Source organism: Myxine glutinosa, chromosome 13 (assembly GCF_964187855.1).
Source record: "Myxine glutinosa chromosome 13, kmMyxGlut1.1, whole genome shotgun sequence".
In the NCBI taxonomy this organism is placed as follows: domain Eukaryota; kingdom Metazoa; phylum Chordata; class Myxini; order Myxiniformes; family Myxinidae; genus Myxine; species Myxine glutinosa.
Window position 1 is genome coordinate 20,275,499 of NC_136273.1, and position 227,758 is coordinate 20,503,256.

The 227,758-nt window shown below is 43.9% G+C and overlaps 2 protein-coding genes across 2 annotated transcripts; both read left to right on the top strand.

The window, feature by feature from the left end:
• Nucleotides 1-30,878: 30,878 nt before the first annotated feature.
• LOC137439171 (myomesin-1-like) lies at nt 30,879-172,045 on the top strand. The gene is made up of 32 exons (XM_078766990.1): nt 30,879-31,139; nt 37,594-37,766; nt 42,924-43,005; nt 45,214-45,371; nt 52,099-52,191; nt 56,273-56,361; nt 56,634-56,696; nt 61,186-61,327; nt 61,600-61,793; nt 62,181-62,237; nt 71,887-72,023; nt 76,427-76,610; nt 82,878-83,049; nt 87,968-88,089; nt 102,916-103,920; nt 105,783-105,967; nt 111,297-111,423; nt 115,036-115,214; nt 117,416-117,530; nt 117,663-117,819; nt 128,165-128,264; nt 131,534-131,678; nt 135,188-135,255; nt 140,136-140,249; nt 146,668-146,755; nt 149,294-149,332; nt 149,452-149,557; nt 157,968-158,131; nt 163,987-164,023; nt 169,615-169,637; nt 169,770-169,825; nt 170,937-172,045. Exons 1-32 carry the CDS (start codon nt 30,879-30,881, stop codon nt 171,201-171,203), a joined length of 4,902 nt encoding a protein of 1,633 aa, XP_078623116.1. The 3' UTR covers nt 171,204-172,045.
• Nucleotides 172,046-217,482: 45,437 nt separating this feature from the next.
• Nucleotides 217,483-223,845, top strand: LOC137438680 (tryptase-like). The gene is made up of 7 exons (XM_068133922.2): nt 217,483-217,652; nt 218,079-218,214; nt 221,121-221,147; nt 221,456-221,624; nt 221,906-222,165; nt 223,109-223,245; nt 223,517-223,845. The coding sequence occupies exons 1-7, from the start codon at nt 217,611-217,613 to the stop codon at nt 223,706-223,708; spliced, it is 963 nt and encodes a 320-aa protein (XP_067990023.2). The 5' UTR covers nt 217,483-217,610; the 3' UTR covers nt 223,709-223,845.
• Nucleotides 223,846-227,758: the final 3,913 nt, after the last annotated feature.

The window sequence follows — 227,758 nt, forward strand, 5'->3', positions numbered from 1 at the left end:
TTGGAGGGGAGGGGCAAGGGGGGACTTTAGGAGGGGAAGGGCAGGGGGGGAGTTCAGGAGTGGAGGGGCAAGGGGGGAGTTTAAGAGTGGAGGGGAAAGGGGGGAGTTTAGGAGTGTAGGTGCAAGGGGGGGGATTTGGAGGGGAGGGGCAAGAGGGGAGTTTAGAAAGTGGATGATTAATGAAAGACGAACATTGATAACAAATTGGGTTTGTTGTGATTTTCAAGTTAGCAATCCGATTCAGAACGATGGAGGAGGGATGGAATGAATGTGAATTTAGACCATGTAGTGAGGGAGACGTATAAGATATTGAATTGCTTTTTTTTTGACGTGGAATGAGTTGGAGAGGAAATTGAGAAAAGCCTTTTAAATAGGAAGAAAAACAGCGTGTTGTAATATACCACTGAATAAACCACTGAAGGGGAAAGGTTAAACATATTTAAAATAATATTTAAACAGAACCGTGAACAATCTTATATGCACAAAATACCAACGGGTGGAGGGCCGAGAGGGACCACCACGAGTCACGTGAACAGGGCAAAAGGTGGATGGCAAGATGTACAGGGCAAGAGCTGCGGATGAAAGCCTTGTATGTGGTGAGGAGCTCAGGTGTGCCAAGGAAGGACTTCGCACGATGGAGAATGCCCAGTCGGTGGCTTGTTTTGGAGGCCAGCTTGGAAATGTGGTTTTCCCAGGAAAGATCATGGCAGATAGTGAGACCCAAAAGCTTGAGTGACAGAACTTCTTTGAGAGGATTGTTGAGAAAGTAGATGGGAGGGTTGTCCAGACGGTCTTTTCGGAGAAAAAAAAGTGAGATTTGTCAGGATTGAAACACATGTTCCACTTGTTTGCCCAGTCTGTGATTTTGTCCAGGTCTGCAGAGAGTGAGGAGGCTGCAGACTGCCGATCTGAGGGATCAGGAATGGAGCTGCAGAGAGTGGAGTCATCAGCAAAGAGGTAGAGAGGATTTTCAAGAGAGTCAGAGAGATCATTGATGAAGGCCAGAAAAAGCACAGGGCCCAGAACACTGCCTTGGGGAACTCCAGTCTGAACAGGAAGGGGAGATGAGAGAATACAATGATTTCTCCTGTATCACTGGTCCACTCAAAGGGGTAAAACCGCAATGGTTTCCCCCAGATCACTGGTCCACTCAAAAGGGTAGATCCACAATGTTCCCACCTATTGCTCATGTATTGTTGCGGTTCTCTCGCCGGCCTTCTTCCCCTTATCAAGGGGGGATTAATCCTCTTGTCCTTACTGGTCTGGCGGAACCGAGACTTATTACGTCCTTTCCGGGCGAGCGCAAAATAGGGTTTCGGGACCAAATTCTCGCTCGTACCTAAGTACTCGCGCCGCCACGGAAACGAGGTAGCAAGCCTCGCACGAACCACGTGAGGTTGGAGTACGCCGAGCGGTTTGCGTACACGTGATCCGCGCAGTCTCAATTGATGGACCCCAATTAGAGCGATCTTATTCATGCCACGCTTAGTCAAATGGAGAAATCACGGGAACGATCGAATCAAGAAGAAAGGAAGAACTGATGGGTTTAATGATTCCCACACGTATGTACAGTTCAAGGACGCAGGGACACAGAGCAAGCTTAGACAGTCTTACTTATCCCTGGACAATGGGCCCGTCTCACACACTCACACAGGGGATTGCAGATGTCGATGTCCACCAACGCGCCGATGTGGTCGTCCAGGATCGGCCCCGTCCGGCTCTCCGTGGTCCACATGTGTCCCACGAAGATGGTGATAGGCGAATACCGGGGCTCATAGCGCGTCTCTCGAACGAAGGAGATATATCGGGCGGAACGGCAAGGGGCGGACTTTTACGGCAAAGGGCGGTCTTTTATGGCAAAGGGCGGTTACTCAGCCATTCTCATGCAAGTGCGGCAAAACGCATCAAGCTCATCAAGCACAGCGCGTTCGGGCTGCAAGTTCAACACGAGTCCTTTTGCTGTTCCTCTCCCCTGCGAGTCCTTTGTTCCTTTCTCTCACGCAGCAAGTCCTTCCGAGGGCTTTGTGCATCGGGTTATATAGGTACACCCCGCGAACCTTCTGGAACTCACCAGACTCTTCTCACCACGCCCTCTGACGCCACCACCTCTGAGCTCTGCTTGGCGGCTCATGCTTACCGTCATCGCTCCTGCCGCTCCGGCTCGACTCCGCCCCGATCCTCCTCCGCCTCCCTCGTGTTAACTCGCCCAAAATGAACCAACGTTAACAAACTGTATTGAGGTTACCGACGTAGGATGATCAGTGACAGTAGGGCCTATTTTTCTGGCTTTACACAATGCAGAACTAAAATAGGAAATGGCCTATTCTCACACATACTAAGAAATAACTATACTACAAATGAGGCTACATGTTGCTTGTGTGACTATCTATGGGGGGCAAACCTTTAACATTTATTGAACCCACTGTACAAACCTCAAAACCGTAACAGTATCTAATAACTCGATTATTTCACACAATGTCGTAACCTTCCTCTGCCTTTTGGCACAATTAATTTTGTCAATTGTTTTACGTTTGGATAATATTATTAACTATTATGTGGTTACTAGATCTTTTCGATCTAGTATTACAGGATTTCCGCAAGTCATTTCCTGTTCGAAGACGATCATTAACCCTTAGATGCAGGCGTCAAAAATCCTACATAAACGCAGCTATTGGGCCTCGGAGGCCCAACGGATGTAATCGTGTGATTTTTTTTTTATAGATTTTTTTTCTTTCATATCCTTTTTCAATCCAAGTCGATGCTCATGGATGTGTATTTGCTCATAAAATCTGAATCATTGATCCTATTAGTTGGAAGAATCCCATACGAGTAATGAATCTTTATTTTTTTTATTTTTTGAAAAAATATATTTTTGTTCTTGGATTTTCAACTTTTTTTTTCTAAAAAGTTGAGGCTCATGGAGGAGTATTTGCTCAAAAAATATGATTCACTGATCCTTTTATTTAGAATGTAACTGTCAAAAATCCTACACCTATGCAGCCATTGGGCCTCGGAGGCCCCACGAATGTATTCGTGTAAAGTTTTTAAATTTTCATATTTTTGTCACTGAATTATTTGTAACCAAGTTATCGGAGCATATAACGAGGCTCATATTAAGAAAATAATCATATAACATAGTAGTATGACAACATTTATGCGGGGCCTTGAAGGCCCCAGGCCTGCATTCGTGTCAGATTTTCGGGTTATAAGTGAAGAATGAAGATTTTCCCACGAGCCTGCATGATTTTTTTTTTTTAAGTCACTGAATTTTGTGTAACAACATGAAAGTCGGTGACAATGAGGCTCATTCCAAAAAAAATTGCACAGCATAGTTTTTGAAACCAAAAAAAACAAACATTGTGGGCCTCCGAGGACCAATCACTGCATCCAAGGGTTAAGAAAGCTTTAATAGCGCATTAAATGTGTTTCCCATTCGTGCTGTTCCTTCTTTTCAACTAAGCTTCGTTCCCGTATGCTGGACACGGTATGACACAGCACAGACACAACATGACCACAGACACAAAATGGCATCTCGGGAAAGTATGAAGCGGGACGATCCTGTAACACACAAGACACCTGGTGAGCCTGTGACCGTGGGACAAAGCATTCATTTTGTCGACGGTGTCTGAGTGTGCCCGGGCGGTCTGTGTCAGCTGTCGAACGATGAGGGATATTTCTGCTGGAGTAATATAACTGATTTATCAATTAATACAAATCCCTTATGAACTGTCAATTGAAAGGAAAAACAAAACCTGCCAATCTGTAGTGAATATGCGACCGGCGTTTTCATCTTCACGAACACCTCCATTGTCGCCATCTTCGTCTGAATCGCTCGCACAAGGCTCAAAATGATACGGCTCCATAATTCCCCCGAAAGCATTTCCATCACCAATTTTGTCTCCAATAGTTTCTTCAAAATTCCACAGATCAGTTTCAACATACTGGGTACCTTCAGAGTTGGTAATGACAGTGGAATCAGTATCGGAATCCGAGCTCGAAATATGCCGTTTCTCTATGTAAACTGCCATTTGGATTAAGTGTTGAGTGTGATGTGTTGTGTTGAGTTCTGAGTGTGATGTCACTGGTAAAATAGAAAATAGACTTTCGGGCTTTCTTCAGGACTTTCTGATTGGCAAAGGAATTTCAAATTTTTTTCCCTTCAAATTAGACTGTGATGAATGATTTTCAATGATACAGAAATTTTTTCTGTGCTTGAGTTCTCCTTTAGAAAACTCTTCCCATGTGCTTTTTCTCAACACTGTGCAGGGTAAGATTTTCTATGAACTATCTTTTTTATTCTGCCTTTAGTTATTTTTCTCTCTGCCAATAAAGGCTTTTGTGGTTTAGAACCTTTACAAAACACACACATGTCGTTTTTTCATTTCTGTTCCTCACAAGTCTGTCTTTCTTAGTCACACAGACACACACACAGACACACACACACACACACACACACACACACACACAAACACACACATACACATATATACACATATATACACATATATACATACACATTACACACACATATATGTACACATATATACATACTGTTATGTGCTCCTCCCCGACCCCCTGGTCACGGTGTACCTCCGAGCCCCGAGAAGAGTCACGGCAGAAAAATGTGTTATTCTGTATGTCAAAGATCAAGGGAGAAGCCACCCCAATTGTTACTCGCAAACAAATATTGTATTAAGATCACACAAGAAAAACAGTACAACAACAATAGTGTTCAAAAGTACAATCAATATGTTCTATGATGGTACCATCAGTTTTGTAATATATAACTCACTGTGCTCCAAGTGAGTGAAACAAGAACATTCCCCAATGTCTCTTATTCCCGGCTTTGAGACGAAATTGATTCGCTCCAGCGATCGCCAGAACGAGGTCCAATCGAGACCAGAATCCCATGCGGATGGCAAATACAGTCACACAGCCGAAGCTGCACAAAGGCGCCCTCAAGGCACTTGGAAATCCAAAGGCACCCTACAGGCGACTGAGAGATCACACCCTCGGGTATGGACGAAGTAACCTTCAAAAAGTCACGTCACACACACGCTCCAGATCGACATCTGAATGCGGTGAATATGGTCGAAAAGAGACGAAACAGCGAGCGAAGCACAAGTCCTGCGCGAGTCAAAATGGCCGACGACCCGGTCTCGTGGCGCATGGCACGGCGAAGATTCTCTCCTGAATCGATCGCAAAACCTGACACGCAGGTTGACCGGTCACAGCGATGACAACTCTGTTGTAGGAATCCCTTTCCCGGAAACCCGAAAGTTCGCTAGTGACTCTGGCTCACCAACGTTCGCTTCAAAACCCGGAGCAACTCGGCTTTCTTGTCCGACTCATTCGCTCCGCCCTTTTTTCTCTTCGTCCTCCGGTTCCCAATCCGGTTTCCTGTTTCTTTTAACATTAACTTTTTTACCTTTTGAAAACAGCTCATGCACAATAAACCTTTTGAAAGCAATAATAGTATATGGAATCAGAAATATTTACAGTGGATGCAAACCACAACAACGGAAGTGACGAATCCGTAACAATACACACACATATACAAACACACACATCCACACACATATACACACACCTTCTTTTTTTATTTTTGTTCCTTACCATTCTGTCTCTCTCTTATTCACACACACACACACACACACACACACACACACACACACACACACACACACACACACATATATACATACACACATCCACACACACACACACACACACACACACCTTCTTTGTTCCTCACAATTCTTCCTCTTATGATTTTCAATTCTTATTTTTGGTTCACGAGTTATCAGAGTGACCACTATATTCGTCATGGGTGTGTGTCTGTCTGTCGGTCCGCAGCATAACTACCCGATGATATCATCTGATCTTGATGAAACTTGGGTGGGAGGTTGATATCATACCTAGTATCTAGTTGGTATGTAGTTGTGTCCTGCCTAGAGTGGGCGTATTGCGCCCATTGTGGGCGGAGCCACGCCCGAAAAATATGTATTTTTAGGGGGTAATCGATTTCAGGCTACATATTCTCCGAGGGAGTTGGTGGAATCTGACAGGGGCTTCGGTATTTGGTTAGGCCAATGTCATGTGTCTAGCCCCACGGAGCTCGATTTTGCATTTTCGCCCCAAGGTCACAAAATTTAGAAAAGTCGATTTTTGATGGTTTTATTACATTGTTCGCTTCCTGATAGGGTGAAATGTCGTACATGATCTTATATTATCACATACATCATGAAATACAAGTTTTACAACAAATTTCAGAATCTTTGACCTTTGAAGGTCACAAAAGTCAAATTTTAATGAATACCGCTCGCTCGTGAACCATCGTTGTCTCCTGACTTGTTATTTCTCTTTTTCAATTCTTATTAAAAATGTATTTAATTAATTGTACAGTATTGGTTGTTCCTAAACTTAAATATAAATAATTTAAAGGATTGCTGTAAATGATGTTAATTTCACAACATCCCATATTCAACTTTATTTAAATTGTAAACCTCAAAACATAGTTCCTCTACCTAAAGCAAGAACCTTAACCTGTAAGCAATTGACTAGTTTCCTGACTACACGGATCATCAGCTGGACACTGCTCTTCATCGAAGTTTCGATCCTTTCAACACACACACACACACACACACACACACACACACACACACACACACACACACACACACACACACTTTTCCTTTGGATTCCCTGCACCTCCGACTCTACATTCTTTCCTCCTCATGATCATGAAATGATAATGCAGAAATGGAGGCTGATTGTGAAAATCTGATTGTGATTGATTGATATAAATGTGCAAATCCACGTGTCCATTGCCACATTGCCCCATTTTATTTGGAATTTGTGGTTCACAATGCCCTGTGGCAATTTCCCAGAGCTCACTCTCCTGTGGATATCCAAAAAAGGAATGTCATTACTGCGAAATATATTTATGACTAGTCCCATAAAAATGACTTGAAACTGCAATAATATTTCCTCGTGGGGATCCAGCTCTTCACCATAACATTATTCCACCCACTTTGAGAAGCAATTTGTGATGATGTTTGTGGATAAATGTCCTCCTGAGGGGAATGCTGGGATTACTCGCTTCTCGTCACCTTTGCCATATAAATGTTAGTTGTTCCTCATTCTCTTTCATTTCATTCACTCTTCTTGAGCTAGATATAACAGAAAAGCAAGACAGTTCGCCCAGATTTAGCTCTTTCCCCTTGTAGATGATTTATCTGGTACCCAGCTGCCCAGCTGCCCAGCTGCTCCAGCGTACCCAGCTGCTCCAGCGTACCCAGCTGCTCCTGGACTCTGTGTCCTTTCCTCCTGACAAGGTGGAAAAGTTTCTGGCAACCCTCGACTCTGATTCTGCAACTGGTCCCGACGGCATCAGCCCATGGGTCCTAAAATCATGTTCTTCTGCACTTTCACTCCCTCTTTCTGTTCTCTTCACCCTCTCTTTTGCTCAAGGTCATCTGCCATCTGCTTGGAAATCAGCCAACATCACCGCTTTGCACAAAAAAGGTGCAAAAACAGATCCCAGCAACTACAGACCAATCAGCCTTCTCCCAATTATCAGCAAAGTCATGGAATCCATCATTGCTTCAGATATTAAATCTTTCCTCTTCTCCAATGGCTTGATCTCTGATCATCAATTTGGTTTCAGACCTGGTCACTCTACTCTGGACATGCTGCTTCTGCTTTCTCAACAATGGATGGAGGTCCTCAACGCCAAACAGGAAATTAGAGCTGTCTCCCTTGACATTTCACGTGCCTTCGATACGGTCTGGCACCCTGCTCTGCTCTCCAAACTCTCCTCCTTTGGTATCCATGGAAATCTCCACGCATGGCTGGCGGACTTCCTCTCTGGTCGTAGTCAACGTGTGGCCCTGAATGGGTTTCTCTCATCTCCTCTTCCTGTTCAGGCTGGAGTTCCCCAAGGTAGTGTTCTGGGCCCTGTGCTTTTTCTGGTCTTCATCAATGATCTCTCTGACTCTCTTGAAAATCCTCTCTACCTCTTTGCTGACGACTCTACTCTCTGTCGCTCCATTCCTCATCCCTCAGATCGGCAGTCTGCAGCCTCCTCACTCTCTGCAGACCTGGACAAAATCACAGACTGGTCAAACAAGTGGAACATGTCTTTCAATCCTGACAAATCTCACACTCTTACAATGTCTCGCCGAAAGGACCGACTGGACAACCCTCCCATCTACTTTCTCAACAATCCTCTCCAAGAAGTTCTGTCGCTCAAGCTTTTGGGTCTCACTATCTGCCATGATCTCTCTTGGGAAAACCACATTTCCAAGCTGGCCTCCAAAGCCAGTCGCCGACTGGGCATCCTCCGTCGTGCGAAGTCCTTCCTTGGCACACCTGAGCTCCTCACCACATTCAAGGCTTTCATCCGCAGCTCAATGGAATACTGTTCCCCCCTCTGGGCTGGTGCTCCTGCCTCACACCTTGCTCGGCTTCACGCTGTTGAGGCCAAAGCTTTCAGAATCATTGGAATCTCCTGCGATGTAGTCAACGCCGAGGGCCTTTCACTCACTCACCGCAGGCAGGTTGGTGGTCTTTCTGTCTTCTACCGACTCCTCTCCGGCCTTGCTCCCCCAGCTCTCTCTGTGCTCTGTCCCCCCAATATTCCTTCAGGTCGCACAAGATCTGCCTGCAACCCTCTTCTGGTTAAACTGCCAAAGTCTAGGCTCTCTGCTCACCTTCACTCTTTCATTCCTGGCTTTTTTTGCTTTTTGCTTTTTGCTTTGCCTGTCTAGGCTTTTTTTTTTGAATACAAGATCGAGGCTCGTGAAAGAGCTAACATTAATCACACAAAAAGACAAACCGACACACAAAACACAAAAAACAAGGGGAGCGGTAGACAAGATGGGGAGAGAGGGGGAAGGACACAAAAGAGAGGGGGAAGGACACAAACACAACATTTGAGAGCAGGGACATCGGGAGGACTTGGGGGGAGGTGGGAGAGGATTAAAACATATGAACACTGCAAGGACTCTGGGGTGAATTACCGGGGGTAGAAAAGATCAAGGTTTTCGATGGGGGAAGATAAGAGATGGTGGTGAACAGCTGTTTTAAAGACCTGGAGGGAGGAGTGGGATTGAAGGGAGTGGGGGAGTTTGTTCCAGAGGTGGGAGAAAAGAGGAATTGAAGGAGTGAAGGTGAGCAGAGAGTCTTGATTTTGGCAGTTTAACCATAAGAGGGTTGCAGGCAGATCTTGTGCGACCTGCAGGAATATTTGGGGGACAGAGCCCAGAGAGAGCTGGGGGAGCAAGGCCGGAGAGGAGTCGGTAGAAGACGGAAAGACCACCAACCTGCCTGCGGTGATTAAGTGAAAGGCCCTCGGAGATAGCGTAATCGCGGGAGATTCCAATGATTCTGAACGCTTTGGTTTCAACAGCGTGAAGACGAGCTAGGTGTGAGGCAGGAGCACCAGCCCAGAGGGGAGAGCAGTACTCCATTGAGCTGCGGATGAAAGCCTTGTATGTGGTGAGGAGCTCAGGTGTGCCAAGGAAGGACTTCGCACGACGGAGGATGCCCAGTCGGCGACAAGCTTTGGAGGTCAGATTTGAAATGTGGTTTTCCCAGGAAAGATCATGGCAGATAGTGAGACCCAAGAGCTTGAGTGACAGAACTTCTTGGAGAGGATTATTCAGAAAGTAGATGGGAGGGTTGTCCAGTCGGTCTTTTCGGAGAGACATCGTAAGAGTGTGAGATTTGTCAGGATTGAAAGACATGTTCCACTTGTTTGCCCAGTCTGTGATTTTGTCCAGGTCTGCCTTGGGGAACTGCATGAGGAGGCTGCAGACTGCCGATCTGAGGGATGAGGAATGGAGCGGCAGAGAGTGGAGTCATCAGCAAAGAGATAGAGAGGATTTTCAAGAGAGTCAGAGAGATCATTGATGAAGACCAGAAAAAGCACAGGGCCCAGAACACTGCCTTGGGGAACTCCAGCCTGAACAGGAAGAGGAGATGAGAGAAACCCATTCGGGGCCACACGTTGACGACGACTAGAGAGGAAGTCCGCCAGCCATGCGTGGAGATTTCCATGGATACCAAAGGAGGAGAGTTTGGTGAGCAGAGCCGAAGGGCGGCATGAGAACATTTCTCTCTCAGACAACATGGACCAACTTTAAATCTAATTAGCAGGATGGAGTAACGGTTCCAACGGGATTTTTTTTTATTACTCTGCAATAGCAAGATCCCTTTGGAATATAAAGTGGGATGGACATGGGAGGAGCACACAGTGATGCCTCGATTTACATCTCCCCTTTTTACATTATTTCACAAATATGTCGTCACTTTATTCGTCGTCACTGTAAGAAAAATTCAAAGTCTAAAATATGTTCTTTATTTTTATTTAAATATGTCTGGTAATTGTTTTGAAAAAAAAAAGTGTATTTGAATATCGCTGTGATTAACCAAAAAAAGGAGCTGTTATCATGAGTAAAAGGTGAAATAGAATAGTTGAAGTGGCGACGGTAGGAACACATCTCTTTATTCCATCAATTCTTATGAAAAATAATTGCTTCGATTTACGTCGTTTCAATATTCGTCACACCTTTCAGGAATGCATCCCTGACATAAACCGAGGTTTTACTGGTATCGATACTTCTCGAAGCAATATAAACAAATATAATAACTAGAGAGTTCATGGAACACCTTCCACCATTCAGTCTTGAGAAAAGGGACATGGGAACGGTCTTTTAAACTCCTGTTTCGCTTTTCCGAGTCCAATCTATTTTTCATACGAGCCGCCATTTTGTCAGCATGTGCGAGGGGCAAATGTGATTGGTCGTGATAACGTAAATGGCATCCAAGTACTGCTTCAATGCAAGATTTTTGGAAGTGCAAACAAGGTCATTTGTGTTTTACAATGTTCAAATATACATTTCAATTGAAATAAAAGAAAGATTTTAAAGGCTGTAGAAAAAAAACAATTCAAGAAGTTTACCGCTGTTGATGCAGCACCTTTTGCACCACCTTGTTACCTCCGCCACCAAAGGTGGATGGAGGTTATGTTTTCACCCCTGTCTGTCCGTTTGTCTGTCCATTTTTCTGTTTGTTTGTGAACAAAATATCTCAAAACGTTGTCGACTGATTCGGACGAAATTTGGCAGAGATGTAGAGTATGTGACGAGGACGAAATAATTAGATTTTGGTGAAGATCCGGATTCGGATCCGGCTACTAGAATTTTTAACGTGATTCTTCCCCATTAGGAGATAGGGCCAAAAACGACACATAGCAGGATATCTCAAAAAGTTGTGGATGGATTTCGACGAAACGTGGTGCAGAGGTTAGGTGTCTGACAAGGAAGAATCGATTCAATTTTGGTGAAGATCTGAATATGAATTCAGATATAAGAATTATTTAATTTCCTAAGTGATTCTTCACCATTGAGTGATATGGCGAAACCAACATATAGCAGGATATTTCAAAAATTTATCGACGGATTTCGACGAAACTTGGTGGACAGGCTGTGTGTGTGTGACAAGGAAGAAACTTCAATTTTGGTGAAGATCCGGATCCGGATCGTATAATTTTTTAAATGATTCTTCACTTTTTGGAGATAGGGCCAAAACGATACACAGCAGGACATCTCAAAAAGTTGTGGACGGGTGATTTTGATTAAATGTGATTCCGTATTGTGATTTCCTGGTCTACTCTAGGATACAAAACGTAAACGGTTCAACTGGTGGAGGTATGCTCTCTACTGAGTGCCGTTCTAGTTTAACATGTTACAATAGTTATCCATGCCTGTTGTGTCCTTTATGTTGTTCCTAAATCGAGAAAGTTTATTGTTTGGAATGATTTTCAATTTTCTTTGACTGCCAGCCAATGTACTATACTGCCTTATTCTACCAGGTGAGCACCCAGGAGTATTGCTCCTATTTTTATACTGCAGTATCTCTATTTCCCAACCACTGATCCTTCCCAGAACACCCTCTTGCCTCAGTTGAAGGGTCACATTCCTTCCAGCTTACAGCAATGGTTTATTCTTAAAGTCGGCATCGTGATTGTTTGGGTTCTTTTTTTAACCTCTGAACTTTCATCAGCACAGTCGGTCATTTTTCCTCCTTTTAAAAAATTCCTCACCATGAATTTGTAACTTTTGTAATACTTGTGCATGGTCAATTTAGACCATTCTGCATTTTGCCAGTTTGCACTACTTATTGTTTGTGCACTTGCCTTTGTGATTTCAATGCTATTCTTTAACGGCCACAATTATTCCTTCTAGCAACGGTACCCGCCCTATGGGCGGGGCTTCAATTGGGAGGCCCAAATGAAAAGGCAAAATATCAGAAATTTAAGGCTTTTTTTATTTTAAACGATTTATATAAACATCCGTTAAATCATATCACACGCAAATCATCAAAATCTAAACAGTATTTGTAGAATTTCAACAAAAGCCACATCAGTGTTCATATCGGTAAATATTATTCCATCGTGTTTGGAAAAACTGGAAAATTGGAAATTGGAAAAATTGGAAAATTGGGAAAAAAAATTTGGAAAAACAATATAGCCTATTTTACTCCAGGGGGTCCCAGGATTACCCACCCAAAATTTCGTTGCGATCGGTTCAACCGTTTTTGCGGTACCTGGGAACAGACAGACAGACAGACAGACAGACATTTGATGAATTATAGTAAGATGTTCTTGCAGGGTTGGCCGGGAAAAGTTCACACAAGTCTTTCACGAACCTCATGGCCAGGCCTGACGTTCAACTAAGGTTCGGGCAGGAATTTTGTAATTTGTTTCGGGTGCAGGAGATAACTTGCCTACTCTTCGTGAAGAACACTTTGGAATCTCATGCACCAACCAATGCCAGCAGATGGGACGCAGTTTAACACCCATTCCGAGCGACAGCACAAACATTAATTAATTAGTCACCCCGCCTGTAAAACACTGGGCGGGATTGCCCGATACTGTAATTGAAAAGACACACTGCACCACTACCCAACATCTGTTATTAGAAATGTTTACGACTTCCTACCACTCACTGTACATTGTCCATAAACGACACAAAACCTCAGGCACTTCTCAAATCACACCACCATAAAACCGAGAACCACAAGCTCCCTTTGGGAGCAATTGACGATTAACGTGACGTCCCGTTGTCACGTGACCTGGCATTCAGCGGCCCACTTTTGTTTGTGGATATTTTCATTTACGGCCATTTTCCGACAGCTTTGTAATTTTTCCTGGGATATTGGCTTCGAGTATGCAAAATTGTAGCTTTCTCGCCCACTAAGAAAGTACTAAATATTTATGAGCGAGTCGGGTCTTAAAAAGAGCTCTATATATCCGATCGAATGTATCATGTCACACATACTGTGACACAGATGGTTGGTTCTGCCGAAGCATTTTCCAGGCCTGGAGTCATGCTGAGCGGTTTGCCATCCCTCTCCCAGTAGTATCGTTAGGAATTTGATGCTCGATTTGAATTTGTTTTTGAATTTTGTGTCTGTTGACTTGCTTGGTTTGTTTTGTTCTCCATGTCATGCCACCTCTTCTTCCCTTATTTTTTTCTTCTATGAAAAATAAACCCTTATAAAGTATTAGTAGGAGTACTTGGTGGGGGGTGGGGCGGGGGGAGAGGGGAGGCAGTAGAGGGAAGGGTGAGGAAGGGAGTGTGGGGGAGTGGAAGGGGGAGGGGAGCGGAGGTGAGGGGAGAGGGATGGGAAAGATATACTACATATACATCTCGGGGGGGGGGGAGAGGGGAGGCAGGAGAGGGAAGGGTGAGGAAGGGAGTGTGGGGGAGTGGAAGGGGGAGGGGAGCAGAGGTGAGGGGAGAGGGATGGGAAAGATATACTACATATACATCTCGGGGGGGGGGGGGAGAGGGGAGGCAGGAGAGGGAAGGGTGAGGAAGGGAGTGTGGGGGAGTGGAAGGGGGAGGGGAGCGGAGGTGAGGGGAGAGGGATGGGAAAGATATACTACATATACATCTCGGGGGGGGGGGGGAGAGGGGAGGCAGGAGAGGGAAGGGTGAGGAAGGGAGTGTGGGGGAGTGGAAGGGGGGCGGAGGTGAGGGGAGAGGGATGGGAAAGATATACTACATATACATCTCGGGGGGGGGGAGAGGGGAGGCAGGAGAGGGGAGGCAGGAGAGGGAAGGGTGAGGAAGGGAGTGTGGGGGAGTGGAAGGGGGGCGGAGGTGAGGGGAGAGGGATGGGAAAGATATACTACATATACATCTCGGGGGGGGGGGGAGAGGGGAGGCAGGAGAGGGAAGGGTGAGGAAGGGAGTGTGGGGGAGTGGAAGGGGGAGGGGAGCGGAGGTGAGGGGAGAGGGATGGGAAAGATATACTACATATACATCTCGGGGGGGGGGGTGGAGAGGGGAGGCAGGAGAGGGAAGGGTGAGGAAGGGAGTGTGGGGGAGTGGAAGGGGGAGGGGAGCAGAGGTGAGGGGAGAGGGATGGGAAAGATATACTACATATACATTAGGCTGGGCCAAATCAGGGGTGATTTTCAATTTTTCATACAACAAGGTTGTAATTTACCTAAAAGTTGTGGCTGGGTAACAGAAACAAAACCATGAAATTTTTTTTTCAAAAATATTGACGTCTTACGGTAAAACAGCCCTTTACCATAGCAACCGTAACAGATGACTCAAAAAATTCTTAAAATCGATGATTTCTCAGGCTTTGTGTGACCCCCAGAGTTGATTCTGGTACCAAAAGATTCAGAATTGAAAGCCAAGGATGATTGGATAGCTTAACAATGTCTGTGACACAATTCATTACAACTTTTATCCCAAAAACTCATTTTTATCTCAAATTTAAGGCATTTGTTTGAAAAAAAAAATGAAAATTTTGCTTTTTAATCATAGGATAATCATTAATCAGAGCTATAGTCAAATTAAATGTACTTTAAATTAACTTTTGTCGTTGATTAAGCTTTTTTGTCTCAAATTTAAGGTCTGACATTGAACATTGATAACAAAATAAAAAACCTAGTCCCAATTGTAATCAATGGAGGCCAATGACTTCTTAGTCACAACCTCAGTGGATGTTGCCAGTCCATGCAGCTTCTCCCTGACGCCCTTCACAACCCTGTATAGAGCCTGGAGCTGCGCCTCAGATTTGGGGGCCTTGTTAGTGTTCAAATCTGTGGCGAGTCCAAGTGTCCGCTCTGCTGCGTCATTGACAACTGGGAGTTTGGCCACAACTTCCTTGCCATGACGATAGCTGTCTGAGGTGGGCCACTGTGCAACGGGGAGCTTGACAAAACTGGAGTCAATACCCAAGAGTTCAAACATGCTCCAAGAGTCGTAACCAACAAAGTCTTTGAGGGCTTTACTCCCCAATTGCTGTGAGGCTGGCATCTCCTGTATCATGTTATGTGCAGTCCCATGGTACCTGAGCATAGCCCTTCTCATAGTCTGCTTGTCAGATGACGTTCTGTCCGAGAAGAGTGCCAAAGAGACCAATCTCTCTGAGAGGTACCACAAATGGTTTTGTAGCTTCTCTCGGGCCACAGTCACAAAGGACAGAAATTTGGCAGGCCACTTTGTTGGATTCTTTGCGATACTGGCCTCAGCCTTGAGGAGGTTCTTCATCAGGTACATGTCGTTAGATGGTGCATCTGCAGCACTGGTACATGTCAACCACGCTTTAGTGTAGAAGACTGACATGAATGCAGCGAGACTGGTTATGTCTTCCAGCTCTTCGGGTGTGTAGATATCTCCCAGCTGCCAACGGAAGAGTGCCACCTTTATAGTGTATAAAGTCTTGCTCATCCAACGGGCGTGGTGGAATGCCCCAGGAGCTTTGATAGTGATGGTCCTCATACCATCAGGGACAGTCCCTCCAAGAAACAGCAGTGTGAGGTGTGCCAGCTCCAGATAGTCGTGTCGAAGAGTCTCCTTTGTGCTATTGTCCATCCACGTCTGAAGGAAGGTGATGGTGGCATGTACATGGCCAGCCAGCTCTCTCTGTTGAGCAGACACCTCGACCAATGTGTAGTTGCCCTGGTCCAATTCACTCCAAGTGTTGAGCAGTCGCTTGAACAGCTGTTCATTAGGTCCTGTGGTGGGGCCATACACTATTGAGCAAGACGCCCCTCCAACCAATTCGTGGATGTGGTGCCGACACGCCAGTTGCAGAAGACTCCTGCCAAACTCAGTCTCCAGTCTTACTACGACTCCACTCTTGACCCCAGAGTTCACTGCCGTTGTATCGAAGACAAGAGCGCCTATCCTTGATGTGTGCAAGAGCGCCTTGAACGCCCTGATGAATGGTTACAGTAACAACTGAAAGCAGGCATTAAAATTAATGATTGTAAGCTGCTTTTGTTAACTTTTTTTTATTGAAATGAAGATGGCCAAATTTAAACAACGTTATAACAGTTATAAAAACTGGACAATACAAGGTTGTAAAAGACAATTTAAAGTAAATTTAATCTGATTAATGGTTATCCTATGATTAAAAAGCAAAATTTTCAATTTTTTTCCATAAATATGCTTGAAATTTCAGACAAAAATCTGTTTGTTGGATAAAAGTGGTATTGAATTGTGTCACAGACATTGTTAAGCTATCCAATCATCCTTGGCTTTCAATTCTGCATCTTTTGGTACCAGAATCAACTCTGGGGGTCAAACACAGCTTGAGAAATCGTCAATTTAGGCATTTTTTGAGTCGTCTGTAACTGTTGCTATGGTAACGGGCTGTCTGACCGTAAAACGTCAATATTTTTGAATTTTTTTTTCATGATTTTGTTCCTGATACTCACTCACAACTTTTAGGTAAATTACATTGAATTAGGAAAATCACCTCCGATTTGGCCCAGCCTAATATACATCTCCCGGTCCTCACCCTCCCTCCCCCCCACAACCAGTACATGGCGGAGACGAAACCTTAACATCTATCTATAATTCCATTAATCTCTGTGTGTATGTGTGTATGTGTGTATGTGTGTATGTGTGTATGTGTGTATGTGTGTTTGTATGTTTGTCTGTGACCGCTGTTTCTCGACAACCACGGGTCCGATATACTTTAAACTTGCCAGGTATATTGCTGGGGACCCGAGGATGTGCCTTTTCAAGGTTTCATATTAATCGGACAAGTACTTACCGAGCTATGGCGATTTAGCCGTTCGCCGTTCGCTTTGGCGTTGCGAATGGACCAAACCATTGCATGTAAATAGAGGGGGGGGGTTCTGTGGTCGTTGTGAATGGACCAAACCATTCATGTAAATAGAGGGGGGGGGGGTTCTGTGGTCGTTACTGCCACGTGGTTTCAAAGTTTTTTTTTGTTGTTGTTGTTTGCACGCATGTTTTTTTGCACCCACGTACGGGCACGCCCTAGGATGTTTACACACACACACCCCTACACAAATTTTGTTTTTTTTTGTTTTTTGGCAAGGAACGGGCACCCACGTACGGGCACGTCCTAGCTTATATATAGTACGGGCATGCCCTAGTATTTGAAATGAGGACAAATATAATGGAAAAGCAATTACATCCAAATCAGAATCCATCACAAAGGTCAAATCATCATTTTACCTTTTTGTTGAATATACGCTGATGAATGTGTCGTTGATCACATTTCTAAGTATGATGACGTTCAGGAAGAATAAGAAGCCTCACCACCAACTTCGACCGGTGCCAGTATTGTTTTTTATTATTGATGTTCAAATGTCTGGTGATTGTTTTGTAATTATTTATGCAAATGTGTACTTGTATATAACTGTCATTAATCAAAAAGGCTTAGGCACTAAAAAAACATTTTTAAAAATAAAAATACGAACTTTTTAAAATAAAATAATTTTATTTTGGCCTAAAACACTCCCAGGCACAATTTTATTTTTCCTCAAACACAGACAGGCACTCACTGATGAACCTCTGAAAGTTTGACGAAGATCCGTTCAGCCATCTCTCAGAAAAATGGCGACACAAACACAGACCAACCCCATATAGTAGAAGAGATGTTTTCCGATCCTTCTGCATTCTGCAAGTGACGCAGCCAATTTAGGTTTATTGGAAACGAGCTTAAGTACCTGACGTTGCCCCGGGGGATGGGTGGGGGGAGTGAGGGGAGAAGGGCCTTCCTCGAGCCAATAGTCCCGGGGCACGTACTGGTTTTTATTCACCATGTGGCTGCTTCCGGTCATGTGACGGTGCTTGAGGTCAAATGGAGGAGTTTTTGCTTTTTGAAAACCTCAAGCAAAATAAACGTCACAGCACATCATTGCCGGGTTGCTCTGCTCCTTTTTTGTTGTGACTTGTACACCGCTCACTACGGGAGCGGCAGGGGAAGTCATGTTATTATCGTTATTATTATTGCCAATTATTATTACTATGACTTATGTGAGATCAGGTCATTGAAAAGATCAGACCATGCCTCACAATTCTAAATTCCACATAATAAAATTCATTTCCGTAAGGGTGTCGGGAGGGGGGGTGGGGGCGAAGGGGGTGGGGAGCAATATCACCAGTCACAAACCCCCTTGGGGAGTGGGGATATTGTTTCGTAGTATTCTATATCATCAATATTATGCTATTATCACAAGTATTATTAATTTTTTAATGAGAAACAGCTTTGGAAAAAACGCCTTGGAAGAACTCCATGGAAGCGGCAGGAAGGGTCGTGTTGTTATCACTTGTGGGGTATCTAGACTACAGTAGATCTACGATCAGGTGCATTCGTTGATGAAACAAGCATAGAATGATGTCAGAATTCCTCCAAATTTCTTTCACTTTCATGTTAAACAACAGTAGCGACTGTTTAAAAAGGTAATCAAACGTGTTTGTGGTTTGTAATATTTTTTACTTTGGGTAGAGGCCTTTACTCCCACGAAAACGGCACAAGCTATTTATACACATTAACATGGCATTTGGCCAAGGAAAAAACACCCCTTTGGTAGGTAGGATATTATTAGTATTAATATTGTTTTGTAATAACATTAATATCATGCTATTATCATTAGTTTTGTTATTTGAAGCGACGTTGGAAAAACGCAACGATAGAGCTATCTTAACACGGATATACACCTCAACACACAACCCCATTGGTGAGGAAACCCCCTTTGGTGGAGAAAATCCCCTTGGGGAAACGGGCGAAATGAATTCGCTATACCCTACATTGTGTGACCATTAGTCGTCCTGTCAAGTTTGGTTGAGATTGGATCAGTAACGACTGAATGTATTGCGGTCAAAATCGTCAGAAAGATAGATAAACAGACACCAAATTGCGTATTTTAGTATGATTGCTCACACATTATCTGGTGTTGTATGAGTGTGCGTGAGTATGTGTGTGTACTTGTTGTTTTTTGTTATTTTGTTGTTGTTGTGTTTCCGGGGCACGACCATGGGTGGGGTTTCGTGTCTTCGTTTGATGTGAAGAGATGCGGCCATGCGGGTTGTGTTGTTGTTGGAGTTTCCATTGGGTGTTGTACACAAGTGAGTGTGGTGTTTGGGATCGAGTGTTGTTGTTTGTAAGGTGAGTAAGGTTAGCAACAAACGGTTGCAGTTTGTTGTAATGTGAGCAACAGTTTGTTGAAGTGTGAGATACATTCCTGTAAAATGCTGCGAATGTCGGAACCATGAATGGGGGCATTGTTTCAATGGGAAAAGTGGGGCTAGGTTCCTGGCAGTTCCTGATTCATGGAAAATCCTGCAAATGTCAAGGAAATTCCCACAACGGTCAAGGAGATCCCACGAAGGTCAAGGAAAATCTCCGCAAATGTCAAGGAAAATCCATGAATGTTGGAGCATTGTTTCAGTGGAGACGAGAACGGCACTCAATATAGAGAGCATACCTCCACCTGGTTGGCCATATCACTCAATGGTGAAGAATCACTTTAAAAATTCTACTAGCTGGATCCGGATCCTCACCAAAATTGAATCGAATCTTCCTTGTCACGCACACAACATGTTCAACAAGTTTCGTCCAAATCCATCCACAACTTTTTGAGATATCCTGCTATGTAACGTTTTTGGCCCGATCTCCCAATGGTGAAGAATCACATGAGAAATTAAATAATTCTCATATCCGAATCCACATTCAGATCTTCACCAAAATCGAATACTTTCTTCCTTGTCAGACGCCCAACCGGTCCACCAAGTTTCGTCTAAATCCATCCACAACTTTTTGAGATCCTGCAATGTATCGTTTTTGGCCCTATCTCCCAATGGTGAAGAATCACTTTAAAAATTCTACGAGCCGGATACAAATCCGGATCTTCACCAAAATCTAATCATTTCGTTCTTGTCACATACTCTACATCTCTGCCAAATTTCGTCCGAATCCGTCCACAACTTTGTTCACAAACAAAACGGACAAACAAGCAGAGAGACAGACAGGGGTGAAAACATAACCTCCATCCACCTTTCGTGGCAGAGGTAAAAATGGGGACAGCTAGTTGCATTAATATATGCATTGGAGTTTTTTCATTCTGTACAGTGACTCTCGGGAGACAATGTGTTATGCAGCTGGTGATGTCATGTGAAGCTATATGTTCAATGTGAATGGTGGGATATTGTGCGAAGCTACGTTTACAGTGTGAATGGTTGGATTTCCCACAAAGCAATGCTTACAGTATGAATGGTGGGATATCCCACGAAGCTACGTAAACAGTGTGAATGGTGGGATATTGTGCGAAGCTACGTTTACAGTGTGAATGGTTGGATATCCCACAAAGCAATGCTTACAGTATGAATGGTGGGATATCCCGCAAAACAATGCGTACAGTATGAATGGTGGGATATCACCCACTGCTATGTTTACAGTGTGAATGGTTAGATATCCCGCAAAGCAATGCTTACAGTATGAATGGTGGGATATCCCACGAAGCTACGTAAACAGTGTGAATGGTGGGATATTGTGCGAAGCTACGTTTACAGTGTGAATGGTTGGATATCCCACAAAGCAATGCTTACAGTATGAATGGTGGGATATCACCCAATGCTATGTTTACAGTGTGAATGGTTGGATATCCCGCAAAACAATGCGTACAGTATGAATGGTGGGATATCACCCACTGCTATGTTTACAGTGTGAATGGTTAGATATCCCGCAAAGCAATGCTTACAGTATGAATGGTGGGACAGCACACAAAACTATGTTTACAGTGTGAATGGTTGGATATCCCGCAAAGCAATGCTTACAGTATGAATGGTGGGATATCCCACGAAGCTACGTAAACAGTGTGAATGGTGGGATATTGTGCGAAGCTACGTTTACAGTGTGAATGGTTGGATATCCCACGAAGCTACGTAAACAGTGTGAATGGTGGGATATTGTGCGAAGCTACGTTTACAGTGTGAATGGTTGGATATCCCACAAAGCAATGCTTACAGTATGAATGGTGGGATATCACCCAATGCTATGTTTACAGTGTGAATGGTTGGATATCCCGCAAAACAATGCGTACAGTATGAATGGTGGGATATCACCCAATGCTATGTTTACAGTGTGAATGGTTGGATATCCCGCAAAGCAATGCTTACAGTATGAATGGTGGGACAGCACACAAAACTATGTTTACAGTGTGAATGGTTGGATATCCCGCAAAGCAATGCTTACAGTATGAATGGTGGGATATCACCCAATGCTATGTTTACAGTGTGAATGGTTAGATATCCCGCAAAGCAATGTTTACAGTATGAATGGTGGGATATCACCTAATGCTATGTTTACAGTGTGAATGGTTAGATATCCCGCAAAGCAATGTTTACAGTATGAATGGTGGGATATCACCCAATGCTATGTTTACAGTGTGAATGGTTAGATATCCCGCAAAGCAATGTTTACAGTGTGAATGGTTGGATATCCCGCAAAGCAATGCTTACAGTATGAATGGTGGGACAGCACACAAAACTATGTTTACAGTGTGAATGGTTGGATATCCCGCAAAGCAATGTTTACAGTATGAATGGTGGGATATCACCTAATGCTATGTTTACAGTGTGAATGGTTAGATATCCCGCAAAGCAATGCTTACAGTATGAATGGTGGGATATCACCCAATGCTATGTTTACAGTGTGAATGGTTGGATATCCCACAAAGCAATGCTTACAGTATGAATGGTGGGACAGCACACAAAACTATGTTTACAGTGTGAATGGTTAGATATCCCGCAAAGCAATGCTTACAGTATGAATGGTGGGATATCACCCAATGCTATGTTTACAGTGTGAATGGTTAGATATCCCGCAAAGCAATGTTTACAGTATGAATGGTGGGATATCACCCAATGCTATGTTTACAGTGTGAATGGTTGGATATCCCGCAAAGCAATGTTTACAGTATGAATGGTGGGATATCCTGTGAAGCTCGCTTATAGCGCAGCTAAAATATTTTTACATGGCCGCGAATACCTGTGAAAACGGGAAGCACACGGCCACAAATGTAGAATCAGGTCATGCTCGCGGCTCGTGGAAGATAATGTTTTTGCATAATATCCAGTTGATTTGTGTGTGGTGGAAGATACGTTTTTGAACTGTCATGCTCACAGCTAATGGAAATTGTTTCTTTGCACCCGCGAAAAACCGTGAATACGCGCGAGACACAGGGCTGCGAATGTAAAAGCAGGTTGCAATTTATCAACCGCGAATGTTGCGACCAAAATAGACAAACACATGCAGTATTTGAACCTGGAGTTAGGTCACATCATCAACTTCAGTTTAAATTTTTTAATGCTTTTTTGTATACATGAACGAGGCTCGTGGAATACTTTAGATGTGAACACGAAAGCAGGAAAAACTAGAACAATGCGACTGTGTCGCCAATATGCCTCCGCATCGTCCCACAATGGGTGTATGCCCTCGTTCACTGTCCTACAAATAAACAAGTTTGATTTAAATCCCTTCAGCTGTTTTCAAGTATCACATTTTCACCAGCAATGACAGGTTTCACATCGATCGGTGAAGCAGTTTCAGAGAAGGGATTTTAAAAAACATTTTTGGCTGGTATACCACTTCACCTATGATGTCATCATTTTCATGCTTTCATTCCCCATTGGGAGAACTTGACAATGTGCCAAGTTTAAAATTTCTCCGTTCAGCAGTTTCCGAGAAATAATTTCATTATTATTTGCTTTTAATCCAAGATGGCTGCCATACCACATGACCTATAACGTCACAATTATCATTGAGGCATAAAAACCCCAAAAAACTTAAGGTTACATATCGAGTTCTGACACAAAAGGCATCAATGCAGAAGAATGGATCTATAGGGAGCCCTTACAGGCCACAAAGCTCATGCTGTATACAGAGGCAGACAAGAGAAGCTGGAATGCCCTATATTTAACAGGAACGAGGCCATAAAAGGACCCGATTGACAGCAAGCACTTTGGCTGTTTGTGCTTCCCATTGTTGGTGTCTCACCTCTCGCTCACCGTGCTCCTCTCACCACTGCTTTGTCTAAAATCTGCACCAGGAATATAGGTGAGTACGCAATAACTTGATGTTTTGTACAGGTGCTAAATGGGGTTACATAAAATCGAAATGTATGCACCCACCAGCACTATAAAAACATCCACTATCACGAAAGATTGAGTACTTTCGGACTCTTGAGAGACAGTAGTTTGTGATCGCTTTAAGCATTGGTCATGGACTCATTATGGACCTGTGAGACTGTCCTTCGGTTGAAATGATTAATTATTTTTTAAGAAGACTTCATAAGTGAAGTCCTCCGTACACACACACACACACACACACACACACACACACACACACACACACACACACACACACACACACACACACACACACACAATCAATCAAATGTTATTACAGGGTTTTCTTAGTACCTGATTATTGGAGCATCTGCTGTGTGTGTACACAAAAGTAAAATGTATGATACTTTGGTTCAACATTTAAGTAAATCATTCATTGTTGTGAAAATAAATTGTATGTCTTAATCCAACTTTCACTACTGTATTACTAAGCCTCGTTTTGGCTTAATGGTTCAGGTGGCTGGCTTAAGATTGCAAGGTCAAGTTCAAACCCCTGTCAGCCATTGAGTTAACACCAGGTGGGTTGACTCAGCCTGTCATCCTTCTAAGGTTGGCAAAATTAGTACCAACTCACTGGGAATAGGGGGCACTGCATCAGCAGCACAGCCATGCCAAAAGAAAATGATGCAACCAGTAACCATAGGCTGCATACGAAATAATACTACTACTACTACTACCACCATTGTATCTTTAAATGAGCTCATGAACAGATTTCACCAAACCGAACAAAGCAACACCGTGCGTCGGATCCAATCGCCAATGGGAAATCAGCAGACAGCTTGATACTGTGATGGCGAAGAAAAATGGATAAAGAGAAACGAAAGCAGATAATTATTTGTATTACTTTGGTCATTAGAGAAAACGAAAGTAGATAATTATTTGTATTACTTTGGTCATTAGAGAAAACGAAAGCAGATAATTATTTGTATTACTTTGGTCATTAGAGAAAACGAAAGTAGATGATTATTTGTATTACTTTGGTCAGTCGAGAAATGAAAGCAGATAATTATTTGTTTTATTTTTGGTCATTAGAGAAAACGAAAGCAGATAATTATTTGTATTACTTTGGTCATTAGAGAAAACGAAAGCAGATGATTATTTGTATTACTTTGGTTAGTAGAGAAATGAAAGCAGATAATTATTTGTTTTATTTTTGGTCATTAGAGAAAACGAAAGCAGATAATTATTTATATTTCTTTGGTCATTAGAGAAAACGAAAGCAGATAATTATTTGTTTTATTTTTGGTCATTAGAGAAAACGAAAGCAGATAATTATTTGTATTACTTTGGTCATTAGAGAAAACGAAAGCAGATTATTATTTGTATTACTTTGGTCAGTAGAGAAATGAAAGCAGATAATTATTTGTTTTATTTTTGGTCGTTAGAGAAAACGAAAGCAGATAATTATTTGTATTACTTTGGTCATTAGAGAAAACGAAAGCAGATAATTATTTGTATTACTTTGGTCATTAGAGAAAACGAAAGCAGATAATTATTTGTATTACTTTGGTCATTAGAGAAAACGAAAGCAGATGATTATTTGTTTTACTTTGGTCATTAGAGAAAACGAAAGCAGATAATTATTTGTATTACTTTGGTCAGCAGAGAAAACGAAAGCAGATAATTATTTGTATTACTTTGGTCATTAGAGAAAACGAAAGCAGATGATTATTTGTATTACTTTGGTCATTAGAGAAAACGAAAGCAGATTATTATTTGTATTACTTTGGTCAGTAGAGAAATGAAAGCAGATAATTATTTGTTTTATTTTTGGTCGTTAGAGAAAACGAAAGCAGATAATTATTTGTATTACTTTGGTCATTAGAGAAAACGAAAGCAGATAATTATTTGTATTACTTTGGTCATTAGAGAAAACGAAAGCAGATTATTATTTGTATTACTTTGGTCATTAGAGAAAACGAAAGCAGATAATTATTTGTATTACTTTGGTCATTAGAGAAAACGAAAGCAGATAATTATTTGTTTTATTTTTGGTCGTTAGAGAAAACGAAAGCAGATAATTATTTGTATTACTTTGGTCAGTAGAGAAATGAAAGCAGATAATTATTTGTTTTACTTTGGTCATTAGAGAAAACGAAAGCAGATGATTATTTGTATTACTTTGGTCATTAGAGAAAACGAAAGCAGATGATTATTTGTATTACTTTGGTCATTAGAGAAAACGAAAGTAGATGATTATTTGTATTACTTTGGTCATTAGAGAAAACGAAAGCAGATGATTATTTGTATTACTTTGGTCATTAGAGAAAACGAAAGTAGATGATTATTTGTATTACTTTGGTCATTAGAGAAAACGAAAGCAGATGATTATTTGTATTACTTTGGTCATTAGAGAAAACAAAAGCAGATGATTATTTGTTTTACTTTGGTCATTAGAGAAAACGAAAGTAGATGATTATTTGTATTACTTTGGTCATTAGAGAAAACGAAAGCAGATGATTATTTGTATTACTTTGGTCATTAGAGAAAACGAAAGCAGATGATTATTTGTATTACTTTGGTCATTAGAGAAAACGAAAGCAGATAATTATTTGTTTTATTTTTGGTCATTAGAGAAAACGAAAGTAGATGATTATTTGTATTACTTTGGTCATTAGAGAAAACGAAAGCAGATGATTATTTGTATTACTTTGGTCATTAGAGAAAACGAAAGTAGATGATTATTTGTTTTACTTTGGTCATTCGAGAAAACGAAAGCAGATGATTATTTGTATTACTTTGGTCATTAGAGAAAACAAAAGCAGATGATTATTTGTTTTACTTTGGTCATTAGAGAAAACGAAAGTAGATGATTATTTGTATTACTTTGGTCATTAGAGAAAACGAAAGCAGATGATTATTTGTATTACTTTGGTCATTAGAGAAAACGAAAGCAGATGATTATTTGTATTACTTTGGTCATTAGAGAAAACGAAAGCAGATGATTATTTGTATTACTTTGGTCATTAGAGAAAACGAAAGCAGATAATTATTTGTTTTATTTTTGGTCATTAGAGAAAACGAAAGCAGATAATTATTTGTATTACTTTGGTCATTAGAGAAAACGAAAGCAGATAATTATTTGTATTACTTTGGTCATTAGAGAAAACGAAAGCAGATAATTATTTGTATTACTTTGGTCATTAGAGAAAACGAAAGCAGATAATTATTTGTATTACTTTGGTCATTAGAGAAAACGAAAGCAGATAATTATTTGTATTACTTTGGTCATTAGAGAAAACGAAAGCAGATAATTATTTGTATTACTTTGGTCATTAGAGAAAACGAAAGCAGATGATTATTTGTATTACTTTGGTCATTAGAGAAAACGAAAGCAGATGATTATTTGTATTACTTTGGTCATTAGAGAAAACGAAAGCAGATAATTATTTGTTTTATTTTTGGTCATTAGAGAAAACGAAAGTAGATGATTATTTGTATTACTTTGGTCATTAGAGAAAACGAAAGCAGATGATTATTTGTATTACTTTGGTCATTAGAGAAAACGAAAGTAGATGATTATTTGTATTACTTTGGTCATTAGAGAAAACGAAAGCAGATGATTATTTGTATTACTTTGGTCATTAGAGAAAACAAAAGCAGATGATTATTTGTTTTACTTTGGTCATTAGAGAAAATGAAAGTAGATGATTATTTGTATTACTTTGGTCATGAGAGAAAACGAAAGCAGATGATTATTTGTATTACTTTGGTCATTAGAGAAAACGAAAGCAGATGATTATTTGTATTACTTTGGTCATTAGAGAAAACGAAAGCAGATGATTATTTGTATTACTTTGGTCATTAGAGAAAATGAAAGCAGATAATTATTTGTTTTATTTTTGGTCATTAGAGAAAACGAAAGCAGATAATTATTTGTATTACTTTGGTCATTAGAGAAAACGAAAGCAGATAATTATTTGTATTACTTTGGTCATTAGAGAAAACGAAAGCAGATAATTATTTGTATTACTTTGGTCATTAGAGAAAACGAAAGCAGATAATTATTTGTGTTACTTTGGTCAGTAGAGAAAACGAAAGCAGATAATTATTTGTATTACTTTGGTTAGTAGAGAAATGAAAGCAGATAACTATTTGTTTTATTTTTGTTTGTTAGAGAAAACGAAAGCAGATAATTATTTGTATTACTTTGGTCATTAGAGAAAACGAAAGCAGATAATTATTTGTATTACTTTGGTCAGTAGAGAAATGAAAGCAGATAATTATTTGTTTTATTTTTGGTTGTTAGAGAAAACGAAAGCAGATAATTATTTGTATTACTTTGGTCATTAGAGAAAACGAAAGCAGATTATTATTTGTATTACTTTGGTCATTAGAGAAAACGAAAGCAGATAATTATTTGTATTACTTTGGTCAGTAGAGAAATGAAAGCAGATAATTATTTGTTTTATTTTTGGTCGTTAGAGAAAACGAAAGCAGATAATTATTTGTATTACTTTGGTCATTAGAGAAAACGAAAGCAGATGATTATTTGTATTACTTTGGTCATTAGAGAAAACGAAAGCAGATGATTATTTGTATTACTTTGGTCATTAGAGAAAACGAAAGCAGATGATTATTTGTATTACTTTGGTCAGCAGAGAAATGAAAGCAGATAATTATTTGTTTTACTTTCGTCATTAGAGAAAACGAAAGCAGATGATTATTTGTATTACTTTGGTCATTAGAGAAAACGAAAGTAGATGATTATTTGTATTACTTTGGTCATTTGAGAAAACGAAAGCAGATGATTATTTGTATTACTTTGGTCAGTAGAGAAAACGAAAGCAGATGATTATTTGTATTACTTTGGTCAGTAGAGAAAACGAAAGCAGATAATTATTTGTATTACTTTGGTCAGTAGAGAAAACGAAAGCAGATGATTATTTGTATTACTTTGGTCAGTAGAGAAAACGAAAGCAGATAATTATTTGTATTACTTTGGTCAGTAGAGAAAACGAAAGCAGATGATTATTTGTATTACTTTGGTCAGTAGAGAAAACGAAAGTAGATGATTATTTGTATTACTTTGGTCAGTAGAGAAAACGAAAGCAGATGATTATTTGTATTACTTTGGTCAGTCGAGAAAACGAAAGCAGATAATTATTTGTTTTACTTTGGTCATTAGAGAAAACGAAAGCAGATGATTATTTGTATTACTTTGGTCATTAGAGAAAACGAAAGTAGATGATTATTTGTATTACTTTGGTCATTAGAGAAAACGAAAGTCGATGATTATTTGTATTACTTTGGTCATTAGAGAAAACGAAAGCAGATGATTATTTGTATTACTTTGGTCATTAGAGAAATGAAAGCAGATGATTATTTGTTTTATTTTTGGTCAGTAGAGAAAACGAAAGCAGATGATTATTTGTATTACTTTGGTCATTAGAGAAAACGAAAGTAGATGATTATTTGTATTACTTTGGTCATTAGAGAAAACGAAAGTAGATGATTATTTGTATTACTTTGGTCATTAGAGAAAACGAAAGCAGATGATTATTTGTATTACTTTGGTCATTAGAGAAAACGAAAGCAGATGATTATTTGTATTACTTTGGTCATTAGAGAAAACGAAAGCAGATGATTATTTGTTTTATTTTTGGTCATTAGAGAAAACGAAAGCAGATGATTATTTGTTTTATTTTTCGTCATTAGAGAAAACCAAAGCAGATGATTATTTGTATTACTTTGGTCAGTAGAGAAAACGAAAGCAGATGATTATTTGTTTTATTTTTGGTCAGTGGAGAAAACGAAAGTAGATGATTATTTGTATTACTTTGGTCAGTAGAGAAAACGAAAGCAGATAATTATTTGTTTTATTTTTGGTCAGTGGAGAAAACGAAAGCAGATGATTATTTGTATTACTTTGGTCAGTAGAGAAAACGAAAGCAGATGATTATTTGTTTTATTTTTGGTCATTAGAGAAAGCGAAAGCAGATGATTATTTGTTTTATTTTTGGTCATTAGAGAAAACGTCGAAGTTAATAACTCGCCAACTATTCGCAAAAATAGCATCATAGGGTCTACAACATCCACCAACGACCAATGATGGCAGACGGGTGCAACTGCTGATACATCTATCCATTGGATGGCACACATATTGATGCGTTGTCTTGCTTGAGACCCCTACGGGTGACAGTTGATAGCTGGCTCGAGATTCAAACACAGATGAGACAGCACGAAGTTAGCGAGCGTGAAATCCTCCAAGCTATCATGCCGGCCCAGGAAGTTTCACTGGAATACTAAAAGGCGGAAAGATTTCAAATTTGGCATTCGCATCAGAAAACAAATCGACAGCATTCCATGAACATGGATCTAAAGATGGCATTTCAAAAGAATTCTGTGAATAGATTGTTTCAATCTCAATATCCCAGTGTTCCATACAAATTGAAACAGACGTCATCCGGTTCACTCAATCAAGGCATTCTGCCCTTCAAACCCTTTTAGGCGATTGCAGGTCCCTTGTAAATCTGCGGTGGAATCAGAGAATGGAACATGTACAAATACAGCTTATTCACTCGCCTTCTAAAATTAGCCATTTTAAAATCCCTCCTGCTACAGCATAATAGCTCAAAGTAAAATTGAGGTTACAGCTCATCTTGTGGACAATCTTCAACAAATGGCATGACATGGGAAGGGGATTTTAAGACGAAATCCACAATTGTCTGCACACAATCTCCAATTGATTTGTGGATTGACTACAAATTTGAGGATTTTGTTTTCTATAGCCCAAAAAGGCCACCATTAATAAATATTGCGTAGGATCTCTCCACTTCTGGCTGATCGCAAGCAGGACAGTGGACGAAATGCCTTCCATAAGGACATGAAGCCGACTGTATCTGCACGTGAAGCAGCCCATCATGCTCATTTTTCTTTACAGGAGCGAGGCTCATGCAAGAGCAAGGAATAACTGACAGTGGGACAAATATCAAGGGAATTAATGAACCGGAAAAGAGAAGAACTGGGTGGGTGCAAAAACTGAAACTAGCAAGAAAGATGGTTGAGTTAGAAAAAATTAATGTCAATAATAAAGATCATGAGTCAGAATTGGCCACGAGAAGAGATGGTGGTGCACTACTTCCTTCAGGCCCTGTCTGGGAGGGAGAGAGAGAGAGAGAGAGAGAGAGAGAGAGAGAGAGAGAGAGAGAGCAGCCTCTGGAAGATGGTTTCACAAACGGGAGAAACGTTGGTAATAAAAGAGTTGAGGGGTGCATGAATCCTGGATTTGAAAGTCCAAACGCTGCTGCAAAGACACAATGCTGCTGCGAATCATAAATTGACCATGCCCTGATGCGAGCTGTTAAAACACTGAATTGGAGTTCCAGTGATTTTCAGTTTCCAGAAAAACTAAATTAAATTTCAGAAATCAAATGCGGTTTCATGGTTGGTAATTTAATGGAGGCAAACGATGTTTGTTGGTGTCAATATGGGCCACAAACAGGAAGGACTGAGGTGGAGAAGCAGGAGTTCAGACGTACACTGGAGAGGATGATGGGAATGGTTGAGCTGGAGGTGATGCTGTGCATTGCAGGAGCTTTCAACAAGCATGTGGGAGTAACGGAGCCAGGTGAAGAGGAATGTTCTGGTAGCTTTGGTTCGGGAACGAAGAATAGAGAGAGTCAAATGGGTGGTGGAGCTCGTGTCAATAAAAATCTGGTTAGTTCTTTCAAAACTGGGACAGTCACAAAATTACTTAAAAGAGTGGACATCGTAGAACGAAGTTGGATTGGTTGTTCGTGGGGAAGCAACATTTGTGGAGGATCAAGAACTTGTGTGCTTCCCTCTCTCTCCCCCCTCTTGTCTTCCGCTCCCTTTATTATATGTTCTATGTCAGTTTCGTTTATGTTTTTACTTGTTTTATGTATTAGCTCTTACACGAGCCTCGACTTTGTATACAAAAAAAAACTGGTGTGTACAAGGATGTCAGGAAAGGGTGCATCATCTGGGAATAGAAACCAGGTATGGTGGACGGATGAAGTTGGGAAGGTAGTTGGTAAAAAGAAGTTGGTTTGGAAGAGGACAGAGAGGATCAAGGATAGTGGAGGACAACCAGATAAATCATGGCTGTTCCTGTATGGGCAAAATAAGAAAGCAGCAAGAAAACTATGGACAAGGCAAGGAATGATAAGGAAGCGGATGTCTACAATAAGTTAGAAGTGGATGGTGGGAAGAAGATAAAATGGGATTAATATAGAACAGCTTTGGGTGAAGCAAATGGATGTGCTGCCTGTGGGTTGCTCAAACCACAAAACACTTTTAGGGGAAGACTTCCAACCACCCTGACTTTTCGCGCATAACTGTCTCCGGAGATCCCTCATCATAGTATTTTTGTTGCTCGGAAACCTCATCGGTGGTGATGACACCCTCCATGACTGATAACGATCCCATCTGACCTCACTATATCTCCGTGGTTAGCCAGAGCTCATGGAATATTGATGGCCTGTTAAGAGAAGGAATGATAAAGGACAGTAGTTTGCTGTATCCATCCCTTCGACAATTTGCAGGTTATAGAGGAACAACAAAAGAGCTTTGAGACAACCACTACCCTGGAGATGATGGTCCTGATTTGCAAGCGCAGAAAAATCTCTTCACACACACAAACTCGGGAATCTCCCACCCTTCTTCTTCTCCTCCTCCAAATCAAACTGTGGGACCACGTCTCCATGACAACATCATCTGGACACTTGTGTACAACTCGAAAATCCTTCTCCATCTCCTAACAGCTAGGAGTCAAAGCCGCAGAGCCAGTATCGGGGCTCAGGAGGGAGAAGGTGCAAGTTTTGAAAACAGTTTGGCCGGTGGTGTTGGAATTATACAGAAGTTGGAGCGGCAATCGGAGTGCGAGACAATCAGAATTTGAACTTTGAAAGGCAATCGGAGTATGTCTAGTCGGGTGCCGCACCAACACGTCTCCGCTCCAGATATCCAGCTCACCTCATGCCGTGCAGTTCACAGTGGGCTAAGGGAGTGGGAGATGGAGATGATGCCCCATCATTTTCCAGGGCCTCAAGATGAGTCAAGGCCATCCTCCTCTTCCTCCTCATCCCCTTTCTTCTCCTTCTGTTGTCCTGTGTATTCTCCTGGGCAAATGTCATAAAAATTGTGGAATTATTTTGTCATTAATTGTATTGCTTTGTTTTCCTATGACGTTTTGATTAAACCTTTATTTTTTTTTTCCCTTATTTTGCTTCGGCTTTTGTGCCATCAATGCACTTTTACAGACATTACTGTTTGGGGACATAAGAGTGCCAAAATATTAACACTCAGTTGAAATTATAATTGGTATTTCCACACGCTTGCGGTTTGCGCCCACATACAGAAACTCGCCTCGTGCTCCGGTGACCCTGTGGAGTTTATCTCTGGTCAGACTTAGTCTAGTCCCTTAGGATAGGAATAGTCGAGTTACAATCAATTTTAGAAAAAAAATTCAGGGTAAGGGTAAGGCCAAAGATCCTTTAAGAATGGTTTCTCTAAACAACGGAAGCGAATAATAGTCAACCACAGTGTGTAAACTTGCGTCACATGGAGAACGGACCACATGGGGTTTTTTTGTTGTTTTTTTTTTACCAACAATCCGTTAGTGGCAATTCTCCAGAAACTAACTCACCTTCCTGAATGTGATAGAATCTAAATCCCTACTATCCTCACATGAATGGAACAGGACACAACAGGGCAAAAGGAACAGTAGATAGAGGTGGGCAACACCAACAGCAGGGTTGAAGGACAATATTGAGGGGGATTTGGACAAGCATCAGGTGTGGGGATGAATGAAGGGTAGGGAACAATGCATGGGGTGGACAAAATGGATACAGAAGGAAACCTTCAGGAAGGAAAAATTGGAAACTTGGAAGGAGGTGGGATTGGAGGTTGAAGGGGGGTGGGTAGGGGATTAACGAGGGTAAAAAGATCGTGGGTCTGGATGGGATTGATCTGAGATGGTGGTGAACAGCTGTCTTGAAAGCCCTGGAGGGAAGAATGAAATTGAAGAGAATGTGGAAGTTGTTGTTGTAAAGCCCCGGACAGTTCGCTCGAACAAGCCCGCGGCATAGAGACAGCTGATCAATCTCGCAGGAGCGACCCAAAAATCCTCCACATCTCGGATGGTGTACCCCCGCTTTCAGTTAGAAATAGAGAGAGAGGGAGAGAGGGAGAGAGGGAGAGAGGGAGAGAAGGAGAGAGGGAGAGAGAATGAATGATCGTTTTTAAGGCCATTTTCCCCGCTAGAGCGGGGGTTAGCCTTGTGGGCCCCATGACAATCATGGTTCCCTGTTTGAGGCAATGTTTTTATGGCCGGATGCCCTTCCTGACGCCAACCCTTAGTCGCCTCTTACGATGTGCTGGGATACGGTGTACCTATTCTAAGCCGGGGTACACACCGGGATCATTCATCCCAGCAAGCTGGTACTCAATTTGCCGACCTCGGAAGGATGACAGGCTGAGTCAACCCCCCTGGCGTTAATTCAGCGATCGACCGGGATTCGAAGGATCCCAAGCCGGCACCCTAACGGCTAAGCCAACACCAGGGTTACTGGCAACTGGCAACTGGCAGAGAGAGAGAGAAAGAGAATGACAAATGGGAAAGGGCCGGTTCATGGGGAACGATCGGCACTCTGACCTCTGACCTAGCTGCCCTGACGAATTCTGGACAGCAGGGAAGAATGGGGAAGATTTGGCTCCCGACTTGTGTTGGAGGGGTACAACCACCGCAAAGAGGCGTATAAAGTGGAAGTTGATTCAACAGATGGCAAAAAAAGAGGAACAAATGAGTGGAGGTGAGCAGTGATCCTGGATGTAGGTAGTTTCACCAGAATGGGGTTGATGGTACAGACCATGCGTACCCTTTACAAACCTGGGGGAGGGGAAGTTGGGGAGAGAAGAGAGGAGGAGGGGGGGGGAGGAGGAAGCACAGAAAGAGCAGAGGGTGCAAGACCAGAAAGGAGGTGGTAGAATATCTATGAAGGAACCTTGAGAAAAATCCAATTACTTCCATCATAATTATAATTTGCCCCACTAAGATCCTTATTGTTATATAACTGCTGGTATTACACGGATTTGCTGTTTTACTTTTAATATTACTTTTCTTGTTGTGGGAAAGGGAGATGTAATGGTATTACATTAGTTGTGTGGAACACTGGAACCGGAAGTGCTTGCTTGCTCACGGTTTGGAGTATGAAGGTGGAGTTCCGGTGAGGGGTGCAGGCGGTGTGTGTATGGGGTCGTCGACATGAACATGATTCCGGGTGCTGCAATAAATTATCGTTCTCTTTGACATCGCCTCCTGATCTATTCTACATCAGAACTTTATGTTTCGGAGACGCTAGTCGGTTGGAAATCGCCGCCATTTTTTTCGCTCCATCCAGCTTTTTGGCTTTAGCTTCTATAGCCTGTGGCGTACATTTGAAGAATGAACAATGCGTCTTCTGTCATTAAATGAAGGTTCTGTTTTGTAGGAAACAAAGGTTCATTGTGATTGTAATTCATGCCGAGTAAACAAAGTAATTCAAGTTTTGTACAGAACGATCACGGCAACGGTCTACTATACACCGCCCAATGAAGGTACGTTCTCATAATGTCTAATGATTAATGGATAAGAAAGAAAATAATGAAGTCTTTAAATAATAATTAAAAACCTTTTGGTTTTCGCCCGATTTTTCAAACTGTATTTTACATGTTCATGTAATTCGCATGTTATGATGTGAAGTAAAGTAAACCGAAAATCGACACTGGGCGTGAAATACCTGTGTATTTAATTAATTAGTCGAGATGCCGGGAAATTCCCGAGAGGTTTTTTATTTATTTTTTGGTTCACGAGTTATCAAACAGAGTGACCACTATATTCGTCATGGGTGTGTGTCTGTGTGTCTGTCTGTCCGCCTGTCCGCAGCATAACTACCGATGATATCATCCGGTCTTGATGAAACTTGGGTGGGAGGTTGATATCATGATCTAGTTGTGTCCTGCCTGGAGTGGGCGTATTGCGCCCATTGTGGGCGGAGCCACGCCCGAAAAAGATGTCTTTTTAGGAGGTAATCTAGTTCAAGCTACATCTTCTCCGAAGAAGTTGGTGGAATCTGACAGGGGTTTCGGTATTTGGTTAGGCCAATGTCATGTGTCTAGCCCCACGGAGCTCGATTTTTCATTTTCGCCCCAAGGTCACAAGGTCACAAAATTTAGAAAAGTCGATTTTTGATGGTTTTATTACATTGTTCGCTTCCCGATAGGGTGAAATGTCGTACATGATCTTATATTATAACATACATCATGAAATATAAGTTTTCCAACAAATTTCAGAATCTTCGACCTTTGACCTTTGAAGGTCACAAGGGTCAAATTTTCAAAGTTGTCGGAATCAAACCGAATTTTCGGTATTGTGTAGCTAACTAACCTCATAACTGGTTATACATTATTTCCTATCTCATTTCAAGGTCAGTAACCTTCGTTTTGACATTTCCGAGCCAGCACCACGTACAGCTGGCTCTTAAAAGCCTGCGCACGCAGCGCATTGGGGCCCTTTGTAAATAGGCATGTACACCGCATGTCGGGGGCCGACACCTGCCACGTGGGCCCCCGACCCCCCAGTCCGGGCCTGTTTCAGTTATAGTCCGTCCTTTGTCATTGAATACCGCTCGCTCGTGAACCATCGTCGTCTCCTGACTTGTTTACTTATTTTACAAATTATTGTATTCACGTATATTTTATAGAAGTTATGTCCACGTACACTTTTAAATGTACGTTTCCACTTTCGTACACTCAACATATCCCCTCTGAGTTTATGTATATTTTAAAAAGTAAAACCGTGTTGAAGACTGGACAGGTTACGTTTTCATTACAAGTACAAGAACGGCACTCAGTAGAGAGCATACCTCCGCCAGGTGATCAGTTTACGTTTTGTATCCCAGAGTAGACCAGAAAATCACAATACAGAATCACATTTAATCAAAATCATCCATCCACAACTTTTTGAGATATCCTGCTATGTATCATTTTGGCCCAATCTCCCAATGGTAAAGAATAACCTAAAAATTCTACCGGATCCGGATCCGAATCTTCACCAAAATATAATCGATTCTTCATTGTCACACACACACAACCTGTCCACCAAGTTTCGTCCAAATCCGTCCATACCTTTTTGCGATATCCTGCTATGTATCGTTTTTGGCCCGATCTCCAAATGGTGAATAATCGCGTAAAAATTATAGTAAACGGATCCGAATCCGGATCTTCACCAAAATCGAATCATTTCGTCCTTGTCACATCACATACACTACCTCTTTTTGGATTTTCGTCCGAATCCGCCCATAACTTTTTGAGATATCTTGTGTTACACAAGAAAAACAAACAGACAGACAGGGGTGAAAACATAACCTCCATCCATCCACCTTTGGTGGCGGAGGTAAAAAAAAAAAACCCCCGATGTTGAACACGTCCTCAGACATGCATTTACCGATGTTAAAATCTGGCACACGGATAATGAATGATGGCGTGCATATGGACATCGTTTTGTTTCGAGATCAGATCCAAGATGGCCGACTGGCGGCCATTTTGTTACTTAAACGTGTCCCCCACAACCATTTCTCAGACATGCATGGAGCAATTTTTTTCAAACTGGCACAAAGTTAATACATGAGATTATACATATGGAGAAGATTTTGTTTTGTAGTCTGACCAAAGATGGCCAACTGGTGTCATTTAACTCTGTACAGCAAAATTACTAAAACCACAGGGGCTATGACATTTTATGTCTCTTTCTCCTTGTTATAATAGAGAATCTGCATATAAACATTCATATTCTTTAAAAAAAATTCTTATTCTTTTATTATATTAATTTTTTGTTTATAATGTGTATGTCATTGATTCCAAAGCGTATCTTTCGCAAGAGAGTCTGTTGACACCTTTGGTTGTTGGGATGCCATATTAACATTTAGAGATCATACTTTCCATAATATCAGAAGCACTCAGGTTTTACAATCTTGCTTCATTCAGAACCTTTTTGTCCATGGCCAATGCTATGATCAATTATATTGGCCAAACATGCGCATCGGTGTTTTAAAGGATCTAAAGCTTGAGATTATATTTTTGTCCAACAGATTTTTTGTGCTGTCACCTGCAGCTTCCAAAGCCTGTACTATCCCTGAAAGAAGGCAACATGGCTGCCAAAACAACCCTACCATTCTACCAAAAGTCACTCAAAGGCTACGACCGCGAATATCGCAGCAAGGAACTCGGATCCATCATGAGAAAATATCTCTCCGAGAGCACCGAGTCGACGTCCTGCATTCACAGGTTTATACACCAAGCACAAGACTTGCTTTTGTATGGCCGAAGATGGCTGACAGACGTGTTCTTTTGTGTGTGGGATGTCCACTTCTATCTCAGGTAATTATAGCTTGCTGGGATTAGAGGGAAGGTGGGCCACTTGGTGGGGATGTAACGATTGAGAGCGCTCCGCACAGCTGCTGGTGAGGATTAATGCTCAGGGATGCAGTTGCTTCATTAGCAGCATCAACGTGGGAAGTGTGTGGCGGGAGAGCAGTGGAGGGTGATGGTGGTTGTGATGGGAGGGAGTTGGGGAGTGTTGCAGTATTGGAATAAGGCGACGTGGGTGTGCTCGGGGTTGTTTTTGCAATATTTAGTTGTGATCTACCTCTTTTGTTTTGTGCTCAGTATTCACTACTAGATGGCTGGGCTTTAAGAACAGGTGGCACTCTGTTCACATTAAAGCCCAAAGTAAATGAGCAATATAGAATGACTATATAGGTCACCTTGGAGATTGACATGCAATCCCCAGATATAATTATCCTATTATAAGAACACCCTCTGTTTGTTCATTTAGAATTGTTTGTTTGCTTATATCAAATTCCTGTTTTAATCATTTTCTGCTGATGTCGTGCGAACAGTGTGGCTCAGAGGTGGCACAGTGACCTGTGCTTTGCCTAGTATGGATTACATTAATGACAGAATAGGATTTGATAGACTGTTGTTCTGATGTACTGTGTTTCATGTGTTTCATCATGGAGTAACACTGTCCTTTTGGATAAGCTGCTTAATCATTCCATCTTTTAGCACTTGCTTATGGATATATAGGATCCCTAATTTCATGAAAGAGTGCAACATTGTGTGCCGGAACCCTGATCAATTCCAAATCCCAAGCATGAGTACCACTGGAAAAGCAATGACAGATCTTCTTTTGCGAGAGAAATCTTACTTGAGAAAAATAAGAAGGAAGAATAAGAACCAAGGCTCAAAATGCAAGTCTTTTTTATGCCGCCACCCCCGAAGGTGACCGGAGGCATTATGTTTTTGGGTTGTCTGTCCGTCCGTCCGGGTTAAACCTCGTTTGTCTCAGCAATCACATGTCCGATTGAGACAAAACTTGCAGGGTAGGAGCAACACACATGTACATTGTTTTTATGAAAATTATGACATAATGGGTCATGTGGTATGGCAGCCATCTTGTTTTGGTTTACGTTTTGAGGACAAGGTTGTGATGTGTTCATGATTTTCCAGGTTTTCATTTTCCAGGATTTTCCAGGAACATTTCCAGGTCTCCATGACTTAGCATGTTTATTGCTCGGGCTCCGTTAAGGATCGTCATTGAACCTCAGACAGCTTGGAGTTGTAGCTTCCAGAGTATTCCTTGATATGAGACTGCATTGAGAGTGCTTAGTCTGTAGCTGTTTGAAATGGACCATTGCATTCAGATTATACAATAAAGCTCAACCGAGAACATTCACCCCACCAAAAATAATTGATCGAGCTCATACAGTTTCGTTTACTCTGTTCACTTGCACATTGTAATATGAGCAGTTCCATAATGTGCACAAAGATTGCAACTGTGGCCTCTGAGGTCTCAGCCAATTCCTGCTTAAAACTGTACAAGGTAGTCGTCCTAGTGCTAGTACATAGGTCATAGGGCCATCTACAACTGATGCATGCCAGAGGGAGGGAAAGGGAATTGGGTAAATGAGAAAAGGAAGGATGATAGGAGAGAGAGAAAGGAAGGTGGGTGAGTATGGGCGGGATGGGAACAAAAGGAAAGAATGGGCTGACGAGATAATTCACAAGTGCAGGGCCTTCATTAAGTATTCACACCTCCAGACCTTTTCACATTTTGCTGTGTAACAACCTGAATTTAAAATGGGTGAAATTGAGATTTTTTCTGTCACTAATCTATACATAATACCCCATAATGTCAAAGTGGAATTATTATTTTTTGAAATTTTTTAACAAAATAATTAAAAATTCAATACAGAAATATCCAATTTGCATAAGTATTCAATCCCCTGAGTCATTACTTAGTAGAAGCGCTCTTGGCAGTGATTACCCCATTCGAGTCTTCTTGGGTATGCCTGTATCAGCTTTGCACATCTGGATTTGGGGAATTTCTCCCACTCTTCCTTACAGATTTGCTCAAGCTCTGTCAAGTTGGATGGGGAGCGTCGGTGAGCAGCAATCTTCAAGTCTTTCCACAGATTCTCAATGGGATTCAAGTCTGGGCTTTGGCCGGGCCACTCACGGACTTTCACATTCTTTTTCTGAAGCCATTCCAGTGTTGCTTTGGTTGTATGCTTGCGGTTATTGTCCTATTGGAACATAAATCTTCACTTTTGCGAACATAAATCTTTTTTGCGAAATCAATCACCGAGCTCATATCTAAGGTCTTTTGCACTCTGAAGCAGGGTCTCCCCAAGGATTTGCCTATATTTGGCTCTATTCATTGTTTCCTCTATCCTTACAAGTCTCCCAGTCCATGCTCTTCCGCAGATCTATGCCTCCTCACAATTCTATCTCGGAATTCTACAGACAGTTCCTTGGACTTCATGGTTGAGTTTCTTTCTGCTCTGACATGCACTGTCAACTGTGGGACTTTATATAGCATGGTTGCCATGCATCATTAAAAGTCATTATATTTGAACCTCTGGCTTTAAGGCCATTAAAAGTCATTATATTTACTCTAATGTCATTAAAAGTCATTAGATTTGGGAATTTGGGGAAAAGTGCATATGGAATATTAACTTAATTTTTCATCATAAAAAAAATGGCTGAGTATTTGATATTATGTTGCCAAACAGGACCACTGGTGGATCCAGGAGCAGGTGCAGGGGGGGGGGGGGGGCCCGGATTTTCGACAATATATGATAAGCTATGAATATCCTGGAACGACCCTCGTGTCCAGATTATTTTGAATAAGGAACATTCCAGGCAGATTACCAACGCTCAGAGGTTTTAAATCACTTTTTCTTTATTATAAAACACTCCAAGAGTGACAGTAAAAAACCATGCTTTCTTCACATAAATTTCGTCACGGGAATTCTTCCGGATTATTTGTAGTTCATTGGCTTAATTAACTTAAATCAAAACAATCATTTCGGAACTACACAAATCAGAAATTCCACATCAGAAAGCCCCAGTAGAACTACACAAAAACATGCCGCATGCACACACACACACACACACACACACACACGTGCGCACACACACACACACACACACACACACACGCGCACACACACACACATCCACACAGACACGCACACACCCACACATCCACACACACAAACACACTATCAAGCACACACAAACACAGACACGCACACATGGTAGTGTCCATAGATACGATTGGCAGGAACCTCCATCCCCTCCCCCAAAATGCACAGTGGTAGTGTCCATAGATAATATTGGCAGGAACCTCCATCCCCTCCCCCAAAATGCACAGTGGTAGTGTCCATAGATAATATTGGCAGGAACCTCCATCCCTTCCCCCAAATCGCACAGTGGTAGTGTCCATCTATCTATATAATAATACCGTAAGGACTCGACTTTGTTATCCCTTTTACGCCCCACCCAGTGACCCGATGCCCATGGCACTCATGGATTTACGATCTACGAACCACGCTCTTTGTTTATCACGTACAGCCATACTCGAAAAATCTGAATTAGCCGACGTTGGGGCCCAAAAGCATCCGATTAACTGCCGATACGATGCCATCTTACGACGCCATCGTATTGGCGTCTGCTGGGCGAAGGCGAAGCGAGCCGTCCGCTGATTGGACAGTCGAGTGGTGTGAACATGGGTGGTGTGAACCAAATGGTCTTTTTATTCCCTTGAACATTTTAAATTAAGATATATAAGGAAACGTCTTTATCGTCATTTTAATAAAGTTAAATGGAGTGACGTTGCGATACTCGGGGTGCGTTGCATAAATCCTCATAACTCAGAGAGGTGTAGCAGGTGGCGAGACGTAAGGAAGCTTAAAGATAACGAGCTGAAACAGACGAACGATATGTCAATCTCTTTCTACACCGAACGGAAATAAAAGTATGAGAGCGGGAAGGCATGGCCTGAGCACTTCGAGCAGTGAGGACTGATTGGACTTAACTTAAAGAGAAAAAATTGGAGCTTAACGGAAGAAGAAGATCCCATGAGCGCTCCCCTATGCCATCCATAATGGTACACTCTATCCATACACCACATCCTCCCTTCCGTGGATGTTCCACGGGTTTCACGTCTTTATCGTCATTTTAATAAAGTTAAATGGAGTGACGTTGCGATACTCGGGGTGCGTTGCATAAATCCTCGTAACTCAGAGAGGTGTAGCAGGTGGCGAGACGTAAGGAAGCTTAAAGATAACGAGCTGAAAACAGACGAACGATATGTCAATCTCTTTCTACACAGAACGGAAATAAAAGTATGAGAGCGGGAAGGCATGGCCTGAGCACTTCGAACAGAGAGGACTGATTGGACTTAACTTAAAGAGAAAAAATTGGAGCTTAACGGAAGAAGAAGATCCCATGAGCGCTCCCCTATGCCATCCATAATGGTACACTCTATCCATACACCACATCTTCCCTTCCGTGGATGTTCCACGGGTTTCGGCTAGTAGATAATATTGGCAGGAACCTCCATCCCCTCCCCCAAAATGCACAGTGGTAGTGTCCATAGATAATATTGGCAGGAACCTCTATCCCCTCCCCCAAAATGCACAGTGGTAGTGTCCATAGATAAGATTGGCAGGAACCTCCATCCCCTCCCCCAAAATGCACAGTGGTAGTGTCCATAGATAATCAATTAACAGGGGACTGCTCCTCTGCCTCCTCATGACTTCCCATTCAGTTATCTTTCTTTCCCTCGGTCTCTCTGTAGCCGCTGCTTGGAGAAGTTGTCACAAGAAGATCGAGTAAAACTGAAAACGACGGCCGGCCCAGACAGCATTTCCTGGAGTACAGTTATCATGACAGCATATGTTGCCATATAGACCGCCATCTTGTTAAGCGGTGACGAGTGCTCCATTCCGTTGGACGGCTTGCTTTACGGAACACCCTTGGAGACCCTTTTTCAGAAACTGCCAATTTAATTAATTAATCTGACAGATTAGTCTTAGATTGTACACATTATTCCTGCTGTCATCAATTGAATGAACTTGTTTTTATGTTTAACAGCGCTGAACATGAAGAAGCCCGTGCAGAAGTGTCTGAGGTGTCCAAGCGAAGGGGCACGGATTTTGATGCACTCAGGTGGAGGGTAAGCAGCCAGGATCTTTACTTCAGATTAGCCGACATACATGAAACTTATTCACAATTTTCCAACAGATACACCAGATTTCATTTCAGTCTGGACGTTTTTTTCGTTTTGATGTCATCACTCTTGATGTCAAAAATAACTTATGTCTCTGTTAGGTGATGTTGGATACAGTGCTTTTTTAACGTTTAAAATGAAATTAAACACGTAGAGCTACATTCAAAGTACACCGCGCTCGTACCAAACAAATAAATACCATATCCTCAAGCGAGCGACATTGTCGAGGTGACTTCAGCGCGTGTTTCTAATACAGTTGTTTTCAATACAATTGTTTTGAATACAATTGTTTCCAATACAATGTTTCCAATACAGTTGTTTTCAATACAATTGTTTTGAATACAATTGTTTCGTATACAATGTTTCCAATACAGTTGTTTTCAATACACTTGTTTCCAATACAGTTGTTTTCAATACAATTGTTTCGTATACAATGTTTCCAATACAGTTGTTTTCAATACCCTTGTTTTGAATACAATTGTTTCGAATACAATGTTTCCAATACAGTTGTTTTCAATACAATTGTTTCGAATCCAATGTTTCCAATACAATTGTTTTCAATACAATTGTTTCGAATGCATTGTTTCCAATACAGTTGTTTTCAATACAATTGTTTCGTATACAATGTTTCCAATACAGTTGTTTTCAATACACTTGTTTCGAATACATTGTTTCCAATACAGTTGTTTTCAATACAATTGTTTCGTATGCAATGTTTCCAATACAGTTGTTTTTAATACAATTGTTTCGTATACAATGTTTCCAATACAGTTGTTTTTAATACAATTGTTTTGAATACAATGTTTCCAATACAGTTGTTTTCAATACAATTGTTTTGAATACATTGTTTCCAATACAGTTGTTTTCAATACAATTGTTTCATATACAATGTTTCCAATACAGTTGTTTTCAATACAATTGTTTCGAATACAGTGTTTCCAATACAGTTGTTTTCAATACAATTGTTTTCAATACAATTGTTTCGAATACAATGTTTACAATACAGTTGTTTTCAATACAATTGTTTCGTATAAAATGTTTCCAATACAGTTGTTTTCAATACAATTGTTTCGTATACAATGTTTCCAATACAGTTGTTTTTAATACAATTGTTTCGAATACAATGTTTCCAATACAGTTGTTTTCAATACAATTGTTTCGAATACATTGTTTCCAATACAGTTGTTTTCAATACAATTGTTTCATATACAATGTTTCCAATACAGTTGTTTTCAATACAATTGTTTCGAATACAGTGTTTCCAATACAGTTGTTTTCAATACAATTGTTTTCAATACAATTGTTTTCAATACAATTGTTTCGAATACAATGTTTACAATACAGTTGTTTTCAATACAATTGTTTCGAATACAATGTTTCCAATACAGTTGTTTTCAATACAATTGTTTCCAATACAGTTGTTTTCAATACAATTGTTTCCAATACAATGTTTCCAATACAGCTGTTTTCAATACAATTGTTTCCAATACAGTTGTTTCCAATACAGTTGTTTTCAATACAATTGTTTCCAATACAGTTGTTTCCAATACAGTTGTATCCAGTAGAATGTTTCCAATACAATTGTTTCCAATACAGTTGTTTCCAATACAGTTGTATCCAGTATAATGTTTCCAATACAATTGTTTCCAATACAATTGTATCCAGTATAATGTTTCCAATACAATTGTTTCCAATACAATTGTTTCCAATACAATTGTATCCAGTATAATGTTTCCAATACAATTGTTTCCAATGCAATTGTATCCAGTATAATGTTTCCAATACAATTGTTTCCAATACAATTGTTTCCAATACAATTGTTTCCAATACAATTGTATCCAGTATAATGTTTCCAATACAATTGTTTCCAATACAATTCAGAAATGAGGCCCAAAATGATATATAGCACAATATTTCAAAAAGTTGTTGACGGATTTTGACAAAACTAGGTGTATGAATTTGTTAGGAGACAAGAACAAGCTGATTCGATTTTGGTTCAGGTACGGAGGCAGATCCGGCCTATCAGTGGGATACAAAAGGTAAACTGTTCACCCTGGTGGTGGTATGTGTTGTACCGAGTACCGTTCCAGTCTTTTCTGTGTTTATATAATGCGTTTTCCATAATACGAGGGCAAATTATTTCTATGTTTCCAGCTTTTGGAGAGTGATGACTACCAAGAGAAGAAGGATCATGAGCAGGTTCCACGACTGCCTGAGTTCCTGATAAAGCCTCGGTCACGGGTTGTTTGGGAGAAGTCAAATGCGAAGTTCACTTGCACTCTCCAGGGTTTTCCAGAACCACGAATTCTATGGTGAGTTTAAGATGTTAGCCACGTTTTGAATACAGCATACCATCATAAAGTGGGTCGGGGAGGGAAGCGTGTCCCCTCAACTCTACACTTGGTGCAGTGGAGAGGGGGCAAATGTATCCCCACCCGCCATCTTTCACATCTAAAGTTTTAAGACAAGCCACCATAATTATGATGGAGCATACATTTCCAAACTCCTCTCCAATTAAATTGGTGCTTCACTCTTTGTTCATGATCAATCCACCATTTTTATAGTAAAATATGGATCTCAGACCCTTCACCATGGTTTGGTGGCATGTAACTTTTTATATACTGTTACGGACCGCGGATAAGATGTTAATTTGCCGAGCGGATGGCGCCGCGGCCCGAACCGTTTTTACAATGACTAGACCCGATTCTGAACGTTGGCCAAATCGTGCCACAGATATTCAATTTGGAAAAGACAAAGACGACACGGATGTGAAGAAGAAGAAGAAGAAGAAGACAAAAAGGGTTTGAAATACGAATATAATTTATTACTATTTGCAGGACCAAAAGAAACCAAGGAAGAAGGAAGGATAATAAAATAATGACAGAAGGAATCAAGGAGACACAGTGAAAATTCTAGCTTATCTACACAGGCTTAACTTATACCCTGGACAGAACAAACAAAAGACGGACTCGCACGAATGGGGAAATTACAGGCAGGAATGGAAGGACTGGAAGGAGAGGAACGCTCCGCTCGAACCGGAGCACGGTCGGCCCGGGAGTCAGCAGCCGCCGCCCTTCCTCGATCGGCACGTCCAGCTGCCGCCGTCAACGCCCTAGCTGCGGTCGTGCGGGCTGCCGCGATACGGGCACCCTGGCGGAGTCAAAGCTGCTGGTGGAGCCACAACTGCTGGTGGAGCCAAACTGCTGGTGGAGCCAAACTGCTGGTGGAGCCAAACTGCTGGTGGAGCCAAACTGCTGGTGGAGCCAAACTACTGGTGGGGCGCAACTCTTTCTTGGCACTTGTCTCTTTTACGCAACCCTCCTTCGACTCCTTCTCATCACTCCCTTCAAGGCTTCCGCGTGCACTTTTTATAACCCCGCCGGCGATCAAGCCGCCGGCCTCCAGGACACGCCCATCGGTGAGCTCGCCTCGGCCCTGATTGGTCGGCCCGGGCCCTCTGGCTCCACCCTTGATGACGATGGGCGGGCACGCCCAGGATTCGGCAGCTCCTCCCCCTTCTTCTCCAAGCCTACCTCGTGGCTAATGGAGTCGCGGTGAATGCAGTTGGCAATTGAGGCTTTATTAATTGAAAATGAAAGGGGATCTATCTATTTGAATTCGGTGCAATGGAGTGTCAATTAATGGAAGACACGGCCTTAACCTACATAGAATAAGGAAATAAACTACCAACAAGGAGGAAATCTATGATTGGCTAAACGTGATTGTTTATGACCTAATTACGGGACGCACTTTGAACTTTATACACGACTGGAGGAAGGAGGGTCCACAATAAAACAATAAATAAAAAACACAATCCTCATATCCACAACAATACATTGGCAGTGGTTGGCTTTTACTCGCTTCATCAGACAGTCCATTGGAGCCTGCTGAAACATTGGGTCTTACCTCCTTCGTAGAAGGTCTTCAAAAGCTAAAAGAAATCACTCTGGATATGTCTGTTTCTTTGTTATAGTTTCATCGCTGTGTTGTTAATTATCCCATCCCCTGAACAGCAGGAGACGGGGTTTTGTAATCACGTCTCTGTGTCTGTCTGTGTGTGCTTGTCTGTCTGGGCTGTAACTTTTGTTTGAGTTTTGTCATCAAATTTCCAACGAAGCTTTATTATAATATGGAGAAGACAAATTAATAATTTTTTCAAAAGGTCAAAAGGTTAAATGTCAGCGTCACCTAAAATTATTAATTTTCATCCAATTGACCTGAAATTTAAATTTACCATTTGAGTTTGTCATCAAATTTTCAACAAAGCTTTATTATTAAATATCTAGAAGGCAAATTAATAATTTGGTCAAAAGGTCAAAGGTTAGCATCACATAAAATCACTAATTTTCACCCGATTGACCTGAAATTTAAAGCATTTGCATATTGGGTCACCTAATTGGTTCACCAATCAAAAGCTAGAAGCTGATTATTTTTTAGATCTAAAGCTCAAAGGTCAAGGCTGCATAAAATCATCAATTTTCATTTTGTATTTTCTTTCAACTGTTTTCGTTTTCTGAGCATACGGAAGAAGAAGACGTCTGAATATCAACGGATGCGGGAGGGCTTTGCATTTTCAGATGCTTTCTAGTTGTGTTTTTAATCCATTCCCGTGTCTCATTCATACTTTTTTGGTGTGTATTGTCTAATCCGACTTTGTGTGTCTGGCCTTACGGCCTATAGGCCTCAGCTCAGGAAAGTGCTTCATTGTCTCAAGACTGACATGTGCCTCTTTCTCGACTTTCTGTTTTACTTCCTCCTCTTCTTTAAAAACAAAAAAACAAAAAAAACGTTATCACTAATTAATCACTAACTCATTCTGCCAGAAGCCTGCTGTTGGCTTATCAGTAAAGGTGGCTGGCTTAAGATCTAAGGGTCTTGAGTTAGAGCCCCTGTCAACCCATTGAATTAACACTACATGGGTTGACTCAGCCAGTCATCCTTCTGAGGTCGGCAAAATGAATACCAGCTTGCTGGGAAGAATGAGCTATTCGAGTATCCTGCATCGGAGTGGTGACCTGTCCAGGATTGTGCCCACTAACCCAGGAAACTGCTTTGGCTGCCACACGTGTCTGAAGATGCAAAAATGAGTGGTCTTCTTCTTCATTCTGCCTGTTATTTCTTTCCTTTGCTCATTCTTTATATCCTTCCTCTTAATAGAACAAATTTACTTATTACTTTTAAAGCTTTTGAGTCATGCTCACTACCTACTATTATATCTAATTTTGCTTCTTCCTTTAAACGTTTTGACTTTTTAAAATTTATTTATTTCCTTTGCTCATTCTTTGTATCCTTCCTCTTGATAGAACAAATTTACTTATTACTTTTAAAGCTTTTGAGTCATTCTCACTACCTACTATTACATCGAATTTTGCTTCTTCCTTTAAAGTTTTTGACTTTTTAAAATGTATTTCTTTCCTTTGCTCATTCTTTGTATCCTTCCTCTTGATAGAACAAATTTACTTATTACTTTTAAAGCTTTTGAGTCATTCTCACTACCTACTATTATATCTAATTTTACTTCTTCCTTTAAAAGTTTTTGACTTTTTAAAATGTATTTATTTCCTTTGCTCATTCTTTATATCCTTCCTCTTGATAGAACAAATTTACTTATTACTCTTGAAGCTTTTGAGTCATGCTCACTACCTACTATTATATCTAATTTTACTTCTTCCTTTAAAAGTTTTTGACTTTTTAAAATGTATTTCTTTCCTTTGCTCATTCTTTGTATCCTTCCTCTTGATAGAACAAATTTACTTATTACTTTTAAAGCTTTTGAGTCATGCTCACTACCTACTATTATATCTAATTTTACTTCTTCCTTTAAAAGTTTTTGACTTTTTAAAATTTATTTCTTTCCTTTGCTCATTCTTTATATCCTTCCTCTTGATAGAACAAATTTACTTATTACTCTTGAAGCTTTTGAGTCATGCTCACTACCTACTATTACATCGAATTTTACTTCTTCCTTTAAAAGTTTTTGACTTTTTAAAATGTATTTCTTTCCTTTGCTCATTCTTTGTATCCTTCCTCTTGATAGAACAAATTTACTTATTACTCTTGAAGCTTTTGAGTCATGCTCACTACCTACTATTACATCGAATTTTACTTCTTCCTTTAAAGTTTTTGACTTTTTAAAATTAATGCTACATTTTTCGAATTTGCCCATCACAACATTTATACAACATCACAACATTTATACAAAAGTCAACTTTCTCTCATACACAACTTTATCCCATCCCATCTGTGACTTTCCTAGCCACGCTGTCGACCCCGCTACTGAATCATGAGGGGAGGTGGTTGCACTCAGGCAGCTTGATTTCTCAGGTTGGAAACCTAAGCCGACTGAGGGGAACTTTTTCATTCTGTAAGGCTCACAACAACTGTGTCCATCCTAAGGCAAGACAGAGAGAACATCATCTTGTAAATCTCAAGACAATCTCTTCAACAAATCTCCCCTAAAGCATGTTGGTGCATTTTCAAGTCAGGCTCATGTTTGCTCTCCCTCCATCCCATCCCTCACCTCAAATGGCTGCACTGCAGACTGCCCAGGACAAAGCAGAATGGCTAAACTCTGTCTTTGCCTCCAAATCTCGTGTACCAAACCCACCCAGCTGTTTCCAGATATTACCTCGACATACCCACTCTCTACTGGTTTCTGTGTTCTCACCCAAGAAGGTAAAGAATGTTCTATCTGGCCTGTACCCTGCTTTAGCAATGGGTCCAGATAGGATTGGTGCCCGTGTTCTCAAATTCTGTTCCACCATTATTCCTCCCCCTCCATATGCCCTTTTCAGTTGTCCTCTTTTGGCCACCACCCCTCTGCATGGAAGTCAGCAAACATCACTTCCATCTGCAAGAAGGGTGTAAAACCAGACCCTACCAACTATAGGCCAATGAGTTTGCTTGCAATTAAGAGAAGTCATGGAATCACTAATTTCTTCCGATATAAAGTCCTTCCTGGGTGAAAACAGCCTGATCTGTGACTATCAGTTTGGATTCAGTCTCAGTCGCTTCGGTTCCTCTTTCTCAGCAATGTTTGGAGGCTCTCAATCTCAAACAAGAGGTTAGGACTATTTTCAGGACATGTATCAGGCATTCAACAATCTGGCATCCTGCTTTGCTTGCCAAGCTCTCTACATATGGCAGATAAGACCTTCTTCGTTCCTGGATTTCTGACCTCTTCCACTCATGCAGTCAACATGTTGCAATCAATGGAACCCTCGCTTTCCGGTGAAGACTGGAGTTCCCTCATATAGGCTGGAGTCTGTTTATCATCTATATTAAAGACCTCTTGATGCTCTGAAAAACCGACATGATCTTCAATCCTGGAAAATATAGTCGCACCGTATTTCTCTGGAAGGCTCGTCAAGCGAACCACCTATTTTTTCTTTGGTTATCCATCGGAAGAGGTTCCGTCTCTTTAACATATAAGCCTCGCCATTAGACATGACCTTTCCTAAGCCGACCACATAACAAAGCTGGCCTCAAAAGCAGCCACAGATTAGGCATTGTCCGACGATCCAAGTGTTTCCTCGGGAAATTAGAGCTCCTCACAGTGTACTAGGCCTTTGTCCATTACTCAATGAAGTACTGCTCTCCACTATGAGCTGGTACCCAGCATCATATCTGTCACTCCTGACTTCTGTGGAATTAAAAACTCTCAATTATTGGAATCTGCCGTAATGACGTCGAAGCACAACCTCTGTTGCTGTCACATCACAGGCAGATTTGTGATCTCTCTGTTTTCTACAGTCTATTCTCCAACATTGCTTCCTCTGTTCTCTCAGTCCTTCAAAACTCTGCAGCAACTCTAGGATGCACATGTTATTCCAAAAACACCCTTCTGGTTAGGCTTCCAAAATCCAGGCTGTGTGCACACCTCTACTCTTCTAGTTCTCTCCCATCTATGCCACTGCCTTCCAGAAGCTGTTCTGGCTCAGTCTTCCCTCCAGGACTTCAAGCAAGCAATGCACCACCACCTCATGTCATCCCCCATCCTCACCTATGATCTTTATTACTCCCGTTAATGCTTCCTAACCCAAAACTCTTACTTGATGATTTCAGTCCCCCCCACCCCCACCACCCCCCTTCTCTCTCTGTCTGTCTCTCTCTCTCTCTCTCTCTCTCTCTCTCTCTCTCTCTCTCTCTCTCTCTGTCTCTGTCTCTGTCTCTGTCTGTCTCTCTCTCTCTCTATCTGTGTCTCGCTGTCTGTGTCTCTCTGTCTATCTCTATACCTATCTGTCTCTCCCTCTCTCTCTGTCTGTCTCTCTCTCTCTCTCTCTCTCTCTCTCTCTCTCTCTCTCTCTCTCTCTCTCTCTCTCTCTCTCTCTCTCTTTCTGTCTGTGTCTCTCTCTGTATCTGTGTCCCTCTGTCTGTGTCTGTCTCTGCCGCTCTCTCTCTCTATCTGTGTCTCGCTGTCTGTGTCTCTCTGTCTATCTCTATACCTATCTGTCTCTCTGGCTATGTCTATATCTTCCTCTCCTGTTCATATATCCCCTTGCCAGTTGTGCAAAATTGGTGCCCTACTACTCACTGTCAATTTCACCTTGCTCTTTTATGAGCCTCGCTGTTGTAGAAAAAAACCTTTCTTACTGTAATTGGAGTTAAACTTATTAGAAACAGATATGAGCAGGACAGAACCTGTGAGAACAGCCTGTATTGCCTCCATCTCCCCCCATCCACAGCAAATATACTGAGAGAAGACATTCTTTATTTCCCAACTCTTGGCATATATACTTGCTGAAGGATGCATCCAATATGACCATGAGGACGCATCATACCTTGGGTTGCTTGGTGCCATTTATAGGGTTAGGCAAGGTTGTGGATGTGCTTGACATTTTCATAATCTGTACTGTTTGCCAGAATGAGCCAGAACATGCGAGAATGAGCCAGAACATGCCAGAATGAACCAGAACATGCCAGAATGAGCACACAGCACGACTTGCTAAACGTAGATATGAGATGTTATTCTCCATTAAGATCTGGAGGCAATGTGTGGGGAACACATGATGCAGTACATCATTTCTATTATTTCCCCAGGTACAAGAACAGTACACAAATCAATGTGCATGAGATTCCAGGGAAGTACAGGATTGACAGCTTCCATTTTGTGCACACACTCCAAATTAACAGGTATGTATGTATATATGCTACAAAATGTTAGAATGAAACCACTCCTGCTGGTATATTCGTAACTATAGTAAATATCTGGTTTAAAATGAAACTCTATTCCCTACGAGTGTTCAAAAGGTTAATGGAACGAGATACATACAATATTCGGAGATATGCCAACTTTGTTTGATATTTAACATGACGTCCATTGATTTAATTGGACTTGTTCCATGTGTCCTTCAAAGTGTCTGTACCAGTAAAACGTAAGTTTTCACTTTGCTCCTTCAGGCACATCTATAATTCTTCAGTCCTGCTCATCGGCCAGCGAGTCGCTATGCTCATGGGTCTTCAAATGTCAAAACAGATAAAATGTTAGTGGGGGGAATGTCCAGGCTGTACGGGTGGTGGTGCAGTTGCTCCAAGCTACGGTCCCAAATGGCCATTCTTGCTCAACGTTGGCCATGTGCACAGGCATGTTGTCATGGATGAGGAGCACTCTTTCGGTTTACATCCCTCAGGATATGTCCAATTTCTGCATGATGCTAATGTAACATTCTCGTATGATATTTTATTAGACCCTGTTGGACTTAGTCCAAAATGGGGGCTTATGGTTTTGGTCGTCCATCAGTCCGTCCGTGCGTTCACAACCATATCTCGGAGATGTATGGACCAATTTTGTTTCTACTTGGTACAAAGACAACACATGACGGTATACATATGCACACAATTTTGTTTCGCGATGTGATAAAAAATGGCCGACTGGCGGGCATTTTTGTTGTAAAAAACCCCGATGTTTGAACACGTCCTCACCCATTTCTAGGACATGCATTTCCCCATGCTGTTCAAACATGGCACACAGATAACGAATTGCGGCTTACAAATGCACGTCATTATTTTCCCCGAGGTCAGATCCAAGATGGCCGACTGGAGGCCATTTTGTTACTTAAACATGTCTCCAACCATTTCTCAGACATGAATGGACCGATTTTGTTCAAACTTGGCACAAAGACAACACATGAGACGATACATATGTAGAATATTTTGTTTTGTCATCTGATCAAACATGTTTGACTGGAGGCCTTTAAGTCCATACAACAAAATTAATAAAACCACGGCGGCGGATATAACAATTTATGTATTTTTCTTTTTGTCTTTCTGAGGCATTAAGTCAATCAGATTCTCAGTCAGGGCATTGCATTGCAAAGTGTGTCAACCCTCGGGTTGGATGTAAACTTGTTGGCCCGTCTGCCAAAATTACATGGTGGACATTGAAGATCTCATGCACGCACTCTGACGAAAATCAAAATTCCTGCCCTGACTTGACTACCACGGTTAAGGCAAAGGCAAACCACCCTTGCGTACTCCTTGCCATGGGGCTGCTTTGGTATCACCGAACCTGCATCCAGGCAGAGCACCAGAGACATAGTCAATCACAACACTGTGATACTCCATATTGCCTCAATCGTGGCAAAGGTTTGTGGGTCATCGCATCTGCTGGCTGAGCTGACTTGGGGTTGTTTCCAAGCGACTAGTTTCCAAGACTAAAGTCAACCACCAATTTCTCCACTTCAGAGTATGAGATTGAGTATGCACAAAGGATTTGTGCATTTATTTTGAGTTGGTACATTCTCTGCATAAAAATGTGATCACACCTTGTTTTCATTTATATGAAGATTCATAATTGTAAGATGCAGTATACCTTTGAATTATACTCTGCACCAACAAGCAAAAACTGCAGTCCAAGGGTACTAACAAATACCATGTTCCAATAACATTTTGAATGCTCCTCCTGAATTCCTCGTTTGTATAAGTCATTTTTGTTTGTTAAAGTCTAGCAATATCAGATCTTAAAGTTATAGTGGAAAAAGGAGTCTATTGTAAGGTAAACAACGGTGTATTGAGACATTTCTCCCTTTATCAGCTGGCTAATGATATTGTTACATGGAAGGGAGTTCTGGGGAGGATCCATAGCTAGATTATGGTCAGTATAGCATGGTCCGTGTGTTTCGAGTAGCGGTTAGATTTACAAGTAACAGGGACCTGTCAGGTTAAGTTGTTTGTTACACGTAAAGCTCAGGAGGGAGCGTGTCATTTTTAGACAGGTTAGATCTTAATATGTGGGCGTGAACACCTCATGGTAGGTGAGACAAGTAGGCAAGAACTTCTCATGAGAGAGACACAAATCTGCTGGGCCATCAGACATCTGTTTGGCCAGTGTGTGTCAGCCATGTTGGCATAATGTGCCCTGGAGACGGAAGTGCCATTCTGACATTATTGTTATAGGCGTTGCCCCCGTGGGCACGATTGCCAGGGCAGTGAAGTCCGCCCGGGAGGAGGAGAATGAGAGATACCACGCTTGTGGGAGGGGGAAGATCGAGAGAGACCTGGATACGAAAAAGTAGAGGCCTCGTTGTTGAGAGAGCAGATTGCAAAAGCCTTGTGTGAAGGACAGGCAAAACTGTTGAGAATTTTGGAGTGGACCAAGTGTGGTTTTGTCTCTTGGATTGACCCAAGCTGGGTTCACGCTGTGTTGTGGAATAAGAGGACCAAGGGCATCCCCAGGAGGCCTTGCTTAAAAGACAAAGAGGTCATGAGGAGTGGTGGAGGAGGTGGATCATCACTGGCTTTCCACACAAAACAAAATCTTCTTCATGCTCGTTTTAGCTCTTGGTCGCTATTCGTCTCGCACCTGGATCCCGAAGCGATCTATTTTGAGTCAAGCGTCCACCCTGCGCATCAGATAAAGGGAAGTCTACAATTGTTTTGTTGCAGGAGTGTGATCTGTGGCTCCTAGTGGGTTAGGAAATATTTTATTTCCAAACATTATACATAAGTTTGAATATCCCCTTTTACCTGTTGAAACCAAAGCGTTCAGAATCATTGGAATCTCCCGCGATGAAGCTAACTCCAAGGGCCTTTCACTCACTCACCGCAGGCAAGTTGGTGGTCTTTCCGTCTTCTACCGACTCCTCTCCGGCCTTGCCCCCCCCCCCCCCCCCAGCTCTCTCTGGGCTCTGTCCCCCAAATATTCCTACAGGTCGCACAAGATCTGCCAGCAACCCTCTTGTGGTTAAACTGCCAAAATCAAGACTCTCTGCTCACCTTCACTCCTTCATTCCTCTTTTCTTCCGCCTCTGGAACAAACTCCCTCACTCTCTTCAATCCCACTCCTCCCTCCAGGTCTTTAAAACAGCTGTTCACCACCATCTCTTATCTTCCCCCATCCAAAACCTTGATCTTTTCTACCCCCGCTAATTTCACCCCAAATCCACTGTGTTGAAATACCAACTTCTGTCCTGGAATTCCTTGGTGTCCTTGTGTTTTATACTTCTCCCATCCCCCCCCCCCCTTCCCACGCCTCCTCCCCCCAAGCCCTCTCCCCCTCCCACACATCTCCCGATGTCCCTGCTCTCAAATGTTGTGCTTGTGTGCTTCCCCTTCTCTCCCCATCTTGTCTACCGCTCCCTCTTTTTATATATTTTGTTTGTCTGTTTGATTTGTTTGTGAAATAAATGTTAGGTCTTTCACGAGCCTCGATCCTGTATACAAAAAAAAACAATAAAACTTTGTGTCCATTTGACTTGAATTTGACTTTTACCTCTTCTCTGTTTATTTTACAAATAAATCCTTTAAAAGGTAAGAAACGTGTTTGAGCCATCTGTTTCCATGTACATGGGCCGTCATTATTTCGGCCCAATTGAAGCTCCTTGGAGAACAGTAAAGTTATAATTAATTAAATAAAACGAATAAAAGATTGTTCGGTCCATCTTTCGAATCTAACTCGGCACTGAGGTTCCTGTTTTAACAGCGTCCAGGCAGAGCTTCAGACGTGACAATATTAAGTGCCACTGTGTTGGTGACACAGAAATGTCTCCACAACTCGCCAACGCCAGGTTACAGATTATCCCAACCAGGATCCACTTTCTTCAAGAGGCCTCATGGGTATTGATAATCCCAGATCTGCCACCTTAAGCCCACAATACATTGATACTTAATGTAATAGCTATTAGAGGAAATGTCCCAATGCATCCCACTTTCCTTGATAATTAATTCATATTTCTCTTTGGAAATTCCAGATGTTTTTGCATGTACTCGCGTGCAGGTGTGATGCAGACGACAGCGCCCAATACCGCATCATGGCAACCAACGTACAAGGAAACGTTTCGGCCTTTGCTACACTGGTTGTGAAAAGTACGTTTGTGAAAGGCACTTGATGCGAGCTGTTCATTGATTGTTTAGGGTCTTCCTGAGCTGAAACAGTGTGTATTGGGCATTTATTGATGTTGTAATTGCGATGCACTCTTTCTGGCTTTAATTTACGAACATACGTTTCCAAGGAACATTATTGTAGTATCAGATGTTGTAATCAAAAACATTCATTTTACATTATCTTCAAAATGCTCCAACATTTGCTTAAACGATGCATCTCAATCACAAAAGCTTTGCCCTCCCATGTTCCACAGGCTTTCGAAGTCATTTTGATGAAATGTGTTTTTACTCTGGAGTCCCAACACAGACAGCTCAATGTAAGTCCTAAAGAACAAGTTTAAAGGGTACACCACAATGTTGCCATTATTACGTCCACCAGCTAAGGTGGACGGAGGCCATGTATCAACTCCTGTTTGTCTGACTGTGAGCAGGATATCTCAGAGTAATGGATGGATTCGGCCGAAACTTGGTGGACAGGTTGGGCATGTGTCGAGGATAATTTTATTCGATTTTAGTGAAGATCTGGATCCCGATCCAGATACTATAATTTTTTCAGTCATTCTTCACCATTGAGAGATAGGGCCGAGACGATACATGCAGCACGATATCTCGAAAAGTTGTGGATGGACTTTGGCAAAACTTGGTGGATGAGTTGGTTCGGCGACAAGAACAAGCCGATTAGATTTTGGTTCATGTCGGAACCAGATCTGGCCTATCAGTGGATCCAAAATGTAAACTGTTCAGCTTGGCGGATGTATGCGCTCTACCGATTGTGTCCTAGTGTTTCCACTGGCTTCATTTTGTCTTGTGTCCTTTCTATGTTCCTATATTTCTTTGAAATGCTGCCTTTGTCACTCTGACCTTGTCTACACTCTGGATGTATGAGAATCAGAATTTAATGTCTGATCCATTATCGTAATGGAACCTTTGAGGAACAACGAGGCACGATCAGGAGACTCAAATGTCCTGCCTCCTATTTTTGGCGACAAGACTCCGCATGACAAGTTGAGGCTATTTTAATCAGGTGTACCTGACTTAACCAGCCGTTCAGATTTTTGAGAGTTTTTACCTCTCCAAGGTTGCTTCATGTCGACAAAACACTTCTCTGGTCCGAGGATTGCAGCCTTCAACCAGTTGGCATTTTTCCTCAATATACACCCAAACGGCTGGTTGAGTACCAGTTCACTGGTAATTCCCTGTTTGTCGTTAAAGGCGGCAAAAAGGGTTGGCGTCAGGAAGGGCATCCGGCCGTAAAACATTGCTTCAAAAAGGGGACCGAAAATCAACAACAACCACGGTTCCCGAAAAAGGCCAACCCCCGCTTTGCGGGGAAAAATGGCCTCTAAAGGTGGTTTTTTTATTTATTTTTATACACCCAGAGATGAGTTGCTCATGTTATCCATTATCATAGAGAATGGCACTAATGTCCTCAATTTCTGGAGCATGTGTGCATGGTGAACATATGACCCGGGTTCTATCCACAAAAGTGTTGTTGAAGGCTATCTTGTAACGAGTGGGACTTGAAGAGTCCCACTGTGTATTCTGCCCAATGGAGATAGGCTTTGATAGGATGAAAATAGGATGAACTAAGTATTTCGTGGTAAAAAAAAGTTTTGGGAAATTAGCCTTGTGAAAAAAAAGAAGAGGAAGAGATTGTGATGAAGATGAAGAGTGCATGGGCTGTTTCTGGCTGACTAGTAAAGAGGGTGAGGCATTTAAAAATGTATTTTTGAAGTGCTTTTAAAAATGTTATTTAGAGCTTTTAAAGGAAGAAACATTTTATTCAGGGAACATTCAGTTTGGGGATGTTAAAATGGAGAAGGAATGGAGAATGATGGACGAACTGTGCAAGACAGATTCAGTTGCTTTGTTGTTGTTGTTTTTTGGAGTGCAGAATAAAAAAATTTGTTGTTTGTATTTTTTGGACGGATGGCAGGAAAAAGATTAAGCTGAGGGTTAATAAATGAAAAGAATTGGGAGGAAAGGACAGAAAACAAAGTATGCGGGGCGAAAACATAAACAAGCAGCAAGCTGACTATCCGAGCCCTAGATGAGTAGGCCAAACTTTAACACGGACATGAATTCGCCAACACAGCACAAGGTATGATTTAACATGGAAAATTGGACAAAAGCACAAACAGCAACACAGGGATGAAAATATAGCAGTAAAGCACGACAGATCCGGTTCGGAAAACTTTTATTTGAGGTGGAAGGAGCAGCTGCAGATTCAACCTGCACATGGAGCAAAACCGTAACGAACCGGACGATGGGATGAATGCTTTCTCCCACCATAACATGACCTGCCAAAGCTACCTTTAGATGACATGTTGATGAACTCTCACAGTCAACTGAATTAACCCAGTGAAGTCAAAACAGTACTGTATCATTGATTCTCTCATCCTTTTCCTAGTCAAGGACCTCTTAGGGCCTGGCGTCGATGACAACCAAAACATCATCAGTATCCAAGACAAGTTTGGTGTGAGCTTTGGCACTGAGGGCGAGACTCTGACTTTAAGCTGCACAGTGTTCACCTACCCAAAGGAAAAGCATGGCTTTCCTATCATCCAGTGGTGGCAAGATGGTGAGATAATTTGAGTGAATTATATTGAACAAAACAATCAGAACAGTTGATGAAAACGTTAAAAAATGAAATTTTCTTTAACAGCGTTCATTATTTAGACAAATTTATACTTTATGTGAAGGCAAATATATCACCGATGTAGTCTGGTGAAGCTTTCCTTCATTTTGAAGAAAATGTCTCACTGTCTCTGCTTTTACGTGCGTGCATGGACAGACCAACAGCTTTGCAAGTCAGAATTGGTGCAAACATATTGGGATGGGGAACGTGCCACACTGGTACTGGCATGTCTGAACAAAGATGCCGAAGGACTGTACACCCTCTGTGTGGCGATCCCAGAGGGCCAGTCGGAGCACAGTGCACATGTGTTTGTGCGGGGTATGTTGAGCTAGAAACTAATGGAAAGACATTTTGCATTTTCTCAATAATTTTAATTTTTTTGGTGGGTATACATAGCTCCCGCCTGTGTCTTAAGCTTCTCCTCCCACTGCTTCCCGCTCAAATTCGTGAGATTTTGTTTGATGGACTTTTATTGATAAATAGGAAGATGCAAGTAATTGTTATTGTTGGGAGGGATGTGTGATGCAATTTTAATGAATATTGTTAGATGCTAGGGCCAAGGATGTCAGGGTGACCCAATTCAAAGTTGTATGGTGTTGTAGACAATCACTAAGTTGTTGTCTTTCAGACCACGAGCTAGCAAAACATGACCAATACATTAGTCCAAAGCAAATCGGTGGATTAATTCCTGCAGAGCAGCAGCAAATCAGTGAGTGAGAGTCCGGTAGCCGTCCACTCAGGCTGCAGATACAATTCCACAATCCTCACAGATACAATCGAAGCGGTCGTCAGTCAACAGCACGAACCGATGAAAACATCACTCACGTCAGCACTGCCATCCAAGCAAATTGACGTTCAGTCATTCGAGAAATTGCGGAAGGGTCCAGTCCTTTGTTGGATTCCGTTCAGGCCATACTGACAGACAATTTGAACATGAGATGCGTCAGCGCAAGGTTCATTCCACTCATCCTCACAGACGACCAAAAAGAAAATGGTGTCTTCATTTCATCCAACTTGTTTGATCGATGCGTTTCGGATCCAATATTCTTACCCAAGGTGATAACCGGTGATGAGTCGTGGGTTTATAGGTATGACCTGGAAACGAAAGCTCAGAGCTCCCAGTGGAACTGCATTACCGAGACCGAAAAAGCAGCGTCAGTCGAGATCGCAAGTGAAGCTGTTTGCTCTCTTCAACATGAAAGGAATGGTTCACGCAGGATTCCTTCCCAAAGGTGCTACCATTAATGCGGCTTTCTACCTGGAAGTTGTGAAACATTTGTGAGTGGCAGTCAGACAGAAAAGACCAAAAAAGTTGGAGATACAGGTGGCTCCTCCATCACAACAATGCGCCCTGCCACACGGTCCTCTCTGTCCAACAATCTTTGGGACCAAAAAACATTCCTGTCATCCCACATCCGCCGACTTGGCACCGCGCGACTTCTGGCTGTTTCCCAAATTGCAACAAACGATGGAAGGGAAGCAATTTGATACAATTTAAGACATCAAATCCAACACGACAGACCTTCTGAAGGTGATTACCAAAGAGGACTTCCAGAAATGTTTCCGACAATGGCAGGAATGGTGGAACAAATGTGATGTGCAGGAGGGAAGTACTTTGAAGGGGATAATTGATGTAAGTGTTAAATGTTTAATAAAATTATTTTATTCTTACATTCACCGAACATTTTGATCACACCTCGCATATAATCATCATTCCATACATCACCATCGTCGTAACATGCTGTCTATGGAGCGTCGGTTCTGCTGAAGCAGTTTCTTGGACAGGTTTACAATGCTGGATCTGTTGCCATTCCCACACTCATAGGCACCAGCTTTCTGGATGTATAATTTTCCGCAAGACAATACAATGTAGCTGGAAAATAACAACAACGACAAAACTATGACTATAGAGCAGAGAGATGAAGAAGAAGAAGCATCACTCCATTCGCATCTTCAGATGCATAGGGCTGCTGAAGCAGTTTTTCCTTGGCTAGAGGAAACCTTCCTGGACGGGCCACTTCTCTGACACAGGAAGCAGCAATATGGCAATGTATTATAATATACCGTGCTGTAGGTATTCAAGGTAAAGGAATTTATATGTACACCTTTACAACGTGTGTACCTGTACCTCTTCTTTATTGTCCAACGCTCTTCTTTGTTACACCCAGATGCTCCTCCCAGCAGTCCAGGAGTACCTCCAGCACCTCTTCATGTTCATGCAGAGAGAACTACCTTTGATTCAGTGATGCTAACATGGTGTCCACCATCACTTGTGGAGGTTGGTGCCTTATCGGGATACATCATAGAGAGGTGAGTGATGGGGCTGCTTATTCATGCAGGCATTGGTCATTTATCGAAGTGAAATGGGATTTGATAAAAGTTATGGCTTTGTTACACCATATTGAACCTGACTGCACAATGTCAGCAGTATCTGCTGATTTAAGAAGGCTAAACGTCTCTCATAAAAGTCCATTTGTAGAAGGGTCTTCATTTCAGATACTAATCTTTTGAAGGAATGGGCTTGTTTCTTTTTGATGTTGGATTCTCAAGGTTTGAAATACTTGAACTATATGCTCTCTCAGATGTGAAGAGGGATCTCAAGACTGGTTTTCCTGCAATTCCGTGCCCGTTGTTGTTGCTCGCTTCCCTTTGATGGGCTTGGTGCCAGGCTGCTCATACCAGTTTCGTGTGCGTGCTGTGGGACCATCTGGCACCGGTCGACCCTCCCAACCTACACAGCCCCTAGTTGTCCATGACCCTCGATGTGACCTTCAAGGTATTTTAACCCAAATAGTTGGCTGAATTTGAACGCCTAAAGGGAAACTTTTGGAGTTAAGAGGCATTAAATTGGAGGGGGGTCGGTTGCATTATTATCCATGCATGACTGCCACTGATCCATAACTGTCCATGCAGACTAGAATGTAGCAGGAATTTAAAACTTGGCCAGGGTAGCAGCACACATTGGTCTACTCTTTGAGAAAGGCACTACAGGGTATTTAATTAGCGTCTACCAAACAGAACTCCTGGTTTAATGTCCCATCACCTGATCCCAATCAATCCCACATTCACTCCACTGAATTTCCTCATTATTAAATTTGAAAAGTACTTTCATTATTATCAAATCCTCTGAAGATGAATTTAGACATGCCTGTGTATCCACCAGGTGAAGCTTCTGCTCCATGCACAGGTCACATCACTGTAACAGAAGAAGAACCTTCAGGTAAAAACATCCTCTTGATAAGTGATCATCTTCTGCTTGGTATGGAGGGGGTTGTTTTTTAATTGATTTTTTTTCAGTAGATCAGCCTTATAAACATAACCCAGGAGATTGGCTCTAGCTGTGCAGTCAATCACTCCTGCAAGACTTTGAGAAGCTATATAAATTTGTGCTCATGCAACAACAACAACAACATGCATTTTAAGGCTATTTTCCCTGCTAGAGCGGGGGTTAGCCTTGCGGTCCCCATGACAATCTTCTCCATTTTGCCCTATTTTCTGCATCTCTCCTTGTTAACCCCCTTGCCCGCATTTCTTCTTCCACCATCTTTAGCCAAGTCTTTCTCGGTCTTCCCCGTCCTCTACTTCCTTCTACATTCATTTCCATCACTCTTCTCAACCAGTCACTTTCATCCTTCCTCAACACATAACCAAACCATCTCAACCTGTTCCTCTTCACAGCATCAATCACAGGCTCTATGCCCATCATCTTTCGCAATTCATCATTTGTCTTCCTCTCTCTCAACGATACTCCGCACATCCACCGAACCATTCGCATTTCCACCATTTCCAGCCTTCGTTGCTGCTCTACGTTCATTACCCATGTCTCACTCCCATAAATCATAACACTTCTCACACATGCAGCATACACCTTTCCCTTCAGCTTCAACGACACTCCCCTCCTCATCAGCACGCCACTCAGTTCCCAAAACTTCTTCCATGCACATCTCACTCCAGCAACCGTTGCCGAGTCTGATCCACCTTCTCCATTCAGCATGTCTCCGAGGTAGCAAAATATTTTCACACCTTCCAGCTTCACGCCGTCTCCAAGATCCAACTCAACATTTCCTCCATCTGCAGCTCCCTCTGTGCACACCTTACACTTGAATGTAGCTGCCACACTGGTTAATGACCCTCTCAGACCACTACATTTTTGATGAACCCACTCAGCGCACATTGTACATTGAATGGAGTTCACTCCGACACCCTTCCTGCACACAGCACAGGGTCACTTCCCAGTTCTTTCCACCTCACCACATGCTTTACCACTTGCCATCACCTTCGTCTTTCCGATATTCACCTTCAGACCTTTTGTCTCCATACATTGCTTCAACTTGTTCATCTTTTCCTTCAGTCCATCCATACTTTCCGCAATCAACACCAGATCATCTGCATACAACAACTCCCACGGTAAACCCTCCTTTATGTTCTGACCCAGCACCTCCATCACAGCTACAAATAGTAGTGGACTTACTACCGACCCCTGATGCACTCCCACCTTCACCTCAAACTCACCACTGTTCCCGTCCTTCGTCCTTACAGCTGTGCGCGCTCTTTTGTACATTGCCATCACTACTCTGATCAACCATTCCTCCACTCCTAACTTCCTCAATGCCCATGTCAATACTTTGCGTGGAACCGTATTGAATGCTTTCTCCAGATCAACAAACCCAAGAAACAACTTCTTCCTCTTCTCCATGTACTTCTCCTGCAACTGCCTCACAATAAAAAGCACGTCTGTCGTTCCTCTTCCTGGCAATTCTCTATTCCCATCATCTATCGCAATTTATCATTTGTCTTCCTCTCTCTCAACGATACTCCGCACATCCACCGAACCATTCGCATTTCCACCCTTTCCAGCCTTCGATGCTGCTCTACGTTCATTACCCATTTCTCGCTCCCATAAATCATAACACTTCTCACACATGCAGCATACACCTTTCCCTTCAGCTTCAACGACACTCCCCTCCTCATCAGCACGCCACTCAGTTCCCGAAACTTCTTCCATGCACATCTCACTCGAGCAACCGTTGCCGAGTCTGATCCACCTTCCCCATTCAGCATGTCTCCGAGATAGCAAAATGTTTTCACACCTTCCAGCTTCATGCCGTCTCCAAGATCCAACTCAACATTTCCTCCATCTGCAGCTCCCTCTGTGCACAACTTACATTTGAATGTAGCTGCCACACTGGTTAATGACCCTCTCAGACCACCACACCTTTGATGAACCCACTCAGCGCACATTGTACATTGAATGGAGTTCACTCCGCCACCCTTCCTGCACACAGCACATGGCCACTTCCCAGGTCTTTCCACCTCACCACATGCTTTACCACTTGCCATCAACTTCGTCTTTCCGATATATTCTTTCCGATACCTCAATATTCTTTCTATTATAGATATTCTTTCCGATACCTCAAACTCACCACTGTTCCCGTCCTTCGTCCTTACAGCTGTGTGCGCTCTTTTGTACATTGCCATCACAACTCTGATCAACCATTCCTCCACTTCTAACTTCCTCAATGCCCATGTCAATACTTCGCGTGGAACCCTATCGAATGCGTTCTCCAGATCAACAAACCCAAGAAACAACCTGTTCCTTTTCTCCATGTACTTCTCCTGCAACTGCCTCACAATAAAGAGCGCGTCTGTCGTTCCTCTTCCTGGCATAAATCCAAACTGCATTTCGTCGATCTTCACCTTCTTCCTTGTCCTCCTCTCCAACACCCTTTCCAATACCTTCATTCCATGCTCCAATAACTTTATCGCTCGGTACGAGCCACACTCCAGAGGGTCACCTTTCCCCTTGTATAGAGGGGCGAGGGTACTCAGTTCCCAATCCATTGGAATGCGGCCTTCTTTCACCACCAGATTACAGATCTCTGTCATTCTCTTCACACCCCAACTTCCTGCTGCCTTCAACATATCTCCCACAACTCCCGTCGGCCCTCCCGATTTTCTACTCTTCATTTGCTTTTATCGCTTCCTCAACTTCCTTCTCAGTTATCTTCTCTGCCGGTCCTAAAACTGGGTTACTCTCTATGTTGCCATCCCATTCATTCTCTGTATTCAACAGCATTTCCATATATCTTTTCCATCTTCCTTTAATTCCATCTCGGTCCACAACGATTTGTCCCACTTCATCCTTCAAGCAACTCACCCCCATCACATCACACCTCTCTTTCGCGATCTGCTTTGCAATCCTGAATACCACTCTCTGACCCTCTTCCGAATCCAAGCGTTCTCCGAACATTTTCCTGCATGCCTCCTGCGCCTTTGCTACCTCTTTCTTTGCAGCCTTCTTGGCTGCCTTATAACTTTCATGCTCTGCTTTTTCTGCTCCCGTACCCTTCGCCTTCTGCCACTCCTTGAACTTCTTCCTCTTCTCGTCGAGCCTCTTTCCAACTTCATCATCCCACCACCATGTTTCCGAGTGCCTCGGTGGTCCTTTTGTCCATCCACATACCTCACCAACGTCTCTCAACAGACTATCTTTCATTGACATCCAACCAGTTTCAAGCTCAACCACATCATCCTCGACCCTACTCAGCCTCTCTTTTAATGCCTCCCTTACTGTCACCTCTTTCAACCTCCACACCTTCATTCTCGGTTGGTACTTCACCCGCCGAGCTCTCCTCACACCTTTCACCCTTACGTGCTCATGTAAGGAAAATAATTATCTTGCAAATGAATTTGTGAACCTAAAAAATTGGCCAATTCAGATTTTACAGACTAAGCAAGCAGCAAATTATATTTTTGGATATATAAATAGAAAAAAACAACAACTGAGATTGCAAAGCTTGCACATTCATTGCAAGGCCTATGCATAATGAGAATCTTGTTGAAGGTAATTTGGAGGCACAACTTGCTTTATGGTTTACACTGACTGCTGATTGTTGTGTATATTAATTGCAATAAAAAGTTGGGGAACTATGTTAAAGGTGTGTGTGTGTATGTGTGTGTTTTTCATATATTTGTTTTATTTTCCATGAATACTGCTGCCTCCAGTCTGCTGTAGGCCATATCTTTTGGGATGTGAATTGTGTGTCCTAATCACTCAGCCATTGTACCCACAAGCATAAATCTTGGGAGTTTTTGTATAGAACGTCAGGGCTCGTGGAAGAGCTAGAACACAGAATGGGCTAGAACAAGAAAAGTGGAAAGAGGGGAAACACACAAACAGCAGGGTCGAGAGAGATTTGGACGAGGAATGGGCATGGGGCGGGATTAGATTAAAGGGAGAAGGACACAGGGGGTGAACAAGTTGGATACAAACTCAAACACAGCAAGAAGAGGAAGGGAGAAAAATCCCAGGTGGCATTCATAGCCAGCTAACACAACAACGTTGAGCCAACGTTGGCATTTGGTCAATTGGTCGCAAGCGCATTGTTGACATCAGGGTGACGTTGTTTATACGCGGTCTATTTCCCAACATTGGGTCAACATTGTCTTTTTGTTGTAAACGCGACGTCTATTTTCCAACGTTGCCCTAACCTTGTTTATTATTTGCAAACGTGAGAGTATATTTGCCAACGTTGGCCCAACGTCGTTTATCAGTTGAAAACGCGATGTCTATTTTCCAACGTTGGCCTGACTTTTTCTATTGGTTGCAAACGCAACGTATTATTTCCAACGTTGACCAAACGTTGCATATTGGTTGTAAACGCGACGTCTATTTCCTAACATTGGGTCAACATTGTCTTTCTGTTGTATACGCGACGTCTATTTTCCAACGTTGCCCTAACGTTGTTTATTGTTTGTAAACGCGACGTCTATTTTCCAACGTTGGGTCAACATTGTCTTTCTGTTGTAAACGCGACGTCTATTTTCCAACGTTGCCCTAACGTTGTTTATTGTTTGGAAACGTGACGTCTATTTTCCAACGTTGGCCCAACGTTGTTTATCAGTTGTAAATGCGACATCTATTTTCCAACGTTGGCCCAACGTTGTTGTGTTAGCTAGGTATCAGGGGCAGTAGATATGGGAGACCAGTCCTGAAGTGAGGTGGCACCTTGCAGTTCCTGCCAGTCAGCCTGAATGAACTGCAAGACTCTCCAGAACTAAGGTAGCTCTCTTACAACACACAGGGAGAAGCTAACTCTCACAATCACAATCTCAGAAGAGTTGTACGTATTATAGAACCTCTTCTTCTTCATCCTACCATCTAATGGGGTAAGTAGCCTTATTCCATGAACTTTTGATGCTGATTATTGGATGGCAAGCATTAGACATTCATTAACAGAGACAAAATTACACATTTTATTGTTGAAGAAACGTTTTGCTTCAAATAGTTGTTTTTAAATTCAAAATAATCAATATGATAAAACAAATAAACAGTCTCAAATTACAGGTCCTCCACGTTTTGACTAGCTGGAGATGTTGCGTGACCACGTGGAGCTAAAATGAAGAAAGAAACATGATCGTGAAATTGTCCATTTTGCTAATATACAGTAGTTTCATTTGAGTGTAATAACAGACTTATTTATTCCTGGCCTCAGATTTTCACAAGGGATTAGCACCATCTGCATATAATTTGCACTGTGAAACAGATGGAGGAAATACACTGCTCCCCAGTTTTAATTGGAACACAGCGATACGATGTGGTTTGATTTGCGTCCCTTGCGTGCGTGCAAGAAAAATGAGTTTGCTCAGCAAATCAAGGCAGATTGCCTGGCCTAACGATAATGTGGCTGGCACCATGTGAGGCCAGGAGGGCATCCAACAGGGTCTTAACAGGGGACAAATAATTGTACAATTATCCTCATTAACCTCTTCATAATGATTATATTCATAATGACGATTAACATGAACGCGATCATTTCTGATGTAGAGTCCAGTTTCAGGGGTTGATCATCCTTTTTGCCAATGTGCGAGACTCACAGAGAAGTGAGTGCGTCTCATGCATGAAGGAGACTGAAACCAGGAGGCATTGGTGTACCACATTAGGAGAAAAGAAAAAAACCACCTTTCGAGGCCATTTTTCCCCGCAGAGCAGGGGTTGGCCTTTTTCGGGCACCTTGGTCCCCTTTTTGAAGCAATGTTTTATGGCCGGATGCACCTCCTGCCGCCAACCCTGTTAGTCACCTCTTGCGACACACAAGGAATTACCAGTGAACGAGTACTCAATTTGCCGACCTCGGAAGGATGACAGGCCGAGTCAACCCCCCTGGTGTTAATCCAGCGATCGACCGGGATTCGAACCCAGGATCCTAGGATCCCAAGCCGGCACCCTAACCGCTAAGTCCAACACCAAGCGTGACATCAGGAGACCAGGGACAAATAAACACAGCATATGTATATTTGAGCTGAGGGTCATGGTCATCACATTACAGTCAATAGATGCTCACATTGGATCATCAATCAAGTTGACTCAGATATTTTTATTTTTTATTTTTTTTGTATACTGAATCGAGGCTCGTGAAAGAGCTAACATTTATTTCACAAACAAATCAACCAGACAAACAAAATATACAAAAAGAGGGAGCGGAAGACAAGATGGGGAGAGAAGGGGAAGCACACAACCACAACATTTGAGAGCAGGGAGAAGTGTGGGAGGGAGAGGGCTTGGGGGCAGGAGGCGTGGGAAGGGGAGGGGGGGTGGGGGGGGGGGAGAGGTATAAAACACAAGGGGACCGAAATTAGCGGGGGTAGAAAAGATCAAGGTTTTGGATGGGGGAGGATAAGAGATGGTGGTGAACAGCTGTCGCGTCCCCGGCGTCGCGTCCCCGGCACGACTCGATTCCGAGGAAATTTTGGTTTTATGGTGCACGGCTCCATTTCACAACGAATTTGAATTCTGTGTACAGTTTTGCCACGAAAATGAGATCCCCGCATCGAGTGTGGTATCTTATTTGGTGAAATTCGGTCGATTTGAAGTGGTGAAAATAAAATGTGATCATGGAAAATCGTAGCGAGGGGCCATTTTGAATCGGTTTTCAGTGAATCGGTTTTTGATTATGACACCGGGTTACTTGTGGTGGATAGGAACACCACTAGGTAAGTAAGGACAACCTTTATTTAGCAAAGATTGGGCAAAAATTGACCGACTAATTCAAAATATTAACTTATATCAAATAGGTCTTTTAAGGTGAAAACGCGATGACGTCACCACGTCACGCGGCACGAATGCGCACCTGTGTCGTTGGAGGTATTGACTTATATAAGGCTGGTTTTCTAAGGCTGGGGCGCAGTGACGTCATCACGTCCCCGGCACGACTCGATTCCGAGGAAATTTTGGTTTTATGGTGCACGGCTCCATTTCACAACGAATTTGAATTCTGTGTACAGTTCTGCCACGAAAATGAGATCCCCGCATCGAGTGTGGTATCTTATTTGGTGAAATTCGGTCGGTTTGAAGTGGTGAAAATAAAATGTGATCGTGGAAAATCGTAGCGAGGGGCCATTTTGAATCGGTTTTCAGTGAATCGGTTTTCGATTATGACACCGGGTTACTTGTGGTGGATAGGAACACCACTAGGTAAGTAAGGACAACCTTTATTTAGCAAAGATTGGGCAAAAATTGACCGACTAATTCAAAATATTAACTTATATCAAATAGGTCTTTTAAGGTGAAAACGCGATGACGTCACCACGTCACGCGGCACGAATGCGCACCTGTGTCATTGGAGGTATTGACTTATATAGGGTTGGTTTTCTAAGGCTGTAGGCCGCACCTCATTTTGTCGAATAAAGTGGTATTCGGGTGGTTCCGGTATTTGGGACCGCAGGGACGGAAAGTGCAGGTACTGGGTGCCAGTCACTCCCCAGCCGGCCCGCTCTGAAGGTTCGGATCGGGACACCGGGATTCATTCCGGTCGCCCGGTCGGCCCGGAGGTGGGGGTGCGGGGCCTGTCACGGAACGTCAAAACAAACGGCCTGCCGGGGCCGCCCAAAAGTCGGGCGTGAGGGGCGCGTCCACTAATGGAACGCCTCTCGCTTCCCAGATCGAGGGCCACATGGTCAGGAGAACCTCGTCCCTTCTGGTTGCCTTGCCGTCCCACCGTGAGCGCTGGTCAGGGTGTACTTCAAGCTAAGCTTAAGTGTTAAGTTCCTCCTTGTCCTCGCAAGGGAAAGGCTAGGGTCAAGCTCTTCCAAATTTCCAAACACTAGAAATCGGACGTCTCAAATTAATTAATTAATTTGTTAATACATCTCAGTCGCCCGCGACCTCTCTAGCGCGGGCGTCGAACCAGTTCATTTCCGGTGCGGCCGGGCCGAGTATCGACCTGGCCGTGGCCGAAGCCGTTGGTTCCGCCGTAGCACGCTAATGCGTAGGCTCGTGCGTCCCTGGTCCGCCGGGGCTCCGCGGGTGTCCTACCGTGCCTGGCGCCGCTATTCTCTCAACTTCCGGGAGTAGCTGCCGGTGCCCGGGGACGGATTTCGCTGTCTAAACATGGTAGCGCTAGGCCAGTGGGACCGCCGGGACCCACGTGCACTCACAAGGTGTACTGCGCGTGGGCGGCAGTATCAGACCGGGGCGCCAAAACGCTCCCCGGCTAAAGTTCATCCTGATGCGCCCACATTGTGCGGACAAACCCCACCAAGTCGAGGGCCACGTGGTCAGGAGAACCTCGTCCCTTCTGGTCACACTGTGCCTATCGGCCGGCCTCGAAGACCGAAATTGTGTCGGTTACTGATCCTTCGGGTTCGGAACTATGTCACCCTGAACATAATTAGACAAATGACTTCATTTTGTAATTAGTCTCACCCAAAAGGGAGAGGCCATTGTAATCGGTCTGTCTGTCTGTCAGTGAGTGGGTGTGTAAGTCCGCATGCAGATCGACATTAATATAACACTCCTGGGCATCCGACTTCAATGAAGCGTTCCTGGGTAGGTACAGTGTCACAAAATTGTCAAATTCAACCATAAAGCTTTTACATCTAAGTTAACCATTCATTATTTTTCTATACCTGGGCTAAGGCTCGTCACAGCCATTGAGCTTGGAGGAACTACCGTCACTTCCTGGGATACTCTGGGTACCAGCGGCGTCATAACAATGGCACCGCTTTTCTCACCGTACATCAGCGTGGTATTTCCTCACGAAGAATTTCCTCCTCCCCACGGATGCCAACCGATGGGGATTGTCCGTGCTCTATCATTTTCAAGCAAGGAAGCAGCACTTACCATTTTTAAAGTCTTTGGTATGACTTGAACCTGTCCAAACCGGATGGGTGTTTTTTAGGAGACACCATCTCCTTACTGGATGGCCGTTGGCTACTTACAGGAGCTCATCCACCCTTTGGCAGGTGTTGTTTTTGGTCCTGGCAGGTGTGACCATCACACTCTCCACTAGCAAAACCGGTGAGGGGTGTTCGTTTATTCGCTGACAATTCAAGTCCATTTTATACCTTCAAATATGGAATCATCGAATTATATAAAGCTCGTTCAAAGCATTTTGTAAAAAAAAAATTTTTTTTAATCCCTTTGACATTATGGGGTATTATAAGTAGATCACAGCAGTGGTTTTTGGAAGCCGTTAACATACCAATGTGCCTTACCGGAAGAGTTCACTGGCACCATGGCCTTTTTCCAAATTCTTGGCACCCTCAGTGAATGCCAGGTTGGTTTGTGAAGGGCTAAAGCGAACAGCGTTCCCCAGCTGACCCCACAATAAGGTGGGAATAAATGGGCTCGTTAAATAAGTTGTGTATATTTATTATCGTGATCATCCAATGGGATGGTGCAGAGGTAGCAGAGGTAGCACTTACCTTTTAGCTGTCTCATCTGGCTTCGATTTTCGATTTGACTAAACTGTTGGTTTGGTGCTTCGCTGACAGGATACTGCATCACTATTCACTCACTCCCAGATGGATATTACTTGGTGGATGTTAAAGATACCTGTTGTGCTTAACAGAAGGTGCATGTACAACAGATGCAACAGTACCTGGGCCTCCCAGAGAGCTGCGAGTGAGTGAATCAACTAGATCGTTCATCATTCTGTGCTGGAATCCGCCAACTTCACAATCACTTCCTACCACTACTGAGGCGATAACTTATTACGTGGAGAAGGTTTGTGAGTTCTGGTGACTTGTGCTATAACATTATTGAGCTCCTGCAACAGTTTAAAAGGGTATTGGCAGGCAAACCTTCATGTTGCAGGCCCACAACACAAGAGCTTTGCATTGTTGTTGTTGTTGTTGGCGTTCTTGGTGGAGGTGATTTTTGAACTGCGCACCTATTGGTCGGACAGCTGCCGGACCACGCCCACATCTGTCGCTTTGCTCTACCCAACATAGCACCGAGACGAAATGATATAGCCCCCATCTTGGTTTTCTGGTGTGCCTAACCCATTAGGCCTGTAGGCCTCTGCTCATTATACACCGCCTGGGTTTGTTGCATCAAATTTCCATTGGCTTTGTTTGGGTCGAGTGTTATTTTCGATGAAGGACCACAAAAAAATCGAATCATATATCGAATAATAGTTCGGCTTAATCAAGCCCGTCAGAACGCATGGTAATCAAGCGTTACGTTACGCAATTTTTTAAATAGCGCATTAAATTTGTGTTTCCCAATCACTGTCTCATCTCATCTTTCCCAATCGCTGTCATCATTTTCACTGCTTCCCAATCTCGGCCCATGACCGGATTTTGTCACAGGTTTTGATCACAGTGCGGTCATTCTTGTTAATCTTACAATAAGGTAATCTTACACACTCTTCCCCTCTCTCTCCGAAAGGACTGTCTGGCAAATCCACCCATCTACTTTCTTAAAAATCCTCTTGAATAAGTTCAGTCCTTCAAACTTTTGAGCCTCACCTTCAGCCAAGATCTTTCTTGGATGAAAAACAAATCAAAATTGACTTTCAAAAGCCAGTCTTTCAAATCAACTTGGCATTATCCTGGTGTTGGCTTAGCGGTTAGGGTGCTGGCTTGGGATCCTGAGTTTGAATCCCGGTCGATCGCTGAATTAACGCCAGGGGGGATGGACTCAGCCTGTCATCCTTCCAACAACAACAACAACATGCATTTTAAGGCCATTTTCCCTGCTAGAGCGGAGGTTAGCCTTGCGGTCCCCATGACAATCTTCTCCATTTTGTCCTATTTTCTGCATCTCTCCTTGTTAACCCCCTTGCCCGCCTTTCTTCTTCCACCATCTTTAGCCAAGTGTTCTCGGTCTTCCCCGTCCTCTACTTCCTTCTACATTCATTTCCATCACTCTTCTCAACCAGTCACTTCCATCCTTCCTCAACACATGACCAAACCATCTCAACCTGTTCCTCTTCACAGCATCCATCACAGGCTCTATTCCCATCATCTTTCACAATTCATCATTTGTCTTCCTCTCTCTCAACGATACTCCGCACATCCACCGAACCATTCACATTTCCACCCTTTCCAGCCTCCGTTGCTGCTCTACGTTCATTACCCATGTCTCGCTCCTATAAATCATAACACTTCTCACACATGCAGCATACACCTTTCCCTTCAGCTTCAACAACACTCCCCTCCTCATCAGCACGCCACTCAGTTCCCGAAACTTCTTCCATGCACATCTCACTCCAGCAACCGTTGCCGAGTCTGATCCACCTTCTCCATTCAGCATGTCTCCGAGGTAGCAAAATGTTTTCACACCTTCCAGCTTCATGCCGTCTCCAAGATCCAACTCAACATTTCCTCCATCTGCAGCTCCCTCTGTGCACACCTTACATTTGAATGTAGCTGCCACACTGGTTAATGACCCTCTCAGACCACTGCATTTTTGATGAACCCACTCAGCGCACATTGTACATTGAATGGAGTTCACTCCGACACCCTTCCTGCACACAGCACATGGCCACTTCCCAGTTCTTTCCACCTCACCACATGCTTTACCACTTGCCATCACCTTCGTCTTTCCGATATTCACCTTCAGACCTTTTGTCTCAATACATTCCTTCCACTTGTTCTTCTTTTCCTTCAGTCCATCCATACTTTCCGCAATCAACACCAGATCATCTGCATACAACAACTGCCACGGTAAACCCTCCTTTACGTTCTGAGCCAGCACCTCCATCACAGCTACAAATAGTAGTGGACTTAGTACCGACCCCTGATGCACTCCCACCTTCACCTCAAACTCACCACTGTTCCCAACATTCGTCCTTACAGCTGTGCGCACTCTTTTGTACATTGCCATCACTACTCTGATCAACCATTCCTCCACTCCTAACGTCCTCAATGCCCATGTCAATACTTCGCGTGGAACCCTATTGAATGCTTTCTCCAGATCAACAAACCCAGGAAAAAACTTATTCCTCCTCTCCATGTACTTCTCCTGCAACTGCCTCACAATAAAGAGCTTGTCTGTCGTTCCTCTTCCTGGCATAAATCCAAACTGCATTTCGTTGATCTTCACCTTCTTCCTTATCCTCCTCTCCAACACCCTTTCCAATACCTTCATTCCAGCTCCAATAACTTTATCGCTCGGTACGAGCCACACTCCAGAGGGTCACCTTTCCCCTTGTATAGAGGGACGAGGGTACTCAGTTCCCAATCCACTGGAATGTGGCCTTCTTTCACCACCAGATTACAGATCTCTGTCATTCTCTTCACACCCCAACTTCCTGCTGCCTTCAACCTATCTCCCACAACTCCCGTCGGCCCTCCCGCTTTTCTACTCTTCATTGCTTTTATCGCTTCCTCAACTTCCTTCTCAGTTATCTTCTCTGCCTGTCCTAAAACTGGGTTACTCTCTATGTTGCCATCCCATTCATTCTCTGTATTCAACAGCATTTCCATATATCTTTTCCATCTTCCTTTAATTCCTTCTGGGTCCCCAACGATTTGTCCCACTTCATCCTTCAAGCAACTCACCCCCATCACATCACACCTCTCTTTCGCTATCTGCTTTGCAATCCTGAATATCGCTCTCTGACCCTCTTCCGAATCCAAGCGTTCTCCGAACATTTTCCTACATGCCTCTTGCGCCTTTGCTACCTCTTTCTTTGCAGCCTTCTTGGCTGCCTTATAACTTTCATGCTCTGCTTTTTCTGCTCCCGTACCCTTCGCCTTCTGCCACTCCTTGAACTTCTTCCTCTTCTCGTCAATCCTCTTTCCAACTTCATCATCCCACCACCATGTTTCCGAATGCCTCGGTGGTCCTTTTGTCCATCCACATACCTCACCAACGTCTCCCAACAGACTATCTTTCATTGACATCCAACCACTTTCAAGCTCAACCACATCATCTTCTACCCTACTCAGCCTCTCTTTTAATGCCTCCCTTATTGTCACCTCTTTCAACTTCCACACCTTCATTCTCGGTTGGTACTTCACCCGCCGAGCTCTCCTCGCACCTTTCACCCTTATGTCGCAGACAACCAAGTGGTGCTGTGAAACAGCCTCCTCCCCCGAGATCACCTTTGTGTCCCGGAGGTGCCCCATATCTCGCCTACGCACCATCAGGTAGTCAACGGCCACCTGACGTGTATGTAACAAGCTTATTATCCTCTTTCTGGAACTGAATATTACAAATCAACAAATCAGCTCCATCAGCAAACTCCAAAATCCTTTCACCTTCTCCATTTCTCACACCATATCTGTAACCCCCATGAACTCCCTCAAAACCGTCCATACTCTTTCCCACATGTCCATTTAGGTCTCCTCCTACCACAACAACTTCCTCATCTTTCACGTTTTCCATCAGCTTCTCTATCGCACACCAGAACTTGTCCTTCTCTTCATCGCTCCGACCAACCTGCGGAGCAGATGACGTTCACCAAGAGCTTTCCAATCATTATTTTCACCATCATCAACCTATGACTCACTCTCGTCACACTCACCACACTGTCTACAAACTCCTCAGAAAACAGGACACCAACACCATTCACACCCTCCGGGCACCCTTGCCACACAAACTTGTATTTCTGTCCCTGCCTACCCTTCACCATTCTCACACCACTTCCCTTCCATCTCGTCTCTTGCACACAACATATGTCCACTCTTCATCTGATCAATACTTCCACCACTTCTCCTGATCTCCCTGTCATTGTCCCTACATTCCATGTCCCAAACCTCAGAAACCGATCTCTACTTCGGGCTGTACCCTGCTCATATATAGTTGTAATTGTCATGATTCTCTTTTTGAGGCAATGTTTTCATGGCCGGATGCCCTTCCTGACGCCAACCCTTTTAGTAGCCTCTTACGACACGCAGGGATATGGTGTACCTATTCTAAACCAGGGTACACACCAGGAACCAGGGTACACACCGGTGACGTTGTCATCCTTCCAAGGTCCGGAAATTGAGTACCGGCTTGCTGGGATGAATGTGCCAGTGTGTACCCCGATTTAGAATAGGTACACCGTATCCCTAACAAACAATAATTTTTTTTGGGGATCAAAGTTGAAAATGGTTGGTATGTTAATAAATACACCACGTTGTTGAATTGTCCAAAATGTCATAAACCTTTTTTTTTTTTACTTTTTTTTTTAGTGCGAAGCTAAGACGGATTCTTGGGAGCGCCTAAATGGGGACAACCCTATCCGTGGACTCCAGTATGCCGTGTTTGATGTCCCAGAAGCGAGGTCTTTCCATTTCCGTGTGCTGGCCTGCAACTCTTCTGGGGAGGGCCCCACAAGCGAGGCCTGTGGTCCTGTCTCACTCACTGACTGGATGCGTGAGTATGTGCTGCTGTGGTAGCAGCTTGTGCAAATCTACATCACATCCATTCTTTGCTTATCGTTTCAGCTTTTTACCACACGCACATAAAGCGGAAAGCAGGGTTGAGAAATTGCTTCACTTTGTCTGTCCGTATGTCTGTCCACAAATATCAGTTTATGATTGAGGAACAACTTTTAAATGGAATGTTATATTTTCAATACGAATTGGAATGAATGAAAATGAATGAACGTTTTAAGGCCATTTTCCCGCTAGAGCAGGGGTTAGCCTTGTGGGCCCCATGACAATCATGGTTCCCTGTTTGAGGCAATGTTTTTATGGCCGGATGCCCTTCCTCACGCCAACCCTTGGTCATGCTCTTACGATGCGCAGGGATACAGTGTACCTATTCTAAATCGGGGTACACACCGTGATCATTCATCCCAGCAAGCTGGTACTCAAATTCGCCAACCTCGGAAGGATGACAGGCTGAGTCAACCCCCCTGGCGTTAATTCAGCGATCGACCGGGATTCGAACCCAGGATCCTAGGATCCCAAGCCGGCACCCTAACCGCTAAGCCAACACCAGGTTGGAATATGAGTCGGAAAACGAACCGGTAGTTTATCAGTACTTTGTCTCGAAATTAGACTCGACTGAAAATGCGCAGAGATGAGTGAGATAATATTTTTACTCTGTCTGTGTTGGGGATTTAGCCTCCACCCCCTCCCCCCCCTCCCACTGGGGATTAATTTGACCAAACTGCCAATGTCTGCAATTCATGTCTTTCAATCCTGACAAATCTCACACTCTTACTATGTCTCTCCGAAAAGATCGACTGGACAACCCTCCCATCTTCTTTCTCAACAATCCTCTCCAAGAATTTCTGTCGCTCAAGCTTTTGGGTCTCACCATCTGCCATGATCTTTCTTGGGAAAACCACATTTCCAAGCTGGCCTCCAAAGCCAGTCACCGACTGGGCATCCTCCGTCGTGCGAAGTCCTTCCTCGGCACACCTGAGCTCCTCACCACATACAAGGCTTTCATCCGCAGCTCAATGGAATACTGTTCCCCCCTCTGGGCCGGTGCTCCTGCCTCACACCTAGCTCGGCTTCACGCTGTTGAAACCAATGCTTTCAGAATCATTGAAATCTCCCGTGATGAAGTTATCTCCGAGGGCCTTTCACTCACTCACCGCAGACAGGTAGGTGGTCTTTCTGTCTTCTACCGACTCCTCTCTGGCCTTGCTCCACCAGCTCTCTCTGTGCTTTGTCCCCCAAATATTCCTGCAGGTCGCACAAGATCTGCCAGCAACCCTCTGATGGTTAAACTGCCGAAATCTCGGCTCTCTGCTCACCTTCACTCTTTCATTCCTCTTTTCTCCCGCCTCTGTAACTAACTCCCACACTCCCTTCAATCCCACTCCTCCCTCCAGGTCTTTAAAACAGCTGTTCACCACCATCTCTTATCTTTCCCCATCCAAAACCTTGATCTTTTCTACCCCCACTAATTCACCCCAGATCCACCTTGTTTGAAATTCCAACTTCTTTCCTGGAAGTCCCGGCAGTGTCCATATGTTTTATACCTCTCCCACCCCCCCCCCTTCCCATGCCCCCCCCCCCCCAAAGCCCTCTCCCTCCCACAGATCTCTCGATGTCCTTGCTCTCAGATGTTGTGTTTGTGTTCCTCCCCCTCTCGCCCCATCTTGTCTACCGCTCCCCATGTTATATGTTTTATGTGTCGGTTTGTCTTTCTGTGTGATTAATGTTAGCTCTTTCCCCAGCCTCGATCTTGTATACAAAAAACAAATAAATAAAAAACAAGACAATTACAGGAGAATTTATTAGAGGTTTAACATGTACATGGGAAAGCTGCCATTTAAGAGTAACAGCAGCTTCTCAGCAAATCACATCAGGCTAGGGTCTTTATACTCCACAGGAAATAATGAAACTTACTTCAAAGACCAGATGGAAAGAATAACAATTGGAGCTGTTTTAGTAAGAGGAAAGCTGTCGAGCTGTGTCTTCTCGTCCACACAGTTTTTGCCCAAGGTCGGAGCCTGAAAACTTCAACAGGCCATGTTATTACAGGCCATGGGTCGTTTTTGCCAGCTCTGCTCAATTCCCAGAATGCTCAAGGGCTGCTCCGGCAACAGAGCAAAATATGTGAAATCCCTGACACTGCGATTCGACTGGAATCCACCACATCTGCCTGTCTGCAATCAATCAAAATGAAGAAAAAAAAACAAGAAACATTTCAAACAGGAAACTTACTATTTTTAAGGACGTCATAAAGAACATAAACAACGGGCACGAGGAATTATTGTAAGGTGTTAAATAAGGTGGTTAATAAGACGCTGCCTCAACAGTGGTAAACTTCTGGAATTTTATTTTCTACAATCTTTAAAATTTGCACAGTATTATATTTTATGACATTTTATTTCAATTGATTTGTATACGTACCATACTTGAAAATTGCAGAACACAAATTACTTTTTTAGCACTTTCAAAACCCTTCAGTTTAGCAGTACTTGGCCAAAACATGACAGCATTTTACATCGTTACGACCAATCAAATTTGCTGCTCGCAGACCCTGCCCATGTCCGTGTTTTTCAAGAATGTGCAGGGTAATGTGTTCTATGAACTCTCTAGTCATATTTATTGCTATCCTGGATTCAACCTGATCTAATACCTTGGGACTGCACACGACATAGCAACTGCACTTGAACCAATAAGGAGATGCTGGTAAAAGTGAGATAGGTGGACTGAATCCATGCTGTAATGCTCACCAATCATTGAGTTCATTAAAGTAAATAAAATCAAAATCTTCCTACCTATTTAATACGTTACAACAAATCAATCACCATGTTTGAAAAAGACCCATGTTCCAATATGGAAATCTGCCATCTGCCTTTTGCTAAACGGAAGTCTCTCCTCAGTGAAAGACACATGAAAGCCCGCTTGGAGTTTGCAAAAAAGCACCTGAAGGACTCTCAGACTGTGAGAAACAAGATTCTGTGGTCTGATGAAACCAAGATTGAACTGTTTGGCCTCTGTCTGGCCACTCTGCCATAAAGCCCAGATCGGTGGAGTGTTGCAGTGATGGTTGTCCGTCTGGAAGTTTCTCCCATCTCCACACAGGATCTCTGGAGCTCAGCCAGAGTGACTATCGGGGTCTTGGTCACCTCTCTTACCAAGGCCCTTCTCCCCCGATTGCTTAGTTTGGCCGGGCAGCCAGCTCTAGGAAGAGTCCTGGTTGTTCCAAACGTCTTCCATTTAAGAATTATGGAGGCCACTGTGCTCTTGGGAACCTTCAATGCAGCAGAGATTTTTTGGTAGGCTTCCCCAGATCTGTGCCTCGACACAATCCTGTCTCTGGGCTCTGCAGGCAGTTCCTTCGACCTCATGGCTTGGTTTTTGCTCTGATATGCATTGTCCGCTGTGAGACCTTATATAGAATCATGTCCAAATCATGTATTTCCAAATCATGTCCAATCATTTGAATTTACCACAGGTGGACTCCAATCAAGGTGTAGAAACATCTCAAAGATGATCAAGAGAAATGGGAGGCACTTGAGCTAAATTTCAAGTGTCATAGCAAAGGGTCTGAATACTTATGTCAAAGTGATATTTCAGTTTTTTTATTTTTAATAAATTTGCAAAACTTTCTAAAATCCTGTTTTCTCTTTGTCGTTATGGGGTATTGAGTGTAGATTGATGAGGGAAAAAATGAATTTAAACGATTTCAGCATGAAGCTGCAACATAACAAAATGTGAAAAAAGTGAAGGGGTCTGAATACTTTCTGAATGCACTGTGTGTGTGTGTGTGTATATATATATATATATATATATATATATATATATATATATATATATATATATATATATATATATATATATATATATATATATAGGGATGTCACCCCTATATATAGATATATTTATATATATATATATATATATATATATATATATATATATATATATATATATATATATATATATATATATATATATATAATAAGATTAGGAGAATGGTGATGTGATGGGGTATGAGTGGGATGTTCATAACAAATGCTTTAATGGGCAACACAGTACAATATAAGGACTCACAATTGCAAACGTTTTATTTGTTGCATTTGTTTTTCTTCACTGACTTATGGAATGTGGGCAACATTTATTGCCTATCCTAAATTGCCACATGAAGACTGATGGGCCTTCCCTTTAAAGTGCTGTGCTCCCTGAATTTACAGTCACCCCTTTTTCTGAACATTTATCTTTGCCAGCCCCTATGTGGGTTTACAGAGAAGGCCAACAGCATCTCCTCAGGGCAACTCGGGACGAGCACCGAATGCTTCCGATAGGCAGCACCACCCGCACCCATCCCATAAGCGAATAAAGAAAACAGAATGCATTATTACCATAAAGAGAATATTTATTGCTCATGTGTGAAACCTTTTGGGAAATTAAAATAATTTTTAATGATCTGGAAAAATAACGGGCTAGTGCGCAAAAAGATTGAATATTCTTTTTTTTCTCTCTACGTCCGTCCGTTGTCCTGACGCTGTTGTTTTACAAAAATGGAATCGCTTACCATTGTTATTCCCACTACCACTTTATACTACTCAACACTGAACAAAGCCATGTTATTAATGATCATCAATTTGAGTAAAACTACTCATTCAAATTTTATGAAGGCATTTTACTAATCATGAACAATATGTGAGTGATGGACGCTGACTCTCCAGGTAAGTCCTAATCCTATATAATAAAGCAGTACTTTCTGTCTGGCTGCCATTCCATCCCAAAACTACTCCCTTAGTTTTGGAGCTAGCCCCATCAAACCTTTTGTGGATTGTTTTGGGGTCCCAGAGGATGTCCCAAGGTAGGTAGGAGGTTTCATAAATTTCTCAATGCAATTATGATTTTGAGTTTCCACCCATACGAAGCTGCTCTCTCCGCATGTGAACACACTCATGGGTTTGGCATTAGCAGTTTTGCCATTTACCATACGTAGACACATCCCCTGGTTCAGTGATGTCTCAATACAATTGAGATTTTGCATTTTCACCCGTAAGACGCCAATCTTTCTCCGCATAAACACATTCGCAGCTTCGGCAATTTCTCAATGCAATTTAGATTCTCGGTTTCCACCCGTGAGATGCCGCAATTTTTCGCTTGTAAATACATTCGCGGATTCAGCATACAGTATATGCAGGTTCGCCATTGACCATGTATAGAAACATTCCCCATCTTCTTTAGGGGTCAGCTGCATGAAGTTTTTTTTTTCCCAAGTCTTTCACGCACCGGCTGTTGAGACTTTTTGCTATTTTTTCTGTAATAACCCATTTCCTTCATCATGGCACATAAGAGCCAACCCCCCATCCCTATCTCACACCATCTCCATCGTCATTGGTATCAGCTTCATCATCATCATTAAAGGTACATTGATTTTATACAATTCTACAGCCACAATTTTGGGGCTAGACCCACCAAATTTTCTATGCAGCCTCTGCACGTGTCCTAAAGGAGGTGGGAGTTTTCATAGAATTTCAGAAAACTTTTTTTTTTTTTGAGATTTTGGGCTCCCAACCGGGCACAGCACCTCACGAGTATTTGATAATTCGACTGTGGACGATAAGTAAAATGAATAACCTGTCTAGCTCGTGAAGTCGTGTTGATATGTATCGGCTTTTACGCCGACAAAGGACTAACGTCTCCCACATCAATCTTGAACCTTGCTTCCTATGGAGGTTAGCAAACCTCTAACAACATTCTGTTGATTCCATATACATTATCCTTAATGGACTTTTCGTGCATATCTATTTAGTGTGTATTTTTGTGGGTTGGGGGGAGGGAGAGTGGGGATGATTTATCAACACAAAATTCAAAAATGGAAGAGAAGGGAGGATGATAGGAGAGACGAAGGAGGGTATGAGTAAAAGGATGGGGAGAGAAGGAAAATAAAGTTTGATGGACACAGGAGTGGAGGGAAGGTAAGGGAATCGCCATGTTTGGAGAATATGGGAAAAGGGGTGGAGCCACGGAAGTCAAACGTTCCATCATATTTGGCTACGTCATAAATATCTGGCCTCCATCTTGTCGGGCTTGTTCCATATTCTTTCACAGACATCAATACACTTTGCTTGGTGAAATGACAGTTATCGATATGAAGCTTCATCGGGAGTCCATGGGTGTGTAACATCTGAGTACAGTGACTTTAGGGACACCATGTTAATGCGCCACGTCCTACACTCATGCTTCCTTTAAAACGTCGTCCTTTTTGCAGCTGCCCCTTCGGCACCAGAAAACGTGCAGGCCTCACGATGCTCCGACTCTTCTGTACAGCTGTCGTGGGAGCCGAGTGAGTCCAGGCAAGGTCTGCTGGGGTATTATATTGAGTCATTGGTTGGAGAAATGGACTGGAATTCTTGCCACAACAAGCCTGTCATCAACACGAGGTCAGAAACACTAAATACATGAAGACCATTTTTAGGAAAAGTCACCATCATGCATTATTTTCTACAAACTCTACTCTGACCTGCCCCCCCCCCCCCCCAGCCCTGTCTGTCCTCTGCCCCCCAAATATTCCTACAGGTGCACAGGAGCTGTCTGCAACCCTCTTCTGGTTAAACTGCCAAAATCAAGACTCTCTATTCACCTTCACTCTTTAATTCCTCTTTTCTCCTGCCTCTGGAACAAACTCCCTCACTCCCTTCAATCCCACTCCTCCCTCCGGGTCTTTAAAACAGCTGTTCACCACCATCTCTTATCTTCCCCCATCCAAAACCTTGATCTTTTCTACCCCCGTTAATTCACCCCAGATCCACTTTTCTGAAATACCAACTTCTTTCCTGGAAGTCCTAGCAGTGTCCATGTTTTTTATACTTCTCCCACCGCCCACCCCCCTTCCCACGCCTCCTCCCCCCAAGCCCTCTCCCTCCCACAGATCTCCCAATGTCCCTGCTTTCAAATGTTGTACTTGTGTGCTTCCCCCTCTCTTCCCATCTTGTCTCCCGCTCCCTTTATTTCGTCTTATGTGTCCGTTTGTTTTTTTTGTCATTAATGTTAGCTCTTACACGAGGCTCGTGTAAGACGAGCCTCGTGTATCTTGTATACAAAAAAAATAAAAATATATATTTTTAAAATAATATTTTTATCTCTCAGTATTTTAATCTCTCAGGTCGCATTGGTGCTGCACAGTGTGACTATTCTTGCCACATCGTATCTCGTCATGAGAGATGTGTAGAAAATGGCAGCTCTTAGTTTGCATTTTTATCTTGAATATTAAATATTTGGCACAAAAATGAAGTGAAAATGAAAGATGTGTAAATACATTTAGCCCTTCTGGTATGGCTATGACATCAGCATGCAATTTCCAAGTTATCCAACCCTCGGCGCCTATTATTTTTATCCCCACGCTTTTTGAAAAAAATTGGATATTGTAATCCTGCTCCGTCTGTCCGTCTGTCACGTAATCTCCTGAACGGTTGTGCAGAAATTCACCAAACTTAGTAGTTATGGTCAACACATGGCCAGAATGTGCAAGAGAAGTAGTAGTTTGGCTCCGCCCCCTGGGGCGGGGTCAAAAGGTCAAATATCAAAGAATGCAATTACAGGCACATTTTAAAACATTTTGTAATGAAACTTTTCTTGTGCATTCAACATTTGGGGATGCATGAAATATGTAACGTTTATTTGTGTTTGACTCCAGGTTAATGTCCCATGGGGGTGGGAACTTAAGTTTCACAGAGGTAAAAATGGAAAAAAGAATTAATTACCCTCGCCAGAGGAGAGGGCATTACATTTGAGTCCGTTCGTTTGTCTGTTTGTTTGTCTGTTTGTCCGCACAGAATAAATATGATTTTCTCTGCAACCATTGGTCCGATTGAAAGGAAATTTTCACCATAGGTGCACCTCCACCTGTATAATTTTAAAATGATAATTATGAAGTAATAGGTCACGTGGTTCGGCCGCCATCTTGGAAAAACCGAAAGACTTTGCACCTCGAAATCTCCGAAAACGCTGAAGAGAAAAAATTGAGACATGGCTCATTGTAAAGAACTCTCCATGGGGAATAAAATTTGTTAATGATGATGTCATAGGTGCCTCCATTATGACGTCATAATTCGACAAGTACAAAACTTCATCCGATCAAGATGAAATTTCTTGAGCATAATGTAGGAATAAATTAGTTTAGAAAAAAAATAATGATGACGTCATCGGTCACGAGGTTTGGCCGCCATATTTGTTTTAACACAAAAGCCTTAAAAACCACTGAAAATACATCCTGGCGAGGGTTTGCAATCTCTGATTGCTCTTTTTCTTGTTCAAAATTTGATATCGGGTCAATCATGGTGGAACCTTATGCCATCTGTCAATATTGCTTTTGATGATAGGTGTGGGGATTTGCGATGTGTATCATGGACTTCACTCTAGTTTTATTTTTAAATTACATGTACAAATCCCTCACATCATCAAATTATTCCAATACGTCACTCCAATAAGCATTTAAATAACATGTATATATATAGATATATATATATATATATATATATATATATATATATATATATATATATATATATATATATATATATACAGTTTATATATATATACAGTTTATATTTATATACAGGGTGATTGAAAAGTAACTCCCTATTTTAAAATATTTAGAAATTATTTATTTATTGTAATATTTTTCTCAAATTTTTAGTGTTTGTTCCTTAATGTATGAGAATTTAATCTGTGTTGGTTTTTTTCCAGATTATTTTTTGTTTGAAATTCGGAAGCCCTACAAACATGGCTGGACGTCTTACCCTGCAGGAGCGTGCCCAGCTAGTGGTATGAAGATTGGTCTGATCTCTTTAAAAATATCCTCTGGTCTGATGAAGCGGTATTTCACATCGGTGGGTTTGTGAACAGTCACAACTGCTATTACTGGGCAGGAGAAGATCCTCGTGTTATTTTTGAAAAAACGCAATATCGGCCCAAGGTAACGGTGTGGTGTGGAATGACTTCGGAAAGGATTGTAGGTCCCTTCATTCTTCGCGATACCATGAATGCCAAAAGGTACCTCACCATGCTGCAAGACGAAATCTGGCCAATTATCAGTGCTTCGGAGAATGTTGAAGATTTGATTTTCATGCAAGATGGCGCTCCTCCAAAATTTTGCTATTGTTGTTCGTGAATGGCTGAATGCCCACTTCCCTGGGAGATGGATGGGTCATCGTGGTCCGTATGAGTGGACAGCCAGGAGCCCTGACTTAACACCATGTGACTTTTTTCTTTGGGGTTGGGTAAAAAAGCAAGTCTACTGTACCAAACCAACGACTTTGGAAGAACTTGAAGGGCGAATACGAGAAGTTATGTCTTCCATCCCACAAGAGTTCCTGGTGAAATCAGTTGACGCGGTTCCCGGGCGGCTTGAGAAGCTGGTGGCGAATTCTGGTGCCCATGTCGAATTTTAAATAAAACTTCATGCTATACGCTTTCTTCTTATATCCATTTCTTGTAAAAATTATAGTTAAGAAATAAATTATAAGTATTTTAAAATAGGGAGTTACTTTTCAATCACCCTGTATATATACAGACTTGGCATTTAATATGGAATATTTTTTTTGTGGGGGTGAACTTACTTTTCAAGATGACCTAGAACCAAAAGTTGATTGGAATTATGTTGAAATTATTCTAGATTTTGTTAATGTGACCTTTAAAAGAAACAAAAACCACATTTGACATTTCGAAACAAATAAATTGATCTTTGAAAGTGATGTAAACTGATATCGAACTCAATTCACGGACAGTGCTGTGTTAAACTTCTGTACGTTTTCCAGAAGTATCTCTTTATTTTGCACATTAGCCAAATTTTTTTTAACAAAAACAAAAGTTAAATTACGACTGGGATTACGGACAGTAAAATTACAGTTCAGTACTTAGTGTAACCCCCACGAGCATTCAGGGGAGCACGTACACGTTGAGGCATGCTGTTCACGAGATTTGCCAAGGTTTGGACAGGAATCGCTTGCCATGCAGTGACAATAGTCTGCTGCAATTCACGCACAGAGGTCGGCTGCTGGTCCAAGTGGTCGATTTGACACGTTAATTCTGCCCACAAGTTCTCTATCAGGTTCATATCCGGGGACATGGCAGGCCACTCCATATGCTCTACACCACGGTCAGCAAGAAAGTGTTGGATCATGCGAGCACGATGAGGCCGTGCATTGTCATCTTGGAAGACAAAGTTTCCTTGAAAGGCTGCACGAGCAAATGGAAGCAATGTTTCGTCCAGAATGGCCCTGTGCTTGAACTGGTTCAGGTTTCCATTCAGAACAACCAGGTCAGTTTTGCCCCCTGCATGAAAAGCAGCCCAAACGGTCACCCCACCACCTCCAGCTTGGACTTTTGGCACTATACAATCTTTGTTGTAGGCTTCATGCACTTGTTTGTGCACTCGGACGCGGCCATCTTGACGATAGACCAGAAATCTAGACTCGTCACTGAAGATCACGTGATTCCAGTGTCCTGGCTGCCATTGACGGTGCTCTCTGGCCCACTGCAATCGGCGCTGGCGGTGTTGTCTGGTCAGGCGTGGCTTTCTCAGGGGACGCCTGGCACGATAGCCTGCTTGAACCAGTCGTTGGTTGACTAGCCTTCTGGATACAGGCACATTTGTCAGTTGCTGCCACTCAGCCCTAAGCCGATTAGCTGACTTGGTACGGCCATTGCGGACTAACCGGTGCAGCTGGCGATCATCCCTCCTTGTGGTTCTGTGGGGACGTCCTGGCCTCGGTATTGGAGTAAGGACACCCCTCTGAGCATTTCGTTTCAGGATCTTTGATACCTGACCTTGAGTGATGCCATACTGCCGAGCAATAGCACGCTGTTTCATGCCATAATTTTGTAAAGCCACCACTCCATGACAAACAGCATTGTCGAGTTGACGGACCATCTCCAGAGGAAGCGGCAATAACTTTTGGAGACGTGCAGCAGTTGTTATCCACTAATACAGAACGCAACAACCCTTGTATACCCGACTGTGAAGCCAATCATCAAATGCACCTGTCCGTACATTTTGCCACGCCACCTGTGATATAATCCTGTTGTTGACTTCTTGCTGCGACAGACAATCAGTGACATGGCTTTTTAACAAATAAATCACCAAAGTGTAAAAGAAACTCACCAGATTGATATACTGAGTTAAGAAAATAAACCCAAGTCAAGAAAAAAAAAATGTTCCATATTAAATGCCAAGTCTGTATATATGACAGACAGTCACTCCCCCCTCTCCTGTTTTGTTCTACGAGTTTGTGTATGTTCTCACATTTGTCCATTTTCTCTAGTTCTTCTTCCCATTTTGCAAACCCATTCCCTTCCTAGGTTTGAGGTGCATGGTTTGACAAAAGGACAAGAATACGAGTTCAGAGTTCATGCAATGAACGCCACTGGGTTCAGCAACTATTCCAGCACCACTGAGCCCATCATTGTACGGGCAGCCATCTGTAAGTGCTAGCTATCCCACAGGGATGTCCCGAATTGGGAAGGAGGTTAATGTCCACAGTCCACACACATGGATGTTGAGGGTTTTCTTATCCTCTGCTTTATATATCGTGTCAGATAATTCTAATTATATTTGCAAGTTGGTTGCTGTCACCAAAGGTTGTTGGGGACAAAATGTTTTTGGAGGCCAATGTTTAAATCTGCAGCCTGGGCAATGTAATCCCACTGTTGTTTTGATTATTGTGTTGCTAAGACGACAAATCCCAAATAAGTCAATCTCTCATGGCATTGAGAGATAAACTTATTTGAGGGTCATCGCCTCCAACACTGAAGGTGGAAAGAGGTTGTTTCACCTCTATTTGCTTGTCTGTCTGTTTGTCTGTGAGTAGGATATCTCACAAAAGTTATGGTCGGATTCAGACAAAACTTGGTACACAGATTGGGTGTGTGACAAGGACGATTTGATTAGGTTTTGGTGAATATCTGGATCCGGATGCTAGAATATTATAAGTGATTCTTCACCATTGAGAAGTAGGGTCACAGATGGTATATAGCACGATGTCTCAAAAAGTTTTGGACGGGTTATGACAAAACTTGGTGGATGGGTTGGGTTGGGGACAAGAACAAGCTAATTACATTTTGGTTCAGATCCAGATCCAGCCTATCAGTGGGATACAAAACGTAAACTGTTTAACCTGGCGGAGTGATGCGCTCCACCGAGTGCTGTTCTAGCTGTGATTATTTTCTGTGAAACCCAATTGAGTTGATGGTGCACTTGCTATTCTGAAGTGAAGAGCAATTTATATGAAACTGACTCACGAGGATGAAATTCCTTTCATATCTGTTATCCAAGGTCTCTGAGCTCGAATGTGCTGGGTAAGAAATTGATGTGATGAAGTGCCAGCAATGCCTAGTTGTTATGCAGGTGGACGAGACAAGGGCATCCGGACAGACATTGAAAAGCTTATGGGCCTGGGTTACTGCACCTATCTCACATATCAAGTTCAACTAGGGGCCAAGGATAACTTTCCAACCTTCCTTTGCTGTTGCATAAATAAATAAATAAACAAATAAATAAATAAATAAATGGACTCAAATTAACTTGAAGGAATAGTCCATTTCCGAATGTGGTTTAAAATTCACATCTTATACAAAACCTTTCTTCTTACCATTTTCATCTTCTCCGATCACTGAAAATCCGGCATTATGTCGGAGCCTGTAATGTCTTTGACACCCATTTCTCCTCATTAATTGTTCTATCCCCATCTGCAGTATGTTCACCTTGAATTCCATCAATCTCTTTGCCAGAAATAACGGTTTTCTATTGCTGGAGCAGTGTCAGCGCCGCAATCCTGGCCCTCATGGCCCGTACCACGCACCGCATTACCTCCGCAGTGACGCAAGTCTCCTCCGCAGACCCGCTGCCCCTGCAGCGTCCCCGATCCGCTGCCTGCAGTATAATCTACGCTCGCCCCCTTCCACACGCATTGCCACACTGTAATCAGATTTCGCATGAGGAAAGCTAATGCCACACCGTGCGCATTATGTTCTTTTGTCTAAGTCTGGTGCCATATTGTCGTCATCCTTCATGTAATCTGCACTGAAACTCCTCCAAGAGTCATTGCTTGTGCCATAGACGTTTTGCTACCATTGTTTACAGGAGAGATGCACACGATGTATATCACAAAGGTGGATGCGTGTCGAAAACTCTTGTGCGATCATTGTGAACAGACCATTTGTTTTATTTCATTTTTGCAGAATGATTGATGAGCTCAATTCCAGGTCTGGTGATAGCTAAAGCATGCATATACTAGTGCAAGCATTTCTTCACAGTGACACATCCAGCTTATAATGTCTTATTCTCTTCCTCTTGGATACCCTCTACTGACCCTCAAATGCAACCCTGTCCGGCATTATGCTTATGTGGACATCACCATTCAACTCCACGTAGAACTGCCTCGCCCTTCAATCTTTGAAGATTTGACCTTGTTCCCATCTCTTCTTCAGAGGGAATAGTTTTCAACGTATCATATGTTTGTGGCAGAGGTCAAGTCGTTTCAGGAGGCAATAAAGCTTCCCCCTAAGGCCCAGTGCATTCTCAGTATCACATACAGACAACTACAACTGTCTTTGCCTTTTTCTCCACTTTCTTTTTCCTCCCTAGCACATCGTTCCTCTCACTACATGATGTAGTAGGCCTACTTATTAAGGAACTAGGGAGAAGCAAGCAATTCAAGTGTGTATTAGATGGTCTACAATATCTAGTTTCTAAAAAATACAAAATGATTAAGACCTTTTGCAGCCTCAAAGGGGCTTGTCTCAGCAAGTCACCCATCCTACAGTTACTCCAAGATGTCTTGTGGCCACCATGCTGATTCGGGACTTAGCTTGTGCCTTAATATTAACCTATTTGTCTCCGTTGTCATATGATGTGCACACCCTCCTGCTCCCATTATATGAAAAGGTTTTGGTTTTAATGGCACTATGAACCACCTTTAGAGGCCATTTTTCCCCCGCAGAGCAGGTGTAGGTCCTTTTTGGGCACCGTGGTCCCCTTTTTTGAAGCAATGTTTTATGGCTGGATGCCCTTCCTGCCGCCAACCCTGTTGGTCACCTCTGGCGACACACAGGGAATTACCAGTGAACTGGTACTCAATTTGCCGACCTATGAATGATGACAGGCTGAGTCAACCCCTCTGGCGTTAATTTAGCGATCGACCGGGATTCGAACCCAGGATCCGAGGATCCCAAGCCGGCACCCTAACTACTAAGCCAACACCTGGAAATCCAGTTGGAAATAATGTAGGATTAGTATGAAAGGGCACAGCATGAAGATAAAGAAAAAGAGAGCTAGAACCAGGATGAGACAGTTATTTTTCTGAGATGGTAGTCGTTTGCCAGGTACATGGAATAGTTTGCTAGAGTAGTTTGAGCAACTGTATTGTCACGTCAGGGCCCCAGCTAGTGCGGGCATTCTGAGCCGGAGGTCTAAGACCACCGAAGATGCCGAAACGATGTTAGAATTCAATACTATACTCCATTTAGAATTACTATTACCATTTACAATCACCCAAGGATCCCTTAAATGAAGTCAAAATTGGTGGTAGTTCGTGGAAGGCAAAAGGCTGGAAGATGTTTCTTAGCAAATAATGGTTACCTCTGCCACCGAAGGTGGACGGAGGTTATGTTTTCACCCTTGTCTGTTTGTCTGTCTGTCTCATGTTTGTTTGTCTGTCTGTGAGAATGATATCTCAAAATGTTGTGGACAGATTCGGACAGAATTTGGTGGACAGGTTGGGTATGTGACAAGGACAAATTCATTCGATTTTGGTGAAGATCCGAATCCGGACCGGATACTAGAATTTTAAAAGTGATTTGTCACAGTTGAGATAAAGGGCCAAAAACAATATATATATAGCATGATATCTCAAAACGTTGTCGATGACTTATGACAAAACTAGTTGGATGAGTTGTTTAGATGACAAGTACAAGCTGATTAGATTTTGGTTCAGGTCTGGATCCAGATCGAGCACATCAGTGGGATACAAAACATAAACTGGTCGGCCTGACGGAGGTATGTGCGCTACCGAGTGCCGTTCTAGTTCATTATGAAAATGACACTGGTAGGGGGATGAACAAGGCAACAAAACCGGGACAGATCTGTCACACGAGGACAGACAAACAAGGATGGTAAGACACAAAAATCCGATCTTGTGCACAATGTAAAGAAATAAAACCCAATGGCGCCAAAATACCGGACTCAACCCATGCAGACGCAACTTGAGGCAGACACGCAAGGGTGCACTCATTCTCTCGGCCTAGATTGTGCATTTTATCTTCTGATTCCATTGCTGTCCAATTCCAAGTCCTTCCAACACCACCTCCGACCCCATCCCCACCACCCTTTTGTGTTCCTCATCGTCCTGCCACCCGCTTTATGTACATGTATTATTTATATACCTATCAAGTAACAATATTAATTAAGTAACAATAAAATATACTTTATTATTATTGTTGATAGGTATGTAAATAATTAATGCATGTATGTACATGCCAGGATGACAAGGATGATGGGATGACTTTTGTTGGAAAATGATGTTGGTTAAGGAGATGACAATGGGATTGCATGTCTACAGCCAAGGCGAGTGTGCACACATCTAGGCCATCGTGCCAGCCTGAAAGATGAAGTGATGTTGTGACCATGCTACCAATGTGTTGAAGATGAATGAGCAAGAATGATGTGATTCTGTGTGTCTGAAACTGCTCATTGAGGGAGGTGATGTGGAAGAGGGTGTGATTTGCTCGAAGCAGTGATATTTCCCAGCGTCTACTTCCTACTGCGTGAACTTGCCTGCAAGCTGCCTTCAGAGCATAACTTATTCATTAATAAATGACATCCTTGCCCTCAATATGTCATTGTGTTTATCTGAAAGAAGTTTCCTGAATACACAACAACATTTTCAGGAAAGTTTTCTTTCTCTCTGCATGATCATTAAGAGTTATTCCCTGCTAACGCATTCTTCTTTCCTGCAGTTGCTCCCAGTTGGTACTCTTCCCAACGCTGCGGATTGTGATGCAGAGCTGTGCTTACACTCTGGAACAATCTGGCCTTTCTGAAGCACACTGACAAGCAACAGTAAATTACTTCCTGAATTTGAGTATTAATTGCCGAAGGGATTGTGTAAAAATAATTGACCTTCACAAACCAATTGAGCCTTGAGATTGTAGTACATTTCCAGTGCAAATGCAAACATTGATTTACTGTTGCTCTTCATTCTGCTCGCCATGTAAGAAATGGTTCAAATGGCTGAAGTAATTAGGATGCAGCTGTTTTTAAATTTCTAAGTGGGATATATCTATTTATTACGTACACCTCAGGTGGGATTTTTTTTAACCCGACTCCTTTGCCACTGTAAGTGCACCATGTTACCCCCACACCACACCAATCAAACCCCCCACCCTCTTTCTTTTTGCTTATACAGAATGAATAGACTGTTTCTTGCAGAAAGTCTTTAAAACAATAAACTGGTATGAAGGATTTTATATATTTTTTATGTATTTAAGGGAATATTTGACTTCCGGAGACGGCGGCAGGGATTTTCGAAGCTCCACACGGTCTCCACGTTTTTCGAAGTTAAGTCTGTTCACAATTGTATTTTGTCGAATTTTGTCGAAACTGTATTTATCTTTCGGTGTGTGAAGTTATTGTGTGCAACTTTGGTTGTTTCTCGGTGTTTATCTTTCATAAATTGATCGTCTGTTTGCCGTGTCGTGTCTTGAGGCCTTGTACAGTGTGCACTGTACAACCTTGAGGCTTTGTTTTTCTCTCAGCGGTCCGTCTTTTGTGATCCAATAACTTTCGTTCTCTGTATTCCCAGTCTTTTCACCCATAGCCTACTTCCTTGTGTAAATCTCAACTCAAAAAAAAAAAAAAAAAAAAAACAAAAAAACATTTTCCTTCTCTGTTATCATTCGTTTATTCATTCTTATTCGTTCGTTCGTTCTTCGACCACGTGTTTCTCCCCCATTTCCCCAGATAGTTTTCACTCATTAACCTTCAATGTTTACACTTTCCCCTCAAGTTATGTATTCCGTCATATTTTATAACACCTTTTTCTTCTTCTTCTTTAAAAGGCTGCTTTCGACTTGCTCACCAAATCAATTCATCCCAAAAAAAATATCCATCTCCTATAGTGCCTTTTTTCTACATTCCCTAAACTCTCCTGCACTCCATCCTCCATCCAGCGTCCTTAAACGTATTTTTAACTCGAAGGTCACAAGCAACTCATTTTGCAATAAATGTTCGTTTCCCATAAATCGTACACTTTCAAAAATCCAATCTCACCCCTCCCCTCCAAATCTTCCCCATAACCCCTCCCCTCCAAATCTTCCCCATCACCCCTCCCCTCCAAATCTTCCCCATCACCCATCCCTTTCAAATCTCCCCCCTAGCCCCCTCCCTCCTAAACGACCCCCTCACCCCTCCCCGCCAAGACGCCCCCTCGCCCCTCCCCTCCTAGACTCCTGCCTCACCCCTCCCCTCCAAATCTCCCCCATATCCCATCCCTTTCAAATCCCTCCCCTTGCCCCTTCCCTCCCAAACTTCCCCCTCACCCCTCCCCTTCAAATCTCCCCACCCTCATTGCTTCTCAATTTCCCCCCTCTCACTCCCCCTCCTCAAAGCGTCCTCCCCGCTTCTTCCCCCTTCAAACTCTCACCTCCATCTCCCCCAACCTTCTGCCTCGCTCTTCCCCCTCCTCAAATAACACCTCATTGTGGCTCACCCAATCACCATCAAACCTTTTGTCCGCCCCATCCTTCCCTTTCACCGAGCTATTCTGAAATCTCTGACACACCTTCAACAGCTCTCCCTACCTCTTCCACCTCTTCCACATCTTACCCTACCCCTCCTCCCCCCTGTTCTGTATCTGATGCTCCCCCTTCCTCTTCATTAACGGTATGGACCTCAAACATCCGGGGCCTTCGTTCAAACTTAACTGATCTCTCCATACAGGTTGCTTCTGTCAAACCAGACGTGATCTGCTTAACAGAAACTTTCCTCCTTTATGATGTCTCTGATTCCATAGTATCTCTCCCGGGCTACTCGCTCCTCCGGTATGATAGACCTGAGCCTCGTCCTGGAGGCGGGGTTGCTATCTTTATCAAAAACTCTCTTCCTCACTCGCCCTGCACTGCACTCTCTCCACCTCACCCCCAGGAATACCTCTGGCTACGGCTTCCCCTTCGCTCCCACCTCTTGTTCATATGTGTGTTGTACCGTCCACCAAACAGTGATGACTCCATCTACATCTCGCTGTCTGATGATATGGACCAACTTCTATCTACTCATCCCAACTCTCTCTTCCTCATATGTGGTGATTTCAACTGTCATCATGCCAGTTGGCTGGGTGTGGGTACCTCTCTCACCAGCCATGGCTCCTCAGCAAAGGACTTCTGCGACTCACTGGGACTGACACAATCTGTCAATTTCCCGACCCAGATCTCAGTCAACGGAACATCTTCTCTTCTGGACTTGGTTATGACTAACTTCCCTGAAAATGTCTGCTGCTCTTCTTCTGCTCCGATCGGATCATCTGATCATGTCCTTGTTAAAGTGGACATCTCTCTGACCATCCTCAGGGAGCCTGCTCAGCGTCGACGAGTCTGGCATTTCACTCAGGCCAACTGGCACGGTCTTCAAGCAGCCATCAATCATCTGGACTGGTCTCCCATTTCTACCACCTCTGACATCAACTCATCCTGGGAATTCTTCCAAAGTAAATTGCTCTCTCTCATGCACAGATTTATCCCATCTCGTCTTCAGTTGTCTTACCCTTCCTCCCGTCCATGGTACACGGAATCTTGTGGTGAGGCTGTTGCCCAGAAACAACTTGCCTTCGTCTCCTGGAAAGCAAATCCAACGGAAGGAAATCTCATTTCCTTTCACAAAGCCCGAAACAAGTGTGTGTCCACCCTCAGGAGAGCCAGGAAACAATATCTCTCCGTTCTCAAGACCGAACTCTCTTATCTGTCTCCCTCTTCCAAATCCTGGTGGCGTCTGGTCAAATCCGTTTCTGGTGTTTGTTCCCCCTCCATCCCCTCCCTTACCTCAAATGGCTACACAGCTGACTCCGCACGTGAAAAAGCTGAATGCCTCAACTCTGTGTTTGCCTCTAAATCTTGTGTCCCAAACCCATCCCCCTCTGTACCCACCATACCCAGTCGTACCCTGCTGCTCCTGGACTCCGTGTCCTTTCCTCCTGACAAGGTGGAAAAGTTTCTGTCAACCCTCGACTCTGATTCTGCAACTGGACCCGACGGCATCAGCCCACGGGTCCTAAAATCCTGCTCTGCTGCTCTATCTCACCCTCTCTCTGTTCTCTTCACCCTCTCTTTTGCTCAAGGTCAACTGCCATCTGCTTGGAAATCAGCCAACATCACCGCTTTGCACAAAAAAGGTGCAAAAACAGATCCTAGCAACTACAGACCAATCAGCCTTCTCCCAATTATCAGCAAAGTCATGGAATCCATCATTGCTTCGGATATGAAATCTTTCCTCTTCTCCAATGGCTTGATCTCTGATCATCAATTTGGTTTCAGACCAGGTCACTCTACTCTGGACATGCTGCTTCTGCTGTCTCAACAATGGATGGAGGTCCTCAATGCCAAACAGGAAATTAGAGCTGTCTCCCTCGACATATCACGTGCCTTCGACACGGTCTGGCACCCCGCTCTGCTCACCAAACTCTCCTCCTTTGGTATCCATGGAAATCTCCACGCATGGCTGGCGGACTTCCTCTCTAGTCGTCGTCAACGTGTGGCCCTGAATGGGTTTCTCTCATCTCCTCTTCCTGTTCAGGCTGGAGTTCCCCAAGGCAGTGTTCTGGGCCCCGTGCTTTTTCTGGTCTTCATCAATGATCTCTCTGACTCTCTCGAAAATCCTCTCTATCTCTTTGCTGATGACTCCACTCTCTGCCGCTCCATTCCTCTTCCCTCAGATCGGCAGTCTGCTGCCTCCTCACTCTCTGAAGACCTGGATAAAATCACAGACTGGTCAAACAAGTGGAACATGTCTTTCAATCCTGACAAATCTCACACTCTTACTATGTCTCTCCGAAAAGATCGACTGGACAACCCTCCCATCTACTTTCTCAACAATCCTCTCCAAGAAGTTCTGTCGCTCAAGATTTTGGGTCTCACTATCTGCCATGATCTTTCTTGGGAAAACCACATTTCCAAGCTGGCCTCCAAAGCCAGTCGCCGACTGGGCATCCTCCGTCGTGCGAAGTCCTTCCTCGGCACACCTGAGCTCCTCACCACATACAAGGCTTTCATCCGCAGCTCAATGGAATACTGTTCTCCCCTATGGGCCGGTGCTCCTGCCTCACACCTAGCTCGGCTTCACGCTGTTGAAACCAAAGCTTTCAGAATTATTGGAATCTCCCGCGATGAAGCTATCTCTGAGGGCCTTTCACTCACTCACCGCAGGCAGGTAGGTGGTCTTTCTGTCTTCTACCGACTCCTCTCCGGCCTTGCACCCCCAGCTCTCTCTGTGCTCTGTCCCCCAAATATTCCTACAGGTCGCACAAGATCTGCCAGCAACCCTCTGATGGTTAAACTGCCGAAATCTCGGCTCTCTGCTCACCTTCACTCTTTCATTCCTCTTTTCTCCCGCCTCTGGAACAAACTCCCTCACTCCCTTCAATCCCACTCCTCCCTCCAGGTCTTTAAAACAGCTGTTCACCACCATCTCTTATCTTCCCCCATCCAAAACCTTGATCTTTTCTACTCCCGCTAATTCACCCCAGATCCACCTTGTTTGAAATTCCAACTTCTTTCCTGGAAGTCCTGGCAGTGTCCATATGTTTTATACCTCTCCCACCGCCCCCTTCCCACGCCCCCCCCCCCAAAGCCCTCGCCCTCTCTCAGATCTCTCGATGTCTCCATGTCTCTCGGTCCCTGCTCTCAAATGTTGTGTTTGTGTCCTTCCCCCTCTCTCCCCATCTTGTCTACCGCTCCCTATGTTATATGTTTTATGTGTCGGTTTGTCTTTCTGTGTGATTAATGTTCGCTCTTTCACGAGCCTCGACCTTGTATACAAAAAAAAAAAAAAAAAAAAAAAAAAAAAAATGATTATGATTCAACGTAGAAAGCATCCGAGCATGAGTTGTTCCTTAAGTGATGTAGATTGCCAGGTGATTTTATAATAAGTACAAATTTTGAAGTCCATCTCCAGTCAGTCATCTCAACTCTCATATCCAGTCATATCCAGGCATCTCATCTCCAGTCATATCCAGTCATCTCATCCATTGTCAATCATCCCAAATCTCGTATTCAGTTATCTCATCCCCAGTAAGTACTCCCAACTCCCATCTCCAGTCATCCCCAGTCAGTGATCCCAACTCTCATCTCCAGTCAACCCCAGTCAGTCATCCCAACTCCCATCTCCAGTCATCCCCAGTCAGTGATCCCAACTCTCATCTCCAGTCAACCCCAGTCAGTCATCCCAACTCTCATCTCCAGTCATCTCCAGTAAGTACTCCCATCTCCAGTCATCCCCAGTCAGTGATTCCAACTCTCATCTCCAGTCATCCCCAGTCAGTCATCCCAACTCTCATCTCCAGTCATCCCCAGTCAGTCATCCCAACTCTCATCTCCAGTCATCCCCAGTCAGTCATCCCAACTCTCATCTCCAGTCATCCCCAGTCAGTCATCCCAACTATCATCTCCAGTCATCCCCAGTCAGTCATCCCAACTCTCATCTCCAGTCATCCACATTCAGTCATCCCAACTCTCATCTCCAGTCATCTCATCCCCAGTAAGTACTCCCAACTTTCATCTCCAGTTATATCCAGTCATCTCATTCCTAGTCATATCCAGTCAACTCATCGCTAGTCAGTCATCCCAACTCTCACGTTCAGTTATCTCATCTCCAGTCATCTCATAACCAGTAAGTACTCCCAACTCTCATCTCCAGTCATCTCATTCCCAGTAAGTACTCCCAACTCTCATCTCCAGTCATCTCATTCCCAGTAAGTACTCCCAACTCTCATCTCCAGTCATCCACATTCAGTCATCCCAACTCTCATCTCCAGTCCAATTTCAACCAAACTTGACAGGAGGATTAAGCGTCACACGTTTGAGATTGTAGGGTCTTCATTTGCCCACCTCCCCAATGGGGTTGTCCGCATTGGGCGAAATCCGTGTTGAGGTGTACATCTATGTTAAGATAGCTTATCATGTCATTTTTTCCAAGTCCGCTTCTAAAAACTAAAGTAATAATAACACTACTGATTATAGCATAATATTAATGTTATTACAAAACAATATTAATACTAATAATATTTTTTTAAACCCCTCCCCACAGGGTTTTTCCTCTATGGACAAACGCTGTGTCAACTTGCATAAGCAGCTTATCGTGGCATTTCATGGAAAATTCTTCCAGGAAGTAAAGAACATTATAAACCACGAACACGTATAACTGCCTTTTGAAACCATCGCTACTGCTGTTTATCACTAACCTGAAGTAAATCTGGAGGATTCCCGACACCCTTGAGGCATTATATGCATATCGCATCCTCCACAAACTAACGGACCCCAGCCGAGAAGTACTGTAATATATATATCCCTGAGAGGATAATAACATGATCCTTCCTGCCGCCACCTTAAGGAGTGGGTGTACTGGTAAAACCAAAATAATGGAAACATCGAGTTATGTTATAGATTTTGTAATAATTTCACAAACACAAACAAACAAACTTCACAAACACAACAAATACATTTGTGCAAAATAATTGTTTGTCTTATGATTGGTGTAAATCACGACAACACAGCAACTCAGGTACAGTCATTATCCTCAGCTAAAACAAGTCCGTTCCTCAGTAACGACGCTAAGCTAGTATATATATATATATATATATATACAGTCATGGCCAAAAATATTGGCACCCTTGCACCTTTTTCAAATAAGGCACCATTTCTTACAGAAAATTGTTGAAATTAAAAAATATTTTGGTATCCACATACGTATTTCTTTCATTTACAGTTTAACAAAACAAAAAAAAGCTGAAAAAATTACTAAATTTTAGCTTATTCCACACAGAAATCCTAAAAAGGCCCGGACAATATTATTGGTACCTTTTAGAAGTTGTAAGAAATAATTAGATTTCAAGCAGGTGATTCCCCTTTACTTTGGAATTGAACTCACCTGTGGTGAGTTGCAGGTGCCTGCAATATAAAAATTACTCATTCAACTAGTTTGAATGGGGAAATAGAGTCATTCTGCTGTTTTGTGTCACCCTGTGCACCGCAATAAGCATGGAGAAAAGAAAGAAAACCAGAGAATTGTCTGAGGAGGTCAGACACACGATTGTAGCCAATTGTTACGTGGTCCCCTCGGTGACTACCTGGTCTCGGTGACCCCCGGACCGTGAGAGGACCTTCGCCAGCAAGTAGTATTATATATATGCGCTTTCGCAACGCAATCCCTATGAATTCCACCCAAGAGAAACTGATGTGCAATGATATATTTCCAGGGTAAGGATAGCATACGATTTCAATGATACAATCACGGATATTCCCCGAGCAATCAACAACAAACAACCATCAACAATTCCCCAATCCACAATCAATTCCCTATATGCTTAAGATGGCCATCTTATATAGGTGTGTCCACTTCTGTACTCACGACCCCCTTTTGGTCTCTGCCCCTCACAATGTCTCTGGGCCCCTCCTGACCGAGATGCTGGTCGGCGTCGCCGCTCTCGGGCGGTTGAACGAACCCCGGGTGGACGTGTTTCCACCGGGCAGGTATCGTACCAGGCACCGCGGCTGCAGCCCCTCGTGGCCACGCGAAGCGGGTACGGTAAATCAAGCCAAAAGCCCCACGCCGCTTGCAAGGCGTGTTAGGCCCCACGTGCGACCCGTACGCGTCTGTTTAGATGGTGCCGCGAACGGTGCCAGACGCGGGGTCGATGCACGGCCCCACGTCAACTTGACGTCTCCACCGGGTAGGTACACGTCCCGGTAACTCCTCTCGCCAGACGGGCTTCGGAACGCCGCTTTTCCACGCAGCGCAAGGTCGATCCCACCTTTCGTCGGAGCGGGGCGAGGAAGAAGAATACTCGTCCCTTTTCTTCCTCGTGTCTTTTGTCTTCCGTTTCCGGTCACTTCCGTTTCCGGACACTTTTTCAGAAGGGCTCCTGACCCTCCAACCACAACAACCCTTAATCTACTACGCATGGATAAGCAAAGACCTGAATGGTAATTCACATACATTCACATAAATATGTAACACAATCATGAACAATCTCAAGGCTACAAGTCCATCTCCAGAGACCTTGATGTTCTTGCGTCCACCATACGCAATATTATCAGGAAGTTTAAGGCCCATGACATTGTGTGTCTGTTTTTTTTTGTGTGTGTGTGATTGATGTTAGCTCTTACACGAGCCTCGATCTTGTAAAAAAAAAAATATATATTCCATTGTTGTGCTGTTTTATTTAACAATGATTGTTGGAATGTACGACTGAGTGTGATCAGGAAATCATTTGTGGGCAGCCATTTCACATTAGCAGATGGCAGGGAGTATTTTTTTGCAAGACCATGTAAACTTTATTATTATTATTTTTAATCCTCAGTTAAATGCATCCTAAGTTACATCCTTCAAATGCCTTTTGAACACATTTCATTTGCCATATGTGCAACAAGCCATGTTGTGATGTCACCAGAGATTAATGTTTTTGATTTGCGTCGCTCTCCATCAGGTGTGATGTCAGTGCTGTCATCAAGCATTGTTATAATTGTGCTGGCAAAAAAAAATCACATTGGTGAAAAGTCTTAAAAGGAAAGGGAATTATAACATTATGCAAGAGCAGTTCGAGGTTCACATGGACAAGTAAAAATCATTGTTCAGTTTTGCAAATCTGCTATCCATGATGTTGTGTATTCCCTGAGAATGTTATACCGGAAGTGGCCACATTGGTCAAAGCATGAACGTTCTTTTTTTTTCTTTTTTAATTTGCAACAGACCCCTTGTAGACCCGATCACTACCAGAGGTAGACAGATGGTTTCTTGAAGAGATTTATGACATGTGATGACACCTGGGTCTATCATTTCCTTCCAGATGCAAAGCGAGTCAGCATGGAATGGAGACATTTTCCTCTCCTCTACCAAAAAATATTCAGGGTTCAGCAATGTGTCAGACAGCTTGTGGCAAGTGTTTTGGTGTCTTCCTGATTGGTTTAATTTGTGAGCAATTCCTTGAACATGTGAAACCATCAATGCACACAGTACTGTACTTCAAATATCTTATCATGGTTCCCAGAGGGAGGCTTTACGTGTTTGGTCTTGGTGTCCCGCTTTTTGAAGAATATTTTTTCCATTATTTTATTTTAAAATTTTCAATTACTTAATTTTTTACAAGTTTCGATTAAAAAAAATTTTCATTACATTTAATTTTTTTAATTATTTAATTTCCCCAATTTTTTTTTTAATTTTAAAATTTTCCCAATTGAAATTATTTCATGTGGTCGCCGACTGACCCGACCATGGTCACCATGTCAAAATTATTTCCATTGTCACCAACCAGATCCAACCTGGCGCCGTCCTCGAGGACGCCCACGACTATCTTGGTTACGCCGTTGTGCCAATGACATTGGCCTGAGCCCACATGAATGTTGGTAGAAGGCGGAAGACCGACAGTTACAGGGGTCGCTATTCCCCTTAGTCGGGCAAGCGGATTAGTAGTAGTTGTAGTAGTAGTAGTAATTATTTAATATTTTTAAAATTTTCAATTATTTGAATGTTTTTAAATTTTAAATTATTTAATTTTTACATTATTTAATTTTTAACATTATTTTTAGTTTATTTTTACCGTTCCTGAAGGGAGGCATTAAGTGTTTAGTCTTGGTGTCCATGGTACCCTGCTTTTTGGGAGAAAAAATTGTTTATTTTCATTATGAGGCAGAATTTCAAGTGTTATATTACCAATTGGCTAATATTACGAGTTGGTGATACCGAGAACCATCAGCGATCTCCGATTGCAGCTTTCCAGTTACACAATATTGTAAGGTGCATTAACTTCCTTGTACTCTTTTAATAAAAAAAAGTCCACATGAACCATGAACTACCCTTGTATAGTTAATTATACGAAAGGAATGGATTTTGTTTTGTTTTTAAAGAAGGAATCATAAGGAATCTAAATTTTGCTAATAAGCAGATATTCATATTCTCTGGCACACACACCTGCCACAAGGTCTTTATTTTGGTTTTCTGTTTGTTGACCTTGTTTGCTGCACTTCCGTACTGCTTATCCGGTGTCCTGCAGGCTTCGACTCAATGTCCCCTGCATGGCCTCTTGGCACAAGTATGACGCATGCCTCTCATACCCCTCTCTGCGACGATCAACATGCACTTCTCAAGCCGAGTCCACAGGAAAAAGAGCTGCATGACGACAACCTGCTTTGCATCGAAGGTGTCCAAGGAAGGAATTCAAACAATCAGCTCAAAGTTCCGCCTAGTAACAGTAAAACTGAAGATACTCGGAAGGTTCTGAAGTTGGAAGAAAATACTTTGATAAGTTTGGAAAGCAAATATGATTACATCGAGGAAGCTAGTTTTACAGGGTTGAGGCAGGAAATTTATCAGGTTGTGGTTGAGACCCAAGGTGAAGCAGATCAGGTTATTGCACTGAAGGAGCACACAGTTGTCTTAGCTGAAGATCTTGCAAAAGAAGCCAATATCCATGAAGGGTTCAAGGAAGAAGCAGTCCCATATGATTGTGCAGGTCACATAATGACTATTCCAGAAAAAGGTAGAGCTGAGAAGATGCCATTGGATAATTGTAGTCAGGATCACTCAGCCAATCAAATAGTAGAGGTGGAAGATGTTGCACAACTTGGGACGACTTTTAAGCAGGACCGAAAGCATGAAAAAAATGATACAGACAATCTCAAGCATGAACAACAGACAGACGTTCCATCAGAATCCAATGTTCATGTCAAAACAGAACAGAGCCCAACTGAATCTGAAGCCATCGGCGAGATAGGAAATCTAGATTCGAGCATGAATGCTCAACACCAAGTGGGGATTCTATTGAAGAAGGACAAAGAAAGCCCAGACAGTAGTAAACCAAACAAAGTTGAACAAAAGGAGATTATTAGCAGTCAAATGATGGAAGACATGAAGGAAGGCAAAGGTGCGGCCAGAGTGAAGACGTACAAAGGAAATGGCAAAGGCTCTTCAAATAAAAAAGAGAGGTTAGATGGAAGCAAGATGCAGAAAAGGGACAAAGGAACAAAGGGAGCAATTCAAATGTATGATGAGGAAAACTGTGAGTATATTTGTATTCTGCACATAAAAACATTCATGTGGTAAGATGAAAGGACATACAGTACTGTAGATTGCCCATTCTCCAAAAATATTAGAGAATCTATCCAATCGGTCAAAGGTCAGAAATTAGACAAGACAGCTTAAAGGTAAGTGCACTTACCTTAGAGCTGTCTAGTCTAGTTTTGATTCCCTACCTGACGACAAGCTGTTTGATTGGTGCTTTACAGGAAGGGCATCGGATACCAAACTGCGCCATCCCTCTGGCCGGGTGTCTCGTCTGCTCTCACTAGCTATCGGTCATTGAAAGATCCCAGAGTGCCTTTCGCATCGAGTGGGAGCGAGTTATCGCCGGCACCCTGAACAAATTGCAAATTCCTGCCCCGATTGTAATTACACCTAGAGTAATTGGGTATGCCTAGAGGGTTGCACATTCGTGTCAAACCCGGGTTCGAACATTGGCCCAGTTACAAACTGTCATGGGGCGAGGCATCGACGTGTTCCTCGGATGGACGTTAAACCAGGCGCCCTATCTGCCGGAATTACTTGTTGGACGTTAAAGATCCCACGGTGTCCATCACAAAACATTTCAATTGATCATCGCACGACTTGCATTTACACGATAGATCTGGTGCATCCACATTTACTGGTTATTGATTAAATTTACTACAAATTAAATTGTTATTTACAAGTTAAATTTATTAAATAATTTAAATTTAATTATCTAATAAAATAAAACAAATAAATAAATATAAATAAAACATATATAAATATAAATATAAAACAAATAAAATAAATAATTTAATAAATTTAACTTGTAAATAACAATTTAACTTGTAGTAAATTTAATGAATAACCAGTAAATGTGGATGCACCAGATCTATGATGTAAATGCAAGTCGTGCGATGATCAATTGAAATGTTTTGTGATGGACACCGTGAATTATTTACTGGTTAAATTTACATTTACTACAAGGCATTTACTGGTGCTTCTTGTAGTCACATACATCGTTATTCATCTATCTATAATTCCAGTAATCTCTGTCTGTACGTTTGTACGTTTGTCTGTGACCGCTGTTTCTCGACAACCACGGGTCCGATATACTTTTAACTTGCCAGGTATATTGCTGGGGACCCGAGGATGTGCCTTTTCAAGGTTTCATATTAATCGGACAATTACTTACCGAGCTATGTCCAAAAAACGATTCAACCAATCAGAGACCAGCGAACGATCGCGTGTGCCGAACGTGGCGGACACACTCTGCCTCGGATGGCACATTTGAGAGCGTATTCATTTATTTCACGTTTGCAAACTATGTTGGCGTTAAACTATGTTTTAAAACTAATAAAACCGAATTTGCGATTCATTCGCTTTCCTGCGCGTTTGTGCACGCGATGGCGATTTCTTTACCAAACTCCGGAAGCCGTTCGCTTTGGACCAAACCATTGCATGTAAATAGAGGGGGGGGATTGTCACCGTACTCGCAAGCCGTTCGCTTTGGACCAAACCATTTCATGTAAATAGAGGGGGGGGGATATAATTTTATATATATATATAGTACGGGCATGCCCTAGTAGTATTCAATTTGCATTCTCGAATATGTTTTTTGGACTGGGCAATCTGCAAGTATTTGTATGCAAATTGAACATTCTAATTGCACATTGTAATTCCAATTTTAATTCAACAAATGCTTGTGAGAAAAACAAACAAATGAGTGAAGCATCAACTGTGGTTCCAAATTATTTTATTTTATTTTATTTTTTTGGGACGTTAAAGGTTAATGCTGTATATTTGCTGTGAATTAGAAGTTGTATGAGTTCCAGAGAATGACAGTTTACTGTTGCACTTGTGTAATGCTTCTCCCAGCAACACCGTCACCACCACGCGATGTGGTCGTGCTAAGCTGTACCAGACACTCCATGGTGCTGGGTTGGAAAGAACCTGCAAACACCGGAGGTTCTGACGTCACACGTTACCATGTTGACTCGTACAGCAAAGATGGTTCGTTGGAGACTTCCTTCAGCACCAAAGACCCAGAAAGATTGCTCGAGGTTTGAATCACAATGACCTTTTTGTGTTTCACTTCCCATGAGATTTGCACAACAAATATCCCTTGAAACGCAGATAATGACATTTAGCTGGGAGACTCCAGCTGGGAGCTGGGAGGCTGGGAGGCGGCAAAAAGGGTTGGCGTCAGGAAGGGCATCCGGCCGTAAAACATTGCTTCAAATAGGGGACCGAAAAACAACAACAACCACGGTTCCCGAAAAAGGCCAACCCCCGCTTTGCGGGGAAAAATGGCCTCTAAAGGTGGTTTTACTCCATATTAGCAACTGGAGAGTTCATAGAACACCTTACCCCACACAGTCTTGAGAAACAATTTAATTGATTGTGATGACGTAAAATGTGGTAATATTTGGTCCGAGTACTGCTAACCCGAAGTGTTTTGAAAGTGTCAATGAGGCGATTTGTGTTCGCCGGTGTCCAAGTACATAATTCAAATGAAGTAAAATGAAGATCGTAAAGGTTGCGGAAATAATATTCGGAGGTTTAGCACCGTTGATGCAACATCTTTTACACCACCTTATTACCTTCGCAAAAGCGGAAGGTTATGTTTTGATCGCTGTGTATTTATTTGTATGTCTGTGTGTGTGTGTGTGTGTGTATGTTATTCGCATAACTCAAAAAGTATTCAACCGAATTGCATGAAATTTGGTGGGATGATTGGTTATTATACGGGACACATTTGATTAGATTTTGGGAGCAATCGGGTCAAAGGTCAAGGTCAAGGTCACGAAAAGGTCAAAATCGTATTTTTACCATAGCGCGGTCAATTTTTATCCAATTGGCATGCAACTAATGCCAAAATGTTCAGAATTCAATGCCCGATCTTGTTTGTCATAACTCGGTCAATTCTTATCCGATTTGCATGAAATCAGCACCAAACTGTTCACTGTTCTGTTCCCTACACTCCCATGCCAAGTACAGAACAGTAGCTGCGGCGAAGGTATGCGCTCTACCGAGTGCCCGTTCTAGTTTAACACGTTAAATTCGTTCCTCGTGCCTGCTGTTTGTGTCCTTTGTGGAGTTGCTAAAAAAAATAGTACGTTCCAGTTTGGAATGATTTTCAATTTTGTTTGATTGCCAGACAAGGCAGACAGAGTAAAAAATATTATCTCACTCCTCTCTGAGCATGTACGACTGGGACAAATTCAGAGCCAAAGTACTGCTAAACAGCAGGTTCGTTTTCCGATTCATAGTCCGATTCGCGTTCAAAATATTAAATTCAATTTACATTAACTTGTTCCTCAATCATAAACTGACGATTGTAGATAGACAGATAGATAGATAGACAGACAATGTTAACCAATTGCTTAACATCGCTTTTCGCTTCATGTGTACAGGGTGAAAGTATGACGAACGCACAATCAAGCACACATTTTCACCCCACTTGTCAAGATTCCTGAGAATTTAGGCAAAATAATAGTTAGTAACATCTGGAATTGGTGAATAGTTTTCCAATGAAAAGGTTTCTATCTATCTATCATCAAATATGCAATTTGGCGTCTGTCTGTCTGTCTGACGATTTTTGACCTTGATACATTCCGTCATTACTTATCCAATCTCGACCAAACTTGACAGGATGACTAAGGGTTGCACAATGAAGGTTGTAGCGCATTCATTTGCCCTCCCTCCCCAAGGGGATTTTTTCCCCCCAAGCGGGTTTTTTCCCCCCAAGCGGGTTTTCCCCACCATTGCACCAATGGGGTTGCGTGTTGTGGTGTGTATCTATATAAAGTTAGCTTTATCGTGGCGTTTTTCCAAGGCCGCTTCTAGTAACAAAACGAATGATAATAGCATAATATTAATGTTATTACAAATCAATATTAATCTTATTATAATAGAGCAAACGTATATGGTTATGTTTGTTTGTTTGTTTGTTTATATGCGACCAAATCGTCTTCTTCTTCTTCAAAATATATTAACACCCACAACACAGTCCGTGAACTTTTAATTACGTTTAGACTGCTGAGACCCCTCAGACCTTTGACGACCTTTAAAGCCCCCAAGACCATTAACACCACCAAGACCCCTGAAGACCCAAAATACCCTTAAAGACCCTGAAGAGCCAAAAGCCCCTGAAGACCCCAAATACCCAAAATACCCTTAAAGGCCCCAAGGATCCAAAAGACCCAAAAGATCCCGAAGACCCAAAACACGCCGAAGACCCAAAAGACCCCGGAGACCAAAAACATCCCGAAGACCCAAAAGATTCTGAAAGACTCAGAGGAACCAAAAGACCCAAAAGCCCCTGAAGACCCAAAAGACCCTGAATATCCCAAAGACCCCGAAGACTCAAAACACCCCAAAGGCCCAGAGGATCCAAATGGCTCCGAAGACCCAAAATACCCAGAAGACCCAAAAGACCCCGAAGACCCAAAACACCCTGAAGACCCAAAACACCCTGAAGACCCCAAAGACCCTTAAATACCATTTAGACCCAAAAGACCCTTAACTACCCTGAAGAACCAAAATACCCCCAAAGACCCAGAAGAAACAAAAGACCCTTAAGACCCAAAATACCCTTAAAGGCCCCAAGGATCCAAAACAGATAGCCCCTGAAGACACTGAAGACCCCAAAGATCCAAAACACCCCAAAGACCCAAAACACCCCAAGACCCAAAATACCCTTAAAGGCCCAGATGATCCAAAAGACCCTGAAGACCCAAAAGACACCAAAATGGTCAAATATGCCTATCCCTATGAAATGACGTGTGGTGAGGTGCGCCCGAGTCACGCTAGTACTAATAATGTCCCACCTCCCCAAGGGTTTTTTCTCCTTGAACAAACGTTGAGTCAACGTATATAAATAGCTTATCATGGCGTTTTAGTGGGAGCAACGGCCCAATGGCCTCCAACAGAACTAAAAATATTATAAACCACAAACATGTATGATTAGCTTTTTAAACAGTCGTTAATGCTGTTTATAACACTAAACAAAGAAACGTGGAGGAATACCGACATCCGTGAGGTAAGTTTTACTGACAGAACTGAGCAAACATCTACTGTAATCTATATACCGCACAAGGGTTGGGTAAATAACAGCCATTCCTGCCGCTAAAGTATCGTTTTTCGAAGCGGCCTTTTGAAACCCACCAATTAAGGTTTTGTTTGGAAAACTACCAATGAAACCCACTTTTCCTGCTGATTAACACGAAACTGAAAGGGAGGAAGACTGGGGTGTGCTCATTTACCAAGCAGCTAGCTAGCACTTGCCAAGCCAGCTGTTCCTTAACAGTTTTGAATGGAGTGCTTGCTCCAATGCTTAAACCACTTGGTGGGCGCTCTACAAAAAACTTGGTAAATGAACACACACCCAATGTTCTTGAGACCCGACCATAGAACAACTGCAATCTATATACCCCAAAGAGGAATGACCGTTCCTGCTGCTCCCGTAGTGAGCGGGTGTACTAGTGATAATAAAAGGCAATGTGTGTCTCCGCCATAGCTCAAAAGCCATGAAACCTAGTAACCCCAAACTTTGCATTCATATTTATCGAACTCCAAGGCAGTACATGAATGAAAACTTGGTGTTTGGGTGTTTTAAGACACCCTTTTTGAAGATAGTGAACAGCCTTGTTTAATAAAAACAAAAAACGGCTTCATCCTTGGTCAGTCCGCTATCCCTCTCAGGGGTCTTATGCTTTTTCGGCATGCTCAAAAACGCCTTTCCTTTGAACAGGCTACAACGGCTTCTGCATGATTAAGCACTCAAAATTAATGTTTTCACGTTCCTCACTTACATCAATGAATGTCGCTGTATACATCACTATTGTCTGTGCGATAGTTTTCAAATTAGGAGCTTTGAGCGATTTTATGCTTCATTGATGCTAGTTTCCAGAATGGCCTCTCTTGGACAAATGAAAGTATATAATCAAAATTCTGAGATTTTTGGAAGAGAGTGGGAAATCTATACAGTATGACGGATTGCCAAAGGTAAAGGCTCCTTGGTTCACCGCTGTTACGTCTCGCCATGTGGCATATCATTAGAGGCTCGCAAAATAATGCCATAAAACAAGCCGTTCCTTATCAACTGATGTTTGTAAGCCATGGTGATACAGTCACAAACGGTTTTGGTTGAATTTTTATCACAGCGGACGTCGTTTTTGAAATAAGATGATAAAATGTTAAGACGACATTAAGGTGATAAAATAAACGTGTTATTATTCAACCGTTTTGTTGGAGTGCTCGCTTAAGTGCTCAAGTCACTTGGCTTCCACGACCATGATGATACATATGGCGGCTCGATACTCCATGGGGATATCCCAGATCTTAGGAAGGCAAAATAAATTAGAGGATTAAAAACAATGGGACAAGAACGATGGCTGAAAGGTATGCACACTCGCTCTAAGCCGTCGAGCCTGGGTTCGAATCCTAATCCAGCTATAAACTGTCATCCCAGTATTTCACAGGCAGGGTGATTCATCAATGTGTGTGTCATCCTTAAAATGGGCCTTAAACTGGGCATCACATCTGCCAGATTTTCAAACCCCACCCCCCTCTCCCCTCATCAGCCCCCCTCCTCACCCTCCCCTCCCCTCTCTCTTCCCCCTCTTCATCTTCTCTCTCCACCTCCCTCTCTTTCTTTCCCTCACTCACACTCCCCTCCTCACACCACCCTTCCCTCTTGGAGTGCACAGTATATAGTGACATGTGCTGAGGCTTCACTCTCCCCTCCCCTCCTTTCCTCCTCACCTCCCCTTCTCTCCCCCACCCCTGCCTCTCTTCCCCACCCCTCCTCCCCCTCCCCCTTCCTCTCTCTCGTTTTCCCTCAGTCCCATTCCCCTCCTTGCACCACCCCTCCCTCCTGGAGTATACCGTATAGCAACTTGTAGTGATGGCTTCACTCTCCCACCCCCTCTTTTCTTCCTCCCTCCTCTCTCCCCACCCCTTTCTCTTTCTCTCCTCCACTCTTCCCTCCCCTCCTCTTTTCCCTCCCCGTCCTCTTTCTCCTCCCCCTCCTCTTTCCCTTTCCCCTCCAATTTCTCCTCCTTTCCACCCCCTCCTCCCAACCCCCAATCCTCTCCTCCCCCTCTTAATATTCCCATCAATAAGCGACTCTGCATTGCCCAACAATGCCGGGTACCTTTGCTAGTTGTTAATAAGTTTTATTTTGTGACGTATTCTAAATGTTGAAGCTATAAAGTAGTATGAGTGTATAGTGTATACTCAGCCTTGCTACAATTTGTGCAGCTCTGGATCCTTTAACCCCAAAGGTCCTCTTTATCTTCTCTACTCTTCTGATGTGCAGCTTGTAAATGCTTTTGCAAAGTCAAAATTGTTATGTGTGACTGTTTGTACTTTGGTTCTCATTTGCAGGTGACAGGTCTGAAAGAAGGAGCGCAGTACAAGTTTTGTGTAAGGGCTGAAAATTTGGTGGGAGTTGGCAAACGATCACTGGAGAGTGAAGTTATGAACTGCTGTGCCTGGGAATTTCCTGAACCAGGTGCGCATCTCAAATACACAATTATGGGAATGGTGATCTATTTTGGAGATAACACTTGAGCTAACTCGAACACTAATACTGACCGAACAATCTAACTCTAATATACAAGACAACAAACACAACATAATAACAATAACACTGTGTTATTGTTATTATGTCGTGTTTGTTTTTTTGTATATTAAAGTTCTGTCGAACCAAACATCTGTTTATTAATCTAAGTCTAACACTAACCAGTATCTTACTATAATTCACCAAATGTCCGTCCGTCTGTCCGTCCGTTCGAAGGTACCGCAAAAACGGCTGAACCGATCGCAACGAAATGTTGGGTGGGTATTCCTGGGATCTCCTGGAGTAAAATAGGGTATATTGTTTTCCAGTTTCAGCTTTGGCCTCCAGCATTTTCAGGTTTGGACTTCCGCCTAACGTTATTTTCCCGGGTGCCGCACAAACGGCTACACCGATCGCTGCACAGCTGCGCTGCGCAGCTGCACCGATCGGACTCGGTGACGTCGGACAAAGACCTTTTATAAGGTCATGGGTTGAATCCCTGCTTGAGAAAATGCTAACCGCCTCCCCACCATCACGGTTGTCTCTCCAACTCACAATCCCTCGAGATATGTGGAAAGGACGACCCAAAACCAATTATCTTCTTTTTGATTCGTATATAAACATCATTAAAAGTAAATAATGACCTCGGCCAAAGTTCAAACGACGTGAATTTAATCTCTACATGAGAGAGTTCCACATAGCTATTTGGGCGGTGTATAAGCTAACAGATCGCTGTCTCCATCGATCTTGCCAAGGCCGTAACACCTATCGGCTCAAAATCCTTTTAATTGTTGACTTGGTAGTTTTTACAATGAAGGAAGCATTAACAATCGTGTTAAAAGTTTATTTGGTGATTAATTGGAGTTTTGTTGTTTGGAATGAAAAAAGAGATATCGAGTTCAAGTGAATGATGACATGCCGTGATGGTTTCTACCTTCTAAACGTGAACTTCGTGGATCGCCATATGCAGATTCGCCACGCACACACGATCGATGTTTCTATACGTGAACGTACCCGTTTGTTTGTGAACTGGTACGTTTTTCATGGAAGTCCTTCACGAACTTGCTGTTCATGTCAGATGTGCGACTGAAGGTGCTACAGGAATGTGGAATTTATTGGTTTCATGCTTTAGCATTCGCCGTATCTGCATTGCCTGTTTGCTTCCGGCCTCCCACCCGTGCGCAGCACGGGTATCTCACTAGTAATATTTACACACTATCCCTTTAAGTTAAAGCTCACAGTAACTGTAATGCTAAAATGCAAGTACTAATGCTAACCTCAATCCTAATCCTAACCCTATATCAAACCTGAACACTCATTTCAATCCTAATGTTAACGCAAACCAAAACCAAACCCTGAAACTATTACAAACACAGACAAAACTCTGTGGATTGGGGACGATCTGAGATGTTGATGAACAGCTGTATTGAAGTCCTGGAGGGAGGGATAAGATTGAAGGGAATGTGAAAGTTCGTTCTGTAGGTGGGAAAACAAAGCAACTAATGAGTGGGGTTGAGGAGTAGGATCCTGAATTTAGGTAGTTTGACCAAAAGGTGTGGGGTGGGGGTGGGGAGGGATTGATTGTGGACTGCATGTGCCCTGCAGAAACCGGGGGTGGGAGGGGGGAGTTGGCTGACCCGTTTGCGTAGTGAAAGTGATAGGCACGTGGGCTCAGGTTCATCACGGATGATTCCAATGATCTTAACTACTTCGATTGAATCGAGCCCCCCTGGAGCCCTCCTCTCATTGCGTTGGGTCGGGTATTCTAAGACCTCGCTTTAAATAGTTAAAGGCCTTGGCTTCTCCTGCATTACACTTTGGATAGATATATTTTACAATGTGGTCTCATGACGAGCACAAAACCTTTTTAGCCCCCTTTGGACTTCGTCCGAAACGGGGGCTTATGCATTGAGTCTCGACCGTTCGTCCGTCCATCAGTCCATCAGCAATCATATATCGGAGATGTATGGACCGATTTTGTTCATTCTTGGCACAAAGACAACACATGACAGAAAATTTATGCACATCATATTGTTTCGCGATGCGATCAAAGATGGCCGACTGACAGCCATTTTAGTTGTAACAATTCCGATGTTGAACACGTCCTCAACCATTTCTCGGACATGCAATTACCGATGTTGTTCAAACTTGGCAAAGAGACAATGAATGATAGCTTGCATATACACGTCATTTCCTTTAAAGATCATGTCCAATATGGCCGACTGGCGGCCATTTTGTTACTTAATCGTATCCCCAACCATTTCTCGACATGCATGGACCGATTCTGTTCAAACTTGGTACAAACACAGTACATGTGAGTATACATGTGATTTTGTTTTTGCAGAAGATTTTGTTTTGTAATCTGACTAAAGATGGCCGACTGGCTGCCTTTAACTCCGTACAACAAAATTACTAAAACCACGGGGCTATGACATTTTATGTCTTTTTTTTTTTTCTTGTTTATACATGGTCTTAGGCTCGTAATGGAGCTGCCACACACACACACACACACACACACACACACACACACACACACACACACACACGCGCACGCACAATCACACACAAACACACACACACACACACACACACACACACAGAGACAGACACACACACACACACACACAGAGACAGACACACACACACACACACTCACACAGACACACACACACATACAGACACACACACACAAACACATACACACACACACAGACACACACAAACACACACACAGAGACAGACACACACACACACACACACACACACATCACACATGGACATACTGACAAGACAAATACTTAACACAGCCACTGAGCTTTTGGGAAGTGCTGTCACTACCATCACTTCCCAGGATACGCTGGGTACCAGCGACGTCATAATAATGGAGCTGCTTTTCTCACCGCACTCAGTGGCATATTTCCTCAGGAGGAATTTTCTTCTCCCCATGAATTCCAACCGATGGGGATTGTCCGTGCTCTATCCTTGTAAATGCTGAATGGAAGGAAGCAGCACATACCATTTTTTAAAGTCTTTGGTATGACTTGAACCGGTCCAATCCAGATGGGTATTTTAGGAGACACCATCTCCTTACTGGATGGCCATTGCCTCCTTAAGGGAGCTCATCCGCCCTTTGCCAGGTGTTGTTTTTGGTCCTGGCAGGTATCACAGTAACCCTTACCACTAGCAAAGCCAGTGAGGGGTGACGGTTTAGTCGCCGACAACTCGACCATGCGGCAGGTAGCACTGGGTTACATGTTACCAGAGGCAGTCCCAAAAAACGGATGTGAAGAAGAACTTTGAATATGAGAATTTTGCACATTTTTTACTTTGAATTTGCACAGTTGTATAGATGCAAGTTAAGTTGGTGGGTTCACTCTCACAAACAATAGTCTATTTAAGTATCTTATAAAATCAATTATATTCTATGTTGTAACTCGATAAAAACGTTGGGTTAACAAAGGTCAACATAATCATCACATCATACATCAACACCTCTGAACAAAAATATAACATTTAAGAGATATGGATTTTGTAACAATTTCCCTTGCACATGTCATTTGGCAGGACCTTCTCGAGATCTGTGCGTTACGGAGATCAGAAATGATTCCGTGACATTGTCGTGGAAATGTCCTCCTTACCTTGGTCAGACAGCCATCTCAGGATACTTTCTGGAAGTGAAGCAGCCAGAGGATGGGACCTGGAGAAGGGTGAATGAAAGTGAGACCTCGAACACCTTCCTGAAGGTACCGATATGAACAGCTTGTAGTTACTGTCGTGTCGACCCTGTAGTGAACACTTCAGGGTGACGGATGGCCAAAATGATCTTTACTCCAAGGCGTATAAGCCGAACCTGGTGGGATGGTCTCTTTGGCATGCGTGGGAGGACACGAGGCCTTACCTAAATGGGCGGCCGCGACGGGGGATTATTCCTCACCCCACAAACGAATAAACGAACAAGACAGGCACGACAAAGAAATGCAATCAATACGGGGTTTATTTAAATAATGCAAAGTAACAGGGAAGGAAAGGTAAACTAAAAGTTCTAAATGAGGGTCTCTCCACATGGACTCAAAGACACGAACAAGGGAAAAATAACGAAAATGAATGTTCAGTGTCGTGCAGCCACTTAGCTCCGGTCTCAACAAGGGTTTGGTGTGGTTCACAGGTCCCGCGTCTCTGCGCGGGCAAACACGCGTTGGCGCGAAGTCACGTCCAAAGCCAGTCGCCGTTGCGAGGCAAACAGGCAAAAGCTCCTCCAATGATCCTTCTCGTTCGGCTGCACAGGGCTCCGACCGTCTCTTAGGCGCACCCCGCAAGAAGCGCCGCACGATTGCCTCCTCCTTTGTCAGCGACCAGGCAAGAAGAGACGAAGAGCAAGCGACCAGGCAAGAGAGACCGCCCTGACCAAAACCAGAACAAAAAAAGAGCAATTCAGGCAGAATCTTCCTCCTTATCCTTTTTAGCCCCAGCTGCCTGACGTCACATCACCAATCGCCGAGCGCGATTGAATCACCCCATTGTTCCTCAATCACTCACAAAGCTTGGGGCGTGGTTTCCTTTTAAACGCATGTTTAAAAGCCCCCACCCACATTTTAAAATGCAGCCTAGTCCATCGAGAAGGTTCGCGTGACGTCGGTTGTATGAGGGGTGGGGTTTAGTCCTATTGGGCAGCTGTGGGGTTTTTGCTAGCCCTGCCAGTGTTGTGGGTGAATGGAGCATTCGTGACATGGCTCTTTGATGAATATAAAAACGAAGGGCAAAATTACAAGAGGCCTTTACACACAGGTGAATTATTACCCATAAGCCCTACCTAAATAACACAACTCCACTCCTCCGTGTGGAGACACATACACGCTCTTACCCGGACAGTCGGCCTAACTTAATTTACATCTAGGTGGGTTCTTCTTCTTTGCGACACTCGGTGCATGCTAATCTACACATTCTGAACTTCATTAAGGTATTTCCCATGACGTCTTCATACCCCAAAAACATAATAGTACCATGTGTCCAATTGTAAATGGTGCGTGTAGGAGTTGACAAAAGTTTCTAGATTTATTTGGTGCGCACAGTTTTATTTTATTCGACATATTCCAAGTGTTTGACCAGCTTATTAAATTGTAATGTTATGACGAGCTCAACAAATTTATTTATTGTAAAGGGAAAATAAAGTCGTACTTTTTACCTGTGACTTGATGCAGGTGTACAAGAACTCTGCGTTGCTGTTGTTGTGGCTCTTTTTGGGGGTTTAATTATGTAATGCGCACCCATTGGTCAGACAACTGCAGGTCCGCACACACATTTGCCATTTGACGCCACCCACCATGGCACCTAGACCAAATAATATGGCCGCCATCTTGGTTTTTCTGGTTGGTGTAAGACATCAGGCCTGTAAGCCTCTGCTGACTAAACACTTGTTTCTGTGCGGTTTGTTTCATCAGATTTGCATTCGTTTTGTTTGGGTCGAGTGTTACTCACGATGAGGGACCCCCAAAAATATAATTATATGTCGAATAAAACTTATTACGAAGGTTTAATCAAGCCCGTCAGCACGCATGGTACGTGCCTCCCTAAAAAAAATTGCATTATATAATTTTTGAATGGCCCCCTATTAGGGTTATACAATCCGTGACTGTGTGATGAATCAGCTGTTCTGTTATAACCGTGGAGGAGGCTGATATGGATGAGAGGTGTCGAGTTAATCTTTTAATAACGCATGAAATGTATGTTTCCCAATTGGCCCGTTACCGGATTTTGTCGCAGGTCGGCCCGTTACCACAGCGTGGTCATTCATGACATGAGATGGAGGTGTGATAAGTTTTTAAAGTGAACATTACTATAGCTTTCCATTTTAATTCAAACACAAGTTAGATTTGAGACATTCACAGTATAAACATAAGGTTATTGTTGATGAGGATGGGACAATGACATGTTCCTTTTAACTCAGGCTTCAGGCCTCACGCCACACCAAAACTTTGTGTTTCGAGTGCGTGCTGTGAACTCTTCCGGGGTGGGAAGGCCTAGTTTGGAGTGTGGCCCAGTAGAAACAAGAATGCATGAAGGTGAGTGTGCCATCTAACCTTGTGTTATACTTTATATTGAGACATTTTGATTGTGCCTTCCCCATATTTGTAACAACATATATTTTAAGGAATGCTGCCAGAAGTACTAAGACATGTTTTCTTGATCTTCAGGATTAGAGGAGTTGTCACTGCAATGTGATGCAGTGGGTGAAATCTTCCTGTGTTGGAAATGTCCAAACACTGACTCTCTGGAAAAGATCACATGGAGCAAGAACCATGAGCCTGTTTCAGAGTCAAGTAACCTTTCTATGAAGATTGATGATGGCTGGTAATGTGCACAATTACAAAAATTAAAATACCTGATCATATACACTACCTGAGTAAAACAATTTGAAACCTGAAAAACTTCAACACATAGATATGCAGGAAACTTTAACAAAGATGGCTATGTAAAGTGAACTGAAACATAATACAGAGGTTGGTGCTATCTGTAGTCTTTGCTAGTCAGTAAACAATCAAATGCAACCAGTAGTGCTTGTTCGTCAGTCAACACTCAAATGCAAACAAGACAATTCAAAGGTGCAGGTATACCTGCTCTGTGCTGTCATATGCCTGTTCACTACACATGAAATTACCGTTTGTTTTTCTTGTAAAGAAAAAAAAATCTCTGCTCATGGACGAGTGGCATAACAGAGGGTAACTAGAAAGAGCAATCAGAGATTACAGACCCTCGCCAGGACGTGTATTCAGTGGTTTTTAAGGCTTTTCTGTTAAAACAAATATGGCGGCCGAACCACATTACCAATGACGTCATCATTATTATTTTTTCTCCAACAATTTATCCCGAGATGATGCTCAAGAAATTTCATCTTGATCGAATGAAGTTTTATACTTGTCGAATTATGACGGCATAATGGAGGCACCTATGACATCACCATTATCATATGTTATTCCACATGGAGAGTTTGTTACAATGAGCCATGTCTCAATTTTTTCTATGCAGCGCTTTCAGAGATATAGAGGTGCAAAGTTTTTCCAAGATGGCGGCCATACCACGTGACCTATGACGTCAGAAACATCATTAAATAAATTATTCATGAGGAAGTGCACCTCTGGTGAAAATTTCCTGTCAATCAGACCAACGGTTGCAGAGAAAATCATATTTATTCTGTGCAGACAAACAAACAAACAAACAGACAGACAAATAGACAGACAAACAAACGGACTCACATACACGCGCTTACCAGGACAGTCGGCCTAACTTAATTTACATCTGGGTGGGTTCTTCTTCTTTGCGACACTCGGTGCATGCTAATCTACACAATCTGAACTTCATTAAGGTATTTCCCATGATGTCTTCATACCCCAAAAACATAATACTACCGTGTGTCCAATTGTAAATGTAGAACGGCACTCGGTGGAGCGCATACCTCCACCTGGTTGGCCATATCACTCAATGGTGAAGAATCACTTAAAATTCTACCAGCTGGATCCGAATCCGGATCTTCACCAAAATCGAATCGTATCGTCCTTGTCACACACACAACCTGTCCAACAGGTTTTGTCCAAATCCGTCCACAACCTTTTGAGATATCCTGCTATGTATCGTTTTTGGCCCGATCTCCCAATGGTGAAGAATCACTTAAACATTTCTAGTAGCCGGATCCGAATCCGGATCTTCACCAAAATCTCCTCATTTCGTCCTCCTCACATCTGCTACATCTCTGCCAAATTTCGTCCGAATCCGTCCACAACCTTTTGAGATATTTTGTTCACAAACGAACAAACAGACAGACAAACAGACAGGGGTGAAAACACAACCTCCATCCATCTTTGGTGGCGGAGGTAACTATAAGGGCACTCGGTAGAGCGCATACCTGCGCCAAGCTAAATAGCTCATGAATTGTATCCAACTGATAAGTTGTAACTGCATGTGCACCTTCATTAAATATCAAATTGGATTGTTTTTGTCACCTACTCAACTCATCCACCAAGTTTTGTCTGAAACCATCCACAATGTTTTGAAATCTCATGATATCGTGTGTCTCATTTTGACCCTCCTCACTCACTCAAAAGTGAAGAATCACTTTTAAAAGTATAGCACCTGGAACTTCACGAAAATCGAATCAATTTGTCCTTTTTACACACCCAACCTCACCTCCAAATTTCGTCCAAATCCATCCACACATTTTTTGAGATATTCTGCTCACAGAGAAACAGACAAGGGTGAAAGCAGAACCTCCGTCCTCCTTCGGTGCCAGAGATACAGTGCCTTCAGAAAGTATTGAAACCAAGTCGGAAGTAGGAGGATTTGCAAGTAGGGGAGGTTAACGGGAGTAGAAAAGATCATGAATAAGGATTGGGGATGACTTTTGGAAGGGTTAATGGAAGAATGTGTGTGCCCCGCAGGGTTAGGCAGGCTCGGAGGGCTGAGAGAGAAAACAGAGCTATCAGAGGGGAAGCAATAAATAACAGAGGGCACCGACTTGTCCGTGATGTGAGAGCAGTTGGCCTTGCATTTCATTCTCATCGTCAGAGATGCCAATAATGTTTGTAGCTTCGGATTCCACCGAATTCGAGAAACAAATATAATGCTGAGGTACTAGCCCATAGGGGACAGCAGTACTCCATTGATCAACAGACAATGGTTTGTTAGTCTTTTTGGGCTTAGGCTTATGATGGAGTAGATTATACTTAAATTACATGCAGCACAAAGACATTAATTGACCATAGTGTACTTCCAGATGGAAGCCAAACAGTTCAATCTTGGTTTCATCAGACCACAGAATCTTGTTTCTCACAGTCTGAGAGTTCTTTTAGGTGCTTTTTTGCAAACCTCAAGCGGGCTTTCATGTGTCTTTCACTGAGGAGAGGCTTCCGTCTGGCCACTCTGCCATAAAGCCCAGATCGGTGGAGTGTTGTAGTGATGGTTGTCCTTCTGGAAGTTTCTCCCTTCTCCACACAGGATCTCTGGAGCTCAGCCAGAGTGACCATCGGGTTCTTGGTCACCTCTATTACCAAGGCCCTTCTCCCCCGATTGCTCAGTTTGGCCGGCGGCCAGCTCGAGGAAGAGTCCTGGTTGTTCCAAACTTCTTCCATTTAAGAATTATGGAGGCCACTGTGCTCTTGGGAACCTTCGATGCAGCAGAGATTTTTTTTGTAGGCTTCCCCAAATCTGTTCCTCGACACAATCCTGTCTCTGAGCTCTGCGGGCAGTTCCTTCGACCTCATGGCTTGGTTTTTGCTCTGATATGCATTGTCATCTGTGAGACCTTATATAGACAGGTGTGTGCCTTTCCAAATCATGTCCAATCAATTGAATTTACCACAGGTGGACTCCAATCTAGGTGTAAAAACATCTCAAAGATGATCAAGAGAAATGGGAGGCACCTGAGCTAAATTTCAAGTGTCATAGCAAAGGGTCTGAATACTTATGTCAATGTGATATTTCAGTTTTTCCTTTTTAATAAATTTGCAAAACTTTCTAAAATCCTGTTTTCTCTTTGTCATTATGGGGTATTGAGTGTTGATTGATGAGGGAAAAAATGAACTTAAACGATTTCAGCAAAAGGCTGCAACATAACAAAATGTGAAAAAAGTGAAGGGGTCTGAATACTTTCTGAATGTACTGTGTATACTGTATGTATATATATATATACATATACATATAGAATATAAAGAGATATACAAGTGTAACTTTATATATGGTGTTGATGTTGACTGCAAATGGTCAAGACCTTTGATGGTTAAGACAACACAGGTGACTGGTCTTGAGTACATGTATAGTCAGCCGGATTAGCATCTATCTATAATTCCAGTAATCTCTGTGTGTATGTCTGTGTGTATGTCTGTGTGTCTGTGTGTCTGTGACCGCTGTTTCTCGACAACCACGGGTCCGATATACTTTAAACTTGCCAGGTATATTGCTGGGGACCTGAGGATGTGCCTTTTCAAGGTTTCATATTAATCGGACAAGTAGTTACCGAGCTATGTCCAAAAAACGATTCAACCAATCAGAGAGCAGCGAGCTATCACGTGTGCCGAACGTGCCGAACAGACTCTGCCTCGGACGGCACATTTGAGAGCGTATTCATTTATTTCACGTTGGCAAACTATGTTGCCGCTATGTTGGCGTTAAACTATGTTTTAAAACTAATTTGCGATTCTTTCGCTTTCCTGCGCGTTTGTGCACGCTATGGCGATTTCTTTACCAAACTCCGCAAGCCGTTCGCTTTGGACCAAACCATTTCATGTAAATAGAGGGGGGGGGGTTGTCACCGTACTCGCAAGCCGTTCGCTTTGGACCAAACCATTTCATGTAAATAGAGGGGGGGGATTGTCACCGTACTCGCAAGCCGTTCGCTTTGGCTTTGCGAATGGACCAAACCATTTCATGTAAATAGAGGGGGGGGATATAATTTTAGATATATATATAGTACGGGCACGCCCTAGTATGAATAAAGGGGAAACTGTAGTTTATTTCTGCTCCCTTCAATTGTTTTCACATCATCAATCCAGGTTGTAACATTGTCGACCATTTAAAAGCTCATGAAGCCATGAAAGTGCATTATTTCACGGTATTTCTCTTGTGATGTATTTTTATTTTGGTTTAAGCCAGACTCGATGTGCAGCTATATTTGATGTTTATTTGAATGTGTCACCAATTGAAACCAATTACCCTGGAACTAGCATGAATATCAAGGCCATTGTGTACTTTCAGCACAAAGCAAGCCGCATGATGATGAATGTTTGTTTCGTACATTCCAGCACCATTAAGCTCATCTGCAAAGATCCCTCTCTGGGTGACCTGGGGATGTATGAATGCACCGTTGATGGTGTCGAAGGCCTTTCCGCAAGTTACACGATTACAGAGAAAGGTGACATTCTCGGTTTCATCGTTTATTTATTTATTTTTTAATTTCTTTTCAATTTATTTATTTATTATTTCTCAGTTATATCGTGTTTCATCTGTTATATCTTGCAGGAAATTGGGCGCAACAACCATATTTATAGTTTGAATAATTACATAGAACGGTTTGCCTATTCTATTAAATGGGAATCATCTTAGAATTTGCGCCATTTTATGTGGTCATCAATTTATGATGTAGATATAACGGTTTTTTGGAGTTACACAAAGGTATCTTGCAGGATTTTGGAGTTTGCTGATGGAGCTGATTTGTTGATTTGTAATACTCAGTTCCAGAAAGATGATAATAAGCTTGTTACATACACGTCAGGTGGGTCGACGACAACCGTTGACTACCTGATGGTGCGTAGGCGAGATAGGGGGCACCTCCGAGACACAAAGGTGATCCCGGGGGAGGAGGCTGTTTCACAGCACCACTTGGTTGTCTGCGACGTAAGGGTGAAAGGTGCGAGGAGAGCTCGGCGGGTGAAGTACCAACCGAGAATGAAGGTGTGGAGGTTGAAAGAGGTGACAGTAAGGGAGGCATTAAAAGAGAGGCTGAGTAGGGTCGAGGATGATGTGGTTGAGCTTAAAAGTGGTTGGATGTCAATGAACGCGCTTTTCATTGTGAGGCAGTTGCAGGAGAAGTACATGGAGAAGAGGAAGAAGTTGTTTCTTGGGTTTGTTGATCTGGAGAAAGCATTCGATCGGGTTCCACGCAAAGTATTGACATGGGCATTGAGGAAGTTAGGAGTGGAGGAATGGTTGATCAGAGTAGTGATGGCAATGTACAAAAGAGCGCGCACAGCTGTAAGGACGAAGGACGGGAACAGTGGTGAGTTTGAGGTGAAGGTGGGAGTGCATCAGGGGTCGGTACTAAGTCCACTACTATTTGTAGCTGTGATGGAGGTGCTGGCTCAGAACGTAAAGGAGGGTTTACCGTGGGAGTTGTTGTATGCAGATGATCTGGTGTTGATTGCGGAAAGTATGGATGGACTGAAGGAAAAGATGAACACGTGGAAGGAATGTATGGAGACAAAAGGTCTGAAGGTGAATATCGGAAAGACGAAGGTGATGGCAAGTGGAAAAGCATGTGGTGAGGTGGAAAGAACTGGGAAGTGGCCGTGTGCTGTGTGCAGGAAGGGTGTCGGAGTGAACTCCATTCAGTGTACAATGTGCGCTGAGTGGGTTCATCAAAAATGTAGTGGTCTGAGAGGGTCATTAACCAGTGTGGCAGCTACATTCGAATGTAAGATGTGCACAGAGGGAGCTGCAGATGGAGGAAATGTTGAGTTGGATCTTGGAGATGGTGTGAAGCTGGAAGGTGTGAAAACATTTTGCTACCTCGGAGACATGCTGAATGGAGAAGGTGGATCAGACTCGGCAACGGTTGCTCGAGTGAGATGTGCATGGAAGAAGTTTCGGGAATTGAGTGGCGTGCTGATGATGAAGGGAGTGTCGTTGAAGCTGAAGGGAAAGGTGTATGCTGCATGTGTGAGATGTGTTATGATTTATGGGAGCGAGACATGGGTAATGAACGTAGAGCAGCAACGAAGGTTGGAAAGGGTGGAAATGCGAATGGTTCGACGGATGTGCGGAGTATCGTTGAGAGAGAGGAAGACAAATGATGAATTGCGAAAGATGATGGGAATAGAGCCTGTGATTGATGCTGTGAAGAGGCACAGGTTGAGATGGTTTGGTCATGTGTTGAGGAAGGATGAAAGTGCCTGGTTGAGAAGAGTGATGGAAATGAATGTAGAAGGAAGTAGAAGACGGGGAAGACCGAGAAAGACTTGGCTAAAGATGGTGGAAGAAGAAATGCGGCCAAGGGGGTTAACAAGGAGAGATGCAGAAAATAGGGCAAAATGGAAAAGATTGTCATGGGGACCGCAAGGCTAACCCCCGCTCTAGCAGGGAAAATGGCCTTTTAAAATGCATGTTGTTGTTGTTGTTGTATATAACGGTTAAAATGGCTGAATTATCCCGACATCTTCTGTTCCTTTCACACTTCTTTAAACTTTTTCACATTTCTTTTTATTGATTCTAATTCTTGTTTTCATTTTCTTTTATCCCTTTTATTCTTGATTTCTCTCTTTCTTAATCGATATGTCTAGGGAGAAGTGAATTATAATTCAGATTTTTTTTTTGTAAATTTCACTTGGCTGCACCTGGATGGGTTTGAGGGTAGTGGAGTAGAGGCTGAAATGACTCCATCTTTGCTCTTTGCTTATTGGGGTTCCTTCTGACGACTCAATTGCAGTATTTGGTCTTCCATTTGATGAAGATCTTCAGGTCGAGTTTGAGCCCTTGTCATGCCATTAAAATAACACCAGGTGGGTGTTCAGGATTGTGTCGCCCAGCCAAGAAAAAACTGTTTCAGCAGTTCTATGTGTCTGAAGACGTGAAAAGAGTGGTGCTTCTCCTCCTTCTTCTTCTTCTTCCTCTGCTTCCTCTTTTTCTTCTTCTTCATAAAACCTGTTTAAAATAAGATTTTGAAGAGGGGTTTCATACATCTTCACTATATTCCAGAAAGGAAGTTATTCACACAACGTTGAGTGAAATCCAAGGCTTTTAATTAGAGTATTACAAGCAGGATACCCATTCTCAAAGGTTTCTTGCCCGAAGGATTCCTTTTTTGAGTTGTTTAACTGAACTGTCAGGTGCCTATGGCAGAGTTTACTTTGCTTACACACACACACACACACACACACACACACACACACACACACACACACACACACACACACACACACACACACACACACATACACACACACACACACACACACACACACACACATACACATACATATACACATGTACATATACACACACACTCTCATATATATATATACACCCATGCAGTACATATGCACACATATACACACATGCAGACACACTTCCTTTATAATTAACCGATCGCTTAAGCCCGCTTTTCGCTTCACGAGCGCAGGGTAAAACGCTTAATGTTTTGTATATTTTGTTATTTTGGTATGGATTAAATCCATCTATGTTATTAAATTATTTTATACTTGTCTCAGTTGATTTTTGGGATTGGGGGTGGGGGGGACATGGATCGCTTTTGGAATGGTTCTGTCGATCACTTTTGGAATGGTTCTGTCCCTTTTCACCCCCCCCCCCCCCCCCCACTCCCTCACCTTCCCTCCCACAATCCTTGCGTGTTTTGGTTGTCCATCATTACCTTTGATTTATTTTCATAAAACGCTAAATGTTTGATGTTTTTAAAATATTTTGTGTTGCGTGCAGTCGGGCAAAGACAAAGCAACTTCCTCGTGTTGGAATCACCTTAATCGCTTCAGCCATTATTGTGTTTGGTTGGGCAACAGTTTAACATTGTTTTAAGTTGGGAAGAAGAAGAAGTACAATTTGGCGATATAGCGATCTCCCGATGTGATACCTTAGCGATGTAATTTGGCGTCTTTGTAAGTCTTAGTAGTTTAGAAAACACTCTAGAATACAAGGTATGGTTTTCAAAATGCTATTATCCTCACTCTATATTAGATTCTCAGCATATCACTTTGTCCACATTTGATACGCTGGCCATGTTATTCCATGATCATTCCTCTATATGGAGTATTACCATACTCCATGACAATAAGCATTGGATGAAATTATTATTCAGAATTATTATTCATTTGATGAAATATTAATTGATGGATCAAGAAAATATGATGCTGAAGCGTTCAGTTAAAATTGATGTACAAATTGTGAACGATGGCAATTTCATTCATGAACTTTTCATGTCAGGACATAGACGTATTGACCTCGCCAATAAATAAAAACTTTAATTAACCCTTTAATTTTGAGAAAGTTATTATATATTTATTGGAAGAAATAACATTTGCACAACAGGCAGGCCAGGTGGTTGTGCAATGTGACATGCTATTTCTCTCTTCTCCCACCTCAGAAATGCAAGATATGTTGGAGGAACGAAAGGCAATCACTGATCCCGGTAAATGTCCCCCATTACATTTACCATGAAAGACCATCAGAAGGATTAGAAACCTGCAACAACGTGGTCATTACCCCGCACAAAGGGAAAAGCAGGGATAAGCAATTGGCCCATTTTGGTTGTCTGTCTGTTTAAAAACATCAGTTTATAATCGAGGAATATTTGTATTTTGACCACGAATCAAAAAACAAACCTATAGTTTAACATACTTTGGCTCTGAATTTGTCCCGATCACACATGCGCAGAGGAGTGAGATAATACTTTGGCTGTCTGCCTACCTGCCAGGTAAACAAAGTAGAAAATCATTCAAAACAGGAACTTACTGTTTTTAAGGACGTCATAAAGGACACAAAAACAGGCAAGAATAACTAATGTGACGTATCAAATAAGGTGGTGTAAAAGACGCTGCATCAACGGCGGCAAACTTCTGAAAACGAAATTTACCAACTTTTAAAATCTTTATTTTATTTCAATTCAATTATATACTTGACCACAATAGAACACAAAATCATCTTCTTGGTACTTTAAACAATTTTTTTTTAGCTAAGCAGTATTTAGGACTAAATATTACGCCATTTCAGATCATCTCGACCAATCTAATTGGCTGCTCGCAAACCCCGCCATGTCCTTTTTTTCTCATGACTGTGTGGTGTTCTATTTAAGGTGTTCTATTTTTGTTCTGTTTTGAAAACAAAAACCATCCATTAAATTACCTATATCCACGTGATGAATGCAGGACCTGAATGAGCATTGACAGTTTTCATGGATCACTGTTTATCATTCCTCAGGATGAAACACTACCATGGCAAATGAGCCGATCGTTCGCATGACACCTTCATTTTGTAAAAAAAAAAGTGTAAAAAAAAAAGTGTAAAAAAAAAAGTGTAAAAAAAAAAGTGTAAAAAAAAAATGTTAAAAAAAAGTGTAAAAAAAAAAGTGTAAACGAAAAAGTGTAAAAAAAATCCCCTGGGATGCAAATCAACCTCAACATTAGAAGATTGCAATATCTCTGCAATTGCAGGCACGGAACCACCCAAAGGGGACTGTGATGACCAGGGATGAGTAATGCTGCAGAATAGATGGAATGTGTAAAAAAAAAAAAAAAAAAAAAAAAAAAAACAATAATGTAATAATAATGTAATACTATAATCAATGTCATCATTAGAATTGCATACATTGCTATGAAAATGTTGTTAGTTCTGTTGCGGGTGCAATATTGTTACCGTGTACAGTGTCTCATTACCCTCGCCTGAGGAGTGGCTATTGCATTTGAGTCCGTTTGTCTGTTTGTTTGTTTGTCCGCACAGAATAAATATGATTTTCTCTGCAACCGTTGGTCCGATTGACAGGAAATTTTCACCATAGGTGCAACTCCACCTGTATAATTTTTTACTGATAATTATGACATCATAGGTCACGTGGTTCGGCCGCCATCTTGGAAAAATCGAAAAAACTTTGCACCTCTATATCTCCGAAAGCGCTGATCAGAAAAAATTGAGACATGGCTCATTGTAAAGAACTCTCCATGGGGAATGAAATGTGCTAATGATGATGTCATAGGTGCCTCCATTATGACGTCATAATTCGACAAATACAAAACTTCATCCTATCAAGATGAACTTTCTTGAGCGCCATGTCGGCATAAACTGGTGGAGAAAAAAATTAATGATGACGTCATCGGTCACGTGGTTCTGCCGCCATATTTGTTTTAACACAAAAGCCTTTAAAACCACTGAAAATACATTCTGGCGAGAGTTTGCAATCTCTGATTGCTCTTTCTTGTTTTTACTGCAGGTGTTCCTCTGAAATCGGGACTGGCCGTGGAGTTGCAGGACAGGGGCCGAGTGAGGTTGTGGGCAAATGCCAAACATCTCTCTTCGACGTGCCAAGCAAGGTGCATTTTCAATGATAACGTCATTTCTCCTGGACAGGTGAGGCTCATCTCAATGCTTTTCTTCCATTAGAGGCATGAACATGTAAATCCTTAAACGCCAATTTCTGTCTGCCCTTTTTTGGAATTAATAAAGCAAGTGTTGTTTTATCGATGGTGTTTGATTTCATTGGAAAATGCCTGTGTGTCATCGTCATCACCATCGTCATCATCATTATCATCAACGACCATGCGGCCTTTGTCAATCCACTTCTGGATGAACTCATCCCCAAAACCTCTTCACAAACACCTCTCTGACAACTCTCATCCGTTTTACACCTGCAAACGTATCGAATCCCTCTTGCCATCTTTGAAGAGGTGTTTTTGTTTGTTCGTTTTTGTTCTTGTTCTTTCTTGAGAGAGCAAGGTTTTTTCTTGTTTTCATCTTAGAAGAGGTGTTTTTTTTTGGGGGGGGGGGGGGTCTTGTTCTTGCTTGAGAGAGCAAGGTTTTTTCTTGTTTTCATCTTAGATTAGGTGTTTTATCCGTCCCCCAAGCCCCGGGAGATGGGGTTTTGCAATCACTTCTATGTGTGTCCGTGTGGTTGTGTGTGTCTGTTCGGGCCGTTGCCTTTTTTTTATCCATTTGTGCTTTTGTTATCAAATTTTCAACAAAGCTTTATTATGAGAATATGGAGAAGTCAAATTAATAATTTGGTCAAAAGGTCAAAGGTCAAGTTTGCACAAAAGTGTAAATTTTCAACCTGAAATTGTAAGAATTTGTATATTGGGTCACTGAATTGGTTCATCAATCAAAAGCTAGATGCCAATTGTTTTTTTTCTGTTTGTTTGTTTAAAAGGTAAAGGTTGCATAAAAGTCAGTTTTCATTTGATTGACCTGAAATTTGAGCAGGGCTTGCATATTGGGTCACTGAAGCCTATTGTTTTTGAGGTGAAAAGGTCAAGGTCACCTGAAGTCATCAAATTTTTTTTAGCTGTTTTCGTTATTTTTAGCATACGGAAGAAAAAGGCTGAATACAATGCAGACGTGACCAGGCTTTGCATTTTCAGATGTTTTCTGGTTTAGCTTTTCAGTGATGTCACATATCCTTCTTTGCTCTCTCACCCATGTATTTATTTTCCTGTCTCTTGTTATTCAGAACATACATTTTCCACAGTTCTTTGAGCCATCTGTAGCTTCCTTTTGGTCCAGGTTTTGCATCCCAATGTTAGAGCAGGCAGGAGACATTGCTTTAGGATTTTCCTTTCAAGACTCAAAGGAGTTTTCCCTTTGAGAATCATGCAACATGCCTAAATAATTACCTCTACACCAAAGGTAGATGGGATGGAAGTTATGGTTTCACCCCTGTCTGTTTGTCTGTTTGTTAGTTACAAAATGAAAGATTGGTTTCAACATCAAAATCAGCATCAGGCAGTGCCACCTTGACCTTTGACCTATATAGCCAAATAATGTTGACATCTTCACTTTTGTCCTTGAGAATCCTTTGGTAAAGTTTGATGAAGACAGCTGAAAGCGTTCGCGAGTTAACACACTCACAAACAAACACAAACATACATACATAATACCACATAATACTTACATAATACATAATACCTGGTGTTGGCTTAGCGGTTAGGGTGCTGGCTTGGGATCCTAGGATCCTGAGTTTGAATCCCGGTCGATCGCTGAATTAACACCAGGGGGGTTGACTCAGCCTGTCATCCTTCCGATGTCGGCAAATTGAGTACCAGCTTGCTGGGATGAATGATCCTGGTGTGTACCCCCATTTAGAATAGGTACACCGTATCCCTGCGCATTGTAAGAGGCGACGAAGGGTTGGCGTCAGGAAGGGCATCCGGCCATAAAAACATTGCCTCAAACAGGGAACCATGATTGTCATGGGGCCCGCAAGGCTAACCCCCACTGTAGCGGGGAAAAATGGCCTTAAAACGATCATTCATTCATTCATTCACTTACATAATACATACAAACCTACATGCATACATACATACATACATACATACATACAGACAAACATACATACACACATACACACACAGATGCATACATACATACATACATACATACACACACACATACATACATCAGAATTTAAACTACACATACATACATACATACATACATACATCAGGATTTAAACTACACATATCTACATACATACATACATACATACATACATACATACATACATACACACCCATACAAACGAGACAACCATCATACCGAATTTTAAATTTTCGTCATAACAAACAAACATACAGGGGTGAAAAAATAACCTGCATCTTCCTTCGGTGGCGGAGGTAAATATGTAAATTTCACCTTTGTCACCAATTATTTTTTGGCATTGTGGCAAAATGCCTCGTGTGTACCTGCATTTGGATAACAACAAGCATCATGTACTCGAACATTATTGTTGTCATTGTATTTGTTCAGACTGTTATTGTAATTTGGATTGTTGTTGACCTTGGCACAGGCCAAGGATATTTTTTCCACCAGAGTAAGTGAAATTGATGAATGTATGTATACACGCTTAAATGTCAATATGTTAACCCAAGGTGCTGTGGAAGTCCAAAAAGAATATCCAACTTGTAGTCTACTATATATATATATATATGTAAGCCAATAGAGGTGAAGCTTATACTTTAGTGATAAATATTTTGATTAAATCGGCATAATGGATTATAGAAATTGCGTGTTTGCTGTACTTGGAAATAAGGCTAACATTGATCATCCATGCAAGGAAAGAGATACACTGTTTGAAAGAGTATTGGAATGTACAGTAGGCAAATGGAGCTGTTTTCAGACAAGAACAGATCAAGCCTCCAGGAGGCACCATGCTGGGAAAAACAACAAGTCTGCACTTCTTCATCTTAAGATTGTTATCCTCAATGGTTGAGGTGTAATGACAACCAGATGCCTCATTGAGGCCAAGGTGCCAGACTGTCTGCAAAGCCCCTGACCTTTGCATTCCTCAGTCTGACTCCTGAGGCAGCTGGAGATTTCCTTTGTTCCCAAACTTGTTCCCAAACATTCCCAAACTTGCAATAAAAGGAAATGCATTCAACCACTCGAGAGAATACTCTTTGGGAAACATTTATGATTCTCTGTGGTTGTGTATGCCGGCATAGTATTGTTAAACTTTGTTGTAATCCTTGGTGTGTTCGAGCGAATCTTCTCCTGAGAAAAAAATATTCAAATTGCTCTTGGTGTGTGGACATTCAAATCAATACACCCCCAACAGTACGATTGAATGCTCTTTCCATCCTGTGCTCAGAAATATGACATCAGAATCGACAGAAATGCTGGCCTAGTGGAGATACTGATGGATCGGCTACTTCCTGAAGATGAAGGGTCCTATTCGGTACAGCTCAAAGACGGTGTTGCGGAAAGTGAAAGCACTCTGGTTTTTATTGGTGAAGGTATTGGAAGCTTTTTGAGATTATTGGAAGTGATTTTTGTGCAACTTTGTGTCTTTTGCTTCTTTATGTTAAAATGTATATAGACATTTTACCGAACCTAACAGTATTGACAGCCCGTTAACATGATTTAATAATAATAATAATACATTTATTTTATATAGCGCTTTTCAAGAAGCCCAAAGGCGCTTTGACAGAGTACAAAAAAACAAGTGCAAAAAGACAAAAATCAATAGGTAAATAATCAAAGCAAAAGGAAGGAGAAGGAGAAGAGATAGTCAGGGGTTAAATGCTGTGGGTTAAATGTTGAATGCAGTGTTGAACAGGTGGGTCTTGAGTGATGTTTTGAATGTGGTGAGTGAGGAGGAGTCTCTGATGGTGTGAGGTAGTGAGTTCCAGAGGGTGGGAGCAGCGATGGAGAAGGCCCTGTCCCCCCAGGATCTGAATTTGGTCCGCATGGGGGGGGGGTCAGGAGGTTGGTACCAGCAGAGCGGAGGTTGCGGGTGGGAGTGTGTCTGGAGAGGAGGTCAGTAAGGTAGGATGGGGCAAGGTTATGGAGGGCTTTGTAGGTCAAGAGGAGGATTTTGTACTGGATTCTCTGGGGGATGGGGAGCCAGTGAAGCGTGTAAAGGACGGGGGTAATGTGGTCACGGGTCCGGGAATGGGTGAGTAGACGGGCAGCGGAGTTCTGAATGTATTGGAGTTTATTGGTGATTATTGAGGGCGAACCAAAGAGGAGGCTGTTGCAGTAGTCAAGACGGGAGGTGATGAAGGCGTGGATGAGGGTTTCTGCAGCCGTGGAGGAGAGGGATGGACGGAGACGGGCGATGTTTTTCAGGTGAAAGAAGGCTGTCTTTGTGATCTGTTTAGTGTATTTGTCGAAGGAGAGGGTTTGGTCAAAGATGATGCCAAGATTCCGGATGTGAGGGGAGGTGGATACTGGGAAACCGTCGATGTTGAGGGCAAAGTTATGGGTGGATTTGGTGAGGGTTTTTCGGCCAATGATGATTATTTCAGATTTATCACAGTTAAGTTTGAGGAAGTTGATTTGAAGCCAGGATTTTATTTCAGTGATGCAGTTTGTCAGGATAGAGTGGGTGGCGGTGGAGATGGACTTGGTGGAGATGAAAAGCTGGATGTCACCGGCGAAGCAGTGGAATTGGAGACCATGACGGCGGATTAAGTGACCAAGGGGGGACAGGTACAGGATGAAGAGGAGGGGGCCAAGAACTGAACCTTGGGGGAGGGGAGCAGTGGGGGATTTGCAGTTATTGATGGAGATGAACTGGCGTCTGTCAGAGAGGTATGATTTGATCCAAGAGAGGGCAGTGCCGGTAATGTTAAAGGTGGTTTCAAGTCGGGTGAGGAGGATGGTGTGATTGATGGTGTCAAAGGCGGCGCTGAGGTCGAGGAGGATGAGAATGTTGAGGTTGCCAGCGTCAGAGGAGAGGAGAAGGTCGTTGGTGATTTTGAGGAGAGCAGTTTCAGTACTATGGTTGGAGCGGAATCCGGATTGGAATGTTTCATACAGGTTATTGGCAGAGAGGTGATGTTTGAGTTGAGTGGCTTTAGCGCGTTCCAAAACTTTTGACAGAAAGGGTAGGTTGGAGATGGGTCTGAAGTTGTTTTGGGTGTCAGGGTTGAGTCCAGGTTTTTTCAGAATGGGGGTAACAGCAGCAATTTGGAGGGATGGTGGGACGATGCCTGTAGACAGGGAGGAGTTTATTGTTGCAGTGATAAGTGGAGAGAGAGCAGGAAGGGAGGCCTTGACAAAGCTGGAGGGGATGGGGTCAAGAGTGCAGGTGGCAGTTTTCATTCCTATGAGGAGTTCAGAGAGGTCAGATGGGGAGACTGGGGAGAACTGAGACAGGAGTTGGTAGGATAAGGGGGGGCAGGTGGTTTGAGGGGGAGCAGGTGCGGTGGTGGTTAAGCTGCTGTAGATGTTGTCAATTTTGCTTTGGAAGAATGAAAGGAAGGAGATGCAGTTGTCTACTGTGAATGACTGGGTGGTGGTGTCCAGGGGGCTGAGGAGTTTGTTTATTGTAGAGAAGAGTGCTTTTGGGTTTCCAGAGCCAGAGTGGATAATTTGAGAGTAGTAGGCGGAGCGGGCGCGGGAGAGGGCATCTTTGTAGTGTTGTAGGTGGTCCTTGTAGGCCTGGGAGTGAATTGTGAGACCTGTTCTATTGCGGAGTCTTTCAAGTTGGCGAGCACGAGTTTTCATCAGGCGGAGTTCAGGGGTAAACCAGGGAGCAGAATGGGTGAAAGAAACTGTTTTGGTTTTTATCGGCGCAAGCTGGTCAAGGCAGGAGGAGAGAGTGTGGTTGTAGTAGTCAGTGAGGTCAGAAGGGGTGTGGAGGTCAACGAAGGGAGAAGTGGACATTTTTTCAGAGAGGGTGGATGAGAATGAGGTAGGTGAAAGAGCGTTTAGCTTACGGAAGTTGATAGTGCGATAATGCCTTGGTGCTGGGGTGGGGATGTTGATGGTCATAGTGATGGCTAAGTGGTCAGAGAGGGTGAGGTCGGAGCCAGAGAGATGGTGCAAAATTAATCCAGTAGAGCAGACAAGGTCCAGAATGTGACCACGGTTATGGGTAGGAAAGTTGACATGTTGAGTGAGGTTAAAGCAGGTGAGTAAATCAGTGAAGTCAGTGGTTATTGTGGAGTCAGTGGAGTCCATGTGGATATTGAAATCACCAAGGAGGAGGATTGAGGGGGAGAGGGAACATAGCTGGGTCAGAAAGTATGAGAAGTCAGACAGGAATGATGGGTGTGGTTTGGGAGGGCGGTAGACGACAGCCATGACTGACTGTGTGTGACCAGAGAGTTTAAAAGCCAGGTGTTCAAATGATGGAGCAGATGAGATGGAGATGAGGTTGGTCTTGATGTCCTGTCGGTGAATTACGGCAATTCCACCACCTCGGCCCTCCGAGCATGGTTTATTGATGTAAGAATATCCATTGGGTGTAGTGAGGTTGAGTGAGAAGTAGTCCAGTGGTTGTTGCCAGATTTGCAGTGCATTTCCTCTATTTTTCATAAATAGTCCCCATTTTGAATTTTGAATATTTGCAAACCCAAGTTGGATAGCTCACAGGCGAGTGTGCATACCTCATTGTCATCCTGCCAGTCCCTAATTTTGCAATGGGTAATTAGGAATTTCACACTTCATCCTTTTATGTTTCTCAATGAAAGGTCAAGAAATAAAAGATGTAACAACCCATGTTTACGTCACTTAAAACCATATTTAGTATTATAAGATGAAGTGAATGCCCTTTTTTTTCCTAAGATTTCAGGAAGCTGTTGAAGGAAAGTGAAAATATGTTGATGGAATGGCAGAGACAGCAAGGTAATTAAGAGACACCAATGAAAAGCAAACTTCACCCATGTCCCCTTAAACTGTTAAAGTTACTTGATGAAAACTGCATTCATTAGAAAATGATCCCACATGTGTGCAACATAAGTTGCATCATGTACACTGGTCAGCTGATGAAGAATATTGCTGTTTTCTTCCAAAGGACCTCATTTCACCGACCCCTTGACCTGGGAGGTGACGCAAGAGTGCAATGTCAAACTCTTCGCAAAGGTATGTGATCACGAGTCCATTCATACAATTGGGTATTTTTGGCACTGCAATGTATAGGTTGTATTTGTTGGGGAATAAATTATAAGTCAAAAGATTTACACTGCACCAATATTGTTAGTGAGGCCTCATCGAGAATATTGTGTGTAAAGGTTTGGTCATCACATCTGAGAAAGACACATAGCTGCCACAGAGAGGATTCAGCATAGAGCAACTACAATGATCTAGGGCCTAGCTAGACTAAGCTATGAGGAGCGGCTGACGGAGACGGGACATTATACATTCGATAAGAGATGATTACGAGGGGACCTGATAGAGATATTTGAGATAATGAATGGTTTAGAAGGTGGAAGATTCAATGGATGGATTTAAACTAGAATTGTACAGGTACCTTGAAGCAATATGGTTAGAGGGACATAGTGCCCTCCATAAGTATTGGAACAGTGAAGTCAAATTTGTTATTATTGCTATTTACTCAAGATATTTGGATTTGAGATCAAAAGATGAATACCAGGTAAGAGTACAGAAGGTCAGCTTTTATGTCTTGGTATTTCTTTGCATACGGTATATGTTTTGCCATTGCAAACAATAGCACTTTTTATGTTCAGTCCCCCATTTTAGGTAAGTACAAGTTTTGGAACAAATGACTGACAGGTGTTGTGTTTGTTATTGCAGTGATTGTTCACACCGAAAAGAGCTGTGAACGTCTAGTCTTGGTTTTAGCTTTGACTTTTGTCTTAGGAATCTGCCCCTGGAGTCAGTGGGTATAACGAACATGAAGGCCAGAGAATTGTCTATGAAAGAAAAGCAAGCAATTTGGAAGCTGAAAGAACAGAATTCAATTAAAACCATAGCACAAAAATTGTGGATAGCAGATACAACCAGAACGGCACTCAGTAGAGAGCATACCCTCCACCTGGTTGGACATATCACTCAATGGTGAAGAATCACTTCCAAAATTATACTAGCCAGATCCGTCCACAACTTTTTGAGATATCTTGTTCACAAACGGACAAACAAATGGACAAACAGACAGACAGACAGGGGTGAAAACATAACCTCCATCCACCTTTGGTGGTGGAGGTAACAATTTAGAATATCTTGTAAAAGAAAGAAACCATGAGTTTACTTAGCTAGAGACAACGGCCAGGTCGGCCAAGGAAAACAACTGCAGTTGATGACAGAAAAATCATCAGAGCTGTGAAAATAAACCGGAAAACAACTGTCAGTAACATCACCATCAACCTCCAGAGTGCAGGGGTGGTGAAAGTATCACAATCTACCATTCACAGAAGACTTCAACAGCAGAATTACAAAGGCTACACCACAAGATGTAAACCTCTCATCAGCAGCATAAATAGAAAAGCCAGATTAGAAATTGCTAAGAATTACAGAGGTGAGCCAGTAGAGTTATGTGACAAAGTTTTATGGATAGAAGAGACCAAGATAAATCTTTACCAAAGCGATGGAAAGGCGAAAGTGTGGAGAAAGGAAAGAACTGTGTATGATTCAAAGCACACTACCTCATCTGTGAAGCATGGTGGAGGTAGTGTCATGGCTTGGGCTTACACGGCTGCCTCTGGAACTGGCTCACAGATCTTTATTGATGATGTAATTAATGATGGCAGCAGCAGAAGGAATTCGGAAATGTACAGAAACATTTTGTCTGCATAGGTACAAGAAAATGCCTCCAAACTCATTGGGCGATGCTTCACCATGCAGCAAGATAATGGCCCAAAATATACTGCCAACACAAGCACAGAGTGCATCAAGGGAAAAAGTGGAAGGTTTTACACTGGCCTAGTCAATCTCCTGATTCAAATACAATGGAACCCGCATTTCACTTGCTGAAGAGGAGACTAAAGTCAGAATCTCCCGAAACAAACAACAACTGAAAATGGCTGCAGTAAAGACTTGGCAAAACATCTCAAATGAAGATACCAAGAGTTTGGTGATGCCAATGGGTCACAGGCTCAATGCAGTTATTGCATGAAATTGATATGCAACCAAATGCTATTTTACTATTTTAACTTACTTTAAGTTTAAATCCTGCTCTGCCGCTCTATCTCACCCTCTCTCTGTTCTTTTCACCCTATCTTTTGCTCAAGGTCATCTGCCAGCATCCTGGAAATCAGCTAACATTACCGCTTTACACAAAAAAGGTGCAAAAACAGATCCTTGCAACTACAGACCAATCAGCCTGCTCCCAATTATCAGCAAAGTCATGGAATCCATCATTGCTTCGGATATGAAATCTTTCCTCTTCTCCAATGGCTTGATCTCTGATCATCAATTTGGTTTCAGACCAGGTCACTCTACTCTGGACATGCTGCTTCTGCTGTCTCAACAATGGATGGAGGTCCTGAATGCCAAACAGGAAATCAGAGCTGTCTCCCTTGACATATCAAGGGCCTTTGATACGGTCTGGCACCCAGCTCTGCTCACCAAACTCTCCTCCTATGGTATCCATGGAAATCTCCATGCATGGCTTGCGGACTTCCTCTCTGGTCGTAGTCAACGTGTGGCCCTGAATGGATTTCTCTCATCTCCCCTTCCTGTTCAGGCTGGAGTTCCCCAAGGAAGTGTGCTGGGCCCTGTGCTTTTTCTGGTCTTTATCAATGATCTCTCTGACTCTCTGGAAAATCCTCTCTATCTCTTTGCTGATGACTCCACTCTCTGCCGCTCCATTCCTCTTCCCTCAGATAGGCAGTCTGCAGCCTCCTCACTCTCTGAAGACCTGGACAAAATCACAGACTGGTCAAACAAGTGGAACATGTCTTTCAATCCTGCCAAATCTCACTCTCTTACTATGTCTCTCCGAAAAGATCGACTGGACAACCCTCCCATCTACTTTCTCAACAATCCTCTCCAAGAAGTTCTGTCACTCAAGCTTTTGGGTCTCACTATCTGCCATGATCTTTCTTGGGAAAACCACATTTCCAAGCTGGCCTCCAAAGCCAGTCGCCGACTGGGCATCCTCCGTCGTGCGAAGTCCTTCCTCGGCACACCTGAGCTCCTCACCACATACAAGGCTTTCATCCGCAGCTCAATGGAATACTGTTCTCCCCTATGGGCTGGTGCTCCTGCCTCACACCTGGCTCGGCTTCACGCTGTTGAATCCAAAGCTTTCAAAATCATTGGAATCTCCCGCGATGAAGCTATCTCTGAGGGCCTTTCACTCACTCACCGCAGGCAGGTAGGTGGTCTTTCTGTCTTCTACCGACTCCTCTCCGGCCTTGCTCCCCCAGCTCTCTCCGTGCTCTGTCCCCCAAATATTCCTACAGGTCGCACAAGATCTGCCAGCAACCCTCTGATGGTTAAACTGCCGAAATCTCGGCTCTCTGCTCACCTTCACTCTTTCATTCCTCTTTTCTCCCGCCTGTGGAACAAACTCCCACACTCCCTTCAATCCCTCTCCTCCCTCCAGGTCTTTAAAACAGCTGTTCACCACCATCTCTTATCTTCCCCCATCCATAACCTTGATCTTTTCTACCCCCACTAATTCACCCCAGATCCACCTTATTTGAAATTCCAACTTATTTCCTGGAAATCCTGGCAGTGTCCATATGTTTATACCTCTCCCACCCCCCCCCCTTCACATGCCTCCCCCCCTTCACATGCCTCCCCCCTTCACATGCCTCCCCCCCAAAGCCCTCTCCCTCCCACAGATCTCTCGATGTCTCCATGTCTCTCGGTCCCTGCTCTCAAATGTTGTGTTTGTGTCCTTCCCCCTCTCTCCCCATCTTGTCTACCGCTCCCGATGTTATTTGTTTTATGTGGCTGTTTGTCTTTCTGTGTGATTAATTTTCGCTCTTTCACGAGCCTCGATCTTGTATACAAAAAAACAAAAAAAAAAAAAAAAAAAAAAAAAAGTTAATCTGTTCCACGTTCTAAAACAGAGAGACTGAACATAAAAAGTACTATTGTTTCACAATGGTAAAATATATATGCAAAGAATCATCAATAAATAATAGCTGCCCTTCTGTACTCTAATATTCATCTTTTGATCTCTAATCCAAATTTATTGAGTATATAGCAATAATACTAAAATATGCCATTTAGTGTCTTCGTCCGTCTGTCTGATGATTTTTTGAAACCAATACATTCCGTCGTTACTTATCCAATCTCAACCAAACTTGACATGATGACTAAGGGTTCCATAATGAAGGTTGTAGCGCATTAATTTGCCCCCTTCCCCAAGGGGGTTTTCTCCCCCGAGCGGGTTTTCCCCACCATTGCCGTCAATGGGGTTGCATGTTGAGGTGTATATCCATATTAAGTTAGCTTTATCGTGGCATTTTCCCAAAGAAGAATATTTATCATGGCGTTTTTTTTCCAAAGATGCTTTTAATAACAAAAGTAATGATAATCGCATATTATTAATGTTATTACAACAATATTAATACTAATAATGTCCCACTTGCCCAAAGCGTTTTTCCTGCAGTGATAACGTGTATAAATAGCTTATAGTTATAATGGTGTTTCCGTGGGAGCAATGGCTGCTGCAGGAATTAAAAATATTATAAACCACAAGCACGTATGATTAGCTTTTTTAACAGTCGCTAATGCTCTTTATAACACTAAATGAAGAAATTTGGAGGAATCCTGACATCCGTGAAGTAAGGTTTACTTTCAGAACTGAGCGAAGATCTCTTCAAAGAAGTCAATTCCCATTGACTGGCATTCAACGCTTTATGACTTTGTTCAAGTACTCCAAATACATAACGGCCAGATTAGGGTTCTCAAAATGTCAGGTGATTCCATAACTATATATCATTATTTTCCTCATGTAACATGTACTGGATAAGTCCCAATGTTTGTGATTGAGGCCATAGTTCATGGTAAAACAGATTATGATATTTTGACCATGTTTTTGGATCCAGGTGGGGAATGTCAAGAGTACGACCGATGTGCTATGGTTCAAAGATGACAAGCAGGTCATGGTTGATGAAGATCATGACTTCACCTATGGCTCCTGCAGCTTGCTCATATCTCAGGTATTTTCTCAACTTCCATAATGTTCAACTCTTGTGTGCGTGTGTTTGTATGTGTGTGTTTGTGTGTGCATGTGTGTGTTTGTGTGTGTGTGTGTGTGTGTGTGTGTGTGTTTGTGTATGTATGTGTGTGTGTTTGTGTGTGCATGCGTCGATGCGTTGAGGACGGGGCCTTTTGACTCGCTTTTTTGACTAGGGGAGATAACATATTGATTGTACCCACACTCCTTTTCTCGAATATGACATAAAATGAATTGCTCTGTATACTCCACACAGACCCAGCTGCAGGACGTTGCCCAAATACATCAACTAAATATGTTTAAATCAATATTAACTTTTCCCAAATAAGTTGTCTCTTAAATCAATACTGCTCTGGTGGGCAGTATTCAATAAGAGACCGGTACTGTATCGACTTGTGCACATGCGCTGAAAATGTATCACTTGTGCCTGAGTACTGATATGGATAGGCATTTCCACTGCAGTGCTGTGTTGCTTCAAGTTCTATTCTAAAGGAGCGTCTTTGCTCATGCATAGCGGAATTTTCAGGTAACAACAGTTTTTTTTAGTCATTGTTGCATTGGAGATGAATGTGTAATTAGAGTGCCAAGGGGTCCTCAATAGGCGGACCGCGGGTCTGGGTCCACATCCGTAATGCAGGCATCATCAGTCCAGACTAATCCTAATCCCCCAATCAAAATACCTATGATGTTTATCCATTCAGACTAACATGATAAATGATAAACACCAGAAGGGATTAATGCAGGAGGTGATTAAGGTTTAGACCCTACAATTAGGCATTTTGAGGGGAGAGGGAGGGGGTTTGGTTTGCATGTTTGTAGATCTTGAAGAATTAGGAGGAAGAGTATAAGTTACAATAAAAGTATGAATGCATGCTACAGTTTACAGTTAAGGTGGTTGGCTTAAGATCCTAGTGGCTTGAGTTCAAGCCCTGTTCTACCATTGAATTAACACCAAATGGGTCGACTCAGCCTGTCATCTTTCTGAGGTCAGCAAAATGAGTACCAGCTAGCTGTTAAAGGGGGCATTTCATCAGTGGTATGGCCGTGCTTCATGGAAAATGATGCAGTGAAGCAGGCACAGGCTGCATAGGAATAAATAATAATATGATCAGATGAACCAATTGAAGCAGTGCAAGAACAGAACACATTCGCAGGAAAATTGGTCATTAACAAGTCAAGAATGGCGGGATTGCCCTGGCTCCCAGATTGTGTCAGGCCCATGGAATCACAGAAGTTGGATACAGGAGGAGACCGTTCGACCCATCCCAATTTTTTTTTAATACATGGTCTCGGCTCGTGCAAGAGCGAGGACACAGAACAGATCAGGACACAACATAACAAAAGGAACAGCAGGAGAAAGAGGAAATGCAAATCGCAGGGTAGAGGGAGAAAGTCGATGGAGTTGGACAAACAAGGAATGCAGGTAAGGATGAGGAGTAGGGGAGAACGCAAGGGTTCGACAAGCTGGATACATAAGCAAAATTTTGGGAAGGGTGGGGGTGGTTTAACGGATGTTGAAAAGATCATGACTTTGGATTGGGGATGACATGAGATTGTGGTGAACAGTTGTCTTGAAGACCTGGAGGGAAGAATGAGATGGAAGAGAGTGTGGAAGGTGGTTCCACAAGTGGGAAAAGAGGAATAAATGAGTGCAGGTGAGCAGTGGTTCCAGATTTAGGTAGTTTCACCAAAAGGGGTCTCTGAAGGACCGCATGCATCCAGCAGATACTTGGGGTGAGGGGGTGACAGAGCATGGAGAAGGCAGAGGGTGCCAGACCAGAAAAGAGGCAGAAGAAGACAAATAGACAACCAACCTGTCGGCGATGGTGAAGTGATGGACCCATAGACTCAGCTTCATTGTGACAGAGTCCAATGATCTTGAAAGTCTTGGTTTCCATGGCATCAAGTTGAGCAATATGTGAGGCAGGGGAGCCAGTCCAGAGAGGAGAGCAGTACTCCATCAAGCTGTGGGTGAAAGGTTGAAGGTGGATATATGCTCAGGTGTGCCAAGGAAGTACTTTGCATGATGGAGGATGCCCACTGCCCAGTCGGCATGTGTCTTTGGAGGCCAACTTTGAAAATGTGGCTTTGCCCAAGAGAGATCATGGCAAAGAGTGCATGAGACCCAGGAGTTTGAGTAACTGAACCTCTTCGAGAGGGTTGTTGAGAAAGTCGATGGGAGGATTTTCTGTATGATCCTTTTGGAGAGAAGAGAGAGAGAGAGGGGGCGAGAGAGAGAGAGAGAGATAGAGATAGAGAGAGAGAGAGAGAGAGAGAGAGAGAGAGAGAGAGAGAGAGAGAGAGAGAGAGAGAGAGACAGACACACATAGAGAGAGAGACACACATAGAGAGAGAGAGAAAGAGAGATGTCTCAGGATTGAAAAAAACATTCCAAGTGTTTGACCAGTTTGTAATTTTATCAAGGTCTGAGGAGAGGGAAGAGACTGCTGCCTATCTGTCAGAAGGTGGGGGATGAGATGGCAGAGGGTGGAGTCATTAGCAAAGAGATAAAGATGATTTTCTAGAGAGTCAGTAAAATCATTGACGAAGATTAGGAATATGATGAGGCCTAGAACACTGCCTTGGTACTCCGTTTTTGGCAGGGAGAGGAGAAGAAGGGGTTCCGTTGGTTGAGAGTCACACTTTGGCTACGAGAGTGGAGGAAGTCAATAATCTAAGTGTGGAGGTGGCCTTGGATTCCATAGGCAGTCAGTTTGCAGAGCAAGGCAGGATGCCAGACTGTAGCCCCCACCTCAGGTGCCCCCACCTCGAGTGGCCTTGTAGGCTTTGTGACGGGCAAAATCCCATTTAAAAATATAAATGTCTCGAAAGCTCGAGATATGGCCAGAGAGATGGCCCTGATCTCATGTCTGATATTGAGGACCTTCATCCATTGTTGGGAAGCAGCATGTCTATGGTAGAGTATCCCTTAATATACAAGCCAAGCATTTGTCCTTATTGTTTATACTCTTGTTGAGTATGATGGAGGTGCTGGCTCGGAACGTAAAGGAGGGTTTACCGTGGGAGTTGTTGTATGCAGATGATCTGGTGTTGATTGCAGAAAGTATGGATGGCCTGAAGGAGATGAACAAGTGGAAGGAATGTATGGAGACGAAAGGTTTGAAGGTGAATATCGGAAAAACAAAGGTGATGGCAAGTGGTAAAGCATGTGGTGAGGTGGAAAGAACTGGGAAGTGGCCATGTGCTATGTGCAGGAAGGGTGTCGGAGTGAACTCAATTCAATGTACAATGTGCGCTGAGTGGGTTCATCAAAAATGTAGTGGTTTGAGAGGGTCATTAACCAGTGTGGCAGCTACATTCAAGTGTAAGGTGTGCACAGAGGGAGCTGCAGATGGAGGAAATGTTGAGTTGGATCTTGGAGACGGCGTGAAGCTGGAAGGTGTGAAAACATTTTGTTAAGGTGGGTTTTCACGGGACACGCGAACGGTTCGCGAAGGATGCGAATGTCGAAAAAATGGCAAAGTCCAACATTCGTATTTTAGGCTCCAAAAGTTCGCCAAACATGCGCGGGGGTTCGGAAGCGTCGTCAATTGTTCGCAGGAGTCGTTTTTTGTTCGGCGGGTATTTCAAAAATGTTTGAAATAGAGAGAGAGAGACACACACATAGAGAGAGAGAGAGAGAGCGTCGTCAGAGAGACATAGAGAGAGAGACACATAAGCGTCGTCAATTGTTCGCAGGAGTCGTTTTTTGTTTGGCGGGTATTTCAAACATTTTTGAAATACCCGCCGAACAAAAAACGACTCCTGCGAACAACTGACGACGCTTCAGAACCCCCGCGCATGTTTGGTGAACTTTTGGAGCCTAAAATACGAATGTTGGACTTTGCCATTTTTTCGACATTCGCATCCTTCGCGAACCGTTCGCGTGTCCCGTGAAAACCCACCTTTACCTAGGAGACATGCTGAATGGAGAAGGTGGATCAGACTCGGCAACAGTTGCTAGAGTGAGATGTGCATGGAAGAAGTTTCGGGAACTGAGTGGCATGCTGACGAGGAGGGGAGTGTCTTTGAAGCTGAAGGGAAAGGTGTATGCTGCATGTGTGAGAAGTGTTATGATTTATGGGAGCGAGACATGGGTAATGAACGTAGAGCAGCAACGAAGGCTGGAAAGGGTGGAAATGCGAATGGTTCGGTGGATGTGTGGAGTATCGTTGAGAGAGAGGAAGACAAATGATGAATTGCGAAAAATGATGGGAATAGAGCCTGTGATGGATGCTTTGAAGAGAAACAGTTTGAGATGGTTTGGTCATGTGTTGAGGAAGGATGAAAGTGACTGGTTGAGAAGAGTGATGGAAATGAATGTAGAAGGAAGTGGAGGACGGGGAAGACCGAGAAAGACTTGGCTAAAGATGGTCGAAGAAGAAATGCGGGCAAGGGGGTTAACAAGGGGAGATGCAGAAAATAGGGCAAAATGGAGAACATTGTCATGGGGACCGCAAGGCTAACCCCCGCTCTTGCAGGGAAAATGGCCTTTTAAAATGCCTGTTGTTGCTGTTGTTGTTTATACTCTTGTTATTGATGCTCAGGGTTTTATGTACAAAAGAGTGCAGATAGGACTGTCGGCTTAAGATGGCCTTGAAAAGGGTGCGGTATCTGCAATGCTGTGGGCCTTGCTGACACAACAGTTTATAACTGCAGTCGTAAATCTAACCAGAAATGGAGACGGGAATCCTTTCACTGAGCAATCCCACAACTTGGTGTTTTAGGAATACTGTATTTTTTTTGTCTTAAATCATGATACATTCATTACCCCACAGGCATGAAGTGAAAAGTGGGGTTAAGCAATTGTTTAATTTTGTTTGTCTGACTGTCTATAAACGTCAGGGTATGATCGAGAAACAACTTAATTTCAATTGAATGTGATATTTTGAAAACGAATAGGACCATGAATCGGAAAACGAACCTGTAGTTTAGAAGTATTCTAGCCCGGGTTGGCGCAGAGAGGAGGGAGATTTGTTTTAGTCTGTCTGGGAATCAAACAAAATTGAAAACGAGAAAGCATCTGAAAATGCAAAGCCAGTCCGTGTCCGTTTGTATTCAGATGTCTTCTTCGTCTTCTTCTTCTGCTTCTTCTTCTTCTTCTTCTTCTGTTTTCTCAAAATAAGGAAAACAGTATTTTTTTTTATTACAAAATGAAATACGATGATTTTATGCAGCCTTGACCTTTGAGCTTTGGATCTAAAAAAAGTAATCAGCCTCTAGCTTTTGATTGGTGAACCAATTCAGTGACCCAGGATGCAACTTCTTAAAATTTCAGGTCAATAGGATGAAAATTGACGAGTTTATGTGATGCTGACCTTTGACCTTTTGACCTTTTAGCCAAATTATTAATTTGCCTTCTCTATATTCTCATAATAAAGCTTTGTTGAAAATTTGATGACAAAACTCAAATGGTAAATTGAAATTTCAGGTCAATTGGATGAAAATTGATGATTATATGTGACGCTGACCTTTTGACAAAATTATTAATTTGCCCTCTCCGTATTATTATAATAAATATTTGGTGAAAATTTGATGACAATAGCTCAAATGGTAAAAAGGTTGTGGCCCAGACAGACACACACACACACACACACACACACACAGACAGACACACACACACACACACACACACACACACACACACACACACAGACAGACAGACAGACACACAGAAGTGATTACAAAACCCCGTCTGCTGCTGTGCAGGGGACGGGCTAATCATTCCAAACAGGAAACTTACTATTTTTAAAGACGTCGTAAATGACACAAACAACAGACACAAATAGCAAATGTAACACGTTAGACAAGGTGGTGTATAAGACGCTGCATCAACGGCGGTAAACTTCCGAATTCTATTTTTCTATGGCCTTTAAAATCTTTATTTAATTTCAATTTAATTATATATTTAAACACTGTAGAACACAAATCACCTTCTTTGCACTGTCAAAATCCTTCCATTTAGCAATACTCGGACAAAATATTACACCGTTTTACATCATCACGGCCAATCAAATTTACTGCTCACAGACCCCGCCCATGTCCTTTCTTCTCAAGACTGCACAGGGTAAAGTGTTCTCTGAATTATCTAGTTGCTTAAGTAATCACTCTATAATATAACATGTTGATCTCCTGATCTAGCAAATGTATATTTGACCTGGAATTTAATTATAAACCAGGATTGATGGTTGTATTAGTGCTGAGGTGCAGCTATGCTGTTGGTGAAATATTCTTGTACATTGGAGCAGAAATCTAGATTTGATAGCAGCAGCACACACAATGGCATATATTTAAAAAAGCACATCCGCAAGCTAGCAGGTGAGACGGCAAGCTTAAAGTCCTATCCAAATGTGAATGGCAATGATGTAAGCTGCTTTGATTTAACTTGTTGTAACTTACAGATCACACAAAGAGATGAAGGCATATTCAGCTTGGAACTTAAAGATGAGAGGGGAAGAGCAAACTCCCTTTTGGATCTTACCCTGACAGGTATGAGGAAGCCCTTACCTCTCTTTTAGGAATATCCCTCTTTTTGGGGAAATTTGAAGGAACTACAATAAGCATGGAGAGTTTAGAGAGTTAGCATCTCAAATTTGCTTTGAGGATTTCCAACGTCATTCGTCTGCAGTATGTCGCTGTGGGGCAGAGCTGGAATTTGGCCAGGTCCCGATAGTTCACCTATTCATTGTAAAGGACACCGTGGGATCTTCGTAAGTGACATCATATTATATATCATTTTTTGGCCCTTTCACTGAATGGTTTGAAGAATCACTTGAAAATTAAAAAATTATCGTATCCGGATCCGTTTATGGATCTTCACCGAAATCGAATTGATTCGTCGTCGTCACACATCCAACCTCTCCACCAAATTTCGTCCGAAACTGTCCACAACTTTTTGAAATATCTTGTTCACAAACAACCAGACAGAAAAACAAACAGGCAGGAAGGCATCAGGTATGACACCTGACAGATATGACAAAAATTGTCAGTCACCTTGACCTTTGACCTATATAGTCAAATCACATTGACAGCCTCGCTTTTATCCTTCAGAATCGTCTGGTAGAGTTTGACGTAGATAGCTGAAAGTGTTCGTGAGTTATTGCACTCACAGGCAAACAAACAAGAAGACATCATGCAGAGCACGATATTTGCAAAATCCACCCCCTCCCCCCAAAGATGTTGCCATTGATCCAGCAAATTATCCGTTTTATAAAGATTAAAATTGACGATCTTGATCAAAGCTCGGGTCAATGGGATGAAAAGTGATGATTTTTCAGATGAAAATTGGTGATTTTAGAAGTTTGACCTAGAGTTGACCTTTGACCTTAAAATGGTTGGTTTACCAATTCAGTGAGGCATTATGCAAATGCTGTTAAATTTTCAAATCAATCAGATGAAAATTGATGATTTTTCAGATGAAATTGTTGATTTCGGAAGTTTGACCTTGAGTTGAACTTCGACTTTTTGACCTCAAAATAGTTGGTTCCCCTATTTAGTGACTCGATGTGCAAATAAATTGACAGTTTTTCAGATGACAATTGATGATTTTGGAAATTTTACCTTCAGTTGACCTTTGACCTTTTGACTTCAAAATTAGTTTGTTTCCCAATTCAGTGAGGCATTATGCAAATGCTGTTAAATTTTCAAGTCAATCGGATGAAAATTGATGGTTTTTCAGATGAAAATTGATGATTTTTGAAGTTTGGCCTTGAGTTGACCTTTTGACCTCAAACATAGTTGGTTTCCCAATTTAGTGACTCGATATGCAAATGCTGTTTTATTTTCAAGTCAATCAGATGAAAAATGGCGATTTAAATAAATAAAAAAAACCCAGGTGACCTTTGACCTTTGCCCTCAAAATCAACAGGCTTCTCAATTGTGACGACCTCTACAACTTGGTGAAGTTTCATGATGATCGGTTGAGAATTGTGACCTGTAGGCGAGTGACCAACAAACAGGCAAACAAACACACAGCATAACAAACGCAACCGACCAATATACTTGAAAAAGCTTCGATTTTGCAAGTAACAAATGAGACAGTGATGAATATTGAACAAACAGACATCGTTGAAAACATAACCTCATCTACCTTTGTTAGCAGAGGTGATGAATAGATGGCCGCTTGAGTGTAATCTAATCTAATCGCTATACCTTCCGCTATTGCAGCTTTTAACGACTTTATACCAACCGTTTTCGTGTCTCTTTGTTGTACACCGCTCCTTTCCTAGGCCATCTCCAGGTGCTGCATGACGTCATTGCCGGGCACTGAAGGGGGCCCGGCAATGACGTGCGCTTAAAGGGAGTACTCAGTTTTCACTCCAGTTTCTTTCTTTCTTTCTTTCTTTCCTGTTTGTCCGAGCGATATCTCAGCCATCCTTTAAGCTAGGAAGCTGACATTTCGGTATGATAGTGAGCAAGTGCTTTGGGCAAAAACGATATTTTTGGGGTTTTTGGATTAATCAATTAATTGATGAATTACTTAATTATTATCGATTAATTAAGTACTTATTTATTTCCTTTCTCGTCTGAGCAATATCTCAGGCATATTTTGAGCTAGGAAGCTGATATTTGGACACGACAGTGACCAAGTGATGTTGCTGTAAAGGATATTTTTGAATTATTGATTAATCAATTAATCGATTAATTATATTTATTGTTTAATCAATTTAAAAAAAAAATTCGATTAATGGCTTATTTCATTAATTTTCCAAAAGTTACATCTTCGAATGAAGCACTTGTGGTTTGGTTATGCTATTAGCCAATTGATTAAGAAAATATTTTATGATAATCTTTTTTTAATTTTAATTATGCAATTAATCAATCAATATTATTGTACACCTCTCCCTCCAAATGCAGCCTCTATGAGCTGCATGTCGGTATTGCCGGGAGCCGAAGGTGACCCGGCAATGCCGCGCTGGAGGATATTTATTTATTTGGCATGGGGGCGGTGTACTTTGAATGTATCTGTACTTGTTATTTATTGAGTTTTTCCATTCATTTTCTGATTCGCAATATTTTGTCTCTCAGCTTTTGACGAAGTTATCATGGAAGTGTGCAAAATGAGCGGTACGTTTCGAAAACAAACATCTGTTCACTTTCTCCTTTTTATAATTTGAATGTGTTCAAATGAGTTGCTCCTCATCGACAGTGCAGTCTCATGGTCCAACGTCGTCTTGCACCCACAGCAAGGCAAGCTTCAGAGTTGAAGGTGCAAAGTTCAGCTGACTGTGTTGTCCTGTACGGCCTTGTACCGTATTACCTGCACCCTCTGCAGACGACCTGGATGCGTGGGTGAGCCACTTGAGGTTAATTATGGTGGTGATTGAAATGGAAAGGTAGACCATGACCACATGACCACACGGCATGCAACAGCGCTGGTATTCCTAAGTGTTATAATGGGCTGAATATCCAATTCCTGCAGTTGTTTTAGTCAGACATCTCATAAAAGGCATTTGATGTTATTGTACTCCGCCCTCCTCCCTCCCCAAAATTCCAATCTCCAGGTGCTGCAGCTGTCATCGCCGAAGGGGGCCCGGCGATGACGCTCCCCGAAAGGGCATACTCATTTTTCATTCCGTTTGTTTTCCTTCCTGTTTGTTTTGTTGGTCTGGGCGATATGTCAGCCATTCTTTGAGATAGGAAGCTGAGATTTGGGAACAATAGTGAACAAGTGCTTCGGCAAAAACGGTATTTTTATTTTTTTATTTTTTGATTAATCAATTAATTATTATCGATTTATTAATTACTTGTTTGTATTCTTTCTCATCTTAGAGATGGGCAATATCTGGGCAATATCTCGGGCACCCTTTGAGCTGGGTAGCTGATATTTGGATACAAAAGTGACAATGTGATTTGGCTTATAACGTGTATTTTTGATTTCTTGATTCATCAACGAATCGATTAATTACTTAGTTTTTCGATTAATTACTTAATTATTTTTCAAAAAGTTACACATTCAGAAGAAACAGTGGTGGTTTCAGAATGCTATTTTCTGGGTTATAGTCCATGAGCCAGGTCCAAAAATTTTGAAGTTGAGTATCAGGTTTGGGGACTAATTCCCACTATGATTTTTAGTTACACCAATGTCTGACGTCCATGAAAATGAGTGATGGACATTTCAAATGAGTATCTTAATGCCATTTCCGACGCCATCTTTAAAAATGGCTGCCATTTTCAAGGAATATTCATGTAATTCAACACTATTGCTGCATGGTAAATTCTGATAGTCAAATCTTAATTTGTACTAATCAAATGTTGTTCACTTTATAAGTTGGAGCATGTCAATACTTATTTTAACCATTTTTATATATGTTTGCCAAGAATTTTGCTTTAAAATGCTTGGAAAATGCCTAAATTTGTTTTTTTTTAAACTAGTCACTCCCAGAAGTTGTCTAAATAAGTTGGTTAAACCAAATTGGGGCAGATAGATCGAGATTTTCAGTAAAGGTAATGATTACCGACATGAGAATATTAGTCATAATTACCGTAGCCTCCGCGTTTTTGGTGAAAAATCCATTTATTTTGTTTGTATGCGGCCAAATTCTAAAACAAAATTATGGGTTAGGGGAAATAAAAATAGGCATAACGTTTGAACCACACAAGATAGGCCAACATATTACCACTCATAATGTGTGTCTTGAAGCCCTCTATGCATTGCATTAATTAATATGTAAATTGGATCAGTAATTAGGTCACCAGGGGTCACAAGGTCACGAAATTCAAGCACTACTGAAAATGAGTACATCGTCCAGCAAAAATTTACTTTCAAAATCGGTTACACACATTTTCACAATTCTGATGCCTAGATAAGACCCTTACACCTATTGGTATGTGTTAAACCCATGTTAACAAGTTTACATACAATGAATTATTAATTGATGTGTGGGGCATGCGAAACTGGAAGTATGCCCTCCAGTACGTTGTGCTTTGCTCTCTACCCAAAACAGCTTGTGCAATGTCTATGAAATTGTAGGGAAATAGAAAAAGTTCTATGTTCTACTCAATGGCTATGTTTAGTCCTCTTCAAACCTAACCTCCATGGCATGCTGAATGAAATCTGAAAATGGTTTAGCCTATCGGTATCAATGTGACATACGAAGAGCTTGGTTTCAAAATGAAATAAATGCCAAATTTAACATTTTGGATTTTTTGTTGTCAAAAGATTGTCAAAGTGATCAAACTTTCCCTGGGCTTTTTCGTCCCAAAGTGCCGTAAATCCTGGGTTTCTTGGCAATAATAACATGTATATTATACATTTCCCTTTGAATTTTGACCTTTTCTGCCATTTTTCTTAAAACCTCGAAAATGGATTTATCTCGTTTTGGAGCCAAACTCTTCATATATACACTGATAAAAATTCGTTTACAAGTTTTTGACGTTAATCCTCTTCGTTATCACAATCACTGTCGCAATCATCTGAGTCCTGTTCAATATCAGCACCATCATCGTAATCATCGTCTTCTTGTGCCATGTTGGTGCAACTCTGCAGTTTACATGCAGCAGTGCACTTTAGACCATTAATCATGCAAGAACAGTCCAACTGGCGGCAACTCCGTGCACACTTGCATGAGATGAGACTAAGAACGACATCTGGAGCCAGCAAGCCAGTCCTCCACTGAATTATTAGTTCTCCTTCACTGTTTAATTCCCAGCCATGGCCTTCTGATGGCTTGGGGATGTCTGGAAAGCATTCTAGGCTTCGCCTCCAGATAGCAGCTTGGTAATTTGCACGAAGTGTGTGCTGCAGCAGTGTGTCTGCGCATGGTGGAAGCTGTCCAGATTCGACGTCGCCCTTTCTTGCACAGAACATATTATAGCGCAGATCGTTTACACCACATATCTTTGTGTTTTTAGAGTAAAGAAGACATGTGAACTCTTGGATTTGGTTGAAAACGTCTTGTGTCAGGTTCCACGATGCTCCAAGAGAGACAAAAGCATTTCGGAATATCTGATTCGTCCGCACAATTTGCAGACCTTTCATTTTTCCTTGGCTAGCAAGAGCGCTGATAGTGTCACAACCAGTCCAAGCATGAAGTCCTGGCAGTGCAGAGCACACTTCATGCCCCAATGCTGCAGCGATTTTTGTGATGTCAATCATTCTAACGCGAGCTTTTGTTCCACGACGGATGAAAACTTTACTCTTGATGGCACTGCTTAGACCGAGACAGATGATGAAAACATCAGTGTCATCTGCCACCAAAACAATAGCCTGGTAATTCTCTGCAGCGGCATGCTGTGCATGTAGAAATAAACGAGTGTCAGCCTCCTCGTGGATGGATCTGAGGACCTGGAACTCCTCGCATTTCTCTCTGGTGAGCTTAAAGCATTTTTCCTCACATGTGACGAACATTGTTTGGTCACCTAGCTTCTCCCTCTTGGTTTCTTCTTGCCACGATTCTGCCAGAAACTTGGTGAGCTTTTTTTTAGTTTCACTGCAGGCCAGCAAGCGTCACCAATTTTTTATCTTGTGACCAGGTCTTATTCTATTGAATGTCACGCCTTCCTGTGATCCTCGGCTGACACGTTCAGCAGATTTGATGGAGACGTCGAAGATCACATCAACGCGATCACTTCCCTGAGCAGCATGCAAGGATGATTCAAAGATATGATTAGACAGCTCTTCAAAAGTATGATTTTCTCCATGCAGTTTCTGTATGAGAGCCATAGCATCAATCAGTGTTGCACGTGGTTCGGGAACATCTTCTGCAGGGTCCACCATCTTTTCTAGATTTTCAGCAAGCGCAGCTTTGTTGGTTTTCTTAAGAGTGCCGTCAACATTTGCCAGCGACCATGGTAATGGCCCAAGAGGGTGACAAAACACGTCGTGCATGTCAAGCTTTCGGTTCTGTGCAATGAGTATCATGGTGACAAACAACCTCCTGTCAGCCTTCAGAACTATTTCCTTGTTTGTGCCCTTCACAGACTTCTTCTTGACTTCACCAAATGCTTTAAAGTTCAGCTTTTTGATTTTGTCATAGAAACCTTCACCTTTTTCCAGGCGCTGCTCCTGAAATGTCTGGTAAGCCTCCTTCCCTTTTTGCAGTGCATTTAATAGGTCACTAGAAACCTCAGGGGTGGCAGCTACTCCAGTCGAGATACTGACAAGATCAGAAGGGTCATGGCCAAACGGATTTATCCAGTCGTTCTCTAGTAAGCCAACAATTGCTCTAACATCTGATTCGTCTTTCTGGATGCGAGGATTCCCGAGGTCAGAATGATGGAATTGAGTCTGGTTCTGGCCGATTGCCTCACGAAGTCGCCTCACAGCAGCAGCACGATGTTCTGCTGTGAGATAGTAGCGTGATATAGCCCCTGGCTGGAGACTAAAGCCTCGTGTTCCTCCTGCAGTTTGTGTGTCCTTGTTGACTGTTTCCTCAGTTGTTTGATCGACTGCTATTCGGCCAAATGGATTGCCTTGTCTGAGCTGCACAGAGAAGTAGCCTCGCTTGAAATGCTGGGCAGGTTTTTTCAAGCTGTGTCATCTGTGCATAGTACACTGGGAGGTATCTGGCATAGTTCACTTTGCTCAGAGCAAAGCACCAAGGGATCACCTGTTTAATACAAGCTAGGTGGAGAGTCCAGTCACCCTCTCTGTCGGCTCTCAATAGCCCGAGCAAGATCTCGACCATATCGATGTACATCATCCAAAACTGTGCTAGCTGACCATGACTGTGACGCAGGACATCCAGATAGGCCACAAACAAGTCCATGATATATGTGCAAGAGTCGTCGGCCATTGCTGCAGCAAGAGTTTCATGACAGGTGTTCATATTAATGTTGTATAGTGTGTGGTTGGTGTTGTCCAGCTTGTGAGTATCTTCAGGGTGATGTGATTCCAACCAATTCTGGAATCCATTCCACGCAAGCCGCATCAATGCTTCGTATGTCAACTTGTGGAAACGAACAGAGCGGTTGTACTGTTTGCTTTCCAATACCTTGTTGATGGATCCCTCGGCTATTACGCCGGATTCGACAGACAGGTCACGAAGTCCTGCGTCTTTAAACATTTTCCCGATGCTGGACATAAAGTTACAGATGGTATGGAAATTTCCCATCATGAGCACAATTTTTCCATACTGGGTGGGATGCTTCCAAGCTATTTCAGTTGTCTTAGCAAACAGAGCTTGATCGAGTACCATTGCAATGTTCTCAAGATGGAGTGAAGACATGATCTTTAAAGCATTGGAGAGAATCTCCTGCGCTGTTGCCATTTCTGTTGCGGGTGCATTTATAGAGGGCAGATAGCCTACAACATCTTCCATCACCTCCACATGACCCCTTGTCATGATGTTAAAACCTGTTCATGAGCTGACTTTCTGATGAAGTGGGTCGAGCAAACGCGTCAACACCCACAAGTGGTTTCTCCTCTGTGCTTTAGAAGCTGCATCTTCAAGAGTTCCAGTCAAATCAGCTGTTTGTATTGCTGGCGGACCTTTTCTTTTCCCGACACTATACACTGGTAGCAGTTTATCCGATGATTGAATGGATCGTTTCTTCTCTTGTTTATCAACAACAGATGTTTTCTGTGCGGGCATACACGAAAATGATTTTGGTTGGACAATGATTCCATTGACTCTATGTGATGTTCCACCTCCACTCAGGGATTCTTCTAACCTGTCAATGTTGTCAAACACTAATGCTGTCGGGACAGAGTGGTGCACATCTGAAGGAAGAGAAACATCATCGCTGTTAACACTTGCTATTTTGTCAATACAGAGTGCTGTGTCAATCTCTTCCAGAGCTGTGTATGAACACCCATGTCCGAGTCTATTCAAGATTTTGATCAACTCAACATTACCAGTTAGTGTTTTGATAGCCCATGGAAGCAAGACATGTTTTGATGTTTTCACTGTGCCAACACTTACTGCAGTGATGACATCCTGTGCCATCGACCATGTTAGTCTATTTATGCGAGCAGAGCCGTTCTCACTTCCACCAAGTAAGATTCTCAAAAATCTCTGTAGAGTCGGTGGAACTTTCACATAATCTGGAGTGAGGTCTGCTGGCTGAGGAGGCCAATTGTCATTGAAGGGAGCGGCTTTAATTTCATCTCGCAGTGACATGGCTGCTTGGACAATTATGTTGTCATTACTGGCTTTTTCAAATGTTTCCAGCTTTGATTTCACGTGAATCAACTCAGCAGCTAACATCGTTTTGGTTAGGTTATCAGGCATTAGGTAAACGTGACGGTTCTTTGTAAAGAAAGTCAGTGAATCGCAGAACTGCATCTCTATACTGCGCCGGATATTTTTCTTGGTGGAATTGGTGATCTCACTTATGCCTGCAGACGCCATTGATGACACAAGCTTGGCTGTGATATCGAGCAGTGGAATAATCCTTGGATTTGAAAATAAATTGTTCCGGATGTATTCAAACACAGTTTTTAGTGATGCTTTCTCAACCTTTTGATATTGAATGTAGTCTTCTTCACTCGGTTCTGGAGTCTGCAGTTGCTCTCTTCTCTCTGGACGCGTGTAATCTCGGTAGCACGATTTATGGTAATGAGCCTCGGCTGCAACTATATCTCTTGCAGTCACGGCCAACACTCTGTCGTCATTACGGTTGATTGCAGCCTCCCTCACGGTTTTGTCTGACCGCAGCTCAACAGCTGGATTAAGAGCCTCTCTCGACCGTGTTCCCTTGATATACTTTGACACCCGCAGACAAAAGATGCATTTCTTTTCATACACTCTCTCGTTAGATGACGGCTCATCTCTGGAAGATCGTCTGGGCGCAGTATCGGGCACATTTGCCAAAGAACTGTTGGATTGCTCTTGAAACTTAGCTAATGACTTTTTGTGTGTAAAGTCTGACCTGCAAGCCCTGTGATAGTATATTGGAACATGCGGAAGTTCAGCTGGGCTCTCTTCAGCAAGCTGAAGAATGGGTTTAAAATTTCGTATGGTCGCTGCATTGCAAAGTGTCTGCCATGAGTCGTTGTCATTTGGCTTGCTCAACTCATGCAGGGCTGATTTCTTGCTGCAAATGATACATTTTCCTGTCCCATGCTCCAGCATTCTCCGTTTAACCATTACTTCCGATTGAGACATTTCAAAATTGTTTATAAACCATGTATATATAGGTGGAATGGCACTTTTGGGCAGAAGATCTAATCGTCATCCATGCAATCTGAAATGAGAAAATGATGGGGGAAAATTACCATACTTGTATATGCAGTTGAAATGTGAATCTAGCTAAACAAATCTGAAAATCAATATCTTTTTCCTTCAGCTGAAAATAATACCAATATAAATATAAAATATTGTGTCCTCAATACATTTCTAGCAAAACATGTAGCCCTCGAAATCAACCAGGATTGATAAAGACAAAGGCATAAACACGTTGAATAGACGATTTTAATACTACAAGAACAAAGAAAGAGTACATACAGTAATTTCAATAGAAACTACGACATAATAAAAGCATAATAAAACCAATGCAAAACTACACACAGATTGCCCACAAAGAAGAGTAGTTTCTCATCCAACAGGTGTAAGGGTCTCATATTTGAAGAATAGAAGCACAAAACTGTGAAAATGTGTGTAACCGATTTTTAAATTAAATTTTTGCTGGACGATGTACTCATTTTCAGTAGTGCCTGAATTTCGTGACCTTGTGACCCCTGGTGACCTAATTACTGATCCAATTTACATATTAATTAATGCAATGCGTAGAGGGCTTCAAGACACACATTATGAATGGTAATATGTTGGCCTATCTTGTGTGGTTCAAACGTTATGCCTATTTTTATTTCCCCTACACCATAATTTTGTTTTAGAATTTGGGCACACAAACAAAAAACTAGGTTTTTCACCAAAAACGCGGAGGCTACGGTAGTTATGAGTTATGACTAATATTCTCATGTCGGTAATCATTACCTTTACTGAAAATCTCAATCTATCTGTCCCAATTTGGTTTAACCAACTTTTATAGACAACTTCTGCGAGTGACTAGTTTAAAAATAACAAATTTAGGCATTTTTCCAAGCATTTTTAAGCAAAATTCTTGGCAAACATGTATAAAAATGGTTAAAATAAGTATTGACATGCTCCAAATTATAAAGTGAACAACATTTGATAAGTACAAATTAAGATTGGACCATCAGAATTTACCATGCAGCCATAGTTTTGAATTACATGAATATTCTTTGAAAATGGCAGCCATTTTTAAAGATGGCGTCAGAAATGGCATTAAGCTACTCATTTGAAATGTCCATCACTCATTTTCATGGACGTCATACATGTGTGTAACTAAAAATCATAGTGGGAATTAGTCCGCCAATTTGATACTCAAATTTTGTCTGGCTCATGGACTTAGAATGAATGGATTATCTAGTCCGCTAAACTGGATAATGGAAATTATGTAGGTTGATTTCCAGCTTCCAAGAAATTGCGTAGATTGCATCATTCCAGAAATCCCCAGCTCATGACCTTTACACTTATAATACAAATGCCAATTGATTAAAAAATTAATTATTTTAAGATTATTTTATTTATTTTAATGATACAATTAATCAATTAATCAATCAATTACTGTACACTGCTCCCTCCCAATTCCATCTGTATGTGCTGCATGGCAGCATCGCCGGGCAGCGAAGTCACATCGGCAGTGTCGCTCACTGGAGGATATGTTATTCATTTATTTGGCATGGGGGTGGTGTGCTCTGAATGTAGCTCTACTTGTTTTGGAACTTTTTTGACAGGAATTCCAAGATGGCTGTTTCGGAACGAATCCAGGCCGGAGTGACTGAAAACAAGATTTGGATACAGATAAAGGAACCCACAGAGAAAGAGAAAGGCCATTATACTCTGGAACTTCAAGCTGGGGATGAAATGCATAGCAAAGTGATAGATTTCTCTGGCCGTGGTATGTATGTTGCAAGCAGAGTCCATGTACTTTTGTGTATGCCTTATTTCAAAAACCGTTGAACATTTACCTTTCATATTGCAGATACTGTATCTATTCCTCATGACATTATCTCAACCTGGTTAGATCACGGCTGTGACTGGCTGAATTCTGTTGCCATGGCACCATCTCGGTAACTTGGCTTGTGTATGCGATATTTCAAAAAAAAGTTCAAGATTTAGCTTTCATATTACACAGATCTTTTCCTCATACCACCCGAAAAGGCAGGGACTTAGAGTATCAACTCCTTGTTTGACAAGCGTTACGCCTAGGTCCCCCGTCGGTGAAGTGATGTGAGTTGACAAAGTGGAAGACGCAAGGCGGCCATCTTGGATTTTGACGTGGCGACCCAATTTTCGATAGCGTTCTCCCTTATGCGTAGATACACCCACACACCAGATTAGAAGTTAGTAGTTCGTTTATTTTTCAAGATATTTCGCTCACAAGGTTCAGACATATATATGGTGGCGGCCATCTTGGATTTTGACGTGGTGACCCAATTTTCAATAGCGTTCTTCCTTATGCCTAGATACACCCACACACCAGAAGGTACTTCGCTTATTTTTCAAGATATTCCGCTCACAAGGTTCAGACATACATGGCGGCGGCCATCTTGTATTTTGACGTGGCGACCCAATTTTCAATAGCGTTCTTCCTTATGCGGAGATACACCCACACACCAGATTAGAAGTTAGTAGTTCGTTTATTTTTCAAGATATTTCGCTCACAAGGTTCAGACATATATATGGTGGCGCCATCTTGGATTTTGACGTGGCGACCCAATTTTCAATAGCGTTCTTCCTTATGCCTAGATACATCCACACACCAGATTAGAAGTTGGTACTTCGCTTATTTTTCAAGATATTCCGCTCACAAGGTTCAGACATACATGGCGGCGGCCATCTTGGATTTTGACGTGGCGACCCAATTTTCAATAGCGTTCTTCCTTATGCGTAGATACACCGACACACCAGATTAGATGTTAGTAGTTCATTTATTTTTCAAGATATTCCGCTCACAAGGTTCAGACATACATGGCGGTGGCCATCTTGGATTTTGACGTGGCGACCTAATTTTCAAAAGGGTTCTTCCATATGCCTAGTTGCACCCACACACCAAATTCGAATTCGGTCCTTCGCTTACGCACGCACGCACGTCCGGACATATATATGGTGGTGGCCATCTTGGATTTTGACGTGGCGACCCAATTTTCAATAGCGTTCTTCCTTATGCCTAGATACACCCACACACCAGATTAGAAGTTAGTAGTTCATTTATTTTTCAAGATATTCCGCTCACAAGGTTCAGACATACATGGCGGTGGCCATCTTGGATTTTGACGTGGCGACCTAATTTTCAATAGGGTTCTTCCATATGCCGAGTTGCACCCACACACCAAATTAGAATTCGGTCCTTCGCTTACGCACGCACACACGCACGTCCACACGCACGCATGGACGGACGGATGCACACACGGACGGAGGGGAAAACCATAGTCCCCCTTTTGCTCCGCGGTGCAACGGGGGGACAGTAAAGCACCCATCACTTGCACCGCTCCCTCCCACCCACCTTCACGGTGCGTATGTAATAAGTACATGTCCATATATATGTTGCAGCATGGCAAATGCGTAGTTTAACTCGAGATTTCATAGAGGACCTTACCCCACCCTGTCTTAAGAAACATGGACATTGGCGGGGTCTACAAGTGACAAATTTGATGGGGCAAGTTGATGTAAAATGCCGTAATATTTTGTCCAAGTATTGGTAAATGGAAGAGTTTTTAAAGGGCCAAAAAGACGATTTCTGTTCTCGTGTTCATGTATATAATTCATTTGAAATAAAATAAAGATTCTAATGTTTGTAGAAAAAAAATCCGGAAGTGTACCCCCATTGGTGCACCGTCTTTTACACCACCTTATATAACACGTCAATTACATCATGCCTGTTGTTTGTGTCCTTTATAACATCCTGAAAAACAGCAAGTTTCCTGTTTGGAATGGTTTTCAAATCTCATTCCTCTCTGCGCATGCATAATCGGGACAAACTCAGAACCAAAGTTCATTAAACTACAGGTTTGTTTTCCGATTCAAGTTCGGATTCGTGCTCAAAATACGACATTCACTTGAAATAAACTTGTTCCTCGTTCATAAACTGACGTTTGAAGGCAGACAGAAGTGAACCAATTGCTTAATCCCGCTTTCCGCTTCGCGTGCACGGGCTAAAATTTATCATCAAATAATATTGCAATATTTTCATGGAACCTTCAGTGTAATTATAACCACTGAAGTTGCCTATTGAGAGCCATCCCTTGGAAACTGTGCTGAGTTGAATATAATTTGACTGATTAGAATATAGGGGCAAAGCACTAAACCAATTGATGGTAATGGTATTAGGAATATGCTGGAGTTAAGGTCCCCAGATTATGTTCATGATCCCATTACCATGCTATAAATTTACAGATTGTTAGATTTTTGAGTATGAAACATATTCAGATGTGATCAGGCTTTTTGTTAATCGTTAATCAAATAATTAATCAAATAATCACTTTTGTGTGGGTGTGTGTGTGTGTGTGTGTGTGTGTGTGTGTGTGTGTGTGTGTGTGTGTGTGTGTGTTTTTGTGTGTCTGTCGTTAATTGCCGTAATATTTTATCATAATATCGTTAATTGCCATCATATTTTACCGTGTCTGTCGTTAAAACGTAATAGTTGTGTTTTTGTGTGTCTGTCCGGGCCATAACGTTTTTTTTACCATTTCAGTTTTGTCATCAAATTTTCAAAAAAGCTTTATTATGAGAATATGGAGAAGGCAAATTAATAATTTGGTCAAAAGGTAAACGGTCAGCGTCAAATAAAGTCATCAATTTTCATCCGATTGAGCTGAAATTTAAAGAATTTGCATATTGGGTCACTGAATTGGGTCACCAATCAAAAGCTACAAGCAGATTGTTATTTTAGATCACAAAGGTGATCAAGGTCAAGGTTATGTAAAATCACCAATTTTCACCTGATTCACCTGAAATTAAAAGAATTTGCATATTGGGTCACTGAATTGGTTTACTAATCAAACGGTAGGCGTTGATTGGGGTTTTTTTTAGATCAAACGGTCAAAGGTCAAGGTTGCATGAAATCTTCAATTTTCATTTTGTATTTTTTATGCTTTCACTGAAGAAACTGCCGGAGGTATTATATTTTCAGGCTCTCTGTCAGGCTGTCCGTCCACACTCCGTCCAGCTGTCCGTCCATCCGTCCGTGATAGGTTTTCATTATCGCGATAACTTGTGAATGGCTAAAGGGATCTTAGTCAAACTTGGTTCAGCTATGTACAGTCATGTGAAAAAGTAAGTGCACCCCATGTAAAGTTTTGACTTTTTCAACATATTTCCACATACAGCTATTTGATCTTCATTTCAACAATATTGATAGATAAAGGTGATATAATATAACAAATATCATGAAACATTTACATTTTGTAGTCCATTGTATAATTTAAATAAACATAAATGCAAATTTCACATGTGGAAAAGTAAGTACACCCTTGGCTCTAATAGGTGGTATTGCCCTCTTTGGCAGAAAAAACCTCAAGTAGGCGTTTCTTATAACTGTCTACCAGTCTCTGACATCGACTGGGAGAAATTTTTGCCCACTCCTCCATACAGAATTCTTTCAGTTGTGCGATGTTTGAGGGGTTTCTTGCATGCACAGCTCGTTTCAAATCCCCCCACAACATCTCAATGGGATTTAGATCCGGGCTTTGACTTGGCCATTCCAGAACCCTCCATTTATTTCTTTTCAGCCATTCCTTGTTGGATTTACTGGTATGTTTAGGGTCATTGTCATGTTGCAAGGTCCACCTTCGGTTGAGCTTCAACTTTCCGACAGATGGCCTCACATTATCCTCAAGCACCCTCTGGTACAATGAAGAATTCATAGTGGATTCTATGATGGTGAGCAGCCCAGGCCCTGATGCAGCAAAGCTGCCCCAAACCATAATATTTCCACCGCCATGCTTTACAGTTGGTATAAGGTTCTTGTGGTCAAATGCTGTCTTTGGTTTTCGCCAAACATGTCTTCTGGTACTGTGGCCAAATAGCTCCACCTTTGACTCATCTGTCCAGAGCACATTGTTCCAGAAGTGCTGGTCTTTGCCTAGTTGTTCATTGGCAAACTTTAGTCTTGCCCTGATGTTCTTTCTGGACAGCAAAGGCTTCCTCCTGGCACACCTCCCATGTAGATCAAATTTGTGCAGCCTCTTTCTAATGGTAGACTCATCCACTTTGACATCAACAATGGCAAGAGCTACCTGTAGGTCCCGTGATGACATTCTGGGGTTCTTAGAGACGTCTTTCAGCATCTTGCGGTCTGCTCTTGGGCTGAACTTGCTGGGGCGGCCTGGCCTGAACAAGTTGGCAGTTGTTTGGAATCTTCTCCACTTGTAGATGATCTTCCGGACAGTCGAATGATTGATTTGAAATTGTTTAGAGATCTTTTTAAATCCCTTCCCAGACTCGTAGGCATCTATAACCTTCTTTCTGAAGGCCTCAGAGAGCTCTTTTGATCTAGGCATGGTGACGCCGCACACTTCAACAACAAAGAGCAAACCAAACTAAATGTCTGAGGTTTAAATAAGACAGGTTCCTCCAAGATCCTCTCTAATGATGTTCTGATCATTTGCACCTGAGCTGGTGCACCTGATTCTAATTTTAGGTATTTGAAGTAGTGATAAATGTCGAGGTGTACTTACTTTTTCCACATGCGAAATTTGCATTTATGTTTATTTAAATTATACAATGGACTACAAAATGTAAATGTTTCATGATATTTGTTATATTATATCACCTTTATCTATCAATATTGTTGAAATGAAGATCAAATAGCTGCATGTTGAAATATGTTGAAAAAGTCAAAACTTTACATGGGGTGTACTTACTTTTTCACATGACTGTATAATGAGGTAAAGATGAACTGATTAGATTTTGGGGCCACAAGGTCAAAAGCCAAAGGTCAGAGGTCATGTTAGGTAAAAGTCCTGTTATCGCGATAACTTGTGAACCAGTGATGGAATTCTAACCAAAACTGGTTCACTTATGTAGAATGATGTAGAGATGAAATGTTTATATTTTGGGTAAAATGTGATAACTTGTGAACAGCTGAAGGGATTTAAATTAAAACTTGGTACAGGTGTGTATAATGATGCAAACATGAAATGAAATGATTAAATTTGGGGGTCAAGAGGTCAAAGATCAGAGATCATGTCAGGTAAAAATGTGATAACTTGAAAACAGCTGAATGGATTTAAGGCAAACTTGGTACAAGTATTATAATGATGTAATAAAGTGGGCGGAGGCATATCAGTCGACGTCGTGACCTCGAAGAGGGTCGTTATAGTTTTAAACTGTTTTTATTATTTTGATCATACGGAAGATGATGAAGTGATGGAAATGAATGTAGAAGGAAGTAGAGGACGGGGAAGACCGAGAAAGACTTGGCTAAAGATGGTCGAAGAAGAAATGTGGGCAAGGGGGTTAACATTGGGAGATGCAGAAAATAGGGCAAAATGGAGAAGATTGTCATGGGGACCGCAAGGCTAACCCCTGCTCTTGCAGGGAAAATGGCCTTAAAATGCCTGTTGTTGTTGTTTGATCATACGGAAGAAGAAGAAGAAGAAGAAGAAGAAGAAGACGTCTGAATACAAATGAATGCGGACAGGCTTTGCATTTTCAGATGCTTTCTAGTTTTGTTGTTTTGAATAATTTTGCAGTCATGTCGATTGATTTTGTAATGTCTCACTTCAACCCTTGTTCCTTTTGAAACCTCAGTTTTTGATGAAGCTTTGGAAGAACATCACAGACTCAAGTAAGTCTTGCAATTATCTGGTCTTGTTAATTACTCATCACATGATTAGGTCATGAAACAAAGGTTAAGGGTATTAATTGATTAGTAGGAGAGTGGATCACACAGGAGAGTGGATCACACACAGGGGAGTGGGTCACACACAGGGGAGTGGGTCACACACAGGGGAGTGGGTCACACACAGGGGAGTGGGTCACACACGGGAGTGGGTCACACACAATGGAGTGAGTCACGCACAGGGGAGTGGGTCACACACAGGGGAGTGGATCACACACAGAGGAGTGGGTCACCCACAGGGGAGTGGGTCACACATAGGGGAGTGGGTCACACACAGGGGAGTGGGTCACACATAGGGGAGTGGGTCACACACAAAGGAGTGTGTCACACACAGGGGAGTGGGTCACACACACGGGAGTGGTTCACACACAGGGGAGTGGGTCATATACAGGGGAGTGGGTCACACACAGGGGAGTGAGTCACACACACAGGAGTGGGTCACACACACGGGAGTGGTTCACACACAGGAGAGTGGGTCACACACAGGGGAGTGGGTCACACACAGGGGAGTGGGTCACACACAGGGGAGTGGGTCACACACAGGGGAGTGGGTCACACACAGGGGAGTAGGTCACACACAAGGGAGTGTGTCACACATAGGGGAGTGGGTCACACACAGGGGAATGGGTCACACACACGGGAGTGGTTCACACACAGGGGACTGGGTCATATACAGGAGAGTGGGTCACACACAGGGGAGTGAGTCATACACAGGGGAGTGGGTCACACACAGGGGAGTGGTTCACACACAGGGGAGTGGTTCACACACAGGAGAGTGGGTCACACACAGGAGAGTGGGTCACACACAGGGGAGTGGGTCACACACAGGGGAGTGGGTCACACATAGGGGAGTAGGTCACACACAAGGGAGGGTGTCACACATAGGGGAGTGGGTCACACACAGGGGAGTGGGTCACACACACGGGACTGGTTCACACACAGGGGAGTGGGTCATATACAGGAGAGTGGGTCACACACAGGGGAGTGAGTCATACACACGGGAGTGGATCACACACAGGAGAGTGGGTCACACACAGGGGAGTGGGTCACACACAGGGGAGTGGGTCACACACAAGGGAGTGTGTCACACATAGGGGAGTGGGTCACACACAGGGGAGTGGGTCACACACACAGGAGTGGTTCACACACAGGGGAGTGGGTCATATACAGGAGAGTAGTTCACACACAGGGGAGTGAGTCATACACAGGGGAGTGTGTCACACACAGGGGAGTGTGTCACACACAGGGGAGTGTGTCACACACAGGGGAGTGGGTCACACACAGGGGAGTGTATCACACACAGGGGAGTGGGTCACACAGGGGAGTGGGTCGCACACAGGGGATTGGATCACACACAGGGGGGTAGATCATACACCAGGGAGTAGATCACACACAGGGGAGTGGATCACCCACAGGGGAGTGGGTCACACATAGGGGAGTGGGTCACACACAGGGGAGTGGGTCACACCCACGGGAGTGGTTCACACACAGCGGAGTGGTTCACACACAGCGGAGTGGTTCACACACAGTGGAGTGGGTCATATACAGGAGAGTGTGTCACACACAGGGGAGTGGGTCACACACAGGGGAGTGGATCACACACAGGGGAGTGGGTCACACAGGGGAGTGGGTCGCACACAGGGGATTGGATCACACACAGGGGGGTAGATCATACACCAGGGAGTAGCTCACACACAGGGGAGTGGATCACCCACAGGGGAGTGGGTCACACATAGGGGAGTGGGTCACACACAAGGGAGTGTTTCACACACAGGGGAGTGGGTCACACCCACGGGAGTGGTTCACACACAGCGGAGTGGTTCACACACAGCGGAGTGGTTCACACACAGTGGAGTGGGTCATATACAGGAGAGTGGGTCACACACAGGGGAGTGAGTCACACACATGGGAGTGGGTCACACACACGGGAGTGGGTCTTATGTTTTCAGGTTGTCTGTCTGGCTGTCGGTCCATCTTCTGTGAAAGGTTTTCGTTACTACAATAACTTGAGAACGGCTAAAGGGATCTGAATCAAACTTGGTGCAGGTGTGTATAATGAGGAAAAGATGAATTGATTAGATTTTGGGGTCACAGGGTTAGGGTTAGGGTTGTTAGGGTTAGGGTTGTTAGGGTTAGGGTTAGGGTTGTTAGGGTTCTGGTTAGGGTTAGGGTTAGGGTTGTTAGGGTTAGGGTTAGGGTTGTTAGGGTTAGGGTTAGGGTTAGGGTTGTTAGGGTTAGGGTTGTTAGGGTTAGGGTTAGGGTTAGTCTGTCTGTAAAGTCTGTAATATATCTATAACTTGAGAACGGCTGAAGTGATCTAATTCAAACTTCTGTTACGTGCTCCTCCCCAAACCCCGGTCACGGTGTACCTCCGAGCCCCAGAAGGAGTCACGGCAGAAAGATGTGCTATTATGTGTGCCAATGACCAATGGTGAAACCACACCAATCAGTTGTTACAAAAAACCAAGTATTGTATTAATATCACACAATAATAACAACTTGCACAAATACAATAAAACCTCAATTGCACAACAAACACCATATAATTCCTATGATGGTACCACCAGTTTCTTAACTCAATCACTCACGGTACTCCACGTGAGCGAAATGTAACACTCCCAAAGTCACTGTCATGACAGCAGGCCAAAGTCGATCCACGCTCCGGTGATCACAAGAAAAAGGTCGTATTGAGACCTGAACCCAGGACGGCCGATAGTCGACGCTTCCGAATAGCCGCTTGGTGAGGTGTCGGGCCGACGTCGGTCAGGCAAAAGTTCACCCAAAAGGCGGCTGGGAATTCACACCTTCGGTTCACCAGACAATGACACTGACATGAACGAACAGCGGCTCCCAAACGGAGATCCGCGAATTCCCAAGCGAAATCCACGACACACACGAGAACCAGGCGAATCGCTGGTGCAAGGTGAAATGGCGGACTGGCCCGTAATGGAGGCGTACCAGCTCTCCTGCGATGATTCACTTTCGGAACCAACCACAAAATACGTCACGCAGGTTTATCTGCCACAGCGATAACGACACTGTCAAAGGCACCCCTTTCCCGGGGAAACCAATATTCGCTCGTGACCAACGTCCACCAGCGTCCGCTCGACACCTCGAAGCAGATTGGCCTTTCGTTCCCGGTCTCACTTGATCCGCCTCTTCTTCCTCCTCTTCCGGTTTCTCCCGATCCATTTCGTTTTTCTTTTGAAACACTAAATTTTACCTTTGAAAACAGTTATCTCCATTTCACACTCAAACTGTAACAATAATAGTATATGAAACTAAAAATGCTTCCAGTGGATGACAACCACAAAGACGGAAGTGACGAATCCGTAACACTTGGTACAGGTATGTATAATGATGTAAAGATGAACTGATTAGATTTTCGAAGCAAAGGTCAAAGGTCAAATTGGAATGGTAGACGGTGGCTTGCAAACCGAGCCTCAAGGGTAGTGCACAGAACGTTTTTTAAATTAACAATAAATACAAAGTGCAAGGAGCTGCAATTTGCTGCAGGTGATGTGCAACATGCACAGAGTAAAATAAATGTTAATTTATGTCCATAGGATATCTAATAAATAAAGAAGATATAAGCCCACCTGTTATTAGGCTGAGGCTTCAGACTTTGGCACGCTCACGAGGCTGCATCGTCGAATAATGTGTTCCAACCCGTCATTTTTGATGGACATTTTACTTTTTACTATATAATTTTGCGAGCTCCTTCCGTGTCCGTCACACTTTATTTCAAAGGGTTCCTGCTGTCATACTGTCGGAACTGCTACAATAAATGTCCAAGTCCCACTTCTTCCTCTTCCCTTCCGGAAAGACGGGCTTTGAAAACCGGCATCTTTACGATTAAACAGACACAAATTGTTGTTCCAAGTAAATCAATTGTTAGCTTTTCTGTGGTACCATTTATATTATTCTACAACAGCAAGAACCCTTCAGAATAACGCGTGACTGCCACACGGACAGACTGACACACTTTTTTTTTTTTTTTTTTTTGTATACAAGATCGAGGCTCGTGAAAGAGCGAACATTAATCACACAGAAAGACAAACCGACACATAAAACATATAACAGAGGGAGCGGTAGACAAGATGGGGAGAGAGGGGGAAGGACACAAACACAACATTTGAGAGCAGGGACCGAGAGACATGGAGACATCGAGAGATCTGAGAGAGGGCGAGGGCTTTGGGGGGGGGGGCGTGGGAAGGGGGCGGTGGGAGAGGTATAAAACATATGGACACTGCCAGGACTTCCAGGAAAGAAGTTGGAATTTCAAACAAGGTGGATCTGGGGTGAATTAGCGGGGGTAGAAAAGATCAAGGTTTTGGATGGGGGAAGATAAGAGATGGTGGTGAACAGCTGTTTTAAAGACCTGGAGGGAGGAGTGGGATTGAAGGGAGTGAGGGAGTTTGTTCCAGAGGCGGGAGAAAAGAGGAATGAAAGAGTGAAGGTGAGCAGAGAGCCGAGATTTCGGCAGTTTAACCATCAGAGGGTTGCTGGCAGATCTTGTGCGACCTGTAGGAATATTTGGGGGACAGAGCACAGAGAGAGCTGGGGGTGCAAGGCCGGAGAGGAGTCGGTAGAAGACAGAAAGACCACCTACCTGCCTGCGGTGAGTGAGTGAAAGGCCCTCAGAGATGGCTCTCAGATGGCTCAGAGATGGCCTCAGAGAGATGGCATCACACTGCTCCTTTTAGCAATAGATGACCATTTTTAACTCAACTGGACTATGTCCAGCTGAGTTTTTGTCGACACCCAGTGTCCGTCGTCCGTCGTCTGTCTGTCGTCTGTCTGTCTGTCTGTCTGTCGTCTGTAAACAATTCGACGTCTACGCTCTAAAAGTCACAAATATTGATTGAATTTGATGAAACTTGTTATGCAGCATCTTTAAGACATAATCTAGTTTTGGATTGCATTTGGGCGTTGCATGCCCAAAAATGGGCGCGGCAGGGTGGCCATATTGAAAAATCAATTTTTGTTGATATCGACCAGTTGAGTTCAGGTTCCCTGGAACCTCTAGTTTAATTCCGAGCCTAGTGTTGGCTTAGCGGTTAGGGTGCCAGCTTGGGATCCTAGGATCCTGGGTTTGAATCCCGATCGATCACTGAATTAACACCAGGGGGGTTCATTCAGCCTGTCATCCTTCCAAGGTCGGTGAATTGAGTACCAGTTCACTGGTAATTCCCTGTGTGTTGCAAGAGGCGACTAACAGGGTTGGCGGCAGGAAGGGCATCCGGTCATAAAACATTGCTTCAAAAAGGGGACCGTGGTGCCCAATAAAAGGCCAACCCCTGCTCTGTGGGGAAAAATGGCCTCTAAAGGTGGTTCTTTGTTCTGTTCTTTGACCATTTTAATTCCACTTTGTGTGGCCTCTTATCTTCGTTTACTCGAGAGATATTTCACATGGTAACTCCAGTAATGATATTTATGTAATTCACCTTCAAATTCCACCACTTTGTAAATATACTGATTTTGCCAGATTGAGTAGGACCAATCAAAGTAATTTTTTAACATTTCTCTCTCTCCAGGGAAGCTGCTATTGCAGAGAAGAGTAAGTTGCAGTGACAAGTATTACACCAACGCATAACAGTTGTCCTTAAGAGCACGAAAGAACTAATACTATTGAAAATCAATGTATGTGAATCATTCAAATTGTAACAACAATGTTCGCCTTCAACTGCAGATCGTGCAAAAGTGCTGGGCGGTTTGGCGGATGTCGTGACCATCATGGAAGGAAAGGTAACAAATGTCAGTTTTTAATATATGGAACCTAGCTACAGATTCCAAACTTTTTAATGGACTTGTTGCTGGAAGGAGAGTTTTAAACAATCACAACATCGCACACAAGTTTCCACGTGACGTCACAGGGTGTATCACAATGTTTTCTTAACCCTTGGATGCAGTGATTGGGCCTCAGAGGCCCACAAGGTTTTTTTTTGTTGCAAAAACTATGCTGTACAATTATTTTTTTTGGAATGAGCCTCATGTTCACCGACTTTCATGTTGTTACACAAAATTCAGTGACATTAAAAAAAATTCATTCAGGCTCGTGGGAAAATCTTCATTCTTCATTTATAACCCGAAAATCCGACACTAATGCAGGCCTGGGGCCTTCGAGGCCCCGCATAAATGTTGTTGTACTACTATGTTATATCATTATTTTCTTGATATGAGCCTCATTATATGCTCCTCTAACTTGGTTACAAATAATTCAGTGACAAAAATATGAAAATTAAAAAACTTTACACTAATACATTTGTGGGGCCTCCGAGGCCCAATGGCTGCAAAGGTGTCGGATTTTTGACAGTTGTGGACATATACATTCTAAATAAAAGGATTAGTGAATCATATTTTTTGAGGAAATACTCCTCCATGAGCCTCAACGTTTTAGAGAAAAAAAATTGAAAAACCAAGAACAAAATTGTTTTTTTGAAAAAAAAAAAAAATGATTCATTACTTGTATGGGATTCTTCCAACTAATAGGATCAATGATTCACATTTTTTGAGCAAATACACATAAATGAGCATCGACTTGGATTGAAAAAGGATATGAAAGAAAAAAAATCTATATTAAAAAAAAACATTACACGAATACATTCGTTGGGCCTCCGAGGCCCAATGGCTGTGTTTATGTAGGATTTTTGACCCCTGCATCTAAGGGTTAAGTTCCTTCCGTCGGCGGCCATGCAGCGGAATACATTACTGTGTTGTCTGCTGTTGCTCCAGGGACGTGTGTCCCAAGCCATGTGATGAATAACATGTTAGAACTTTTCTGATTTACCAGAGCGACGTGTACTGCAATGACAAATTCGTCTGGAAAGTTTAACCACCGTCTCTTGTCTGCACACAGAGCCTGAATCTCACATGCCTCATCAGTGGGGACCCAGTTCCAGAGGTGTGCTGGCTCAAAGGAAAGCAGAATATTTCATCGGACGAACGTCACCACATGAGCTTTGACAAAGATGGCTACTCGGCATCTCTAATAATCGGCGATGTGCTCCATGAAGATACAGGGGAGTACAACGTCTTTGTTCGCAACAAACATGGGTCGGACTCGGTCTCGTTCACCGTCAGCGTATATCTGCCAGGACAGGAGCTTCCATCGTCGCATGTCTGACACCATATTTCAACTGACAACTCATGCCAACAGAGTTTCTTTTCGGCCTGCACTCGCTGGGATGTAGTGGATGGGATGTGGACCATAACAAGAGCCTTATTCCAGTTGTCGTCACATTTTCATTGTGGTGCCATATGGCATGTATTATTTACTCAGCTCGTATGGAACCTTGCAGGTACATGACATGTATGACCGTGCAATGCAGTCTTTACAGGTGCAGCTGATGGAGGTGATGGAACATATGCACCGTTTAAACAGCATAGGTCTGACTCTGTGCCCTTAGGAGCCATGTACCTATCAGGTGTGCAAAAGGGACTGGATTTACAATCCGCTCCCTCCACCTTATACATGTTACATACATCCTCTCCACCCCTCTTGCTCCCTTACTCCTACCTTCTTCCTTTCCCTTTTCCATAATTAAAATTTACTCCACAATTCCTCAACCACACCTTTACTTTGGCCTTTCTGGCCTTTTATGAGTCATTTCCTCCTTTTACCATTTTATTTTTTATTTTTGCATCATACAAATCTTCATCCCCATCATCATACAAATCTTCATCCCATCATCATACAAATCTCCATCCCATCATCATACAAATCTCCATCCCATCATCATACAAATCTCCATCCCATCATCCAAATCTTCATCCCATCATCATACAAATATCCATCCCATCATCATACAAATCTTCATCCCATCATCATACAAATATCCATCCCATCATCATACAAATCTTCATCCCATCATCATACAAATCTCCATCCCATCATCATACAAATCTTCATCCCATCATCATACAAATCTCCATCCCATCATCATACAAATCTTCATCCCATCATCATACAAATCTCCATCCCATCATCATATAAATCTCCATCCCATCATCATATAAATCTCCATCCCATCATCATACAAATATCCATCCCCATCATCATACAAATCTCCATCCCATCATCATATAAATCTCCATCCCATCATACAAATCTCCATCCCATCATCATACAAATCTCCATCCCCATCATCATACAAATCTCCATCCCATCATCATATAAATCTCCATCCCATCATCATATAAATCTCCATCCCCATCATCATACAAATCTCCATCCCATCATACAAATCTCCATCCCATCATCATACAAATCTTCATCCCATCATCATATAAATCTCCATCCCATCATCATATAAATCTCCATCCCATCATCATATAAATCTCCATCCCCATCATCATACAAATCTCCATCCCATCATCATATAAATCTCCATCCCATCATCATACAAATCTCCATCCCCATCATCATACAAATCTCCATCCCATCATCATACAAATCTCCATCCCATCATCATATAAATCTCCATCCCATCATCATACAAATCTCCATCCCCATCATCATACAAATCTCCATCCCATCATCATACAAATCTCCATCCCCATCATCATACAAATCTCCATCCCATCATCATATAAATCTCCATCCCATCATCATACAAATCTCCATCCCCATCATCATACAAATCTCCATCCCATCATCATACAAATCTCCATCCCATCATCATATAAATCTCCATCCCATCATCATACAAATCTCCATCCCCATCATCATACAAATCTCCATCCCATCATCATACAAATCTCCATCCCCATCATCATACAAATCTCCATCCCATCATCATATAAATCTCCATCCCATCATCATATAAATCTCCATCCCCATCATCATACAAATCTCCATCCCATCATCATACAAATCTTCATCCCATCATCATACAAATCTCCATCCCATCATCATATAAATCTCCATCCCATCATCATATAAATCTCCATCCCATCATCATACAAATCTCCATCCCATCATCATACAAATCTCCATCCCATCATCATATAAATCTCCATCCCATCATCATATAAATCTCCATCCCATCATCATACAAATCTCCATCGCATCATCATACAAATCTCCATCGCATCATCATACAAATCTCCATCCCCATCATCATATAAATCTCCATCCCCATCATCATACAAATCTCCATCGCACCATCATATAAATCTCCATCGCATCATCATACAAATCTCCATCCCCATCATCATACAAATCTCCATCCCATCATCATATAAATCTCCATCCCCATCATCATATAAATCTCCATCCCATCATCATACAAATCTCCATCCCATCATCATACAAATCTCCATCCCATCATCATACAAATCTCCATCGCACCATCATATAAATCTCCATCCCATCATCATATAAATCTCCATCCCCATCATCATATAAATCTTCATCCCATCATCATATAAATCTCCATCCCATCATCATACAAATCTCCATCCCATCATCATACAAATCTCCATCGCATCATCATATAAATCTCCATCCCCATCATCATATAAATCTCCATCCCATCATCATACAAATCTCCATCCCATCATCATACAAATCTCCATCCCATCATCATACAAATCTCCATCGCATCATCATATAAATCTCCATCCCCATCATCATACAAATCTCCATCCCATCATCATATAAATCTCCATCCCCATCATCATATAAATCTCCATCCCATCATCATACAAATCTCCATCCCATCATCATACAAATCTCCATCCCATCATCATACAAATCTCCATCGCACCATCATATAAATCTCCATCCCATCATCATATAAATCTCCATCCCCATCATCATATAAATCTCCATCCCATCATCATACAAATCTCCATCCCATCATCATACAAATCTCCATCCCATCATCATACAAATCTCCATCGCATCATCATATAAATCTCCATCCCATCATCATACAAATCTTCATCCCATCATCATACAAATCTCCATCGCATCATCATATAAATCTCCATCCCATCATCATACAAATCTCCATCCCATCATCATACAAATCTCCATCGCATCATCATATAAATCTCCATCCCATCATCATACAAATCTCCATCGCATTATCATACAAATCTCCATCGCATCATCATACAAATCTCCATCTCATCATCATACAAATCTCCATCGCATCATCATACAAATCTCCATCCCATCATCATATAAATCTCCATCCCATCATACAAATCCCCATCCCTATTCCCAATCCTCCTATGTTCTCCCAATCTTCTGTCCCTTCTCCCCCAACTCCTTTGTATTCATTTCTCTTTCTCCGATAATTCACCTTTTCTTCATTTCCTTAATAACCAACCCCACTGCCCATATCCTCACCCTGTGCATTGATTTATTAATCGACGGCCACTTATAATCATATAATTTTAGCCACTCACAGTATATTTGCCCTGATGTGAACATGTGTTTTAATCTTGTCAATATGTGATGATGTTCAGATTCTATTGTTGACATGAACCAACCCAGGGGTGAAGTCTCATGAGAGACCTGCTCATTCTAATGTTGGAGTAATAAAGGAACACACCTAACTCACTATTGTGGCTTTTTATGGCATTGGGCAGAAAATTGGATGGCCTAGGTTTACAAACCTAAAACTATCAACTTGATGGACAAATGAAAGGAAGTAGAAGGTGGAATATAAATGCACGTTGTCTCGTCGGCATGGTGAATCATCAATGTGTGTGTCGTCCCTCCAATGGGCGTCAATCTGGGAATCCATTTGCCGGTGTCACGAAACAGGTCCGCCCCCGAAACAGGTCCGCCCCCGAAACAGGTCCGCCCCCGAAACAGATCCGCCCCCGAAACAGATCCGCCCCCGAAACAGGTCCGCCCCCGAAACAGATCCGCCCCCGAAACAGGTCCGCCCCCGAAACAGATCCGCCCCCAAAACAGGTCCGCCCCCGAAACAGGTCCGCCCCCGAAACAGATCCGCCCCCGAAACAGATCCGCCCCCGGCGATTCTGTACCGGTACAGATTCTGTACCGATACCCCCCTCGAAATAGATTCGCCCCCCTGCCACGAAATAGACTCTCCCCCGTGACAAAATCGCCCCCTCATAATATATATGTACATGTTTCAGCAGATATTCAAACTTGGAAAAAAGTGTAACAATATTGTATGGCTCTTGGTGATTGTGGAAGAGTTCTTTTAAAATTAATCTACAACTAGAGCAACTGAATATTGGTGTAAACCAATAAAATAAAACCATAATAACCATAAAAATAAATAAAAAATAACCATAAAATAACCATAGAAACCATAAATAAAAAATAACCAAAAATAACCAAAAATAACCATAAAAATAACCATAAAAATAACCATAAATAACCTTAAAAATAACCTTTAAAATAACCATAAAATAACCAAAAATAATATAAAATAACCATTAAATAACCATTAAAAAACATTAAAATAACCATAAAATAACCATAAAATCATAAAAATAACCATTAAAATAACCATAAAAATAAACATAAAAATAACCATAAAAATAACCATAAAATAACCATAAATAAACATAAAATAACCATAAAAATAACCATACCAACCATAAAATAACCATTAAAATAACCATCAAAATAACCATTAAATAACCATTAAAATAACCATAAAAATAACCATAAAAATAACCATAAAATCATAAAAATAACCATAAAACCATAAAAACCATACAACCAAAATAAAAATAAACCAATAAAAATCTATCAATAATTACTATATCAAGTGTTCAAGTATGTCTTTAAAAGATTGAGAAAATGTGTAAGTCCTCACTCAATCAATTCCCCAAACAATATTAGTAGTACTTTTATCACTTGTAAACTTGTCCCCTCTTGTAAACCAATATTTCCATATGTATATTTATATATCCGCAAACGAGAATGGGGGGGCGATTCTATTCTGATGGGGGCGAGAAACGTATCCGCCGGGGGGCGAGTTTATACCGGTACAGAATCGCCGGGGGGAGAGTTTATACGGGGGCGGATTTATTTCGCGACACCAGCACTAGTTTGTGGACGGAAAGATCCCACGATGGCCTTCGCTAAGGTAGGCAAGCTATCGCCAGCCCCATGAACAAATTACAAATTCCTGACCTAATCTACAAAGGACACTGCATCAGCGGTACAGCTGCTCCCCCAGCCAATGATGCTACTCGTAGTCTGGTGATGAATATGAAAGAAGTTTTTTTTTTTTTTTTGTATACCAAGTCGAGGCTCGTGTAAGAGCTAACAAATATAACATATCATAAAGGGAGCGAGAGAGAGGGAAACACAACAACAGTGGAGAAAAGGGGCATCGGGAGATATGTGGAAGGGGGAGGGTTGGGTGGGGTACACGGGATAAACAAATGGACACTACAGGGACTTTCAGGAAAGAAAACGGGATTTGATGGATGTGGATTTGGGGTGAATTAACGGGGGTAGAAAAGATCAAGGTTTTGGATGGGTGAAGATAAGAGATGGTGGTGAACAGCTGTTTTAAAGACCTGGAGGGAGGAGTGGGATTGAAGAGAGTGGGGGAGTTTGTTATAGAGGGGGGAGAAAAGGGGAATGAAGGAGTGAAGGTGAGCAGAGAGTCTTGATTTTGGCAATTTAACCATAAGAAGGTTGCTGGCAGATCTTGTGCGACCTGTAGGAATATTTGGGGGACAGAGACCAGAGAGAGCTGGGGGAGCAAGGCCGGAGAGAAGTCGGTAGAAGACAGAAAGACCACCAATCTGCCTGCGGTGAGAGAGAGAGAAAGACCATCAGAATCAGCTTCATCTCGTGAGATTCCAATGATTCTGAAAACTTTGGTTTCAACAGCGTGAAGCCGAGCTCGGTGTGAGGCAGGAGCACCGGCCCATAGGGGAGAGCAGTATTCCATTGAGCTGCCGATGAAAGCCTTGTATGTGGTGAGGAGCTCAGGTGTGCCATGGAAGGACTTCACACGACGGAGGATGCCCAGTCGGCGACTGGCTTCGGAGGCCAGCTTGGAAATGTGGTTTTCCCAAGAAAGATAATGGCAGATAGTGAGATCCAAAAGGTTGAGTAACAGAACTTCTTCAAGAGGATTGTTCAGAAAGTAGATGGGAGGGTTGTCCAGACGGTGTTTTCTGAGGGATAGTGAGAGTGTGAGATTTATCAGGATTGAAAGACATGTTTCACTTGTTTGTCCAGTTTGTGACATTGTCCAGGTCTGCAGAGAGTGAGGAGGCTGCAGCCTGCCAATCTGAGGGTTGAGATATGGAGCAGCAGAGAGTGGAATCATCAGCAAAGAAATAGAGAGGATTTTCCAGAGTAGCAGAGAGATCATTGATGAAAACCAGAAACAGCACAGGGCCCAGAATACTGCTTTGAGGAAGGCCGGCCTGGACAGGTAGAGGCGATGAGAGAATTCCATTGAGACCCACACGTTGACTACGACAGAGAAGAAGTCCATGAGCCATGTGTGGAGATTTACTCCATTTTAAATTAGTTTTCTCTGTAAGCGTTGGTCCGATTGACACGAAATTTTCACCACAAGAGTGCCTCCTCCTGTAGAATATTTTAATGATAATTATGACGTCATAGGTCAAGTGATACGGGCGCCATCATGGAAAAACCGAAAACTTTGCACCTCTATATCTCCAAAACCACTCTATGGAAAAAAATGGAAGGTGGCTCATTGTAAAGTACTCCCCATGGGGAATAACGTATACCAGTGATATCAAAGGTGCCTTCATTATGACGTCAAAATCGACAAGTACATCACTTGATCCGATCAGTATGAAATTTATTGTGATCTAGGGTTAAATTGATGGAGAAAGAAAATTGATGACGTCATCGGTCACGTGGTTCGGCAGCCATATTAGCCCATGGTTCAATGTAGCCCATGGGGCAATGCCGTCTGGAACAGCATTTGTCTGTCTGTCCGGTGTATGTATGTATGTCCCTAACAAACGTCCAATCAGAGCTGAGGATCTGGTCACATGACAGGGGGACAGCAGATCCTCCACTCAGCAGATCAAGGCCTGACTACGCCCTTCGTAGACTGTCGGTCTTGTTTTTAATGCCATGAACAATCATTAGTCCATAATGAAGGTTATGATAAATTTTCATCAACAATGTGTGTGTAGTTTTGAAGAAGAAAGCCAATACATATTTTGGAGGGTCAAATCTGGACTCCCTGTTGACTCCCTGTAGATCCCTTTAGACCCAGAGTTTTTAACTCAACTGGACTACCGTCCAGTTAAGTTCATCATATACTGAACCCTCCGGCGTCCGTCGTCTGTCGTCTGTCGTCCGTTAACTTTTCGACGTTAACACTCCAGCGTCCACAAATATCAACCGATTCTGATCAAACTTGACATGCAGCATCCTTACCCCAAGGACCAGGTTGGTATTACATTTCAGCCCGATCCGTTCAAAAATGGCGGATTTAGGCGACCATTTTGTTTTTGGTCATGAAAACGACGTTAACACTCTAGCGTCCACAAATATTAACAGGTTTTGATCAAACTTAGAATGTTTAACCCGCACCACACAAGGTAGGTTTCTATTGCATTCCAACCCGATCCGTCACAAAATGGCCGCCATAGGCCGCCATATTGTTTTCAGCTCCGAAACGACGTTAAGACTTTAACGTCCACAAATATTTATGGATTTTGATCAAACTTGGTGTGTGAGACTCTTACCACACAAGGTAGGTTTCTATCGCACCACAAATATTTATGGATTTTGATCAAACCTTATTGGCCTTTCATTTAAGTCAAATCTAGTACAGACAACTGACCTACTTTAAAGTTGTCCAGTCAGTTCAGTTGAGTTCTGCTTCCCTGGAAGCTCTAGTCTTTTAATGCCGTGAACGAACATCGGTGCATCACTGGTAAGGTTGTGGTGAAGCTTCATCAACATCGTGTGTAGTTTCGGAGAAGATCCGAGTGTTTACTGAGTGACTGACGGATGCCACGTGATGCTAATATCTCACCTGAACTATGTTCCAGGTGACCTAAAATGGGTTTTAGCAGATATTTGAGCAAAAACAAAATGTGAGAAAACACTAGCAAGCACGTGTCAAGCAACTATTTTAAAGATACTCATTTCACCTCTTATGGAATGGGAATTGGTTAGACAGAGCGAATTGACTTTCCAAGATGTCTGCTCATGGCATTCAGGGCCCATCTTTGAATGGTTATCAGCATTACGTATCAAGATCGCCCTCTGGAGGCTGCTGTTCCACAAGGCAGCATTTTAGCATCGACCTTATTCCTGAACTGAGTAGGTCGCACATCTCCACCAGTCTGAACCGTTTACGTTTTGTATCCCACAGATAGGCCGGATCTGTATCCAGACCTGAGCCAAAATCGAATCGGCCTTTTCTTGTCACCTCCGCAACTCATCCACAAGGTTTTGTCATAAGTCATCCACAACTTTTTTAGATATTGTGCTATATATCGTTTTTGGTCCTACCACTCAATGTTGAAGAATCACTTCAAAAAATTAAAGAATTCTCTGATCCGGATCTGAATTCGGATCTTCACCAAAATCGAATCGATTGGTCCTTGTCACTCTTCCAACATGTCCGCCAAGTTTCGTCCAAATCCGTCCACACCTTTTTAGATATTGTGCTATATATTGTTTTTGGTCGTACCACTCAATGGTGAAGAATCACTTGAAAAAAATTAAATAATTCTCTGATCCGGATCTGAATTCGGATCTTCACCAAAATCGAATCGATTGGTCCTTGTCTCTCTTCCAACATGTCCGCCAAGTTTCGTCCAAATCCGTCCACACCTTTTTAGATATTGTGCTATATATTGTTTTTGGTCGTACCACTCAATGGTGAAGAATCACTTGAAAAAAATTAAATAATTCTCTGATCCGGATCTGAATTCGGATCTTCACCAAAATTGAATCGATTGGTCCTTGTCACTCTTCCAACATGTCCGCCAAGTTTCGTCCAAATCCGTCCACACCTTTTTAGATATTGTGCTATATATCGTTTTTGGTCCTACCACTCAATGGTGAAGAATCACTTGAAAAAAATTAAATAATTCTCTGATCCGGATCTGAATTCGGATCTTCACCAAAATTGAATCGATTGGTCCTTGTCTCTCTTCCAACATGTCCGCCAAGTTTCGTCCAAATCCGTCCACACCTTTTTAGATATTGTGCTATATATTGTTTTTGGTCGTACCACTCAATGGTGAAGAATCACTTGAAAAAAATTAAATAATTCTCTGATCCGGATCTGAATTCGGATCTTCACCAAAATTGAATCGATTGGTCCTTGTCTCTCTTCCAACATGTCCGCCAAGTTTCGTCCAAATCCGTCCACACCTTTTTTAGATATTGTGCTATATATCGTTTTTGGTCCTACCACTCAATGGTGAAGAATCACTTGAAAAAAATTAAATAATTCTCTGATCCGGATCTGAATTCGGATCTTCACCAAAATCGAATCGATTGGTCCTTGTCTCTCTTCCAACATGTCCGCCAAGTTTCGTCCAAATCCGTCCACACCTTTTTAGATATTGTGCTATATATTGTTTTTGGTCGTACCACTCAATGGTGAAGAATCACTTGAAAAAAATTAAATAATTCTCTGATCCGGATCTGAATTCGGATCTTCACCAAAATTGAATCGATTGGTCCTTGTCTCTCTTCCAACATGTCCGCCAAGTTTCGTCCAAATCCGTCCACACCTTTTTTAGATATTGTGCTATATATCGTTTTTGGTCCTACCACTCAATGGTGAAGAATCACTTGAAAAAAATTAAATAATTCTCTGATCCGGATCTGAATTCGGATCTTCACCAAAATTGAATCGATTGGTCCTTGTCTCTCTTCCAACATGTCCGCCAAGTTTCGTCCAAATCCGTCCACACCTTTTTAGATATTGTGCTATATATCGTTTTTGGTCCTACCACTCAATGGTGAAGAATCACTTCAAAAAAATTAAATAATTCTCTTATCCGGATCTGAATTCGGATCTTCACCAAAATTTAATCGTTTGGTCCTTGTCACTCTTCCAACATGTCCGCCAAGTTTCGTCCAAATCCGTCCACACCTTTTTTTGCACGATACCTGCAAAATCAAAATAATCAATATTCTTCCAGGTTTTAATTGGTGAACCAATTCAATAACACCCAATATGCAAATGATGTTTAACCTAGCAGAGTACACAACCGATCAAGGGGTCGAAGTGGTCCAAAGGGTATATGTGGCTCTATAAGAGTCTGTAAGTGTCTTAAGTTAAAGGATCTAAAGCTAGGTCAATGAGGTCTAAATATCTAAAGGGTAGTTCCAATAGGTTTAGGACTTTAGGGAGTCTTAATTGTTTAATTTAAGAGGTTCCAAAAAGTATTGAGTTCCAAAAGGTCAGGGGGTCGAATTGGTCTATTAAACGGTGCAATGGTCTTCAGGACTCTTATTATTAGCCCCGTTGGATTGGGTCTCATCCGTCCGTGTGTGCATCCGCAACCATATCTCTGAGATGTATGGAACGATTATGTGCATACTTGGCACGAACACAATACGTGACGGTATACATACGCTAATCATTTTGTTTCGTGATGCGATCAAAGATGGCCGACTGGCGGCCATTTTAGTTGCAAAAAAAAACTTATGGTGAACATGTCCTCACCGATTTTGTGGACGTGCATTTACCGATGCTGTTCAAACTTAGCACACACATAATGAATGAATGCTTACATTGTCATTTTTTTCGCGATAAGCTCCAAGATTAATTATTAAGCTCACTATTTAGCTTGTACACACAGCAAAACGACAAATATTACACAAGAAACCGTATTTGAGCAAAAACAGTCTCGTTTGCTTAATGAAAGCGCGTTTCACACAAAAGCTTGTTGTTTCTGCACGTTTTTTGTTGCAAGTCACTATTCGTGGGCGGCACGTGTGTGTTTCACTGTGTTTCATCATCTTCATCATCATTCGACATAGGCATAAGCCCGTGGTCACCTCCTCAAATGATATATAACATTGGAACCGCTACAGCCGCTTTTGACATAGCCTGTCGGAAAGCCATCCACGACAGATGCTGCCAATCCACCGTGCCGAATCACATGGTCCAGCCATGTTGTTGAACTCCATCACATTGCTACTGCTGAAACACCATCGGTCACTGATCATCTCCATTAGACTCTGGTTTGCAACGTATTGTCGTACCTCCTGATGTTAAGCAGGTTTCACCAGAAGGTTCGGCCGAAGCCGTCTAACCGCCTGATGTCGTTTGCCTTTAATGACAAGATGGTGGCGCCGTACAGTACTCTTGACATGATTAGCGCCCGTGGAAGCTGTGACTTTGTTTCTAAGCCGACACGGGTAGAACGCAGGTAATTACACTGCTGAAGGATGGATTTACCCATACCTATTTGCATTCACACCCCCTTGCTGTCATCTAGAGTGTAGTTGATCAACACGCCCAGGTACTTGAAAGATGTGACGCAGGGTATTGGTATCAGGTGGTTTGTGATAGTGTTGTCATACATTGTTGGCTGGATAACCATCTATTCCGTCTTGCCAGGATGGATAACTAACCCATACCCATCCGATATGTCACCTGAGATAGCAAGAATCTCTTCTGCATCAGCTCTGCATAGCGCCATCATCACCAGGTCATCGATGTATCACATCTCACCTCGATCACTGAAATAAAATCCTGGCTTCAAATCAACTTCCTCAAACTTAACTACGATAAACCTGAAATAATCATCATTGGCCCAAAAACGCTCACCAAATCCACCCATAACTTTGCCCTCAACATCGACGGTTTCCCAGTATCCACCTCCCCTCACATCCGGAATCTTGGCATCATCTTTGACCAAACCCTCTCCTTCGACAAATACACTAAACACATCACAAAGACAGCCTTCTTTCACCTGAAAAACATCGCCCGTCTCCGTCCATCCCTCTCCTCTACGGCTGCAGAAACCCTCATCCACGCCTTCATCACCTCCCGTCTGGACTACTGCAACAGCCTCCTCTATGGTTCACCCTCAATAATCACCAATAAACTCCAATACATTCAGAACTCCGCTGCCCGTCTACTCACCCATTCCCGGACCCGTGACCACATCACACCCGTCCTTTACAAGCTTCACTGGCTCCCCATCCCCCAGAGAATCCAGTACAAAATCCTCCTCTTGACCTACAAAGCCCTCCATAACCTGGCCCCATCCTACCTGGCTGACCTCCTCTCCAGACACACTCCCACCCGCAACCTCCGCTCTGCTGGTACCAACCTCCTGACCCCCCCCCCCCCCCCATCCGGACCAAATTCAGATCCTGGGGGGACAGGGCCTTCTCCATCGCTGCTCCCACCCTCTGGAACTCACTACCTCACACCATCAGAGACTCCTCCTCACTCACCACATTCAAAACATCACTCAAGACTCACCTGTTCAACACTGCATTCAACATTTAACCCACAGCATTTAACCCCTGACTATCACTTCTCCTTCTCCTTCCTTTTGCTTTGATTATTTACCTATTTAATTTTGTCTTTTTGCACTTGTTTTTTGTACTCTGTCAAAGTGCCTTTGGGCTTCTTGAAAAGCGCTATATAAAATAAATGTATTATTATTATTATTATTATTATCTCCTTCAAGGAGATAACACTTACATCTGGTGCCCTTTGGTGTGCTGTGCACTCATACCACTCTCGCATGAGACACTCAGTGTGGAGGCTGAAGTGTGTAGGGGAGCCTTGTCTTACTCCAACTGGTGTTTCAAACTCATTCGTCATCCGGCGTTTCCAAGGGAGCGGACCATTTGGGTTGATGTAGAGATCCTCAATCAGTCTCATCACATCCTCTTCTATACCAAGATCCCGCAGTTTTGCAAACAGTAGTGCGTGGTTCAGAGTCAAATGTCGCCTTATAGTCAACAAAGACCAGGTGGTGAGGGCATTTGCCTGCATAGTAAGCTTCAGCCACACCCTTCAGATCCCATCAGTTGAGCCCTTGCCTCGTGCAAAGCCACATTGGGTATCCCTCACTTCGATGCTGGGTTAAATACTTCGATTAAATACTTCTGGGTACTGTGCCGCAGCTTCAAGAGCTTCCGATGTGACATCATCAACTCCAGTAGCCTTATAGTCTTTCAATGCCTGAATATCTTTCTTAGTTTCTTCCGGTGTAGGTGGATTTCGTTCAACCTAAGTTGTGTGCTGGGGTGGACGAGACCGGTTGGACTCGTATAGCTCCTCAGCATATTGATGCCAAAGCTGTATTTCTTCCTCGACTGTCTCCAGTACCTAGTTGTTTGCATCTTTGATGTTCACAACAGGGGCACAGGATTTCTGAAGAAGAACGTCAGCAGTTTTGGACAGAGTTCTGGAATCGTGATCCCGGTATGCTTAGTCCATTGTGTTGATATTTGCCACCAATCATTCGTCAAGATCCTTCTGACAAGCGTGTTTGACCTCGCTGTTCAGACCTGGGAATTCTGGAGTGCCTGCAGCCTGCCTCTTCCGCTCAATTAGTACGAAGTGTTGTTACAGCCAAGTAGGGCTGTTTCCTCTGAGACATTTGCATGCCACAGGTCGCAAGAGTTGCATCGTGTATGGTGCGTGCAATACCTTCAAGAGAGTCACCTTGTGCAACACGGGATCTAACCGGCCAACGAAAGTCTTCAGACGTTCGTTCCAATTTTAGGGCTTCAACATGTGGACGTCAACATGTGCACAGCATGACGACGGAACTTCCACTTCAGGTTGCAAATAACTAGCCGATGGTCAGTGTCAAAGCAAGTGCTGTAGGAATGACAATCAGTCAGGTGATTCATTGCTTCTGTGCAAAATGCAACCAATCTATCTCCTCTTGGATTTCTGGCACCATAACCATAGGTCCCATGACGAGAGGTTTCCAAGTTTTGCATTGAAGTCACCAGCCACAAGTATGTCAGTTCTCTTTATTGGAATTGATCACATCTTGCAGCTGCGAGTAGAAATCGTCAATAACGTCATCCATTGTGGTAGGTGTAGGTGCATAGACAGAGACAAACAGAAGGGTACCTCAACTCAACCGAAAACGAGCAGCAATAATTCAACCTGAGATGTAGTTGATGGGAAAGCAGCTGTTTTTTGCCCGTGTGGACATCACTATTCCAACACCTGCATGGTGTGTTTCCCCACATCACATCACTTTGTGACCATTGCAAGATTCTTTCTGGCCGATGTTGTGAGTTTCACTAAGAGCAATGACATCATAGCGGTAGTTTTTCAGCATGGCCATCAGGTGTTCAGGTGCGAGATCATAATTAAGTGTGGTCACGTTCCAGCTTCTGAAGCAAAAGGTTCCCATGTTCCCAAAAGGACTACCTTCATCTCCAGTAGCTTCAAACCCAATTGGCGAACTCGGGGGAGGGAGGGGCATGTTCAAAAGGCTTCTTCTTTTTTTTGTGTGTAGAAGATCGAGGCTCGTGAAAGAGCTAACATTAATCACAGAAAAGGTCAAACCGACACAAACCAACACATGAAACACAAAATAAGGAGAGCGGTAGACAAGATGGGGAGAGAGGGCGAAGGACACAAACACAACATTTGAGAGCAGGGACATCGACAGAACTGTGGGAGGAAGAGGGCTTGGGGGGAGGTGGGAGAGGTATAAAACATATGGACACTGCAAGGACTTCCAGGAAAGAAGTTGGAATTTCGAAAAAGTGCATCTGGGGTGAATTAGCGGGGGTAGAAAAGATCAAGGTTTTGGATGGGGAAGATAAGAGATGGTGGTGAACAGCTGTTTTAAAGACCTGGAGGGAGGAGTGGGATTGAAGGGAGTGGGGGAGTTTGTTCCAGAGGCGGGAAAAAAGGGGAATAAAAGAATGAAGGTGAGCAGAGAGCCTAGATTTTGGCAGTTTAACCATAAGAGGGTTGCTGGCAGATCTTGTGCGACCTGTAGGAATATTTGGGGGACAGAGCACAGAGAGAGCTGGGGGAGCAAGGTCGGAGAAGAGTCGGTAGAAGACAGAATGCCTGCGGTGAGTGAGTGAAAGGCCCTCGGAGTTAGCTTCATTGCAGGAGATTCCAATGATTCTGAAAGCTTTGGTTTCAACAGCGTGAAGTCGAGCTAGGTGTGAGGCAGGAGCACCAGCTCAGAGGGGGGAACAGTATTCCATTGAGCTGCGGATGAAAGCCTTGTATGTGGTGAGGAGCTCAGGTGTGCCAAGGAAGGACTTCGCACGATAGAGGATGCCCAGTCGGCGACTGGCTTTGGACGCCAGCTTGGTAATGTGGTTTTCCCAAGAAAGATCATGGCAGATAGTGAGACCCAAAAGCTTGAGCGACAGAACTTCTTGGAGAGGATTGTTGAGAAAGTAGATGGGAGGGTTTTCCAGTCGGTCCTTTCGGAGAGACATAGTAAGAGTGTGAGATTTGTCAGGATTGAAAGACGTGTTCCACTTGTTTGACCAGTCTGTGATTTTGTCCAGGTCTGCAGAGAGTGAGGAGGCTGCAGACTGCCGATCTGAGGGATGAGGAATGGAGCGGCAGAGAGTGGAGTCATCAGCAAAGATATAGAGAGGATTTTCCAGAGAGTCGGAGAGATCATTGATGAAGACCAGAAAAAGCACAGGGCCCAGAACACTGCCTTGGGGAACTCCAGCCTGAACAGGAAAGGGTGATGAGAGAAATCCATTCAGGGCCACACGTTGACTACGACCAGAGAGGAAGTCCACAAGCCAAGCATGGAGATTTCCATGGATACCAAAAGCGGAGAGTTTCGTGAGCAGAGTGGGGTGCCAGACCGTATCGAAGGCACGTGATATGTCAAGGGAGACTGCTCTAATTTCCTGTTTGGCATTGAGGACCTCCATCCATTGTTGAGAAAGCAGAAGCAGCATGTCCAGAGTAGAGTGTCCAGGTCTGAAACCAAATTGATGATCAGAGATCAAGCCATTGGAGAAGAGGAAAGATTTCACATCTGAAGCAATGATGGATTCCATGACTTTGCTGATAATTGGGAGAAGGCTGATTGGTCTGTAGTTACTGGGATCTGTTTTTGCACCTTTTTTGTGCAAAGCGGTGATGTTGGCAGATTTCCAAGCAGATGGAAGATGACCTTGAGCAAAAGAGAGGGTGAAGAGAACAGAGAGAGGGAGTGAAAGAGCGGAAGAACAGGATTTTAGGACCCGTGGGCTGATGCCGTCAGGTCCAGTTGCAGAATCCGAGTCGAGGTTTGACAAAAACTTCTCCACCTTGTCAGGAGAAAAGGACACAGAGTCCAGGAGCAGTTGGGTTCGACTGGGTAAGGTGGGAACAGAGAGAGATGGGATTGGGACACAAGATTTTGAGGCAAACACAGAGTTGAGGCATTCACCTTTGTCACATGCGGTGTCAACTATGTAGCCATTTGAGGTGAGGGAAGGGATGGAAGGGGAACAAACCCCAGAAACGGATTTGACCAGACACCACCAGGATTTGGAGGAAGGAGACAGGTTTGAGAGTTCATTCTTGAGTGTAAAGTTAGTGCTTCCTGGCACTCCTGAGGGTAGACACACACTTGTTCCGAGCTTGGTGGAAGGAACTGAGATTGCCTTCAGTTGGATTTGCCTTCCAAGAGGCAAATGCAAGTTGTTTCAGGGCAAATGCCTCACCACAAGCTTCAGTGTACCATGGACGGGAGGAAGGGTATGACAACTGAAGACGAGATGGGATAAATCTGTGCATGAGAAAGAGCAGTTTGCCTTGGAAGAATTCCCAGGAAGAATTTATGTCAGAGGCAGTAGAGATGGGAGACCAGTCCAGATGATTGATGGCTGCTTGAAGACCGTGCCAGTTGGCCTGAGTGAAATGCCAGACTCGTCGGCGCTGAGGAGGCTCTTTGAGAATGGCCAGAGAGATGTACACTTTAACAAACACATGATCAGAAGAACCGATTGGAGCAGAAGAAGAGCAGCAGACATTTGCAGGGAAGTTTGTCATAACCAAGTCCAGAAGAGAAGATACTCCATTGACTGCGATCCGGGTCGGGAAATTGACAGATTGTGTCAGTCCCAATGAGTCACAGAAGTCCTTTGTTGAGGTGCCATGGCTGGTGATAGAGGAACCCACACCCAGCCAGCTGGCATGATGACAGTTGAAGTCACCACATGTGAGGAAGAGAGAGTTGGGATGAGTTGATAGATGTTGGTCCATGTTGTCAGACAGCGACATGTAAATGGAGTCATCACTGTTTGGAGGATGGTACAGAACACATATGAACAAAAGGTGGGAGCGGAGAGGAAGCCGTAGCCAGTGGTACTCCTGGGGGTGGGGTGGAGAGAGGACAGTGCAAGGAGAGTGAGGAAGAGTTTGTGATAAAGATAGCAACCCCACCACCACAGCGAGGCTCAGGTCTATCATACCGGAGGAGGGAGTAACCAGGAAGAGATATTAAGGAATCAGAGACATCTTGAAGGAGGAAAGTTTCTGTTAAGCAGATCAAGTCTGGATTGTCAGAAGCAACCTGAATGGAGAGATCAATCAGGTTTGAGCGAAGGCCCCGGATGTTTGAGATCCATATCGTTAATGAGGAGAGAGGGGGAGCATTAGGTGCAGGAGAGGGGAGGGGAGGGGTGGGGTCAGATGAAGGATGAGAGGGGGAGGTAGGAAGAGCAGTTGATAGTGTGTCAGAGAATACAGAAGTGTTACAGGAAAGGGAATGATGAGGAGGACGAAGGGTTTGATGGTGATGGGATGAGGCACAGTGAGGGGTTCTTTGAAGGGGGGGGGGGGGGCAGAGGAAAGTAGAAGGTTGGGGGAGGTGGAGGTATGAGATGGAAGGGAGATGAAGTGGGGAGGAGGCAGCTTTGAGAAGGAGGTGGGAGGGGGGAGAACTGGAGAGGGATGGTGGGGGGGGGAGTTTTGAAGGGGAGGAGTTAGGGGGGAGTTTTGGAGGGCAGGGGCAAGGAGGGAGTTTTGGAGGGGAGGGGCAAGGGGGAAGATTTGGAGTGAGGGGCAAGGGCGGAGTTTAGAAAGTGGATGATTAATGAAAGACGAACATCGATAACAAATTGGGTTTATTGTGATTTTCAAGTTAGAGATCCGTTTAAGAACGATGGAGGAGGGGTGGAATGAATTTGAATTTAGAGCATGTAGTGATTTAGAATTATAAGAGATTGAATATTTTTTTGAAATGGAATGAGTTGGAGAGGAAATTGAAAAAAGCCTTTTAAATAGGAAGAAAAACAGCGTGTTGTAATATACCACTGAATAAAACACTGCAGGGGAAAGTTTAAACATATTTAAACAGAACCGTGAAGAACAATCTAATATTCACAAAAATGCCAATGGGGAGCGGGCCTAGAGGGACAACTACGAGTCACGTGAACAGGGCAAAAGGTGTCAGCATAAGGAACAGAGCAAAACAGATCTGGGGAATGGCGTGAAAATGGGGGTGAAATGGGGGTGAAACACGTGGTCGCAGAATGAATGAACGAACGAAAAGAAGGAAAAAAAAAATTCTTTTTAAGTTAATAATTTACACAAGGAAGTATGGGGTGAAAATACTGGGAAAAGACTGAGAGAACGAGAGTAGAAGGATGATAGGGATATTTTTTAGACAGTAGTATGTAATAGATGAATCAAGAAATTCAATGTCCATAACCTTTGTCAAAAGATGAATCACAAATTTTAATTCCTGAGGAGGACAGCACTTTCTGTCTACAAAGAAATACACAGCAAGAAATAATAACCTTTATCAAACCACAGAAGAGCATAGTACAATTCACAAATTACATTGCAAGATTCACAGAAGGTCCCAAGTGAAATCCTGGTACAGTAGAGATGTATATCAAAGGAAACATCATAGAGATACAGTAGCATGCACAGTATACAGTCAACATACCGTGTAACCTTACAGAATCGACCAGCCATGTAAAACATCCTAAGTACAACATTTACAGCATTACAAACCTAGTGAAAATCCTAAAGTACAACAAACCAACATCTTACAAATCCAGTGATAATCCTAATATTTTGAGTCAGTCCTTATTTTTATACAATTTGAAGTGGGAGGAGCAAGTGGAGGGGGGAGGAGCGAAGGGAGGGGAGGAGAGCAGTAGGATTAGTTGGGCAAAGTTTTGGTGGGAGGGAGCAAGGATCGGGGGATACAATGTGATTGGTTGAGTGAAATATTGAGATGAGAGTGCTCCCCGCCGAGAGCAGGTTTGCATTTCAAATTATTTAATGCGGTTTTCTGTTTTCCCATTGTCTCCTGCCAGACATTTCGGAGCCAGCTTCCCTCCAATCCTGTATGAAGACTTCAAGAACATTTGAAGGTCATTCTCAGCGAAGTGGATATATCTTTTACTCATTTTCGACACGACAAGAACAAAGACCACTCACTTTATTTCAAAGCACATCTTTAACAATATTATCCTTAGTCATAATTAAATAATTACAGTGCCTTTATTATTAAAACTATACCAAATGATTTACCATTCTGTGGTTTTATCTGGAATCCATTTATTGTTTGATGCAAGGGTTATCACACAATATTGCAAATTAACACACTAGTAACATGAGTTTTAATAAGTCATGGTAAAACTTCAAAACAGGCATGCAATTAAAAGTCCTTATTTAATCAATAGGTCACTCAGTAGCTATGACAACCACATCCTTTTTCAATCTGCAAACTCATCTTTTCCCTCATAAGTCAAAATCATATATAAGAGGTATGAACCTATATACTGCAATCCCACAAAAAAGATCTTTACTGAGAAGATATTTCATCAGAGAGCCAGAGAGAGCTAGCTTACATGGATTTTTTTATAGGATTTAGCTTATCCTCCATCGGCCAGCGCAGAGCGACTTATCCACTCCCATTGTTCAACTCTGCAAAATAATTACCATGTATTTTGCATAGCTTCGACCTCGTACTGAGTCGATTATTTACTAGTTTACCAAACACAATAGGATTTTGAAAGCAGTTCAGTGGATGCTAATTACTTCAGACAGCTGGTCAGACATTGTGGAACTAGCTGTATTATTTAATTATTTACCAAGAAAACAATATCTTTTGCTTCAATTTGCTTATGGAACTTCAGTAAGACATACTTGATCTAACATTACATTATTTCCAAAAAACACCCTATCTGTAATCATATTACCCTCAGTCATAAAATGATTTTGCCATGACAATATGTGGTCCATCCACTAAGAATTTACTTTTCTCGAGCAAACGAACTTGGTCAGAGTGTCGGAGATAATTCGCCGACTGAAGGAAATCCCAACTTCTGCATGGAAACCACAAAAACACTTGCACACTGCGAGAGCAGGTTGTAGCTCATAGAAATTACTTGATTTGATAAAAAATTTACACTTCCACAAGGACCACAATCGACCACTGGGAGAAAACAAGCCTCAAGGTAGGAATCTTCAAGAACTTGGCCGCAAAATTCCGCGGCACAAAATACTCAACTATTATATACAGGTATGAAAGACTAACACCGATAATAATCTTCCAAGGGACGCACTTTAGGTACACACACGTAAGATAAATACAGTTTCGACAAAAATACAATTGTGAACAATTACTTAACTTCGAGCGTGTGTGAAGATCGGGACAGCTTTGAAAAATCGTGACCTCCCCCGCAAGATCTCGTGAGATCTCTAGGGCTATCGATGTGATTCTCTGTGATGGAATTCATTTTGGAGGTTTTGGTGACCGGTTTCCACTGGCGCATCATCAATCCTCCACCAGTGTAGTGAGTTGCTCGTTAACAAACCTAGGTTGCCTTCTGCCCTTTGTGGATGTGGTTTTTAATTCCACAAGGGTCACTCACAGACCCACCCGTCTAGGAAACCCCGATGGGGCCACTCAGTTATCCCACTGAGTACCCAACTCACCGTGCCACGACAGGGTAAAAATCGATCGGAGCTCACCGTGCCACGAACGAAGTCAAAATCGATCAGAGGTCGTGCTGTGCAATCTAAGTGCTGTGCCACAATCTCATATCGCTCGTTCTCAGTGTAAAGATAAGTTTCGACCACATACGAGTTTGCATGTCCTGCGACATGCCATGTGCCAGTTATCACTCGTTCTCAGTGCAAAAACGAGTTCTGGCCACATTCGAGTTTGCCAGTATTGGGAGACGCCATGTGCCAGTTAAGTGAAACGTGAAAGTGAAAGTGAAAAACGAGTTTCGGCCACAAACGAGTTTGCCCGTCCTGGGAGAGGCCATGGCCCAATTATCACGTGTTCTAAGTGCAAAAACACAATTCGAGCGCATATAAGTTGGCCCGTCCAGGAACACACCATTTGCAAGTTATCACCCATTCTCAGTGGAAAAACGAGTGCTTTCGCCAAACCATCGCATGCTTTCGCCAAACCAAGGCACGCTTTCACCAAACCAACGCATGCTTTCGCCAAACCAATGCATGCTTTCGCCAAACCAATGCATGCTTTCGCCAAACCAACGCATGCTTTTGCCAAACCAACGCATGCTTTTGCCAAACCAACGCAGCTTTTGCCAAACCAACGCATGCTTTCACCAAACCAACGCATGCTTTCGCCAAACCAACGCATGCTTTCACCAAACCAACGTATGCTTTCACCAAACCAACGCATGCTTTCGCCAAACCAAAGCATGCTTTCGCCAAACCAACGCATGCTTTCGCCAAACCAACGCATGCTTTCGCCAAACCAACACATGCTTTCGCCAAACCAACGCATGCATGCACCAAACCAACGCATGCATGCGCCAAACCAACACATGGATGACCCATCACGCATCAAAGGATGACCTATCACGATGTCGCCCGTTCTTTCCACCGCATAATTAGCAGCGGCGACAGCCTGAAGGCAGATCGGCAAGCCTTGTTCGACTGAGTCTAGCTTTTTGCTAAAGTAGGCTACCGGGCGCTCCCTTTCCCCATGAGTTTGTGTCAATATGGATTGTGCAGATTGTATCAATACGGTTTGTACGAGTTGGAGTTTGTCCCGACACACTTTGTGTCCCTTGTCCGCCAGCGCTTTGAGCAAAGTCACTGAGTCCTTCTCGCATGCTTCCTTCGTCGGGGAACACACTAGTAAATCGTCGATGTATTGTATCAGCACCGAACCCCCCTCCAATTTCACATCTTCGAGGTCTCGATGTAACGCTCGTGAAAATAGGGTGGGGCTATCTGCAAACCCATGAGGCAACACTGTCCACGTGTACTGATGTCCCCTGTAGGTGAATGCGAACAGGTGTTGCAATTCACGTGCAATCGGTACAGAGAAAAAGGCAGAACACAAATCAATGACAGTGAAATAGGTGGCTTTGGGAGGGATGGAGGTCATTAGTGATTCAGCATTGGGAACCACTGGATGAATTCCTTGGATTACTTTATTCACCTCCCACAAATCCTGCACAATTTGCCATTTGTGCTTTTTGGGTTTCTTGACTGGCAAAATAGGGGTGTTTCATTTGCTGTCATTCTCAACAATTATTTTCTGCTTGACCAAAGATTGTATTACTGGTGCAATACCGGTGTTGTTGCTGAGTGAACTTCTTCTTAAAACGAAGATGAAGAAGACGTCACTACAGTTTCCAATGTTTTATTTATTCAATCATTCATCGTGGGAGATACTCGAATTCTACACACTACACAGAAAACGACGCGTCGTCTAGTCACACTCGAGATTCTCTCTTAGTCTTGCAGTGTTCCGTTTAAATAGAAATCATACCCTCTTATATTTTTCCGTTGGAATCTAGGGTCTAGACTTTCTGGCACCAACTCCATCTATTTGTAATTATAGGGCGACTTAAGAGTTTGCCCAAGCTGACAATTCATTCCTTTTTAAGGTCACTCCTTGGCCTGTTCCAGGTCCCTAATGGAGTACTGAACCCCACCCCTTGGCTAAGTCAACATTCCAGCCTCGTACTATCTGACAAGGTGACAGAAATAAACTCCAGATGTTGGCTCCACACGTTCCTTTGCAGCTTTGAGAACAAGATTCACATTGAAGTACAATTTAACTGCTTTGGCCATAAATTGTCTTATAAATATTAATTATATAATTATATATAATTCCACACCGGCATCGGCCTCCGGTCGCAATTTGTATTGTCTTACGTTCGGAATGGGCACTCCAGGTTTTACTGGTATCACCAGGAGTTTAGCGTTCCAAATTCGACCGACATCGTTGTCGTGTTTAGTCCATACATCAGCTGGTACGTCCTTCAATATTTCGTCAGATTCCCCTGGGGTCTTGGGCACCTTCCTTACAACGTGGGACCCCTTAGGGGGTAAATCTACTTCTTCGAATACCCCGTTTGTTACTTGGGGTGGCGTCCTAATGATGAACCCTTCCTCGTTGTCGAGTGTTCCCACCTCCCAATGTCCCACCAATTCGGTGGAGATCACAGGGGTCTGTTTCAGTCGTCCCATCATCCACCCGACGCTCTCTGGTGGCCAACCTTTAGCCGTTGTAACCATGACATGCGCGGTGACCCCTCTAGGGTGTTGGGTTTTAGCCCGTTGGTCTTCTGTCAGACCCACGTCAATGCCTATTCCCTCGCAGCCCACCCATACCTGCAAAAGATGCAGGTTGGAGTTCTGTCCAAGCGCGGGTTTGACGTCTGCTCGGTAATCCTCGTCGTCCCCTCCCGCATCGTAGTACGCAGTACAGTGGGGTGGGTCGTATCTAACATCCGTCGTAATCCGATTCACCTGCAACCAATTTCGCAGTCTCTTTCCCTCGGAACATACCATATCTACTGTTTGTATCAAATTTGTCAGAATCCCTTCGACCCAGCCTCCACCAATATACAGTAGGGCCGGTGCTGGACAGTGCTGCCATCAATAGGTCGCGTTTAGACTCGGCAACATCTGCAAAAACTCCTCGTTCTGTGCATGATATTCGGCAGCCCAATCGACAAAGCAAATCCCATCCCAACAAATTAATTGGGGCAGTGGTGGTCATCAGGAAGGCATGCTTGGCCTCTAGCAGGCCGCACACCACTCTTACTTCTTCCGAAATTGGGAGCGCTTGGGGTAAGCCCGAGACACCCATTATTTGAACATTTCTATGTGTGGGGCGCAGTGATGGTAATTGCCCCTCATTAATGGTACTACAGATCGCCCCCGTGTCCACTAGGAATTATATCTGCCGACCGTCCACGTCCAGAGTTAAGGTCGGCTCCTCTGTAGGTGACATGGTCACAAGGGGGCATTCTCTGTGTGACCCGCTCTCGTCCCGTCAATAGGACGCCTGCTTTTCCCGTTGGGGCTGTTTCTGGGCCTTCGGGCATTCGCGTCGCCAGTGGCCCACCTTGCCGCAATGGAAACACGCCCCTAGGGGCGCCTGAGGTGCCGAGGGTGTCAATCCCTGTTTCCCCTGGTGGTGGCGCTGCTGCCTGTCCGGTTGCTGGCGCTGGTGTGGGGCCGGTTGGTCCCGTCATCCTTGTCTCTGTGTTCCTACTTGTCCGTCATAGTCTGAGTCAGAGTCGTCGTCCCCTTTGTCCCTTTCGCCCCCTGGCGAGTTGTCCCTACGGGTTCGGGGTCCGTGATTGTATTGCCCCTGGGGGGCTTGATTTCGCTCCCGGATCAACATTTGTAGCATTTCGTCTTTCATGTCTTTCTTTTTCTTAACCCCCTGGCCGCAACTACACGCTGCATCGCAGAGTGCCATGGGTGATTTCGTCTTCCAGTCCAGGCAAACCGTCTTTAGTTGTTCCTTTATTGAAGGCAGAAATCACTCCATCAATAGACTAGTCAATAAAGATCCTGGCAACTCCGCTAGTACTGTGTATCCCCCATTATGTAGCATAACCTGGGTCAGTCGGTCCAATAAGTCATGGGTGTTTTCATCGGGTCTTTGACATGTTCGAACCACCTTATCCCAGTCTAGCCCCCCTGGGGTGAGCTCCCGTCTGATCGTCTCGAGTAATCCCACTACCCGTTGCTTAAAGTTATCCCCTGCCAACCCTGGTGGTGGCACATCTGCCCATTGTGCCAACGTTTTTACTCGGTTCCACACTGTTTGGGGAAGGACATATTGGCACAGGCAGGACACGTCATCATAGGTGGCTTCATGTTGTACTAGCCAGGTGTGCAGCAGCTCCTGTACCCTGCGGGGGTCCTCCTTTAAGTAGGGTCTTATTTTCTCTTCCATCGCGGCCAACTCCGGGACCGATCATGGGACATGAATCACCCGGTTGACTGCCCGCCTGTGTGCCGTCCATCCTGTGGCTACCTCTCGCATCGGGAACATCCCATAATTGGTGGCGTCGAGGTCACCCCATCTTGTTAAATGGGAGTCGCTCAGGGAGTGGTCCCTCCTTAAATAAGGGACCTGTGGCTCCAGAGGTTCTGCATACCCCCTGAAATGGGGTATTCCATCGGGAGTGCCCTCGTACCCCTCCCATTTGCCTGACCCCCATAGTGGCCTGGTGGTGGGTACAGGGGCCGAGTTGCCTGTCCCAAGTCCACAATACGTGACCATCCTAGGTTTGGGTCCGGGGCCTGAGGCCCCCTTGGGGTACTAGTGGGGCCGGTTGGTGACAGAGGGTCAAAGACAGACCATTCAGCCCCTGGGTGGTGCTGCACCCTGGGAGTGGGGACAGGGGTGAGCATGGAAGCCGAGTGGACAAGGGAGGCCTGTGGGGACTGTGGAGGCGGTTGTTGACAGGGGGGCTGTAGGGGCTGTTGGGACTGTAGGGGCTGTTGTAGGGGTGGGGGCTGTTGGGGCTGCAGAAGGGGTTGGGGCTGTTGGAGGTGTTGGGGTGGTTGGGGCTGTGGAGGGGGTTGGGGCTGTCGAAGGGGTTGGGGCTGTTGGAGGGGTTTGGGCTGTGGAGGGGGTTGGGGCTATAGGAGGGGTTGGGGCTGTAGGGGGGGTTGGGGCTGTGGAGGGGGTTGGGGCTGTAGGAGGGGTTGGGGCTGTAGGAGGGGTTGGGGCTGTAGGAGGGGTTGGGGCTGTGGGAGGTGTGGGGGCTGTAGTGGCTGTTGGGGTTGTTGGGGTTGTAGAAGGGGTTGGGGCTGTAGAAGGGGTTGGGGCTGTGGGAGAGGTGGGGGCTGTAGGGGCTGCTGGGGTTGTGGGAGAGGTGGGGGCTGTAGTGGCTGTTGGGGTTGTAGAAGGGGTTGGGGCTGCAGAAGGGGTTGCGGCTGTGGGAGAGGTGGGGGCTGTAGGGTCTGCTGGGGTTGTGGGAGAGGTGGGGGCTGTAGGGGCTGTTGGGGTTGTTGGGGTTGTAGAAGGGGTTGGGGCTGTGGTAGGGGTGATGCACCAAGAGAGGGTGAGAGGGGTGAGGAGGAGGTGGCAGGGTATGGGTGAGTTGGGAGGGCAGCGGCTGGTATTCGGGAAGATAGTCCAGGAGGTCCAGGTGTGGGGGGGGGGGGGTATGGGAAGGTGGGAGCAGTGGGAGCAGAGGGAGAGGTGGGGGGGAAGAGCCACAAGACGCAACCTTACCTGTGGGGCCATCCCAATGCACCCCTAAATTTCCGCGGGCCCTGTCCAGGTGTTACAGGTGAGTGACATGGCTCGGTGGATTTCGCCCACATTCATGCAACACAAACCCCTTAACCACTCATGCACCTTCCTCAACTCATTACAACACAAAATCAATAGAGCACATATTTTTCCCCCCCTGCAGAACCCCCCCTGCAGGACCATGGCACCATATTTCACCCCCCCTGCAGGACCATGGCATAGATGTCATATCACATGTGTGCATTTCTCAACTTGGCAGCGGGGAGGTACCGCACAAGTAAGATGGTGGGGGCGCTTCAGGCTGTGGTGCCCGCAGTCCCAAAAACAAGTCACTTGACTTACAACTTATTTGCCCCCCCCCCCCCCCACCTTACCTCCTGGCCCCGTGACAGCCCAACAGCCCTTTCCGCCGTTACTCCGCCAGTGAGGGTCTCCACTCACCAGGCCCTGTGGCCTCCTGCTTCAGCGCAGCTACACGGGTCGCCGGGAGTCTCCCTTACCCCAAGGCGCCCAACCAGACCCTCCACCGACGAGCTCCAAGTTCCAGATACCACTGGCTGCCAGGGATAATTGCCACAGAGGAGGGGGGGTCACAGGCATCGCTCCTCAGAGCTTGATCTGTACCTGCGGACACACCCACACCGAGGGAAGAGTCTGGTTAATACGAGCGAGACTCCGGCCCGCTAACTAGTTCCACGACCCTGGTGTGGCCGGCGGAATAACTTGTTAGAGGGACGAGCGGCTGCATTAAGTTATTAAATAATAATTACTTAATTACTTAATTAATTAAAATATATTATTTAGTTATTATTTTTATTATTATATTTTTATCATTATTATTATTATATTATTATTATTATTATTATTATATTATTTCACAAAAAGAATTGGATGATTCGAAAGTTGGATATTATTTTGAGGTTGATTTAAAGTATCCTGAAGAATTTCATAATAAACATAAAGCTACCATATTCCCCTACTAAAGAATGTCCTAAAAAAGAATGGTTAAGTGATTATCAACTATCATTTAATAAAAAAGGTAAACCAACAGAAAAATTACTTACTACATTATATGATAAAGAAAATTATGTTTTACACCAAATGAACTTAAAGCAATATTTATCAGAAGGACTGATACTAAAGAAGATTCATAGATTCATAGAGTTATACAGTTTAACCAAAGTCATTGGTTGAAGGAGTATATTGATTTTAACACGCAAAGGAGAACCGAAGCAAAAACTGAATTTGAGAAAGACTTTTATAAATTGATGAAAAATTCTAAATATTTGCATTGTTGTTATGGTACTTAAATTCCAGTTTTAACCGAGGTGAGACCAGGGATTGGAAATGCAGGATCACATCACATCACATTACATTGCTCGGGTGGCTTGCCCTTAATTTTTGCTTTTCTCGACAAGTAGATGGCCAGTTGTCTGGAACCCACCAAGCACAAATATCGTCAGCATATGCAGAGACTTTCACAGGTCTTTACGCAAATTTCTGCATCCGGTTAAGATGCTGCGGACTTTGATTAAAAGAGGTTCAATGGTTAAAGAGTTAGGGTTAACCCTAACCCAGACCAGTAGGTAAAGAAGCAAGAAAAGTAAGGAGCCAAGCTGATCCCTTTGAGCAGCACTTAGCATGGGTAAGTCAGATGTGAAATAACTTATTGAGCCATTGTCAACTTGACGATGCCATAAACAAGCTTGCCATAAACAAGCCTGAAAAGAAGTTATAAACCTCCCTCTTTATATTATCTTGTGACGTCACAGTGTTACCAATTGAGAGCTTCAAGGTTTCAATTTGCCTTTGATTGGTGGTCTTGTTATCAAAATGGAAGAAAAATTTGGTCGGTGCATCTAAATCTGCGTTGCGCAACCTTTTTAGCCCAGGACCCAATAAAAAAACCCAGGCATCGAGTCGCGACGCATCGAACCCCCCCTCCACCCTCCCCCACAAACCGTCAGGGAAATATCGATTGCTTATGACATTAATATTGTTGCCGTTTTGTGAATAAAGGCAACCCCACTATAGTTAGTTACACCACAACATGTAGCCTCCTATAGTTAGTTATTTCTTATTAAATGTAAAGCATAGTCCTTTCCAGTGTTCGTATGCATTGAGGCAGGCAGGATGATAGTAGGCCTCATTGAAGCCTAAAGTGCCTCGTAATGGGACTAGGCAAGGCCCTGCAGTCCCGAAGTAGGAGCTAAAGGGAGTGGCCAATGAGGGGCTGCAACCAATGAGAGCTAAAGGGAGTGGCCGAGGGTGGCCAATGAGGGGCTGTCACGACACGTGACCCCAGGTGGCCAAATGAGGCCCATGGAACATTCGGGTGGGGTTTCGGGGGTTTATAAAAACCCGGCCCAGAACCTGCTATACCCTCTCTCTGACGCGCGCGCTGGTCTCCTGCTATACTCTCCCTCGCTCGCTGGCTCTCTCGCTCTCTTGCTGGGCTCCTGATATACTCTCTTGCTGGGTTCCTGCTATGTGCACGTCATTGATTGTCGTCCCTGCCGCGATCATCTCCGGCTGTGGTGTCCTAGGTTGGAGCGATGCTTGGGGCTTCTGTCCAACAAGCCCATCCGGGCGAGCTGCACAAAGCGGCTGCACTTCTTGCGCATTCCCCTCTTCCCCCCCCCCCCCCCCCCCTCTTCCCGGAACGAATGAGGGCCCTTGTCTGGGAAACATAGGTAAGGCGGAAGGCCGTTAAGATTCTTCACTTTGTCCATGTTCTGTAAATACTGTGAATAAATAAAGTGTTTGGTTTCCAACCTGGCCATCATTGTCCTTTCCCATCTATTGACCTAGCATCGCCCGAATTAAAACTGCTCGATCGGGTTCGATATGCTAAACGGCGCGAGTCACACGACGCACAACCGCTCGGGCGTCAAGGATCAGCGTGACTCGTGTGGGGTTCAGTCCCCGTTCTCACAGCTGCGTGTGTCCAAAGGTATTCGGGTGCTGAGCGTTAACCCTTCCACGCGTAGCGGTGGGCTCGGCGGCTGGAGTTGCCTAGCAACCTGTCGACCACGAGTTTAGTAGTTGTGGTTGGTGTCCTCGTGTACCCGGAGTTTGAGGGGGAGCAGGGCTTAAACCCCCCTTAGTACATCGACGAACCCAGGATCCGCAACAAAATTGGTGTCAGGAGTGGGATTCGGACCTGGAGTGCGCTTCACGTACTCAAAATTACGAGAGTGTAAAATTTAGTTTCAAACAAATTATTTTTGAATTCGGGCGATGGCAGACCAAGATGACCAGGTACCGGTGGGTGTAGAAAAAGTGGATGAATTAATGACCCAGGACCAGCAGGAACAATTGGATGGGGGAGTTGATGAGGGTGTAGCAGGAGGGGGAGAAAATGGCGGTGCTTCGCACGCGGAGGCCGGGCCCGCTGTGCAAACCGGGTTTAACATTGAGTTATTCTCGACTCAAATGAAAGCATCCATTGAGGTGCAGAGGGAAGAATTAAGGTGTGAAATGAAAAAGATGGGGGACGAATCAAGGTGCAACATGAAAAAGATGGGGGACGAATCAAGGTGTGACATGAAAAAGATGGCTGATCGGATGGATACCACGAGGGCAGAAGCAAGGCGTGACAGGAAAGAGATGCTTGATTGGATGGACACCATGATAAACGAATCAAGGTGTGACATGAAAAAGATGGGGGAGGACATTGGGCGTAAGCCGAGCGAAGAGGTGGCAGTGGTACGTGATGAGGTGAAGCGGTGCGAGGAATGCGTAGAAGGGGAGATTTCGGAGGCGCACCGGGAAATAAAGGAGGTAGAAGCAGGAATGATTGAAATTTAAAAGACACAAGGAGAGACAGGGAATGAATTACGAGAGGAAGTGATGGAATATGTGCAAGGTTTGTGGTCGCACCGGGATGAAATGCTTGCTGACCAAATGAAAAGTTTACAGGTGCTGGAAGAGAAGCGGGGGAAGGAGAGCCCCGAGGTGAGTGGCGATGATTTCGGAAACGTGTTTGGTGCGATGGGAGGCTCGACAAGCTTGGGGGTCGGGATAGACCCAGGCGTTCGTGAAGGGCCCATTGAGAGGTGTGCGACTGGTACGGAGTGCGTGGAGAGAGAGTGCGCATCGGTGTATGCGAGTACGGAGTGTATGAAAGGCATGTGCGCACCGGTGTGTGCAAGTACGAGTACGGAGTGTGTGGAGAGAGTGTGCGCACCAGTGTGTGCGATGACGGAGTGTGTGAAAGGCGTGTGTGCACCGGTGTTTGCGATGACGGAGTGTGTGAAAGGCGTGTTTGCGCCGGGGTGTACGAATATGGAGTGGGTAGCGAGATGTGATGACGCGGCTCAGGCATCGACACCGACCGGGGTAGTGCTTAGTCTTAGTGGGACGAGTAGCGCACGCGAGCCCCCGGTGAGTGGTGCGCCATGGGGACCGGAGGGAATCGGTGCTGCGTCGGTCTCACAAGGATCGGCGTGCACGATTCGTGACTCCGACACCCGCACGGTATTGTTGGCACCGTACCGCGGCAAGGGCGATCGGCGGGGTTCGAAGGGAAATGTGGAGTTTCGGACAAACGCACCTTACCAGGTGAGATGCTCTGACCGTGGCCGGGTTGGGTCAACGTGCGTGGGATGGCAAGGCCCCACGCAGGGATGGACCCCGGCACCTGGGACCATCAATTCCACCACCCTCGGATCGTCAATGCCGGCCGGATAACAGCCCATACAGGCGACCAACCACCCGCATGGATCGCTCGGCCCTTAGAGCCCGAGCCGCGACCAAGTACCTCCATGAATGGGGGCTCATAGTGTAGAAGACTGGGGGGAGTATTCTACCCCCACGTGGGGGAATGGTAGTGTGACCATTCCCCACGATGGGGGGGCCCATGAACACTAGTTTAGGGGGATGGCAGTGTTAGGCCCATGGAGGGGCCAGCAATGGTTGCCTCTATGGGGCACCGAAACTAGCCGAGGGAGGGCGAGGATAATTGTTAGGGATCTAGAGAGACCTTAGGGACCAAGATTTAAGTCGTGACATGAACTGTAGAGGGGACGTAGAGAGTTTAGGTGGTTGTTAAAAAAGAAATGGTGTGCATAGTGTAAAGGGACGACGAGGGAAGCACAAGTTATAGAAGAAATCAGTTACATAGATGATGCTGTGTGGGTAAGTGGAATTGAATTGTATAAATGGTGTGGAAATAGTTGGTGTGAGAATAAATTGTGTGAAAATAGTTGGTGTGAGAATAAATGGTGTGGAAATAAATGGTGTGGAATGAATGGTGTGGAATGCATGGTGCGAAGGATTGAATGGGGGGAGTGGAACCCATTCACAGAGGCCCGGCAGGGTAGTAAAGTTAGGTAGAGGGTGCAGGTAAATTGCATGGATATTGACAGCTGTGGTGCTGATGGTAGAATGTAGTGTTTTGTGAGGTGCATGAGGCGGTGGAATTGCTGGGCATGTGGTTTAATTGGTAGTAATAGTTATTGGGGCATTCCATCACTGGTAGCTTGTCGGCCAGGTAAGGCCGCAGGTAGGCTCAGGGAGCCAGTTAGGTTAGCATGTGAGTGGGGCCCGAGGATCCAGGGAAAGGACCTGGGTTGCCCAATGCCAAGGCGGGCATCGAGGGGGTAAGCGCCAGGGAGGGCCTTCCCCAGGTAGATTAGTGTAAGGAGCAGGCAGGCTCGGGAGGTGGCTCCAGAGAAAGGAGGGGCGCAGGTAGATAGACCTGCTGGTAGAGCCACAGGACCCAGCCCCAAAATTGTGCGAGGGCACAGGTAGAAAATTTATGGGGTGAGACCCAAATTCAGGAGGGCACTACAGTGTGGGCAATGGGAATTCGGGTTCTTAGAACCACATAGTTTAAAGAGGCCTACTGGCAGGGTACAACCCCGGGGAGTTTAAATGAGTAATGTTCTTAGTGTAGTTAGGATGTGAGACCCCTTCGCATCATCCACAACCATCCACCACGGAGGACAAACTTTACACCGAGAGGCTCTGTAAGCTGTTGGGAAAGTGAGATGCATCACGACGTGAGTGGAACATTGTTTTATTCCGCCCCTTCCTTCCTGGGAGATACTGGGGGATTTGGCGACGAATTTGGCGTTAGAGGGGGACATGGGAGACAAGACGTAGAGACGAATTGTAAATACAAGGAGGGCTAGGGTAGTGTAGTCAACGGTGGGGGTACGTATGGTTAGGGACGAGCTTACTTCGCTCACTCTGCCGCGTTCCTCTCACTGCACCAGGTATGGTGGTACCTCGTTACCTTGTTATTGCATGTGCCATTGTTGCTTTTCCTTGTGCTTGTTGCGCCTTGTCTTCCTCCTCGCCCAGGACCATTTGTAGACCCACCTGCCGCAGCATCTTGCTGCCGAACATCCATCCATCCATCACCTTATGGACCACGAGCCTTGTGGCCACGCACCTCTGCTGTGGTAGCTCTTGGCTGCCCCATAATTTTGCACCTTCGGACCACCTGTTGGGTGGCATTCGGGCCAACCTTCGGACCACCTGTTGGGTGGCATTGAAGCCCACCTTTGGACCACGTGTCAGTGGCCCTGTTCACCAGAGAAACGGCTCAATCTTGAGGAGGTGAAAATGTAGATGCCATTTGCTTAAAATGGCCTGTATGCCAGTCTAGGGCAGCCGGTTTTTGTTAGAGAACCTCTCAAGACAAGAAGCCGCAAGATAACGCAAGCAGCAAGTGCCTCCATTTACTTTCTCCATTTCTTCCCTCGAGTCCAGGTCCTGGGTTATAGTGTTTGTGAATAAATGTTAAAGTTGTAAATGTAAATGTAAGAATGTTGCCCACCGGTTATGTGTTTAGTTTTAAAATTCCGGAAATACGCTAACAGTTGTGGGTGTGAGTCTGTCAGTTAGCTGCTCAACGCATTAGGAGGAACATATCAAGTGTAAATGAGGTCGCACACATGGGGTTAGAGTTAAATGTTAGGGGGATTACATCTATGTGTCACACTAATGGTAAAGGTAAAAATTGAACGTCGACTCTACCGGTCGCTCCGCCTAAGGTCGACTCGGGACGAGTCTGGTCGGAGAGGGGGGTCGTGTTGCGGTTTTGTGAATAAAGGCATCCCCCCTATAGTTAGTTACACCACAACATGTAGCCTCCTACAGTTAGTTATTTCTTATTAAATGTAAAGCGATGTCCTTTACAGTGTTAGTATGCGTTGAGGCAGGCAGGATGATAGTAGGCCTCGTTGAAGCCGAAAGTACCTCGTCATGGGACTAGGCCAAGCCCTGTAGGCCCGAAGTGGGAGCTTCCAAGTGGCCAAGGCCAAGGAATGGTGTGGCCAATTATGTGGCCATAAAGTGAGTGGCCAAGGGAGTGGCCAATGAGGGGCTGCAACCAATGAGAGCTAAAGGGAGTGGCCGAGGGTGGCCAATGAGGGGCTCTCACTACATGTGACCCCAGGCGTCCAATTGAGACCCATGGAACATTCGGGTGGGATTTTGGGGGGGTTATAAAAACCCGGCACAGAACCTGCCATACCCTCTCTCTGACGCGCGCGCTGGTCTCCTGCTATACTCTCCCTCGCTCGCTGGCTCTCTCTCTCTTGCTGGGCTCCTGATATACTCTCTTGCTGGGCTCCTGATATACTCTCTTGCTGGGCTCCTGATATACTCTCTTGCTGAGTTCCTGCATACTGCACGCTCCTCTGGTTCCTGCTGCATGCACGTCATTGATCGTCATCCCTGCTGCGATCATCTCCGGCTGTGGTGTCCTAGGTTGGAGCGATTCTTGGGGCTTCCGTCCAACGAGCCCATTCGCACGAACTGCACAACCGAGCCCATCTGGGCGAGCCGCACGAAGCGGCCGCGCTTCTTGTGCATACCCTCTTCCCCCCTTCCCTGAACCAATGAGGGCCCTTGTCTGGGAACATAGGTAAGGCCGTTAAGATTCTTCGCTTTGTCCATGTTCTGTACATACTGTGAATAAATACTGTTTGGTTTCCAACCTGGCCGTCATTGTCCTTTCCCATCTATTGACCTAGCATCGCCCCGAATTAAAACCGTTCGATCGGGTTCGATATCCTAAACGGCGCGAGTCACGCGACGCACAACTGCTCGGGCGTCAAGGATCAGCGTGACTCGTGCGGGGTTCAGTCCCCGTTCTCACAGCTGCGTGTGTCCGAAGGTATTCGGGTGGTGACCGTTAACCCTTCCACGCGTAGCTGCAGGCTCGGCGGCTGGAGTTGCCTAGCAACCCGTCGACCACGAGTTTAGTATTTGTGGTTGGCGGCCTCGTGGACCCTCGTGGACCCGGTTCGATGGGGAGCAGGGCTTAAACCCCCCTTAGTACGTCGACCAACCCGGGATCAGCAACAATATCTTGGTAATGGTTCGGTTCATCATCGTTGTACACTAGTACAATTCGTAATTGAACAATAAAGCAAAGTGACGACAGTCATACCAATATTTTGTTGTTATTTTGTATGGATCTCCACGACCATGAAGAGAGAGAGAGCGAGAGACCACGCCCCTCTTGAGAATGAGCAGCGACTTCGATCACAGACACCGCCCACTTGATATTATTGTCAGCCAATCAGGCGTAAACTCCCTGCCTTGTTAGCAGCTTTGGAAGAGATGAATCCGGATGAAGATTTAATGAAGATTTAATGAAGAAGATGATGATGAAGATGAAGAAGATGATGAAGATGAAGATGAAGATGAATCTCACAACATTCATTGGTGGTGTATCTTTTGTGAAATAGAATAAAACTTTAATTATTGTCATGCAACCACCGAAATTAATATCTGGCGGTCGCGGATGCCGATCACGAAGGCTTTAACTCCGAGGCGGAAGCTCAATGGCGGACTCCAAAATCTAAAACACCGAAGAGCGCAGAATGGAGGGAAGCGGTGCAAGTCCCCGCAGCCTTAACTGTGAAATCAACCACCCGGTAAACTGCGTTCAGGTATTATGTACAAAAAGTAATATAAGGGGTTTATTGGGAAAAGCAAAGACAGGAAAAGCACGCGCCGATAATAAAATAAGGTAGCTAAATTGGGATCCCACACACAACAGATATCAAATACAAGACGAGGGAATATGAATTAACAAAAAGAACACGTCACGTCGTGTACGGTGTACGTGGAGCTCGGGCTTATCTGTCTCGTCGTCTTGTCCGTCCAACGCTGCTCCAAACTCCGGCGTGGAGGAATCCTCTGTCCGCCTCGCACGCCCCGCTAGGCCCGAGCCAACGCCCTCTCCGCTGCACGCAAGGTCCATGCACCAAGCTCCAAAGCACCAGCACCGCTCCACTCAGGCTACACCTCAGCCCAACTCAGGTAGGGATCTCTGAACGACTCGACCGGGCTGCTGAAGACAACTCCTCGTATCGACTCGACTGCCCAATGGCGTTCGGCAACTGGCGTTCAGCAACTCCCTATGGCTCAACTGCCAACTCTGCGAACTGCGAACTGCCAACGCAACTCGGGCTCTCTCTCTGCACTGCCAGGAATCCAACTGCTCTGGATCAACTGCGCGGAACTGCAAACTGCCAGGAATCCAACTGCTCTGGATCAGATCTTCTCAGCTGCGCAATGGCCACTGTGCACACGAACTCTTGACTCAGATCTACAAATCCAACTGCTCTGCACTGCCTCGAAACGGCGCTCGGCTCTCGGTATAGCCTCGGCCGGTGACGTCAGCATTAGCGCACTGTCCTGCCAATCAGAGCCTCCCCCGGCTCGCCGGCTCGTCCAGGGGCACGCCCACTGCGCCACTCTCACTCCCGTCCCCTACTCCTTGGTCACAGCACGTGCTATGCGAGGCGGCTAGGCCTCTCGGAGGTGCAAATGGTGGCAGCCAATTGTGGCGGTGTTCTAGCCCGATTTCTTCCTAAGTCACGTCAAGGGGGAAGGGCATCATTAATGTTGTACTAATGGTCCTAACTAATGTTTAAATGATGTGCAGCGCCAAAATGGACAAAGGTTTGGCTACCAGGTGAGACATACAAGGGCTCTATACTCATTATTCCCTACACTACTTAACCCACGAATCTCCTGGTAGATTCACAATCATAGATCTTAGCCGACAAAACGCCTACACATGACTTATTACAGGTAGATTCCCTCCCTAGCCGACAAAACGCCTACACATGACTTATTACAGGTAGATTCCCGATCGCAACAGTCGAAGCATGTTACCTACTCAGATCTACTCTGCTCTACATATTGCTCTACCAAATTCATAACATTATTAAAGTGACACGCTAAAGCGCGTTGTTACGCGCGCTGCTTGTGAGCAAGGAGGAAGCGGACAAGCGGTAACATATAAACGTCTTTATTGTAAGACTGCACTGTAACACTGTACTGTTCCGGGCTGGGCGCCCGGTGTATATCATGAGGCCACGCCTACCCCTGGTGCGTGGCCACCGCCCACTTGGTGCGTGGAATGATGTCACCACGCCAGTGGGCTTTTGTGTCCGCCACACGCGCCCCCCCAGAATTCCCGCGCACCTGGAGGGCCAGTTTGCGGGGCAGACGAATGACCCGGCCGAAGCGCCCCCTGGCGATCGGCGGCGTCCGGGGTGCAGGGATACCAGGTGGGATGCCCCTGGCTGCCCCTGGGATGGGTGCAGGACCGGGGGGCGCCGTGGCGGCGGGGCTGGGCAGTGCCGGGGGTCCGCCCGCAGGAGGGCGGCCCCGACGTGGGGGTCGGGCCACTGGCGGTGGATGGTCCACATCGAGGTGGGCCGGCTTGAGGCGGTCTACCGAAACGCGGTCAGGAGTACCGCCGATGTCCAGGGTGAAGTGCTTCGCCCCGGTCTCCAGCACGCAGAAAGGCCCGTCGTACGGGGGCCGCAGTGGTGTCCGATGGGCATCGTGGCGGACGAAGACGTACTCCGCCGTGCGAAGCTCCGGGGCGACGTGCGTCGGTGGGTGCCCGTGGCATGCCGTTGGCACCGGGGCGAACCTCTGGGCGGTCTCTTGCAGAGCGGAGCGCTGCTGTGCCGCGGACCATGGTGCCGTGGAGTCGGGGAGGAACTCGCCCGGCACCCGCAGCGGTTGCCCGAAGACCAACTCCGCCGCGGATGCGCGCAGGTCCTCCTTGGGCGCCGTCCGGAGGCCCAGCAGGACCCAGGGGAGCCTGTCGACCCAGCCGCCGTCGCGGAGGGTGGCCCGGAGCGCGGCCTTCAATGAGCGGTGAAATCGCTCACACAGGCCGTTAGCCTGGGGGTGGTAGGCCATGGTTCGGTACAGCCGGACCCCGAGCCCCTGCGCAACCGCCCCCCAGAGCTCCGAGGTGAACTGGGGGCCGCGGTCGGATGAGATGTCTGAGGGGGCGCCGAACCGGGCGACCCAGGTGGCGATGAAAGCCTGCGCGACATCGGCCGCCGTTGTCGACGCCAAGGGCACGGCCTCCGGCCACCGGGTGGTGCGGTCCACCATGGTGAGGACGTAGGTGAAACCCCGCGAGGGGGGCATAGGTCCCACCAGGTCCACGTGGACGTGGTCAAACCGGCGTTCCGGCACCGTGAACGGGGCCAACGGGGCCTGGGTGTGCCGGTGCACCTTGGCGCGCTGGCACGCGAGGCACGTCCTGGCCCAGCCGCGGACGGCCTTCCGGAGGCCATGCCAGACGAACTTGTCGGCGATCAGCCTTTGGGAGGCCCTCGCACCCGGGTGGGACAGGCCGTGGATGGCGTCAAACACCTGGCGCTGCCAGCCCGCGGGCACAATGGGGCGAGGATGCCCGAGGGAGACGTGGCACAAGAGGGCCGCCCCCGCGCCGTCGAACGGCACCTCGGTGACGCGGAGGCCCGTGACGGCGGTCCGCAAGGCCTGGACGTCGGGGTCAGCGGCCTGGTCCGCTGCCATCCGGGCATAGTCGATGCCGAGGTGGACTGCGTGGGCGACAGCCCGGGAAAGGCAATCCGCCACCGGGTTGTCCTTCCCCGCGACGTGCTGGATGTCCGTCGTGTACTCGGACACGGCCGAGAGGTGACGCTGCTGCCGGGCCGACCACGGCTCGGTGACCTTGCCCATCGCGAAGATCAGCGGCTTGTGGTCGACGAAGGCAGTGAACGCCCGGCCCTCGAGCAGATGGCGGAAGTGCCTGACCGCCAAGTGAAGTCCGAGCAACTCGCGGTCGAAGGTACTGTAACGGCGTTCGGGCGGGCGAAGCTGCCGGCTAAAGAACGCCAGCGGTTGCCAAGCTCCACGCACCCATTGCTCGTGCACCGCGCCCACCGCGTAGTCCGAGGCATCGGTGGTGAGGGCGATCGGTGCATCGGGCGCCGGGTGCGCGAGCATGGTGGCGTTAGCCAAGGCGAGCTTCGCGCCCGTGAACGCCGTGTCCATCTGCTCGGTCCAGGTAACGTCGCCTTTGCCCGGCTTACCTCGGAGAGCTTCGTGCAGGGGGCGCAGGAGCTGGGCGATACGGGGCAGGAACCGATGGTAAAAGTTCACCATGCCCAGGAACTCCTGCAGCCCTCTGATCGTGCGGGGGCGCGGAAACCCCTTCACCGCCTCCACCTTGGCCGGCAGGGGGACGGCGCCGTGCCTGGTGACACGGTGCCCCAGGAAATCGATTGTGGCGGCGCCGAACCGGCACTTTGCGGGGTTCACAATCAGGCCATGCTGGCCCAGGCGTTCAAAGAGCGTGCGGAGGTGGCGTAGGTGCTCTTCGCGGGACGCGCTGGCGACGAGGATATCGTCCAGGTAGACGTAGACAAAATCCAAGTCGCGCAGGACGCTGTCCATCAGTCGCTGGAACGCCTGAGCCGCATTCTTCAGACCGAAGGGCATGCGCAGGAACTCGAAGAGTCCGAATGGCGTGATGACCGCCGTCTTCGGGACGTCCTCCGGCCTGACGGGGACCTGATGGTAGCCGCGTATGAGGTCCACCTTCGAGAAGAAGGACCTGCCCGCCAAACGGGCGGAAAAGTCCTGAATGTGGGGGACGGGGTAGCGGTCGGGAGTCGTGGCGTCATTGAGACGGCGATAGCCCCCGCACGGTCGCCATCCCCCGCCGGGCTTCGGCACGATGTGCAGCGGCGACGCCCAAGCGCTCTCTGAGCGCCGAACGATGCCGAGTCGCTCCAGGGTAGCGAACCCCGCTTTTGCCACCGCCAGCTTCGTCGGCTCGAGGCGGCGTGCCCGGGCGTAGACCGGTGGCCCGACGGTGGGGATGTGATGGGCCACCCCGTGCTTGACGGCCCCCGCCGAGAAGGTGGGCCGCGTGAGGGCCGGGAAGCCGGCGAGGAGGCGGGTGAATGCGTCCGCTGCCGGAAGCGTACAGACCAACGTGGCCGGAACCGAATCGTTCGGCAAGCCGCTTGGCAAGCCGCTCGTTGAGCTGGGCAACGCACATGCGAGCGAGCTGAACGTCTCGGCCTGGACAAGCCGTCTGCGCTTGACGTCGACCAGGAGCCCATTAGCGCACAGGAAGTCCACGCCAAGCAGTGCCATGGGCACGTCGGCGGTGACGAACGTCCATCGGAAAACCTGCCCTCCAAACCGCAGAGAGAGGCAGCGTTTTCCGTACGTACGGATGGGCGTCCCGTTCGCGGCAAGCAGCGCGGGGCCCCCACCCGCGGCGTGCTTGTCTGACGTGCCGGCGGGAATGACACTCACCTGTGCTCCCGTGTCGCACAGGTAACGGCGCCCGGAGAAGGTGTCCGTTATGAACAGCAGGCTGCTCGAACGGCCGGCGCTCATCGCCACAATTGAGCGCCGGCCCGGGCATTTCCCGACCCGTTGAAGGAGCACGGCGGATGACACCGCCGAGCTTCGTGGCCGAACTTGGCGTGGAACCGGCACCAGGTGGTGGAGCTGGAGGAGCGCGGCTGGCTCCGCCAGGCCGGTGGAGTCGACGGGTTTCCCCGCGGTGGCGGTTTTCGCCGCGGCGGTGGGCGGGGCGTGGCGGCGTTCACGAGGTGCGTATCAGCATGCTGCTGAACCACAGCGTGCTGTAGAAGATGATGCTGTGGAACATCAGCGTGCTGTAGAAGATGATGCTGTGGAACATCAGCGTGCTGTAGAAGATGATGCTGTGGAACATCAGCGTGCTGTAGAAGATGATGCTGTGGAACATCAGCGTCGAAGGCCGTGACGGCCACGCCAACGCTCGCCCGCGTGTCCGAAGCGGCGAAGTACTTGTCCGCCTCGGCCGCCAATGCTCGGGGTTCCGTTAGCCCGGTCCCGGCCAACGCGAGGCGAACCTGCGCTGGAAGTTGGCGACGGAAAAGCGCCCGGAATAGCGAACCGGGGGCCTCGTCGCCCAACAGGGACAGCATATGGTCCATTCGGACCGACGGGCGCGTCTCACCGAGCTCGGGGAGATCCAGGAGGCGGTCGGCACGTGCGTCGTCCGTGAGGCCGAACGTGGCTAGGAGTAGCCGCTTGAGTGTCTCGTACTTGTGGCCGTCCGGTGGGTGGCGAAGGACGGACACAACTCGAGCGGCCGTGCCGGGCCCGAGGGAGGCGACGACATGGCAGTAGCGCAGGTCGTCGTTGGTGAGGCGCCGAAGCTGAAACTGGGCTTCGGCTTGAACGAACCAGACCTCGGCCTGGGCCTCCCAAAATTCGGGAAGTTTAATCGCCATTGCCATGGCGTCGTGTTCGGAAGGATCGCTACGGCAGATCCAACGTCGAGGGTCACCAGTAAAGCGCGGCGTTACGCGCGCTGCTTGTGAGCAAGGAGGAAGCGGACAAGCGGTAACATATAAACGTCTTTATTGTAAGACTGCACTGTAACACTGTACTGTTCCGGGCTGGGCTGGGCGCCCGGTGTATATCATGAGGCCACGCCTACCCCTGGTGCGTGGCCACCGCCCACTTGGTGCGTGGAATGATGTCACCACGCCAGTGGGCTTTTGTGTCCGCCACAACGCCAAGATAAGGTGTTTGAACTTTATTTTAATCTTCATCGTGGATAGATGAAGAACTTAAAATGTAACGTGAACTGATAAACAAAACAAGAATAACTTTTACTGAAAAAACCCGATATGCATCTGAACTTCTATCCAGGTTCAATGTTCCGTTATCATGAACAACATTAAATAAACAACTTTCACTGATTAAACCCGAAAGTGAAACTTACAAGCCTAATTCAAATGTTCCGTTAGGAACATTGTAGATGTGGATTATCCACATCAGTGCATTGGTTGACTTTGCATATTGGCTACGAGATCATCGATTCGGCTTTGAAGCGGCGACAATGCGATTCTCAGGTCGGCGCACAGGGCCACTGTCTCCAGTTTGTTTCGATACTTGGACTTCAGATATGGCACCTTTGAGAAACCTGCCTCACACATCCACGTCGTCGTGAATGGCATCAGGAACTTTACCGCGAGATGTGCAATCTCTGGGTACTCATGAGACACTGTCAGCTAAAACTTTACTAAAGTGTCCTTCCTGAACAGTGTCTCAAGTGTACCGTCGGACACGATGTCGATCAAGTCCTCTTACAATCTGTTGGACAAGTTGCAGCACTGCTGAACGTCGACTGAATAAGGGTCTCGGATCCACTTCTTCTCCACACGTCGATCAACAGGAAAGTATTCGTCAAATCGTTTGCGCAGGTTCACCAGATGTTCGACGATGACATCCTTAATGACCACACGTTCCTCAACACTCTTGCTGAGCAGATCATCCAGGTTTTCGAACATGTCAAATTCATCATTGGTCTGTACTCTTCTCTTCCATAGATCCAGCTTTGACTTGAACGCCGCTATCTTGTCATACATTATGAACACCGATTTCGCCTGCTTGTTCGTTTTGCCCTGGAACGATATGTTCAGATCGTTCAACAAGTTGAAGATGTCGGCCATGTATGCCAATGTTGCGATGAATTTGTTGTTTTTGTAGTAGACGGCCAGGTCTGACCTAGCCACCTCCAATAATGCGAGGACCTGGTCGCGAAGTTCATACAATCTTGCCAAAGCATCTCCTCTGGAGAGCCAGCGAACAGCTGCAAAATACAGCACCGTGGTGTGTTCTGCATCTTGCTCCTTACACAGCTCTGCAAACAACCTCGAATTTCGGGCGCTCTTCCTGAGATGGTTGATTGTTTTCACTGCAATGTCCATTACTTCGGCAAGTCCAGGTGACATCTCTTTCGCCGCTAATGCCTCGCGGTGGAGGAAGCAGTGGGTCCAGCTTGCCTCTGGTGCCACATCTTGGATGAGCTTAATGACACCGCTGCGCCGACCTGTCCCAATTGGGATTGTCGCAATTGTCCCAATTGGAGTGGTCCCAATTGTATGACCATGCATTGTGGCCCCTCGGGGGCATGATGCATGTGTTTGAATGACCATGTGCTTCAGCTTTGGGGTTGAGGCGCATGTGTAATGTTATTGGGACAGCCTTGTTGACGTTGTGCCTTGGCCGTGGGGTCAAGGTGCACGTCCAAGGCTGTTCAAATGTTTGACTTTTTACCTTTTTTCACCGTAAAAAGGCAGGCCCTAGCGCAGGCCCTAAAAGCACCTGTCATCGATGCCGCACCATCGGTACAAACACCAACACAGTCTTCCCACCTGAGGCTATGCAATGCGATGTGTTTGTTTGACGACTGCGAATATTTCTGCGGCCGTGGTCTTGGTCTGTAGCTCTTCACATGCCAGAAGATCCTCCATAAAATCATCTCCATGCCGATAACGAACAAAGATGAGGATCAACGCCTTCTGTGCGATGTCCATCGACTCCTCCAACTGGATGACAAACTTGTTGGCCTCTAGGTTTGCGTACAGCCGGTGCTCGATGTCTTCGCCCATGTCTATTATCCGTCGGCGAATCGTGTCGGCAGAAAGCGGGTTGGTGCTTTAATTGGAAGCCGCCGTCTCTCCAAGCACTTCTCTGCACATCGCCTTGTAGTGGGGTGGCTTAGCCCAAATATTCAAAAGAATTGTGCATTTTGTGATACAAGCACCAAATTTGGCACAAATGTACATTAATATGTTGCGAACATTTTCAGATATTGGGCCACTTGAAATTCCGTAATTTTTTTTTTCAAATTTTTTCAAATTTTTCGGGTGACACCGTCACAATTTCGGTCTTCGAGGCCGGCCGATAGGCAAAGTGTGACCGGAAGGGACGAGGTTCTCCTGACCACGTGGCCCTCGATCTGGGAAGCGAGAGGCGTTCCATTAGTGGACGCGCCCCTCACGCCCGATTTTTGGGCGGCCCCGGCAGGCCGTTTGTTTTGACGTTCCGTGACAGGCCCCGCACCCCCACCTCCGGGCCGACCGGAAGCTTGTGCTGAGTACATCATACCTGAACAACTCAGTGAGGCAGAACACAGCAGTGCACACCAGGGTGACCCCTTCAGTGCATAAACCAATTAACCTGTCCACTGCAGGGCATATAGAAATGAAGTTATTTTCTGCATATAATAATAATATAAGTTCAGTTCTATATAACAATTTCTGTTATCACCACTACCACTACAACTACCACTACTACAAGCTTTGTCTGGAATTTTGTGGACTAACAGACAAACAGACATACAGACAAGCTGGGATCAAAACATTACCTCCTTCCACCATTGAGTGTAGAGGTAAACATCATGGAAATTATATCATGCCCTAGATTTAATTCATGCTTACCCGTGTATTTGCTTCACTGGTTCACAAGGTCTTTTGCATACATGTAATTCAGACTCTCGTCTTCATTGCTGACCACACAATGTTCGCAACATATTAATGTACATTTGTGCCAAATTTGGTGCTTGTATCACAAAATGCACAACAGGTTTGCTATGCTGCTACACTATTGGCGCATGGCAGGATGAGTTGCTCTGCAATACAAGATAAATAAAATAACACATGAACATTTCTTTCACTTTAAGATTAATCTTGATTTTGTTCCAAGGCAGCGGTTCTTAACCTGGGGGTCGTGACCATAACAAAGTTTCCGGAGTCGAGGGACCTTGTTGTACGATGAAAGCAACGTGCTCTCCATCGGACACAAACACGATAACTCGTTTGTTCATACGCGACGCGGCACGTCCCTTATCAAACCCGATCATGTTTCCGATCGCGAGAACAATCGCTTCTACTGAAACACCCTGCAGTGGAGAACACGCAATACCATGCTCGCGTGATAATTGCTTCAACGCTGCATATCGCTTTCCCAGCTTAGGGAAAGGGAGCGTTAAAAAAAAAAAACTAAGGAATTATAAGCGAGAAAAAAAAAGGTTTAGAGTGAAGAAAATAAGTTGGGGAAAAAGAACAGGGAACGGCCCAAAAACGACGATTACCCTTAACCCAGATGATAAGTGTGCGCTATCCCAGTAGGCACACAGACATTGGATCCACGTTGAATGAACGTCAAGATTCGACGTGGACCCGAGGTTGAAAACGAGTTGGATTTGCAAATTGGATCAACGTCATTTTTCCAATGTTGAATAAACGTCGTTTTTCCAACATTGATACATTTTCCAACGTCGAATAAACGTTGATACAATGTCACACTTTCAACGTCGATGTAGAGTCGAACAACCAACATTGAAACAATGTCATTTATTCGATTAAAAAATCAAGCCAAGTTGCCAACGGTGAAACAACGTTGAATGACTGTCGGGTTTTGATGTAGGTATTGGTCTCGGGTTGGGTTTTTGGTCTCAGGTTGGGTTTTTGGTCTTGGGTTGGGTTTTTGGTCTCAGGTTGGGTTTTTGGTCTCAGGTTGGGTTTTTGGTCTTGGGTTGGGTTTTTGGTCTCAGGTTGGGTTTTTGGTCTCAGGTTGGGTTTTTGGTCTCAGGTTGGGTTTTTGGTCTCGGGTTGGGTTTTTGGTCTCAGGTTGGGGTTTTGGTTGTCCGACGTCGCGACCTCATTCCAAACGTTATTCGACGTTGAAACAACGTCGTGTGCCCGCTGGGATGGCTCTCTCTCGTCTCAACATAGAAAGGAAATCCACAGGGAAGCTTTACAAACATAAACAAAGACAGAACGACAGAAAGACAGTAAGACAGAAAGACAGAGACTTTGACTTTTGTATCTTTTTATTATAAAAATAGAAAAGAAAACCCCCAAATAGGGGTCACATTCTCAAGGAGAAAAACAGACAAAAAAAAATTAATACAGTAAAAATTACGTAATACATCCTCTTAACTTAACAAGCCAAACCAACGCCTTGTGACCTTCAAAGGTCAAAGGTGGAAGATTCTGAAATTTGTTGTAAAACTTGTATTTCATGATGTATGTGATAATATAAGATCATGTACGACATTTCACCCGATCAGGAAGCGAGCAATGTAACAAAACCATCAAAAATCGACTTTTCTAAATTTCGTGACCTTGTGACCTTGACCTTGGGGCGAAAATGAAAAATCGAGCTCCGTGGGGCTAGACACATGACATTGGCCTAACCAAATACTGAAACCCCTGTCAGATTCCACCAAACCCCTCGGAGAAGATGTAGCTTGAACTCGATTACCCCCTAAAAATACATATTTTTCGGGCGTGGCTCCGCCCACAATGGGCGTAATACGCCCACTCCAGGCAGGACACAACTAGATCATGATATCCACCTCCCACCCAAGTTGCAACAAGATCGGATGATATCATCGGGTAGTTATGCTGCGGACAGACAGACACACAGACACACACCCATGACGAATATAGTGGTCACTCTGTTTGATAACTCGTGAACCAATGATGTCGAGGAGAGCAGCCAATGACTTGCTGCGAAGGGTAGATCAGAAAGTCCGTATCCAAACGTCGAATGACGTCATAATGGAAGTAAGCCTGTTTGTTCAGTTTTAAAGGTTAAAGTCGTTTTCAAATGACTACAATATTTAGAAAATTCAGTTTTGTTCATGTTACTCATTCGGATGTTCATCATAGTTTATAAAACAATTGTTGTCCCGTCTGATGTCGAAATGACAAGGAGACAGCTTGGATCGCAAAATAATTAAAATAAATGATTCACGTTTGACACAATAAAAACCCCGCAGTGACGCTTTAACAATCGTGATGTGTGTGTGTGTGTGTGTGTGTGTGTGTGTGTGTGTGTGTGTGTGTGTGTGTGTGTTTGTGTGTATGTCACACCTGTATATCGCACGGCTCAGCGCCCGGTATTTCTACTGTGGTATATATAGACAGTTCACAGGTGGGCAGATCTCACTCGCGGTGAGACACCAGGTTCGGTGTTGCTGCTTCTCGCTGGGATCCATGTCGTGATGGCACAAACAGATCGACATCAGCACGTGAACGGCATCCCAGTACGTACACACTCTGCACGCGCCATGCACACTCAGTGTACCTTGGTACAGGTAACTTCAGATATGGAATCTTATGTGAGAAGGTTGAACTTTCCTCGTCGATGTTACAGCAGGTGGAGTGATCTGTACACAGGAGGTGGTTAACGAATGAAATGATTACTTTAGACGCGATTTAACAAGCCGAATAATGAATATGCTGCACCACCTCTGGGACTTGAACTTGTGACACACACCTGGGATCGAGTACCACTCCATTGATGAGTGATGAGAAAAACACCATTGGAAGTTGAAATTCTGTATATACAACAATAATTGTATCTACTGTGTATGATCAGTGGCGAGCAGCCCCACTGCTCCCACAATTGCTCAATGTGGTGTCGATGGGTTTGAAAGTATCCTGAGGTGTGCCTCCCGTTTCGTGCGCAGGAGCACAAGGTTGCTGATGCCGGTGGTGCTGCTGCTTGTTGCTGCTCGAGACGAATGGCTTTGATCACGCGCTTTTGCATCTCCACTCTGCTACTGGTTGTGGTACTCACTGTGGCACTCGTTCTCACTCTTGGAGGTGAGATTCCGTCCCACTTATCACACATATGCTTCCTACCCTCCCCTTGCTCTTGCCTCCCCCATCCCCTCTCGCCAGCACCTCCTCCCCTTCTTCTTCCCATCCTGTCTACCCCCCTCATCTCCCCTCCCCTATTTACTCTCTCCCCCCCCCCCTTTCTCCCTACCCTCCTCTCTCTCCTCCTCCCCTCCCTTCCCCCACTCTTAGTATTCCTTTCAGTAAAGTGACGGATGGTATTTGCTCGTTATATATATATATATACACTGCTCACAATAAGTTAGGGATATTGTGGGAGTGAGTTGATTTTTTTATAGGGGAATGTGTTTCACTTCACTGATTTTTGGGATAGGCAGACCATTGTATGTGGGTTGTTAGGGTTAGAAATACACAAAATCAGCCACAACGAAGAACCTGCCAATATCCCTAACTTATTGTGAGTAGTGTATATATATATATACAGTGCATTGAGAAAGTATTCAGACCCCTTCACTTTTTTCACATTTTGTTACGTTGCAGCCTTATGCTGAAATCGTTTAAATTCATTTTTCCCCCCATCAATCTGCACTCAATACCCCATAATGCCATAATAGTACAGCGGATAAGCTCTCATATTTTAACAAATTGTGCATTTTTTGAGAAAAGCATGAAATTTCTAGGATAGTTAGTATATACCATAAGGCTTATTTTCAGATGTGGAGGGAAGTCAGATTTGACCTCTGAGGACCGTGAGAGGTCAAATCCAAAATGGCCGCCAGTCCAACGGGTCTAATGTTCAAACGCGCTTTTGGTGTCATTTCCAACTAAATTGGGGATGCCCATTCATTTGGTGATACTTTTGAGATCGCCAGAACTCAAGGACATGCATTTAGGTCACGGTCAAGGTCAAATTACGTTAAATATCTATTTTTATGACACTGCAGTTGGAACTGCTATTGGAAAAAGTTCATTTGAACTTTTAAAACGTTATTTTTTCAGGTACAGGGATAGGTACAGAACACCCAAAGACCAGAAATGATGAAAAAAACGTGTTTACACTGCAAGGAATGATGCAATAACCTCTGAAAAAATAACTGTAGTTAACCAAGTATGTCCACCAAAGTTTACATTAAATCAAGTGCAATGATGAAAATTGGTAATGATCTAAATCTAACGGTCTCCAGAACAGAAGCACAGTGCAGTGCACTTGAATGCAGCTTTGGCACACTTGCAGCGTCCAGTGCACCCTTTCTTGCAGCCACAGTCGATCAATTCACGGCACGATTTTGATGCTTCAGGAAGAGTGGTCCAAAGAGGCTGCCACCCAGTTGTCTCCTTTGTCCAGCCCCAGTCAGGTGGGTCTGGCATCTCTGGATCCATGACCAATGCCTGGTTACAACAGTTGGCCTGGTAGCAAGTGTGCTTGATGTGCTGCTTGAGTGTTGCCTGGGTTGGAGGAATGTTCTCTAGAGTTCTACACTTCTGTGTGAAGAGCTGTTTCCTGGCATCATTCACTTCCGTGCTCTCACTGGTTCTATCGTACGTCAGCACCACAAATCGCTCTAGCAGTAACATTGAGCCTTCACTGACCTCACTTGGCATGCCTAGGAATTCATTGAAAGCATCATTCACCTCTGGGCATCCCCAATCTAGTTGGAAATGACACCTAGAATGTTTTTCTACACTATTTGGTTCCAAAATTAAGCGCGTTTGAACATTAGACTCGGTGGACTGGCGGCCATTTTGGATTTGACCTCTCACGGTTCTCAGAGGTCAAATCTGACTTCCCTCCACATCTGAAAATAAACCTTATGGTATGCACTAACTATGTTAAAAATTTCATGCTTTTCTCATAAAATGCACAATTTTTGTGTTTATCCGCTGCACTATAAAGAGAAAACAGGATTTTAGAAATTTTGCAAATTTATTAAAAAGAAAAAACTGAAATATCACATTTACATAAGTATTCAGACCCTTTGCTATGACACTTGAAATTTAGCTCAGGTGTCTCCCATTTCTCTTGATCATCTTTGAGATGTTTCTACACCTTGATTGGAGTCCACCTGTGGTAAATTCAATTGATTGGACATGATTTGGAAAGGCACACACCTGTCTATATAAGGTCTCACAGCTGACAATGCATATCAGAGCAAAAACCAAGCCATGAGGTCGAAGGAACTGCCCGCAGAGCTCAGAGACAGGATCGAGGCACAGATCTGGGGAAGCCTACAAAAAAATCTCTGCTGCATTGAAGGTTCCCAAGAGCACAGTGGCCTCCATAATTCTTAAATGGAAGAAGTTTGGAACAACCAGGACTCTTCCTAGAGCTGGCCGCCCGGCCAAACTGAGCAATCGGGGGAGAAGGGCCTTGGTAAGAGAGGTAACCAATAACCCGATGGTCAATCTGGCTGAGCTCCAGAGATCCTGTGTGGAGATGGGAGAAACTTCCAGAAGGACAACCATCAATGCAACACCCCACCGATCTGGGCTTTATGTCAGAGTGGCCAGACGGAAGCCTCTCCTCAGTGAAGGACACATGAATAAGTGTTGTTAACGATGACGTCATTGGTGCCATAATTATGACGTCATAATTCAACAAGGACAACGCTTATTCTGATCAGTTTTGAAATCTATTGATGTATGCAACAATTTTATTAGAGGATATAAATTTATGATGTCATCGCTCACGTGGTCTGGCAGCCATATTGGATCAAAGAAAAAAAATGTTCAAAAACAGAAGAGTTGACTCGCAGCAAGTTGACTGCGCAGGGTAAGTATTCCATGAATACCATCTAGTTAGAGGATGTATTGACCCCTCTGATAGGATTCCAATCGGAGTTGTCTGATAGTTCACCATATTGATATTGATAATTGTTTTGGTTGAAAAGGACCACATGCACCGACTAATCCATTCGTTCCTTTTTCCCCAGGCCCGTGCAAAGCCCTGGAATGTTCAGGTGAGTGTGTGGTGGTGGTCGAGGGAGGGGAGGATGCGGGAGGTGCCAGGTAACCAAAACCAAGACCCTTTTCGACCACAAGGATTTAAATACAGATCTAGGTGGGCCTGTTTCGTGTCCCATCTGAACCAGCATGGCTCACGGTTCTTGGAATCCTGGTTGAAATCCCAAGTAGTACTGTTGGTGTTTATCCATTAAGAATGCCGATGTGTCCTAATGTCTTTGTCCTGCACGTGATTTATGTACAAGCTGTTGTATTAATTGCCCGAGATGGAGTCATGAATGACCCCTTTACACCATGTTGGCAGATCACGGATTCCTGCACAAAGATGGCGCACCACGAATCACCAACGGGGTCCAAAGCACGCACAAGTGGCCATGGCAGGCGAGCTTACAAGTAAACAACAATCACATCTGCGGTGCTGTGGTCATCGGTAACAGATGGTTACTCACGGCACGACATTGCATAAATGTACGGTGTGTATCAACCATCTCCTCCACACATGAAGTCCACAGTGACGAGGAACCTCCTCAAATACATCCACCCTACTCTACAAATTCCATCACATGCACCCACCCTCTTGTTGCAGATGAAGCCCTCCAAGCAGAAATAATGTTGTTCAGGCCTAGTGTGAACGTAAGCTTGTGAAATCCACGTGCTCCTTGTACACTGTCCATTTTGAGTAGTGGTCCATGGTAATGTCCTGTGGAGATCTCTCATTCATGTTGCACACTATTCTCATCTCCCTCCCTGTTAGTTGGATGCAGAAGCTCAGTGTCCTCCTGGACACGCTGAATCTCGACAACCAAGATGCATGGCGGGTTGGAGTGAGCAAAGTGATCCAACATCCTGGAGAAAACGAAAACAACGATTTGGCATTGCTGGAGCTCCAGGACCCTTTGGACATTACTTCCTGCTCATCTCGAAATGTGCGGCCCATTGCTCTGCCTCTGCAATGGCAGCGATGGAACTACTCCCGCTGCTACATCACCGGTTGGGGTTCATTGCACTTTCTAGGTGGGAGTTTCGTGCCTCCGAGGACAACCCTCTTGTTTTTATGCCTCCACCAACAAAGTCGCCCGAGTCATTATGTTTTCGGGTTGTCCGTCTGTCCGTCCTGCTGTCTGGACTAAACCTCGTTTTTCTCAGTAACCATATGTCCGATTGAGACGAAACTCTCAGGGTAGGAGTGACACCCATGCAGAATGTTTTTGTGATAATTGTGACGTCATAGGTCACGTGGTATGGCAGCCATCTTGGATTAAAAGCAAATAATTAAAAAATTATTTATTGGGAACCGCTGAACGGAAAAATTTGAAACTTCGCACATTGTCAAGTACTCCCAACGCGGAACAAAAGCCTGATAATGATGACATCATAGGTGAAGTGGTATACCAGCCAAAAATGTTTTAATCGAATTCCTTATCCTAAAAATCTGAAAATGCATGCACATGATCTATGACCCATTTGTATTGAAATATTAAATTTATGACATCATAGGTCACATGGTTTGGCAACCATTTTGGATTGAAGGAAAATATTAAATAATTATATCTCTGAAACCGCTCACCCTATCGATGCGAAATTTTACAAGTATCATCTAACAGCACTGTTGCATATAGTTTGTAAATGATGATGTCATAGGTCACGTGGTTTGGCAGCCATCTTGGATAGAAAAACGAACCTTATCCGATCAACACAAAACTACACAAACGTGATCCCCTGCCCATACATATGCAGAGCGATGGCATCTACCCATTGTGGGACTATGCGGAGGCATATTGGCGACACAGTCGCATTGTTCTAGTTTATGTTAATGTTGCGTCGATACGAGCATGTCTTGCTGAGATGGGATGCTTACCTCAACTCCGTCATGGTCAATGTGATGTCCAGCATAAAATGCACGGGTTGGGTTGGTAATGCGTCATATATTGAACTAAACTATAAGTGGTATCCACAGGTCCCTCCCAGAAATCTCTGAATGAAGGAATGGTGAACATCGTGAAAGCCAGTGAATGTGAAATGCTTGGGAACGACGAGAATGAATTGGGCAAGCTGTGTGCTGGGAAGCCATCGGAAGGTGTCGACTCGTGCCAGGTAACACCTTGCAAATGTCACCTGCAGTCCGTTACACGGGTTCCTAATAATCTTCATATAAGGATGTAAGATACTTTCCGTAAGAACATATTATAAAGTCGTTTTCATTCCGAACAAAGCCGATCGAGGTTCCTCTAAACGCAGTTAACGCGCAGCGCATACCAACGAGGTTGGACTCGAACTATGCTGACGTCACAGGAGGTCACAGCGATCGCTGAATGCTTTGTGAGCGCGCAATGCATTATGGGACATGATCTGACCTGCTTTTCAGGGTGACTCCGGTGGACCGCTGGTGTGTGAGGAGAGAGAAGACCACTGGGTGCTCATAGGTCTAACGAGCTATGGACGAGGCTGTGGAGGGTCTTCCCACGCGGTGTACACGCGAGTGACGTCATACATAGAGTGGATCCGAGTGCAAGTGCAAGAGGATGATTTTTGCGACAAGGGACACAGTTCTCAATGAGATATTTTAACAAGGGTCGTGAAGCAAAGGTCTCTGGAGTGAGTATCCACAATAGACCTTACATGACCCCGACTGGCGTTTTAGTGAAAAACTTGAAAATAGAAAAATACAGCATTTCAAATTCAAGGACAAAATTAAGGGACATAGAATCTCAAGAAATGTCGCATGAACCCGGTATCCACCATCATGGAGCCAAAAAGTTGGTTCATCTGTCCCTGAAAATGTGAAAACGTGAAAAAGTCCAATGACGCACCCAGATGAATGAATTCCTAACGAGAACGGCATTCAGTAGAGAGCACACCTCCACCTGGTTGCCCATATCACTCCATGGTGAAGAATCGCTTAAAAAATGATACCAGCTGGATCCGGATCCGGATCTTCACCAAAATCGAATCGATTCTTCCTCGTCACACACACAACCTGTCTAACAAGTTTCGTCCAAATTCATCAATAACTTTTTGAGATTTACTGCTATGTATCGTTTTTGGCCCTATCTCCCAATGGTGAAGAATCACTTAAAAAATTGATAGTAGCCGGATGCGAATCAATTCACCAATTTGAATCAATTCAATTCAAATTCAATTCACCAAAATCTAATCATTTCCTCCTTATCGCATTCGCTACATCTCTGCCAAATTTCGTCCGAATCCGTCCACAACTTTTTGAGATATTTTGTTCACAAACGGACAAACAGACACAGGTGAAAACATAAGCTCCATCCACCTTTGGTGGCGGAGGTAATGACATATCAGTCCAATGCGCATTAGCTGGAAGAGCGTTCCACCTTTTCTACGGAATTTGACAACTTGAGCAGTTGCTCAGTCTACTCAAATAAACACGAACCGAACTGGACCGTGATCACTTGTACCCTAAATGTACCTGTGGACCTTCAACAATTTCATTTGCACCTTACATTCAACAGGAGGAACAGCTTTGGTTACCGGAACAGACTGATCATCCCTAAATGGACAAATTACAACTGTATCAGAACTTTGCAATTCATTCTATATTTGCAATTTGCATCTGAAAAAAAAATATATATATACATATATATATATACAGTATAGCAAATAAATCAATAAAACTTATATCTTAACTGATTTTTCAATACATCCACTTATTGGTCATCTTATTCCGTTCATACTACATGTGATAAAATATGAAGAAGAAGAAGATTCGATGAAATGGCCCTGAGAAGAGGATATAACAGGATGTAGGGTAAAGGAGGAGCTTCGTTTCTGTATTCTGTGAGCGTATGCTTGAGTAAGGTATGAAAGGGAATGATTATTTGTTTGCTTATGGGTTAAAGAAATGCTAGTTTAATCTTTAATGTAGTTATAATATTATTATTTATCCTGTGCGGTATGTGGAGATAGATTTCAATAAAGCCTCATATCTGGAAAAGAGGTCTCGACTTGATTTCATTATCTGGAAAAAGAGGTCTCAACTTGATTTCATAACACATACACTTAATCGTTTTGAAGAACAACAAGGTGTGCAAAGATAGCACACTTACCTTTGAGTTGTTTAATCTGGGTTCGATTCCTGACCCCGACCATCATCATGATACTAAAATACGCAATTTGGTGCCTCGATTTTTGACTGCAATCCATTTTATCATTACTTATCCAATCTCAACCAAACCTGACAGGAGGAATAAGGGTCACACGATGAAGGTTGTAGCGATGTAACCCCCCCACCTATCCCAAGGGGGTTTTCCCCGACAAGGGGGTTGCGAGGTTGCGTGTTGAGGTGTATATCCGTGTTAACATATCGTTATTGTGCCATTTTTCCAATGCCGCTTCTTATAACAAAAGTAATAACATGATGATTAAAGCATAATAATATTATTAATAATACGCCCCCCCCCCCTCCCGAAGGGGTTCCCCCTAGAACAAACGCTGTGTTATCATATATAAATAGCTTATGGGAGCATCCCTACCAGAAGTAAAAGTATTATAAACCACAAACACGTACGATTACATTTTGAAACAGGTCCCTCATCGTGTGTAACACTCGACCTAAACAAAGCCAATGGAAATCTGACGCAACAAACCCCAGCAGTGTATAAATCAGCAGAGGCCTAAAGGCCTGATGTCTTAGGCCTACCAGAAAACCAAGATGGCAGTCATATTATTTCATCTGGGTGCCATGGTGGGTGGAGTCCGAGTCAAGCGACAAATATGGGTGGGCTGTCCGACCAATGGGTGCACATTTCAAACATCGACCCCCAACAAAAACTACAACTATGTAGAGCTCTTGGAGACCTGCGATGAAAACATAAACCACAAGCACAAATGGCTACCTTTTCAAACAGGCGCTCCTGCTGTTTAACACAAAACTGAAAGGGGGAAAACCTGACGTTCGGGAAGCTCCAGCCTAGATCTACTGTAATCTATATACCCCAGAGAAAAAAATAACATGACCGAATGCATCCATGTAATGTCATTCTTTGGATATCATATATTATAGGGGATGGATGATGTTTGGTTGGATAGATGTTATCAGAAATGGATGAGAATTGGTTTGCTATTATATCAGAGATGGGTGATGTTTTGTTAGATATAATGAGGCATGTGGGAGCTTAGCTATTGATCCGTTATGGAGGGAGGTGGGGCTTTGGGGCAGTCATTATAATAAAGGCATAGACCCCTATTTGTGTACACATTGATTATAAGACTTTGGTATCATGTATTAACAACCCATGAATAAGGAAGGATAAGTTATCCCATTTGTTTATGTATTGGTAGTACATGGCGTTACCTTTAGTGGTCAGCAAGGTTAAGGCATCTTGTCCTTTTGTTCCCCCTCTTGAAACGGGTGAGGCCAGGTAAGAAGTCCCTGTCAACACGGTGGTTCCCCAGCAATCCAGAAGGTAGCTTTTACCTCTCCTCGTGGGTTTATCCATGTGCCTCCCTCCCTCCCATAGAGGAAGGGAACAGCTCCACCCATTTTGAAGGAGAGCAGTGGATTGGTGTAGGGTGAAAGAGAGGAAAAAGAAAAGGAGGGGCAAGGGCAGTGTATTTGGGTCAGCTCTAGACTTTGGTCGTCTTTGCACCAACTAACCGTGATTCTGGACTTTGCTCCAATGTTGTCTGTTCATGTCCTTCTCTCGTCCCTTGTTACATGCTCAACTTATCTGACCCTTGCACGGGATGTATAACAGCCTGTGGGTTCTCTACCCCATGTTCCCCTGAATTCTGTGTGAATGCTTATCTCTGCCACCGAAGGTGGACTTTTATTATTATACACATGGCCAAAAGTATGTGGACACCCGAACATCACACCTGTATGTACTCGTCAAACATCTCATTCCAAAATCATGGGCATTAATATGGAGTTGGTCCTCCCTTTGCTGCTATAACAGCCTCCACTCTTCTGGGAAGGCTTTCCTCTAGATGTTGGGACATTGCTGCAGGGATTTGCTTCCATTCAGCCACAAGAGCGTTTGTGAGGTCGGGCACTGATGTTGGGCGATTAGGCCTGGCTATCAGTCAGGAGGTGGCTTCAGTATGGCCCATTCTACTGCCAATTATTAAAAATTCATCCCAAAGGTGTTCGATGAGGTTGAGGTCAGGGCTCTGTGCAGGCCAGTCAAGTTCTACCACAATGATTTCGACAAACAATTTCTGTATGGACTTCGCTTTGTGCACGGGGGCATTGTCATGCTGAAACAGGAAAGGGCCTTCCCAAAACTGTTGCCACAAAGTTTGAAGCACACAATCGTCTAGATTCTAGAATGTCATTGTATGCAACCATTATTCCTTCTCCACCAAACTTTACAGTTGGCACTATGCATTCGGGCAGGTAGCGTTCTCCTGGCATCCGCCAAACCCAGATTCGTCTGTCGGACTGCCAGATGGTGAAGCACGATTCATCACTCCAGAGAACGCGTTTCCACTGCTCCAGTCCAATGGCGAGCTTTACACCACTCCAGCCGACGCTTGGCATTGCGCATGCTGATCTTAGGCTTGTGTGCAGCTGCTCGGCCATGGAAACCCATTTCATGAAGCTCCCGACGAACAGTTTTTGTGCTGACGTTGCTTCCAG

What these genes read in the sequence shown, in the direction of transcription:
- LOC137438680 (XM_068133922.2), top strand. Translation starts at nt 217,611, where the DNA reads ATGGCACAAACAGATCGACATCAGCACGTGAACGGCATCCCA. An exon ending in CGACATTGCATAAATGTACG is followed by an intron (nt 221,625 to 221,905) that starts GTGTGTATCAAC and finishes CCTCCCTGTTAG; the next exon opens with TTGGATGCAGAAGCTCAGTG. An exon ending in GGGTTCATTGCACTTTCTAG is followed by an intron (nt 222,166 to 223,108) that starts GTGGGAGTTTCG and finishes TGGTATCCACAG; the next exon opens with GTCCCTCCCAGAAATCTCTG.
- LOC137439171 (XM_078766990.1), top strand. Translation starts at nt 30,879, where the DNA reads ATGGAGGCAAACGATGTTTGTTGGTGTCAATATGGGCCACAAACAGGA. An exon ending in GCAGCTTGCTCATATCTCAG is followed by an intron (nt 140,250 to 146,667) that starts GTATTTTCTCAA and finishes TGTAACTTACAG; the next exon opens with ATCACACAAAGAGATGAAGG. An exon ending in TGACCATCATGGAAGGAAAG is followed by an intron (nt 169,826 to 170,936) that starts GTAACAAATGTC and finishes GTCTGCACACAG; the next exon opens with AGCCTGAATCTCACATGCCT.